Raw genomic sequence first — 243,079 nt, forward strand, 5'->3', positions numbered from 1 at the left:
GGGGTGGGCAATCTTACCCACAAAGGGCCAGTGTGTATGCAGGTTTTTGGGATAACCTTTACATTAGCGGTTCAAACCCAGGTGTGAGGACTCTTTAGCCAATCAGTCCTCTAATTAAAGCTAACAAAACTGGCATACACAGCGGCCCTATGGATTAGATTGCCTACCCTGTTCTAAAGTCTATCCTTTATCAGTACACCTCATTCCTAAGAAGTATTTCAGTTTGTTGTGTTAGTTCATGAATACTGCTGATTGATTTGTGCACACAACCCACTTTTTTCTCAGAACCACACCACAGGATCTGTGGGTATATTCAAATTAACCAAACAATCAATCAAGTTACTTTAGTTTAGATGCCCCAAGAATGTCAGTCTCCATAGATTTATTAATAACACTGAGAGACTATGTGGAAGACCTATGTATAATTTCCATTTAATATGTTAGATTTGATGTTCATTCAAATTTATCCTAGAATATAACTCTCCCTGGGATGAAACCTGTAGATTCACATGAACCAACCATGTCTTGTTAAAAGAATTAATTTGTTGTGTAATATTCAAAGATTAAAAACTTTAAATAGCATGGATATAATAGTTATATTGTACCACTGTTAAGCTGCATGAAACTGGACCTTCCCAAACGGCAAGTAATGCAAAGGATAAGCAGCACAACAGTGACGGTAAGAAAACTCAAAGCAAATGTACAGGTTTAGATCATGTTTTAATGTGTCTGATGCATTTTAGATGTATTTATGAAATTACAGCAATATTTTAGTATTCTTTCATAATCAAATTGTTTTGCAATAAAACACTTTTGAAACAGATTGTCAAATTTGAATGTGCATTTATCAGTCATGACAGCTCAGCCTTGGAGAGGAATACTGGTGTTTGCTAATACATGAACATGTTGATCATTTAAAAATGAGTAGGTCAGCCATTGTACAGTGAAACAAGTGTGCTGAACACTGAGTGGAATTTAGGTTACATAAATCTTCTTAACTTGACCAGTGTTATGATCTTACTCTATAATGCTGGGGATTACGGCTGAATAGAAGCCTAAGAAATATTTTAAGTACACTGTAAAGGATTTCTTAAAGGGGTAATTAATCACTGTGGAATTCAAGTATTCCAGAATGCTTTTCCTGCAGTAGGACAAAAATGTTTTAAGTTAACCATACAATGCCGTGTTGTTCAAGTAGTAAATCTACGTCTAGTAAATCCAATTAAAATGTTCTATTTTTCTACACATTAAAAGAATTAATTTGTTGTGCAATATTCAAAGATTAAAAACTTTAAATGGCATGGATGTAATAGTTATATTCCCACTGTTAAATTGACTGAACAAACTTTATAGAACCATAATGCAAATAAATAAACCAAAAAAGTTGTCTGGTCAGTCCTTTCTCTACTTAAATTTAGCTTGGAGTCACCAGGGAAATGTAATTCTTTATGCATTAACGTTTTAGCCATTATACTATTCTTAATAATCATTATTAAACCTTTTTCATATGTTCTAAGAAAGAAAACAATTACATAGAGTAGTTCTTTAGGTTACATAAAGGTTCCTGATCTATGCATCGTAAGCCAGGAAAAACAAATGCTTCAAATCAGTGTCAGTGATCCTATGAGACTGACAAGCTGCAAGAGTTATTACCTATTGAGCACTAGTTGGTGCAGCTTTGCCATCTAGATTCTACATCACAGTCCATACAATACAGGACACATTAATAATCATTAATACTGTCCTGGAGTAAAGGAAATTACAAATAAACAAAACCAACAATACCAGTATTCAAATTTCTTTCATTCTGATTCTTTAAATATTTAAGTTATAGTTTTGATTTTAGCGTTCTCACAAAATGAATGTTTGACAAGGGCTGTAATTAGTATTTCCCAAAAATATTTCTTGATTTCTGTTCCTCCTTACTTAGGCTGCCTTACAATGTTAAACTATTTCAACATTTTAAAGTCCAAAGATACCTAGCACTGTTACAAAATTTAAAATAAATATGTACAAATTTTAAAAACCAATAGCAGCACCCATCCAAGTATGATTCTATTTTAGCCCCTCCCACCTTTCAGAAACACCCTCTCGGCTCCGCCTCCTAATTACGGCCAACCTTCCCTTGGCCCTGGCTGTCCACTGGATGCTGGGGATTTTGGATTCTATCAGGTTGGTGTACCTTGAGGAGTCCTCCTCCGCACCAGTCCAGGAGGAACACCTGTCCAGCTGTAGCGTGGCATCAACATTGCCATCGCCCACAGTGCCGGTCACCTCGCTGGGATGTGCTGCTTCCCAGCTCTCCGTCTTGCCCACCCTCTTGGCGGGTGTGATCTGCCTCATCGACATGGTAATACTGTCCCAGAGGCAGTGACCCCTTTCGATATAGCTTTTCTTTCTTTCCCTATCCTTGTGCTTTTTGCTGGACCTTTTAAAAGACAGAGGCCATAATAATTACCACTTCAGCATATCCAGCAGTAGTTCATTCATTGAACTTCCCTTCTAACTGTCTTTAACATATTCACAGGAAGGAACATAGACCAAAAACTTTTAACATTAATGACACTGTACTTGAGAGTTACAGATACGAGTTAAAGGTTGCAGATTCAGGCAAATTAAGCACATAACCTAACATCTAGTTACCTATTTTTATGTTTTTATTTAAAGATATGGCTCCTGTTCTAAGCATGTTTTCATCTTCTCAAGAATTAACTTAGAATTTAAACATTTTTATGTGTATATCAAAAGTAATGCCTAAACTAGACTATTTTCTATCAAAGAAAATCTTCTTCCAAATGCAGGTTTAGTGATAACAGGCGGCGTTAGAAATTAAGTTACGATTTACCCCTTTCCATTTTCTGAAGCAGCTGTCAGGAGAGTGCGCTCGTCTTCATCTTTAAACAGAGCTTTCTTGTTTTTCTCTCTCTTGGATTTTGATTTTTTACTTTTGATCTGCTGTTATAAAAGGAAAAATAACCAAGATAAGGACAACATATTTTGATAAGTCAATAATCCACTGTTTAATGTAATAAAATTCTATCTAAGTCACCCTTTGGCAGTACTGCTGTATTTCTGTAATGTAAACATTACCCCAAATGGCTGGCTATCAGATTTCCTGTTTTCACATTTCCCAGCTCTGCCTGTATATAGCTTACATTTTCTACCTGTGTGTTTCATTTCCAGTTACCGTTGCTATTCCTAATAAACCTCTTAATGTGAACCTCTCCTTTGGGATTAAACATCAACTGCAACAATGGCTATGCACACATGATATTGTTTAATAGTAGCATGCCGACCAGGGTGTACCCTGCTTTGTGGCATGTGTTTGTGCTTCCTGGGATAAGCTCTGAGCTAACCATAGGGCTGTTCCACGAAACAGGATTTCTTGCTTAGCTGGATAACTTGTAGGATTTAAGGTAGTTTGGGCTAAATATAAGGGAATGAAAATGAAGTCCATTTAGCCCAGACTACCTTAAATCCAAGAAGTTATCTGGCTAAGCAAGAAATCCTCCTTCATGGAATACCCCCATTACTCTGCATAGTATGAGGGCTAACAAAGAATGGATATTCATTCATCTATTTTAATTAGCACAGGGTAATGATACTGGCATTCTATTGTATACTGCTTCCAGTATAGTGGTATTCCTATAAATTGAATTAGGAAGTTATATTTTAATGAGATGTACAAAAACAAACATCACATCATTTCAACTGCGCATGCTGTGTGTGCTCCGTGTTTTATAATAAAAACCTAATAAAACATATTTTCTCATTTTAGAATGGCTTGTGAAAGCACTGATATAGATTCATAGTATATTACATGTTCAGGTCTTAGAAGTGTCTTTTTTTAGCTGTTTGTTTTGTTTTGTTGCATCTAATTTCTTACAAAGATCTAAAAAGAATAGGAAACAATCCTGCAGCAGCAACAAACATCACAAATATTTGGAGAGAAGCCATGTGGGAAGTGATAACTTTTAACAAAATGTTTATAGGGAAAAGTCGACAGACATTTTGTTAAAAAATATTTTTAGAAAATGCTTGAATGCCAACAAGCTTGGAACATCACGAAAGTGCAGGCTTGTTTACCTTTGACCCGGAATTTGTGATTTCCTCCTTACCATCTGGATCTTTATACTAGAAACAAAGGCCATTGAATAACTGGTAAGGAACAGCAGCGTATATACAAATACCGCAACACAGACATCTTCCTGTAGACCAAGAAAACTATTTCTGGAACAGACAAATGACTGAGCTTTGAATGTCTACGGGAAGAAAGGGAATTTCACATTGTTGAGGTCATGGTTTTTAAAAGTCAAACACTTTCTGCATATATCTTTGTCATTAACAAATTTAAAACATACATTTTCTTAATTAATTAATTTATATATATATATATATATATATATATATATATATATATAATACACAAACACACACACAACTTATTAGAATTCTAAAAGTGTTTAGTTTTAAAACAATAGAAGCTAAAACTTTCATGAACCTATATTTAGATAATATTTGTTTGCAAAAGTTTATTTATTTAAGCTGGAAGCGATTGTGATTCTAATAAAGTTTTGTTTTATTAATAAAACTATTTGCGTCTACTTTAATCACACCTCCGGAGCACTCGTTTGTAAAATATTGGTCTCTAGCCAGTCGGTGTCCGGCCATGGCTGAAAAGTGTCTAATTTGGTTATTAATAAATATTTTCCCTTTCGTGCTTTTGCTTTTTGGTTAAATAGGCCTATTCCAAGTTAAAAAGGAATCATTTGACTTTTACGTCAATGTTTGACTTCGGTTGCACTGAATACATTCTATTGTAAGCTAAATCAAAAAACTAATTGCAAAACAATTTAAAAAACTAAGTTAAGTACTTTTTAGCTATTGTAAATTGACGTAAATAACAAATTAAGGAGTACTGAATTCCGAGAGAAAAAAAAACATACATAGCCAGGGTATCACATTTTATCCCTGATCACGGCTGTATAGGTATAGTATTGGCATACGCAATAGAAAATGCAGTTATGTCAACTTTTACTTATCAAATGGCAGCATTCAGAAAACTTGTCTATGCCACTAACTTTCTTACCTTAAAAGTGCGCCGGTGACTGCACAACATGTCGTCTTCTTCCGATGCATAGTCTATCAACACTTTGCTTTTATGCTTCCTGAACATATTTCTTGAACCACTTTTTATATATGTATTTTAAGTAAAACGCTGATGTAGGCTACCTACGGTCGCGAAACTGTGAATTCAGGCTCATAAAGGTCTGCAGCATGCAGATGGCAAGTGATGTCTGCTGCCCCAACAGTAAGACTTGAGCCCCTGCGATCTTACAGAGAGATTGGAAAGTTTCGGGCAAAAAGACCTTTTAAATCTTTCTTCTCACATGATTAGGGGGCGGTGATACTTGCATTGAACTCAGCCAATATTGAAAACCGATGAGTTGTCCGACTTTTTTTTTTTTTTAAACCTGGAGATACAGTACAAGATACCTGTGACCTTTATATACTTCTCAAATCTCGGTCACCCAAGTCTTCGATCGGCAGGACAGTTCGGGGGATTCCGCTATCTTTGCCGTGACAGTGACTTGAAAAGTTGAAAAAAGTGTGCCAGAAGTACTGATAATTAAATCACGCTAGTGGATAAATGTTTAGTTTCTTACGTTAATTTTGACATTTGTCAATATAAATGTAACAGTTTATTTCTAAGATTATATATATTTATAGATAAGATTTTTTTTTGTTCCACAACTTTGATGCTCATTATTCGGTGATATTTCCCGACAACAAATTCAAGAAAAGAGCAGTCTTTACGCTTTTATTTTAGCAGCATTTTGTGCCACGTGTTCGAAGACATCGATTCTTATATACGAGGAACTGTCTGAAACCACCACCAAAGTATCCACAGACCTCTCGGTGATCAAATATGCATCTAATTTTAGTCTGCTTCATGTCATTGTGTAGTACATCCGTTTATATTTATCTCTCTGGAACATTTAAGGGGAAATACAGCAGTTACCTGCTTATTTAAAAGTGTACGGTTGAGTTTTGCTTAACTAACTGTGTGTCATCACTTTTAAGGAGGCACCCTTTTAAGGTCATTTCAAAGGAGTATCTCCCACTTAAAGGACTCCATATATGTCAACAGCAGACCACTGTAAATTTCTGGAACCTTCTAATGCCATTTTTGTTCTGAAATACCTGAACTGATTTCTCCTTAGCTAACTCAGTTTTTCTGCTGATTAAGAAACCATTATTGTAGTTGTTACATAATGGAAACGAGTCACATATACACTATGTATTCTTCTGAACTTGGGAAATCTAGGTTTTCACTCTGAAATAGATGTTTTGAAGTGATGTCATTGGTAAATTGGGCATTGGATTCCATTGTGTGTTTTTTATCATTATCAGTTTCAGATAAACAGCCCCAATAATCATAGCGACAGATGGTAAAACATTGTCACGTCTTTATCATTAACATTATATTACATTAACATTTTTGTAAACTGTCAATAAAGTTGGGCTATATGCAAAGTTACAGTCAAACAAAAAGGTTTATGGGAAGGAATTTGGAACGTGCTCCTAAAAACTAAAGAATGAAATTCATTTAAAAAAAAACACCATTTGTGAAAAGTCATACAATTTCTGCATTGAGAACATCGAGATAATTCAGCATGAGTTCCTCTTTTTATCTCTTATTGACTCAATTGATTGTTCCTCTTAAATAGATTGTTTTACTTTGCTCTGCTGGCATTTTTTTTTTTTTAAAGAACAAATAAGCGAGGCCTCCATGCCTGCTTCTCTCTGACGCTTTAGCTGATCTGCTTTTTATGAGAGTCTAGCTTCTCCAAGCATGCTGATTCATTGTCATCCCTCCCCAGGACCAGCTCTGCTCATAAACCTCCTGACAAATGAGCAAATACTGCATCACCTAAGTAGGGTTAACGCGGTGAGGCTAATCTGCAAGCTGGAAGCGTGATTCGCCGGAGTCCTGCTTTTGATTTTTTTTCACGTTTCTGGTGTCTTTAATTCTTTTTTGTGATTACCTGTCATTTTAATTCATGGGAGAGAAAACACAATTTGACCTGTGACTGGATAATACAACACAGTTTGCTGTTTAAAATGATAATAATTCTCCCTGCTGCCTTTTTTCCAGTGAGGGAAAAAAAAGATTTTTTTTCTATCTTTATGGATTATCACCCATGTGCAACCGGCAGGGACACAGTAGGGGCATGGATACCCTGGCTGATTTAGGGGGCCCATTTTGTCAGGGGCCCCAGAAATTCTAGCTACACCCTGGCCCAGATTTATACACCCTATGGTGATATAACATTCACCCAAGGGCATAGGTCTGGGTGTGGACAGTAGAAGCACGTCTCTGCCAGTATTGCGGGGTACCGTGTTTTTATACAGGCGGGACATTTGGGGCTGATTGGATCCCTACCAATGCTGAAATCAGACCTACGCCTTTGCATTAATCTAAAAAAAAATATATATATCTCGTAAGGATGAAAAGTGTATTCTGAACTCTGGCTTTGCCAAAATACAAGTGTGATCATTTTTTATTTTTTTTAAGTTATGTTTGCAAAGTGGGGACTGGCGCACAGCTATCCACAGCTGAGCACTCGCAGGTCACCCAAAGCGCATCCTCTCTGCGTGTCAAATGCTACTGCAGGCTACCGTGTTTTTGAAGCTGGAAAGTGACATTTACTGCCAGTGCTCTGTGTTTCCGCCACTTGATTTGGAAAATCCGGAGCAGCCCTCTGGAGTGCTTGAAGTTCTCATCTGAAATTCTGATAAAATTAGTTGCTTCCATTTTCTGAAAGGCTAAAACATTTAGATGTTTAATGGATTACATGTTTCCTTCATGATCAGACTGGTTATTAGAACATATAGTATTATGGTAGTTCCAGCATTGGGATTTGTTAGTTCATCTATTTGAATACTTGTACTACATTATGTGCTGAGTTCTGTTGCTTTAACTGGGTTCTGACATTTTAATATCATTAAATGTTTTTATTTGTTGTCATTAAAGAATCTCAACCTTCAATTCGATATAAAAATAGTCCAAACTGTAATGACCAGGCAATCATTCACAGCCAAGCCATATATTTACAGCAGTGTAATGTTATATGTTTTTCAACTATTATCTTTATAATCTATTCCGTAGCAACCTTTACTGATTTAAAATTTTCTAGTAGACTGTGTATGAATGTGTATGAACATTTTTAATTTTTGAATGTTCTTGGCTCTTAGTTTGGGTCAGTTAAAATTAAATGATTTGATACACCATGGTTTGTTACTGGTTATAAGGGTTAGTGATTAAGAACATTTAAAAGTTTTGTTTTTTATGTGTCAATGAAGCTAGTCCTAAAAAGAGAAAACCCCTGGATTGTTTTGTAACACATTTTAAACACTATTTGTGCTAAACATTTGCCAAAATTGTCTAATATTTGAGTATAGTCCCGCAGTTGAGTTTTCTTGATAATATTTAAAAATGTAAATATCAAATACATTTCTAAGCAGAACATCAACGTTCAGCTGCCGCCCCTTCTAAATAATACTTAAGGAATATTCTAGAAATCCCAGCCACTTAATGCACCTTCTTGTTTATAAAGCGTTCATACAGTACATGAGCTTATCCTCATGACTCTCTCTATTCCCCTGATCTCCTGTACTGTGGTTCTCTCATGCTCTGTAACTCTTACTTTGTTCCCTAGGTGACAGAGAGCCTCTTAAGAGGCTTTTAATGACCTCGTAGAGCTTGGTTTTCTTTTATAAAAAATCTATTCAGGCCTACACCTACTGGTTGGCAAGTCCCATGGAAAGGTTATCCAAACTCCCTAATACCTCTGCTGCAGCCAGATGCACATTACCTTCTCCCCCAGCAAATTGTTGACTGCTTCTTTCTCTCTCAGCCAACTGCTGACCACTTCTTTTTCCCATAGCCAATTGTTGACTAGCAAGAGGTGTGCAAACACTTCTAGCCTAATTTTTGGGTGGCTTAAGTCCCACATGTAAATTGTGCCAAAAAAAAACACTTGCATGAATGTGCATACTATAAATTTCATCTGAATAACTGTCCTCATACCTGATCATAATTGGATTGTACAGGACAATGTGTGACTGCAGGTTAGGCTTCTGTGCCAGTGGGCAGAGGGTTGCTGGTTCAAATCTCATTACTGGTAGAACAATTTCACCGCTGGGCTTTTGAGCAAGGCCCTTCACCTCAGTTACTCCAGGGACTGGCTGACTCCGCTCTCCCACTTTTACGATGCTTTGGATATAATCATCTGCCGAAGCAATGACTGGAAAAACTGATATTTCACAATTTAGGGATGATAAAATACGGTATACAGTATATCGATATGGTTTTATGGTCTGAAAAGCCAATACCGGTATCTCTTAAACATAAATGAATTGTCAGCAAACACGTAATTACACATAATGACATTCTACTCAATGGATGCAAGTATTGTGCACTATTTTTTTTTCTCTTTTCCTGAAACTGCTACATCGACATATCTGTCACTATTATTAGTGGGGCTGTTCATGTGAAATGACAACTTTCTAGAGGTCTTTGTTGTGAGCTACAAATACTGTACCTTACAAAGGATTTTGCCTGTTACAGGGAATAACTTAATACACCATATTATAGTAAATGTTCATTACAGCCATACATTAATAAACAATTTTAAAATAATAACATTTTTTTTTAATGTTTTTTATCAATGTAATGACAGTATTCACGGCCACTACTTTGTTGCTAGTATTTGTTTTAAACCAGTAAATAAGCATTTATTTTTAAATGCTGTCATGTATGTGTATATTTAGTCGGATTCCAGAATGTTCTTTTCTTCTTCTCTACTGGGTGTCACCAAATGACTTGATGTGCACAGTGAGATTTTGAAATTTGTAGCCTGTCATGTTGATGTCCACTGAACCCATCAGCATATTCACAGACTGAATTAAGGGGTGATGCATGTTTTCTGGTTCATATGGCACAGCTGGGGTCTCCGTGGTTGGAGGTCAGGTCATGTCTCCCTCTGTTACTCGCACCCGGAATGTGGACTGTAGTCATTTGACTCGCTTCTGCCTTTGAGTCTTTGAGGTACAGCGCAAGAATGCAGCTGGATTTAAATCTGGCAAATGTTTTGACATAGTGGATAAGCCTCATCATAATTTCCATTTAAGTTTAAAGGAATCTGTGGCAAACAATAACATACCACAGACAGAACAGACGCTGAGACTGAAAATGATGTGAATTGATTCCAGGATTCAGTAGAATTAGAGTCATGGCTGGACATTAACTGGCATATCTGTCAATAAAAACATAATCTACTTTATATTAGGATAACATCAAAAGGTTAGATATTTTGACATTTCACTCTAGTGGCTTGCATTAAATGAATGTTTTTTTTTTTTTTTGGTCATATTTTGTATCAGTTTTTAGAATTAAAAGAAAAAATCACCAGCCCAAAAAACCGAAATTGTAAATGAACTGGTTTTTAGTTTGTTTTCATTTAATGTTAAGTTAATGTTCATTTGTTGCCATTCAACAGATAAGAAGTGTTAGAGTCTTGTAAAAACCTGGATTATTAATATTTTAAAAATAAGAAGCAAAAAGAACCTTCTAACCTAGGTAATCCAATACCAGAAAATCTACTGGTATAGCTTCTTAAACAATTACCGTACTTTATCAGTGTGTAGTAAAAATTTATACATGTTATTGTTTGCCTTAAGCCTAATTCCAGCAAATGGTTCCAAAAACATGGACTGGTTAAAGTAGAATTCATTACAACAAATTAAAATGACGGCGCCGTCCACACCGGAATAATGCAGGCACTATAATGAACAGGCGAGGTCTGAATTCGAGCTGGTTACGTCACTTAATTGAGACCATGAACGGGAAGGACCAGTGACGTATTTTCTGGCGACGGACCGAAATAAGGTTGCCGCGCTGAAAACGGAGAAGGAAGAAGATTTAAGTGAATGTGTTTCAGTCAGTTGTTCTGGTTCTACGGGCTTTTATACTTGTGACGCAAATCCAGTAAGAGACTGGTTTGTTTCGATGTGATGAGTCCGTCCTTTAAGTTCTGCAAAGTGCGTTGTGGACAAAGCAGAAGCTCAGTCGCACAGTCGAAATATTAATTCCAAGCCACTTGTTAGCTAGTTTGCTAACCAATTGTGTTCACACCAAACAGAACCTCAGATGAGAAGCCAGTGTGACAGATTGAGGGTTTAACTGCACAGTTTGCAGGCAAGTCCCAACAGAATCGACCTTGGTGACAGGGAGCGGGGCGATGAGAAAGTCCAGTTGTCTCAATATAGTACACAGAGGTCTGTTTTGTTGTAATATACTTTTGCTTGACACTGCAGACTCATTCCCACACTCCACTATGTTGGTATTTACAGCAGTTGGCTGTAATCTTATTATGTTTTCGTACGCTTCCCAGCCAAGATGAAGCGAAGGGTGGAGCAGGTTGACCATCTCAAGAAAAAGAAGAAGCGCTTGGATGATTCTAGTTTTGATGAATATGACGACGAGAAATCGTTCATATCAAGCAGCCAGGGTACGATGTTTTCTGTTTATTAACAAAACGTTCCGTAAAAATACTAGGTGTAATTAGGTCCAGGTCTAAACATTGAGTCATTGTGTCCTGTAAAATGATATTTAAAAATAAAGAATTGCATGTTTAATTAGAATTTATTAATTCTATATATTATTCTTATATTCTAGAGTTAACATTTTCAATGTATTAACTTTTGGGTAGGTATAAAAACTCAGTCTTTCACAAAAAGAGTGCTAAATTAGAATTAGAATGTACTTGATTGATCCCAGTGGGAAATTCTGAATTTGATATGAGTTCTTCAGCTGTACAGAATATTCATACGGGGCTCGATTGGGATTAAAAGTCAGCCTTGGACTTTGGGGTCCCCCATTGCCCACATGCCATTAGCCCACCGGGAAAGTGCCCAGTATGTCAGATGACCAGTCCAGCCCTGCCCATACATCATTTTCCATCAGCCGAGCATCAGTTGTTGAGTGTATCTAGGCAGTGTGCATGCATCACACTCTGTACTGCACACTTTTTGTGTTACATTGTGTTGCACTTGGTCTCCTGTGCATGTTTCAGACTCCAGTCAGAGTGACTCTCACAGTGATGCTGAAGAGCAGAGGCCCTTGAAACCCTCCCCATCTCATCATGGATCACAGTCAGAAAGCTCCCAGGACACGTCCTCCAACAAGTTTTCTATGTACAACAGTGTGTCACAGAAACTTATGGTGAGAAGTTACATGGCCTCTGTCCTTCAGCCTTTAACTGGCTCAGACTTTAGGGCCATTATTTTTTTTGCATTGACTTTCTTTAACTTTAGAATCAGAGTCAGAATTAATTATCTCCAAGTACTTTTACATACAAGGAATTTACTTTTGGGAATCATGCAAAGCAATCCAGCAATATAAAAAATGTAAATAATGTATATAATTATAAATAATATAAAAATTTTTAAATGAAATAATGTTCTTAGTACAGTTAAAGTGCATATAAAGTGAAATGTAGCAACAGGTTGATGCTAAATCACCATTTTTGTTTTTCATTTTTACTTTGAATCTAATCTTTCATCTACCTGCCACTCATAGGCCAAGATGGGCTTTCGAGAGGGCGAAGGGCTGGGGAAATTCGGACAGGGCCGGCGAGAGATAGTCGAGGCATCAACGCAGCGTGGGCGCAGGGGTCTCGGCCTCACCCTGAAAGGCTTTCAGGGAGAGCTCAACGTGGACTGGCAGGACGAGCCGGAGGTACCTGGCACTGCTCACCTCCTGCCAACAGCCACAATGCAGATCGCTGCTCTGCGTGTAAGCAGCGTGCTTCCCTTTCCTTCTCAGCCCAGCGCGGTGGAAGAAGTTACCTGGTTCCCTGAGAGCTCAACGGAGATGCCTGACGCAGAGGAGCTGGCCGACTGGATGACTACCGGGGAGGTTTGTTTTCCCCTCGTGGGTCTTTGCACAATTCCATCCATCCATTTTCCATACCGCTTATCCAGAAGAGGACCATGGTGACCCGGAAGTTAATCCCAAAGAGCACAATGCAGTGGGCACATTGGAGGGGAAGCCAGTCTAGTGATACAACATCTAGCAGCATTTAGACAAATATTGGCATTGATATTATGATATCATTGTAACGTATTGCTTGAAAATGACTGATACTCGTATAGGATTGGGTCTAATAATACTGCAGATGTTGTTCATGCTGGGGAAAATATCATTAGCGGTCCATAGTTCTGGGACTTGGGGTAAATCTCAATACCAAGAATGCAAAGACCATATTGGAGCTGGTCTCCAGCAATGGAGGATGACATAAAACGGGTACACGAGAACACAAGTCTGGTCAAGTACGCATATTGAGATTCACCCTTGGTTAGCTTAGCATCTGTAGCTTCATACCTTCAGATGTTGAGGAATGTTGTTAGAACTGATCTTTTTGGTGTTTTTTTTTCTTCTTTTTAAGAGGAAGCTGAAGATTGATGATGAGACTGAGTTTTGCAGTGAAGACCTCCTGCACAGCCTGCTGAGGTGTAAGGTGAGGCGTGAGGCAGCTCTGGGGGGCCGTGTTCAGGGGATGGCCGTGCCTGGACCGTGTGTGACATCTGCGCCTGTCCCACTCCTCCCCAGTCCATCTTTGACGACCTCGAGGGGGAGGAAATGCGGCGTGCGCGAACTCGGTCCAACCCGTACGAGACCATCCGGGGAGGCATCTTCCTCAACAGGTAGTCAGCCTCTGTCTTCATGCTACTGCGTGGATAATCCACTACTAGATCTCAGCCAGATAAGTGATGGTGCAAGAGCAGGCATGTCAGGGTCCTGTACGTTTAGCTATCCTTTTAGAAACAACAGATTATATGCATTTTAACTAATGCATTTTATTGTGGGGTGACGACTTGATGCCAAGATATCAAAATATCGGAGTACCGTTGCTTTTGAAAATACCATCAAAAAAACGTATACCGTGGTAAAATGTCTGGATAGTATGAAAAATTCGAAAATACCCTTGCTGATTTTCATTGAAACATTTTTTTTTTATGTTATTTGTGATTTTATGAATTCAGCATCCATCTTGCCAGTTCAGTTCAGAACATGTACATAGGGAGAATAATATAAGCAGGAAATTATTCAGTGCCACATAAGCTGGAGCATGTAAGGACAGTTTTAGTTCTAGTCAAATGCCGCAATGCTTCTCCAAAAGTCAAGGCGTAGTGTATATGATTTTTTTTTTTTTTTAATTCATTAAAAGTACGTAAAAAGTTCAGAAATAGGATGTACAGAGACATAGACTTCCTTTCAGAGGTAAATAGCCTGTGGAAAGATACAGCTTTGAATAGCCCTGACTGGGTCAAACAGCAGTACCAATGTACTTTAAAAGATGTCCTTGTTTCATGCACTTGCAATTGCATAACATATATTTGTTGATGTCATTGTGTTATATGGAGCACAAAGAAGCAAGCAGCAGGGTGGCTGTAATGTAGAAGAATTACTAAGATTGTGTCTCATTAGTATTCCTGGTTTATTTCTGCTGCTGCATTTACGTCTTGCCTTATTTTAATCCGGTACCCTTTGCTCTTCTCAGGGCAGCGATGAAAATGGGCAACATCGACCACGTCTTTGACTATATGTTTACCAATCCGAAGGACTCTCAGAGGGTAAAGGCTCCACTTTCGCAACATGCTGCTGCCTGTCTCTCCCTTTCCATCTCTTTCCCCATAACTGGTGTCAGTGAGTTTGGAGTCCATCACCGGTCACATACTCACACTAATTTACTAATTACTAATTTAATGAATTGAGTTATTGGTAGTTATTACTAGGGATGGCACGGTTCATGAAAAAAAACCGAACCGTTCGGTTCGCTTGTCTCGGTTCGGAGCATGCATGCGTCGCACGGTTCGACGGTTCATGACATGCGCAATGTAGCCTCGTGCCCCGTATGTGACGTCAGTGTGTTTCCCTTTCGCGTGAAAGAATAGGCTATATGCACAGAGAGGTGTGACGTAGTTCCGGTAAAGTAAGTAATTTCCGATAGCCTTTCGTTTGCTGCGTTTAGCTCGTGTTTTCGGCGTTACCACCCTGTCTCTGAAGAAAACGTTTAAATTTCAGCCGACCGATAGCACAACATCTGAACACTGTTGTGCGCCTTTGTTGTGTGACTTAATTTAATGTGCAGTTAGGCACTTTGTTAAAGAAAATTAAGTTATCTGTGACAAAGCACTCCAGTGAGTGTCATGCCTCGATCGTCCGATCAATGTACAACATGATATAATTGCCAGATGATCATACTAGACATTTCGCCTGGACATATTTTGCACTATTACAGATTAATGTCTTGTACATACACAGAAACTGATTTTATCGATTACTCAAGAACATTCAATATAATTAATACCAATTTTTTTCAAGTTTTATTTATATATATATATATATATATATATATATATATATATATATATATATATATATATATATATATATATATATATAAAACGAATGATTAAACATTATATGCGTCTCTTTTTGTATGTTTTCTAAATAAGACCGCGTGCCCATACCCAACTGTAATAGCGATTAAAGCGATCTATTCTTTTAGCATTTAGCAAGACTTTTATTTTATTACTGTTCTGGGATTAATAATGTTTAATAATTTTAATAATGTGCTTTAAGTCAAATTCAGTTTATGCATGATTGCATGATATAACTTTTTTAATACTGTATCCTAAATTGTGGATAATTAAGCTATATATCATATGCTGAAGTACATTTCTGGAGTGTTAAAGATTAAAAGAAAAAATAACAAGAACCGTACAGAACCGAAAACCGTGACCCTAAAACCGTGATACAAACCGAACCGTGGGTTTTGTGAACCGTGCCACCCCTAGTTATTACATTAGCAGTAGTTATTACATTATTGGCTATACAGGGACTACATCACAAAGCAAATTTAGTCACTTGTATGTTGTCAGGAAACTAGATTCTTCTATCAATTCATTGTCGATGGTCCTCTGGCCCTTGACAGAAACCCTGTCGAGTTCAACTGCTTTTAATTTAAGAAGATAATCGCTTGTTTCAGATTTCCCCTGACTAAAGCCAGTTGCAGCGTGTTTTTCCACTCAGTCTCTCTGAGGGTGGCATGTTCTGGCAGGGGGGGGGGGGGCTGGGGGTGCTCTGTCAGTGTATATCAGCCATGAATATAACCCTAGATGCTGGCGTGGCATTTAGAGACAACACAACTGAATAACTGCTCAAGCGATGGAGAAAGCCTTGTCTTCTTTGGGATGAGTTTTCCAGGTGTGCGCTTAATAAGATGATGTATATGTTATTGATTCTGAGGGAAATTCGTTTTCATACATCAGCAAAGGAACTCAAAGTGCACAGATGCAGACACAAACTCATAGCGCAAAGAGAGAACACACATAGTGCCAATAGTTATTTGCACGGATGAAATAAGGAAACTTGTACAACAGTTATTTCTGACCAAGAAATCTGATTGGACAAGAGACGTTTTATGAGTGCCTATGACTGAATCACAGCCATGATATACTGGAGCACAACCGCACTCCTTTTCGCATGTTATTGCTTAAATAAATAGGGGGTTGGCATCGTGATGCACTGCTTGCTTTTTGACCCGCAGAAGCCGTGCACGCGAGACAAGGCGGGGGAACTGCTGTACTTCGGGGACGTGTGTGCCGGCCCAGGAGGTTTTTCCGAGTATGTCCTGTGGAGGCGCCGTTGGCATGCCAAGGGCTTTGGCATGACGCTGCGGGGGCCCAACGACTTCAAACTGGAGGACTTCTTTGCCGCGCCCAGCGAGCTCTTTGAACCCTACTACGGTGAGGCTTTCCAACACGCAGAACCCCTCCGTAAGCATGATCTGTAAGATCTGTAAGATCTGTAAGATCAAGTAAGATCTGTCGCCATGGAAACCCGCAAGAATTCCTTTGTGTTTAATGCAGGGGAGGGAGGGATCGATGGAGACGGCGACATCACCAGGCCGGAAAACATCACCGCCTTCCGGAATTTTATCATGGAGAACACGGACAGGCGAGGGCTGCACTTCCTTATGGCGGATGGGGTAAGGAGCGATCAATCCTGCATGGTTCATCCCATCTTTCAATTCAATACAAGTACGAGTACCATGTACAATGAAATGCTTGCTTGCATGTGCTCCTGCAGACAGTGAACATAGACAACAAGATGGCTAGACAACAAGACAATGAGTAAATAAATAAATAAGACCAGAATCCCAGGAATAAAGAGACAGTGGCGGAAGTACAGTATGTGTGTGGGTAGCAGTGGAGGAGACACAAGGCTACTGATTGTTCATGAGTCTGATTGCAGTTGGGTAGAAACTGTTCCTGAGTTCTCCGATGTGATGACTTCCATTTTTCTCCCTGTCTCTGGTGCTCATGTGGACTCTTTCTGTTGATGTCTGTGGAGTATGGCGGTGGCATTGTGGGTCCCCTTTGTCCTGTATTATGACCTAACCAGCTGCCTGTCCTCATGCAGGGCTTTTCAGTGGAGGGACAGGAGAACATCCAGGAGATCCTTAGTAAACAGCTGCTGCTCTGTCAGTTCCTCACCGCTTTGTCCACCGTCAGGACAGGTAAGGGGCCTGTTTGGAGGTTCACTGCTTCGTCTGCTCTGTGCCCCGTCAGCATTGGAAGGTGTTACTGGTATCTGTCTCATCTTCTTTGATCCTTTGTTGGGATGAGTAGAAAGTTTATTTCCTTTAAAAGTGTATGTGTAATGCAATTCCATTGAAGCTCTTGTAATGTGATGTTTGTGTTGGGCAGAAAGACCCAATTTATTCTGCACCAGAGGTTGAGCTCCCTGGAGACTGACTGATATTTTATGCTTGTTAAGTGGAATGAATAATAGTGTTTTCATTTTGTCTTACCTAACTTCCTGTTTTGTGTTTCTGCGGCACATCTCCTGATTCCAAGCATCCATGATCTTTCTCGCCTCCTGTTTTGAGCTCATGTCTGTACTTGCAACCCGGCTGCAATCCACACACCAGCAAATCGTTACGTCTCTCTCTCTCAGGTGGTCACTTCATCTGTAAGACCTTTGACCTGTTCACCCCCTTCAGCGTCGGTCTGATTTACCTGCTCTACCTGTGCTTCGAGAGGGTGTCCCTCTTCAAGCCAGTCACAAGCCGACCTGCCAACTCTGAGAGGTCCTGCCAGTGCAAGTTGAGAAAGTTCTAGTTGCAATTTTGAGCTGTATCTACCTCTAGTTCCTAACCCAACTTAATGTATACATCTTAATAACCTGTATGTACCTTGTGTATTAGTGTGTATTGCCTACCAGTGTGACTCACATTATCAAATGGCCTGTAAGTATTGGATAAACCTTGGACTTAGGAACTCAACACCTGATTTCCTTCTAAGGTATGTGGTGTGTCGAGGGCTGAAGCCCGGGTCAGACCCCGTCAGGGAATACCTGTTCACCATCAACCTGAAGCTGAACCAGCTGAGGGACAAAGAATCGGATGTCAATGAGGTGGTGCCCCTGGACATCATCAAAGGAGACACCGACTTCTTCAACTATATGATTATCTCCAACGAGAAGTAGGGAAATATATTTTCTTTGAACAGTTCCCTCTATTAACGGTTGAACAGGAGCAATCCTGGAACTTATGGGTCCTATTCCATGAAAGCTTGTTGAGAAATAGAGTAGTAGTGCTTTTGCAGAATTCTCATAATTCCACTTGGCTAAGTAAAACAAGGGCGTGGATTTGGATATGGACTGCAGGGACCTACCACTATTGTGGATAGACTGTGTATGTCTAATGAGGTGAGAGAATCGGGGCTGATTTCGTCCATACCAATGCTGGAATCAAACCTACGCCTTTGGGTCACTAGCAAATTTTGAGGCTTATCCAGAGCTTTTCCTCTGTGCTTTTTGTGCCCAGCAAACCCCATTAGTTCCGGTTATGTTCTCAATGTGCCACAGTCTTGTCAACATGTTTATACACTTCATTGTCTATGGTGATTCTAATGCTGTATAATTTTGCTCTCCCTTTAAGGCACTGTGCTATCCAGATTAAAGCCCTGGCTAAAATCCATGCTTATGTCCGGGACTCGTAAGTCAGCCCTTTCATTTTGTTGAAGTGCTGTGCGGCTTCACTTGTACAGATTTGCCATTGTTTTTCCCAGAATGTTTACCTGTTCACCTTATAAAATAACAGTAGGATATTCTCCATAAGACTCCTCAGCTAAAAGGTCCCAGTAACCATGGTTTCAGTTTTATTTGGAAACAGTTGGGAAGTTTTATATAAATAAAATAAATGTATATGCTGTGTAATTTTGAACGATAATTGGTTAACACTTTACTTGAAGCTATCACCTGTAATGCATTGTAGATACCTTCATAATGCATTATAATGGTCAGTATAAGAATTAAATATACTTAGTGCTACATTATAATGCAGTATAGATGAGTGCTTAATAAAGCATAGACAATGCATAATAAACATGGCTAAATTGTGTTATGCCTTTTTATAAATAGTTATACCATGTTTATAATGCTTTATGAATGTGTTCATAGGTTTTTTTTGGACATGGCATTCATAGAAAGTGTTACCGATATTTGTGCAGAAAAAAAAGCATCTCAGAGAATTCGTCTTGTTGTCATTCTTGTTACTCCCTGTGTTTTCAGGACGTTGACGGAAGGACGGCAGGCAGAGATCAGGAAGCAGTGCCTCAGTCTCTGGGGGGTTAGTCTGAGTGCTTCCGCATCAATGCCCCCCCTGTATCCATATAAATGCCCCCCAGTGCTCTTTCTTTCCAATAGCTCTGTTCCCCTCTCTCCCTCTCCCCTGCAGATCCCAGACAAGGCCAGAGTGGCCCCCTCCAGCACAGACCCCAGGAGTAAATTCCAGGAGTTGATGCAGGTGGGGAAAGTCTTCGTGCTGTACCTGAAGGTCGTGTGGAATGACATGTGCTGGGTTGCTAAGTAGATCATGAACCTGAACCCCTGTCTCCCCCCCCCCCCCCCATGCCACAGGGTACGGACAACGAATCTTTCAACTACAAACCGACCCAGCTGACCTTCAGTACACTTGACAAGGTGCACCATGTCCTGGACTACCGCTGCATGGTGGGAGGTGGAAATCATCTCTTTTTACTTGGCATGGGAGTAAGTGCAGGCCGTCTCTTAGGGTGACGATACACAACTTTTTGAGCAATGTTGTCAGGTTGTGTTGCTGACCAGTGTTGCTCTGATATTTTCCCATTGATACTTGGCAACAAATTTCTGTTTGAAAAACTTTATCAGGCAGCGGGTAACTTTTTGTGACCCTCCTGATTAGTTGCCCTTTGTCTCACCTGGATGGCAATTGCCTGGCAACATTGCTAAAGAGTTGCCCCGTGTATCGGCACCTTTAGGCAAGATCTTGCATTTTCTAGTGTTTCATAATACCATTAAACCTACGCTAAACCAGTTTATTCCAAAAGTATTCTTGTCTACTATATTTACCGAAGATGGTGTTAAATTAACGACATCCATAATTCACCTTCGTAGCTGTCGTCTTGGTTTTGTTTAGTGCTAACCGTACAGGGTGTCTGTGCGGTAGTAAATGAAATCAGACAAAATTAAGGCCCTTGAAATGTATTAAAAGGTAGTAAATGGAATTTGACTTAGTAGTAAATTTTTAATCATCCATCTTTTGTTCCCATTTGTCTACGTGTTTTAACTTCATCTAATTAAAAAATATATAATATACGTGCTAGCAAGACCTGAGTCGGAATTGATAGCCTATCAGAGTGACGCTGACACCATTTCTCCATGTATACAATACAGCTGTTGTATAAATAAGGTAAAATTGTTAAACTTTTCTGTTAAGATTTACTTTGGGACATGTTCAAACTTTTATCTTACGTTACATCAACCAGTAAATACCAATGGTTACCACCCATTACCATTCCAAGGACTCTTTGGACAGTTTTTTAATCGACAGTGTTACCTCGGGATGAAATAATTCACTACTTTAGTCTGTGTGTATGAGAATGTGTGTCTGTCTTAGTGTGTGTGAGTGTGTCACATGACACACTTATAAAATTTTATTAATGTTTATGGCTGTTGTCAAGTGTCATTTGTTTTAAGAAGTGTGAAGTTGACTTTATTAGGTGGAGTTAAGGGTTATGGTTAGGATAACCCAAGGGCTAGAGTTAAGGTAAGGACAAACGAAACTCAACTTGACACTACAAAAAAAAAAAACAAATAATATTTAATGACAATACTTAATAAAAAGTTAAACATTAATTTGCCTAATATTTATGATGGGTATGAAGATTTACCCCCACCCCCCCAAAAAAAAGGCAGCTGTCCAATTGTTGGTAGTAAAACATATCGTGGAGGTAGTAAACAAGGTAGTAAAAGGTAGTAAATTCAGCTCTAGGATTCCTGCATAAACTCTGCCATAGAACCATATGAGATAGAACAGCTACAATTTAAACTGTGAAAGCATCCATTGTTGTCTGGCTTGTTGTGAGAACTCTGAAGTTTCATGGATCTTTACCGGTTTCTTCTGATCACAGAAATCCCAGATCTACACGTGGGACGGCAAAATGCCACTGCGCTGGAAGAAGCTGGAGAACTTTAACCTGGAGCTGCCCAGAGACACTCTTCTGAGCGTGGAGATCGTCCAGGAGCTCAAGGGAGAGGTGGGCCTTGAGACTCCCCTGAAGGAAGACATTTAAGAGGATCTCATCACCAACAACAACGATTATTACATTACCTTGTACTTTTACTTATCTTGAAATGGCATCTTTGGATTGAAGCAAGGGGGGGAAATGCAATTCAAATGAACAGATTAGTTTCTCAGATGGGATCTTCAAGAAAGGAGACCATTTTGTGAAGCTATGGGGATCATAAAGCAAAAGTTCATTGGACGCTTGATTTCAGCTCTAATTGATTGGCATGGCTTTATTTACATTGCACCCATGCTTCTGCAGGGCAAGGCTCAACGCAGGATCAACGCCGTCCATGTCATGGATGCTCTGGTGCTGAATGGGACTGATGTCCGGGACCAGCACTTTAACCAGAGGTTAAGCCTTTTGGTCATCCAGAGCACATCTCAGATCAACACTTCATAGACACACTGAAAAGGTAACGGATGGCTTGTTTGTTGGCCTGACAGGATCCAGATGGCAGAGAAGTTTGTGAGAGCAGTATCCAAACCCAGCCGGCCTGACATGTATCCCATTCGGTAAATAAGTCTAAAGGGTTTCATTTACTTTCTGCTTTTAAAGTTGAATATCTTGAGGGGTTTGGTATGAATATGTCACTACTCCATCTTATGCCTTTTCCCCCCCAGAGTAAAGGAGGTATACAGATTAGAGGAGATGGAGAAAATATTCATCAGGTGAGGCCAGGACATGAATTAATGTTTGTTTATGCTTCATATCTAATCATATAGCTGATGCTCAGAGTGACTTTCTACTTGCGGACACATTCCCACACAGACACACGCATTTTGATGTATTTGTGTTACGTTTGTATGTTTTTTTTTCTAATATACAACAGCAGCTCTACCTCGCTGGACATGAAGTTTATGGTTTTCTAAGGTCTACCTCTAAATTTTGACACCTGGAGTGTTAACATATGAACATGGTCATTCCCTGTGTCCTCCAACCATGCTGGTGCCAGGCTGGAGATGAAGGTGACAAAGAGCTCAGGGGGTGTCCCACGTTTGTCCTATACCGGCAGGGACGACCGTCACTTCCTACCCAGTGGCCTGTACATCATTAAGACGATGAATGGTGAGTTGTGTGAAGGCTTAGCAGAAAAATCCAGTCAACCATGAAGCATCTTGCCATTTTTCCTGTGTTATTTGTGCTATTCCTGTCTTCACCCCCCCCGCCCCCCCAGAGCCCTGGACAATGGCGTACAGCAAGACGACAAAGCGGAAGTTCTTCTACAACAAGCTGACGAAAGAATCCTCGTACAACCTTCCGGAGAATTCTGCGGCTCCCTTCCAGTGAGTAGCTCTCGATGCAGTTACCTAGTTTGGGGCAAAAACCTTGCCTGAACGTTAGATACTGTCAGTCGGCAGACAAACAAAAACTGTACCGTTTGTCACAGTGTGTGCCACTCTGAGCAACTCTTCTGGGCATGGGAAGATGGCGTCAAAGTGCACGACTCTCAGACAAGGGTGGACCCTGAGAAGCTGTCCAAGGATAACGTTCTGGCCTTCATCCGGCAGCACTACCAGCCTTGAGGAGCCGCTTTGGGCCCCAGAGAGATATGGTCTGCCCAAATCTGACACCTAATACCAGGAAGGACTATAGCCAATCCACACCCTCTTCATGTGGCCTGTCTGTCTGTGCTTGCTTTCTTAGACACCCCCAGCCTTACTCAATTCATGTCTATCCATGCTACAGTCATCTAAACCCTAAGATCCCAGCCTACTTGGGTAACTGAGATACGCTGGTTAATCCTTTGACTGTTTCGAAGTTTGACCCTGGCATCCCCGTTTGGCATTTTTAGAGTGAAAAACTAGTTTGGGCAATTTTCTATACCTGCATCCAAGTGCTCCGTCACTACTTGACTGCGGTGAGTGAGGATCATTCTGTACTCCTACGTCGGTTTTGCAATAAACAAAATTAATGTTGTGCAGTCCAGCAGTTGGGCATGTCTTGGGAATGAAACAAAACTACTGTTCCTCATGCAGTTTCTCTCTTAATTTTATCTTTTCTATTTGTTCAGGCTAAGCAAGTCTTTTTAAGGCTAGTTATCCCCAAATTGGAATCTAGGTTCCTCATCCAGGTGTTTCCAGCCAAAAGAAGTGAAGGTACTGTACAGCAAGGCCTGTGCTTATGTAATTAGATAGGAAATTATTTTCAGCTGATTAGCTCCGGGTGGAAAAAGCAGTAAAACGAAAGGCAGCTTATTTAAAAATAGAAGGCTGAACCTGAACACGTATAACCTGTTTCAAGTGTGTGAGTAGGATCCATGTTTCAGATGGATGATCCTTTTCACTTCCCAAGAAAGGTGTGCAGAGCTGTCCAGCAGTCTGAAGTTTAAGTGAATTCTGTATACAGAGCCATTAGGGAAAAAGAAATAAAACTTTGAGTTGGTGCTGGATTTAATTTTTTTTTTCGTAATTGTCGTGGTCAGTCATATATAGACCTGAATGTATGAGGTTTTGGATGAAGCAGGGACTCCGAGGCAGACCACCACTACTAGTAAAACACAAACAGCTTTGCAGTTGACTGGTCTTGCTATGCTTTCATCTTATGAGCCTTATTTATTTAAACAATTTCGTCTGTTTGTGCCGTTTAAATTGTATGTCCCCTGCACTGAAATTCTTCTTTGGTCACTTTTTGTAACATATTGGGGATCATTGGAAAGGCAAGTCTATGCCTGTGTTTGAGTAGAATGTCATTTTAGCGTAACTTAATAAAGACACTCTTAATGTAAATAATTTTATTTACCATTTATTTACTGCCAACAGGACACATCTGTTACTTGATTACAGACATGCTGTGCAGAGGCTGGCTAAAGGGAGAGAAATGTATGACAGTCAACTAAAGACAACTGGATTCAGGGTTTGGGATAACGTCGTTTTAGCTTAAAGTACTGACAAAAGCCCACTTAAGTATGCCCCCCCAGACATTCCTACTCATCTAGAGTATTACAAACATTTCAAAATAATGTGCATTTTGAACACAATGTTGTGTTCAACATGCACAAAAAATGTGTGAACAACAGTACAGAGAAGTAATGGTAATAAAATTAAATTCCTCATTGGAGGAAATGTGACAATGCGATATTAATGCCTATATTTATTTGCAATAAGCGTGCACATTTTAGAAAACGCATACAGGTAGTGCAGCATAAGCTTCATACAGCTGCTGATTCTGACCCCCGCAAAAAAAGAAAAGGTTATTGCAATCATTTTGAATTTGGGCTTGGGGAGGAATCACACGCTGAATTGCACCCTTTGGTAACCAAATCTTCACAGATTTTTCCTTCAAAATTCTTTTCCAAATTATTTTATTTCAAATTAACGAAAAAACAAGAATACATTTTAATATTCCTGAAACATAAAATACAAAGAACAAAACAGTGCAAAATCTACAAACTAGAAATCAAGCTCTTCAAACCAGTCTTGGAACTAAACCTTGACCACCATCCCTCTACGCTTCCTCCTCAAACCTGGCTTTTCACGATACCTCTCCTTTCAGTTGCATCTGGACATTCAGCACCAAAATCTCAGCTTCGCTGGCCAAATTCAGGGGCTTAAAGCCCAAGTGTGGTCAAAGCAAAAGACAGAACAGCTGTGCTGCTGCTTTATCCTCTCGAAAGGAAAGAAATGCTATGCTGTTTAAGTCTCAGCGTGGGATCATACAGGAGCGCAAGCAAGACTTGTAGCGCAAACCCTTATTTTCCTCCACTCAATACAACATGCTAACTAGCGGCCTCAAAATTCAACCCTGTTCCGTTGTCGAAGAATCAGTGCGGCAAGAACCAACTTTTCACTTTACTCTTCCTTCCTCACACGTACCTCTTCCTTAATTAATTTTTTTCATGTTTAACATTACAAGTGCTTTAAGCTTTCGATCATGAAATACAAAAACTATGCTCTGCTAAATGAACGTCAGGCTACGTCGGCTTTGGAAGTGTGCTGTTGCTTTAAGCAATGTACACATTTTCATACAAAATGAGCGACTGGGTGGAATTAAAGCTGCAGCAGAATTGCTTTACGTTTCAGACTAAGCACCATGGATTCTGTTATGGATACTAGGGTCTGGCCTCCCATTATTTATGACCAGTAAAAGCACCATGAGTGTCCAAGCCTGGTGGTCTGATTAAGACTACTCCCCTGGGCACTGAGAGAGTTCTATCTGCCCTTGAACGGGGGCAACTAAAGTGCTTTTCTACCTGCCGTCCTCACGTGAAGTACCGTCTTTGTCCTGTGGTGTGGAGATGGGGCTGGGCGGTGTCCCTGGCGGAGTCCTGCTCTCAGGGGTTCCGCAGCAGTCTGCGGCCTCAGCTAGCTCACCCTCCCGTTCGCTGATGGCGGTCATTGGGCTGCTGAGGATGCGGTTGCGGGCGTTGTACCTGCTGCTGGCAGCAGAGGGCGGCGTGCTCGAGCGCCCATGCCGATTGCTCAGGAACACCGGGGAGAAGCGGGGCAGCAGACCCTCGGTGCGGGCCCACTCCTCGGGCGTCCTGTGGCCGTGGCCCGGAGAGTCGCAGGGGCTGCCGGGGCCCGAGGAAGGGGACTCCAGGGCGGAGTCCGACTGGGCCCTCTGATGCCGGGGGTCGGTGCTTCTGAGGATTTCGGCAGCGGACATGCGGAAGCCGCCTTCGGGGCGGCTGCCCTTCTTCAGGAGCAGTGCCTTAAAACTGTCATTGCTGGTGGTCTTGCGGAGGCTGCGCTGGATGGAGGTGGGCTGGCGGGAGGCCAAGCCCGGGGAGACACCTGTGGGCGTGACGGGAGGCGAGGAGGAGTGGACCCGAGGACGATCCTCCTCAGACTCCCTCCAACCCAGAACTTTACGTTTAGACCTGCAGTTAACACAAGTTAGAAGCTACTGTCACGTAACTTATACAGCAAGAAGTGGTCATTACTAGGTACACACACTCACTTATGTTTTTTATTAAATATTACATAACGATGAACAATATTATTAAGGTTGAATTGAATGAATTCAGTAGGAAACAAATTCCAAAATATGCAGTCCAGTATATTTAGAGCATAAAATATAAAAAAAAACCTCCTCTTTCTACTGATGCTTTTTTGCGAGCAGAGTATTACACAGCAAAGGAACACTAAACAACACACAGATGTGCCAAATGGTAGGTGCCGGAGATTTCCATGGGGCAGGCAAAGCTGAAGTATAGCCATAGTGCAGCAAAACTACGGATTAGAGGGTCACAGGAACAGAAGAAAAAAAATGGTAATTCAACATTTAATGTAATCTAGACCTGTTCCGGGGGGAATTTCAAAGCTGCTACATATACATATAACAGGGACATGGTCACTATCTGGGGAAAAAGTGAAATAAGCCAAATTCACCAACAATCAGAAATACTGTCATTTAAAAGATGATACTGGATTTCACATTCAGCTCCGTTAAAATTTCAGTTAGGTTTTTCAGTTTTGTTTTGCTTTAAATTTTGTCTGTGTGCTTGTACAGGTATAAATTTTGTCTATGTGTGCTTGTACAGGTATGGGTAAACAATACCATGCTCCCTAAAAAAAAAAATATTCAGGTAAGGAAGTCCTATTTTCAATATTACTGGTTTGTACAAAGGCTCTGTCTGATGAAAGAGACACTTGCATCGGGGGTGAGGAGGTTACGCAGCTGCAAAACGTGCTCATGAATAATTTATGATGCAGTTATTATAGGCAGTATGAGTAGTGGGGGAAATATGGACTTTAATTTATTCCTCTGCACTTGAAAACCACAAAGACCCATGATTTTGATAGGTGGGTTGATAAAGGAGATGAACAGACAGGAACAAAATATTTTAATAGGAATACCTGTGTATTGCGGCAAAGAGGTCTTCAGTCGTGCGAGGCCGCGTGGGAGTCACCATGTCTTCTGGCTCTTCTCCGTGTGTCTCAGCCCGAGCCGAGGAGATGAAGTCGAACACCTCACCTTAACGAGATAGAGATTCATGTGATGTATCTGAGGGTTGTGACACCAACCATGAAATCTGCCAAAACATCTCTGAGCTCAACCACAAAAGGACAAAATCAAAACATGACCAAGTAGAGGTGGCTGGAGTTGCATGCAGTCATTGGTTTCATTCTTCCTCACCTTGTATGCCTACTCTCAATACTTCCGTACTAGGAATCTAATAGCAATCTAATATCTCAGAATCTACCCTGAAGAGAAACTGAAACTGCCAAAATGTTTTCTGTAGTAGGTTCCACACCAAGCAGTCAACTACAAGGAAGCAGGTGAGGTCTCCATTTTCTTTTTGGCGTGCAGAAGAAAAGGAACACTCCAATACACCAGAGAAAGAAAGAACAAGAAAGCTTATTTACTGCATCCGCAATCCCATCAGTCCAGACTGCTTGCAGTGGGGGAGAGAACAGATACTTCCTGGATATAAATCCTATTCTTAAACCCTTCTTGCAAGATTCAATCTATGCAGTAGTGCAGAGAAGCACCTTAATGAAATACATTATAAAATGAGCAGCTACTGAGTACCTCCATGCTGTAGTTAGGTAAAACTATAGGGGGTGGACAGAATAATGGAAACAGCACATGAAAAACTTTAACTTTGAACTAATTAAATCACAAATGCAGCTACAAAGCTGAGTCATTGGGCTGAATGTCAGTTTGCATTATGAGATGGCTATTAAACAATGTAACTGTCAGATGTGGCCTCTCTAATGAAACATTCGGAAGGGATCAGTTTGTGAGTTTTTCAATCTAACCCAGCTTTTAATCATTAATAAAATTACTAACCATTATTTAAACTCAACCAGTTGGGCTTTCCTAGGTATTGAGGCTGTTTGCAGTTTAAAAAACCCAAAACTGAACAAAACTGTGGCCTTTATTAATTACATGTGGCTTACCATCATCCTCTTCCTTGGAGCTGAAGGAGTCTGAAGTGCTGCTTGCAGCATCAGCATCTCCATCTGACATGTTCCTTTCGTCACAAATAGCCAACTCTTCCGCCTTTATGGTGAGATCATGCTCAAGGGCTGGGGAATTTTCTCTGGAGTGTTGGCTGGTCAAGAAGTCTTCTTGGCTGGCTAGAGGTGGGAGACTCCCAGAGTCCTCATCTTTGTCATCATTCCTATAGTTGTCCTCACCTTCCACCAGCAGAAGTTGTGGACAATTATCTATGGGATCCAAAATGGATAACTTCTCAAGGCTAACCACCTGTGGACCAGTGTGCTCCACAACAAGCAATGGAAGAATTGGAGGCAAAGTTAAGGTGAGTTTGGGTTTTTTGGGAGAGGGAGAATTTTTTTGCTTGACTGTGGAAATTTGCAAAATCTCCAATGGATTTGAGGAGTGATCTTCCTCTTGAGTAGGAGGAAATGACTTGTCTGGGAAATCCTCCTCAATAGGTGTCAACTCCAGGGGCTCAAGGTCTTCAGTTTGGCCATTCATGATAAATCTGCCAAGTGTGTCCTCAGAAAGACTGGAGTTTTTTGAGTAATCCGGCAGGGACTGAATCACCAGTGACGATGACTGTTGAATCACATTGGAAGGACCTGGTAATATATTTATCGCTTCAGGTTTTTCAGTTTTCCCTTCTTTCTCATTATCTTTCCATTCTTCATCAGTGTTATTAAATCTGTCCACCTTTTCAACAGGCCGAAGCTGCACCATTTGCAAAGCCTGGGCAGTGATCAGGGGCTTCAGAAAGTAGCTGATACTATCCATCTTCCCATCAAATGAATCATCTGTGCCCAAGGTATTTACAGTGCTGAAATCACATTTTGGGCTTTGAGCTGAGACTTCTGCCTGATTCCTCAAAGACTTATGTGAGAGTTGAGAGGTGGAACCACTGACAGGTAAAAGAGGAGGTGGAGATTGGTATGGTGGAGGAAGAGGTAGTGTAGCAGGACTTGAGTAATTTTTATCTAGTAATTCAGAAATGATTGGTTTAGGTGAAGAAGGTGTAGACACATGGGTAGTGGTGCAAATCTTCTCAAGGTTAATTGGTAGCACAGATGGAGGAAAGTTCTGCCCAGGTACCTTGAAAGGACTTGAATCAGGATAAGTAGCAGCAGAGAGTAAGGTAGTGGTTGTTATCAAGGTGTGCTGAGTAGAGTTGGTAGTCAGTGCTGCTGGCATGGGAGAGCTAGAGTGGACCAGCTGGAGTTTCTTTGTGGGGTCAGGGGAACCAGCAGATACGGGTGTGGCAATGGGAGAGACAGACACAGAAGACAAAAGAGAGGATTTTCTCTCAGGGACTTTAGGCTTAGACCTTGGCCTTGCAGGAGACCGGAACTTCTTGAGGGAAGGCAGGGTGCTGACCTGGCTAGAAAGACCACTAGACGGGGATGTTAAGTGATTCATCTTTTCTGGTAATGAGAGTCTCTTTGTCTTATCTACCAAGGTCCCGTTTAGGGCTAGAGACAGATGCTTTTTACAGTCTGAGTGGAGCTCCTCTTGGGAGAGTGGAGACCCACCAACATAACTGGGTTGAATTTCAGGAAAATATAGCTGCTCAGCTCGCAGTTCAGGAGAGTCTCCATTACTGGCTAAGGACTCGGCCCAATCTGGCCGCAAGCTGCTGCTGTCACTCTGTGATGGTGTGATGGGGCAGATGGAGTAGAGGTTCCCACTGGAAGGAGATACCAGGCTACTGCAATCACTGATGCTGCTCTGGCTACGGGAACGTAGCAGCCACGGATCCTCACGATCACTGGACGGGCTTTGGGCAGGAGATGATGCGTTGTTGCTTTTTAGGCTCAGATGCAGAGACTCTTGGAGGGTGGCAATCAGTGTCTCACTCGAGACTGGACTATTAGCCTGAGGATTTGTCACTTTGAATTCGGAATGTTTCTCTGATTTTCGTCGCAAGGAGTCAGTACGGGTTGGAGGGAGTGGTGGTTTTTTAGCCTTGCGAAGGGAGATACTGCGGGATAGGGACTTATTGCTGCAAAGGCTAATCTGGTCATCTTGCCTGTTGTGTTCTTTGCACTCATACATACAATGCTTCATATGGTCCACACCGTTGATGCTATTGTAGCTACATGACTTGTGCCCCGAGTCCAGGTTCATGGAAGTGTAGTTGGCATCATTGTCAAAGGAGAATGGCGGAAACGACTCTGCCTTTTTTGAAGGGTGCTCTGAATTGCTACATATGTGATTGATGGGGGTGGAGCAACTAGAACGGAGGGGTTTTTTAGGCAGGGTGTCGTAGTTCCACTTCTCTGGAGGGCTACAGCTCTGAAGACTTCCGTAGGAGTAGCTAGACTCACTCTGGGTGTCCTTGCTACAGTAACTTTTCATGCCATCTGGGATACTGCACTGAGACTCTGTTTCTGTGAGCGTGCCAGTGCTGAGAGATTCCGCTGAATCACAGCGGCATGGTGTAATGACTGAGGTTAAGGAAGAAGGATGTTGCTCTTCTTTGATCCGAGGAGATCCGAGAGGCTTGTTCGTATGGTAGGACGACACCGAGTTTATGGGTATTGCACACTGTTCAATTGCTTCAATGCTAGATACACCTTCAACTGAGGAGGTTAGCAGACTGTTACTGCTGAGCAAGACTGAGCAGGTGCCATGTGGAGAGGCTAAGGAGGTAGGGCTCGCCAGAGTCTCACAACTCATGAACTCCCTCCGTTCTTGATTACTGGTGTACAGTCGTGAGTCAGTCCTTTGGATGGTCCTTAAAGGTGCTACCCGCATTTCTGTTTGAAGCTTGCTGATCTGGTGTGACAGAGTACCTACAATGCAGTCCTCTGTCCCAGTAGAGGTGCTGGTGTAATTGGGCTCTCCTTGCAGGGAGGTGCGGGTTCCCTGGCGGGGTAGGCTGTAGCAACGCTGGTCACCTCTATTTAGTTGTGAGGCAAAGATGGTGCATGTGCTGTTACTGATGGTGGAGATGCTGCCCGTGGAGGAATTGGAGAGGTTAGCCATCTGAGCAGCTATGCCGTGACCCTTCTGCGCCCGGATCCTTCTCATGGATGGAGGCACGATCTTTGTGTCCTCTGTCTGACAACTGGAATCACGGGTGCCGGAACGTCGCAAGGCTGAACCAACACTACCGACACGACCCAATGTGAAGTACTGACTTGGTATGCACGTTGAAGGAGAATGGCATTCGCCGGTCCCTTTGAGTAATGCAAAAGGGGAAACAAAGCAATGAATTCTCTGGCAAGGATGTAGATGAAACTAAAGTCCCCTAAAGTTTACAAACCAAGAAAAAAATTCAAGCAACAAATGAATTTGTTGTAATGAAGTGAATTGTCAGAATGAGTAATGAAGAGACAAGACACAAATACTTGCATAACATAGAGGAAAACATGATTTTCACCTTACCAAAGTAGTGCATCTATTTAAGTGCAGTTCTGCTGCAGTTCCAAAATTTTACCCCAATTATATTAACTGTCTTGATGCAGGTTGCTTTGAGAGTAGTTTTACTTATGGTGAATTCAATTATTATACACCGTTGTACCACACAAATAATTTGGTCTCCTAAATCTCTTTTAAAAAACATAAAATACGTTTTTCAAGATAACATAAAATTAGTAAAATGTACAATATGGACATCAACTCTGCAGTGAGCTTGAGTTTGATTTTGGTTTATGACCTTCAGACTCCAAAACAAAAAACTGCAGCCCAAGGTTTTATCAGAAATACCAGAAGAGTGCACAGAAATTATTAGGAAGTTTAACAGAGGAAATGAGTGTCGGAAATGACAACGAGTTCTGACATATTTCTGGGGTCCCTGCTGGGAATCTCCCCCCGACCCTGCTCCTCTTAGATTGATAATTGCTTGGTAGGTCAGCTGTGCAAATGTTTCAGCTTTTGAAATCCATAGGAAAAAATGTACTAGTCTATTTGAAACATCTGAATAGTGATGATTATATAACCCATCAACAAAAGGGATCTGAAGATTATATGAAAGAATGCCTTTTTAAATTGACATTTCATTAGCCAAACTGTACTATCTATGGCTAGGAAGGTGATTTTACTTGTTTTTTTGTAAGTAGGACATCACACAAAATTGGATTTCACATGTAATCCACCCTGGGTTAGTCTTAACAAACCTATTGTGTAGCTACAGTACAGCCTGGACTTGAAAGTTTGAAAGATTCTCAGTCTGACACAGGGTTCCCTGATTCAGGTATTTATTTACTGTCACTGCAAGTCCTCACACCTTAGGCTACGTTCACACTGCCAGCCACAACGTTCAATTTCGATTTTTTGCCCAGATCGGATTTGTCTATCTTGACGGTTCACATTCATAACTACAAGTGACCTGTATCTGACTGTAATGTGAACGCATCGGTCCTCCAAAACGTCACGCATGCGCACATTGATACGTTTTTACACGGATAAAAAGCTGGTCGTAAAATTGGCACGTTGTGCGGCCATGACCGCTGCACTGATTCGAGTCTTTTGCCTCTTTAAACTTTGATTTCAGGCTCTTTGTTTTTCTTTGGCACTGTAGCCACGTTCGTGTCTGCGCTGTGCCATTTCATTGGCAATTATTTCAAACTCTATTACGATAGGTTCCTTCCAGTTTAGCTTGAACAGATTCATTTCCCCAAATATCAATTAAATCCCCAAGTTCTCCATCCTTCCACTGACTTATCGCAGTTCTCCTCCATTTTTACCTTCCCGTGCTGCCAGTGGAGGCTGATGATGTTATACGCATGCGCTAAGCAAAAAGCCGCATGAATTGCGATCTGAGCGTCACATTCAGGTCGCATGACCGCGAATCGGATACGTATCAGATTTAGTACCACATATGAAAGTGACACAAATCTGAATTGAAAAGATCAGATTTGCGTGTCCACACAGCCCTGAAAAGATCAGATCTGTGTCACATTAAGGCAAAAAATCTGATTTGAGTCACTCCAGCATGGCAGTGTGAACGTAGCCTTAGTGATATCTAAACCTGTGAATGGCATGAATGAATTAATATTCTTCTGATTAGAGTTTACTATATAAAATCTTGAAAGATTCATAAACAACAGAATTGAGGAGGTAATTTAGGGACATACGAGGAAAAAAAAAAAAAAACACATTCAGATTTATCTTTGTATTTTTTGTGTTCATTATTAAGAGTTGCATCTTTGGTGCACATAATTTTGACTAGGTCAAAATGCCAGAAATCATCTATGCCAGCGTTTCCCAACCTAGTCCCTCGGGACTGGTTTGAGAAACTGATCGATACAACCAGGTGGAAATGGGTAAAACGCATTGACAGCTAGAGCTGTAACTGTCACAATTAGAGGTGGAGTTTAATTTTTCATGCTTTAATTTCCTTTGATCCAGTTGTTTGCCAGTAGTACCTTCCTGTCTGTTTTTGGTTTTTATTGGTCCTTACGGCTGTCATCGGTGTGGATTCTGCCATAATAGCCCATTACAAATTGAGGGGGGATAGGATTTAGCGGCCACGCAGTAAGCAGTGAATGGAACAGCAAACATCCATACCTAGTTCCTTCTGGATGTTGTCTGGGACACCTGTTATTGTCTTTCTCCTTTTGACCTTCTTAGCCCGCCTGACCAGAGTGTCCATGTTAACTAAGGAACGCCGAATGCTGGCCTGCCGATCAAAATTCTCCCCTGATGTGGAATGGCGAGAGCAAGCAGAACGGAGGTTACATCACATCATGTGTAGTTCATGGGAAAGCATACTGAACAGCAAAATCAACCCACTGGCCTGAGAGTGGCCGAACGTGTCCGATCTCCGGGTCAGCTCCAGATAAAAACTACAGTACTGCAACATTTATATACTGAGGGTCAGAAAATTGCTCAATTTTGACTAGCATCATTAAGATACCAAGCTCCGCTGAAAATATACATCTTGTAAAATTACATCAATGCAAAACTGGTGTAAAACAATAACACAAAACCATGTTTTCCTCCTTCAACAGCACAATGATTTAATGGCACACCGACTTTTTTTGACATGGTAGAACATTGCCATGGAGATGAAAAGGAAAGGAGGAGTGGCTTGGCTTTTCAAGGGGGTGTGGCCTACCAGTGACATTTATGGGGATGATATCGATGGGCACACACTGGGCCTGCTGCCTCATCTTCTCCTCAGGGGTGGGCAGCGGTAGTGTTTTGCTCCAGTGCATCTGCCCGTTGGTGTGGTACTCCTCCAGCAGAGGGCTCTGTAGTCTCATGGAGCACATCAACCTCTCTTCCTCGGCAGAGGACATTGCAGACTGCGGGCAGAATTGGGGGGAAAGGAGGGCAATAGGGGCTGTATGCCTGCGTTTTACTCTTCCAGTCAGTGCAAAGATGGCATTAAAACATTTCGTGTTTATCTGAGGTTTAGAGAACTACGTTAACAGTCTATTGTTATTACCCTGGAAGTTAAACTGCAAGCTCCAAATAAATCTGTGTACAAAGTAAATAAATGTTCAAGCAGAGAACTTACTGAGAGACCCATCAGAACTTGTCATACACAAAGTCACTTATACCTGCTGTACTGTAATCAAAAGAATTTACTAAAAGTGACCAGTACCCTCATGCAATTTAATCCATTATATTCACAGTCACTCTACTTACTGGTATTGCTTGCTTTTTTTCCCTAGCCAATATTTTATTCCTGACAATATTATTAATGTATTTGCACTGCAGTAGGGAACCTACATGAATTGTGGAAACTCCACACAGAGTACAGATGGGATTTGAACCTCAGCCATGGAGATGCAAGGCAATAGCACTATCTACTTAGCATAAATTCTGTTGAGTTTGAGTGCTCAAGTCGGCTCATTATCAAATTAGTTACATTATTTTTGCGATGACCTGCCACCCTATGCCTTATGCCAGATGTTGCCTTTGATATGATCCAGAGTACCCCATGACACTTACCAGGATAAGCGACTGGAAAATGAATTGCAATTGTATGCTATTCCATAATTCTGTACTGAATGTAGTTTTTAAGTTATTTTCAAACTCTAGGGGGCAGACTACCACAAATGTTAACATTCAGTTGATAGACAAATTCAAAGTAAATGTTTATGAATTCTCAGAATTATTTTTCCATTGATTTTAACACAAAATACCTGAGTTAATCATAATATGGGGTCAGAGGAACAACCAATAGTACTCAAGATATTGTATTACAACGCTCAAGGAAAACACAATCAGTGTGATTTTACATTTAGTTTGGCCAGAGGCCAAGGCAGAAAGCGAGCTTGTGCTATCAGATTTGTCACAACTTTTGATGAACCAGTATTGTTCAAATAAAAAAATAAACAGATTAGAGGTTGACCAACCTTGGTAATTATTTCAAGGCAGAGATGAGTAAAAATAATTACATCAACAAAACGACTGAATTTTACCTTGTAAAAATCTTTTGTCCTTACTTTGAACCAATGAGTCATGCAGCCAGAGATTTATAAATGCTTCATAAAACACTTCCATCAGGCAATGTTTCATACTGTTCAAAAGCGAACAGTTTCTGAAAATAATATCAGAAGAATGTCAACACAGAGGGCAGGGGTGGGGTGAGGTGGGGTTGTTGCTGGCTTACTTTCTTACTGGTGTCCTCACGGTTGGGGAGACCGCCGTCGGAGAGGTTGCAAGAGGAGAAGGCCGGGCCCTGAGAGTAGTATTGAGAGCTACAGAAGCCATCTTTCCTCAGCCTGTCACATTCTGGGCAGAGGCAAGAGAAACAGCCACAAGAAAACTGGTTAGGAGAAAAAGGAGAAAAGGCCCAATAGTCCAGAAGCAATAAAACAAACAAAAAACAAACAAACCATACTTTACAGGTTAAAAAAAGCTGAGCTTGTTACTTCAAGAAATACTGGCATGATTGAAAAAAGGAGAACAATGGGAAAATGGGCCAATGTCAATAGGCAATGCAACACAGTGGTTTAGAATGTGGATTTATTGTGTTAATGAAAAGCTGCCGACCCCAGGGTAGGGGCACTGCTTTTTGTACTGAGCAGCACTTAATCTTAATCTCAACTATTGCAGTAAAAGTATTCACTGTAAGTCACGTTGGCCAAGGTATTTTAAACCTTTCCTAACCCAGGGACTCCCAATCAAAAATAGACCATAAATAGGGATTCCCTACCACTAGACACATGATTACTTTAGTATTTAATGAATGGGCCAAAGCTTTAAGATTTTTTTTTCTGTGATACCACTGAAACGGAGCTTTAAGGTATTGTGGTGAACGCAGCTTTGATCCTCTTGAATGTTTTCCTTGGAAAGACTCCACCATTATTCAGTAGAGAGCAGGCAGCTGAGTGGGCTGAAGTGGATCAGACCAGGAAGCAAGGACACTAAACAGCTGGAGTTAGACAGCTGAAGTCTGCTCAGCAAAAACAAAGAAAATGCAATAAAGCACAACTGGGGGGACAATGCATCAAAGAATGAAGTGCTCTACTTTCTGAGAATGTCCTGAAGCTCAAAGACAAAAATATTTTAACCAAAAACTAATACAACGCCAATGTTTAATCTGTGGTATTACATTTACTTATTTAGCGGGCAATTTTATTTTGGTGACGTACAATTGAGAAATCAGGTTCAGCCAATCTCTGGAGCAAATTGGAATTAAGGGCCTAACAGTGACATCACTCTGCCAGCCACCGGATCTGAACTGGTGACCTTCTGATCACAACTATAACATCCTAACTCGGAGAGTCTACGGGCAAACAAACAAACAAACAAACAAACAAACACAAACACACACACACTTTGGCAACTCCAATTATCCTCAGCATGTTTTTGGACTGTGAGGGGAGGCTGCCATCCCGGATTCTCATCTGCAACATGTAAATATTTGGAACTGAGCAGTCAAATAATGAATAAATAATGGATACCCACTTGGATAACATCTCAATCAATCGACTTACTGCTAAAGTTCTTTTGAATAATATATGCCTTCAGCTTTCTTCAGTTCCATCTAAACTTCCATCACTTGGTAAACTGGTCCAGAAAGATGATGATGAATAGATGGCTTGGGTCAGGATAAGGCTACTGGTTTGTTATTGTGAACAGGTAGGTTCTACATGTGAGGAACCTGCACATTAGTCCAGCTCCTGAGGTCACAGCTGGCACCCCCAAGCCAAACAAGACCACATGAAAGTATTTAGTTAACGACAAAGGTATTTGTTTACACACATTTCCTTGGCAATTAATTATTGATCTCTTTGGCCCCCAGCAATATTGACTGTTCTTGTCTATACGGTTGTCCTCCATATGGCCAAATATTTTAACTTTTCAGAAATGCAGCCTCTAAAATTACTGCACACACACTAAGACCCTTGGATGCAAAGTCTCAGATGACCACACAGAGAAGGCTTCAAGCGAAGAGTAGCCAGAGGAAAGAAATTAGCTGGGTTAATTACACTCCACAGGGAACACATGGCCACGAAGTCACCGGGTGGGGTCACCATATGGACACGGATAATGTAGCGGTCCCTGGGATATGCGACACAGTGTGAGGACCCATCCCTTGAGGAAGGTGTCACAATTCAGACGACACTGCTAGTTCGCGTGAATAGAGATTCCTTAATAAGATAGTTAACCTGCACATCTCATACCGAGGTGAAATGGGGGGTGGAGACAGAGATAAAGGATGGAGCAGAGGCTAGTTACAAAGAATTATGATGGTTCGTCTGGACTGAACCCCCTGTGGGGACAGAAGGCGGCAGATCAATTCCTTATCACCAAATGAGCCTAGTGTCGCTGACGACTTCCATAATTGGAATATGCCACTGAGGAAGAACCTTCTTCTTCCTCTCATTAGGGTGTAATGCAGGAGGTAATTACCTCATTGCTCTCATACTGCTGCGTACAGATGGCGCGTCTCTTTGAAGACTCACGCTCAAGTCGAGGGAATCTGAAAAATGACATCTTGCATCTACAGTAACCAATCAACTGTCCCCTTTGCTCCATCTGTAGCCTGGGGCCTTCAAATGCAGCCAAGGTTGGACAGAAAGAAATAATGGTGATGCTAGGCGTCTGCTGATGATGCGGTGCTTTCAAATCCGGTGTGAACACTCACATTTAGAAGCTGGAAGCTTCTCCTTTGTTACCAAGGGAACCTGTGACATGCTAATAAATACTAGCAGTAAGCGGGCTCATTTTTTAGATGGCTTTTGGTCACGAGGTTCAAGGAGGGAAAAGGGTTTTAAAGAAGCTGTAATGAGAATTGATGGCAGAAGGCACTGTCACATACTTTAAGTGCTTCGCTAAAAGTCCAACTGTACATTCATGAGCACTTTAACCTCCCCCAATATTTCACCAGCCAAAAGTTAACAGGACATCCGTCAATGACTGCTCTCCTTGGAGCAGAGCGCAAACATAAAGACCATTTCCAGTGCACTGTAAAATCCATCATCCAAGGTGTTTTTCAAAACAATGTGGTTGATAGAGCTAGTGGTTCCTCCTATTTAAAACCAACAGAGATCCTTGTGGCCTACATTCTCCACATCCAGAAAAGACCAGCAGATTCTCTAGAGAATCATGGGTAAAAATGTTCTGCAAAGGAACAAGGCTAATAATATCAGCAGCACTAGCCAATAAATACACACCCGTATTACGTAGGTATGTAGAATTAAGCCTTTTGTCCTGGATACCGCCTTTTTCTCTTATATGGTGCGGTTTCATTCTCATGAGATTCGATAGCTCTGGTTCCTCATTAACCATTAAGTACCTAATGGGGAAAACTGCATGGACAGTCCTCTGATATGAGGTAATGTCTGCTGTACTTCATAGTGATTACGTGAATACCCCCTTTTCTGACAATGACGTTGGGGTTTCTTATTTGTGTACAATATTCGTAGATATCTTGAAGAAAGCTAGACTTGCCTTATCATCACAACTATGTCGTCTGTTTGACATCCATGAGGTTTTTCCTCACAGCACCACTTCGGCAGCCCACAAAAGTTTCTGATAATGGGAATGTTCCAGTCCCTGTGCGAACCACACGGCTTGAGCAAAAACCTCAAGAAAGAATCGCTGGCATGTGCTGATGTTAAAACAAGATCAGCACAGTACAGAAGCACTTGTGCTGTTCTGCCAAGGCCCAGGTTATAACATTTACATTCTATTTATTTAAAAGATGCTTTGATCCAAACAAAATACATTTTGGAGAACGTGGTATCAGCCAGTCCCTGAGGCAATTGGGAGTTCAGGGTCTCATTCAAGGGCCCAATATTAAAAGTACTCTGCCGACCCTGGGATTTCAACCGGCAACCTTCCCATAATCGGCACAGTATCCTAAACCGCCGAGCCACACGTATCCATTATCATTTCCTAACATTACTCAGAGAGATTATCAGCCTTGATTCTCTAGTCTCATTAAACGCAGCGGTGACAGTCCTAAAACAATGCATGGATAGACCCCGTGCCGAAGGACAGTTGACCGTCTCGCTGACGTCACTCAGCTTTTGACAGGGCCTGGACAAAAAGGGACAGGTGCCGACACCTGGCATCTGGTGTCCTCCTCATTAGGGCGATCAATCACCTGACAGGTGTCTCACTGGCAAACGGACCCAATGTGAGCCAAGGTGAAACAGAGTACACGGGGGACAGGCCATTTGTGGAGTACCCACTCGTACTCACATGCACTCACATCCAAAGTACACTTCACAAAGTGACAAAAAAAAAAAAGAACACAAAACTGCTGTCCTCACCTGTCCGGGGGTCAAGATGCCCGTCGCGACAGACCCGCTGAGCACATGTCAGCAGCATTTTAAAAATTAAATACGGCTCACAGCATGTGGCTCCCTGTCCGACGACAGCGGGAAGCCCCTGAGATCGGCTATTCGCCATAGTTGAATTTCAAAGACCTTCCTTCCTGCTGTTTGCTTATAAAAACACAAAACAAAGAACAGGGAAGAAAAACACGAAGTTTTTTTTTTTTCCCCTCCCCTGCAGCGAACAAGTAGGGCACCTGCGAGTGGAGGTATCCATCACCCGCGGGCAGCCTGGGGACCATTAATGGGGTGGTCGCACCTTACTGACTGTCAGATTCACGCTAGAGGCAGACAGCCACCCGCCGCAAGCCACTGCAGGCTATGCTGACAGGGGCTGGACACTCCCTCAAAAAAAAGGAGAAAAGCAGGAGAAAACAATGTGGACTGGCCTCCTATGGGGAAACACCATGAAAACTCCCTCCTCTGATACAATTAGCTGTCAGCTCGTGTCCCCCCACGTCATCTTTCACACAAAAGAAGGTCAGCTTGCCAATGAGACCCCCCCCCCCCACCCCCAGTTGTTTAATCCAGTTTTACAGTTAGCTCCCAGTTCAGTGGATTTGGGAAGAAAGCTGTAGCTACTCTCCTGAAGTCCTCGCCCTTTAACACAGGTGTATCTTCTCGATTATCTGGGCTGCACAGGCTTTGGTTGGTAGCCTACTTGCTAGTTAGCCCTCAAAAAGAGGAATGCAGTGTTTTGATGAGCAGGTTGTAAAACCACTTCACAGTCGGCTTGATGACTGGTCATCTCCTCATGTTAAGTAAGGAGACACGGTTCAACGCATGGCCAATCTGGGGACAGATGCCCGTCTCCCACGCTCTCCTTGTAGCGACACACCTGCCACATGGCTTACCTCTGAGCACGGTCTTGAGGTTGACCTTGGCTTGACGGTGCAGGTCCTCCACGCAGGCTGGCCGTGTGCAGGGCAGGAAGACGTTCTCCTGCTGGTGCCAGGGGGCCGCATAGTGCACCGTCCATTTGCTTTCCTCGTCCAAGCTGGAGATCGCTGCCGGAGGGCAGAAGAGTGTAGTTAAGAGGCAGAAATCACTGAAGGCTTTCAGCAGATGCCCAGCCGGCACGGCGAGATCAAACCAGCTCTTAGCCTTCATAAAACATCTGGATTAGTGCATTTTGTACACTATTAGCAATCCAATGCATGATATGCAATTATTATACTGTTTTCAACTTATTTTCCAGAAGATGGTACCTTCATGCAAGTGACTGGGACCCCCCCCCCATATCAATTTCATTAAAAAAAAAAAAAAAAAAACACTGACAACTGTTTCCTATTGAGACGACTTCTGTAAATTGAAATTAGGTTGCAGTGAGGCTGTTTAAGATATTAAGCCCACTTACGAATCCTGGATGTGCAGCAGGGAATCGTGGGTAAATAATTTCATTATTAGCTTTGACAGCAACACTACTATTCCTGTATATTGTTAATTGGACAACACTGCAATTCATCACTGACATTCCACACACCCATGACAAAAACAGAATATGCCTTCAGGGTCAAAGGAAATGGAAAGCTGAAAGCCCAGAAGGAGATACCCTAAATAAATACTTTTCTCTTACAAAGCTATGACAAAATCTCCCACACATACATGGTTTTATGTCTTATGGCATAAAAATTACCTGGTAAAAATGGTCTTCTGGTGTACAGAGCTCAAGGTCAAGAAGGGATCACACACACACACACTTGTATTCACATCTTTGTGGAGACCGTCCTGCATTTCTATGGGCAATACCCTAATCTCAACAATGACAACCTTAAGCCCTACCCAGCCCTAAGCTTAACCATAAGTAACCAAAAAAAAATACAAACACACACATGCACGTGACGGTACACATTAGTACACTGATAGGGTTATGCCCTGTTTGTTCCTTTATGGCTGCACCTTTCTAATATAAAAAATGTGGTGTGGTTCTCTCGTTCTCAAAGACCATCCTTGTGCTGCCAGCACGGTCCCCGCAAATTTGCGTGGTGCCCTTTGGGGGTGGCAGGAGAGGGGGAAGAAGGGATTGGACAGCGCAAAACTGCAGTTTCAGCATTTAACCAGCGATCGTTAAGGGAAAGCTCAGCAGTTTTGGGGAAGGATCTCTGGGGCATTTGTCATGGTTAATCCGACTCAAACCAAAAACACAGAGAGAAATGCATTCCTGCAGCTGCCCCTGTAGCAGGGAACAGCGTGGCCTGTTCACATGTATGAAGAACCATCAGACCATTAAGGTGAGCTGTAAAGTAACTGCCAGCATCAAGAAATCACCACGTTCACGTTTCCTACCAGCCTGTGGTTTGGCTGTTCCACGTAACGTTGCATGGCTGCAGACACTGCAGAGCCTGGCCCTGCAGCCTGCTGCATCAGCACAGAGGTGGGCAATCTTATACGCAAAGGGCCGGTGTGTATGCAGGTTTTAGGGATAACCTGTAGGTCAGCTGTTCAAACCCAGGTGTGAGGACTCTACCAATTAGAGGACTGATTGGCTGAAATCTAATTAGGGAGTTGCAGCGAAAACCCGCATACGCACCGGCCCTTTGCGGAAAAGATTGCCCACTCCTGATTTAGCAGGTGAAGGTTAAAACAGCTGTCGAATTATTAGGTGGCTCGACTGCAAATCTGAGAATGCCAATAGACCTTTAATTACCATTAATAACCTGACCACTGAGAAAAATTTCCTTAATGGCACTATAACACAGTACAGTTATTACAAACAATGGCTAAGGATCAGGTGAGCAAAGGGCTTGTGTAACATGCCAATCAAATACAACTTCCAGCAACCGCAACCCAGTTTCTGATGGGTGGTCTTCAATTCTGTTCTGGCCATACCTGGTGAATACAGTATATTATTAACCAATTAGATTCAACTGGAAAAAGAACAAAAAAAAATGTAATAGGAAGTAGGGCATCCAATCAACTATTCAGCAGATCTCACTGGATAATAACTAAAACACCGTTTTACCATGTACTTCTATTGGGGGAAAGAGTAAGGTCTTTGTAGGAGATAGACCAGACAGTGATGCTTTAAATACATTGCTGTCCAAGTGCAACAACAACAGGATGCGCTCAAGTTTGTTCAAAAGGAAAGTTCAAATGGAAAACCTGCAGTGACTTCATAATTCTAACAGCACGGTTTCTGCTTTCCAATCAGGAAATTCAGTAATAATGGACAAAAAGTTCAATCAGTTGCATCACTGGCAAGGAGTTACAGCAGTATTACATTCACATAATATTATGTATAATATTCCTTTGCCAGCAAAAAGTAAGGCAGTTGTGATGGAGAAAATAAGTTCCATGCATTAAAAGATACACATCACAAATACTTTGGGGAACATCACCGATGCCAGTTCTGTTTTGAACAATATGAAGGATGGTTGTACTAATTTATGCAGTAATTACTTCGTATTTTTCATGCTAATGTCGGACTGTCACGGGCGGCACAGGAGAGCTGACATCATGTAAGGTGCGGATGGAGAAGGTCACCACACGCTGGTCGACCATTAATCAACACACCGGCAGAGTCAAATCTTTGAAACCACACACACAGACCAAAATGACCGCGGAAACGAGACACCTCGAGCAGAGGATGTTGGCGGAAAGTGCTCACCCTTCTTCTTGAAATACTTGATCACGGATTTGAGAGAAGTGCTGATGAACACCATGGTTCCGGCCGTCGCGCGCTGCCACGCTCCCCGAACGAAGTGTGAGTGCGTGCGCGGAAGCGCGTGTGTTTCAGCGAGGCGCAGCAGACAGCGTCTATCGGCGGTGGGTCCGCAGTACCGGCTTGGTGAGTGGCTTTGTCAAAATCCCGCACGCAGAGACCCCACCTACTGGCACACAGACTAACCGCAACACGATTTTAACCGCCGCAACTTACTATCCTACACCCCCCGAGGGAACTGCTATCTAAGCGCTTAGCCCGCCCCTCTTCGCGGTTCTCATTCAGCGCTGCCTCTCTGCCCTGCCAACAGTGCCATTCCTCTCTAGCGTATCCCCTGCCTCTTAGCAGCACGTGAGGGCTGCGATTCCCTACCGGGGGAGTGCATTCGCCGCAGACTCTACGCCGCTTTCCTCTTTATCTCCAACTCTCAGCCACCCACTTTCACATGCGCACTCGGTCCTTTATGCTAAATTGATATTGGTATTCAGCCGCTTTCTGTTAATTAGTCATGCAATGGAAGGCAATTTACGTGGTTGAAGTATTTAGATGGGGGTAGTAGCTCAGAGGAGCCAGGGGAATAAATAGAGAAAAAAATAAACGCTAATCACAGAAGCAAGGATTTGAACCCCCAACCTGGAAGCTGTGAGGTATATATAACAAAACAGTGATTTTAAAAAACAGGTTACAAATTACCCCAAGATTTGATGAGCTGCAGATCTCCATTTTCAAAAAAGAGAAAGGCAAACACAGACACATACACACACATGAACACAAGCTGTAGTTAACAAGGGATAGTAGATGGAGAGATGGATGGATGGATGGATGGAGGAAGAGGCTGTTGGATGAGTGAATAAACATGGATAACTGATATGAATAAACATGGATACTGTTGTGCTTGAGAGACACCATCGACCGGAATCAAATTCCTTGTATGTGTTCGCTCACATACTTGGCCAATAAACGCGATTCTGATTCTGATACTGATAAACAGTGGTGTTCACCTTTGTAGATGTTATTTAACTGAGAATAATTCATATTGCAAAAAATGATTAAGAAGCAGGTAAAATATGCAGTTTGTACCAAAGCGACTTTGGATGTTAGAGATTTCTGCTGCACCGTTTTGCCTATGCAATAATGAGGATATTCTCATAAGGCCACATAACCTGTCAGTCTATCAAATACAGCCAAACTTCATAAAGTGTGTGTGTGTGGGGAGGGGGGGGGGGTGGTAAAAAAAAATACAATGTGCCAAACTTAACACAGACGGCAAGGCAGCTGCAGCTAAGCAATTAATTCACTGGCGCGCTTCCAACCTGAACAGCCCCTCATGTCTCCTCATCGCTATCGGATTTCATGACAAGTCAAGGTCACCCTACTGTATCCTGATCATTCTGCTTGACAAGAACTCTTCTCATTGATGTGACCTACACACATTCAGTGTCTTCCCTGCTTTTACTTATCAACATCTAATAAGTCTCAAATGCTAACAGTATTTTTTTAAGCATCATTATATGATGACTCGCGGTGCACCATAATTTGTAACTTCTGATGTACTGTAATGCAATTAATATAATATGAATACCAAATGTTGTAACACAAGGGACATCGAAAAATCAGGTAGATCAATAATAAATAGTAATAAAATCAACTGAAAAAAATAATTCTACTTAAGTTCAACTCCTGCCATTTCACAGCAGATTGTAGCAAATTGCCCTCATTTAATTAATGGAGATCTATCGACAGCTGGATTTCGACACGGCTGACAAGAGCATTATGATTAATTGTGTATCAGCAATATAATGGGCTGCATTAAGCCCCAGGGAATGTGAAAATTCCAGTTATGAGGAAGACAAGGAATGATAGCCTTCGGGGGGGGGGGGGGGGGTGGGGTAAGAACAGTTAGTTAGGTGATTGTGTTAACTCCCCCCACACACAAGGTGCCAGCTCAAGTGAGGGGCACAAGGTGACATTTTGCCAGGGGGCCAGAATTTCTAGCTACGCCCCTCGTTGCAACACAAACATAAAAACCCCTGGACTACAAGAAAACAGAGAATTAAACACAGACACCAAGCTTACAGGTATGAATGGATTGAAGTGTACTCTTCTTGTGAGGCTATGGGTGTAATTTATGTCCTAAAACTTTAGATCTCGGTTCAGATGTAGTAAGCTGTTAAGCAGACTGTGGCTTTTTTCTAAACAGCTAGTTTTAAGTGGGAAAACAGGTCAATCGAATCTGGTCTTTTACTGGGGGGGAGAATCAAGTGCCCCCCAAGTGTCATGGTGGTGCAGTGGTTAGCACTGTTGCCTTACACCTCGGTGACCTGGGTTCAAGCCCCTGCTAGGGTTCCAGGTGAGTGGAGTTCACATATTCTCCCAGTGTCGTCATGGGGTTTCCTTTGGGTGCCAGTCCCCCCCCCCCAAATCCAAAAACATGCTGAGGCTAATCGGAGTTACCAAATTACCCATGGGTGTGTGAGTGTGACCTGCAATGGGTTAGGACCCCATCCCTAACTTGTGCCCTTCCATGGGTTAGGACCCCATCCTGGGTTATTCCCTGCCCTGTACCCGTAGCAACCCTGAATAGGACAAGCGGTTTATAGAAATATAAAGCAGTAAATAATCAGTGTGAAGGTACTTAGAAAATACTCGTTTCTCCTTGATAGTGTTTTCTGTTAACTATCCATCTAGAAGCAACACAATAGTCGTAAATTCTAATCAAATGTTTCACGCTGCAGTTGAGTTATTATATAAGTTTTATGTATAGGTTTTACAATAAAATAAAAAGAACAAAGAATTTTGGACTACATCTCTCTGCAGCGAGCGACTCTCTTACAGTAAGTACATAACCCACAGTTAAGTACATATTCTAGCCTAAAAAGCTTGATCGAGACAGATGAGAAGGTGCAAAGGGCTTCCTATTTGTGTCTAGGTGTTTATATATATAGAGAGATATAGACTGCAGCGAGTTGAAGATGCCAAAACTAAAAAAAAAAAAAAAAAAAAAAAAAGAATTAGGATAAAATGGATGAGAAAGTCTTTGAACAACTCAAGTGCACAGTCTTTCAATACATAGCATTGTATTTTATGTAGCCAGTTTTCTGTCATCATCATTAATCATGGATAAAATCAGACCTTCAGCATCATGCCAATGACAAAGACTAGCTCTGTTTGCTTAAATCAACAAAAAATATATATATATATTTTAAATCAGATTTATTCTTCTTGCACATTGAAAACCAGTTCAAATTCATTCTCTCAATTTCCTGACAACTGTTATCATCTCTACTTTAAAATCTGTTACCTTTTTCCTGAGAACATTAATGCCTGCACGATTGTCTTCTGCTGCAACTTTAGTGGGCAGATTAGTTGTAACGAAACGAATAACTGAACAATTAAGATGAAGAGAAATGGCACTATTTCATTCATCGTTTGAAGTCACGTTTCCTCACAATCAATTTACCACAATATCCAACTCAGACTGCACAAATCCAACTGCCTCTTTCCTCTGTGTATTCAGAATCAGATGACCTTAATCCATATTGGGACCACTTCTTGAGTAACGATTTTTATACATATGGTTCAGGTAGTCTACTTGTTGGTTTTGTCAAACATCAGTGCTTGTTCAGGCTGTACGGAGGTGGTTTGGCCAGCATTCCCTTTTTCCCAGTGAAGGACTATATCGACATGATCTCATTGGGCGCCTTGCTCTATGACATCACCGAACACAGTGCAATAAATAAACCACAAAGCCACATGGAAAAAATATTAAAGCTTCAGAAACCTCAGATTACTGAAGAGAATGATTCCTTTTCAAGTAATGGACTGAATTGATATTATGGTGATAGTGTAATACCTCCCCATAGTGTCACTATTTATCTGCAACATTCTGTTTATCAGAGCAAACAGCCGTTTTGAATACTAGTACATTATGAACAAACAATGTATAAAGCTTTAGGAAGAGAGTTAATTGCTATACCTCCATCCATTCATGTTCCTTGATTACTTATTCAGTACAGGATTGCACATAAGAAGGATGCCAGTCCATCACAGGGCACGCAATCACACACTATGAATAAATTACACCAGATATTAGTTCGAATAACTGGATGTTTTCTGCTTAGAAAAACCAGAATACCTAGGTTAAGTATTACCCAGTATTGTAATATACACTGTAACTGGCAAAGAAGAGAGAGATATTTTGAAGGCTGAAGATAACAGGACAAAGGTGAGCTGACTTCCCTACAATTTTTTTCTGCTGCTCTAACAAACCGCAATGGAGAAGGTCACCCCTCCCTGTAACGCTGCAGAAAGCGGAGGCCACGCCCCCTGACGCATGCAGCAGTTGCTGGGGGCTGGCCGAAAAACTGTGAACGAATGCCGTGGATACGCCCCGTGAGCTAACGCACACAGAACCAAGTGCTGATATGACAAACTAAAGGGAGGTTAAAACAAACAAGACAACGCACATTGCTTTGCTCGGCTGCTACAGCAAATGAGAAATTTTCCTCCATTATTTAATTTCCTGCTCTAAATAGTGGTCTATGCAAAATTAAATCTGATTGGATCAGTAGGATCACAAACGAGTTCTGATGAAGAATGTGGTCCCTGCTCTGGCTGGTTGAGCTGCAACTTACAGGTTGCATTCAGGACCGATGTCAAATAACAGTGTATGAGTACTCTGTTGGCATAGTATTGCAAGGGTAGTAGTTAAAGACATTTATTTAATAGTTTAGATTATCCTACAGTAATTACCATCAATTCAGAGCAGCACCTTGACTACCAAGCAGTATTACTTTGGAAACCTGATTTTGGGGCAGGGAGTGCAAAATGATGTGACCCACTTCTCTGTCTCTACAGAATTATACATTGTCACCCATTAGCCAATCAGAGATAGGATGGGAGCAACAAGATTCCAATATTAGTCAGGGGCTGCAAAAGAGCAGCCAAAGGGAATCGACAACCATTTGGGAAGGGTAGCGATGCCTGGCAGCCAATCAGAATCTCTAATGAGCATAGCACAACAGTAATTCTGTCAATAAACAATTGTAAGGCAGGGTCGATGTCTGCATGGGTTTATCCATCTGCATGTTTGAGGATGGCCAATTGGTGCAAAAATTAAGGACAGTCATCCATGGACATGCAACAGTCACACAATCAAGGTGATTAAAGGACAATGCTCAAAATTAAATATCAATCCTCATTGTATAATACTTTTAAAAATAGTACTGGGACTGGAAAAATGTAAATATGGAGAAAGTCTTTCTGCGTAAAGTGGCGCCACCCAGTGGTAATACTGAAAGAGCCGGTTAGTCTCGTACTTAAACCAGGATTTGCATGATGGTGATGGCAAAAACAAGGCTTTGATGATTACCCTGATTTTGTGCAAAATTTAAATCAGAATAAATTACATGAAAAGTTGATTCATACGGAGACAAACAGAAAAGGATTTTGTTCTGCTTAATGGAAATCAATCATATGAATGTTTTATCAACAGATTAAGTAGGCTGAAATGAAAACATTTTGAACATCTGATCACAGCTGCGCATTATGTCATTGGAGTCAAAAAGGAGACAAGCTGACGACAACTAATGACCCAATACTGAGGAGAAAATCTGTCAACTGCCAGGAAGATGGAGATCCCATACACACGGCTCCAGACACCTGCAGAAAAGCACATTCAACCAGCAAATTTCATCTTATATTTTCCGCAAACCTTCTTCATTCACTGTGCAGGGAACCAAATCAAGAATATGGCGCGGCCAGCTTTAGACCCGAACCAACACGTGGTGACTGTCTGGCCCCTGTGACACCTGCTCTTGGCCTTCAAAACATCAGCAGCACCATACAGTACTTCACAAAAACAGTGACAAGACATCAGAAAAAAGGCACCACGATCCAGAACATTCCGCCGCATAAATGCCCAGACGGTGGGAAGAATCTACACTGAGCTGGTTAAGAGCTGAACCAGTGCCCGCTGCCAAAGGGGATATCCCCTACGGCCAACAAACTGGTGACAGCTGCACACACCCTAAGCTCACCGCCCCACTCCTGCAGAGGGGAGACGGATGGGCACTTGCCACTCTGTCTGGTTGCTGCTTCTCTGTGCTGCAAAGGAAACCTGTTACAAAATATGTGTATGGAGGTCATTATTTTGAGGTCATCCTGTGTGACTGTACACATTACTAATTCACTGGAAGCTCAGCCTAGCCACATTTATGCCTTAAATAAGTCCTTGACAGAAAGTATGTTTGTATGTTGCTTGGGAGAAATGCACGCGAATAAATTTAACGCTATATAAAGAGAGCACGTTAACTTCCTCTTCATCTCATAACAATGGCTGTCATTATTTTAGTACTAATATCTGCAGTATTTTTAACAAAATTTTATCCAAAGTGAGAAAGTGGGTTCAGCCAGTCCCAGAAGAAATTAGGGTTAAGGGCCTTGCTGAAAGCCCCAGCGCTGACGTCACTGTCAGCTATGGGATTTGAACTAGAGAATTTCCAATCACGGGCACCACGTCGTAACAAAATGAGCCACACACCACTTGGGAATTCAGATGTGTGTTCAGTCCAACCGTGACCCACGTGAAACTGAAGATTTACAGGAAATCAGTACGACTATTCTGAAAATAAAAAGACTACTACTAATAATTTTTCATGCACATATATATGGGAGATCTGATTGTTGATGATCCTTCAACAGTCAAATTAGAATTAATTTTAAAGAATTTAGTGATTGTCATTGTTGACACACCACAGCACACAACAACAAAATGTGTTCTCTGCACTTAACCCATATGTGACAATGTGACATAGCAGGGGGCAGCTAATTCAGTGCCTGGGGAGCAGGGCTGGGGGGCGGTACCTTGCTCAGGGTACCTTGCTGGTCAGGGATTCGAACCTGCAATCTTTAAATTACAAGTGCGCTTCCCTAACCATTAAGTCACCACTGCCAGTTTATTTTAAATTATGTTGTTTGCTAAGAAAGATGATGGTGAAGATTAGATTTCGTGTAGGAGTTTGAGTCCATACATACACAACTAGATACATAAATGTCATTTAGAAATGTCAGTTAAGAAAGCTGAGGTCATGATCGAGCATAAATCTAGAGAACATGAGCAAATGCCAAGGAAGTCAACCTGGGTTGCTAGTTAAAAAAAAATAAAATTGCAGCGTATAATTTATTAAACTATAAGAGCAATTGATGTGAATAATGGCACATAAGAAGGCTAAAAGATGAACTACATGAGTATTTCATACAGTATACAACTATTGTTTTGGATACATTCAGGCAATAAATGATAAATGAGGCTATTAAAAGATAAACATCAATGTCATAAAGTTAGACAAGCATCCTGGATTTGATGAGTTGCTAAGTTATATCTCTACAGATTGTGCTGCATTTTACATAACAACAAGATCACTGCTAGGAGATGGCTGTTAAAGGGGAATTAACAGGGAAAATTTTGTTGTGAGATGAAAAGTCTGAAAGGTTTCGATTCAGCCTCTGGATGAGCTGGATATTTGGATCTAGGCAATCGATGCCTCTCTATGTTGCCTGAATGTTCTTAATGTTGCACTTCTGGCCGTTGAATAGAATTACTAAGTCCGTGCTTTGTTGGAAGACATGTAGCTCTCGCTCCTAAACTGCTCGTAATTATGCCTGAGCATTTATTGGGAGCTCAACTTATGCCTAGTTGACTTCGTGGCGGCATGTATGTTTGTAATGTGCTATTTGCTCACTTGTATGTCACCTTGGACAAAAACGACTGCTGCATAATGTAAGTGCAAATGAAGCTGGTTATGTGGGACAAGAAGGGTTACAGCCATGAGGGTCTCCTGATTATACAAGGGTGAGCAGTGGAATAAAATTAAACAAAAAATGGATGGCAGGACCAAGAGAGAAGTGCTATACGAGGACGAAGGTGCTTTTTAAATCACTTCCATCTTTATTCTGTTGCGAATTGCCTGCAGTGTCGCCTGTACTCAGGGGGCTGTGCACAAATACTTCCATTAAACAGCCTAGCAGCTGTGTGAAACTGCCCAAAGAGAATCTCGGGAATGCCATTTCAGTGTGTTCCGGGAGCCGGGATCACGCTGCATTTAGGGGATGCTGAACACGGCCGGCCGTCTTCGCCGAGGACCCTTCCTGGTGGCAGTCAGATGGAATTCCAGACCAACAAAGAACAAGACCTTGTTTAGTTTTGAAATACGTCCTCTGGCAGGACAAATGCAATCCTACAACCAAACATAAACCAGCAGACATAAACAACGACAAATCTGACAAATAAATATGGATTGTGTTGAGTGTGGACGTGACATAATCAATACGCCCTAAATCTCAAATCCATACAGGCAGTGCCGCAGAAGACACTTTACCCTGACATCAGAGCCGTCATCACAGAAACCAGCCAATAACTGATGATCCTCTGCCAATAAATGAGCCAATAACTAATGATTCTCTGCCAATAAACAAGCCAATGATTGATCCACAGTTCAGTATTACAGGTAAATAACCACTTTAAGCTAAATAAATAAATCAATTAAATAAGATCTGTTTATAAAGGAAAAATTTATTACTTTAGAACACTTCCCATGTACTTTTTACACGCTGGTGCTGTATGGTGTGACAGACTTAGCATACATGTTGCACAGCCATTTGGGGGTTTTATTATTCCCCACTCTTTTCAATCTGCACCTGCAGGCTCATGCACAAAGCAAGGGACAGTAGCCCAGATCTCCATGTAAACTAGAAACGGACAACGGGGTGCATGGGAGAGCAGGTGAGGTAGGAACATCTCGCAGGGCACCTTGGGGTTAGCAGAATAGGTGCGGAACATGTACGGTCACACTAGTTTTTGCTCTTTCACCTGCAGTCTAATCCTCTTGCTGTTCCTCTATCTCTGTCACCCCTCTCTTAGTAATTTACATGAGAGGGAAATGATACAAGTCTCACTATTTTAAATACCAACTTTAAATCACATTTTATTTGATGTTATTTAACGTTAATCGTCTCGATTGTCCGTGATTGTTTTGCACAACACCGCAAAGTAAATTCCATCCATCCATCATCTATACTCACTTGTCCTACGCTGGGTCGCGGGGGACCAGAGCCTAGGCACAAGACAGGGAATAACTGATAAAGGGCGCCAATCCGTCGCAGGGCACACACACCATTCACACTCCCAAACTGGTAATAAATACTCTGAAAATAATGAGAAAAGCTTTAAATACAAGGTAAATGTTTTCCAGGTAAGACTTTTCAATGTTTGGATCCTCCCCCCAAAAAAGATCAAGCAGTTCAAACATTTGTTTGTTCTTGTGAGTGGGTTTACCTATCCTTATGGGGACATAATGTGACTAATGCACTCTTGCACATAATGTCCCCATAACGTGATAAATATCCATTTTTTTTCCCTTATGGGGACTAGGAAACCGGAAAACTATTTTATAAAAATTGGTGACTGCTATGAAGAAACTAAAAATGCAAAAACTCTTGTATTTTGTTAGGTTACTTATGGTTATGGTTAGGGCAGGGTAGGGGTTAAGGTTGTCATAGTTAGCGTTAGCATTTTTCCCATTGAAATGAATGAGCAGTCCCCGTAAGGATATGTTTACCCTACGTGTGTGTGTGTGTGTGTGTGTGTGTAAATATCAGTGTAGTACAACAGTTAAAGCCTTTTCACAAAGTAAGTTTTACTGACCGCGAGTCTCTTTCCTAAACATACACTTTGCCTCTATATTTCAAATCCTGGCTTTCCCGCTCCTCTATCCAAGCTTACTCCAAGCATAGCCACACCACTTACAGGTCAGACAAGATTCCAGTGGGAAAATGGCCAACCTCAGACTGTTATTTACCCCCAGACAGAAAATAATGCCTCCTATTGCTTTCTGGCTTCTACAGAAAACAGACGTTAAAATAAAGAGAAGAATAAATTATGAACTCTTGGCCCATTTAGTAAAATTCCTCAATATAAAGGCAGTGCTTTTTAAACCAAGTTATAACAAATTAAAACATAATGGAAATACCGCAGCATATTTCAAAACCATATTCAATTGTTGCAACATTTTACCCCCAGCCTGACATTCTCAAAGGAGGCTGGTTAACTGCTAATGAATCTATTCAGAAACAGAAACATTTCACAGGAGTAATTAGGTCTGTTATAATTGAAAGACATTCTGACATAAATCACACTTGGAAAGGAATGTTTTTTTATATTCTAATTGGCTTTTAAACCACCCATCTGAAATTATTTGTGGAGATATTACATGCAATGATTAACAATAGCCCTGGGCATTTTTCCTTTTTAATAAACTGTTGTGAAAAGGAGGGCAATATCATGCTGAGACAAATGAACAGCACCCCCTGCTGATGGGCAGAAGAATTGGCTTAGCAGACTCAGGGAATTAAATCATTCCAAAAAGTGATGGAGGAATATTAATATTATGAATAGAAATTATAATTAATGCTCTGTTATAACAGCAAACGTGTTAGTGGAGATTAACAGAATGAGAACGGATTACTTAAAAGGAAGAGTGCATTAGTCAAAATAAAAATAAGGGTCTTTAATACAGCCACCTCTAAGCAGGATGAAGGGTCGTTCGTAGGGGTTAACTAGCTGCTGTTTAGTTTTAAAAAAAAAAAAATCAATGCTTTCACTCAGGTAATAAAACAGTTTAGACCTGCAATATAGCATATAAAACTCATAAATACTAAATATATTTATCAAACTCCAGTGAAGCACCTCTTGGTTGCATGCGTACATTTTTCTAATGTAAAAATATAAAACAGGACTTACCTTTTCAGAATTAGGACTTTTAATGACAAGCCCCTGTGAATGTGACCGTTTATACTCAACTGGTTGGTTGACACAAAAAGCTTGGTGTGGGTTTGTACTTTCTGAACCTGAACTTTCCATTTCTGACTGTGACCATGTGCTAGATAGGTATTTGGAAGCTGAATGGATGGGCATACAAGGAGGGATTTAAAAAGGAAAAGAACTGAAAACATCTCAACCTGCAATTACAAAATGCAACTGAGCAAGCAGGCATCAGCATACTGCTGCTGGACACTACAAAATGGAATGAGCTCCTCAGCGTGCAGCTTACACATTCAAATTGAGACAACCCTACCCAACGCTGGTCCCTAATTCCTGCTCACCTGTCACCTTCATGACCACTGCAGGGTGACAAAACAGTGAGGTGGTGACAGAGCTCTGTGACATTTTTTTTGCAAAGATGTTATAAAATACTTTAATCGCATACTTAAATTTACTTTATTCGGTATACTGTTGTCAAGAACTAGTAAGGTGGCTTGGCTAGGCCTAAGAGCAGCTAGACTAAGCTTCCCAGGTACAAGTGTAAGCGGTAGTGGAGCAAGAACTACACACCATCAGACTAATGAAGAAAGGACCTAATAAGACAACCATTCATATTAGCAGGACGTGCAACATTAAGCACATTCGGGCAATATAGAGTGTTGTAGGCTAGAAGGTGTGTTCCTGGAACAGATGGGTCTCACATATAATACAGATATAAACTGATGGTTGACTAAAGACAATTTCAATGTCTTAATGACTTATGAGAACAGGAGGCACCCAGGAAAGGTTCACACAAATGTTTGGGATAGGGAAGGCTGAACAAAACGGAACAGGATTAAGTCAGAGACAGAGCAAAACGTGGGGGTTGCTTACCAGGGTGGAGTTACCAGGGTGGCAGCCAAAATTCTCAAAGCCAAAGGGAGACACAGCCGCCAATGTCATTGAATCCAGGTTAACCGCCCATAGATCCAGGCTAGATCCATAATATTCACCCATAATAAGTTACTGCCAGGCTTAAGGCTATGTATTACATATCTATTACTTATATTCACTCGCCTTGATCCAAATGAATACAAACAGGCTTTATATGGTGAGAAGAATTTGCCACATGGTTTGGTTTTCTGGATAAAGAAAAGCCAGACATGGTCTCTTGTTACCCTTCACCATATATTTAACTGCAGGACACAGTGTATGCTGAGAAAAACATTACTCTCTCTTCCTGACATGCCTTCATCAACATCCTTAAAACTAACTAATGAAAAAGCCCCTTCTTTAGTGAGTAACTGTAGCTTGCTGGTCTCCTTGTGTAGCTTGACCACAAGCAAAATTTACAACAAAATATACAGAGGGATCATGCAATCATTTCAGAATCATTGTTTGTTTGTGCTGTTGTTGTTATGGATCCCGGGGACTCGCCCTCGCTCCACATCTGGATCCACTTGACCAAACGACTGGTTTCACTGCTTCTTTTGCACGTTTCTGTGGAACAGCACTCATTTGGGCTCGGGAGTCCAGTGTGCTGGAGTAAGGAGCAAATCAGACAGCACTTAAAGCAGCGGCAAGGCACTGCTGCATACTCCAGTGTCACCAGGGACCGTCTCAGAGACAGCAGAGGGAACAAGGTTACCACGGCGAGTCTCCGAAAGAGCCTCGGGCCTGACTACGCCTGGAAATGACTCCATAGCGGAGAGTCACCCAGGGACAGAGAGACAGTCACACTTACAAACAAGTAACCACATGTGTTGTAGGGCAAACCTTCACAGAAGCTCACTCCTTTCAAAAGGCTCACGCCAAATTATTGCCGTTTCAGAAGTGTCCTCTGTCCAATGGTTGGATGCTGAATGAAGATAGGTCTTAGGGAAGTTTACTGCTCCAGTTCCTTAAATATTTGCACCAAAAACCCAACCATAAATGTCTGCAGTGTTTCAGGACATTTCAAGTCACCTTGACTGCTCGTTTGCTTCTGTACAAGATATTTCAACCATGATGTACTTGCTATAAGCTGAATGAGACAAGTGGAAAATATCCCTGTTACATATCATAAATCACAGTACAGCTAGGATGACAGGGCCAGGCAAGTGTAGCGAAGGACAATGTAAGAGATCCAGGCTTCCCTCATGCCTGCAGAAGGTTCTCTGCACCACGTGTTGCAGTCAGGTGAACTCCAGGTGGTGGAAGACAAGAAGTATTTATGAATATTACTCAAAAGTAGTAGAGGCCGACATTCCCACTTTTCACACAAAAACCATGACAAAATCCACACAACACTCTTACCTCTAATACACAACTATCAATTTTTGGGGAGAAAAAAAAAGGACAAAAATTTGACAGATTGATACAGACACAATCAGAAAAGCAAAGTATCACTGATCAAAGAGTATTTAATTTTACTCAGTTTCTACACTGAAAGGTCTTCGTTAACCTGGAGCACAAACTAAGCAGCGTGGAAATGAAGGCCTCAGTTTCCATCAGTCACTGACAGCACAATGCATATGCTTGACTCGAATGATCTCTCTGCTAATTTTTAAGAGGAGCGTTTAAGTCCATAAAACAGCTGGAAAGCAGCCCCCTGGTTTCATATCCAACCAATAACAGCACAACTAATTAACATATCCATGCCTATGTAGATTAAATGTCAACAGAATGCTGGATCTTCTCTGCAATCCTTGAAACTCAGTGGATACCATGCGAGTCATTCCAAGTTGATATTTTTAAATGCCATCCCATGGCGCTTTTTATAAATAGCTCTGGCTGTGGACACTGAGAGGCCGGCCACTTAAGTAATGTTTGACAGGCCTAAATATCGATTGCTATGTCACTTACAGCTTGAGTGGAACTTGAGTCTTCCGCTCTATGTCTGGTATTCATCCACGCCCTGCAGTGGGCACACAACCAGACTACAAGTAGACACATAGGATCCCTAAATCTCAACCACACCTTCTGGCTGCATCACTATAACTAACTGAAGTTTCTCCTGCTCATCCAGACCAGGCCTCTTGTTCTGTATCCTATCCGCAGTTCCCTCACTCTTGGATGAACTTCTTACATCTTGGCCAAGTCAAAATCAGCCCAATGTGTAAAAACATCTATTCTTAATAGATTTCAGAGACACAGATATGAGCACCTTCATGGAAACATGCACAAACCTGGATGAAAAACAAGAGAGGATATACTTTTACACACACACACACACATATATATATATATATATACACTCACCTAAAGGATTATTAGGAACACCATACTAATACGGTGTTTGACCCCCTTTCGCCTTCAGAACTGCCTTAATTCTACGTGGCATTGATTCAACAAGGTGCTGAAAGCATTCTTTAGAAATGTTGGCCCATACTGATAGGATAGCATCTTGCAGTTGATGGAGATTTGTGGGATGCACATCCAGGGCACGAAGCTCCCGTTCCACCACATCCCAAAGATGCTCTATTGGGTTGAGATCTGGTGACTGTGGGGGGCATTTTAGTACAGTGAACTCATTGTCATGTTCAAGAAACCAATTTGAAATGATTCGAGCTTTGTGACATGGTGCATTATCCTGCTGGAAGTAGCCATCAGAGGATGGGTACATGGTGATCATAAAGGGATGGACATGGTCAGAAACAATGCTCAGGTAGGCTGTGGCATTTAAACGATGCCCAATTGGCACTAAGGGGCCTAAAGTGTGCCAAGAAAACATCCCCCACACCATTACACCACCACCACCAGCCTGCACAGTGGTAACAAGGCATGATGGATCCATGTTCTCATTCTGTTTACACCAAATTCTGACTCTACCATTTGAATGTCTCAACAGAAATCGAGACTCATCAGACCAGGCAACATTTTTCCAGTCTTCAACTGTCCAATTTTGGTGAGCTCGTGCAAATTGTAGCCTCTTTTTCCTATTTGTAGTGGAGATGAGTGGTACCCGGTGGGGTCTTCTGCTGTTGTAGCCCATCTGCCTCAAGGTTGTGCGTGTTGTGGCTTCACAAATGCTTTGCTGCATACCTCGGTTGTAACGAGTGGTTATTTCAGTCAAAGTTGCTCTTCTATCAGCTTGAATCAGTCGGCCCATTCTCCTCTGACCTCTAGCATCAACAAGGCATTTTCGCCCACATGACTGCCGCATACTGGATGTTTTTCCCTTTGCACACCATTCTTTGTAAACCCTAGAAATGCTTGTGCGTGAAAATCCCAGTAACTGAGCAGATTGTGAAATACTCAGACCGGCCCGTCTGGCGCCAACAACCATGCCACGCTCAAAATTGCTTAAATCACCTTTCTTTCCCATTCTGACATTCAGTTTGGAGTTCAGGAGATTGTCTTGACCAGGACCACACCCCTAAATGCATTGAAGCAACTGCCATGTGATTGGTTGATTAGATAATTGCATTAATGAGAAATTGAGCAGGTGTTCCTAATAATCCTTTAGGTGAGTGTATATATATATATAGATAGTTAACAGTAACAGGCAATCTGGAATAGATGTCTGGGGGTCAGCCTCCGCAAATTGGAATAGGCCCAACTTCAGACTTGATAAGACAGCTGAGTCAAAGTCTGACTAGGGAGTTAAGCTTAGAGGAGGCTTTAATCAGGGGCCTGTGGCAAAACTATGAGCTGATTCATGAAGCGAGCTTTGTGCAGGGAGACCGGTAGATACTAACCCATCTCCCTTTCCAGTAAAGTTGTGATAATGCCCCATGATAATAGACATGGTTTACATTTTCCCCTAAAAATATGAGGAGAACCATTATATGGACAGAAGAAGCAAAACTGAGGCATAGTGTAACATAAAAGTTTCAATAATGGATAACTGTTGTTACTGGCTACACTCCCTAGCCTTGCATACTTACAAAGAATAGCAAGAGATAACATCATGCTGTAGACTTGAGCCGTTCATTACTCCTGCAGTAGGAGTTTTCCTCAAATATAAAATCCACTAGTACAGGTTCTATGCCAAGCATATTTATTTTCTCAACATCTGGGTGACATATTTCAGTTTAGGTCAGGTGTGGTTTTCAAAAATCCATCCTTAACATCTTACTTGAGTTGGGGGAGTCTGCATTCTTTTGCCTTCCCAGCATGTCTCGTCTCAAGCAACTGTTCAGAAGACAGACCTAAGAGCCAGAACCACTTTCACAGCCCGACACACGGTGTGAAATTCCATTAGAATGCCAACGGGGATGAAGCCAAAAGACACTTGATAGTCATTAGTATTCATAACACAATCCACACTCCACTCCCAACTCTAATAATCAAGTATCACTTTGGAACAAAGAAATTTTTTTTTACATATCAATGAAGCCTAGAGTATTAAAAAAACCCACTATGAACAAAAATGGACCAGTTTGTTCTCCGATTATTATTTTCGACAACAAATTAAGTGACATGGAAACCTGACTCTCCATCAGTCACCGACAACAGAAGCCACATGCTTTATTAAACTGATCTTTATGCTAATTTTTATGTGGAGTGTTTTTTTTTTTATCTAATCTCTGTGGGGGACCGTAAGTAGAAGGTCTTCCATGAATGAAGGACAGAAATAAACCACACATCAATGGATGCCTAAACGCATCAGTCTGCCTAACAAGAGGACTGGTGCAGATATCAAAGAAGCCGACATTTTGACATTTTGCGTACAGCGCGACATTTTCAAGTTTTAGGATTTAACTGGGATAAACAACATGCATAACTCCTTTGTACCTGTCAATGTTACAGTATTTTTAGAACATTATCTTTATCTATACTGTAGGCTAACTGCCAACTGAGCCTTTTGCATTATGTACTTATGATTTAAAGTCATATTACACCTATCACATTCTACATCACCTTGTATAAACAAACCTGTAAAAACCAGGACATCTAAGACAACATGATATTTCCCTTCCAAAAATTCCATGAAGACAATTATACATTATTGCCCATCCCCAATGAATTTATGTTGCATCATAGTCCTGGGGGAATATTATTTAATGCCACTGTATACTTGTATATGGATGGTAAACACAGTAAAACCCACTTGACTTGTACCAGAGATAACAAAAAGCACATGAATTAATTTTTAATGCAGAATCAGATTCTGTGTAATCACGTGTCATGTTATCAGTTAACTCAGATAGAAATATATGAACAGCTCATGAGAGTTTTACTTGCACAAAAATGTTCTGAGGGCAGAGGGGAAAATGATTGGTTGTCTCTCTGAACCAATCAGATTATAAAAGAGGTGGGTCCAAGCAACTAGAGTAGGCGGGACCAAGACATCTGATTGGTCGGTCCCGCCTCCTCTAGTTGCTTGGACTCACCAACCTGTACAATCTGATTAGTTATCGCTCTGAAGCAATCATTTTCCTTTCTGCCCTCAGAACATTTTTGTGCAAGTGAACCTCCCGCGAGTGCATGAACACCATCCCCAAAATACTATACCTCTCTCAGTTTTTGGGTCTTGTGACCCAAGCAAAGCCAGCATACTGTTCCAAAGATCACGCGTTACAAAACAAACCCCAGGATCCTGTTAGGAGAATCCCCAGTTAAGCCTGAAGACAAGCTAGTGTTGCAAAACCAAACTATCTACAGTTCATTAAACCATGACAGAATGCTTGTCAGAGACTAACAGGCCAGTAACTAATTTCTTCAAGTTAAAGATGAACGATTTGACATATAACAGTCTACAGAATGTGTATGGTCACAATTTAAGCGATTTAGACAGTAATACTACAAAAATCAAGCCACAAGCTCATTCCCGAACAGCAAGATACAACATCTGTATAACATAGCATTAGAAACAGTGCTCGTTTTTGCTGTCAGCAAGGGCATTATAGTACAGTCTTGTCACAGAGAGGCTCATCCAGTTCTACTTTTACGGAAACCATTTACCTTGGTAAAGCTACCAGGGATGGATGCTCCTTAATAAGAAAAGTCAATGAAACAAGCTGAGAAATGTAACGTGATCCTGGATTTCATGACAGCAGTGTCACCACTACCCCCTGTGTGCAGGGCAGCAGCCCGGTCCGTCTCTCCCAGCGGAGGAGCAATGCGATCCGGTACCACACCTTAAACAGACACCAGATCACACACTCAAGATGGGGAACCCCGGCACTCACAGGAGACAGATTAAGGGGCTAAGCCAGTGCTGAGGGATCACGTGACCACAATGGTGCAGAAACACAAGCATCTTGAAAGGTGACACCAGACCAAAAAACACACAATTGACACTTTAACGCATTAGAAGGTTTTTTTTCTCCCTGTTAAGTAACCACTGGTGGTGTTTTGCGTCTGCTGGTTACAGAAAACAGATTTTTTTTTTTAACAAAAACCTCTTAATTCAATATTAGGTATTAATGACCGTTTATGAGGAGTTAACACTATAAGCCAACAGTCATGAAGAGCAACTTCTCCATTTATCGATACACACTGTGCTACACACTGAAGCAACACGGATTCCCGAGTAGAAGTTGGAAGAACTGCACTCAGAGCATGGCACTGGGGAACCGTCCTCCTCTCACACACAGCTGGAGATGTTCTTTGTGACTAAAACTTTGGCTCAGTCACCAGGAGCAAACCTCCCCCTAAGCTGGTGAATGGCAAGAAAACAAAGAAAACCGCGAGATGGGGTCATGGGTGGACCAGGAGTGCGACAAGGAACAAACTCACTTTCCATGCACGGACTAAGCATTTTTCCTCCACGTCTTCAGAATTAGCTGTCTTTTCTGCCCCCTTTCCCACTTTTTCCTGAAATCTGATTAGGTCATGAATTGGACTCAGTGTTTCCGTAACAGCCTCCTACCTTTCAGGCAGAACATAGCGTCTTTCCAGCCCCCCAAAGTGGAAAACGAGTAGCGGACGAGGTCCTGTCGAACCCCCCTGCACACTCTCTCTCACGCTCGTTCTCTCTTTTCAGACACAGTAGCTCCTTGCGTTCCACGTTCCGGGTTTTAACATCCTAGCAGTGCTTGCAACCCCCCCCCCCCCCACCCGTTTTGCTGTGGCGAGCAGCCAAGATCATGTGCTGAAGGAAGTTGCTGCCCAATCCATTCAATACAATTCTGTCCACTACACATGGTAACAAGCACCCCCCCCCCACCCTCCAAAGAATGACAGCTGAGAGGAGAATCCCAGACTTGCTAAGGCACAAATCTCCAAGTATACAACAACCCCACGCTTGGCCTAAGCACCTATTGTCAACAACTCAGCCTGATTAGGTGTGGCTTACCGCAGTCAGTTGTGGACAAGAAAGATTTTTTTCTTTTTAATAAATAAATACATTTAATTTAAAACACCAAGCATCACTGCCACCCCCATCACTGTTGTTAAGTTTAAAGTTACAGGATTTTTTTCTTACCACACCTTAGTAATAAATTATGTTATTATTCAGTTTCAGACTTGGACAGAGCTACAAATGGAAAACAGAAATATCACAGTGAGGTCCACCATTCAAATTAAATGCTTAATTTAAAAAGCAGCCGGAGTGTATTATTCTCAACAAAGGGGTAGAAATGAGAGGGAAAGATAGACAAAGAATGAAGTAAAAAAAAAAAAAGAGAGAGAGAGACGATTTTCATGCTTTGGTAAAGCGCAGCAGTCGAAATATGCAAATAACTTATCACTTACAAGTTCTCACGTTTCTGGATTTCATGCTGAGTCACAGAAATTATAAAGTGAAATTGATAATTCGTTTCTTTATATCAGGCTCCGTATCCAAGAAAACTTAGTTAAATTTATATTTTAAAGATTCTCAAACTTAACATTTATTAAAGGTCGGAGAAAAACGCAAATTGTAATCTGTTAAGGCCTTAAACACTTTGAAGAGCTCATAAAACAGTCCATTAAAGGAAAAGGAAAATAATTTCGTTTCTATGAAATAAGCAGTTAAGTTTTCTCGGTTTGAACCTAACCAGTCTTATATGATGTCTAAATGAGCCCGGATAAACTTAATTTGCGATCGGCACAACCGATTGTGCATTTTAACAAAACGCTCCCCGGGACGGAAATGAGGAGCCGCTGGATTTGAGCGCATCTCCTCTGCTGTTTCTAATCAGCGGATTATGTACTTTACGGGGCACTTCTGCTGCACTCCCAGGCAACCGGCAGGCACTTCCCCACAGCCAGCTGCGCAAATTGGATTTAGCATGGTAAAGCATTGTGCTGTTGTATATCGGAGGTCTGGCATAACGGATTATTCGTACGCCAATTTGTTTGGCGTATTCTTATCATTACCGCGAGGCGAAACGGGACGCATTCAAGCTCACCGTTTACGTTGCTGGAACGAAAGCGACGGCAGGGTTTAACATTAGAGCAGTATATTATCCATAAATTATCACTAGGTTGTTTAGAGGCTGTTTTCCTTTCACTGCCCCGGCCTCGTATTTTTATCCCACCACGATATAAACTTCGGCAATACAAATTGCCCTTCGTCAGGACGTCTTGCCAGCCAAATACAGTTAAACAGCCAGCTGCGTATCCAAATCCGGTGCATTTTTTCTGGATGCCGGGATTAAGCAGTTGTGTAGTTTTCTCAGTGCAGCACTTTTTTTTCTTTCTTTTTTTTCTAACCTTTTGTCCTGGCGAAATTTCCCAGGTTGTTCCCAGATGTGTACAAGAGGACTCAAAGCTCGCGACTTGGAGGATGCAAATGCAGACTGAACAAAACAGCAAAACCACAATCTTTCCATATGATACCTGGGCTCAACACAATGGTCATCTGCCAATCAGATCTCAGACTGATAGCAACAGTTATGACGTCAGGCTGCTAACACCATAAACACTCAGGTCAGGTGACCCCTCCTGGGACTTACCTTTTCGATGCAGGGGGGCATATGCCCAGTCCACACCCACCTCCGTGGGCTCAGGGGCATGCCGTGGAAGCCTGAATGCATTCAGCCAGCTGACGGCGTGACTTAAAGGGGCTACCCTTTCCCGCTGTTCCTTCTGGAATGATCCGGAGTTCCTCTCCCTTCTCATCCCCGCTCAGACTCAAAGGCAGGTGCGAAGACTGACCAAGGGGATCCCTGTCTGACCCTTAAATCAGAGGCCAAAACTAGTACGCTGTCCTGCTACACCAGGATGCACATTAACTACACCTCTCTGGTCTAAAAGGTTAACAAAGAGGATTCACACACATATTTTGCCAAGATGAATTCTTTTCCATTGCAGTTAAATATAACGGCTCTCCCACGATTATTTCCATTTTCTGTCAGACACAGTGATAAACTCCCAAACACCACAGCACACGTTTCACGCCTCTGCTGGTTTCTTCTCCCACTAGATGCAGAAGGCTTTCAGAGTTCTGAAGACCACAAGTTAGTGTTCCAACTGTGCATTTTGACACTTAGTCTCAACTTGTCCATAAACGACAAACTCAGTACCTCGGACTTCTGTCTCCCTTCACCTGTAGGCTGGTTTTACTCCACTGCTCCTGAAGTCAGTAATTACACAGCGACAGGCCAGGTCTGCTGGAGAGTAGAGTCAGGTCTGTTGCACTCCCTGATCCACATCTTGTGTGTCTGGAAGTCAAAGGAGCAACAATCCCTGTCTCACCTTGTAAGAAGTCTGGGAAAACCAAGCCTCTTCTCTTACTCTCATGCTCTGTTTACAAACAAGTGGCAAATGCTACAGTTGCTACTTGACAAAGAAGACTGTTGTGTTAGAATTGTGAGCCGTATACTGAAAAGCAACTCCCCTCTCTCTCTTTCTCTCTCTCTCGCTCTCTCACTCACTCCTTATTCACCCTGTCCCTCCCCTGTCCACAAGCATGGCAGCTGCAACTATAATCTCCTCCTCTCGCTAAGACATTCCTTTCCTCACTCTCTTCAGGTGACTGACCACAAAATTTTACACTGCTGTGAAAGGATGGTGACATTCATGGGCGGGAAGGGGCTTTACCCGCACCGGCCTTGAGTCTGTCGGGAGAATTAAAATATACAATAGAGAAACTTTATTCAGAGATATTTGTGTTTTTGCCTGTCCCGTCTTGCTCTCCATGAGACACACAGACTGGTGAAAGCAAGTTACGGGGTCACAGAGTCAGCCAGCATTCAAAACCTGCACAGTCCCATGAGAGAGAATAAGTAGGTGCTTCAGTTTCGCTATTAATTTAATGGACGTTGGGACCGTAAGCTTCAGCAGTTCCACTAGTTGCAGAATACATGCTTCAAAGCCAAAAACAGCTTCAAAAACAATAGATTCTTCAATGCTGGTGCTTGGACCCATAATAAACTGATTTATTAAGTGTGAATTACAGGCGTGTCGGGGAAATTTTTCATGAAGAAATTTTTTTTTTTCCCTACAATTTAACTAAATAAATACTAGCATTAGTCAAGGTAACTTACAAAACAAAAGCAGAACATGAAAAGGCTAAAGGGAGGAAACATGGTTACGGGAGGCGATACTAGCGAGTGACAAATGGATCAAATAGAAAACTTACAGGCCTAAAAATCCATTTCATCATTCCCTGTGGATCATCCTCATTGCAAACCTATAGACATAATGGATGTCTGTGATGCAATCATGTTAAATATATGGTCGTGTGATTACGTATGGCTTATGTAAGTGCCCTTAAAAACGTACAATGCATGACTTGGAGTGCATTAACCCGCTTACACCACGGTCACTATTACATTATGTTCACATTTACGAGCTTAAAATGCATTGATTAGTACTACTTTCTTCTGCCAATGATTAAACACTTCAGTTTAGTTTCCGTTAATTTCAAGTTGTGCTCTACTTCTGGAATTTTAAGTAATGTTAGTTAGAATTAAAGATTATAACAGTGTATCGATTTACTACTGTGATTTGCCTGCCTGACCATTCTGACCAATCGAATTCGGGAATTCAACAGTGCCATGGTATAATGAACATAAAAAACTGGAAAATAAAATCCAAAGTAGCAAAGTAAATAAAATGTGAGTGGAAATTATATTTAATATTATTTAAAATAATATTTTAATAAAATAAACCCAGCCCAATCCCTTTCACTCTTGCTGTATTGGTCTCCCCCATTAGGAATGTCCCTCAGAGATGTAGACCTATAACTCCCCCACTTTCTCCACTCAGCCGAATATAAAGACCTCCACCCAAACCGCACTGTCAAAGTCTAACCTAACTGTCGCACATTATACATAATTCAAAGTGCAGCTTCTGTTTACAGATGGAGAGATTAATGACAAAGGAGTGGACTGGGCAGCTACTTCTGGGAGGAAATATTCAGAATATAGCTGAAACATGCAGATTGTAGAAGAAAGATAGACTATTGTGTAAATATAAAGTGCTAGTGATTTTTTTCTGATTCCCTGTTGTAAGGTCTTGTGATGGTTGGCCACCAATGTGAAGCGGTTGGAAAAAACCTTAAAAATAACAGTACACTAAATGAGGAAGCTGTGGTTTAGTGATTATCTTGCAGACAAGCTATAGGTCTGAAAATCATATTTAATGAAAGGCCTACTTTGTACAGTTAATGATGCATATTTAAGCAAAAAACAACTAACAATGAACTTTCATTCACAGATCAGTGACATCACATCTTAAAATCTCCCAGGTGTTTCACTCTTTCTGTAATTCCTATTCTAAATGAAGATATAATCAAGACTGTAATCAACCAATACATTTCAATGCGTATTGTACCTGTATAACTATGCATGCAACAAATAAAGAATCTTGAATCTTGATAATCAGTTCTCACAGTTAGTCTGTTTGCTTGACAATGAAGGCTATAGACAGAACTCACAAACAGCTTCTAACCAAAGTCTCACAGCCTTTTTGGCCAAATTCAGTTTGTATCTCTCCCCCAACAATTCATTCCAAGAAAAAACAAAAAAAAATCAGTCACCAAACTACTAACCTTCAAAGATGAATATTATGAATGAATCAGAGGATGGAAAAACAAGAAACTTTAGTTAAAATCATTGATTTGCATTAACATTTATTTTACTGCAAGACGAATCACTCTGGAAACGCCGACCTAACTAATAATAAAACAGAATCTCTGAAAGTATTTTGTTTGTTTGCCTAGGAAGTTCTAGAAACTATAGAGGATGTCAGGGGTACGGTTGAATATCAAACCATATTCGTTTGTTCCTCTTGTGAAATGTACCAAGCGTGGGCAAAAATCAATAATATCATTTTCCAGACACTTCACAATTTTTTTTTATTTTTTATTTGTGATTATTTGCCATTGTTGACACACCACAGCACACAACAGCGAAGTGTGTCCTCCGCATTTGACCCATATGTGACTTTCGTGACACAGCAGGGGGCAGCTAATTCAGCGCCCGGGGAGCAGTACCTTGCTCAGGGTACCTCAGTGGTGTCTTGCTGGTCGGGGATTTGAACCTGCAATCTTCCGATTACGAGTGCGCTTCCCTAACCATTAAGCCACCACTGCCACATTTCATCTAAAAGGAGGGAAAAATCAGCAGTGACAACATGATCTATTAAGGGAACCGAAAAGGAAATGTTCTGAAGCAGTCAAAAGGCCAACAAATCACCATTAAAAATGATCACAGTGCCTTTCACTGAGAGAATCGCAGTCAGTCTGTTTATCCAGCTGACTGTGTTGGCATTCGAAACCCATGCACTCAGAGGACCTACAAAACAGAACCCGTGTCGATGACTGTGTCATCATTGTGGCAAGAGCCAGCTGAGCACATTTCACTGATAAACAAGAGGCAAACAGCTGGAGGGCTGGGTCAACAGCAGGAATTCACCAAGAGGGTGTCCAGAGATCTGAAATATCTCACAGCGTGTAAAATTAGATCTGGTGCAAATCTAACCTCAACAACAAGAATAAGAACAGAGTGAACACATGCAAAATCTGCTTTAAATTAAATTAAAGTCACGAACTGACCAGATGAACCAGTGATCTCATTATGTCATCGTATTCAGCAAGATGTCAGCTTACTTTCAATTTAAATGAGCCGTCAATTAATTTCCCGATTTCTAATGGGTCCATTCCACAGAGTAGGTGCCTCTGGTTAAGCCTGTACAAAAAAGCGGGATTTGACAGGGGTGGCGAGAAATAACTCTAAGTCAGTGTTTCCCAACCCAGTCCTTCGGGAACCCTGGTCAGTCCACATTTTTGCTTCCTCTCAGCTCCCAGAGCACCTGTACCAGGTATTCAGTGTTCCTGATTGGCTGGGAGGGAGCAAAAACATGGACTGTCCGGGGTTCCCCGATGACTGGGTTGGAAAACACTGGTCTAGGTTATATCTCTATTACAAACACAGCACAGGTGCCAGCAATCATCAATATTGCCACCCAGAAGAACTGGATCCCAGTGGTATGTGCATCTTACAGAGTAGATTACCGGCTTAGGCAGTTTTTGGTTGTGGGATGTGCACAAGCAAGATAATCTGGACTTTTTCCATCAACAGGAGGGGTATTCCACAAAGCAGAATTTCCCAGTTAGCTGGATAACTTAAGCCAAATGTGGAAATTGTCCAATCTTTGCTGCAATGACCCTGACCAGATAAACAGGAGATGGACGGACATCAAAAATGATTTAAATAATCAAGGTCATTAATGAAAAATGTATGTGAATCCTTATAGTTAGTACTGTATAGAACCTCCTCTGTTGGAAATACCCTTGTGCATTCTGTAGCTACTGATCAGACTTGCACAGCATTCATGAGGTATTTTGGCTCATTCTTCTATAAAGCTTGTTCAGCTCGTGTGTATTGTTGGGATGTCTTGTTTGAAAGACCTATTTTAGACCATGCCACAGCAAATCAATGGGCCTGACATTGAAATTAGTCATTCTAAAATATGGAAGCTGTTCAGTTTGACCCATCTGTTGTTTATTCCTGTGTGTCAGACTGCTGTGATGTTGCATGACCCAACTTCTTTTGAGTTTTACATCACAGACGGACACCTATGACATCCTGCTGTAGGATTTCCTGAAACAACTTAGAATTCAATGGCTCTTCAATGACTGCAAACCGTCCAGGCCCTGAGGCCACAAAGCAACCCCACACTCAATCCCCCCCCCCCTCCACCTTCACGTTTGGGATGAGGTTTTCTTCTTGGTATGTCATGTTTTGTTTTCTCCAAATTCAGTAATGTGTACATTTAGCACAGTTATACATATTTTTTTCTGTCTTTTGTCCACAGGGCATTTTTGTAGTTGGTCTTCCACAAATTTGAGATGGTCAGAAATGTTTCTTTTTGGTGAGCAGTGGTGTCATCTATGGCAATCTCCCATGAGCACCATGCTTATTCAATTTCTTATGGTAGACCCATGAACACAGAAGTTATGAAGCCTAAGAGATGCCTTTAGATCCTTAGCCGTCACTCTAGTGTGCTTTGTGACCTGTTTAAGAATTTTTTGATCTTTCAACCATGCCCACTCTTGGTGCTGGATTTCTTTCATTTGTAAACTGCCTGACTGATACAATGAAGACCCAACTCTTTACAAATTATTTCATAAATAATTTCTTACAAGCTTTGCTGTTTGAGCGCTTCTGAAATCTGTACTGATATGGCCATTTTGCAACAGGAGTCTGTTATGAAGAGCGGACAAACATGATGTGGTTCATAATATAGCAGGGAAGGTCTCTGTCACACACAGAACAACTGTTTCCAAATACTGTACCACCTTTTCAAGAGATCATTATCCAAAGGGTTCATGTACTTTTTTGTAAATGCTATTGATTTGTTCACAAAGGATACAGCAATGTAAAATGTTGCATTTTTTTAAATTATAACTTACATTACTTACATCATTACATTTTAGGTGGCATTCAAGAAGAATTCTAGATAAATCCCAGGGGTTCTGAAACTTTTTCTTATAACTGTACTATAGATCCACCACTCACACAGGTATTCAGTAACTGTTTACTTAGATACTGACCTTTGCAGCGGGATTGTGGATAGCTGTGGAGAAACTAATAACAAAATAAGACGTCTTGAGAGAAAGTATGAACCCTGCAGCTGCTCATGTTTCGACGGAGCTGAATCTATCTTCTCACAGCCTTTTATTGCATATGGGTGAGAAATTCTGTCATCATTGCATCGTACCCAATAACTCTAATGCATGCGATGTCTCAGCAGGCCACATGCAGCCTGCAAATTCATTTCTAACTTGAATCATCCTTTCAACAGTTTAAAGGCAAGAAGTTTTCTTTCGGCCACCATGCTATGAATTTCTTTTCCCCCAAGAAGGCAGTGAAGTCACACAAAACGTTGGTGTGGTTTTCAGTCAATGTTTTAGGATCTTTGAAGCTTTCCGTGGGTTTGGTTTTTGGAGGTGGGGGGGATGGGATGGGTTGACAGGGGAGGAGTGGGATGACGGCCGAAAGCCTCTCCCTATGACTCCTCACCCCTGTTACAAAGCTGTACGAGGCCTATTCAATTACAAAATGCTTTTTGGCCAGAGTTCCTGTCAAACAGCCAATCAGCTTTCAACCATAAAAAACATGGACAGAAAGACCAGGTCAACAATCAGTGCTGAATGAGGCTTTGTTACAATGGAACACAAATGCATTGCCAGGCCAGTCTATTTTGATGTTTTTAATTTTTCAGCTAATATTTTCCCTTTAAAATACTCACCACCAAAACCAAACTGTTACAGATTTAAAAATGTGGGTATCCAAGCCAATATAGACACAATTAAAAGAAGAAGCTACATTCAAAGTTAAAAGAAAGTTGTAAGATTATAAAGTTACTTTGCCCAGTTAGGGATACTTAGATTCTAAGTAATGTCACTATTAAAATGAAAGTAGATTGTTTGATGTACCACACAATGGAAAAATAAAATTCTGGAAATTCTGAAATATGTTTAAGCAGTTTTAGTAGTTAAGCCATGATCATTTCATGCGGAGCAGAGCACACCCAGAGATCTATGACTTGCATTTTAATCTTCACACAGAGAAGGTGGACCAGGCACCCAGAGGATCCTGGCTTGGAGAGAAGCATTAATAACACAATTACCTCTGTGGTCATGTGGCTGGCCATCTGGTTTGTCTCTGAGCTGGCTTGCGGGAAGCAATTGCTAGCCTGAAGCTGGTCCTCCCAGCAAACATGGAACCTTAAAACCAGACAGAGGAAGAGCTTTACCCGCAACCCGGCCTTCACCCTGGATCATTCCGGAACACCACAATGGCCCTGGCTCACCCCCACCACCCCTGTCTGGAGCAGAAATTATTAAATATGCATGACATCATGTCTTTGGCCGTTATTCCCCGAATAGCCCAAAGTGACCACGACAAGTATTCCTTGAGCTTTTGGGTTTTGACCTCACTGGATCCTGATGATGCTTGGCGCTTTGGATGGAAGGATGGATGGATGGACGATATTTTTGTGACAACTGTGTTGAAGTGTTCATTGATGTCTAGTTGCTAGATCTCACTGTCCTTCAGAAACATGGTTATTATCCAGATTATCCATCCATCCATCTATCCACACATCCGTCCATCCAGGCAGTCCAGTTCCTCACATCCTACCCTAGCTTTACTTATAGCACAGATTCCCTAAGATGGTGAAACTGACCTCAGAGTGCATACCGTAACAGCCTGCAGTCAGATTAGGTTCAAGGCCAGGTATCAGAGAGGAGATCATGCATACTAATTCAGGAGGCCTGCAATCTCACTGAATGGTTGCAGCAATGGGTCCGCTGTTCAAACTCCCTACTGTCTTACTGCTGATCATGGAACTTAATCCTATTCACAGCAGAAAAACTGCTCAGTTGTACAGATGGAAAAGCGTTAAATTCAGCTGAGAGTAATAACCCATGGTTACCATAAAAAAACAGTCTCTCTTACAATTAAGTTGGCAAAAAATAAAAGACCCCACTGAAAGTTTAGCCCAGCACCTCCAAATTCCTGCAGCGTGCGTGTGTGAAATTGCTATCCTCACGGGAGCCACAATAGCGGTGCTCGTACAATGCTTTGGGGAAAATCTGACCCCGCAGCAGCAGCAGCAGCCAGACAAAAGGGATTAAGATCACATGGCTGGCAAAACGCCTGTCGTTTCAGCACAGCCTGAATACACCCATTTTTCTCCTGTTGCTTCTTGCAAACCTGTTGAGGCTGCAACGAATCAGAAAATGTTGGAATATTCTCGCAAGTTTAAACCCCTGTTTTAATGTTTGCAATGATATAGGTGCCTCACTCACAAATAAACTTCAGATTTTGCACTTAAAACTTTAAATTGCCAGAGGTGAATAAAGCTTGCATTTTGTTTAAGTACAAAAAAAGTTAAAACAACCTATGCAAATAAATAATATGGGTTAATACTCACATGCACTTTGGAACACATTATATGTCACTGTTAACCTTGTTTTGGTCAATGGGACAATATGATTGCTCACTGAAAATAAACTCAGGAAAACAGGTCTGAGTGTCCCTGTTTAAAATTCAGAGCCACAACCCTGTAATCACTGAGCCCGAGCATCTTAACACAACAAGAGACCATGTGTCCCGAAGGCCTGTTAAGGCTGCGCTTTCCCCACTGAGCCCTAAATGGCAGATTATTTAAGGTGGGCTACATTCTTGGCAATCGCTGTGAGGTTAGCGGCCTAAGACCTGGTTTTCCTAACTACCTGTTTTGTTACGTGGAATGTACATAGAACTGGATGTAAAGCCGCGAAACAGCTATAAAAATCTAAATCTAATCTAAAAGTCTACAGAAATCAGCAGCTCAGCCTTAACCATAATTCTCACTTGATTTCCCACATCTGTTATTTCTGTGTATTTTGGCTACTTATGTACAAACAGGGTAAGTAGGCAGCATAGCCACTTCATGTGTCCAGGGTTGCGGGTTCGAATACTGCTCCCACCATCCCGACTGTGTCTGTGCATGCCCCTAGTAGACAAGCAAATGGAAGTCTGATATGAAATATAGCATAAATGTATACAATACAGAGCCCCACAACCCCTAACCAGGATCAATGAATGAACCTAATGGTTACATCGGGTATCACAAGTTTCCGAGTGATGTTACTTTGCATTCAACTCCATCGCACTATCGTGTGTCCAGTTCCACAGACCGGACTGGTTCTCAGCTTCACACAGAAGCAGATAATATTTCCTAGGCAACATAAAGACCTCTATTCACACAAAGGTCTGCAAAGGACAAGGCAGAGTGTACTTTGAGATAAAAGCAGCTGCAGGAATATCCAGTACAAGGTCGCAGGGGAGATGTAAAGCCTGTCCCTGAAAACACAAGGCAGAGGACACCCCAGGCAAGACGCTACAGGATGCACGTACACACTGATAAACACACACAATGAAGCATTTACAGACACCAATACATGTAAACTGCACATCTCTGGACCTTCTTATCTCAGGATAAGAACTTGGAGGAAACCCACACAACTGCAGCAGATAGCATGCAAATCCTACACACGCGGCCAGGAATAGAGTCCATAGACTTGGATGCGTGAGGAACAATATCTAGATGGCATCTAATTTAACCACGTATTACAAGAAAAATTCACTAAGCCCTGCTATCGCAATCATAAACACAAGTCAGTGGGAGAAAGGTTTTTATTACAGCCAACATCTGCAAACCTTCTCAGCAGTGACCTTAAAGGGAGCACTACCTGTTGGTGAGACAATGGTGTAATTCCAGAAATATTACAGGTGCAGGGAAAAAAGCACTGGTACCTGCTGCCCTGCACATCTGTAACCCCAACCAGAGTCACAAACACTTCATCGCTCAATGTCACTGGCTGTAATTATCTAAAACATAAAAGTGATGCCCTTTTTAGGCATTAATCTTGATTCAGACTTAAACCCTAAAACCCTAAAATGTGCAAAATATATTGAAAATTATTTTTCTACTATTTTTTCCCCCCATGCAACTAACCTGTGTGCATAAGTAAATTATTACCTTAACTTCTGAAACATGTAGCATTTTGTAGTAGGTATCTTCCAGTTTTACACATACTTCAAAAGGTTACTTCGGCCAGCTTACTACTGTTGTGGCCACTACAAAGTTCGCAGACAATCCAGCATTATTGCAAAAGAAGGCCTGCGTAGGAAAGTTCTGTAACATCTGGCCAAGCTGCTGCACATCTGGGAGCAACAGGGTGGCGCAGTGGGTTACGCAGTCACCTCATACTGGTCTGGGTTGTGCGTCTTAATTTACTGTACGTGTACAAATGCCCACTAACAGACCGGCCTCTCATGGCATACAAGTCCAGCATTACACCTTGTGAGAGGCTTGACGTTATTATAATCACTAATTTAATATGCCTCATTTTTGGTACGTATATATGGAATGATGCACATTGATGACAGACTGTGAAACCAAGCCATTACCACAAGGTGGTGCTACAGAACAAAGTACGTGCCTGACACCAAGTTATCAGCATCCAAGCTCTGTGCCCTTATTCTTGATGTGGAAATGGTTTCAGGCTCTTTTTATGGATCAGTAGTTCCTCAATGCAAAACACCCTTATAAAGCTGTGACTAACAATTCAGTGTATGAGACAAGAATGACTTGTGTGGAGATATTTACATTAAACTTATCTACAGACAAAATCTCTAGACAGATAACCTCGGGTCAAAACAGAGCAAGCAAAGCATACTTCCTGTTTATGAAATGTGGGGTTGTTTCATTCATTCTTTTTTAATGTCTTCCCAACAGGAGTAAGTACAAGAAAAGTCAGAAGCACTCTGAAGATCCATGAATAACATGCATTATCCATCGTGAAATTTGTGTGCAAATTTCCGTCATTTATATTATATTATGGTTTCTTTTCATAATATTATGTTTCCATACATAATTCCTCCCCAGGAAACCAAAGTAATATTTCCTCCCCCCAAAGAGGTTACACCCCCCACATATTTTTTCACCCACATGCCCCCGTGGACGGACACACACACACACACACACACACACACACACACACACACACACACAGGTGAAGCCTAATTTCACACCCCTATTCATCTAAGTGAGGATTACCTTATGTACTCTAACATTCACTCCACAGACGTAATTAAATCAGTTACTAATCATTTCATATAGCACTGCAATACTTCAAAAAGGTTATTTCTATTAACAGGAAAAAAAACCCAGAACTCCAACAACGCATCCATTCATCACCAGTACCGTTCACCTAGAGTACAGATTGAACTAAAAGTAATAGGTGTCAATAACAGCAAAGGACCTCTCTGTTTGGCACACAATACTGAACCACATAAACCAATAAACCACTAAGGCCAACAAGCCTTCAAGTAATTTCATTACCACCCATTAAAAAATGATTATCTTGAATCATATCACAAATCTAGGCCATAATTGGCTTTGTTTTGGAAGCCCTGCATTGAAATCACACCTTTACTTCAACATATCCGCCAGACAGAAGTTCTTTACTTTGTTCTGAGACCGACCTTGGTGTTACAGGTATATCACTATGTGGAATGGAGACATCTGTTTCAGTATTTACTGTGCTCATTGCCAGTAACATTCAGCAGAATGATGTACTAGCAAACACAGTCCTCCTGGGTTCAGCCAGGAGAAGGCTGCCCTCCCACCTACACAAGTGTAAGTATGCGAGTGTGTGTCGCAGTGTATTATGGGAAAAACAAGTCGCTCCTGCTATCCCTCCTCCCATCTCCCTCAGCCCTGCACTCCCACACTCCAGGAAGCACAGGAGAGCCAGGAGCTGACCCTGATCCAGTGCCGTGTTTTCCAGCCAGTCCGGCCAAGCTGGATCAAGACCCACTGCCAGTGCATGCCTGTAGTGCCGGAGTCAGCGTGTGTCGCTTTGTCTGGGTCAGAAGTGCCTGCATTTCTCACACCGATCGCCGAGGAACTTTTTAAAAGCATTTCAAGTGCCGTTAAGAATGATTTCTGTCACACTGTACAGTTTCGATTTCTTGTTAGCTGTGAGTGATTAAATGGTAAAACGGGGGGGGGGGGTTTAACCATTCCCATAACATCCCATCCCCTGCTGACAAACTCCTTTGCATGACTCACAGTCAAGAGGGTTTGAGAGAAAAGTGGGAAAAGAAAAGAAACAAAATTAAGAATTTCTCATTTTTCTTGGTTAAAAAGCAACAGTTAGGTAGTTCTCCCCCCACCTCTGGAAAAAGTGCACTGTGACGGCGGCTGGGACAGATTCCCCCTGGACTGGAGACTCCTGAGGGAGCAGTGAGGTTTTGACCCCCATCATCCGTTTTCGTTATTTTCGATGTCAACAACATGTGTACAATTTCAACTCAACGTGTGGGCCCGAAATTCAAAACTGAGGATCTGCTGTTGTACCCTTGAGGGTCACATGCCATGAATTGTTTCAATAAACACAGTCTCATTTTAAATATTGTATTTACATGGGACTAATACCTTTCAGACATCTGATGCTATAATGCCTCGATCCATTATGTGCAAAAAAAAAAAATGAACAAAATAAAATAGATAAAAAATAAATCCAAGAGGCACACGACTAACTCCAGATGTGAGCTGTTTAACAAGCAGGAACATCTGCAACACAATAACACATAACACAATGGGAGAAACTAATCTGTAACAAATGTGCATTAACACATTTTAAATGGCATTTAGCATTCACATTGTAACAAACCATATTAGATTTTGGTAAGTGTGCTATAATTCTTCAAAAGTTTTAAGCAAAGGGTTTTATTCAATGTAACCTCTCCATTTACAGTCTCTGATTGGGCAGAATATTTCTGCAAAGTGATTTATAGCACATAGTGTGAAATATGTGTGTTAAACAACAGATAACAGTTGTCAATGGGAGTACAAATTCTTGGTTTAACACTATAGATTTTATCTGAAATAGTGAAATACCATGAAATATTACTCACAACCACAAAAGTACAAAACATGCAGAAAATTCAATGATGAGAAAGAATGAATCATTCACCAACCTAGCATCAAAACGCATCAACCAACCAGATACACAGATTACATGTCTCACAATAACACCACACTATGATAAACTTCAGGCATTAGTATGAGATTACAATTACACATAGCTAAAACTGGAAATTCCACTCATAAGTTTCTGGCAATTATCAACACTTATGGTGTTTATCGGTAACTTGCAAGAATAGATCATGCAGACATAAAAGTCATAAGCTAACAGAATCATGTCAAAAACCAAAAATGATCTGGTGGTGATTAAACAGCAAATAGCATAAGGAAAGCCTTTCTCCAGATCTCGCCACCATGCGAGCTAGTGTTTTTATTTGCTTATTAATTGCATTCTAGTGTTTTTATTTGCTTATTAATTGCATTCCCCCTTTCCTCCACATTGTGTTTTCTTTGTCTCCTCCGCCAAGTAAAGCTAAAGTTCAGGCCATCCATGTACAATGACGGATGAAGCCTCATATTACACTGAGCAGCCTAATATCTTCCAGTATGTGCATTTACAATAAGTCTGTGGCTCAAATTCTGCACATCTTTTGAACTCGGCGAGCAGTCATCAGCAATGGATGGCGTACAGGTGGTACGCGTTTCATTTTGTGCACAGTCCAGACCTTTTGTGATTTGTCATTAAACACACACACACACACACATATACACTCCCAGTTCTCCTGGCATTCTGTAAATAAGGATGTAGTCTGATACAAACGCAGGAGAATACTGGCAGAAAAGCAGCTGCCTTTGTTCAGATCATGGCAGCCATCATTAATAGGAGAGTGGGGACGTCTGAAGGTAGTCGATAGCAGTGCGTTTGTTTATATCAAAACATGAAACACCACTTCCCTGGAAGAAACATTATATGGTCAGTCAAGCCACCCCATAGCCAACAAGAAAAGGGGATAGAAGTAATTTGTCAAACTATAGGCCAATCAGTCTAACTTGTATAACTGGTAAAGTTATGGAGGTTATAATCAAAGAGAAAATGGTAGATTACCTGGACTCAAATAACATTTTGAGGGATAGCCAGCATGGATTTAGGAGAGGTAGATCCTGTTTAACAAATCTGTTGGAGTTTTTTGAGGAAGCTACTCAGGAAGTTGATGATAAGAAGGCCTATGATGTCATCTACTTAGATTTCCAAAAGGCTTTTGATGTTGTCCCCCACAAGAGGCTCTCACTTAAACTCAAAGCGACAGGTATTTTAGGAACTGTAGCGACCTGGATTGATAACTGGTTAACGGATAGGAAGCAGTGAGTAGTTATAAGAGGCTCAATGTCACAGTGGGCCTGCGTTCATAGTGGGGTACCGCAGGGTTCAATTTTAGGACCACTATTGTTCCTAATTTACATAAATGATATAGACACCAATATATACAGTAAACTGGTGAAATTTGCAGATGACACCAAGGTGGGTGGTGTAGCAGATACTGAACTAGCGGCTCAGCAGCTACAGCGGGATCTTAATTTAATTAGTGACTGGGCTGACACCTGGCAGATGAAATTTAACATAGACAAATGTAAGGTACTCCATGGAGGAAGCAGAAATATAAAGTACAGGTATTTTATGGGACCTACTGAAATAAAGGTAGCTGATTATGAGAAAGACCTTGGTGTGTATGTTGATGCTTCCATGTCTCATTCTCGCCAGTGTACAGGTTTGGTCACCATATCTTAAAAAGGACATAGCGGCCTTAGAAAAGGTGCAGCGTAGGGCCACAAGAATGATTCCTGGTCTTAGAGGAATGTCATACGAGGAAAGGCTATTTGAGCTAAATCTGTTCAGCCTCAAGCAAAGAAGACTGAGGGGGGACATGATCCAGGTCTATAAGATTCTAACAGGTTTGGATGCTGTTCAACCGAATAGTTACTTCAGCATTAGTTCAAATACAAGAACTCGTGGCCATAGGTGGAAATTAGCGGGAGAACATTTCAAACTGGATTTAAGGAAGCACTTCTTTACACAGCACGTAGTCAGAGTACGGAATAGTCTTCCTGATAACGTAGTGCAAGCTGAATCCTTGGGTTCCTTTAAATCAGAGCTAGATAAGATTTTAACAACTCTGAACTATTAGTTAAGTTCTCCCCAAGCGAGCTCGATGGGCCGTATGGCCTCCTCTCGTTTGTATAGTTCTTATGTTCTTAAGATAGAGTCCATGGATCGGCGATGAATTATAACACACTACATCTGAAGGGTCCTTCCACTAGAGAGAGATGTCCAGCAAGGTGATTCTCATAGGTCTTCAGTGGATCTTCTAGGGCAGTGGTCAACAAATGGTGGACTCTGGTTTGCATGCAGAGCAAACTACAATTAGATCTGAATCTTGGGATTGATTCCCCCCAAGTTGGCAAAAGTTATCACCAGGGAACCCCCCTAGTCAGCAAATTTTACCGTTGGGAATTCCCTCTGGAGTTGGCAAATTTTATTGTCAGGGAGCCCCAACTTCACAAATTCTTTCAGATGCAGTGTATCTTGTCTTTGTGTTGCTGCTGGAATTTGGAAGTTGGGATCCCTGATGTGGGCGGCATGCTGCAGTGGTTAGCACTATTGCCTCACACCTCTGGCACCTGGGTTCGAGTCTCTGCCTGGGTTACATGTGTGTGGAGCTTGCATGTTCTCCCCATGTCGTCGTGGGGTTTCCTCCAGGTACTCTGGTTTCCCCCCACAGTCCAAACACATGCTGAGGCTAATTGGAGTTACTAAATTGCCCATAGGTGTGCATGTGTGAGTGAATGGTGTGTGAGTGTGCCCTGCGATGGGCTGGCCCCCCATCCTGGGTTGTTCCCTGCCTCGTGCCCGTAGCTTCCAGGATAGGCTCTGAACTCCCTGCAACCCAGAAGGATGAGCAGATTGGAAAATGGATGGATGGATCCCTGATGTAGGGGGGACACTTGTCACACCAAGCGCACTAATTGGCTAATCTGACACACACTCCCCCTCCGGCAAGTACAAAAGTCAAAGTGCTCATGTCATGCTACGAGGTTTATGAGGCAAGAAATGGCTACTGTGACAAAACAGAAAGTGAGAGGAAAATGTAGAAAATGCACTGCACAGACAGGCATAGCCTTGCATCTGCAGTCAATAACATTTCAGGTGATATCTTCAAAGAAAATGCTTGGCGATATTAGCATTTCTGGTGTCTTATCAGTAGTCACTGAAAGACAGGTTGTATGCTTTCCCAGAAGAGACCAAGTCCTCAGGTAACAGCTATTTCCCACACTGCTAATGTGTATCAGAATAGGATGTGTAATACACAACAGGAACAGCTACCCCAGTTATTCCAAATGAGTAAAAATTACTCGACAGACGAGTATTAGAAAAAACAAAAATCTGACAGAATATTATTAAACAAACTAAATCTAAATGTTTGATTAATACAATTCAATTCACAATCATATCCATAATGAATCTCAGACATTAATAAAAGCAAAGAAGAACAAACAAGGATATATGGTGTGACTCAGCAGTGAAGATTTTTTTTTAGCTTGACCAAACTCATAAACACTAATTTAATAGAGTGTTTAATCAGATGATTCGTAAAGAGGCCCGGCCTCATAATTGTGAGGGATTAATCACAATGCTGTTGAAGTTCCACAGAAGGGTGGCAGCCCACTGTTCCTGAGGGCTAAACATGCTTCTGACCATCACATTTGGTCTTACTGAGTCACCCTGAACTGGGAGGAAAAAAAATAATATGATGAAACCCTCTCGTCTACATTTAAATACGCAGAAATAATCTAATTTCATCGATTTCACTTTCCACTTACACTACACTAACTAACCTAGAATAATCTACCCTAAAACCTCAAAACTTTATACTTGGATCCAGGGTCGGCCCAATCTTTATTGGGACAAAAATTTGATTAACCTAACCTAAGTCATCTTCATTCCCATTCTAATAATCAGATCGGGGGGCTCTGGTGGTCACTGGGCTGGAAGCAACCACTTAACTCACTAATGCCTTGGATTGAACCAAAATATCAATATACCTAACAGTTGAACAGCCTCCATTTTTAAGGTATGAAATAACGAAGGCGGCACATCTGAGAGCAGTGAGAGTACGTAGACCAAATCATGTTGGGGATGGCATGAAAAGTTCAGATCTGGTACAGACGGAAATTAAGGAAAGGAAATTAGCTGGTTTAGTTTATCTCAAGTTCAGGTGTCATTTCTTTTTCTGCAGTAAGGGTGTACTCACACTAGGCATGGTTGCGGTGAACCGGGCCCGAGTACGATTGTCCCCCCTCCCCAATCCCCCTCTGGCCTGCACTGACATAGGGTTTCAGCATTCGTGCTGGAGCACGCTTACGTCATCATGGTGCGACGGTTTCAGGATAAACAGGAAGAGCGACGCTCTCGCTGAACGCAATGGAGTCCATCGCTCTGGTTACTTCGTTGATAGTAATTGGATAAGGATTTTGATGTTCTCATGACCCTCTCTCCACCAATCAAAAGGCTGGGGAGAAAAGGATGGACCTTCGTTTGGTCCGCGGTGGTCCACAGCCCTCTCACAGCCTATTGCTAAACAGGTCTATCGCTTTTGTGGCACGAAAATTTTCACGCAATCGTGCTGCTCGTATGAGGAGGTTTGCAAGGTACCAGCTGAAGTGCAGCAAGGACTTTGCAGCTTTGATTACCGACTACAGTTCCCGTACATCGACAAGGTGAGAATTAATATACTGAAATGTCATTGAATACAATACGCGTCCTGTTTCGTGCTCCAGCACGGTTAGCGCTCACACTACATGCGAACCGCGCCCGAGTCCAACAGAACCATGCTCTGGCACACCTCTTCCAAGCGGGCCAGGGACGGCTAAACGAACCGCGCCCGGGCATGGTTCGGAGCACTCACACTAGTCAAACGAACCGCGCTTTGGTGGTCAAATGCACTCGGGCACAGTTCAAACTGCCTAGTGTGAGTATACCCTAAGTCTGCTTTCATTCAGCATCAGCCTCTTTTCAACTGTCAAGCTCAAATGAATGCAGTTCCACTCAGACAGGCCCTAGACACAATTGATGGAGTTTTAATGAGACCGCCGCTGTGTCCCCCTACCCCCTACAAAGCTCCAGGAGTGACTGGAATCTCGATGATGCTCCTTCGCCTACCCCACAATCAAGACCAGAACTATTCAGCCAGCTTAACCAAATCCATCGTCTAGAACTCCGTGCCAATTCATTACTTCCTAGTCTTGGGTTACTGCCAGTGTTGTTCTTCTTCATGATGGCCCTGGTTAGCATCCTACATAAGATCCACAATTGATGTCTACACTGGAAAGTGCATTTTGAACTGTTCGGACGCACACAGGATTTCCTGTAGGCCACAAGTAATGCGGCTTGTGGTCACGTCACAGCACAAGTGGGTTTAATACTCATAGGAAACTTGCTTTTAGCCGGCTGTTATGTGAACCTGCAGGTATTCTGAGTATGTCGAGCAGTTTTCCACTGGATCAGGACTGTGGAAGGTTCCTGCTTCTGGGATTCAACCCACCTCCCCCTTTTTATCTAGTGTAAGCCCCTTAACCCTCTCAAGGCAGGCGTTGCTGATTTGCAACAGTTAAAAACTAACTACCTTATTACCCCACATACATATTTTATGAGTTTTTTTTACTCAGAAGTACCACTGCAGGACTTGGTTGTCCTGCCGTTACTAAAACTTAATTTGAGCCTGAAAGGGTTAAGGAGAAATGCTTCCATTTAAGAGTTTGCAAGGAACTCTTTCGGGTCAAGTAGCCTGGGAAGACAAGGCTAGCTGCAAGTCCTAAAATCACTCTTTTTAAATAAAAGTACTTCCCAAAATATCAGGACAAAATAATCACACATCATAGATTCGACACACAAAGTAAAACAAAATAATCAAAGCAACAGGAAAGAAATAAACCAAAACACTACATGAGATCAGTTAAAGACTTCAGCTCCTCTTTCAAAAGCATGCCAAACTGCTCCAAAGGACACTGCCAGATAAAGATCATCCCAAAGTATCAGAAAACCTCCTGATCGGGAGGATTGCAGAGTCCGGACTCGCTACGGGAAGCGTAATCAGGACAGAAGAAGCACAAAGCAGATCCCCTGAAACCTTATTGTTGTTAAACTGGATTTAGCAAAGAAAAACCACACAGACATCATGCTGTAAGGTGGCAAGTCCTTACAAGTAAAGCCAAAATGACTGCCATCTGGGCAGCGGAATAATACACAAAAAGTATCAGTCATCTGGAAAACAGGGAAAAAGTATCTCCCTATGGTACAATCATAATATGACCACTGTAGATGCAGGATGTGATGCCAATAGAAACAATTAAGTTACAAATTATAATTAAAGACTACTTTAAAGCATTTTAATCAAGCATAGTCTGAAATGATAAATGTATCAATCAGAACCAACCTATGTCAGTCTGGAGATGTTACTGTCAGTCCACTGTGCCAGTGTGCCTCCCCATTACAAAGGGAAACCTTTGTAAGAACAGCTGTACAGCAACCTTGGTCTCCAGTTATCATTGTTACAAAAAGGTGTTCATGTTGAAGCATAATCCATAAATTAGGGTGGAAACACCCATCATTCATTTGGTCCTTGACATTTCAAATCTTTAATGCACAGAATTGGTGTTTAATCTAACGGGTATAAACAAAGCACAGTAAGCAAATTAATTAATTTAGTGAATTAATTGAAGTACAGGCACATATGGATATTTAAATAGGTATAACAAAACTTACTTCAATTTGTATACTCAGTTTGTTTTTTACTGATTCAGAGTCATACATATACAATGTTTCTCTGATCACATTTTTCATTGGTGCTTACATAATCCAAAAAATTAGCAATTTTCTTCTATATTACTAGATTGCATTGATGAGCAACATGTATAGTGAAATACATTATAAGAATATATCTGGTCTGTATTTATGTCTATTCAATCCAAAGATTTGGTGTTTTGGAATTTTTCAGTCACAAAAAAAACAGTCAAAATATCAGTCGTATTAAAGGCAGCCTTGACTGTTTAAGAATTTCAATTCAAAAAACCTGTTAGCATATTTTCAGTAGATTTTTATATATGTTTTATGCTGGCAACAGCTGTAGGAAATTAGATGGTGTATCAAACATGCACTAATGTTTGCAAGAGCAGAATCCAGATAGAAAAGTCAATTAATAGTGTGTCCAATTGGAAGAAAAATAACAGCAGAAAGCAAAAAAAGAGGCATTAGGTAAAGATGGAACACACAGACTCACTACACCTAATGGAATACACATAGATATCTAAGTTCATACAATAAATGTCAAGTAAAAATAAGTATGGAGTGCTGTATAGTGTATAGTATGAGAAACTTCATTTTACATGACAAATATGAAGACAGTTTCAAAACAGCAAGGATGACAAGCAGGAAAGTGTTGAGAAACAGCAAGAAATAAAAATAAAAAATTAAATAAGATATAAACTAAAAAGAATCTACTTGTTAAAGTCCTCATCTGAGAAATGACACATGGTGCTTCAAATTAAGCGGAGCCAATGACATCAGAATGACCTGCAGGCAAAAGCAAAACAATAAAACTTCAACAGACTCTCGTTATGCAAGATAACGAAACCCAACAACAGCTATAGCTGCAGATGGGTTATTGGGGATTCCAGTGCATATAAGGCAGATGCAGTTTCACTATCAGCTGCATCTCCAGCTCAAGGACACAGCTTTTTAAAAACTGGCTGCAGCCTTTGTCAACTCTATACAAAAAATACAAAAGTAATATATATTGGGCATGACATGTTCACTACAATGTCTGACAACACTTTAAGGATGTTCATTTTTATGTCGAGAGATAATACACCAAAATTCAAAACAGCCCATCTAGCATTAATTATCTAGGTCTATATCTATTTTATTCACCAGCTTGACACCCGCAGACATTAAAATAAACTTAGACTACTCATGGAGTATTAAAATAACTGTTTGGAACACATCTGAAACAAAATACTAAATGCTATATAATTACGTAGAAAGGTGAATAGATATATAGTGTAAGGCTTTTACAAGAAGGTGGTATCGCTGTTGCAGGTTATGAAATTTGCACAAACAAGCACATTTCTGCACTGAAGTAAAGCAATTGGTCATCCTGGTTATTTAATGGTTACCTCAAGGTCTAAGATACATAGTGTTAGAAAAAAAAACATGCAAAATACAACAGGAAAATAAAGTAAAACAAGAAAAAATTAAAAGCGACCCGACCACAAATTGCTAACTGTATGAGGAGACATATAAACTATATATTTATGGGCATATGTGTACATACACACACACACACACACACACACACACATTATATATAATATCTGTGTGTGTATATTTAATTACATATGTGTGTGTGTGTGTTTGTGTTTCTAAGCCATTATCAAAATATTAAGCCTGGCCTCTGTGGAGATCTGATTTGTGGGGGGGGGGGACGGACGACATTCCTAAGCATGACCTGTGAAGGGCTCCCCAGTTACTCAAAATGGCTCAAGTGGCTCAATCGTGCCCCAGCCCCCAACGTCTGGCTGAGCACGTCAGCATGTCTGAGCACCAAGTGTCCAGCACAAGGCTCTCATTGTTAGGCTGAAGTGATGAGGAGGTAAGATGCAGTAGAGGAATGAGCTGACCCTCTTATTGGCATCTGCATAGCTGTACATTACATGGGCTCTAGTTTCAGGGCTTCTGAAAAGATGAACTGGTGATTATCCAATGAATTGTGTGTTTACTGATGTGGTTTATAGCCACACGTGAAATTCAAGAGGCAAAATAATTTTTTTATTTTTGTGGACAAACAACTTATAGAAATTCTTGTTACCTGTGGCGCCCTTCGGTCGGGCGCCTGATCTGCTCATGACGCCCTTCTGGTCCGCCCACCCTCCTGCCCGTGATGCCTTTCCGGCCCACCCTCCTGCCCGTGATGCCTTTCCGGCCCATCCTCCTGCCCGTGAGATGCCTTTCCGGCCCACCCTCCTGCCCGTGACACCCTTGCGGCCCACACTTCTGCCCGTGATGCCCTTCTTGCCGGCCCTGCTGCTGTACCGCTGTTCATCCTGCTGTCAGAATCAGCACCATCACCTGCCGTCTGCCCTCGCATTTAGAATGAAATCTTAAAATTGAACTGGGAACTGTACTGGGACTTTGCCCTCTTGTTCATTTGACTTCCTCTGCCGGCCCCTGGAGGATGGGCTCCCCCTATAAGTCTGGTTGCTACCAAGGTTTCTTCCTTCCAGGTTGTTTTTTCTTGCCGCTCTCCCTGGCATGATCACAGGGGGCTTTTGGTAGGGATAATGAAAAGTGCTTTGAGATAATGTAATGTTGCGAAAATACGGTACACGAATCAAATCGAACTGAACTGAACTGAGCTGAATAGAACTGAGCTGAACAGAACAGAACAAAACTGAGCTGAGCTGAACAGAACGGAACAGAACAGAACAGAACAGAACTGGAGCCTTGTCCAGAAGAGAATTAATTCTTATCAAATGACGGTCCATCCTTTTCTGCCCAGCCTTTTGATTGGTGGAGAGAGGGTCATGAGAACATCACAATCCTTATCAAACCTGTTTTGTTGCTTTGGCATTCCTTCTAAAAGGGAGGCATCCAGAATGTGAACAGAGGTCAGAAGCTTGGCATATCTGTGCTGTTCACATAACACAGAAGATCAGCATTATAAAGCAAGCAGAGACATTTGGGGACAGCATCGGGACACATATGGTTTTGTTAAGCGGATATGGCTGCCTACCAAATTTGAAAATAACTTACAAAAAGCTACAGGTATTCAGAACATATTTCATAATTCACCAACACCCTTTGGAGTAGCTTTATAAAACATAAAATGATAAAGATGTTTCACAGAAATTCTTATCAACACCTGTGACATTTGAGCAGAGCTGGAATGGCTAAAAGATACATTTGATTTCAGCTTTCATCAGCATAAAACCTAGGAAATGTCAGATGATTGCTAAAATGATACCACTGTTGCTAAGTCACAGCACAAAATTAACATTAATTACTAATGTGCCATATTAACATCCAACTTTACAAGAGAATGTATGGGTAATGGACATGTTTGGGTAATACAGGGGAATGTATAAGCTTGTAATACACTTAATAAAACAGGAGTTCCCATTGTTTTTTTTCTTCTTTTACAGAGAAACAAATTGTATTCATCATCCACAATTATCTGATTGCAGTTTTTACACTGTCAGAAAAAAATGGTGCAGCCCTGGTACAGTTTTGTTCCCCAAGGTACAAACAACATTAATGTACTCCCAATGGTACAAAATGTAAGAAACATTATACACCACATTAACAATAAAAAAATGAATGTAAGATAGCTTGCATAAAAGGCCAATATTTACATCAAATTTGACCTAATTTACTTAATTAGAAGTAGGAGCAAAGTGGCTAAAAGAGAGAGAGACGTCAAATATTTTCTGGTGGGAACCCAGCGTTTTGTTATATTCAAACACACACATTACAAAACACACAGAAAGAAAAATGACAGCTTCCAGCCAAAACCTACAACCTCAGCAAAAACAGCAGGAACATCCAACGCTGGGTAAGGGGCCAAAATGTAAGAGGGTGTGGACACATCTGGAAACAAGTCCACTGTCTTCCCAGAATGTGGAATTAATGTCCCCAGTCCCCAATTACCTTTGTTCTTAAGCTAAGTCAATGTAGCAACCCAGGCCACACCAAGGTCACCACACAAACCAGCAGAAGGGGGTGGCCAGTCACCAGGCTTCCAACACTTCAGAGTTTATCAAAATATCAGCTGGTCCCCCTGGTCCTCATACCTTCCTGTTTTTCTGTTCACTTTAACAAAAAAAAAAAAAAAAGTTGGCCGTTTTCTCAAGAAGGTTTCAAATTGTGTGTGGGATGCAGCATGTAAGGCAGAGGACACACCGAAATGCTGCATTCGAACAAAAATAAACTGTATACATTCTTCATAATCAACTGCTTTGTTTATGGTCTGGCCTAACCCACTAAATATTTCCAGCTCACAAGCTGTCAGAAACAGATTTCTGATTAATATGCTGAAATCCTTTTAAAAATCAAGTTGGTATACATCCATCTATCCTTCTTCCAACTGCTGGTCCAGTAAAATGAAAGCAAAGCTGGAACACATAGTTATTTTATATGTATGTTACGTATTCAACAGATGGGAGAATAAAAACAAATCACCATATGCTGACATTGCCTGAACATACATGGGTGGGTCATTTTCTCTCTGTAAACAACGCAGTAGACAGACAACCATCAGTGATTCCTCCATCTTAACTAAGGTTCAAATAGGAGTATAAGATTGTAACAAGCCAAAATCGCCTACTAGAGAGTTTGCAGTAGGTCCTTCTACTCGGGTTCCCATTGCAATAGTTTAAAACTCAATGGGATTTTTTGGGGGATATTTGGCTTGTGATTATTGGAAGAAACCCATTAATAGTTCTAGATTGGCCACCATCCTGCTCACATCAGACAAAACAATAATAAAAGGAAAAGGATACCCATCACAATCAGAATGGAGGATTGAAGAATATGTGAGAAGGGGTGAACATCAGATTGTACTACTGCTACAGTCATAAGAAACATTCAGCTTCAAAAACCAGTTAGTTGCATGGCGCGAGAAGCAGAAAAGGGACAGACACCTCCCTGTAAAGATACTTCATTATAACGCACCCTCTTCAAAGTGTCTGCCATTCAAGTGGCCTCCACTGAGAATTACTATATAATATCTATTAAAATAATAAAAACGGTGTTCTCATCCTGAAGCACCAGAAAAATATTTCAGTCTAAAACATCCCCTCTCTTAGCTATTCATTAATTTCTCCTGGTCACAGAAAAGCACACACACCAGAGGAATTTAACTGCTTGGTTTGGAAAGACGGTGATTAAATTTGGAAATCTCAGTGTCACATGCTACGAGTGCTTTGAGCAAGCATGGCTGGAAATGGACAAACATACTCAAAGGAAAAACAGCCGACTATAAAGTTCAAGTGGTAACAATGGAGAACGGTGGCTCGACCACCATGGTTTAGAGCTTGATTTCTATCCCATGTACGCACGTTCTTCCCATGTTTGTGTGGTTCTTGCGTGTGTGCGTGTGTGTGTGCGTGTGACACCCGTTATTTGGATAGGCTTCAATCTTGTTGTGACCCGGGATTGGCTAAATTATGGTAGATCTAAAAAAAACTGGTCTAAAAAAATTATTGCAGAGGCCCAAAAAAACTACTGTCTCAAACACTGATCGAGGATTGAAGGAAGAATGAAAAAAATACGAGATGTTAATGCATTTTCCTCTACGACTCCTCCCACCCTCAGGGCCACCCTCTTAAAGAGCAAAGTGCCCATTAATCTGTCAGCATATTACCATGCAAACGACGGCCAGTTTGAACATGACAGAGAAATCCCCTCACTAACACTGCTAAACGGCTATCCAAGAGTCAGCAATGAACTAATGACAATGGATAAATCACTGGAAGATCCTTAGATATATTAAGCTATGTCAGAGTAAATTCCACTTGATACAAATAAAAAAAGGCTAAAATACCAATACAAGTATATTAACTAGCGTGTGTCATGCTGAACGGGCATGTTAAATGGATTCTAACTCGGATAATATAATGAGTTGGCTGCAGGTCACACTGGCTTTAACGCCATTTCCAATTAAAATCCATTTTCTTTGATGACGATAAACCTAGAGGTGCCTTAAATCATTCACATTCATCTGATGACAATCCTCCCGTCAGATCAAAACTGAAGATAATTACGTTTAGGCAAAGGAAAAAAACATCACATCATCTTTTTATCATTATTTTACACGTTTATCCACACTTTACATCTAGATACAGAAAAAAGTTCCCATATGACATCCGTCTAATAACAAATTTCTGCTTGCATGTGTTTTTCTTCTTTTCTTATCTGATTTATACCTGGAGCAATAGATGCAGCAGTTTCCAACCCAAATAATGATTTCAATTAAACGTAACCCAGGTTAAATCAAAGCCAGCTGGCCCTATGCCCCCACCCCACAAGGCCTGGAATTGCCCACACTTGTTGAGAATGATATATTTCAAGCTAGACACGTCATCCTTGCAGATGCTGCCTGAACTTCCAGACTATATTCGAATTTACTTAAAGAGACAGTTCAACAAAACAAATCACCCATTCATGGAAACGTATTCTTCGCGCCTTAAATCACTCCTTGTTGCATGAAGCCAAATAGGTTGAATTTACAGTCTTTAAAAAAAGGATCGCACAGCACGGAGTATCAGACAATTGTGATGTTAAGAATACACTTGAAGCTCATTCAGAAATGGCACTCTGGGTAACTGCTGTGTGTGCTGAGAGACCACGGCTAGGAATCATGACTGTGTGGCATTCATATCCTCTTGACTGTGAGGTCAGAATGTCAGTCAATGAGGTTTCTCATTAGCAGGAATGTGTAGGGGAATAAGGGGAATGGCGGTTGTCTTGGGAGGGACAGTCAACTGCATTTGTCTATTCACATCAATTCGATCCAATAGCCCTTTCATCTTCAACACCATATAGACACTATTGTTAGTTGTTATGTTTCATGAACGCAGACTCCACTTGACAGCAATCCCATAATCCCAAAGAACTGTAATCTCCTTGCATTCAATCTATTTCCTCCTGAATTCTGGTGCATCAGTCCCACATGTGTTTATATTTACGTGAAGCCTGCTGCTTGATTTTATATTGTGTTTACATTGTGTCGGCACCAGCCTCACTTTGTCCCCATTTAACCCCTACGAAAAAACACTATTGTGAATAAACCCACTCCTCGCTGCCAAGTTCCCGTGTCGCTTGGTTCTGTTCGCCATCCCGGCCAAAGACGTTCTCAACACTGTCGCACGAGCACATGTCTGAGCTGCTGATAATATGTTTTGCGGATAAATCCAGCATCTACACTCTCATCCAGCGTAAAGTATAGGAAATGCTAAGTCTGCTAAGCTGTTCTGCTAGCGCACAGTGCACAACATGGCGGTAGACTAAGCAACATCATTCCCAAATCCCAGCTGGATGTCTCTGGTAGCTAAATAAGGGATTAACTAGCTCCAGTCACCTGGCAGGTGTCTACTGAGAATTGTACCACATCCTGTCAACAACTACCTATAAGAAGCCCAATAGGGACTGAGTTCGACTTACCCATCACATCCCTTCTCAGTTGGGTAAGCTTTTGTCACATGACTAGAGGCATGACAACAGGGGCATTAAATATAGAACAGACAAGCAAAAGGCAGGGTATGCAGGATGAGTTAATGACTGAGGTATTCCCTTCACCTGCATACGACTAATCCGAATACATAGTCTGCACCGCAAGACTCTGAGTCATCACCTTGTGTCTGAGCATCAGCAGGGCTATAGATCAAATGTTCCCTGAGCAACAAGGAGATGGAGAGATGGGGGAAAAATAGAGAGAAAGAAGGAGAAAGAGAAAATGCATTTGCATCTGTCTGTAATAAGAGTAGCGTTGGGAAGGCCGTCGGAGAAGCAGAGACCACATCTGGTTCTGACATGCCTTCTTGCTCAGCTGGAGGAATCGGACGCATAAATCTTACAGCTGCCTTCAGACTCTCTCTCTGCACAATTACACCTAATAACTCTATATATCAGATCAGGCTATACATATATATATATAGTATACTACTATACTATGTGTACTACGGGTTCTAACTTTTTGATGCCGTTTTCAGAATGCGAGAGGCCATTGAAAAAAATAGAAAATATATAATTTATATTTGGAAATATAGAGCCCAGTGGAACCAGTCCCAGAACCCATAATCTATACTACATAATATCATACTCTATATACTTCATATAATGTATTAAAAATCCTTGCATCAAACAACACATTTAAATACGGCTGTTATCTCCTGTGTGAAAAGCAAGTTTGACTTATCTTGCGGTCACCGTCAGAAACGGGCAGGTCGAGCAAATGAGTTATGTCACAGGAATAGGAAATTTTCGGAAGGAGCTGTTAGAGGAAGAATTACAGTACAAGGTTTCCTTTATACATTCCCCACCCGAACTTCAGCTCCAGATATCCGGTGCACTAATTTACTCTCTACGGGTTGGTTCTCTTTTCTATGGTGTCTCGCTGCCAAGCAGCATGGATATGCTATCAGGGGTCTTTACCACCAAGAAAAAAATTGGATACCTGAACAGGAAGCCTAAGAAACATACTACACAACAGGGTGGTCTTTATAAAAAGAGACCCCAGAAAATTCACAAGTCCACACCATAAACGCGAGCAGCATAAAACCGCTGCATTTCTGTTAAAGAAATCGTAACAATCCAAGCATAACTGGTCATCGTGTGCTGCATGTACGAGAATTCACATGCCAAGCAGGAAATGAAGAAACAAATAAAAAAGTATCCATCCCCAGGTCAGAGCTGAAGGCGGTAAATGTTATTTTAACAACTTTAATAAAACTTGACTGAAATAAAACAAGTCTATTTTGATTTGGTTGCACAACGAACAAGGAAATCTGACTCTAAATAGCCCTCCCTGCAAACATACACTTTTTTTTTTTTTTTTTTTAAAGGTGAAAATTGTTACTGCATGTGTGGGACGGGGAGTTACATATAAATAAGGAATGATTTCTCTCAAGAAGGAAAATTGAAACGTGACATTTCTTGCAATTAATATCTTGCAAAATATGCAATATTGCTTATTGCAAACCATATAATATATACAATATACATACAAATTATTTTTATATATAGAATGCATGCAAATATGTATGTGACCTAGTAAACAGAAAAATGAACTGCAGGCAAAATTGAGCCAAGGTTAACGAGTCTGATTGCAACAACTTTACCTCTGGTGTCTAAATAAACACTGAAATGTATAAAATGAAAGAATACATACAATGGTTTTACTCCACATTTAAACAATGAGCCTGTTCATCTGGTGAGGATAATTCTCCCTACAGCGGCAGTGAAAACTCTCCACAAGAGTTTAAACTGTCTTTATTCTCATGGACAGAAAGAAACAAAGAATTACAGCAAAGCTAACTTGGCAGGAGCCTTAGATAAGAGTACCATAACAAGGTACTCCCCTTGTTATTCAGTACAGAGCGGAGGTGCTCCCCTCGTTATTCAGTACCGGGCGCCGGTGTTATGCCGAAAAAGGCATCCCTGCCGTAGAATGCATGCCTGTCTCTAAATGACCGAATGGTCGCTGATCTGAAACGAGTTGAGCTACTTTGTCGAGTAAGGCTAGCGTAGTGCTAATCAATAGCCCCAAAAAACCCGTAAAACTCTAACTCTAACCCCCAAAAAACCTATAAAACCCTAACCCCCAAAACCCCCCTAAACCCCTAACCCCCAAAACACCACTAAAACCCTAACCCTAACCCCTAAAAAACCCATGACCCCAAAAAAACCCTTAAAAGCTCAACTCGTCGGAACACCGGCATGCATTCTAAGGCAGGGATGCCTTTTTCGGCATAACACCGGTACTCCCCTCGTTATTCAGAACCGGGCGCCGGTACTCCCCTCGTTATTCAGTACCGGGTGCCAGTACTCCCCTCGTTATTCAGTACCGGGCGCCGGTGCTCCCTTTGTTATTCAGTACCGGGCGCCGGTGCTCCCCTCGTTATTCAGTACCGGGCGCCGGTACTCCCCTCGTTATTCAGTACCGGGCAGAGGTGCTCCCTTTGTTATTCAGTACCGGGCGCCGGTACTCCCCTCGTTATTCAGTACCGGGCGCCGGTACTCCCCTCGTTATTCAGAACCGGGCGCCGGTACTCCCCTCGTTATTCAGTACCGGGCGCCGGTACTCCCCTCGTTATTCAGTACCGGGCGCCGGTACTCCCCTCGTTATTCAGTACCGGGCGGAGGTGCTCCCTTTGTTATTCAGTACCGGGCGCCGGTACTCCCCTCGTTATTCAAAACCGGGCGCCGGTACTCCCCTCGTTATTCAAAACCGGGCGCCGGTACTCCCCTTGTTATCTAGCGCCAGCAGATATTGAGAGGTGCCAGTCAGGGGAGTTATTAGGCCTAAGTTTGGGGGGCTTTAGCCTAAATGATTCTTAGCCCCTTAGGCTTAAGTCATGAATTGCTTTTTATATTGTACATAAGTTTGCCATCAGCCCCCCCTAGTAAAGCCTCCATATCCGTTCATCTCTAACTACACCCATGGTGCCAGTATTTTGAAGAGAAAAACAAAGAGGTGCTGGTACTGGGTACTGGTAAGTACCCACCCACTTCAAGAACCTGTGTACCCTTAATTCCCAAAAGTTCAGGCACACACATGACTATGATGCTAGTGATGTGAATCATACACTTTATTGGGAGATTCTACTACAAAAACAAACGCACAACTGCAGCTGAAGTGTTTTCAATACCGATTGTCGACACCCTGTCAAATAAAAAAAAATGTTGACCTCAACTCATGTCCTCATTTCCAGGTTTGGCTCTTACCAATCAGCTGATACATTCCCTGACCTCACTTCCAGGACACGGTTAATGATGATGTCACCACAATGAACAGGAACAGACAAAACAAAACTGAAGGTCCTTTCCCACACTAGAAATGGGGGAGGGGGAAGTGCCCTATGAGAGAATTTCTGTAAAGTACGCATCTGCAGGATGGGGTGTGTTTTAATACTGACCTACTCTGTGGTAGAATACTCCAGAGGCCACTTTAAAACAAAAAAAAAACAATGAAAAACTATGAGATACTAGTTAAATGGAACCGCATAACAATAAGCTTTCTGTTTCCCATTAAAGTTCCAAACCTGACAACGATTTCCATCCCCACCTGCATGCGGATGTAAGAGGAGTCCTGCCTTCGCAGAGGGCACATGTGACGTGACCTTCGACCTCTCTCACAATGCTGCTGCCAGAGCCCAGCTTTGCTCCCCCTATCAGCGACTGCTACTCCCCCATACTCGCCTCCATCACAAAAACAAGGCTGAGAGGATATAAACTTCCCTTCTACCACTGTCCCTTTGGACCTCAAGGGTCTTGACATTTGTGCTCCAAACAAACGGCCCTGGAAGCCAGATTCTAAAGTCAGAGCAGAGCGGCTTCCCGTGCAAAATGATTACTGGGTCTCATTAGTGGCCTGTGATGAACAAGAGGATTTCCGGCCAAATCAGACACGTTTGGTTTTTCTAACTCACTCCTCACTTCCTTTGAAGCCCCCCATGGAAACACCCCCCTTTCATTGTCTCACTAATACTGTACAGGTTAGAAATCCATCCATCCATCCGTCCATCCATCCATCTATCCACCCACCACTTTTCCAGGTCTGGGTCGTGAGGACCCAGATGAGAAATGAGCTGCCTATGTTGTGCTGGATGCAGTTTTGGTTACACAAACCAAAGCAGTATGAAAAACAGATAAAAATATAAAGATCTATTGCAGCGTTCTTTCAAATATCAAACAATGTAAGTAGATGTAAATCATAGGGGAGGCGTATGTGCAGAATAGTTGAGGAATGTTTAAACTAGGGACTGGGGGGGCAGGGAGGTCAGTTAAGAATTTATGTGGGGAGAGACGGAAAGCCCAAATAAATATTAAAAGTAGACACTGTAAAAGGCCTACCATTAGTGGTCTGTATTTGAATGCTAGGAGTATTAGAAACAAAATTAATGACTTAGAGGCTTTAATTTCTTCAGACAATTACGACATTATAGGAATAACTGAAACATGGATGAGTGACAATGATGGTGATGAATATAATATGGATGGTTATACGTTGTTCCGTAGAGACCGGATAGGCAAGAAGGGAGGTGGTGTTGCAGTATACGTAAAAGAAAACTTGCAGGCAAGGGATCTCACTGATAAAAATAAAAATTCAGAAGCTGTATGGATCAAACTTGATGCTAAAGATTCAAATGGCCTAATTGTCGGGGTTTGTTATAGAGCACCTAATGTAGCTGTAGAGGAAAGCAGAATATTATATGATGATATCAGGATTATGAGTAATAAAAATGATGTGGTGGTTATGGGTGATTTTAATTTACCTGGGATACAGTGGGACACAGTCTCTGGCTCTTCTGTAAATGAACTTGAGATGGTGGAATTAGTACAGGATTGTTTTTTTACTCAGTTTGTTAATACTCCTACCAGGGGAGAAGCCCTTCTTGATCTTGTTTTTTGTAATAACCAGGATAGGATTGGAAAATTAGAGGTTTTAGACCCATTGCACGGTAGTGATCATAACATGGTTAAATTCGAGGTTAATTTTAGTGTCCGAAGAGCAAAGTCTAAATTAAAAGTATACAATGTTAGGAAGGCTAACTTTAATGGTATGAGACGGAAATTAGAAACTGTAAACTGGACAGAGTTAAATAGCAAAACAGTTGAAGAGGCATGGGAATTTTTCAAAAGCACATTGTTGCAAGTGCAAGAGGACTTCATACCTGTTTCTAGCAAAACTAAATCTAGGAAACGACAACCAAGGTGGTTTACTAAGGAAATTAAGAATAAAGTCAGGAGGAAAAGGGCTCTGTTCCACAACTGGAAAATAACTAATGATTTCAAAATCAAGCAGGAGTATCTAAGTCTACAGGCAGAGTTAAAAAATGACATTAGGCTATCAAAGAGGGATGTAGAAAGAAAAATTGCATTGGAGGCTAAGCATGACAGTAAAGGTTTCTTCCAATATTTTAACTCCAAGAGAGCACTAAAAGCTGAAATCACTAATTTGCAGGATAGTAAGGGCCTTATAATTGATAACGAAATTGATATGGTAAACGAGTTTAATGATTATTTTTCAAGGGTGTTCACAATAGAGAACACAAGTAACTTACCACCAATTAATACGAATACAGCATCGTCTATGACCAATATATGTATAACTGAGGTTGATGTGATACTAAGCCTAGCAAAACTCAAAATAAATAAATCGCAGGGGCCTGATGGCATCTTACCTTTAGTCTTGACCGCAGGGTTCAATTTTAGGACCACTATTGTTCCTAATTTACATTATGATATTGACACGAATACATACAGTAAACTGGTTAAATTTGCAGACGACACTAAGGTGGGCGGGGTAGCAGATACTAATCTAGCAGCAGAGAGGCTTCAACGGGATCTGGATTTAATTAGCGAATGGGCTGATACTTGGCAGATGAAATTTAACACAGATAAATGTAAGGTAATCCATGCAGGGAGCAGAAATATACAGTACAGATATTTTATGGGTTCCACTGAAATAAAGGTAGCTGATTACGAGAAAGATCTCGGTATGTATGTTGATGCTTCCATGTCCCACTCTCGCCAATGTGGGGAAGCAATAAAAAAGGCGAACAGAATGTTGGGTTATATCTCTAGATGTGTGGAGTTTAAGTCAAGGGAGGTGATGTTACACTTATATAATTCCTTGGTAAGACCCCACCTAGAATACTGTGTGCAGGTTTGGTCACCATACCTCAAGAAGGACATTGCTGCCTTAGAAAAGGTGCAACGAAGAGCTACGAGAATGATTCCTGGTCTTAGAGGAATGTCTTACGAGGAGAGGTTAGCGGAACTGAATCTGTTCAGCCTTGAGCAAAGGAGACTAAGGGGGGATATGATTCAGGTCTATAAGATTCTAACGGGTCTGGATGCTGTTCAGCCAAACGACTATTTCAATATTAGTTTAAATACTAGAACTCGTGGCCATAAGTGGAAATTAGCGGGAGAACATTTTAAAACAAATTTGAGGAAGCACTTCTTTACACAGCGTGTAGTCAGAGTATGGAATAGTCTTCCTACTATTGTAGTGGAAGCTAAAACCATGGGTTCCTTTAAATCAGAGCTAGATAAGATTTTAACAACTCTGAGCTATTAGCTAAGTTCTCCCCAAACAAGCTTGATGGGCCAAATGGCCTCCTCTCGTTTGTAAATTTCTTATGTTCTTATGTTCTTATCACATATAATCTACAGTAGTGGCCAAAACTATGGAAAAAGAGACTTTATTCGACTGTTGCTCCAATTACTTATTTAATCATCCAACGTATGATTTTACAAATCATATGTCATTTGATTAGGGGGTGCAAATGATCAAATGAAAAAAGTAGAATTTAGGCACCAGAACAGCCAGAGCTGACCCTGCCTTTGCTTACTGTGTGGTCTCCTGCACTTCAGAAATATCTCCTGCTCCCCTGTAACATAGTGACAGTGACTTTAAGGCTGATTGTAAACAAAGAAAGTTGAGGCTTTGCCGAAAACGTTCAGGGCTACTGGCTCTCCCTTTGATTTTAAAGAGCACTCCTACACCAAGGTATGGGGAGAAAACCAAGTGATGGGAACCGGTCGTGACACATTTCATAGAATTGTATTTATTATTTTTTTTATTTGTCACGTTTTATTTTACCCAGCAATGTGTAACAATAAGTTCATTTCATCCATCCATTTTCTGCAAATGCATGTCCTAGTAAAGGTCGCGGTGGGTCCAGAGGCTATGGGCACAAGGCAGGGAATAACCCAAGACCGGGCACCAACCCACATATGCAGGGCACACACACACACCAGTCACTCACACACCGTTCTGTCACAGGAGAAATGGTAGAAGCGCACAGCTGGGAGTGATGCCTGAAAGAGTATAAAGTACTGCTTTATACGCTACAATACTTATGCAGCACAAGAAATTAGGTTTTTGAGGTCCAAAAAATAGACCTATCAGAAGCAGCTATAAAAATTTTGAAAGTTAGCGCAACATATGCTGTAAGTGTACTTGATGAAAAGTATTGAGGAACCAGGGAGGATCTGTCCAATATTTAATGGTGATCACTTCTGCGGAGCTCACAGACAATGCAAACAGAATGACCCAAAGAGCTACAATAACGTCAACACTAATGTGACGGGGAGCGGCGGTAGCGATACACTGAACTTTTAAGGTGGGTGATTTTATTGGCCTCGCACACACCATGAAATATAAACCAGACTATATTTAACCACCTTCGCCTGGAGACAGTCTACATGCAGGCAAGGGGTTTAGTAATGAAACAAAGCAGAACAGCAGTGTACTGTAACACATATGGCCGTTACGGCTTGCGTTCATACCGTGAAGTACCAAATCAAAGGGCTTCACGTTTGCTTGTTTGGTTTAAGCACAGTTGAAGCTTAATCCGTATCCATATTTTCCACTCAGTATCAGCTAACTTCCCCTGGGGCTGAGAATGTAGACTCGCTGTTTAATGACCAACCTGTGGTGCTTTTCACCCAGTGTGACACGGGCAGTAGTATTTCTATCCATTGTTGAGAAGAGAAAAATCACTAAATGAGCCATTTGAGCTCATAAATTGAAAAGTAGGTATAATACTTAAGACTGTCGATTGTATTATCCTACCTTTACACTAACTATTTGAACATATGCATAATTTTTATATCTACATGGCACACACACACATATGTACTGAATGAACCAACTGTCTGCTACTGAGCCAACCAATCACAGCATTCCAGATTACACCCCTGAACAGTCTGATTCTTAAACTAAAAAAACAATTGAAAGTAATTCCACAAATTCTGTGAGAATATCGTTAGATTGAAAGGTCAGTTGAAGATTTCATACGATTAGAATGTCACATTAACACTTGGGGAGGAAAAACATACCCTGAGTAGACATAGAGAGGAATTATGTAAGAGTACATAGCTATCTTAGCATAGCTAATCTGTTTTACATGGCTCTACTTTGTGACTATAACAGGATTTTGTTAAAAGGTAAATGGTTTATTGACCCTGTTAGTGTCACTATTTCTCCAGATCTGCTTAGTAGAACTTGCATGACCATTTCATAAATATATAAATCGTCAGACTGTTAAAATAAACAAACAAGTGAATGAATGGTTGAAAGAATGGAGCATGACCCAACTGCAAAGGTCAATCAGCAATGTGGCTGATACCTGTACTCAACAATCCGCTGAGAAATACAAAGTTGGTCCTACAGACCAGCCACCAACCCACCAACCCGATCAAAGCAGCCTTCTTCCTGACTCAATGTTCCCCGTGACCCTCCCAACTAGAAAGAATGCCGTCACCAGAAACAAAAGCAGAGAGTGGAAAGAACGACAGAGGAAAGACAATCTGGCCGCCATACGCTGGATTCGATGTAACGTTTTGGAGCAATGGGCAGCTTACTGGGAGCTGACTGGTGGAGTCGAGCAAACAGCCAATGATATGATTTGAAAAACCCCAGGCTGGACATCACACTATTTAATTTACTACCATTTTAAGAAAATAAATAGCATCTATAAACCGTTTCCCTCAACGATGTTCAACTGTATTTGAAGCTGTAAGGCCACAGCTTGGCACATCTCCTTTGTGTCAGTCAAAATATTAGTGTGTTTTAAGGCATGTTTATAATAGCTAACCCCATAAAACAGGGCTGCCAAATCTCACGCATCCGGCGTGACACTCACGCGTTCAGACTCTCAAGCTCACGCAAGGAATCTTAAGGCAAATTTATATTATTCAATTATAAAACTAAAATTATCTGCATCAAAAGTGTTGGGGTAATTTGCAAAGCTTACAGACTATTTACAAATTAATAAATCTGTAACATACATTTAAATGAGTGTGCAAACTTGTCTAGAATTGAAATCTCACGCTCAAGCTGGCCAAATTAAGTTGGTGGCACTGATAAAAGCTCCGATACCTACGAGTTAACCGACCCTTGCCAGAAGAACAACTGACGTACAGAGGAAAGAATAATGATTTTTCTCGTTATGCTCCCATAAGGAAATTTCTGGCCGTCGATAGTCAGTTATTTCGAAAACTGACACTGGAACCGAAAACGATTGTTTGGGAGGTTTGTATTTTTTAGTAAGAAAACACCAACTTAGGCATACAACAGTCCCCGAGCACTATATTTTATAACGGTATGTTATATAGTTATAACATATGTAACAGAGAAGGGCTGATTATCAAGTGTGATAAACTCTTAAACAAACTACAAACTAATCGAGATGTCAGCCGTGTGGGAATTCTCTCATATTTTTTGATTTTGAACTGTCTGCACTGAATAATAGGTTGCTATCAAACACTTGCGTTACTGACTTAACGCAATAATGCGTTACACTAGCATTATTCGGCAGTACTGCAGCCTTCTTTTCTTGAACGGTTTGTTTTTTCAGAAACTCTTCATACTCCTCACTGTCTCACCTTAAGGCTTAAGGTCAAATTTGTTGTATTGCAATGCTTATAGTAGATCGTTCTTGTGAAATTTTAGCAGAACAATGTTTCCACAATGCATTTTTAATAGAGGTCGGCCGATATATCGGACCGATATTTAGCATTTTTTAATTTATCGGTGTCGTTCGATCTTCGAGTGCACAATGCCGATTTACAAACAGGCACGTCTGCGGGCAGCCCAGTGTTATTGTTGCTGTGGAACACGTGACCCATGCTGCCTTGTGCAGGACCCCAGCCAGAAATTTTGGAAGAGTCCTGGGAGAAAACGGTAAGGTGTACATTCTGATCTTTAAAAGACCTATTTGTTTAACTGGTTTGCTATGAAATGTTGCTTTAAAAGAAAACGCAAGCTACGCTGTCGGGAACTGGGGTAATGATAATGAGCCTTCAACCAACTGTAGCTTACAGGTAACGTTAAGGATCATTGATTCAGACAGTTAGTTTTGTGCGTTTGTTGGTGGGCTCACAGACGTTTTTTTAATCGTTAAAAATAATTTTAATTGTTAACATTTTAATTATCATATCAACCCGATGTTATCAGTTCTGTTTTTTTTCTTGTGTCGGAGAGTTTCACTCTGTGTGTGTGGGGCGGAGCAGGCAGCTCTCTCAAACACTTCAGCGTGTGTGAGAGTTGCGTTACTCTGCCCCAATCACAGACAGCACCGTCCTCGGAGACACAGAGCTGCTAAGAACAATGCATGGCGGAGAAAACTTTGTTCGAAAGCGCGGTTACCATTCACTTGAGCTGATGCCGACAATGGTCCTTCTGTGCAACTTTTTTTGCATTTGAGAGCGGAGATTCCAACAATTTGTCAGACGTCTAGATAAAAAGTGCACGACTTTGCGCAGTTAGTAGAATGAATTGAAGATGAAGGCACTATAATAAAAATGCTAAACTTGCATTTTTTTCTTCTGTTTTAGTAATTGCTGTCTGATGGCTGAACAAAAATCTAATCCTGTATGGCAGCATTTCACCAAGCCAACACCAGGAAAAGCCAGGTGCAATATCTGCAGCCGGCTGGTGAGCTTGGGAGCTGAAGAAGGAGTTTGCTGCTATATTGTGCACTAAAAGAGATTCTGATGCTGCTATTTTTATTGTTTATAAGTTTAAGTTGTTTACAAGTTGTATTGTGTTTTTGTTATTGAAGTTTATATTTACACAAGTCAGTATTCAATGAATGCTAAGTTAAGAAAAATTCTGTATAGTTTGTTATTAGTGAGATATCTTATCATGCAAATATATACTGCCAAATTGTGTTCATTGGGCTCCCGTTTCCTGTCCGCAACATCAATTTCTTTTTTTTCTGTGCGACAATTCCGCCTAGTACGACTTCTGGCCGTTACTCCCGCCGCGCAGCAGCATAGCTTACATACTACCAGCATCCTAGTTCTTTGTACTTGCGTATACCCTTAAATGATGTTGAATAACAACTCACAAGCATTTCAAGTTACGAACGGCCGTTCGGAACGTATCTCATTCGTAAGTAGAGGAGTGTCTGTATTCAGATTCATACAGTCTACTAAAAATAAATTGTCCCCATAAAATAATCACTCAGAACAAATGTAGCCATGGTCACTGCATTTGGTTGAACAGCACTTGTGTTCAACAAAGTTGAGAAATTTTATGTATCGTTTGTTATTATTAGTGTGGTATCTTATTATGCAAATAGAGGGGAAAACGTCCAATTTTCAGCCAAAAAATATCGGCCATCAGCTGACCCTGACTCCTAAATGTCGGCATCGGCTATTGAGAAACCCATATCGGTCGACCTCTAATTTCTAACATCATTTTCACCAATGTTGAAATAATTCCATACACCAGATATTTTTCTAACTGTGTAGGACACGGGTGTGCAAAGCAATATGGGTTACCATTTTAACGGCAGTAAATATCGCCTCCTTTTTAATCGTCCGCTGCTGGGCTGTTGTCGTTGTATTGGCTGATACTGAGATTTTTCCCTTGTTATATACAGAAGCCATGGACAAACAGTTAATGTCTAATACATAGGATATTTAAGTATTTGCACAGAACAAAAACATGTCGTAGAGCCTGAATTTTGAACACGTCTTATGGGTTTCTGAAGATTTCATGGCTAACGTCACATTGGAGCCTATCCCAGGAAGCATACAGCACAAAGCAGGAGATACGCAGGAAAACACTGTACACACTATGAGCAATTTAAAGATGCCAATTCGCCTAATGTGTTAGCAGCGATTTCCCGTGCCGATATGACAGATCGGAATTGAGGCCGATCCAGGATTTTTAATTGATTGGATTCGACTACCACAGTCCAGTCTGAAGCCCAATCTATTTATTTTTTGAAGCCCAATCTATTTCATTTCCCACATCTGCCTAATTTACGTCAGTAGCACAGGCTGTAAGGTTCTGTCGCACGCTGCAGTAAAGCCTGAGGCACATGGCTTGAAACTACAAACTAATCGAGATGTCAGCCGTGTGGGAATTCTTTAAATTGGGAACTAAATTTTGCCCTATAGCTACCTGCAATATTTGCAATGCCACCCTTTGGAGAGGAGGTAGCAACAGAGTGTTTTTAATACAAGAAATCTAATTAGGCACTTGCAGACACATCATAATAAAGCACTGTGAAATTGCACCTACTTTATGCAAATGTGCATTTAAATATATATTAAAAGATCAGATCGGAATCAACAGATATAAATTGTGAATGGATCGAACTGGAACGGGGTACCAAGAAAGTGTATTGGGAGTGATTTGATTTCTCAGACAAACAGAGAATCCCAGACAGAATACAAAGTCAACAATTGACCCATCTAACTGCTTTGTACCCTATGCTGCTTAAAGACAGGCTCCCTGTATAGCAGAATACAGATGCTCCTCTACTTACGAACGTTCAATTTACGAACTTTCAGATACATGAACGGAGAGGACTGCAAGTCCAAATTGTGTTCATTGGGCTCCCGTTTCCTGTCCGCAATATTTTTTTTTCCTGTGCGCCAATTCCGCCTAGTACAACTTCTGGCCGTTACTCCCACCACACAGCAGCATAGCTTACATACTACCAGCATCCTAGTTCTTCGTACTTGCGTATACCCTTAAATGATGTTGAATAATGACTTACAAACATTTCAGGTTACGAACGGCCGTTCGGAACGTATCTCATTCGTAAGTAGAGGAGTGTCTGTATTCAGATTCATACAGTCTACTAAAAATAAATTGTCCCCATAAAATAATCACTCAGAACAAATGTAGCCATGGTCACTGCATTTGGTTGAACAGCACTTGTCTTCAACAAATCAAGGGGTAAAAAGCGGCAGCCGTTGGCTATTTGTGCTTCTGTCCAGTCTAATCAGCTGAAGATGATTTGCTATAGGACATCTATCTCTCCTACTGACCTTGACAAACATCCTTCCTTTCATCGGTTACTCAGCAACATGGGATAAGGAAGGTTCACTGGCAGCAGGTAGCCTAATGCTTAAGGACGCCCAGCCCTAAAGAGTTCCCAGTGAAATGCCAGGAGGAGCCCAGTTTAGCTACACATCAGCCAGACACATATTGTGAGTTTCCCCAATAAAAACTAAAAAATCCAGTTGTATAAAATCACAATTTAAATTTCTTCAGGAAAGAATCAACTGGGAAATAATGTAAATGAGCTGTATTGATACTACACATATTGATACCAATCACAATGTATTGATACTTTGAACTCTTCCATTGAAATTCATTTTCATTCATTCATACACTGCAGGGCTGGTGAATGTTATCCAGAAAGGGCTGTTATGTATGCAACTCCCTAATTAGATTACTAATTAGAGGTCTGATTGGGTAAAAGAATCCTCACACCTCAGTTTGAATGGCTGACATAAAGGTTATCGCAAAAACCTGCATGCACAGTGGCCCTTTGCGGATAAAATTGCCCACCCCTCATATATTGCTAGAGTTCAATATGAATGCAGTACTCACTTAACATCTGTAGGTGGCAGTAGCTATGAAAAGCCAGGACTCTTACCATGCTACCTGGCATGGCCATGGCAGTGATATAACCACTGCATGCAGCATTCAAATCAGATGTGTAGACAGTCAAATTATATACAACAAACACAGCTTGCAAGCTGAATAAAATTTTCTGGATAACAAAAAACATGTGCGCACATCTGCCCAGGCATCATTCTGTGGTGTTCGCAGAGGTCACAATACACATTGATCCATCTTAGCCAAGACTCAATTCAATGCACACCACAAAAATTAGATGCTGATTCTGAACATACATTGAACACAACCAGATGTGGTACACAACCATTTCTGCTAGGTTAGCTGGATTAGCACACATAGAGTGCTTTTGTGTGTCTGTTACACTTCCAGCCCTGCTGAGAACTCACATCCTTCCCCTTTCTCTCACAGGTCCTTTAGGCAGCCCTGCCATGCTCTCTGAAAGTCTTTTACTGACAGAGGAGCTGGAGAACTCGTGGAATCAACAAAAATAGCTGCGAGTTCAGGACCCAGATCTTAGAGCAACTGCCAAGTGTACACAATGAGATTCAGAAAGACGTATTCGTATCCTTATTGGAATTAGAATTTGGTGATCAGTGGTCATTGTTAACACACAGCAACGAAATGTGTCCACTGCATTTTAACCCATATGTGATGTCGTGACATAGCAGGGGGCTGCTAATTCAGTGCCCAGGGAGCAGGGCTTGGGGGCAGTACATTGCTCAAGGTACCTCAGTGGTGCCTTGCTGGTCAGGGATTCTAACCAGCAATCTTTCAATTACAAATGTGCTTCCCTAACCATTAAGCCACCACTGCCCACAAAAGTTCGTTCCTTCGAGCCGGATTCGAACCAGCGACCTAAGGATGACAATGTTCTCCTCTACAGTCCTCCGCTCTACCAACTGAGCTATCGAAGGACATTGATAAACTGCATTCAGACACTTCTGACTAAGGTATGTTTTACATCACTGATGTGTCAGAATTGAAGCTACTGTGCGGCCACAGCATATTACAGGCTAACCCATGGCTCTTCATTTGACTACCTTAATTCTACACAAGCAGTACTGAGCACGCATTCATTTAAAACTCTGACTGACATACACCCAGTTGCCTGTCAACCTTCATAACCTGCGAGTGAACCAGTGGGTCATGGAATAGCTTTATTATTTTGCATATTACTCATGTGAATATTCAAAACTTCAACAGATTCCTTAATGATCTGTGCTTCAGTAAAAAGCCTGAGCGTTTTGGGAATATCCCCTTTGTACAGATATAAATACTTCAGTGAGAAGGCTTACTTTAGTTTGTTTGCAGGTCTTGTAGTCATCATTCGTTAAAGCAATCAGAGCCGGCTTTTGTTTATTTTATCAGAGTTGTTAAACAGCTTGCTACAACACAACGTAACACCCTATCCGGATATTCCCCGTGTTACGGTTATGTTCAAGTTAAAAGCTTAGCTGCGTGTTTTGCAATTTGTCATAAACATCTCGACCGCCCGTAAAGAAAGGCGTCATTTACCGCTAAAATCGCGGATGAGTGATGTTCAAAGTAGAATAGGGAAAGTGAACGTACAGAAAAATGCTATTTTTCTTGTTTTGTTATTATGTATCTTTTATATTTTTGTACCTTTTGTATGTTTCCTTTGATTTTTTTTGTTTTACTTTATTCTACGAATCGGCACTCATGTAAATGAAATAACGCAACTTAAGCCCAATTTTTTATTTAATGTGTAGCTTTCCATGGTTATCAGCCACACTTATGTTCTCCAGATAATGTCATTTAAAAGCAGGAACCTACGGCACCGAGCCTTGACCCCCCAATCCCCTGAATCATCTCAAATTGCAAAAAGGGTGCAGGGCAATCACAAGCCCCCCATTTCAAACTTTCATACTGACTTTACATCAGGCGCGGTGTTTGCATGGATGATGGCTAGCGACGCGACAAGTCTGGCACGTACTACATCAAAACAATTTAAAATAACGAAAAACGCATATATTGTGGGATAACTTTCAAATGTGCCTCTCGACCAATCGCTCGCCTCGCGTGACGTACTCGCTTAACTAGTTGTGGGTCAATACGACTAGACGAATGTGTTTGTTAGGTATTAAAAATGAATTGAGAGAAAATTACATATATCAACGTTTGTTATAATGATCAGATTCTTGCACAAAAACACACACCCAGTCCGTCAGCACGGCCCATTTCCTTTGGTCCACGACATTAAACAGTTAGTGGGAGGGGCAGGAACAAATAAAACAATGTAGCCTATTTGCTGTGTTTTCAAAATTAGAACTAAGCAATTGGTTAGTTAAACACCTACTAGCCAAACCTGCTTTCAGGTTAATCGTATGTAATAAGCGAGACATCTGAAATAAAACTAATTTGTTATTCTACTAGGAACTATATTCATTTATATAACTTGACTGGGAATCACATACGATGTCACGGGTGAAATCCAATTAGTTATAGATAAGTGAAACAAACTTACAAAACTGTGCCTTCTTGTGATCAAGTTTGCGTACTGTATCCTGCAAGCTCTCCAGGCGAACTCTCATTTTTTCAGACCTCCTCATTAGCAACTTTGTTTCTGTCTCTATGTCCAAAAACATGCTGCTTGCATGTCGCGATAGATCGGAAAGTTGACGGAGGACGTTGGTCAGCGTGTGATTACAGACCTCCTCCAGAGAGGTAAATAAGGTTGTCTTTCCATTTGGGCGTCTGTGGTTCTCCAGCCCCAGGAAGGTATCGCCACGGTTACTCAGCATGGCAACTTTACCATCCTCTTTCTTCAACCTGCACACGCATGCGGGTCCCACTGTCCGTTGGTAAAAAGGCATCTTCTTTCGAGTAAAAAAACAAATAAATGCAAATGACGGCAGATCAAAAAGCCACTTTTCAATATGCAAGGTCAAAAATCCCCGCAAAATTTCAGCTGCTTTAATTCGGGGATTGCCCTACAGCGGTCCCATTACGCATTACAGAGGATGCTGAGTTATTGTCTTCTCCTTGAAACACGGACACTGGCTTAAACGTGCTAAAAGCGCAGACAAAACCGGGAGAGGACGCCGCCAACCACCTGTGGAAACTGGAACTGGAGTCTGGCTAAGGAATCGGGGGGCAAAAGACGTGAGAGGAAAAGTTACCTGCGATATTCAGCCAGAAGTCATGCCTGGTCTGCATAAAATGCGGACTGGAGTTTCTTCCAGAACAGCGGAATGTGTGGATAGAGAGACATCTAGGAAATGTGTTAAGAATAATTTAGCTTTTGTTTTTATGATTTTTCATGTAAATTCTGTTGTATCGCACCAGTAAGAAAATGTGTTCATTCATAAGGCAACAAATATACGGTGAACAGCCTAGATTGTAACCGCCGTTACCTCGGTGAAACATCACTGACCTTTGAAAATAATAACATGTTGAGATATCATTTGAGACGTGGAAGTTGAATGTGTGGGTTTCAAAAAAATATTAATTCTTCCTCTTGCCTGTTATTTCTTCTTGATCAGAATTTTGTCTAAAGTATTTAAAATTTATAGTAAGTTTCTCCCCGACTCCAAAATGAAATACCAAGAGCCTGAGAAATAAACGCTTCAGTACTTACGTGAGGTGCCACCGTGTGGATTCAAATAATATAACAACTGTATATGCCAAAATCCTATTTAATATATTTGCTTTGAATGATCCAGCCCCCCTCCCCGATATGGATGGGTAGATTGACCATTTGCTTTGGTATTCATACCCAAAAAAGCCGTACCTAAGCAATACTTACTATGCCATTTAACATTAATTTGCATTATACTGTATATCATTCAAAACATGACAATGCTATTACTATTTATATATTTATAACATATTTGTAATTTATTTTTGGGTAAAGCCATTTCATCTTTATTCCGCGCAACACCCCCCCTCATTTGGCATCTGCTTATCCTGGTCATATTGGGAGATGGCTTGGAGCCTAGCTCAGGCAGCACAGGTCACAAGATTGTACTACTTATCCCTGGACTGGATGGCATCCATACACCGTGTTTTATAACAAATAATAAATATATATTATAATAAGCTAAGTAACAATAAGCTGTGCCAGGACGTCTCAGCTGTTAATATAGGTATATTAACAGCGACCATCGGGGTCACTTACCGAAGAACAACAGGCTGCCCAAAATGTTGTTTATGAAACTACATTTCCCACAAGCCACCGCAGCGTAAACGCCTCAGCTGCACCAGAAGAAGGAAGTGAGATATGAAAACTTGAGAGGTGAGTGAAAAACAAACGGTTTATTAAAACATGCATTTCATATTTTAGAAAATACAAGATGGAGATATGTGTATGACAACTTGGGCTATGTTGTATTTGACGCTAACTGGACCAGGACGTTTTAGAAAAAAAGTTAGCTGGCCAGCCAACCATACAGCCAGCTGCTTAATATTTGATGAAATAGCTAAATATCACTTGTCACTGAAACTGACAGCGCGATTGTGATTTCTTCGTAGTGTTTAGTTAGGTAGGTCATTTATATTTGCACATATTCCCTTAATTTATACATAGTCTCTTACTGTATCTAATACATCAAAGGCAAGTTAAAGGTTTACGAGGGCTGTCCTCAGGCTCCATTCCTCTGAAACATTAAAATGCATCGGCTAGTGTACTGGTAATTTAGGAAACCCTGAAAACGCACGAGTTCAAGCATTTGTTTAATCTGCATTTGCTTTAAGAAGGGACAGCATTTAATGAAACTCTTCAACTATCTGTTTCTGGGTAAACTTTTTTTTGAGTGATGTTTGCTATATCAGTTAGCATATTATGGTAATATTTCACTTTGCCGTAAATATTAATTTCCCCTAGTACAAACATCTGCCCCGTGCTTGCTTCAGGGTTCGATTGGAGCAGCATGAAATGGAGGAGAAGAAGTTAAAGAGAAAAAGCCCCCGGCCGCCCAGCGCCCAGCCAGCTCATCCTGTGACCACCCGAAAAAATGCGGCAGCCAGTCGCAATCTCAGCGTGGGTAACACGGGGACCACGCAGAGGACGAAGTATAGGAAGTGGGTTTTGGTTCTGATCCATTCGTCACTATCTGAGACTATTTGTGAGCAGCCAAAGTAATATGATCTGTTGTCTCTATCATACATTCGCCGATGTTTCTAGACTGTTTTTCATACATTTTGCTTTATTTCATGGTGTCTTGGGTGTGCTTTTATAATAGACACGTTTTGTGTTATAGTGTGTTTTGTTTCTTGTGTACATTTATCCTCAGGAATACCAAACCCAAACAGCAAGGACCATCAGGGAAGGGTCAGACTGGCCCCGTCCAGCACGCCTTCCTTACCGATGTTTCAGACGTCCAGGAGATGGAGAAGGGTCTACTAAGTCTCCTCAATGACTTCCACTCAGGCAAACTACAGGCTTTTGGTGAGATTGGCTACAGTGTAACTGAGAACTGCTGATTCCCTGGGATATTGATAATGTTAATACTGCACTGGTTTCTCACCAGACAAACTTTCCATTATTTCAAGGACTTTTGTTAGTAAGAGAGTAGACACAGCCAGACTGAGATTCCTTGAACCGCCCTGTGCGATTTTATAAAATATCGGTGATCCATAAATAACAGCTGTCATTGAGAAAGAGGGTGAATCTATCACCTTTCAGATTTTGGAAATTTTTACCCGCAGAATCTGCAACGCATTACTTTTTAAATTGTATTTGGAGTTGTGGTAGTAGTGGGTCCAGCTCAGAAGTCACAGGTAATTCTAATGATTGATCAGTAAATAAATATCGTACATTTTTTCTATCTTCTATCTTTGTGGTTTCACATTACTGATATGAATATAAAAGGACAGCAGTGGTATATTAAAGCCTCCCTCAGCATATTTTAGGCTTTAAATCTTTTGTTTTAATGCAGGTAATGAATGTTTGATTGATCAGATGGAACATGTCCGGGAGATGCAGGAGAAGCTTGCACGACTGCACTTTGACCTCTACGGAGAGGTGGATGAAATGCCAGACGACAAGAAAAAGCTTGCCAGCGATAATAACATGGATAAACTTCTAACAAATGTAAGTTTTCTCACATTAACGTTTTTCAAAACTGGGATCATTACAGTTTGTGGTCAGCGATATGGCCAAGATGTCACGTTGTGATATTTTTGGCAGGAATCACAATCCATGATATACATCATGATTTCATTGTTTATTTACAAACCAAACCAAACCAAATTGGAATTATGTTAATAGCATAATAATGTTAAACACATAGACAGCTATTGCATTAACTGTAGTTATTACATTATTGGCTGCAGCAGACCATAACAGTTGTGACATCACAGAAAATTGATGTCCTAACTACAGTTGGTAAACAAATATCAAATGCGTCTTTCATTTGTTAGCCTACTAGATGTCCCAGGCACACACTGGCATCACAAGAATAACCAAGGCAATGAAGGCAGTACTAGTGCCACTCTGTTTTGCTGCTTTCAAAAGGTAGCGAGCTAACATGAAATCCAAACTACTTGCCAGCAGATTACATGATATTCCTAACTAGCATCCTGCAGAGAAGGCAACGCTGCCTGATTGGCTAAAAAAGTCAGAATTTTGGCTTAGTCAGAATTCTGAGATTTTTTTTCCTATTGCAGATGATGAACATAGGCTTCCATGGAAAACAAATCAAACTGTTTAAGGAAAAAAGGTTTTAAAAAATCATACAAAAACCTGGTTGCATTAGCGTGCACACCCATAAATAACGAAGGATGTTGCTGTGTTCAGAATCAACCAGTCACAATCGGTCTCATCTTATTTTTTTTTTACCAAGTTAGCTAACTGTTTAGAAAAATATCAATGACGCTTTTAATTCAAGATTTAGTCAATAGGTTGCGATCCGTTGAGGCAGATAATTGACAACAAAGTGAGGTATACACACCACGTTGATATGTTATGCAGGCTGAAATTCCTTTGTTTCACATTGGTCTGTTAATGTACTGTTTCATTATCCAAATGCACAGGCATTTTGTGATAGGAGCTTGGCAGTTTGTTCTGTCATTATAATAGTAGTGTTATGTAGCGCTATATCGCAATTCTTGCAATAACTCTGAAGCGCTTATTGTGGATACCATTACAAACAGTCACAATAAATTACTGCGATATTACCTGCCACTAATTACAGTTGTCGGTATCTTTCATATGGCTTTTCACAACAAAACCATTGCCTGAGTCAAGCAAATGACAAATGTTCTTTACTGTACATGAGGGCAAGCAGTGAGGATCAAATGATTTCAGCTTTTAAGAAACTTTTTTTTTTTCATCTTCAGTTGGAGGAGTTGAGTTCATCCATGTATCCTTTTCTTAAGGTGAAGTATTTCAAGGCTGACAACCTGTTGATTGTTGCTTGTTTTTTAAGTGACAGATTTGACAAATGTGCCATAATTAAATACAGGTCATATATGAATTATGTTATGAAAAGGTGGGTATATCCATCCATCCATCCATCCATCATTCAACCTCCTAACCTTATCAGAATCACAAGGGGTCCTGTGACCTATCTCAGGCAGGACATAGTGCAAGGTTGGAGTATACTTTGGCTTGGATGGGGCTAGACATTCACCATTGCAAAATTACATTACAACATCATTTCTAACGAGGACTTAAACATGTTTTTGAGTCTCACCAAATGATTATGATGATTATATGAATTTATTAATAACCTAAATTGATTTACACTTTTTGCACACTTTTGGCCTGTGATTACTCTGGATGATCCTTAATGCCCATTCATTACTAGTCAAAAGCTCAACCTTGCCGAAAGCCAGGATTTACCAAGAACATCCAGCAGCTGATTGGTGGATGCTTATTAATGACATGTATCATTCAATGAAAAATAGCAAGAGGCTGTAATATTGCATATTTACATCATGAATTAAGTGGTATGGTGATGCACCCACAATAGAATTACAGGATGGATTTATTTTGGTAGGATGTTGAGGGGTTCAACAGTGCAAGGACTGACTTTGCATCCAGGCCTATGGCCAAGATGATCCAGTCATGATTGGGAGTTCCCCAGTGAAGGCCTGTAATTCACATTGTTTCACTGCTGCAGGGCAAATTCAGTTTTCATGTAGGTGTGTTGTACTCTTTGTCCCATCAGTGCCAACCAGCTCCCCCAAATGGTGCAATGTGATATATTTATTTTTTTAACATGTCAAGCTTATTAAGGCACCGGACAAATTGGATGACCAAACCTCCTGCTAAGAATTTATTAGATTGGGAACCATCTTAGGACATTAAAGATCTGAAAAGTACATGGTCTGAAGTTTGCAGTTATCTACCTTAAAAGTGACAGTGTAAGCATTAAAATATATGTTCGTTTACAGTTATGATGGAGGGGATTGCTTTCCTCAGATTTCATAACTTTTCATGATTCTTGTGATTCCATGCATACAGTAAGTCCACCTTGGGAACCCCGGATTGTGAACTGACAGCAGCTACTGCTGTAAATAGATCAGCTTTTATTTAAATTGCTTCTTTCACCTCTGCACAGCTGTGAATTGTTACATTTATGAATTATATGTAATAACTTTTTATGTATATGACTACAAATAAAATATTGGGCTTCCAAATAACAAAGATGGACCACTATTGCTTTATGAAATAATAGATAAAATGTTATATAATGACCACTAGCCTTATTTTCTTTTAATTTGCCTTATTATTATGGAATGTATTGCAGATATCAATAAAAGTTGATTATTTTGCACAGTGTTGGTATTTTTGAGCAAGCAGGAACATGCGTTTTCTGAAAACAGTTATGATTGTTTGTGATTAAGAACTTGCATGTACACTGTAAGCCCTAAAGTCTATGGCCCTTTGTGCTTTACCACTAAACCTTGATGGAGGTTGGAGGTGCTGTGGACATAAACCTTGATGAAGGTGGGCGATGCTATCGGCCCTCATCCTCATGGAGGTAGGCTGAAGATTGGAGGTGCTGCAGGCACTCGCCCTGATGGAGGTTGGAGGTACTGCAGGCAGACACTTGGGAGGAGGTGGGAGGAGCCTCAGGTCCTCACCTTGATGGAGATAGGGAATGTGGCACGTATTCACTTGGAGGTCCTACAGACACCATGATCTTTATGTTATTGTTCATTTTCATTTGAAATCTAGTGTAGTTGTAGTTTTTGGAGTGGTTTCATTAGTTTTTATTTAAATTATGTATATTTAGTTGATAAATATATATATATTTACCAGGGGCGATTCTAGGTTCAGAGCTTTGGGGGTGCTGAGCACCCAGAGAGCTGCCCAGCAAGGGAAGATACACTTTACTCGTCACAATGAGACTTTTTCCCTGCCTCTCAGTGTACTTTCAATCAAAAGGCAAATAACCAAACCACGTGTACATTTAATAAAATATATGACTATTTAAACACTGATCCAACATTATTCTTGATTGACAGATCATGATCTTCTACTTTTACCTGAATGCCCGTCCTTTTTTTGAAAAAACTTCCTTATATCCATTATGAACCTGGCTGTCTTTCTGTGCAAAATACACACACACACACACCAGAAGTTATAAAGTTAATGGGCATCCAGTCAGTTAGCTACCTTAGGTTTAATATTCGGAACATGAAAAAATAACCAGCTTCTCTCGTTCCATTTCAAAGAGGACTGGTAAAACGGTTGGCAATTTAAGTTTTTAGATTTAGGCTATATAAATTTCAATGGGAGCAACAGGACGGTCAAAATGTTGCTGATTTTCCTACAGAGTAGGGCGGATTGTAGGGTAGCAAACATCGTCAGAAAACGTGTTTTCAACACTGCAGTTTACCTGTGAGGGTAACAGGGCTGTCAAGTTTTGAAGACAGGCAAGAGTGACGTTCCACAATATGCCTTTTCATTGGTTGTTGTGTTGTATTCTACCCAGATACAATAGTACTATTTTCTGATTGGCTATTGTGTAGACCCTTTCTTTTTTTTTGATTGGCTGGTAAGTGACAGGCTCTTGGGGCAAATCTTGTCCGACTTCAACGTCATAAAAGAGGCGTGTTTCATCCGAGTTCCGACTTGGAGAGAAATAATCGAATGTATCATAATGTCACTCAGCTCAGAATTTCCGAGTTCCGAGAGAAAAATGAACGCACCATTAGACTCCAGCGGAGACACGCTTGTTTTATAGTGAGGCGCTACTGTGCCGCGGTCTGGGGAAAAATTGGGGTCTGCGGCATATTAGCCTACAAATTATTTTTCCGCGTGAGAAATACAATGTGTGGCGGGAGTGTGTGACAAAAGAATGAAAAGAGTGACTGTCACTCTCAATGCGTGACACTTGAGAGCCCTGGGGTAATGTTTTTCAGCTAATAAAAGACATGGTCTGACTCCTACTACCTAACTATATAAAGAAAGAGTTACTGAAGGTTAAATGCAGCTAACATGTCCTGTTTTAAGCCAAGTACTCACACCACCGCTCCAATGCGTCTCAGCCACCATTGCTGGAGCCAGTCAGAGTAGCGGAGAGTGAAGCTGGAACGAACCATTTTTCGGGGCTGGGGGGGGGGGGTATCTATACTAGTTATTAAAATATTACATCTGAATGATTTTTCATATTTTAATACTGTCTCACATAAACAGCATGAACTGTCAAAAAAAAGTTAGAAATCTTTGGGGGTGCTTTTATTCAATGGGCTAAAATCGCCCCTGATATTTACTTTGGGTTTTAGTCATTTTATTTCTCGGGATAGATTGATAGTTATACGTGCTGTAGGCTAATTCGATGGTTCAAGTGCATTACATCATAGATAAACTAGACAACTCTTCAGCTAAGAAATATCTTTAAATGGTAACCAGAAGTATTTGGCGTTTATTTTAAATTTTTCCAGCTGGTGTCAGAAGCAATATTTATAGTTCTCGTTTAGTCGTAGGTTTTATTTTCATATTTTATTTCAGTTCATAAAAATGTTTTGATTAACGATAATAACCCTGCCTAGCGCACCGTAAGCACAGTTCACACAGTTAGTTTTAGTAAAATTCTTATTTATTCTCCACACCCATACATCCCACACATCCTAAACGTGACTTTTAAGGTCAGCTTTGCTTTACAGCGTTACCCCAGGCCTGGCATCAAAGTACGCGGTTACCTGTTGCTTTGGCGGTAGATGTAAGAGCCGAGCATCCAGGATAGCGGACAGTCCAGCACAGAGTCGTGCGCACCGCGCCTGTTTTTGCGTGAAGTATATAAATACCAACCATTACTCATGAGCTCCCAAAAAAAAGTGCCGGGGTCGGGGTTAGAAATTACTGAAAAACATGCTGTGAAGTTGAAGATTTATTAGGCTGTGACTCTACTAACCTATCAGAAGCTTCTTAAGCTCAGAATGGAATCGTCTGGAGTTTTCTTATTAATTAAAGACACAATAAACTTAGTGTATATATACTCCTAAATTTGATGAAAGTGATAAAAAAAATAGACATCTCTCTCTCTCTCTCTCTCTCTTTATTCTGACATTTAACTAATTCAAAAGATATTTCAATATTTATTTATATAAAACAAAAAAGTTTACTCTAAATTGATGTTTAACAGTAAAAAAAATGTTTTTAACTTTAAAAAAATATTTCTGGATTAAATTATATACACCGCTCATTTGTTTACTCATTTAATTCAACATTTCCGTGATATTTAATTTAAACGCTGAGCTACAAAACAAGCTATATAGCTTGTTTAGTATTGTATACAAGACCATATAAATGTCTATACAGCGAAAGGGTCACCGGTGACCAGCTGACGGGTTTGTTATCTCGTTTCTAAGGGAACCTGCGCTTGTTGTGAAGAACTAAACAGCTTGTAATATCCGGCAAGAAAAATATAGGCACTCACCCTGACGGTAAAATGAAAGACTGCGTGTCTAATTTGGCGATCATTTTCATTCTATTGATTCTTAAGAATGAACACGTAGACATACGTTTCGCACTTGATTTGCAATAAGCTTAGTTTGTGTAACGGCCCTAACCCTCATGTATTCTACTTTCCACATGTTGTAAGAGTTGTCGTGGTTTTCTGGGGACATTATTCTCTTCGTTGTGACCAGTCTCACTGCGCAATCGTATAAAATGTTAATGTTTCAGATATCCTTCTACTTACAATGGAAACCCTGGGAGCGGATTTGTTAAAATCCAGAGGAAGAGCAAGTACCCACAGTGTAAAGCAGCGGCATTTCAATACCACAGATTTTCGAACAGCACTGACTGAAGATTTACTGGTCGCATCTGAGACCCGTCTAAGTACTTGGACACCAATTGTCAATAGGCCAGCGAATCACCAGGTCAGACACCTGCCGCTTTCTCCGGTCACACTTATAATAACATTTAATATGCAACTCACCGGTGAATTTAATGCGAGAAAAATATTCAGTATTAAATCTATATAGCCTGTTACTGATTGGTTGATGGTTACTTTAAACTAGAAACACAATATAAATTGTTTTTTTCCCTATAGCTTTTTCAGGAAAGGACAACGCTCATACTACACTGGTTTGATCTGTGGACTGATAATCAAAGAAAACAGTTTATTCATGATATACTAAGAAGATGCTCCAGATCTCAGCTTAAGTATGCAGTACATACACATTTACAAAAATTTGTAAAGTAATATTTTACCACAGCATCATTTTGTAAATGTAATTAACATAACCAGTGTTTTGGAAGCTGCTGGTCTTTCTCTGCGGTCCAAGGTTCACCAGAGACTGGTTCATGGATGCTTTTCCAAGTACCAACATGGACTTCACCAGTGTGTTGCCCCGCTTCCTGTCCCTTTATATCCTGTCCTTCCTGAACCCGCGCGAGCTCTGCATCGTCGCCCAGGTTTGCTGGCACTGGAAGTTCCTTGCAGAGCAGGTCAGTGGCACACAGGTTCAAAAGTAGCTCTGAAAATGTTTCGGGTTTATTGCAATAACAGAGCAATATATATGCAATGTATAATTTACACAGAAAACTCATTTTCATTCACAGAGAGGCAGTACAGTGCAGAACATAGTGTGTGTGTTGATTTATTTTTTTAATATGGCATATGGGTAGCACTGTGGTATTACAACTCCAGGACTGTGCTTCAGTTCTGAGTTCTTGGTGAGACTTTGCATGCAGCTAAGTGACCTGTTACCACTTAATTGCTCTTAGAATTTAGTGATCAGTGGTCATTGTTGACACACCACAGCACACAGTGCACAACAACGAAATGTGTCCTCTGCATTTAACCCGTATGTGACGTCGAGACATATCAGGGGGCAGCTAATTCAGTGTGGGATTTAGTGTGGGATTAATGGTTATTATTGTTAACAAAAACTAAAAATGAAAAAATATTCTTGTTAACGAAAATTAAAATGATAAAATAGCAACATTAACTCTAGCTCCAATTGTAAGGGCACCCCCACCCATAATCCAAGCTCTGTGCTTCCTGGGATAGTCTGCAGGCTCAACATGACTCCATAAAATTAGCAGTTATGAAGATGGAAACTGCGTATGTCTAGTTGTCAGCAATTGTGACTTTTAACTACAGATGGAATATGGCCATTCTCCTCTGTCTACTGATGGCGTTTGACATCCAACTGACCAATGAAAAGTCAAGTATGAAGTATCTCTTTAACTAGTGTTCGTGTTTCTACTAGTTACAGTGGCGGAGCTACAATTTTTTACATGGGGTGGCCAGGGGGTGGCCACTGCTATTTCAGGGGGTCCACACACACACGCATTGTACGCATAAAGTTGAAATAATAAATTAAGGAATTGAAAAGTTTTATTTGCAAAAACAATGCTGAGTTAATTTACAAAAACATTAGCATAAAGAAAAAACCACCAAACAAAAAATACGGATGCAGCTGGACAGGGGCGGATTAACGCACGGGCTAGATATGGCTTAAGCCTAGGGGCCCCACGTGAGCCAGCCTGCAAGGGGGCCACCATTGGCGCGGAGGGGGGCGGGGTTGGGGGGCCCACAGACTACTGTAGCCTAGGGGCCTCTGTGCACCTTAATCCGCCCCTGCAGCTGGAAGGGGCTCGATGACATCTTCTGTCAGCTCTGGCTCACTGTCTTGCCGGCCAGAGGTCTCTGTGTCATCCCTTGATACATCTATTTACAACACAATCCATTAGTTCTCATAGAATAGTGAAAACACACACACACACACACACACACACACACACGTTTTTGTGAATTGTGAGGACATTCTATAGGTTTCCATTGTTTATATACTCTACAAACTATTTTCTATTGCCCTATTCCAACCCTCACAGGGAACATTTAAAAATATTTATAAGCCTTTTGAAAAATGGGGACATGGGCAATGTCCTCGTAAGTCACCTTCCCCTGAAATACCTGTCACACTCATACCATTATACAAATTTGTATCCTGATATGTCACAAAGATGCACACACACACAAACACAATGAAAGTGTTTAGAAAACCCAAATCTATTTCATTACCAACATATAATTCAAAATATGAAAATATAATAATTTACTCATCATCTACTCACTTTGTTGTGAGTCAATAAGTAATGACAGGATTTGATTTTTTTTAATTGAACTTTCCTGAAGCTCAACTTAAATTCTAACATTGGTTGAAACATGTAATTGCCTGGTAGATGCTCTGACCTGCTGGTGGATCTGTAGTCTGACCACATTGACTCTGACTAGTCTCAGGTATGGAGCTGCTGTGGGATCCAGTGCAAAGGGTAGGGTCTGTTTGAACCTGATCTGTCTGTTTGTGCTTCTTTATAAAGAAGTCTGATATCTCGCCCTTTCTTTTCATGTTTAATTGACCCTGTGCAAAAATATTACAGTCTGGTTACATCTGATCCAGTTAGAAACATACTGTATTTATCCTAATTAAAAATAAACATTATCATACCTGCACATTAAAATCAGCAACCGATCTAAATAACATTATTCTGAAGAAAGTATATGAGCTGGCTATTCCATTTCAACTAAATTTAACTCACAAACAGCTAGCCTAACATTACTTCCCCATATTAGCAAAATATCTGAGCATCGTAAATTAAATATAATAACTTACATACATGGTATGTGCATGTAATACTAGCACAGATGAAGTATGCGTTAACTGTCTAAAGTGCGAATTGATCTCTCTAATCTCATTAAGTTAACTGATTTCGTCGGCGCCTCGTTAACTTACACAGCGGATAATAAACGTTACTCAGCAAACAAACCTTATAATAAACTATAAAACGTATTCCAAATATGATGTTTTGTTATTCGTTTTATCTTGAAACCATGCTCTTGTCTTTGGCTCATCTTTGATTTGAAAATAGCTTGAGCAGCGTTGCCGGCAAAATTCAAAAACTTCTTTAGACAAATGAGATGTCAATCAGCATCAGGAACTGCCAGCAGCAAATAAAATTTTGGGGTGGCACCCGGGGTGGCCAATCGGATGTCAGGGGTGCCACCCCGGACACCCCTCTGGCTCCGCCACTGACTAGTTAGGCCTAACATTAATTTTCATGATGGTGATTTGGATGGGTTACTTTATATCGCCAGTTTTAGCAACTTAACATTGATGGCTAGAAACCTAGCTGAGTAACATAATTGTTAATTGTGAATATAAAGCAAGATAAGTTTGTATCTTGCAGACACTGACATATTTGCCACGTAAGTCCATATGAAACATTAAACCGTTCACTGAAGGCTATGCAAAGATAGGTTTCTGTTTGTGATGCTAAGGGTATGTCATTACATCATTTTAGGTTTACTTTGTAAAGTAGCTTCTGAGATTTTTTCACAGATTTTTGGAGACGTGTTTTTCTTTGGACAGTGATACTATGCTTTAGCCATTTGACCCTGTTCGGCATCATTAAGCATGCATTCCTGCAGAGCTTCATGGACCTGTGACTTTGTTTCTCATGGGTGGATCCAGGACTGTCTTTGGGCCCCAAAGTGCATAAAGCGTGGCTGGTTTCTCCCCTTCACCCCCACCGACCTGGAGTACGGAGCCTGGAAAAGGCACTATATAGTGTGTGTCTCCAGCCTGGACTACCTGACGCCCCGAGAGGCAGCGGACATCTACGGCACCTTAAATGATCCCATACAAGACAAGGAGGAGCTGGAGGAGAGACGGAAAGAGAGGTGGATCAGACAGTGCATCCGGGAGAAGGCAGCGGAGCACAAGAGTGAGTTTTCTTTCCCATTGTCAAAACTGCGGCCACATTAGAAACTAAAAATATGTTTTGCAAAAGAGTTTAGTTAGTGCCTTAATACCCTTAAATAATTGGTGAACCACTCTCATACCTTTGAGTCCAATAATCTGAGCATCTTTACTAAATGAAAATGCATAAATTAGAAGAGTAACACTCAGAACTGTTCCCTTCTTCTTGATTAATTTAGGACAAACTGAATGTTTTTTGGGTGGCATGATGGCTTACGGATCCAAGATTGGGGGTTTGAAATTCCACCTCTGCTGAATGTGTGGCATTTGCATGTTCTTCCTCTCTTGCTTGTGTTTCCTCTGGTTTTCTTCCCATAGTCCACAGACATGCAGTTAGGCTAATTTGTGTCTCTAGATTGCCCATAAAGTATAAGTGTGTGCCCTGCATCTTGCCCAGGGTGTGTCCCACCCATCCTCTGCTGCATGGAATAGGGCTCCAATCCACCCCCTACTGCTCTGACTAGGATCAGTGGTTAGGAGATGGATGGATGAATACTTTTTAAAATGCTTACTACCACAGGAGGTATGCTGATGTCTAGACATGCCTGGCTGAGTAGCAGCTGGTCATCGGGGGCAACCAGTCCTAACATCCGTAGGGAGAAGCTCTGGGCAAGTTTGGGCCAGCAGGACATGAGAGCTGCTTTGGTGCTTTTAGGGGTAAGACAGTCAATGGCATCCTCTGCTTTAGTGGCAGCCTACCAGGTTAATCCCAATTGACAGGTCAATCAGCAAAATGTCTCTAGTACATTATGACACAACATCCAACCTCCCCCACCCCCCAATTGCCAAAATATAGGTTTGTCATGATTCGGTATCTTGCTAGAGTATTTTCTTCGTAAAAGTAGCTCTTGCTGAAAAAACGGTTAGAAGCCACTGCCCTACATTCACAATGGGAATGTGTCTGTTCTTCACAGACGTCTTGGGCATCAATGAAACCAAAGGAGATGAGTCAGGTCTCTGCACTGCACTGGATAGACCTAATGCAGTTGTTAAAGTTGTTAAATGCATACCAGAATCACTAGTGATTGTGGCAAAGATGGCACTAGTGATGATGCCATGTTTGCTGTGGGTGCCAGATTGCCTTCATTTTGTGTCCTGCATGTTCAGGAGAGAATTCGCTCACAGTCCAGCCTATCGCTGCTAAGGGATCGGGGAGGTTGGCTCTCCTCCACTGAGGGATCCCTGCTGATGAGCAGTCATGTGACCAGCTCCATGCAATCACTATACAAAGGGTCTACTAAGAGGTTTGGAGGCTACTGATTTTCCTATTTCAGCTAATTTCAGGCTATGTTTAAACTGCGACATTTAAGATTGCACCAATTTTGGAGTAGGTTTAAAAGGTAAAATGTTAAAAAGGCGTTTTATGTGAAGATTTGTTTTTATAAAATATGCTATGTCACAGAAATGTTTTATCTGATAAGCAGTATGGCTGGGTGATATGCCCTAAAAAATGATCATGATATTTTCAGATATTTTCACAATAGCGAAATTTATCACGATATTCTAAAAGTCAAAGATTCAAAGATAAAATGTAGGAAACTGTAAAATATGACAGGAATTATGATAACCAGATTTCTTTACTAATAGGGGCATGTGACAAGTATGATGATAAATTACAGCAACAACAGACTCATACCTTGATAGAATTTGATTAAAAATAGTGCATTTTAACTGTTAGTTATGCAAGAAAACAAGTGACTTGACTATACTACGATACCCACAACATTAAAATTGATGACAAAATTAATGTTTATAGGGGTAGCATTGTGGTTGGAACGATATTTTATTGATATATCACCCAGCCCTAATAAGCAGTTACATAGGCGGACAAAAGAATATTATGATTTACAGTATTTGATCTGGATGGGATGTGTGTAAAACGTCCTTTCCTGTTTTCAGTTACCGGACAGAAGGTGAATCTCACATTCTGCCACGTCAGCCTCCCCTCCACCTGCTCCTGGTCTCCTCCAGGGTACCAGCATATGAGGTAGGAGATGGTGATGCTGGAGATGCTGAGATGCAGAATGGTGCAATGCAATGCTACAGGATGCTAATTCAGCAAAATAAAGCAGAAGAGGGACCATAGCGCTAAAAAATAATTGTTGATGAAAAAAATGACTCAGCCAGTCAGCTTTGACCCAGTGTTCTGGACAGGCTTGTTAAAGTGGCTCTTTTAGTGACATTTCCCCCCCTCCCCCCATAACACTCACCTGCTTATGCACAGCTGCTGCTGTCAGCTGCACGCTCTGCAGTGGTGCCTTTGCTGTACGACCACAGAGGGAGCACTCTGGAAGCTCTGCTCTTCAGGGTGGAGAGGTTGCTGCAGGGAGTGATGGTCCAGAGTGTGGCGGTTCTGGCAGAAGGAGATGCGGAGGAGCTTGACCTTTTACAAGGTAGATGTAATATCCTTTCATATTACCTAATAAATCACTATACATATACATACTGCAGTGCCCTGCGTTACCCCTCAGTATACCTCAGATAAACTGCTGACTTATATGGCACGGAGAACATTGAACAGAGATTGAACACAGAAAAACACCTTGGACCCTCAGTGGTTCTTTTCCTCCCTCCTTGGAGGTTTTTGGTTCCTCTCCTCCATTGTCACCTGGTTCTTTCCTTCCTTCCTTTCTTCTCTCTTAATGATGTTGTAGTGATGTTGTGATGTACCCCAACACACCCAAGGGCCTTGGGGTGACTCTGTTGTGAAAGGCCCTATATCAAAATTAAGTAAATTGAATTGAAATAACATCCTGTAATAAATTCTGAATTTTTAAGTATGAGTTATTAGCATTCAGTTTTAGGATTGCTTAAGGTTGCTGTGAAAGATCATTTCCACTTCTCTGTTTTATATGTCCGCGCTGATTTATGGTTGAATTTAGTGTGGTTTTCCTTCATGCATGAATCTCAGATATTTCCTCATTTGGGCAGGAGTTATTAAGACAAGCACTGGGCTGTCCCTTCCCACAGGCTGCAGGGTGACGCAGAAGTCAGTGCTGCGGCCCGATGTTAGGCAGTTCTGGGAGAGATTGGCTGGCTGGGTATCACCACCAACACAAGGAGCAAGTCTGTTCATCTTTACCCCTCTAGCAGCTTCAGGTTTACACATCTTACATTGTGTCTGCCGGTCAATGTTTCTTTATGTGCTGTTGCTGTGTGTCATTGTTAAAATCAGAGGAACTAGAAGCTTGTTCAGCTATGAGAAACACTCCTGTCTTTCTCACCAATGCCTCATACTTGGCCACTTAAACTAGTTTTAATCTCTTGACCAGCTTAGCTCATTTGAGAGGACGTTTTTAAAAATTCTCAAAGTATTTAAATGCAGCTATCGTATAGCAGAGTGTTTTACACTTAAATTGAACAATTCCTTATTGTTTCCTGACATTTGTTTGTTACTGAATGAATGAATAGGGGACATGTCATTATAAAATCACTTAGCAATTTTGAGAAATAGACCTCACTGTTTATTTTCCCCGCATGAGGAGCAATTCTGAGAAAAACATTTCACCTTTGTCAGATTTATTTCTGAAGCCATTGAGACATCTGGTCCCCCTTTATAAATCATGGCTGTTGTCACATCCCAGCCCTCATGTTTTGTCGCTGTCAGTGACAGGAACCGAGCTGATGGTGAAGCTCTCCACTCTGACAGGTCTGACTGTCTGCGCTCCCACTGGGCTGGCAACTGGATCGTACCAACAGAGTGAGCATGGGGGGGGGGGGTTATATGCTATTTACAGAACCAACAGAGATCGTAGTTATGAGAGCAATTAAAGTGAAGTAAATGAATATTAAATGTAAAGTTTATTATCTATAAAAATCTGATCTCTTTAAAAAAAAAAAAGACTAGGACCTGATAAAATGTACAAATTTTCATAAGATGCTGAAATATTTAGGCTTTATATCCTTGTATTTTAATATGATGAGTTATTTGTTGCTATGCCCTAGTTCTAAGTGAGTGGTCAGGAGGGGCAGAGTTCCCCCCCAGGCTGTATTTTGGTGAGGCCGAGCTGCTGAGTTGGGCGAGGCAAGCGGAGCGGTTGGAGGAGACCCTGGGCACCATCAGGGTGCAGCTGGGGCCCCAGCTGAAAGCACTCTCTCAGGAGATAAGAGGCCGGGCGATAGGTGAGGCACCGAAAGGGAAAGAGACATATGTACTGAAGAGAGGCTGAATGTGTGCTGGTTTAACCCAGACCTGACTGGAGGAACGCTTCAAAATATCCATGATGGTGATGTCTAGTTTGTTTTTATCATATAATCCAATCAATCAGCAAAGCATTAATGCACACAGTGTTACAAATATACCATAGCTAAAATTATGCAGGGTACACCTGTTTTGTTTGCACTTTGTTGTGAGTTTTCTTTATTAACTAATTTTTAAGGAAATATTTAAATATTGAGGAAAATACATTGAAGAGATGTTAGTGTTTGAAAAGTGGCCTGGTTGTATCTGCAGTAGAGACATCCCTTATCAAAAAAAAGCATACTTAAAATTCATTTTATTAAGTATACTTCTTGGGGCTAAATTGGCCCACTTTTAGTTTATTAAAGTATATATTTTAAATGTATTTATTTAAAACTAAAAGATAGGACAGTGATTTTTGCTACACAAACAAGCACAAACACAGCACTAACGAACTGCTTGTTCGTGCCACACAAATGAATGTTCTATCTCTTTTACTTTATGAGATATTAAAGGTTTTTTGTAAAAGTCAAAAGTTCAGCCAGCCCCCCTACAAAGCTGTTCAGACCTGAAACCGGGCTTGTTAGTGCTGCGTTTGTGCCGCAAAAATCACTGTCCTATCTTTTATAGTCTTTAAATAAATACACTTAAAATATATACTTTAATAAACCAAAAGTGGGCAAATTTAGTTCCAAGAAGTATACTTAATAAAATGAACTTTAAGTAATAAGGGATATTTATTTTGTTCTTATTTTGCTCACACAGGCCAGTTTCTGTGGGATACAGTTGTCCCATGTGAGTTCCACGCCAATTCAGAGGTGACCCAAGCTTTAGCTGAGGGTTTGGCTGCACTGTCCAGAGAGCCCTGTGTAAGCATCCATCTTATTAGTGTGGCTGATCAAGTATCTTCAGTTTCATTTTGTCAGAAAGGTCTCACTGCTCTTCCTTTCTGTGGTGGAATTGTAGGACAATCCCCTGCAGTACCTTTCCTTGTTCTTGCAAAGAAGATCCGAGGAGATCTGTGCAGACAGGACCGATAGTGTCATGACGCAAAGGAATCAGACTGGCGCCCAGAATCACATTAGCCTGATACCACAGGTATATCCCTAGGTTTGACATTACTGTGTGTGTGTTGGTGTGACACTGTGAAAAGTGTGTATTGCACTTCTAAGCCATTGCATTCCCCAATTCCGGTTCTGAACAGTAAGAATCCAACACAGATTGCAGATTTCTCTGTCGAAGCACACCTATTAAACCTTAAGCTGATTAAGATGTGTAAGTGCAGGAAAATCTGCAGTTTGATTCTGTCACTCCAGGACTGGAATTGGAGAACCTTGTCCTTGAGGTACATAGTGTTTGTTGATTTTCAGTTTAGCAAAGTATCTAACTGATTGGTTGAAATTAAGTGCTTCCACTATGGGGCTACCTTAACAGCAAGTGGTTACGACTTAGGGATGCTACACAGCAAGACGTTGGAAGCTGTCAGGGCATATCGGTGAGAGTCAGCGACTGCCTGTAGTACTAGTCTATGCGGCATGGTCAGAGACAGATTGGTTCACATCGGTACTATTTTGGCTGATTTAGCATGCTGAACTAGCGTCAAAGGTAGCCGGCAAATCTCCCTGATTGTGCTGTACGTCAACTGTGACCTCTAGACATGCTGGTGCATTTGAGTGCAATTTTTCAACCATCGATGGGAGGGGATAGGAGCTGATTGTTCACCAGCCTTGTTTGGCACTAGTTGTTTGCCATTGGTTTGGTGTGTGGTCCAACATTAGAAGAGCTTGAAGACCAACACACTTCAGGCCTATAGAGCATACATATGAAGGAGGATAATGTCTTTGTGTGTAGTGTGTGTCATGGTGTATTCTACATTCTGCAGGCCATGGTGACTGCTGAACTTCTCCACAGTGAGAAGGTCTACATACGGTTGCTACAGGCCATCGTCTGGGTATACTTTGGCCCCCTCAAGGCTGCCCTTGACTCCAATCGGGCCATTCTCAGTTCCTCCAAACTCCTCACAATCTTTTCCCCGGTCCTGGAAATCTTGGAGATAAACACGTGTGTATCCCTAGCAAAGAATGAATGAATGAATATACTCTATTGACCACAGGCAAAATTTATTAACGTCAAGAATTTTAACTTGAATGGCAACCATATTCAGTAATAAATCAAGTATGGGCATACTGTACTTGTACTGAACTTCTAACTAGTTTAGGTCTGACAATAAAATTCTTTTGACTGTGTAAGCTATTTGCGATCATTCTCAAACCATTTCAGAGTGAAATCCATTATCCTGTTTTAATTGAGTATTTCTCCCTGTAATTGTCACGGTGAAAGAACACAAGTTTAAAGTAGGCTGCTCGTAGCAGCTGCTGTAACACGCTGACTCAGTTATTCATAAAAAGGTGGCTTTCCACCCCACTATATCTGGAAATTGTATTCTGCACAATAAATTACAATATAACTACATTAACAGCTTCATTTTCTCTATGAATTAAACATCATCCCGTTCTATTTCCGTGATAAGTGACTCATTCTGTTCTGACAGAGTACCTCCTCGTCAGCTGCGTATACCCGATTCACTCAAAGTCAGCATCATGACCAATCCTGTCCTCCTTTCATAGCGTCTTCCTGGAGGAGTTGATGGCGAGGCTGCAGGACCAGGGGCCTGTCCAGCATGTCGGAGATGTGTGCCTCAAGCTCTGTTCCAAGCTGAGGGCCTACACCAACTTCTTCAACAACTATCCCACTGTCCTCCGGACCATTGACAGGGTGGGTTCAGGGGGCCACTGTGATAGGATGGCTGTTACCCAATTAGCATTAAGAGAGAGTTAATCATATAACTTAACTAAGGCTTCAGACAAGGAAGTTATTTTAAATATAATGAATTAGAATTCAGACAAAATTCTTAGAATTCAGACAAAATTCCACAAGTAAACAATGCTTAACTGTAAGGTATTGGGACTGGTCTGCTACCGCTGCAGACACTATTTTGTTAGTGCAATAACTCAAAAAGTATTAGACATATCTTTTTCAAATGTTGCAGTGACATTGTATGGTGAATATCTGTGAAATCTGGTCAAATTCGAAGACTAGTCACACCAAAACTGAAGCAAGGCCACTTAGCAGCAAAGGGAAGGGTGACTTCAGAAGACACTTCACCTTGTGAACATAACTCAAAGTATTTGTTGGATCTTATTACTACCATGATTTTCAAACTTTGCAGACAAATTGTTGTTGTTCTGACAGTTTCTTTTAAATTTTTTGTAAGTGTGCCTCAGAAAAACTCATCAGAACAGAATTCTGATGGAACTCTCCCAAGAAAGACAACATTTAGTTATCAGGATAGTGCTCTGATGGAAGAAACACTGCATGTCCTAAGTTGCCACACTTGTGCCTTTTGCAGTGTAGGGAGATGATCCCCACTTTCCGGGCCTTTCTGAGGAGACATGACAGGACTCTGGCCACCAGCATGCTGAGGTACTGTTTTGTGAAGAGGCACCTGCAAGGAGCTAAATGTCAGACTATTGAGTATCTGGTCTCATGGTGGAAAAGTTATAGATTAGTAGAAGGACCTGAACTTTGAAGCTAAGTACCATCTCATACTAGCCAAGCATACTTTTCCAGTGAAATATTAAAGTATAAGATGCTTTGGATAAATAATTACTTAGCATATATAAGGGTGTATACTAAGAGTAATTAACTAAAAAGGCAACTATGCTAGGACTTTGTGTCAGCGTTTGATGCATCTATGTTGCACACTTAGCCTTCAGGAGCTGCTACTGCTGCCCTCGTCTCGTATCGAGGAGTACCTGACGCTGTTCCAGGCCGCCTTCCTGCACACGGCCCCGGAGCATCCCGACTCGTCACATTTGAGCTCCGTGCTGGAAGTTCTGAGAAGCTACAGGGTCTTTCTCCGCAAGGTACGCCGCAGCCTGCCTGCCTGACAGCCATTGTATTCTTTTTATTCATAATTCATCACAATCATCATAAATTTAGCCATTTGCTCCTGTTTGATTTGTTACATTGTTACCATTTTTCACCCTTCCACAAACGCTTTACATATATGTCTGGTCTCACACTTCTTTGTATATTGCGTATTTCTTTATTTATTGCCCTTATCTATGCATATTACATCTGCTATTCTGCTGGCTGGTACTACTGGTGCTACTAAATGACTTTTCACTGCTCTATGTGGAGTGACAAAGATTATCATCAGTCTTACCTATTTATCTGTTGTATAACCCATTGCAAAAATGGACTTTCTTGGTATTCTTTCTTCTGAAAAGAAACACTTAACAGATCAGCTTAATAAATGCGTGGATTGCTCAGTAACTTGAAGTGCATTAATTCCCATATAGCTTTTAAATGATGGAAAAAAAATGTCTTCCTATAATTTTGCAGAATACCAGTAACGAGTCCACTTTAGTCGTCCTCACTCATAATTCGCACATCTGGAGACTGACTCATTTCTGTGTATGACAGAACTGGTACATATTAAATGACAAACCACAATGAAACCAAGACCACAAGTTGTAACCACACTGGATTTCCACATGACAGTTGAAACAGCATGCAGACGGAGACTCGAAGATACTGGAGACTCAGAGGATGATTCAGAGCTGCCCAGTAAGGTTACATCCTTTCTAATAACTTGTGAATCCCTTCAAGGTCTCATGCAACTTAATTTCATTATTGGAAATAAACTTTCAAAACCACTCTTCATGCCTTCTAGATGTTTAGTAGAACGCGGTGTACTGAATGACTCAAAAATGCATTATGAAACTGTCATTGTTGTTATACCTCTATGTATCTGAAACATTTTCGTCTGCAAGGGCACTTTTGTTTAATTTATTACCTACACCAGCCACTGCATTGTGAGTGGCTGGTGTAGGTAATTTGTACTTTGTAGTTTTAAATAAATTGTGCACCCTGCAGAGCCTCCAGGAGGGGAACCGGCGTCTCATCACATCACAAGAGGCGGCTCTGCTGAGCATCCCAGACTATGACATCGCTGCTCCACTCAGGTGCACACAATGATAGTCTGGTCAGACTCGGCTGAAAGCATCTTCGCAGTGCACACCTCACCAGGCATTTTACAAGATACGCATTCTCTTTAAAAAGTAGTACTTCTTACCGGATAAGCATAAAACAAGAGAAATATACTGTGCCAGAGCCCTTGACTAAAATGTATAAATACAATCTTGTAACAAGTCATGCGTGGTGTGTGGCTCAATGTGTTAGGATTCTGTGCCTTTGATCAGAAGGTTGTTGGCTCAAATCCCAGAGTGGCCAGAGTGATTTCAGCATTGGGCCCTTGAGCAAGGCTCTTAACCCCTTATTGCTCCAAGGACAGTCTAACTCGGCGTTCAATTTTACATTGATTTGGATAATCCTGTCTGCTAAGTAAATTACCTGTCAATCTTTAATGTCCAAGCACTAAAATGCCTGTTGCCTTAGTCAGTACTTCTCTTTTGATAACCCCAATCACTGTGTGACAAGGGTCTATGAGCAGGTGGATGATCTGGGCCTCTTCTTGTTTAATGATGCGCTGGTTCTGACTCGGAGGAGTGTGGCCCACCTGCCCTTCTGGCACGGCTGTAAGACGTCACACACCTTCCTGGCCTCGGTGGCGCTGCGTGTGCTGACCCTGCGTGACATCACGGACACAAAATGTAGGCACACCCGCAGACGTCACCGCATAGGCTTATATTAGATTATTTAAATCTTGCAATGTTCTGTTTTTCTGCACATAGAGACAGGACTATAGATTGCAGTCCTGCAATAACTTAGCTACTACCACTTTTACTGATATAATCCCTGTAAAATACCTAAAGTTAGAATAGCTAATAATACAATGTGAAACAATGCACCCCCAAAGAGAATTGTGATTATTACAGAGTATTACAGCAGAGCACATCCAGGAATTCAGCTTAGAAGCCCACATTTCAAACCAGCGTGCCATCTGCCGTCTGGCAAAGCTGCTTTTCCCTTTTTCCTCTCCTAGATGTGAAGAATGCGTTTGTGCTGGAGAGCCCAAAGCGCCAGTGGATCTGTGCCACAGATACAGAGGAGGAGAAAGTCAGCTGGTTATCTGCCCTACAGGGAGCCGTTGGTTTGGCCAATGGTGAGAAATAAACGAACCAATCCCTGACAACCTACATCTAACTGCTACTCCATTACTCATACTGGGGAGAGACATTCTGTACCACGTACAGCTGAATCATCATTTGTCTTATAGGTGGGGGAGCATCAGATTGTTGGGATAATGTGGTCCATCTGACTAGACTCATTTGTTACAGCTTCTGCTTAATAGACTGTACAGTACATTGCATCTATTACTAGAATATGCCCTTGTAGAATTGCAGCGAGTGCAGTTTAAGGAAATCATGACTGGAGATTCAGATGTGTTGAAACAATTGAAACATTTAATCCAGATTAAATATATGCCCCATAAAAAGGAACTAGTACTATTCTTTTGAACATGGAAAGAAAAAGTAATTGTCAGATTCAGATTTGGAATTTACAGGCCATCTGTAACAAGCGTCTCTCATAATTCCAACACAAAAGCCGAACTTCACTACTGGATGATTTTGTGCTTCAGTAATATTAATATGGCATCAGTGGGGATAAATCACACACATGCTTATACTGTAGATCAGTCCCTCTGGGAACCCCAGACGGTCCATATTTTTGCTCCCACCAGCTCCTTGTAACGAAAATGTGGACTGTCTGACAGAGAGCTGGGAGGGAGCAAAAATGTGGACTGTTTGGGGGTCCCCCCAAGGACCAGTTTGAGAAATGCAGCAGTAGACCATAACTCTTCTCTGTATCAAAAACAAGGGTATTATTCATATTAAATTTAATCTCACTTATCTGTATAAACAGGGCCTTCTTCCACCTTGTCTGTTACTACATAAACATTCACAGTATATTCTCATGCTGTATTTCTGAATGTGCCAATCAGGAACCTGAGATAACACTTACCATTCACGTCGTCATGCATCCTGCTTTTGAAAATTACATAAAAATTACACCTAAGTTCACAAAGGCTGCACCTTTTGGCATCACAGTGATTAATAAACAGTCCACCAGAGTTTTTACAGAGTGGTTTGGTTATCTTTCAGTTCCTTTCCTTATATATTACAGTTTAAAATAACCATTTCAGGAACCTGATAAGTGTTGAATAGTTGAAGATCATTTAAAATCACTCCACACATCTACTGGTATATAAAATGCCAATACCAAAGTTCCATTAAGTAATGTTGGTCACAAAACACCTAAACAAAACCAGAAAAAAATGTTTTATTTACAAACTGAGAATGTAGACAAAGCTTCTGTCTAATGTACAATAAAACCTTAAAGGCAGATATTGAAGCAAGTTCATGAGATGAGAATGGCCTTCAAACAGGACTGTGTGTGTGTTTCTGTACATGACAGTATATAAGGTGGTCAATAATTCTTCAAACTAAAAAAAAATTATAATTTGACAAAACAAATCAAAGGACTGAGAGCTTCTAAGTTCCACAAACCAAAAGTTCAATAAACCCAGAAGTCATGTGACCCTAAACCTAACCACAACCTCTTAATAGAACTATTTTTAAGGAAACCTCAGATGAATAGCAATATAACTTCATATTTCGTATAGATGACAGCCATGTGGTAATATAAATTCTGGGTCCTAAACTGTAGTATGGATGCCCCTCAGTGACCATGTCTGATCACTGTCACATAGCCACCAAAGTTAGCTTCAGTGCTAGACTACGAAGTGGCAACTGAGACAGACAGGAGCAGAGGGAAGCCATTTCTAACACCTGAAAGAATAAAGAAGCTGGTGGTGAAACAGAATGCTGAAGATTCTGGAAAGGAAAAGCCAGCGGCCACAAGCTGACAGCGGGCTGAAGTGTACAAGTTGCAGAAAATAAGCTGAAGTTAATTGTATTCAGTGAAAATCGTAAAGTATGATGATTGTGGTAGTTTCTGTAGAACAACCACTGCACAAAAATACTTAATACTGAGGATAAGCCACCAGTTTCTTCCTTCATACAGTTCATTTCAGTGTTTGGCTATATGCTAAAGGCAGATTGTGGGAGCAGACATCCCAGGAGAAAGCCTGATAATTCAACATGATCATTACCACATGGCTAGGTTTTATACATGGCAGATGAATGTGACTTCTCAGAAAATGTCAAAACAAGCATGTATTTCTGATATCATCATTACTTTAGATCATCATTCCATTTAAAGCACCCCTTTAGATTAAAATGTACATTTAAGGTATTACTAGTACAATCACGACACATATATCTCTTTCATTTATTTAAAACTACAAAGTACAAACATCCAATGTATCCCCCTCAATACCAATAACACCTAAACTATTTTGCCATGTTTCTGTCACTTCCAGAATGCTAAAGTGGTTTCTTTTCTTCTGAAAAACGTAAAAAAAATATTGGGGGGAAAGAAAAATGAAGGGCAGACTGTTAAATATTCTGTACTTTTATACGTGTCCACCAATAGAAACACCACTTTCTCCACATTTCACGTATCTTTAACTACAGGAGTAGTAGTTTTCTCATACAAAGAGCAATATAAACAAATATAATGCTGTTATAAGTGTAACAACAAACAAAATGAATATTTCATAATGGCAGTCGATGTCAGGAGACAACACTATCACCAGTGCTGTTAATTTTTGTTGGGTCACATCACTCTCTTTGGTTTTCCCCAATTGCATAAATAAGGTATTTGGAACCAAAACAGCCAGACAGACTTTTCTAGAATCTTTTCTTGGGCTCCTGCTGTTCGGTGCTCCTCTGATCTTTAAACATCTGATGATTAAACACAGTCTCTTCTCTGCCACATTTTTGCCACAACGCCTCGTGTTTCCATTCACCTCAAATGTTCTCTAGGTCAGTTTCACTGGGACAAAAAAAAATTTCATCGTGTTGCATCTCAAATGCTAAAATACACAAAAAGCCAAGTGCATGCTACTTCTGTGGCACCAAACGCATCAGCATGCCTATTAAGACTGCAAACTTTAAGCATTTATGAGACCCACCGACAATCGTGATGATGAGAATCCTTAGCAAAAAAAAATGGTAAGGCAGTGTTTTGCTGAACAAGGATGTACAGATGTGTTGAGTAAATAAGGCGGCTACAGATTTGAAATTAACATTTATTCCCTCCCTCTGAAACACAAACATGATTGACGAGAGAGCAACATCACCACGGCGTGTGTAAGTGGCCGTTCCGCAGCCTCCTAGTCCCAACGATGCAGCCACCAGAGGGAGCCCACCAGCACAGAGTTTATGTTGTATGGAGATCTTCCTGATGCAAACTATGCTTACTGCCCAAGCCTTCCAAGCATGACCTTCCACTTATCTAGTGTAGTAGACTCTATAGTAGACGCTTTTTGACCTCCAGAGTGAGTACGAGTTGTCGAATTTGAGCAGATAAATGCCTCGGCCCGGGTACTGGTGGCTCCCGGCATATACCTCCTCGTGGCAGTCCCGCCTGTACACTGGCACTATCTCGTCCACCTGAGGCTTACTGGTGTTCTTCTGGGCCTTCTGTTCCTCATTCTGGCCTTCACCTGTGAGCAGAATGACATGCCTGTTGACATTCTCTTCTGTGCATTTGGCCTCACCTTTGAGCAACCTGTTCCTAATTCCAACTCACTCCTAATTCTCCTTCCAGAAGAGCTTGTCAAATCACATGGGTTAAAAAGAGCTATTTAGGGTTTGTCACTATGAATGAGTCACCACTGAGTTGCACAGGTGCCAACATTGAAAGCCAGACACAAATGCAACTAAAAAAATAAAAACTAAAAAGCAACTAAAAGCAAGGCAAATAGGAAAAAGGGCTTTTCCAGTGTCAATACAGACAATTAAAGGTAGACAGCCACTTTATGAAAATTTACACAAATACATGAGATGAGCTTTAACTTTCGAGAATTGGTAAGGGTACAGATTTGACAGATGCTCTAAAGTCCCTCATTAATACTTTAACAGTTTAACATGATTGACTCAGATCAGCAACGCATGCATCAGATCCTCTTGTGACAGGGTTAACTACAGCTACATGCGAGGGCACTTAACATGCAGGGATTTTGAAGTTCATTTTTTTTAAAGAGATGCATGATCAAAAAATTAAAAAAAAAAGCTGTTAGTGAGTCATAATGTCCTCATTGAAAAGGTTAACATAACACTTTTAAAACCTATTTTGCAATATTTGCACATCATTAAAAGTGTAAATATGTGATCTTTACCCAAAATGTTTTATGATCATGTCATGAAAGGACATTATAAGCTAAATCATCTGCTAAGACAGACTTAAACTATCTATCCATCCATCCATCCATTTTCCAACCTGCTCATCCTTCTGGGTCACAGGGAGTCCAGAGCCTATCCTGGAAGCTACGGGCACGAGGCAGGGAACAACCCAGGATGGGGGGCCAGCCCATCACAGGTCACACTCACACACACCATTCACTCATACATGCACACCTATGGGCAATTTAGTAACTCCAATTAACCTCAGCATGTCTTTGGACTGTGGGGGGAAACCGGAGTACCTGGAGGAAACCCCATGACGACACGGGGAGAACATGCAAACTCCACACACATGTGACCCAGGTGGAGACTTGAACCCTGGTCCCAGAGGTGTGAGGCAACAGTGCTGACCACTGCACCACCATGCTGCCCCACTTAAACAAGACTTCCTTTTTCTGAGTAACAGAAGTTTTCTGAAATTTTGTTGTTTAGGTACATAGTGGTGTAGGTACACATGGCAATGCCTGATGCACGGGAATAATATACTACATACCACAACCAATCATCGAAAGAGAACACTAAAATATAAACACGAAAAAACAGTAGTGAACCGCAATCAGAGGAACTCACCCTCATCATCCTCGTCGCTGGACTCACTGACGTGGACACTCACGGCTGCATTGGACGAATCTGTCCACTCGAAGTACACACCAAAGCCGATGTCATAGTAGTCGGTGGCAAACTCCCAGAAAAGGTAGGAGCCCTCCTCATGTGTGGGCACGCGCACCGTCACCACCTCACCCCGGCCCACCGTGATCACGGAGTCCACGTCCTGCCGGATCTTCTCCTTGAAGTCCTTGATCTGTGGACGTGTCCACATGGAGGGCGCTGTAATCACTGGAGCTGGGGCTGGGGTAGTACGGGGTAGAACCAGTGTTAGCACCCACTCCCAGAAAACACTAAGTTAGTAATTTGCTACTAATAGGGGACACCAGGGAACTTATACACTTGAAAAACCAACTCCAGCTAAACAACCCTCCACTTCTGCTAGCTTAAGACTCCTAACAACAACTCTGATGTTTATGAAACATGTCATGCTAAAACCAAACAGAGTAAATGGATACCAGATTTAATTAAACAATTATCCCCGGTAGTGCTGGGTGATACGGCAAAATATTTTATCATGATAATTTTTCATATCGGTTGATATTGATACTTTTCCCTTCAAATTAAACAGATTTACAACATGAAAACGGCGACAAATTGAACATACTGCTTACTGAAATCTAATTTTAATAAATATCTCATATGAAAATAAACCTTTATGTTGTAGGGAATAACACTAGAAAACACAGACAGTAGGGTGTATTGCTGGGCTTGTTCTCTGACTGCCTCATTCTAGGGAATGGATTTGATATTACTGGGAGAGTTCTTGTCCATCCCGCATTGAAAAATAAAATAATGTGTCCAGTTTTTAACCAAAAGGTAACGCGATTTCTTCCTGATTTCTTCAGATACAAAGTGGAAACCCTAATTGCTGGTGTTTGTGACTGCAAGCACTTGCATTCTGTACGTTATACTGGATGGTAATGTATCAAGTGGTGAAATAAGTTTGCAGTATTTCCAGTTTTAGATGGCACAGATTTTTGATGTTTACAGTACACAGCTCTAGTCTTTTGCACTTTGGACTTTCAACCCTTTGTGTATTGTTTATACATAATATCTCCTTTTTAAAGAGATGTTGTGGCTGCTGAGCTGTCACTTTCTTCACAGACACCTATTGATTCTGAGTGTATGCTTATCTCTTCCATGATATTACCAAAACACTATAACGTGTGGCATGCTCAGCTAACTCAACCAACTTTGCTAACTCAATCAACCATGCTGTGCAGCTGTTTCTGCGATGTGATAGGCTGGTGGGTGGTAACAAGCACAGTTTTTCTAAATTTCTCATTTTATATAATTTTATTACCATTTGAATTTTATATGACAGGAAGTCCATATATTGTTCATATTGGTCAAGCCTACTCCCTGTTCTCCCTTAGTAATACCAGCCTATCAGTCTTTTAGCCTCCTATAAGTGTCTGAAACTGGACAGTATTAAATAATAACCAGGCTGGCCTGTACATTTACATCCCACTGATGCTGATGACAGGATGCATGTATGACAAGTTAACTAAATAAAACTGCACCAAGTTTGAATTATCCTGTAAAGTTTTCAGTTCTAGGGTGTTGGAAATGGTATACTAAATGTACCCTGATTTACACCTTGTTTCCCGAAATATCTTCTGTTCAACACAGACTGGATAAGCAGGTTTTTGATTGACAGACTGAGCAATTGGACTACGTAAGGTTAGGCAGGAAGGGTCACTGTGACCTTCTGGGTGACCTCCCATGCAAAAATGAGTATGAACTTTTGGCCACGGCATTTGACTTGGGACCTACATGTGACTTGAGGCCCGTTCTCCAGCAGGTCTTCTGCAGCCTCCAGCTCTGCGTCCCTATCTGGGCTCTCGGTGGGTGTCCCGGCCTGCCCATTGACCGTCAGGTCTCCCGGCGACAGGGACGGGCCACTCAGCCGACCGTCTGTCACAGCTGATGCAGCTGTGGCCTCCTGCTGCTTCTGTAGGGCAGCCTGTTAGGACAACTCATTTTACGCAATATCCCCACAGTAACCAACACCTACCCCTACACTGTTAATCAGGCGGGCTTGGGGAATGAAAAGAACATTATCTGTGTGTCAACTAGTTTATTAGCCACAATAACAGATCAAATCCCATACCTTGCAGACTAATATCACCATTAGGGCCTTGAGCAAAGCCTTGAGCAACTCCAGGAACCAAGCCTGCTCTCTGATTCTAACTGGTATGCTGTTTTGGACCAAAGTCCAAGTCTGAACCAAATAAATAAAATACAATACTTAATGGGCCTATGCAAAAATGTGCAGAGGGAAAAGAATTTTGCTCCTAACAGTTAAGGATCCCCGATATGTCTCAATAAGTACACAGCTTTGCAGCCTTGAGGACACTTTCCCCCTCCCCATCCCCCTCCCCATCCCCATCCCGCATCCCCCCGCGTACCTGCTGCTGGGCCAGCTGCACCTGGTAGAGCTGCTGCATGTACTGCTGGTAGTGCTGCTCCTGCAGCTGCCGGATCAGCACCTGCTGCTGCTCGGGGTTGCCGGGATACTGCTGGGCAGCATACTGCTGGAACTGCACCACCGTCTGGGCGTTCAGCGCCGCCATGATCTGCTGCCTGCCAGGGGAACCATGCGCAGAGTTGGGCTGTCTCAAAATCGCCCGGAATGAACCCGCCCCGGTGGGGGGGCCTGTGTCAGACCCAGTCACATGAATCTTTGAGGTTTGAAGAAATTTGTTTACAAAGTGAAATGGGGATTGAGATCAAATTAGCTGAATGATAGAAGTATCATACATAACACACGTCTTTCTAATATTACGCTCATCACCTTAGTAAGGACGACAACCAGGGTTCTGGGAAAGAAGTGTACATTTCCTCAATTATCCAAAGCAACTTTGAACAGAGACGAGGGCTACAATTTACTTGAACTCCCTGGGATTCGAACCCGTGACTTTCGTTTCATTAGCACAATGCTCTGCTTGTTGGGCTACATGAGCTGTCATACAAAGACTCACTTCTGCTGCTCCATACGCAGTCGCTCTTCATCAGCTTGCCTCCTCTCCTCCTGCTCCCTCCGCAGCCGCTCCTCCTGCTCCCTCCGCAGCCGCTCCTCCTGCAGTCGCCGCCGCTCCTGCTCCTCCTCCTCCAACCGCTTGCGCTCCTCCTCCTCCTGCCTGGACAGGAAAAAAAAAAAAAAAAACAGGAATCAGTGAAGGGCAAAATAAAAATTTATTAAACATAGCCAGGGAATGGACAGTTCCCCAAGGTCTCAAGATATGACAATCGTTGTTTTGTTTTTGCATTTGATAGCTGAACCGTAATCTGTACCTCTTCCTTTCCTGTTCCTCCTTCTCTATTTTGTGCGAAGTGACGTAGGGCGCAAATAAATTGCAGCATTTGTTCAACAACTTCACAAACTCCACCATGGCATCTTCCTTTGTCATGTTGCCCAAGGCAGCCCATTCTTTCCTGCAGGAGCAGCAAACTCAGTTAACAAGGCATGTAGAATGAATGTAAATAATGATCCCTTCCAGGTGCCTCCAAGTGTTTACGCTGAAATGATAAAATCTCTGCCATTTTTACCTTTTAATAACATTTCTCCTGCTCAAAAAAATCAATTCTCATTTCAGCCTGAACTGTTCATCATTTTGCTGATGTATAAGAACTTCTAATTTGGTTTGATATCATATTTTTCATTGTTGTGCATAGAAATATTCATCAAAAATCCTCTAAACAAATATGAAAAAACTGGGATATCGTATTTAGTCTTTAATTTAATGGAGAGTAGAAGCTTAGGTTGAATCCACCTAACAATTAAAATAAAAACTGTATCCATATAAGTATTTAACATAACATTAAATGTCATAAATCAAATAAAATATGCACTACCACACAGAATGCTGGAAGTGCAAGTAGAGTGCAAAAATAATTCAGGCATGTATCACGAAGGTCACACAACAGCTAAAATCTAAGGTGAAGACATACGTTTTAAACTTTCTTTTAAAGATATGTAACAGGCTAGCTTCCCTGAAGTCTATAGGTAATGTATTCCATATTTTAGAGGCATAATTGATGAATGCTTGTTTACATACAAAACACAGTCTTATGTAATGGTTGAGAAAAATTAAAAACATTGTCAAATACATATCAATGTACTTAATGGTGTGGACAATGTGTCGAGGTGCCCTAAGGTGCCCTAGTCTTGAAAAACAACACAGACTTACATAATAAATGGAATTTTATTTTTCCTTTGACTCCCAGGCAAGGCAATAAAGAAACCAGTAACTTGCAGCTCACTTTCTTTACTTTTTAAAACTTCTGTGATAATGGTGATAAACGTTACCTTCGATCATTTCCCAGGACATCAAAGAATCCTACTTCTGGGCAAATGTCTGGGTTGAATGGACCCAGTAAAACCTGTTTGTGGAGGGCAACAAGGTGGAGTTTTTCCTCATATGCTGGATGGAAAGCTTTGCCATCTTTCTCTTTTGGAGGAAGGAAAGGAAAAAAGAACATTTATTTATATAATTCTAATTAACTGTCCTTTTAAAGTTCAGAACAGCGTTCCCAAATCTTGGAACAGGAGGGTCATAATCAAATACAGTGTGTAGATTCCCCTGCTCATCATGCACCTTAATCAACTAATTACCAGGTTGAGTAGGTGTGTCTGAACAGGGAAATCTACAAGCAGTGTGCAAACTGGTCCTACAGGACCGGAATTAGGGAGCCCGAGTAGAGAAGCGTCTACATTACATTACCATATAATTACAACAATGACAAAAAGCAGCTAAGTAAGTTGGTGTAACTGTAAATACCCTTCACTCACTTCCATGTAACTTAAGTGTCTTATGCTTACACTTTCTCTATAGACCTTATCCAGTAAATTATCCAGATTTTGTTAATCCAGTTAAACTGGTATAAAAGGTAAACAGGCAAGATATGTAAGATATGTCACAATTACCGTATTTTCCGCACTATAACGCGCACTGCATTATAAGGCGCACCGTCAATCAGTGGTCTATTTTCAAACTTTTTCCACATACAAGGCGCACCGGATTTTAAGGCGCTTTAAGCAAAACAAAACAGTCAGATAAGCCAGTCAACCAAAATTTATTTTACATCACGTGTTCACAATGACTGTCAACATTGTTCAAACGTTTATGAGCGTCTTCACTACTCTTTAACACGTAAAAAAAACAAGAGTCTTATACCGCTAAATCAAAAGTCAGCCTATTAACAATAACTCAAAATAGAACACTTATAATATGGTCCTATACTGCTAAATCAAAAGTCAGCGTATTCATAATAACTCTTGAAATTGTTAATTTATAACACGCGAAGCACTACACAATACACTCACTTTTCAATACTAAAACATTCAAATCGCTTCGAGTTCAGTATGCACAACAGAAATTAATCCACGTTTAAAGCGCACTGGATTATAAGGCGCACTGTTATTTTTTAAGAAAATCAAAGGCGCCTTTTAGTGCGCCTTATAGTGCGGAAAATAGGGTACATTATGGCACATAATCCTCAGGAATTTGGTAATATCCTGTAAAGTTATAATACAGCACTGTTACAACAGATACTTCCATATCATACATTTATTTTTTATTAAAAGCAACACTGTGATGAAATTCATTTTAATCTTTTAGGCAAGGTACGTTTCTGAATTATTATGATAAGTCTCTGATCAAGTCTACTAGCACATATTGATGTTTAAGGAAGGAATTCTTCAGCTTATTTTCTGTGAAGCATGCAGGTGGGAGCCATATACACAGTAATAAATGTTGCCTGACATTAACAAATACACAAGTGTGATCTGAAGCATTCAGGTATGTCCATAGGAGAGCCTCAGGTCCAAATGGCAAACAAAATCAGGTGACATCGGGTAGCAATTCAGAATTACAGATGCTCTATGCTTTACAATGGTTCAATTAATGATATTTCGATGTTACAGTGGTGCGATAGCAATGCACATTCAGTACTAGGCTTTGAATTTTAATCTCTTTCCATGTCAGCGATAATGAACTTTCTACTGTCGATGACAGCAGCCAATCAGCCAAGCTTCCAGTCTCTCTACATTGTTTAACAATGTATTGGATGGTGTTTTTTCCCTCTCAGTTTAACCAACGGACTGAGAGAGCTAAGCGGTCGACCCTCATTCAGACCCCCTTTTTTGGGGAGAGCATGTGGCTCGGCGGGCTAAGTCTCTGTGCCTGTAATCGGAAGGTTGTCAGCTCGAGTCCGGCTTCGGCAGAACAGTCACATCTGTGGGCCCTTGAGCAGGGCCCCTAACCCCCAGCTCCATGGGCACCTCTGCAGGTGGCTGCCCTTCGCTGCCAAGCTTTATCTCCCCTACATATCACTGACATACGTGTCAGTGTGTCATGGAGAGCAAGATGGGGTAGGCGAAAAGGGAACTTCCCCATGGGGATCAATAAAGCGTCATTATTATTAAATAAACCTGTACTCATTTATTTACTTTCCAATTACTGGTATTTAATTACTTACAGTAGTTTTTTAATCAGTGACAGTTCTTTACTTATCTCATATTCGACTTACGATATCTTCCAATTACAGTGGGTTCATTAGAACATAATGGAACACCCGTATAATAAAGTTTTCCTTCTTTTAGGCAGACAGGGGTAACACAGAAAGATTACATAGATGAACTGACAAGAGGAAACAGGCATGTGTCCGTTAAAAGTCTTTGCTGCTTAACAAAAATACAGAGAAACTGCTGTGAAGGAAACACAGATGGATCATATGCTTAGTAATATAGGGCAGTGTGCCTCTGATCAGAAGGCTGCTGGTTCAAAACCTGAGGCAAGCGGAGTGATGTCACTGTTGGACCCTTGAATGGGGTACTTAACCCCAATAGCTCCAGGGATACTGGCTGACACTGTTCTCTGCTCCTCACTTGTATGTTGCCTTTGGAACAAGTCTGGGCTCAATATATAAATGTAATGTAATATTCCAGGTCACCTGACTCTCCTTCCTGAGAGGCAAAGGAGGACCCAGCCACTCGTATCTCACAATAGCAGTAAATGAACTGTCTGCCACTGAAGAACTCATTTAAAAAAAACATTCAGCTGTAGGCTGCAGGCCACCTGCCACATCCTCATTAAGCAAGTGATGCAATAAACAAATCAGCACAAGCAGCGGCACAAATGAATGGTACAAAATCAGATGGAAGTACATCAGGCAAAGCACGCCTACTCTTCAACGCAGGTCCTGGAGGTGTGGCACGTTTTTAGGAAACGCACCCATACCTGAAAAACTAGGCATCATACACTGACTAGTACATAATACCAACTGCATTAAGAGAGAAAACAAGGACAATACTGAATGCAAGTAGTGCAGTCATGAATATTGTAAAGTATGGCATGCTACACCGTACCGTGCACTTGTAACTGTTAATAATCAATGATGACACTTTAGGCTACAGACCAGAAACAACTATAGTTAAAGTTACTTAGTCTGCAGAAAAAGCATGCATGCATAGACAGAAATAACAGACACACTCAAACCAGTGTTGCAAATTTTTGTTTTAAGCAACCCTATTTTCTATAGTTGCACAGAAGATCAGTATATGAAGTACTGCAAGAAACTGTAGGGAAAAAAAATCACTTCCCATTTCCAAAAACAGTTATTCTAAAACAATGCTAATATCTACTTTATTTCCATAAAAAAAACTATAAATGGCAATAGTTAACAAATCAAAAGCAGATGTATTTCATCATTAAAATCATACTGCTGGATTAGCCACACATTGAATTATCGCTTGTTGAAGAAATAAACATCTTCTGATGGAAGTGATTGAAATTCCACAATTAATTTGCATGACCACAACATTAAACAAAGACAGACGCTAGTTAGGAATGCTCCTGCTAAGCAACAGGTAAAACAAATGGTTCTACTGTTTCTCCAGTTATCTGGAGGGCTTAGCTCACAAAAATGCAAAAATAAGACAATAATGTTCTTATTTGCAATAGGAAAAACCAGCAAAAATCTATTTAGCATACCATCAAGTTTGCATCTCCTGGCATTACCAACACCAAAAACATGCGGCACAACGACTCTCTCCAAAAAAAAACAGTGGGGAAAGAAAGCAGTCAGAAGATAAAAAAGGCTCACTTCTTTCAATGCCTGGATTATGCCCTCTTCTGGCTGTATTAAGAACTACATAAACATTCTTCAAGATATGCCTGTGATCAAGTGGTGTATAATGGAGTTCTCAACTAATTTGAGTTTTTGCCTTTTTAGTATTCGTCTAGAAGGCAGCCTCGTAAAAAGCATCATGTCCATGCAAAAACCCTGTTACAGGAGATACCCCATCAACAAAACCAATGATAAAAAGCAACAAAAAACAAAAATGAAGTTCAAAGACTTTGAAAATCATGTTTAAATGATCTTCATAAAAAATACATTAAGCATTCATAAAGATGAACGGATACGCTATATTAATAAAGCATGTCTCAGGAAAAAGTGCCAAGACAAAGACAAAATCAAAATCACTTTACACACAGAAAACAGAAGACCCTACTTCATATGACTCCGAATACATCTTAATTTTAACATCATTTCTGCTTAACCTTCAGTGTTTTAACAAATTACTCCCTAAGCTCAATCGTTCCATTTCAGATTAAATTCTAAATTAATTTCGTAACGCGAGCAAACGTTAATTAGCAGTTTGATTAGCAAGAACATTTTTTATATTTAACAGGTATCACACAACTCTCCAGTGGAAATACCTGTCAAACTCGGTCAGACACAATCAACTGGTTTCAAACGCCAATGAGTGTCGCCAGATCTGTCGCAGCAATTATCAACCGGACAATTACAACTACTATTATAACCAACAGTTCAGTTAAAAAATAGACTAGTTTTAAAATATGCAGACATCTGAAAACATCTAATGCGATCACGGGGTTTTTTTATTCATTAAGAAGGTATCAACTACACGCTGATGTACGAGACACTAATCAACTAAATAATGAACTGTGATTATAGTGCTTGTCTTAGCAACACGCTGCAGCTAATAAAAATCAACAAACTATATATGCTTGTCTATTTTCCCAGCAAAATGAAGTGCAATTCAAGTCCCTTGCGCACAATTACCAAGAATTACCCTAGTTCGTTCCCCACTGCAAATTTAAAAAGTAAACTTGGAAAAACCCAGCGTGTTAAACGCCATCGAAGGTGGGAAAGTGGTGATACCTTTAAAGAATTGCAGTGCCAGATTATATAGCTCCTGGAGAGTAAAACCCCATTTCCTTTCCACGGTTCTGGCAGTTTCGTCCACCTCTCCATCCTTCTCCCCAAAATGACTGTGAACTTGGCCGCCACTGTCGGGTAAGTCAGTCTTCGAGCTTCCGCCGTCGTCGGGTTCGACTTCTGCATCGGGACTCAGTGTCAAGCCGTCGATAGAGACTTCCAGACGACCGGAGCCGCCGGCGCTGCGTTCTGGAGCCCGCACCTCCATCGCCATCCTGACTAATGTCAACCGGGGTGGCCACGTACCTACTTCCGACCAGCTCGCGCCGGAACTTCCGGCTGGCGCAGAGGCTGGGAAGTCTGATAGTGCGCCGATAATACGCGCATACAGAAACATTAAATACAGTAGGAGTACTGTGGATTTATGTAATGTCGAACTACGGAATATTATCGTAAATTATAAATTGTGATAATGAATTCATTGAGTTTCTTAAGAAGCGTGAAGACCGCGTCGTCGCAACACCCATTTTAATTCCGACTGTGCCAGCAGTACTTAACACAATAATACTTGGCACATAAGCGAGAAGTGCCTGGTTAGTCTGCTATAAAGTTACATGACATAGAAACGCTAATTCCAAACATAATGCAGGACATTTTCAGCCCAGGCACTGTTTGATTTTATATCGCTGTCACATGCGCTTGTTTCTTATTATGTGCGTGCTGTTAGCAATTCTTAGAATGTGAAAATTGTTCACGGTTTTGCCACAAGGACAAACAAACCTTTAAATGTATTCGATGTACCACCATATTAGTCATAGGTAAACAGGCATGACCAGTGTCACATTGCTGATTAAAAACTTGAAGTTGCAACAAAATAGACCACGTAGAGAAATCGCTTTAAGAAGGTTGTGTTTAATATTTTCAAATAACAAAAGATATTTACAAATAAACAGCTTAATGGGTAATTTGAGGGTCAACTGAATGGCCATCCACTGAAATTACCATTTATAAATACACAAGTAATGCTTCAGTTCTTTTTAGGTAAAGATCTGCAAATAACATGTGGTGCATTAACTGCCTATTCATTTAGGCTTAAATATAAGCATCAGTCCAACAGCAGTTGTACCAATGGTAAATAAAACACTCTCGCTTATAAAATACTGTTTTATAACTGTGTACAAAATTTGTGGAAAAATGTATATGCTTACACAATTTACTTCTCAAATACCAGAAAGTATCTTGAAACATTGAGAACCTTCTGAGCCTCTAAAAAGTACAATTTTACAGTAATCTATACCAATACTTTACAAAGCACTATGTTTGTTAATACAGGCTAAAGTAGGAAAAATTCTGCATTGCAATATTACAAAATTAAAAGGTTTAAAACATTAAGCTGCAAATAAGTATTGCAGAAACTGAACCAAGAAACTTAAGTCAACTTTTAGTTTAAGCATTCCTCCATATTTTGCATCATACAAAATACAAAAGTATTTTGTGCTGCATTACCGCCCGACACCCCCCAAAAACGCACAAAAATTCTCAAGTCACACAAGAGGGCAATATGGGTTATGAAATAATGAAAAGGTATAACATGCATGCAGTCCTGCTTGGCATCAAAAGGTCGAATGTCAAATTTGTATTGTGCAAGACATCCCCCCCCCCCCCCCAAAAAAAACCCCACAACATTTTGGTAATGTATAGTTTAAAATAGCCAATATTTAAAAAAAAAAAAAAAAAACGGGATTTTACACATGAAAATCCAATATCGGATAAACAAATTATGTGAGACCTGCATTGGGGTTTAAGTTTAACAATCCCTTTGTATTTTAGAGTGAATGTACATTTTCATTACACTATAAACAAGAGAAAAGCAAAAAAGCCTTAAAGCTGAAAACCTAAATTTGTTCACTCAGATATTTACTCAAAACTAATATCCAAGTTATTCCAAACATGGAGTAACACAAAAACCCTACCACCACATATTGACACCAAACAATGTCATACAAGTGACTGAAAACAGAAAAACTGACATGTATAAGCCCTCCCCCAGTATCTCATACTATGCCCCTGGATTTACACATCATGACACAAAACAGACTGGGTTTTTTTTTTTTTTTTTTTTAAACTCTTTACTCTCTACAGATTACAACTCAAATGTTGTTGGTGTTGTTGGCAGCGAATGCATGAAGATTCCCCATCTGACTCAAGCCACTCTGAATGTGTGCTATATGGATCTCCACATTATTCTGAAAACAGCTGTAATACAAACATACTTGATTAATCAAATGAAATAAATATTTAAATCAGATTTGAAAGGTCCATTGTATTATCAATCTAAATATTTTTAAATCTGAAATGCATGTCTTCAGATTGTCAAGGGGGGGGGACACACTGCTGCGGTTGGATTCAGCCCTGTCTGTGTAAGCTTGTATTGCCTCGCTTGATATTCAAGTAGTTGAAACCACCATCCAAACTTGCATTACCAGTGTTATTACAGTTAGATTTTTTTTAATTTAGGTTTTTATATATATTTTTCAATTTTCTTTTGAAATGCAGTTTAATTTTACTTTGTGTAGTTTTATGTAGTTTTATTAGTGGGTGATAAAGGATACATTTCTATTAAATATAAAAGTTATATACAAGTTTCAGTTTAAGATCTAGTAAATGTATTTCTAGGAACAGAGTGAAAGTTGCATAGCTATTTTATGGGTCTGATCTATAGAGAATCCCACATGAAACATGTTTCGGGTTTTATTAAGGTCATCTAAAGGCAACATACTGAATTAAGTTTCCTCTTTAGCCAAATAATATTAAACTAATGAAAAATTACAATTTAAGTTTTAGAAACAATACTTTTTTTAATTTTCATTCCTTACTTGTAAAAATGTTCTAATTTTTATAGTTATTACCAATAACAACCCTGATGAGTATTGTGAATACAGACTGATAATGAAATGAGTATTTTCTTACCTGGTGTTGGAACTGTCTACTGAGTTTTTGATGTCATTAAGAGAATCTGTCAAAGACTTGAACTCAAATGAATTTAAATCACTTTCCTCTGCCAAGGACTAAAAAAAGGAAAAAAAAAAAAAGAAAATGTTAGTAATATGGAACAAGACAAACATAAAAGGGACCTAAAGGAGTTTGGCAGCTTGCCTTTATCTGCAGCAGCAGAGTGGTGAGGCTGGAGATGAGGTGAGTAAGGCCTTTGTTCTGGACACACAGCTGACCACTGGGGTGCGTGTTGGCCTGCCGGACAAGCTCCTCAGCCTCCTCTTCACAGCGCCGCCGAAGGTCGGTGGGCTGGTCTGCCGGCTGCATGCCCTGCTCAGGGGCCAGCTGAAAAGATCACATTATCAACACTGGATAGAGGCCAGAGATGTGGTGTAACCTCGATACCTACATGATAAATGTCACTACACGATAGTCTTGGGCAATGCACAACAAACTGTAGTCCTTTCCAATGTCCTTTGTAATTAGAGCCACCTGTTTGAATGTTAAATGCAGAGTCTACAGCTGATTTACAGTAATAAACAAATCACTCGAACTAAAAATATGCTGTCCATAAATTTAGGTTTAACATTTTGTTTACAAACAAACAGGTGTATACAGGACACCAATCCCTTAATTACCAATAGAATCAGCATTTCCAAAGTATCACATGAACAGGAATGATCAACCATGCATCACAGAGTGTTTTCTGTCATTCCTTTTACAGAACTATTTAACCCCTGACTGGCCTACCTTGTAGCAATACTGCTGCACTTCATGCAAGACTTTGTTCAGGTCTTTATTTAACTGCTCTAGGTCCAGCACAATGGTGGCATATCTCTTCTGAAACTCAAACCCAATAGGCATGGAGTAGGATTTCTGTAATAATTGAAAGAAAGAAAAAAAAAACCAACAACATTTAAGCATCTCAACAAATGCCGGTACAGGCAGTCCTCAGGTTACAAACAAGTTGCATTCCCCAAGTCTGTCTTTAAAGTGGAATTTGTAGTAGTAGAGTCAGAAAAATAAGTTAATATTATTATACAGTAACTACATGCAGTACGTCGAGCCATCTATAGTGCAATGGTTTCACAAGCAATACAAAAGTGTGTGCAATCATTATTACAAACCATTGTATTTAACTGGAATTTTTTAGATAATGGCCTTACTGGCAGCCCGTTTGTAAGCACGAGTTGTTCGCAAGTGTGACGTTCTTAACCAGGGGACTGCCTGTATTGCAGTACTACATTATTTAATGGTTACTTAAAATGGATTGGATTCATGGTATGAAAGAATATCTTAAGTACCAGTTTTTCAGCCTCTGTGTTCATTTCCTTGAGCTGCTTAATATGTTCCTTCTTAATCATCAAGATTTTTGATAATCTTGTCTGCAATGGAGAGAATTTTTCATGAAAATAAGTTTAAAATATGAAAGTAACAATTTTTTATTAACATAAAAAGCAGACTTACAACTTGTACAAGGAATTTGACAGGGAAGCCCCCGAGAGTCTCTCCTTCGGTGCCCAGCATTTTGCTCTTCCAGGGTGACTGACCCAAGAGAGGGTCATTATCCTTCAAAAAGCATAGGTCATCGACTTTTTAAGCAGTTTATGAACAGTACTATCTTCGTCTCAATCTCATTTTAGTACAGAGCATCTAAACACGCAGAGAGACCAAAACTAAATCAAGAAATTAACACGCATCACCATATTAGTCCTCACTTAATTTATTCTAAATCAACATCTTAACAAAGGTAATTGGTCAATTCCAGTGTTATTGATTTACCCTAATATTTTAAAAAAGATGCCTCAGAGCATGGACATTAATTCATGCATTAATTTACACACCAGAAAGATATTTTTATTAGCGTTACGAATGTGACAAATGGACCTCTGCATGGAATTACCCAATTAAGCTTTAACTGACAGAACACATTTATGCTAAATGCATCAAACGCAAAACCTATCTTGGTCAGGGCGTAGAAATAGGACCATCAGTACCATTAAAGCAGGCTGAGAGGAGGGGGCGTAAGGCACACGGGGTGGGGTCATTAAGGCTTGGAACCGGGAAGGTCTCTGCTTCTGAGCAAAAGCAGATATAGGCATCGTCTCATGTGGTTCATTGCTCTGCAGAGGAAAGAAGGAAAAGCGGTGTCACTGACCCAACAGCAAGTTCAAGTACATCTTAAAAACGGTTGTTTTGACTAGTAATAAACATGATAGCCATGGTGCTAAGCTACCATTAATTATCTGTCATTATTAGCCACTGATAATGTCAACTATCTGGATCAATTCTTATCTGAATTTAAAACTACTGGCTAAATAGTACAAATGCCACATATTCAGAATTTTCTTCATCCCTAATACATTCTAATACATGCCACATGACGCTCAATTTCAAGCAATTCATCATATATGCGCACAAATGAAGCAGAACATATTTTCAGTTGGCCTGCCAACAATCCTACCAGGACTTCGTAGTCAGGAACAGTGTGAGTTCCTAAACCATTCCGGTCAAAGGTCACCCTATAGGTGGCTGCACTTGTGTCAACTGCATCAATTTGTCCTGTGAATAAACCATCGTGAACTCCTCGGAGACGAGCTGTGAAGCAAAAAAAATGCATTTCAATGCGCAAGACTGCCTTAGGTAACAGAATTGTTTAAACAGTAATGAATACCGTGAAACAATGCCACAGAATTTACTATTTATGTAATTTAAGTATACAAGTACATATAGCATGAAAGCAAACATGTCCGTGAAAGACCCCAAAAATTCTCCATAGCATTACAATATGGCCTGTTTATTAAAATGCTTATCAGTCTTTAGAAATAGCCATCGAAGCCAACTAGTGCACGAATCCATTAAAATGTAGCACTACATTTACTTTAAGGGAAGAGAGCCATTTGTTTCCATTTTGACATAAAATTCAAAAACACTTCACTTTCAACATCAATACACTGTATCCCATTGTCTAAAAATGTCACCTTATCAAAGCAGCACAGCTCAACGTTACCTGTGACTTTCGTTCCTATAACTAAAGGCAGTGGGATTTCTTCTGGGAGGTCTTTGCAGTGCGATACATCCGTAAATTTCCTTTGCTGGAGCAACCGGATTTTCTGCCTTTTTTGCTTTAATGCGGATCGCTCCTCAGTGAGGAATGCAGACGAGCACCTTTGGGAAGAACCATACTGGTCGTTTATCAAACTGTATCACCATCAAAACAAAACATGTGATGTCATTTGTAAATGCACGGAATGTTTTTGGTACCTTTTTTCCTGATGAAGAGGGATTAGTGTCCCAGGTTTTATTTCTTAATCAATTGCTCAATTTCAGTCCTTTCTTTATAGGTAGCACACACAACAAACAGCACTGAACTTCACGTAACAAAAATACTACACCATACCGTCTTGGTTTGCCCATCAGTCTTCTGATAGTTCCCCATTCAACTCTAGTCAGCTTCCTAGTTTTGAGGTTTGGGAACGACTCTTTCAGGCAAAGACAGAAGTCATTATCCCCTTCAAATAGCGGCCTACGTACAAAACAGCCAGAAAATATTAATGTGGAAAAGATCCTAGGCATATCAAACTGACGATAAATTTTAACTGCTCAAAATAGTTTTATTTTAAGACTCACCTGTCAATATTTGAATAAAACCATTCATAAATGCACCATTTATGTGCTTTGGGAAGTTTGAGTAGGTTCCGTAATCGCAACCCAATTTTTTGTGATGCTTTCTTATCCGGTGTTGGGAAGCTTGAAAATTTCTGTGGTACCACAAGCAGAAAAATTATTTTTAAATGTAACACAAGCAAAGGAGCTGCATAATCCCCCCAAATACCAGCAAAATTCCAGGAGCAACAGTACTGCTGTTTTATAAGAATGATTATGCAGTCCATACTGTTGTCCTTTCAAAACAGCAAATGCATGTTTGGTTACTTCGGGAAGGGAAAGATAGTGGATTCTTTTAGACCTGAGGCACAGTTGTCACTCTCTGACTTCTTCTAGGAGACCTGGAGGTGAACTGCCCATCGTCATCCTCGTAGACCAAACGACTTCTCTTTGAGCTTCTGGTTGGCTATAACCCATTGGACAAATACAAGTTCTCATGATGGAGTCATATTTGCACCGAACGCACATCAAAACTTACAATAAGTTGCTTGAAGTAAGCAAGACAAAGTACAGTTTTCAATATTAATGGAAATGATATTACTGTATCCATGGCTGGAAATGAATTCCTTCCCCTTGAGTTCTGAGACTTTGGTAAACTTTGTTTTTCATTCCACGTACTGGATAAACTTCCTTCTGTAATAAGAAGCATGTTAATTTTGGATCCGAAAGCAATGTTTTTACGTCCCATATACTAACACACTAATGCTTCTTTGCATAAGACACTTAAATTTTTCTTCATTTGAAATGCATCCAACAATTCAGTACAATAAAAGGAATGTCATCCAAAAGGACCAAATATCACTGCAAAGACAGCATCGCAGTGAACATACCTTGAAGCATATAATCCCCAAACATATTTATAATGATTATAAATATAATAGCCTTTTTATTAAAAAAGAGGAAATGTATATTGAGCTTAAATACTGAACAATGTGTTACCTTTCAGACTCACAAGTGCTTTTGCAGAAGAGCCTAAAAAGAGAAAAAGGATTTTAAATTCACTCAATGCAAAAAAGGCAAATATGCCATGCAAAAAAGTGGGAAGTATACATGACTGTCTGGTGACACTGAAATTCTGGTTCTGTGACTCCCTTTCATACTGTATTTGAAAAGGCTAAGAGAAAGTCTAATTCAGACTTAAGGTAACCACAAATAAAAAAAAAAGAAGTATACGAAAATTTGCAAAGATATTCCATGATCTGCATGTATTACTCCGGAATGAAAATCAGAACAAAAACAAAATTAAGCTTTAGAAATGATTACCAACAATTTTGGATAATGAGTTTAACAGAAAAAGATGACATCACTAGCTTTCAGTGTGTAACCAATTTTGTAGATGCAGGAATGAGAAAAAAACGTCAAAGTAGCAAAGCGATGTGATTGACTAATCTTTGATTTTTTTTACCCTGGTCTCAATCTACAGGCACATGCTTGAGGTACAAGTTAATACTGCTGACTAAAGTCAGGTGCTTTATGCAATAAATTCAACTGATTTACATTGCATTCATGTTTTTTTTTTCAAGGTAAATTACATTTCAGTTAGGTTATACAGCTAGTTATTTTAGCTGACTAATCCAAATTTGGCCTCACTTGAAGCAGCAACCTCTGGGCTGCATGTCTGTTACCCAGGTTGCCATTTAGGTATCCATAGCGATACTGCATTTTGAGCAAGTAGCCTGGACTACACAAGAAAACATTAAAAAAAAAAAAAAAGCATCTTCTGCAGTGCTACCAGAACATCCAGCAGGAACCCCACAATGCACCTGGTGGGCTGTCTCTCAAGACAACTGCAGCATTTGTTTCTGTAATCAAACCCACAAGCATGGAATCGGAGGGATTCCTTGCAGAATATCCTGCCATATTGCAGAAAACAATTCCATAAGCTCCACTGACTCAAATACTTTACATGCTATCCTGGCTGCAGGACATCCAAACAGCCTAAGTGTGACAAAATGGTATTTCAATTTTAATGCAATGCACAAAAATAGTTTTATATGATAAACTAAACTATACATACATGGCTTAAATATACTACTCAAAACTGAGAATCTAACTGTTCTGCATTCATAATCCTTTATAAGCCAAGCAAAACATTTAAGCAATGTGAACAGGTTGTCCTGAAAATATTTAACAATCATGAACAACAACAGCATGGCTTAATCTTTGAAAGTGAAACAATGATTTAGAACCTTGTCTTGAATATAGGAGGTAAACCAGAAGAAGCAACTACAAAGATGAAGTAAAGAACACACACAGCGTCAATCACAGAGAAGTTATGATAGGACAGCATAACAAAAACATTCAATCTCAGTACAACACACAGTGAGCCTACAAAGTACCAGTAATATAATTATGAAAGGAACATACATTATTTAGTACTTAGGCTTTCAAAGGGAGAGATTATGTAGAAGACCAGAAAACAGCCTGGTTTGGTAAATCATATTCAAATATATATATACACACACACACACATACCGAATCGATACTTCTGGCTATTAAGGTTTACGAATCTGAGGCAGTTTAATAACATTAAATAAACTACACCTCGACTATATTAGCGAACTCTCTAAGATTTTGATGATTTATGCAACTCTTTAGCAGCAACGCAACAACCTTTCCCATCATAACAAAACATGGTTCACTGGAATTAATCAAGTATCAAACAAAGCAGCAAACAAGGGGCAAGTTAAAACCAAGCATTTTCATTTTACATCTGGGCCCATTTGTCTATTACAATTACAATGTCATAACTACCCAGCAGACAATAACCCCTAAGAAAAACTATAAAAACATAATAGCCAGTAACAAATCTAGCGTTCAGTTAAATAAGGTCAAGTGGAACAGACATGTATCCATATTTTGCTTTAAGTAATAATCTATTTAGCTAGTACCAAGCATGACCCACGTTCACGTAGCTAAGTATTAACGCAGTAAATATTAGCTACGGCTACTAAACTTGTTAACCAACTAGCTACAGTGTTATTTTGACAGCGTTACCTAGCTGTCTCTACAGTAATGTCAGAGCACCGGAAAATGCAGAATTATCACCTACCAAATTTTAAATAACGAAAGATGCATTTATAGCTAACCAGATAGTTAACGACTGTTTAATTATCCGGAAAAATGCGCAGCATTGATCTACGTTTAAGGTAATCCAATACCAACCCATACAACACGGCAATGTACATAATTTAAGACAACCGAAGCTGTTTAGTTCTCCGTCTGAAGATGGTGTATTAAATATAATAATGTGAATGATATCGCCACTGGATTAACTAGCTAGTATTCCTGTCAAGGTTGAAGAGCTACGTTGCTCAAGTTAAACAGCTGGTCAAAACACGGGATATTTGCGTCATATAAACAACCTAAAGCGCACGGCGTTCACGAAATACCACTAACGTTTCGCAGTATTTTGGACTGATTCGTGTCGTTAACGTCTCGGTGAACAGCAAACAATCGCGACTTTTCCCCTGAGCGTTTTTAAAAACCTTACTTAGTTTTCCTGTGACTTACTTTCATCCAGAAGCTGCTCCAGCTCCGCCATCTTGAATCGGCCGCGCCGCTTTTTCAAAGGCTGCCGGTCGTGGTGCATTGTGGGATACAGGCTGCCGGAGAGGGTTCTTCGAATGCCAGTCACACGATTCTAATCTCTTTCTGAATATAATGTATATAGAGAGTAGACATAATACCAGAAACAACTGAAATATATGGTCAAAAGTCTATAGAGAGTGGTGCTACCCTTTGCCTTCACATCAGTTTCCATGCTTCTAAGAAATACTGTTATACAAGTTCTGAATTGTACGTAGTGGTATACTCAACCAACCTCCAGGTCGCTGAAAGATGAAGAAGGTGGAAATCTGTTTCACTTGGCGAACTTCAGAACGTCCTATAAAGTTTCAGTGCTGCTTAGGTTCTGGTGATTTGGGCTTTTGGCTGTTGTTCATGAAGCCGCTTTGTAGTTTGTGTTGCAGTGTGCATACAGTGTAACCATTGGACCCAAAGAATTGTATGAAATGGTTGCCCATATCATTATTGACCCATCCATCATGTGTAACATTCGCCAACACATTTTTTGAATTGAAGGCATCCATTGGCTTTCCAGATGTAGGAAAAGTGGATGAAAGATGATTCATTACACCATATAAAGCTGCTTCTTTGTTTATCTGTATAATTTTCAATTTACCTGTGTTTGGCATATGCTGACTTGATTCTTCCCCTTGGGACTTTAAATAATTTTGCAGTTTTTGTGACTTATTCAGCTGCAACTCTGTGTAAGTTACTTTATGATGCTTTGAAATCTTGCATATAAAAGTGATAAAAATGTAAAGTGATTGCCAGACCACTTTTTTTACATAATAGATATGACTATAGTGGAATTCAACTTAAAACTCAACTTTGTAGCAGTTCTTGTAATTGTGATTTGGTTACTTCATACACTCATTGTTAGTCACTTTCAAATGTCATATTATGACATAAATAGTAACATACATACAGGCCGTGGAGAAATTAATAAAACATTGTGTGAATTTTAAATTTTATGACACACACAAGAAAAATGTGTTCTTGGTTACACAAAAGCTTGGCAGTGAAGGATCATTAAAAAATATGATGATACCACCGTAATAGGTCTGATCAGCGAGGACGATGAGATGGCCTACAGGGAGGAGGTCAGACTCCTGGCAGAATGGTGTCAGGACAACAACCTCACCCTCAACATGAGCAAAACTAAGGAGATGATTGTGGATTTCCGCAAACAGGCAACAGAGCACAGCCCCACCTACATCGGAGGTGAGGCTGTAGAGCAGGTCAGCAGCTTTAGGTTCCTCGGAGTCACCCTCACTGACGACCTTAAATGGTCAACTCACACTGTGGCAATCGGTCTTTGACAGTTGATGTCACACTCGCTAAAGTCGCAGTGTATTCTGGGTCGAATCGCCATTTTGCAGGTATATAACTCAAGAGCAAGCGTTTGCATTCGCCTTTATCCTTCGAAAGATGGGATACTCGTGCTGTGTGAAAGGCTGTCATACTAAATCACAAGGCAGAAAGGTGGACCACAACATAAGATTTTTTCGGATTCCCACTTGGAAAAAAGGATATGGACGGCAGGTAGAGGAGGTGTTAAATTATTCCATGTATTATTATTTATTATGCATTTGTAAGGCTGTCTACATGATTACAGTTAACTTCATCATATAATTCCTAATAACTTAACTTGAACATAAGAAATTTATTGAAGTAGCCATTTGGCTGCATCCAGACCTGTTAGAATCTAATATGCCTGGACCATGTCCCCTCTTAGTCTAATTTGTTCGAGGCTGTACAGATTTGTTTGCAACTTGATTACAAGTTAGCGTACCTTTGCAGTGACGATTGTGTTGTCGCAGTACTGCGTTCGAAATGTGAACAGATCCTACACCCAGCCATTGATGAAATGTCCGTGGGCTTCAAGAGATTTATAGTTCTTGAACTGTTCATATGTGTAAGCGCTGATACCATAAACAAGGTAGTTTGTTATATCCAGAGATGAAGTTAGAGGCAACAATGTCGCGTCGGAATTCCATTTTTTATGTGAGATCATACGGATCTATATTGCTGATTATTGACAATTTAGCCAAATACTGATCCCTGGCGTCCTTCGTAAGTTTTTCTCTGTAAGGAATTTTCTCGTTCTGCTTTTTCTTCTCCATTCTTCCTAGTGTTTGCGTCCGCGAATACCTTCAAAATGGCGAAGGGGGGCGTGTCAGACAGTGCAGACACGTGACTGACAAAGACCGATAGTCAAGAAAGCCCAACAACGCCTCTACTTCCTCAGGAGACTGAGGAAAGCCCGGATGTCTCCCACAACCCTGTGCAGATTCTACAGGTGTACTGTGGAATCCATCATGACAGGATGCATCTCATCCTGATACAGCAACTGCTCAGTCCAGGACAACAGAACTCTGCAGCGTGTGGTGAACTCAGCACAGAAGATCACGGGTACACAGCTCCCTGCGATCCATAACATCCACACTACACACTGTCTCAGGAAAGTGAACTGTATCAGGCGGAACCCCAGCCACCCTGCACTGTCACTTTTCACCCTCCTCCCATCTGGGAAGTGACTCAAGTCCATTCGGACGCGCACCTCCAGGTTCAGGAACAGTTTCTACCCAACTGCAATCAGACTCATGAACAATCAGTAGCCTTGTGTCACCTCCACTGCTACCCACACATATACTTCTGCCATTGTCTCTAAGATTCTGGTCTTATTTATATTCACTTTATCATTACATTCACTTATTTTGTGTTTTTTTTTTTTTTGTCGACTTGTCTATGTTCACTGTCTGCAGGGGCACACGCAAGTAAGTATTTTATTGTACATGGTACTCGTATTTGTACATATGACAATAAAAGAATTGAACTGAATTGACTAAAGACATGCAGTTTGGCTAACTGGTGTCACTAAATGACCCATGTGTTTGTGAGTGTATGCATGTATGTGCCCTGCAATGGACTGGGACCCAGGATGGGTCTCAGCCTTGTACCCTATGCTATCTAGGATAGGCTGCAGGTGAGCTGTCTGGGGGCCCCCCGAGTACCATGTTGGGAAACACTGCGATGGTGTATTTATTGATTTCAATTAAATAAAAGTTAAGAAGACTCAAGTGTCACTTTATTCTTGTACTATGGTATTTTTGCAGTTATACAGTTAATTGATTGGCATCTCTATGTGCAAATGTGTTTGAACCCTGCGATGGAGTGGCGTCTCATTCAGGGTGTCTCCTGCCCTGTGCATCCTGGGATCAGCTCTAGCCCCCCCTGCCACCTGACAGGTTAAGTCATTTGAGGATGGATAGAGCATTTCAATCATTCAAATGATCATTTATCAATCGGTTCTTCAACATATCTAGGTTAAAAATAAACATTAACTTCTTCTGTAATTGTGTTAGCAAATTATTAATTTGATTATTATGATGCAGCATGTTTTCTTTTTTTCCCATAATGCATTTAGTGCTGTTACAACAGCAGTTCCGGCCAAGCTGACATTGCATGTTGTCTGAGACCGAGCTGGACTTCTTCATATCTGGTCATCACACCTGCACAGCCCATGGACGGAAGGTTCCTGCCTCTGGAGGGGGACACTAAAACAAATTTTTATTTTTGTTTAAATTACATCATGAATTCGTTTAGCCTCAGCATTACAATCTTCACAATGAAAAGCAAAACATTCAAACAAGTTTTGTATAATTCTGTGTAATTCGAGTAATGCACATCTAAGCAACTATGAGAAAATGACAAATGAAATATGGGTGATTCCTGTTTTGGACCACATACTTGGCTGTCTGTTTTTTGAAAATTGGAATGATTGTATTTTATGGTTTAAACATTTTGTCAGGACTATACCATACTTAGCTATGAGGAATGCATGTTTGCCAAGCTCAGGGGTTGAAAATATTATAATTATGGGATGTTTTTTGTATATATTTCTCCTAACGTTTTCCACCCTGTTAGGGACATGTACATGGTAATCACAAAGTTTAAATAATGTACAAGTCAAACAATACTGAACTTTTCTGGGATACAATGTGTCCCTTTTGCTATGATAAAAGTTTCATTCTTGTAGCATTAACAGTTTTAATTTTATGAAGAGTACAATGTCAGAATAATGGAATCTGTGCATTTTTTGTCCCCATTTTGTTGTCTTGTAAGGAATTTTATTAATTAGAAATAAAAGTATATGTAGATGCATTATATGCACCTCATTTAACAAAACAATATACAAATATACCAAACACTTACTGCTGTGATTCGAATATTTTTTTAAATCATTGCCTAACAGGGTGGAATAGAATATAACAGGGTGGAACCGAGTCGGCCTCTTAACAAGTAGATTCAGATTCACAACAACAATACTACTACTACAACTAATAATAATAGTAATAATAATAATAATAATAATACCACTGTAGTAACATAAATAATTAAGAAATACACTCATAATAATAATACTTTTTGATTATACCATTATTATTCATTATCATACACAAGAAATACACTCAAATAATAAATCTACAATTTTAATGAAAATAATAAATTTCTACTCAGTAGGCTGCATATCCCATACATAGCCTAACAGGGTGGAACCTAACAGGGTGGAATATTTCTAGCTAATTTAGCTCTAGCTCTTTGAGTGAGCATCATTTAGCTAGCACACACTCTACAGCTGGTCAGCATTTAAATAGCTATTTTTAACATGTTTTAAAAAATATTTTTTCCAGTAAATATTTCCCATAATATATACTAACAGGGTGGAACTTTATGGGTGCCTCAAACCGGTGTGTAATATAAAATTGAGAAAAATACAGGAGAGAGTGACAGTTAAAGCTTACCATAGTCTTCCAGTTGAATTTCCCCCCAAAAACAAATGATGTCACTTCATGGAAATGGGTGTATGGATTTGTAATCTTTTTAGGGAGCCAAGAAACTAGAGGCTCACAGGGTGGAAAATGAATGTGGGGACATATAATATATTATATAATTACAGAAAACAAAATAAGTTTCACCAGATTTGTTTCTTTCTCTAAAGGTAGTATACCCTAGTCTATCAAACTAATAAAGAATAAGTTTTGGTTTTTATAATTTTATAGTTTATATTTACTGAGGAAGTTGAATACATTGCATTTGGGACTTGCTAAAATGAGCGCATATTCCAGAGAAATGGTGCTTTAAAGCAGGGGTCTCCAACTCCGGTCCTGGAGAGCTACCGTCCAGTAGGTTTTCTATTCTACCTGGCTTCTGATGAGCCACACCTGTTCTCAGGTAAATACCAGGAACAGGTGCGGCTCATCAGAAGCCAAGTGGGACAGAAAACCTACTGGATAGTAGCTCTCCAGGACTCGAGTTGGAGACCCCTGCTTTAAAGAGATGTAAAAAGATAAAAATAATAATTTTTCTTTGTTAGAGCAATAGAAAACACCTAAACACATAATAAAATAGGTTTGTTATAAAGATTTGTCTAATTTTATAAAAGAATAAGAGCCAGTTAAACATGAGGACATGAATATGTGGCCCAAAACAGGAATCACCCATATATTTCTTCCATTTATAACGTGAGTTTTTAATCTTTGACACTGAATTTATCTGGAATGCTCAACGTACACCACAAGGTATAATAAGGTCGGCAAGTAACATAATGATTAAAAACATGGGTAAGTAATCTGTGTCTGCAACTGTACAATTTAATGATTAATTGAATTCCGTAATCAACAGAGGAATTTTTTTTTAGCCTGTATTACTTACGTTACCCTCAAGTTACAGAAATAGACAAAGAGTAAAAGTGTAATGTATGTAATTTTATACAAACCGTCTGCAACAATGAGAACCATATTAGGTAATAATAAAGACGACCGCTTCTGAATTATGTTAGCTGTGCTATGTTAATTATGCTGCTAAATAAGAAACTGTGTAATAAATATATGCAGAATAACATACCATTTTGATGAACCTGTCTTCACAGGCAACCCGTATCCTTTCTGCACTGGCAGGACTATCCAGTCGAAAAGGGCCGTTGAGTCCTGACTCTGCCCTAGCGGCGGTGATGGCGTCCTTAATGGCGTAAAAAACCGAGGCTGCCAGAAAGAGTGGTGGTTCCCCTACAGCCTGAAATGAGACACAGAAGTATGAGGTTGAGAATCAATCCATCCATCCATCCATCCATCCATCCATCTTCCAGCTGCTTGTCCTGGTAAGGACCACAGGATGAAGATAATAAAGATAAAGCTAATTTTTTATAACACAATTACAATAGTGAGTCAGCAATATTCCACAAAAACACCAGCAAGAACACAGGCAAGACGGAAAACTCCACAACTGAACAGAGATGCGACATTTATAATTTAGTTGCAGAAATTGAAGAGTATTTCAATCAGCTACCTTTATTTCAGTAGGTCCCATAAAATACCAGAAATATAAAGTACAGGTATTTTATGGGACCTACTGAAATAAAGGTAGCTGATTATGAGAAAGACCTTGGTGTGTATGTTGATGCTTCCATGTCTCATTCTTGCCAGTGTGGGGAAGCAATAAAAAAGGCCAATAGGATATTGGGGTATATCTCCAGGTGTGTGGAGTTTAAGTCAAGGGAGGTAATTGCTGAGATTATACAATTCCTTGGTGAGACCTCACCTAGAATATTGTGTGCAGGTTTGGTCACCATATCTTAAAAGACATTGCGGCCTTAGAAAAGGTGCAGCGTAGGGCCACAAGAATGATTCCTGGTCTTAGAGGAATGTCATACGAAGAAAGGTTAGTTGAGCTAAATCTGTTCAGCCTCAAGCAAAGGAGACTGAAGGGGGACATGATCCAGGTGTATAAGATTCTAACAGGTTTGGATGCTGTTCAACCGAATAGTTACTTCAGCATTAGTTCAAATACAAGAACTTGTGGCCATAGGTGGAAATTAGCGAGAGAACATTTCAAATTGGATTTAAGGAAGCACTTCTTTACACAGCGTGTAGTCAGAGTATGGAATAGTCTTCCCGATAACGTAGTGCAAGCTGAATCCTTGGGTTCCTTTAAATCAGAGCTAGATAAGATTTTAACAACTCTGAGCTATTAGTTAAGTTCTCCCCAAGCGAGCTCGATGGGCCGAATGGCCTCCTCTCGTTTGTATAGTTCTTATGTTCTTATGTTATTTACAGATAATTACTTTGTATAGCGTGAAATTTGCAGAGTACATTGCATTAATTGCAGCATACATGTGTGTGGGGGGGGTGGTGTCTGGGGGTGCCTGAGCATCTGCCCCTTTTACCTGAACAATTGAAGGTGCCCCTTTTCAGGTTCTAAGTGCAGCGATTTAATAACACAATAACAGATAATTGTAGAAATTTTGCCCCAGCAGGTGCAATTTACTGGAGGGACCCCCTACCAGTTAATGAAATTTACTGAGAAGGACCCACACCGGTCAGCAAAATTTACCCCAAGCCATGCGCCCCTCCCCATTTGAGCACCGGGCCCTATAAAAGTCCATGCACAGCACTCAGTCACATTAACTATATGTAGTTTGTACGTGTCGATTTTTGAAAGGTCCCTGAAGAAAGCTGAAAGACTGCCTCTTGCGTCTTACCTTCGAAGAGAAGATGGCCTTCTCGTTGGGGGCATCCCTGAGGAGAGACACCTTGAAATCGGTGGGAATATCTCCAAAGGCTGGAATTTTGTACATGCCCGGCCCACGAGAGAGAAGGATGCCCTGCGGGGAGTAGCGAAGCTCTTCCAGCGTAAAGAGACCCACCCCCTGCATGAATGCTCCTTCCACCTGTGTAGACCATACGACTCACCATTTTTGCCTCTCTATATCGCATTCACATAGCATTAATGTTAGTTTAGGAAGGAATCAAATGCTACAAGGTTAAGCTGATCCATACCTGCCCAATGTCAATGGCTGGGTTCAGACTCTTGCCAACATCCATGACGATGGTAGTGTGAAGGTTCTGGAGGGAATAAAGGTTCCGTGTCATCATGAATTGTCAAGTACTGTCATTTTTATGTTATGAAGAAGTAATGCAAATGTGAAAGTGATAAATATGCTATACATTTTAAATCACATTATAACAGAAGGAATAACATTTTGCATTATTTTATTAATTAAAAAAGCTGGATTTGTCTCTTCATTTTTACAGTTGTTACCGTGGTGAGCACCCTTTTGCCTTAAAGCAGCTGTTACAGGACCATAAGCAGTGGCCCTTGGCTTTGTGTTGTGGATAGAATTTAGCCCTTAGGGGAAAATATTGGGAAGGTTTGGTTTATGGAATTATGGGAAATCAATTTCAGCATGTTCAGTGTCACCTTGTGATCTCCAGTTAGACAATCGATTTCAACTTCGGAACAAGCCGCGCCATAGCTGAAGTAGTTAAACGGCCTTCCTTGATTGGTCTCGAAGTCATAACCCAAATCAGGTGTCCTGGTTTGAAATAAGGAAAATCCAGAAAAAAATCCAAGCAATGACATTTCTCATTTAGGTATCTCAAAGCCTGATGATAGATATTGTATGAAATGTAACTTACTTGTAAAAGCCATTTGCTGATAAATTGACTCTGTCTAGATATGCTGCTGTCACCTGTAACGGAAAGATTTAAAAAGTACAGTTAGTATTGACATGCATGTCACATGCTTACACGACACGGACAATATATACAGCAAACATGTGCTCCTAATGGGTGTTTGACAGGAAAAGTTCTGACCCAATCTTCCCAGGTACCCTGAGGGTTCTTGGTTCTGTAGGGTTCTAGACGCTGGATCAAGGTCTGGCAGGCATTCTGGAAAGATTGAAGAAATAATTTTATTGCACAGTTCCCTCATATTCCCTCATATTACTCATAACCTTATATCCTTATTACAATCTGTCTTGCAGGGCATTTGTCGTTAATCTATAATCAGAGACATAACAGTTTGTTTATGGTCTAAGTTTATGGTTTAAGATTGAATCCCCTTATTTAATTTAGCAGAGGTGACAATTTCAGGTCCAGAAAGTATAAACCCAGACCAAGGTTTTGTTTCAACCAACCAGCTGCGTACTCTCTGAATTTGACTTTATATTCAACTGGTTGGTTGAAACAAAATCTTGGTCTGGATTTGTACTTTCTGGACCTGACATTTCCATCTCTGGTCTGCATACTTTTCATAATGTCAAATTACATAGAGAAGTTTCGCCATTCTTTTTTTCTGCCTTTTTTCTGGCTCAGGCTCAGGATGTATTATCTGACACAGTCACCCCTGAATCAGTAAATTTGTAGGCTGCTGCTGTCTTACATAGACGGCCATGCCATTGAGATCTGAGGAGACTGAGGCTGCAGTGGGACTGGTGTTGGGCACAGTATTAGTGCTGGTCTCTGTGATGTGGATCTTCGATCCTGGGATGCCCAGGGCCCTGCTAGCCACCTGAACAGGAAATACAGCCATTAGATGATTTTCATCCAGAGCTACTTTCACTCATTTACACAGATCACAATATTAAAACCTGAAATATTTGTGCAGTATTTGTGAAACAGTGCAAAATGGTAACAGTGAACATTAAAATTCATTCTGCTATTTGCGCCTCTTTATTGCACTGGTATCATTTTTCACTGTTCCACAAATATTGTACATATAATTCTGCTTTTATACTCCTTTGTATATTGCAAATTTCTATGTCTATACATGTGTCTATATTTATTGCCCTACTTTATGCATATTATATATGCTGTGCTGCTGATTGGTACTACTGCTGCTACTAAATGGCATTTCATTGTTTGATGTACAGTGACTATAAAGATTCATACCTTAACTAAAACTGTACTGAAACCATTACAAAGGAGTTCTTTTTGTTATGCTCCACATTGTACTTTTAAAATCTGTACTTATAGTACTGCTTACAGTATGGCACAGCACAACATAGTAATTTTTCTAATATATTATTCCATATTTTACATTTTATATACAGACTGTTTGCTCAATACCATTATAGCTGCCATCAGTGCAGAAGATCTACCTTGCGGTGATACACGCACCTGGACCATTTTGGTGTGAAGCCCCTGGCCCATCTCAGTGCCACCATGTGTTAGGAGAACGGAGCCATCGGTGTATATGTGGACCAGGGCTCCTGCCTAAAAGAACAATATGCCAACACCCCAACAACTAGGGTGACCATCTGATCCATGTCAGTGGGGACACTATGAGCTAGGACAGGGTTTGTAAACTACCAATCAATCAAAATGACCAGGATTTCACTTTAACACTGAGTCCTTGCTGTGTGCTGATTGGTCAGTGTCCTATAACCATGCACATTTCACTAATGTTAATGTGAATCAGCTGGATGAGTCTTTCAATCAAGGAAACAAACCAGTAAAAGTAAAATAAAAGTAAAAAAAGACGAATTGAAGCTGAGCACAGGAGCCTTTGAGTTTTAAACCTGAAGTAGCTCATAGTGTCCCCCCCCCCTGACAGGGACTGGATGGTCACCATACCAACAACACAGCCTCACAGTTGTGAGTCAGAGAGATCTTTCTGAAGACAGAGTGAGTCAGACCAGAGGTGAATAGTTCAGTTGATTAGATGTAAACCTGGGACACAAAGGATATTTACCTGATTGAGGAAAATAGCGGTGAAGCTAATTCCAAACTTGGTGGGTATTACAGAAATCCCTCTTTTCTTCCAGCGATGTTGTCTGGAAACCCATAAGAAATCTGTGACGACTGTTTCTGTTTATGTTTGCATGGGCGTTCATCAGAATCTCAGCCTAGCTGCACTTATGCCTACGTGATTCCTTGACGGCAAGTACGTTTGTAATGTGCTATTTGCCTCACTTGTGCGTCAATTTTGACAAAAGTGTCTGGTAAATATGTAAAATGTAGATATTAATATATCGCCAATGCAGTCTCTGGAAAGAGGGGAATAATCCTATAATTCACATGTACAGTATACAGCCTTCATCCATTGAATGCTCTTGAGAAAAAAAATCTGATTTCTCCAGTCCTGACCTGTTGAATTGCTCTATTTGTGTCCTACGATAGTGATACTTCGCGAGGGCCAGGCACTCTTCCCAGCAGCGGCCGATGGTAAATTGCTCCAGACGCTGATTAAAAGGCGTTAGATCTCCCTCTTCGTAAAGGTTCAATTTCCGAACCTGCAAATAATAGACATTCATTTACATTCCATGTCAATTGAGGACAGTTTCATGCTGTTCCGTTAGGGAAAATGCAGACTTTCAGAGAATAATGCAGGTTGTGCAGGATTCATTTGGTGATTTTTGTGCCCACAATGGGATGACATCATATTTAGATGCTTAGATGCATAATTTATTCTGTTCTCATTATCTGAGGTATTATTAGAGGAATCTTTTCAAAAGATCTGTTTGTACATATATAGAAAATACTTAGGGTTAGATAGCATTTGAAGTGTTGCATTTCGGTCTATATTAACTTACTAAAATAAACCATAAGCAAATCTTAGTAGAATATTCACTGAAGTTAATAAACACATTCTTTTTTTCACTAACAGCTTTCTAATGGCAAACTTACCCTAAAATAATCTGTCACTGTCGAAAACACACATTTTTTTATTTTATGGTCATTGTTCGTTTTGCAGAAAATAGCACTGCTGCAATGAGGATGTAATCCAAATTGCGACAAGTGTTTCTCAAAGTATGACCAATCAGCATGACCCCAGTGCTATGTAATTTGGTCTGTCACATAAAGATTAAGTGACTCTGCAAAACAATTAGATTCATTTGCAAGTGATGAAAGATATATTTTTTCCCACAGACCAAAAGACTCAGTCTAAACATTCAGAATAGTGGTATTTTCTGAAATCACAACCTTAGTCACAAAGAACGTTATTGTCATTACGCACTTCCTCAGCAGGTATGCCACAGGCCATTGCCACGTCACATATCCAGCTCTCAGCTACCATCATGCCCTGGGGCCCCCCGAAGCCGCGGAATGCGGTGTTGGAGGGCAAGTTCGTCCGGCACATGTATCCTGTTCCATGGATATGAGGAATATTGTAGCAATTCTCCATGTGAAACAGAGCCCTTTCCAAGATCTTTAAAAAAAGCAATGCATGTTTTGTTATGTCAAACCTATCCTTACGATAATATATTTAAAATCACAAATATGCTAAAGTTTATGATCTTGTGATTATTAATAACTGAAAATATGCAATGATAGATAGAGATACAACAGACATTACACGTGTTTCTTGAAAGGGTAAGATTCAGGCTTATTTCATTTCTTTCAAAAACATTAAAAACACGCACTGATAGTGAGAGATCCATAGAATTCCCTGTGTTGCAGTAATATGTCACTTCCAGGGAGATTACTTTACCGGTCTTCATGAAGCCAACCTGAAGAGAAAATACACATGCATTTTTATGAACGTTTATAAAGTAGTATATTGAATAAAAGACAAACGTGATTAGAAGTTTACAGAATACAGCATGAAATGGTAAATCTTAGCTTGCTGAAATTCCACAAGGAAGTACTTTGCCATTGTACAGTTTTTTTTTTGTCCACAATATGGAGAACTGATAATATTTGATTTCTGGTCTCTCTAGGAATAAATAACTGCAGTTAAGATGGAAGCTGATAGATGAGCCTCACTGGATGATATCAGGCCTGGTCTCACACCTTATAGCGCCCCAGGAATGGGTGACGGCCCCCAGTCACAAGCATGTCTTCGTCTCGGTCCAGCATGCAGCGGACAGGGGTTTTTAATCTGGGTGCGAAAGACATGCATGGAAATCCACGTAAGACAAACACTGGCTGGGTGCGTCAGTCCACAAGAGCAAAATGCTGAAGCTGATGAGCGGCTGTTTACGTCCGGCCTCCACACTCTGTATAATACATGCATCTACTGCAAACGTAATTTTTTTCATTCAAAACCGTGTTCACTTTAAACGATTTCAATTGAAGAATAGCCCCTCCCTATCTTCAGACCACATTTTGAAACACATTTCGCTGCAAAAGGTGATGTAAATATAAATATGAAACTGTCAACTACATAAAAACAAAATACTATTAACATTCGTAGCAAATACATCAACATATACTGTAAAAACTATACAATAAAGCTCATAAACAAACTTTTGGTTGATAAGCTGAGTAAGGTAATTGTGGCAGGGGTGGTCATTTTTTTCCAGCTATATTCATTGACATAAATCATGAGGATGTTAAATAAAAAGGAGAATAAGAATGGAGAATGCTTTTCAAATAAAGGTAACGATGCAGCAGATGCCTACTTATGAGCCGCTAGTGCCACCACTGTTGACAGCAGTGTGCTCCTGCACTCCTTTCCCCCAAAGCCGCCCCCCATCCTTTTCACTCTGCAGACGATCCGATTGGCTGGGACTCCCAGCACCTTGGCAACCAATTGCTGAAAATATCCACCAAGATTCCAAAAAAAAAAAAAGGAGAAAGAAATATGCAACTAAAGGGATTAATAAATAAAACACTGGAATGTTATGAAAGTAAATTAGTAGACATACAAGACGTAGTAGCAGATAATTTAACAGCATTTGATTATTCAGTAATTAAGTGCCTGTGTCTCGGAGGAAAATCCCTGTACTTGGGGGTAAATATACAGTAAGCTTGCATTTAGCTAGTTGCAATTAATAATTAAACCTTGAGGTTAAACAAAAACTAGACTTTTTTCATTCGTTTTATTCTTTTTCTGATCGTTTGTTATTATATCCATTACCCACCAAAAGTGGTATTTCCATGGTGACCTACTGTACATACCTGAGTCTTGGTAGCAGATTGTGTTGAGACAAACAGCTCCATTTCCCCATCCTCTCCTCTGGGAACAGCCAGAGAGCAGTTGGTCTCCAGGTAAAAATGCTCCTGTCCTCCAATATGTATCTCTCCTGCACAACAAGAGCAGGCGGGATGCAAGCACATAACCAGCAAGAAGAGCTAGTTCAGTAACACTTTACTAGAAGTACCTCCATAATGCATTACAATGGATGGCATGAGATTTAATAAAGCATTACAGCATCTTCATTTGAATTAGAATTTAGTGATCAGTGGTCATTGTTGACACACCACAGCACACAACAACAATATGTGTCATTTAACCCATATGTGACATACTGTAGCTGATTCAGTACCCGGGGAGCAGTACCTTGCTCAGGGTACCTCAGTGGTGCCTTGCTGGTTGGGGATTCGAACCAACAATCTTTCAATTAAAAAGGGCACTTCCCTAACCATTAAGCCACCACTGCCATCAAGCCATAAGGTATTATAGTGTTGATTATAATACTTCATCTGCTCTCATCTATAATGCACTACAGATGCCTTCATAATGTATTATAATGGTCGGTATAAGAATTAAGGATACTTTGTAGTTTGTACTGCATTATGATGGGATCTATAGTTCATTATGCATGAGAGCTTCATAAAGCATTCATAATGCATAATAAACATGGGTAAAATGATTTATGCCTATTTATAAATATTTATAGCCATGTTTATATTGCTTTATGAATGCATCATAGTGTGATATGAATGTGTTGATAGATTATTATAGACATGCCATTCAGTGTTAACGTTTATTCTTGCATACTTCTGATGTATTTCATTTTGATGCCCTTTATTTATTTAAATTATAGCAATTAAAAACCACAAGATAAATGTTGGAGGCTTTGAAACACACTGCATATCTAAAATTGAGCAATTCTGAAATAATCATTAAAAATGACCAAAAATGAATCCAATGGATTTCACACCTTCCAGAATGAGATCTGCCTCTTTAAATCCTTCCTCAAGGTTCCCTTTCTTAATTGATCTCACTGGTTGGTAAAATGATTTACATTCAATTGCCTCCTGCATTGGGGGAAAAAAAACTAAAATTGGACATTCTGCTCCTGGAAACATGCTTAAAGTAAAATCACATTTTTGAGATTTCCTCAGTTATTCTGCTTATTTGTTAAAGTACAATAAGTGTGGATTTTATATGTGACTGTAAGATAAGATCTGCTTTATTGATCCCTTGGGAAATTTGTTTGGCCACAGTTGCAAAGCAACATAAAGTGCACAGATGCAAAAACACTGCAAAAACTTTTGTTGGTGCACTGCTACTAACCTGAATGGTGATGATGGGCTTCAGCTCTTTGTAGGAGATCTTCACTGACTTTGCGGCCCTTTGAGCATGGGCCTGTGTGTCAGCAACAATGGCCCCCACTATGTGTCCTACACATGTGACCTTTGGAAAAAGTGACAAAGTTCATGCCAGTTACACTGCAGTAATGGGTTTAATACATCAATGGGTGCAATATCCATGCCAGTGGCATAATCTGGGCCCCAGTGCAAAATTTTATAGGGGACCCCCTCATCATTTCTGGACACTTGTCCAAGCACGCAATCAAATATACACGACTTCCTACCCCGAGAACAAAAAAAAGAGCTGTGCTGAATTTTGATGTCAATTTTTGGTATATAATTGTCTGCATTTAGCTCCTTATTTGAGATTGTCTTCCAAACTGTAATTCTCCCACATATGTGATTCAATAATAGGCATGCCACGTTATCATCATTTTTACAGTGGTGCGTTTTACGCTCAAAATACTGACTGCACCAGAAATACTGTTAGGTTGGTCTTTAGGTGCCATAATAAGTTGCACAATGGTTAATGAAAGATAGCTTAACTTCTTGCTTCAACTTTTTATTGCCCCTCCCTCTGTGTGGCCCCCTGCTTCTGCAGGCCCCAGTGTGGCTGGACCAACTGCACTGGCTATTTTTCTGCCAGTGTTCAGCTACTCTGTTGAAACTGTGCCAAGCTAGGAGGAGGCTATTCGGACACCACTTAGTAAATCAACAATTTTTATGCCTGCAGTAAAGGTCACTTGCATTGCCATTGCTCATTTGAGATTACTGCTTTTAAACTGGTAATTGTCTTGAAAAACTTCAGTAGTACACATTACTACAGTCACTGTAAGAGCAGGAATAATGTCTTGGTCTAAGAAGAAAGTTCATTTTAGTTAATCTTATCTGGAAGATTATAGAAAGACGTGATACAGACTCTACAAAGAAGAATCCCTCACTTTTGACTTTTACAGGTGTGTGTGAATGATAACATGCAGACTGCTGTATATACAGCACAAATGTTTAAGCATCTAAAATATAAGCATTGAATTATGGTTGTTCAGGAGCAGTACTCAGATAATGCTTTTGACAAAACCATCTGGCATTCTCTCATCAGTATAGCTAGTAAATGATTGCTTAGTCAGACGATTTCCCTCAAATGCTATTCAATACACTCCCACGGTTGCTACAATTACCATCCCATCAGCCAGAACTGTCTCATCATAAACAGCAGGTCCTGTCTGGTTGCTACCAGGGATGTCCTTAGCAGTGAGGAAGGTGACAACGCCAGGTGAAGACATGGCCTCTTCTGAATCAATGGACCTGATGGCAACACAGCCAAGTAACAACTGTAGCAGAATATTTCTTAGCAGCCAACTTATGGATTCAAAGAAGAGCCATCCACACACTTACAGGATCTGGCCGTGTGCTGTGGTGCTGGTGACCAGCACCAGGAAAAGCTCATTCTTGTAGTGTGGGATGTCGTCACAGTACACTGCCTCACCAGTGGCTTGTTTCAGGGCAGAGAGGTGCATGATGGGTCGACCTACCACATCCTCTTCATTCTGCCCTAGGGGCACTGCCTGGGACAATAACATTTGATTTAATACTCATTACCTCAGCACATATAAACAAATATTGCTTAACTCATTTCTCAGAACAGGATAAGTGCATGACCTGCAGGTTGGTTTGAATTCATGGTGATATTTCAGAATGAAAATAAATGTTGTACCACTTCTATCCATCTGATTTCATACCCACTTGGTACTATTAAATTGCAAGAAATTCTGGTGTTTTTAGGTCATTTTTTGCAGGTAATGTGGTGTAAAATGAAGACTGGATAGAGTGATACAGGTGCATATCTGGTGTATTTTGTGGCCATCGAAGTTTATGAGACTCAGGACGAGTAGCGAATGTATTCTGTAAATAATTGTTGGCTAGGCTTTTATTTCTCAAGATAAATGTGTGTGTTACAAAGATATGCGAAGGATGAGTATCAGACAAGAGAGAAAAGTCTGCATTGTACCTCCGTTTGCTAAGAGAACTCTGAAATTTGAAGATATTTTGTGACACGTTTGCTGTACACGCTTTATTGCTGTATTTCCAGGAAAAGATGCCCACCTACCTGGTAAACCTGGGCACAGGAGGGGAACTCTTTGTGGAAAAGCTCAGTGGCACTTATGTAGTCCGGTCTGACATCTTCCAAAACAATCCCCTATATGAGAAGAATCATGGTGTAGGATATATTGCAGAATCTGATTATAAAACTGTAGTCCTGGACAATGAATGGGAGAATAAAACATACTATAACTTGCCCCAATATTTCTATTTTAACTAATTTTGATACCTGCTGTTGTTTATTGCTTAATGCTACACGTACCTGTAACCTTTCTGAGGTTTTTTTAATGGTATTGTTCTCGGTAATCTGATCAGTGTTTTTAAGACCACTGCTGTTCGCCTCCTTTGGCCTCTCATTACCTGTTCCTTTAAGTCTCCTGCCAGCTTGTGCTGGACAGTGAGGAAGAACTTGAAAAAGAGGCTGATGGTCAGTGTGCGTCTGTAGGTGACGGAACCACCAGGGGCCGAGGGGTCAAGGGTCATCTCCTTGGACAAGAGGCTGCAGGCTTCTTCAAGGAGATTCTCATTCCACTTCCTGTAGAAAAAATATGTACATTTCATTGAATATCACTACTAGCCCATCTGAAAGCAGGGGAAACACTGGATAGAATGTCTGATCCATCAGAGGGCTCATTAGAGACAACTTAAAGATATACCTAATAAAATAGGCACATTTAAAGCCATATTTCAGAGGAAAAACCAATGACTTAAATAGAATATAAAATATATATATTATATATTTATAATATAAATATATAAAATATAATAAATGGATGGATGGATTCATCCATCTATCCATCCATCCAATATTGGTATCCATCTATCCATCCAATATTGGTATCTACTGATCCATTCAGTATTGGTATCCATCTATCCATCCATCCATTTTCTGTATTCAATTGTCTTAATTAGGATCGTAGGAGGTCCGCAGCCTATCCCGAAGGCTACAGGTGCATGGCAAGGAACAACCCAGGATGGGGTGCCAACCCATCGCATGGCATGTATTGGTATCCTTATAGATAAATCCCTAACCTCCCAATTAGCATTTTGCAGGTCTCCTTGGCCAGGATGGTGGTGGGCGCCATTCCTCCATAGCTGAGCTGGAGGTGACTGACGGTGTTTGTCTCCTCCTCAAAAATGACATTCATGCCACAGGTCACAATGGCGATGTCATCCTCACGGCGTAGGGATTGCTTAAATGCCGAGAAGTACTGACCCTGTAATACAAAATGTGACCTGACTCCCTGGGAATCGATTCACTAGACCAATCCATATGTAAAGAGGCTCCAAGATACAGAAGATCTCTGCTGAGACATGCAAAGGTGTATTGGGCTGGGGCCACATTTCACGTCATTCAATTTCTCTCAGTAGATGAACTGATAACCAGCTATTTGGAAAAGGAAACAAAAAAGTCTGCGTACTTTCCTTGTGTAAGGAATTTCAATGGATAACAGAATCTCATCAGGTTTTAAGGCTGTTTTTCGGTATCTTGGGAAAAATTGGTCATCCATCTGTAGGACTCGTTTTCCTCCTGGAGCAGATCATTTCAGATATCTCAGCTCTAGGTGAACTTATATTATTATGAACTTAATATATTTTTACAATTGACCCCCCCATCTTTTTTAAACTCCAGTTTAACACAGTAACATATAAACATATAAATTACATATAAGACACATATAAAACATTATAACGACATGTTCCATGTCTTTGCTATGGTTGTAGGGTTATGATGTGTGAAATGACCTCTTCAGTTTTATTGTTAAGATTACTTAACGATTATCAAAAGGTTCCATTTAACTACATAATATCACATTCTCTCATGTGAAATGCCATAGCTCATCAGTGATGTTGCATCAGTCAGTATAGTAACTACTGAAAATTGCTTCATCATGAACGTTCTAGTTGATGGACTACAGAAATGGACTCTGAAGAACATCCCAAAGGTTACAACAACATTACTGTACCATCAATGGTACAGAAATGTTCCTGAGAGTCTGCACCTGTCTCTACCTTAAAAGGTACAATTACTTACAGCTAAGGGTACAATTGGCAGACCCTTGAGGGTACAGCCCCAGTGACAAGCAAAGGTATAAATTTTTACCCCTTTTTATGAGAGTGGAACAAGTGCATTTGCCTAAGACAGTTCATGCGTAAGCATTATTTACCTTTAGATATGACTGTTAGCTTGCAACCGGCTGCCATGAACACAGGGTTGAGATCAGAGATGGGACTGGCTGTCATTATGTTGCCCCCTATTGCCTGTAAACAAGAGGACAATAGGTTAACCATAGATACTAAATCAAATTAATGTTACAGATATCAGCGCTGGACCTGTAAAACAGGAAATGATGCCGGCAGTTATCCAACCAGTCGCCATAACCGACTCCCTCACCGCCACGTTTCGGATTTGCCGTCCAGCGAACCATCGTAGCTGCTCCAGTATGGCATGAAGAACTTCTGTCTGGTAAGGCAGGAGGTCGTCTATAGAGCTGCGAAGCACCTCTTCCAGTTGGGTGAGGGTGCAGGCCGCACCAAATAAGATCCCTTGACACATAAGCTTTACTTTTTATTGTGTTATACTTACCATGTTATTTTAATGCATTAAAGCATCAGAAAGACCCATACAGTATATGATCTTACACACATGTAGGCTAATTGATTTTCACATGTCTGATTATATAGACATGTGCATCTGAAAATAATACAAATCTATATGTCCTGGTGATTTTGGAATCTCTTTTGCTAATTTTGCACAGATTCTTATTTTCTGAACAGAAAGTTAAAACAACAGATAATGTTCAGTTTGAATTGATGCCGAAACGATTCATCCAGATGAAGGATTAAGTTTTAAAGTGTATTTAAATCTAATCTTCATTCTACAACCATCATGACGGATGCAGGGATGGCCTGACCATTTCTTGTATGTTGGACAACGGTGAGCTCAGGGATGACAGTAGGAGCCAGAATCACAGGATACAGCATATTCTTGAATTTCATTTCAATACCTTAAAAAATGGTGTAATAATTTAAACATGATAACATTGTTATATTATCATTTATCGACAATTTTCTTTGCAAATGTGTTTCTTTTTTTACTTTGTTTTGTCAAATTAACAATATATTATTTGTTTTTTTTTTATACAATGCTGACAAAAGCATTGTATAAATGTACTATAGTATAGTTTTTTCTGAGATTAAAATCCATCTACAATCTGAAGGCATTTCCCACCTGCATTGATTGCTCTACCATAGTTATCACAAATTTAAATAAATGTAAATTAATAAATGAATGAATGTACTTCAGAAGTAAACAAATGAACATCTTCCTTATGGATCTCCTTATTTACAATAAGTAAAAGCATTTTGCTCAAACCAGAAAGCCATAACCATCTGATTCAGCAGTGCGGTCACTGTTTCAAGGTAAGCATTTAAGAGGTCCTCCTTTGTGATTCTTCATGTTCATCATAAGCATAGACTGCCTTTAACTTGAATTTTACCTATTAATATGTTCATCCCTTCCTGAAGGCGGTAACTCACCGACTTCTGTATTGCCCACAACCAGCTTTGCTTCAGGGTATTTTGCCTTCAGGTCCAGTAGCTCTGTCAGGCAGCTGGGTTGGATCCATACGACTCGTTCGCCTTTAAATTGCAGTTTCTTATTTTCCTGTTTGGCTAAACGCTGCAAGGAAAACACCACAGAAATGCATATTCTGCACCCCGTTTTCCACTGACTGTGATTAATTGATACAACATGGCTACTAAGCAAAAATAAGTAGAAAAAAAAATCATAATAATTTTGTTACACTTTTTTTAATACTCTAATATGAATACTGATATTAATACTAAAAATATTGCAGATGACCAGAGCAATATTTTGTGAAAAAGTCACTGCTATATGACAGGCCAAAGTTACCTTATTATACCAATTAATATGTAGCTGCTAGAATGTTACGGAAGGCTGCAGTTACAATAGGCAGATAACTTTGCCATAAACAAAGGAGAAATGCAATATATATGAACATACCGAAAGCTCAGGAGGAAAAATTATCTCCTGTGTGGGGTCCAAAGGCTTGAACTGAGAAGGGTCATACAGCTGTGAGACAGAACCTCCCTGCAATTAGTAATAACTCCACTTTAGTCAGAAGGATGGCAATAGCAGAAAGTTTAAATAATCAAACTTTTAAATATAATACTTATTAATGTTTACTGTCAATGCAGAGAAATTATTATTATTATTCTTGCTATACTATTTTTATTACTACTGCTACTAATAATCATACAAATTGAACCTAATGTACTTTTCATTCTATCATTATTAAAACATTTTAAAAGAAAAAAATGGGAAAGTACTGAATCTGAACTAAAGAATGTATTGTTATTTAATGTATTTACTCAATAAAACTGATTAAGTTGAATATACTTCACAATGTCATGTATACAACATGTCATGCATACGTCAAATGTGAATGTAAAATCTGTGTAAACGTTGGGGTTGAATATGCAAAAGCATTGTGAGAAGTTGCCCTTCTAATAGGAAATGGTGACACAGCTCTTAACTAAATATTGTGTTTGGCTCATTGATATCGGTGTCGTAACAGGTTGGCACCAGTGTTATAACATATAAGTCAACTTCTGTTCACTTCTGACTAGTTATGCAACATGCTTAGTTTGTCTGTAGGGTTGCCAGACATATCCTTAAAAGAATAATTTCTCTTCAAGCTTGAAGGTTTTCACTGTCCAGGTACTGTAACTGCGAAATTACAACATAAGGTAATGACAGCTCTAGTCTTGCCTAGAAACAAGGTGCATCTTCAAGGAAATTGAGTTCTCACATTATTATCTTTGGCTTCTCTGTTCATGCAGCAATCATTCTCTTTTCCCTTTCTTCCACAGCAACCACCATCCTGCAGGTTTTTAAAAGATCAGAACACCAGTTGTTCAGTTACATACAATCATTTACCTGATGCCTTCACCCAAAGGAGCTTACAGATTTTGTAGCCAATTATATACTTGGATAAATTTCACTGGAGCAATTCAGGTTGAGAACCTTACTTTAATATAAGCCTATACAACAGAATAACCATTCCAGGTACAATAGCTAACAGATTTCATGGTCCTACTACAGTACCAGCTGGGTAAGCATTTTAACAACAACCAAATAGCTATAAACTGTAACACCTAATAAAACAGATACTGTAGACCTCCACCATGCAGACCTAAGTTATAATGTCAGTACTGCCAATTAAACATCTGCACAGATCATGTCAGCTTGCAGTGAAGTAAATACAGGTTAACTACAATGGTGATATCTAACGGGGTCCATACTTACTACGGCAAACGTCTTGTACCCCTCCAGTATTGGCCTATATCCAGTACAACGGCACAAATTGCCTGTGAAAAATGAGCATAGGCATAAACTTTTGTGGGGGATGTATTTGATATTTTTAATAGTACTGATAATAGTTAGGTGGAATCACAGTCAAATTTTCATCTGTATTTATAACAAGATACATAGCATAACTTTGCAATGTCAAAGTACAATGCTATTCAATAGCTAATTATAGTTGCTGAACTTTACATGTTTAGTAATTTATAATTTGAGTTTTGGAGGACAAGATTTTTGCATGAGCTCCACAAGTTATAGACAGTGCAGCACGATTGTAAGAAATGTAACAAAAATGAGCAGGAGGTACACAAGTCGTTTAAATTAAAAGACACTTAAATGCATGTTGTTGTAGAGGTAGCCAGAGTAAACCCAGACAGAAACACGAAGAATATGCGTCTCCATACACACTGCAGAGGCGATGATTTAAAAAGAATACTGTGATTGATCAAAGTGAAACGCAAGCCCTTCCCTTGTTGACCTAGGGGCGTATTGAACTCGGGAAAATCAGGATGTGCTTGTAAATGTTACCTTGAAATGCCTCCTCAATGTCTAGCTTGGAAGGCTGAGGTCGGTTCCTCAACAGGGCATACATGGACATGACGATTCCCGGTGTGCAAAATCCACATTGTGAGCCATGGGTCTTGGCAATCCGCTCCTGCGTGGAAAAGTGGAATTTTTTTTGTAAATTGATTGACATTACATTAATTTACACACACCTTCTGTCCAGAGATTACTCCATTGCAATGTTTGTTTCTCAACTGAATCCACAAGAACCCAGCACAGCTGAACCAAATATTTAAGTGATCAAGAATAGCTGGTATACATGTGCTGGGGGCTGGAAGGGAGCAAGAATGTGGCCTGTCTGGGAGCCCCTAAGTATTTATTGTACTAGACTAAGATTGTATAGAATACAACCAAATTCTTTTCTTAAAGCATAATATGGTTAACATGCAATGAGTCTTGTAGAGATGCAATCTATAACCTCCTGGAAGAGTTGTGATTTTTTTCCGCAGCTTTGATCTTTTTTATTGATTAAACAAAACAAGGAAAAAAGCAAACCAGATTTGAATTGCTGTAAGATGAGATAGGACACAGGCGTACATGTGTTTACCTGGACCGGGTGCACTTGGGTGGCCACGCTGCCAATTCCCTCCACAGTGGTGACAGCACTGTGATGCAGCGAGCAGACTGGAGCCAAGCAGGCATTGACTGCATGGTGGCTGAAAGTATTTCATAAAGGCCTAGAACCAGGACCAGCCTGATATCAAATACTGAGACAGTTCCAATATAATGGCTAAGAAACTCATTCAAAACCTCTGACCCACAGGTATTTGCAAAGAATCATGTGTCATCCTCATTTTAGAGGAACATGCTACATATTATTTAGCATCTATACAGTTATGGGGGGGGGGGGTGTACAACTCTGCCATTTTATGTATCCGTGTAAATATGGGAATTTTTTATTAACCGTACACATTTTTAATGGGTTTATACATAATTAAAATACCCTAGAAACAACACATTGTGTTGTCATGGCATTAAAAGAATTACTTTGCCACACTCTGTATCACATCACATTGTAACCCTTGAACTTTGTTCCTCTGCAGTGACCTACATTCAACCTTTTTAACACATTGGTAAATGATTTGTAATGATATACTGTATAATAACCCTGTGTCAGATGCAACACCATATTTATTATGAAATATTAAATTTTTCCATTTGCTTTTATTCAACAGACTCAAAACACTGGTCAAGGTTGAAGGTACTTTTGTGTGTTTATGTTTAGAAAAGGATACACGATTCTGTTCTTGTGTGGGTTGAACCTGGAGATCATCACAGTGCACGCCCCGCACCCCCCCTCTGCACACCCCAGCTTGGTCCCAGTCAGTCCCACTAAGTATAACAATATTAAGGATCAAGTGACAGAAAAACTTTACTTTCACACTTTACTTCTGTAAGTAACAGCGACCTCACAATGTAAAGTAAAGCTTACCTAATGGGAAAGAAAATCATTGCGCCATTACTGACAAATCGCAAACATTTGTATAAACAAGGACTTGTGTAAACAGAGTGTCTGCACAATCGATAGTTGTCCATTTGTGCAAGTGAAACACAAAATCACATAATATAGGCAAATTAGACACATCAGTTTGCTTAAGCAGAAGTTTCGAAGTGCAGGTAGAAATCTAAACAAGAATTGGGAGAACACAGAGACTACACACACACAGAGGCAAGGGCAGAAATCAAACCCACAACCCTGCACTCAATCATCAACCTGAATATAGTACAGTGCAGCATGATTGGCCAGCTAGAGATACACCCCCTCAAAATGATTAAATCAAATCTGTGTGAAAGGCTTTGGACTGAAATGACATTTGGAATATTACTACTGCCCAATGCACACATATTCAGCTGTGGGTCATAACTTCCGGTTGAAAGAAAAAAAAAAACAAACAAACAAATAAACCTTTTACATCATATTTTCATCAAAACATTATCTGTAACACGTTACTATACATATATTGTTTAAAAAATCTATAATCTAAAAATGGAAATACAGTTCACTCCACGTTAAACATATCACAGTCTGTAAATATCTATGACATAACCTGAACAAATTATTTGGACTCGAATGTATATGCTCTGTATGTGACGCATAAGGATACATTTTGTCCGGAGGTATGTCAGGAGCGTCATCTCTGGCTCTGCATTCCCTTCCACAATCTGAAAAATAACGCGAAAAAAGGAAAAACAGAAATACTTTCAAAAAATTAATTATAAATAGAATTTTACATTTTTTCATCCCCGTTTGGGGGTGAAAATTATGAACAGACAAGCACACAATACCGCTTAGTAATCTGTGAATAAACGTGTAATAACCTTTTTACAATAGTAACTGCGAGCCCAATTAAGAAGGATACGTGAACGGAAAGGATGGAATTACAATATAAGTAGGCCTATATATCAGTACAAAGACTAACTAATTAGCCTGCCAATTTACTAATTTTAGCAAATCGAAGTATGATTGCATAATTATTGTAACAAAGTACTTACATGCATAATTATATGCGCATTTATATTTTGAGCTGAGATCGCAATACGGGATTTACATTTCTGGTTGTTATTGAATATATAAAGTATAAGTCTACGTATGTAATATATAATTTTCTGTTTAAATTTTCGAAATAAAGCAATCCTACTGTACCTTTTTCCCATTCACAAAGAAAAGCAGCTCGCCTTCCATTGAAACACCAATGTCGATGCTAGCTGGATCAGGTATTTCGTGCTTAATCACCGAAGAAGTGCTTATCTTTTACGGTGGATTTAAACTGTTCACCATTACCCTGTTTGCCCTGCGATGCACTTTGGAGTTTAAGGTTTAGAGCGCAGCACGCAGCACAAATACCGTAATACTTAACCTATTATCTAACGGACGCAACTTCTACATTTGAGCTCCCACAATATATAGTGATATATTATTATATGTCGGGGGGTAGCGGGGGGTTTTGCAATTTTAGTGATTGTTCTTTTTCAAGATTTTTGCATGACCTCTGTATGCACTTTCGAAGCCAATCATAATTTTTTTTTTGTCCTTGCTGTTGCTCTAGCTCATAGAGAGTGGGTACGGGGCAAGGCGCATCCCATACACGATGCCTGTCTAACACATCGCTGGATATTTATGAAATGGAGGGGGGGAGGGGGGGAGAGGTTAATTCTTTACTAGGGGGGTGGTCTGGGTTTAATGAAAATGAATGAGAACACACTATCTACAGTACTTTGTCTGCATATATTTGAGGGCAGGACTAAAGAACAGCACTAGCAAATGCCCCTGGTACACGATGCTGTAACCTTGCTAACTTCTCTTTTTCTCTTTTTCATTCACAGTTGTGTTTACTGAAGGCGTCTAAGTAACATAACACCTGCAGGGCTTTGGGTTGGGTCCCCACATTGATGGAGTTTACATGTTATTTCCATGTTTGCATGGGTTTCCTCCAGGTTCTCTGGTTCGTAGCCTCAACATAATCTCGAGTGTATGTGCAAGACTGCTGATGCACCTGATGCCATTTAAATCGATGATGTTCTGACATTTTTCAGTAAAAATAAAACGCTAAACTTGAAGTAAGTCATATTTAATATCAGTGACTTAACTGTGTTAATATTTACATTTGCAATATTAATACAAATGATCTACTAAACCAACGCTGCCAAGGAAACATTCATGCTGCTTATGTCAGATACGTTTTTAGATATTTGTTTCCTGATTCGATAAGATCCAGTGCATGACAAAGTGGGTTAAAGAAACTGTGATGAACCCACAGCATGTTGACAGGGGCAATGACCTTGTTCCTCAATTGAATTAACAAGCCAGTATTTGTTGTGCAAGAGAGGAGTCATATAGCAATAAAGGAGGTCGCAGGGGAGAATTTAGTGTGGCCCTGTTGAATGTCAATTTCATTTAACCAGCTTTGTTGGTGTGTTGGAAATTATTTGGTGCCTCTGTGGTTAAAATGTGAGCTAATGCCGCTATTGGCTGCCCTTTACATGGAAAAACAAAGATCGAGTGCTGCCTGTAAACCCTGTAGAGTGAGAAAATGTGATGAAGTGTCTCAGTGCCCTTGAAGTGGAGGAAATGTGGTGCAGTGCCCAATAAGGTGCCCTAAATTGACCTATGGGTACCCTTCCAAAGGAATAAGGTGCCGGTATGAAGGGGACAGTATGCCACCCTTATATGATTAAGTGTCCCAAAGGATGCTCTTTCCAGAAAAGAAAATGTAATATAGGGCTTCATGTCCACAGTTTATGTCATACCAAAATATCACTGACAGATGAAGATGCCAGATGTGATGCAGATGAAGCAGCAGTTTCACTGTTTCCATTTTTATTCAAGCAACACAACGTGTGAATGTGAAAGGATGGTTCACAAAAAATGTGAAATATATAATTCATTTTTGGAAATTACCGAAACCCCCAGCGTTCTGCAGCCCGGCAGAATACTGTCCACGGACCACGGACCTCGAACCAGGACTTGGGAACCCCCACTGTAAAGGGTACTCCTATCCCTACGTGATGAGAAAACATGATGCACATCCAGTGGATGAACTGTGATGCACTGTAGCATGATTCAGTGCCATATAAGATGAAAACACAAGTCTGTTTGTGTGAACAACCTGTAATTTACAGAACAAATTATGTTTAATGTCATAAAACCTTTTAAATAGATTTTTTCTCAATTGTATTACTTCCATTCATGGGTGGTCTGTGGAATGGAGGACAGAGCTTGACCAGATTCCTCTGCCCAGTCCAACGGAGCAGATTCATTCAGCTTCTGAAGAAGAGATGCATATGAATGTCCTGCACTGACACGGTGTCCTGTAGCGCCCTCTGTAGGGCAGCCATTGAGTGGTTCATCTTGTACCAAAATAATATTAAATACATAATTGAATCCATATCTTACTGATTTCCTTTCATTCATGCAATACACAAAAACATACAGGCAACTCTGGCTCACTTGGCTAATTGCATTATAGAAATAAATAAATCAATCCAGCTTCAGTAAAAGTTTCTAGTACCCAGTACAAAATACAAAGAATTTCCCAGGAAACACATGGGACAAAGCAAGAAACACTCTGGATCAGAAACCCATCCATCACACACTACTATTCGAACGCAAAGGACAATTTCTGGATTGTAGGAGGAAATCACCTAAAGCACAGTGAAAACAAATAAACCGTATGCAGCAAGCTCAGGGTGGGAATCAAACACAGCAGCCTCGCTTCAGACTCACCTCAGGAAGCACAGAGCTTCATGTACAGGAATCAAACACAGCAGCCTCGCTTCAGACACACCTCAGGAAGCACAGAGCTTCATGTACGGGAATCAAACACAGCACCCTCGCTTCAGACACACCTCAGGAAGCACAGAGCTTCATGTACGTTATTTATTTGACATGTGCAGCTGTTGTATATGCTGATGATTACAGAACACAAAAAATATGCTATACAGACACACACAGGTCACTTGTGGAAGTAGTTTTGAAGAGTTATATTTTCAGAGTGTATTAAAAAGACTTCCTGGAAGAACAACACCTTCCATGGTTCACAGCGAAGTTCTCAACTGCTCTGCTCATAAATCCTTTATTTGCCATTTGCACAAGTATGAGTACAAGTAGGCTGGAGTTCTTCTCTTTGCCTACCCCATCTTCCTCTCCATAGCTTGGGGGGGGCGGGGGGTCACACCACAGGCTCAGTCAACATGCAGTGCCCCTGGAGCTGGGGGTTATGGGCCTTACTAAAGGGCCCATGGATATGTGACTGTTCTGCCAAGGCCTCTCACTTAGAGGCACAGACTTAGCCTGCGGAGCCACTCGCTGCCCCCCGGCTGTGTGTGTTATCAGGTGCATGCAGTCATGCAGTTTGGTCCATAATCGGCGGCCGGTTGGTGAAAATTACTGAGGGGAGCAAATGCCTGGGTTAAAGGCTCCTAGATGGGATGAGTGCTGGAACTGCTCCCTAAGGAAGTTTCTCTTTGTTCCATGCACACATTAGGCAGAAGACTGCCCCCAAGTTCTACCGTGATGGGTGGTCTGCTCCAGGTAGCATGACGATTTTCCCCCAGCTGCTGACAAATAGGTATGCACATCTCCTCCTCTGAGTGCCTTGACAAAGATGTTGCCCCTCAGCTCCATGGTGAAGCCACGTTCAGCCAGGATCCTGCTCGTCCCCTCGGGGACTTGTGTACGAGCACTCACTCCTGCACAGGTCCATGGGAAATCCCTGATGGAAAGTGTTGATGAAAAGCAGAGGAAGAAAACGAGACCAGAGCTGGGTAGTTCAGGTCCACAGAGCTAAAAATCCAGACCAATACTTTGTTTCAACCAACTAGTTGAGTATAAAGAGTCACAGTCACAAAGTACTCAACTGCTTGATGGAAACAAAATCTTGGTCTGGATTTTTATTCTCCAGACCTGACCTACCCATGACTGAGGTATTCCCATGCTTAAAACTAGCTCACCCGTCTCAAAAAACAACCCGATGTTTTAAAAATTGGCCGCAGACTTTGGGGTCTCCCACAATAAATTTTGCCAAGCCAGGGAGGGGGAGAAGTGAATTTTGCAGGTCCACCAGCCCATTGCCCCCCCCAGGAAAGTGCCTGGTATGTCACATGGCCAGTCCAGGCCTAGTTTTGACATGCAGTAGCCAGCATCGGAAATTGTATATGCTCCTTTTACTTTATGCTTTTTGAGAACGATTTTAATTTTGGTTCAAAGCACCCACTGCCCTTTTGAACCTGCTTAAGAGCTAACAGCACATATCACTCTGAATGGATATACCAGCACACAGCTGGAAGGTGTTTCAGGAATGAATGGCTGTTTACTTTCTTAAGCACTTTCCTTCACAGCCAGTGCAAGGAGAACTAGTTGGGAAAGATGATGCCATTCATCCTCAGTGGCCTGAATTACGGGAAGGGTTTCAATGACATGATTGTGAGGGATCTGATGCTTCAATGTCGTAAAGGTACAAATTAAGCTTCTAAATCCAAAGTGGGTAGAATTGCCATAATATGTCTATCACTGGCTGATATAATCTAATAAACAATGGACAATTTTATTAATTCTTACCAGGTTGAGGAACTAACTCTAAGAGCACAATAATCCTACAGGATTAAGAGCTTCAATGACGCTATCAGGTTTTTGCACCTGTAAGGCAATGAATGGTCAGTTTTACAGAAAAATAAGCACACTGTCATATTTGGTGACTGGCCAGAAGCTGCCATCTAACAAATGTCAATAGTTGTAATTTTTTCTATTTCTTCAAAATATGAGTCCTCGAGCAACTAGGACAAAACAATATATGTATTTTTATTTAGTTACATCACAATAATTTTCCTATATGTCGTAATTAAGTACTGTGATCTATATAGGATTATATATAAATGACATGTGTACTAATATCCATATAAATTTCATCCACTATTCAGTACAGGATTATGTCAGTACAAAATTCATTAAGAAAGTATTGATATAACTCTATAATTCACTTAATTATAACATTTGTATAGTTATGATACATAACCGTTTGTTACTTTGATGGAGTTTCACAGATTAATAGTTTAACATATTGTTAAAAGATGGCGAGAGTGTTCGGTATGGACGGCAGTGTACCTTCACATAATCGCCACTAGAGTGCATACCTATGGAAATCGGTAGACAACATTTTGTTGTTGAAACAGTGGATGCTACTTCTCTTATTGGACTTTCACAATTATAATATTAATTATTATAAATAAGTTTGTTTGGAGGACATTGCACCCAACTGTGAGGACTGACAAGGTCATATTTTTTCATCACGGTAATGGAATGTTAAAATTGCTACTAAATATAGATCCTTGAAAATACTTTTCTATGAAATATTATATAGCTTTGACTGTTACAAAAATTGACCAGCACTTTCATTCCTGTAATAGTCACACACATATTTGTTTATCTGCTTGCAGTCAGATATTCCTTAATGGCAAAAACAACTATACATACATGTAAGGCTCAGCAAACAAATCCTAAAAAAATTATGAAAAATATCTTTTTAAAGAAATCTTTTAGTTAATTTATTTAATGACATTTAAAAAAATTCTTATTTTATGTGTGATCATATAAATGTGGGCTAACAGCATAACTTGGACATGGAGGTAGAAGCTGGACCTCATTGTGTGTCTGTTCCTAGAATATCTAGATCAAAGAAATTACAACAGAATTTCAAAGTCCAGTGGAAGAAATCTTTTAGCTCACCTCTTCAAAGTCAGTGATAATTTCATTCAGGAGCCGTGGACAGTCTAGGTCCTGATGGATTATCTCTTTCAGTTCATAAGTCGGTAAATCCTCATATGGTAGCAAACACAACTCCTACCTTTTTATAAGATCGAGAGTACAGATCCTTTGAAAAAGAAAGAACATCGGTCATGATCTCCAGCTAACTTCGCCTGACTAGAACAAGCTCAAAAAAGAGAAATGGCAATAAAATTGGTGTACCTCATTATTTCTCACTCTCTCCAGGAAGTGTGATGCTACATGAGCAGGCAGGATGTTATGAAGTAAACACTCATCATGATCCCTCAATCCCCTCATGTCCTCCAGCTTGGGTTTGCTATCTCCACAGGAAGTCCAGCCTGACCAGCTAAAAAGTGCCAGATAGAAGAGGCGAAACATGTTTCTATGTGGGCCAAATTTGTCATGAACATTCTGCTGAATTGTGTGTTTGGTTTATTCACATAGCTAATCTGTGTAAGACATACATCCTAGTAAACCATGACTAAATATTAAAATGGAGAAGATCCCAATAAGATTTGTCAACTAATTTAGAAGTGGACGACTACAGACAGAGCCATCTGCAGCATGGAAAGACCCTTTCTTCTGAGGTAGTGTGACCTGCACATTGTTGATTTATATCAAAGTTAACATTTAGTCAAACTATGGATACAATGTGAAGGGATCAATATCAGTAACATCACAGTATTGAATAATATCAGAAAGATACATGGAAATACAATAGCTAAAATAGGGGAGGGCAATGCTGGAACTGGGGTTACAATTCTTCAGCGACAGCGTACTTCTGAAGCTGCCTTTGCTGGTTCTGACGGATGAAGAGAACGTGGAAGAAAATCTCAGTGATGTAGGTGTAGATGATGGCATCCGGCAGTAGGACTGCAAGCTTCAAAACGCAGCTCTTCTTCAGAAGATGGCACATGTCACCATGGCAACCATCCCGGTAAGCATGAAAAACCACCAAGAAAACAAAACAATATAAAGAGCAAAATTCATTTGATACAACTTCTAATAGGGGATCCTAACTTTTTGATGTCCGTAGACCATTTGCATCATACAACAATGGACGATTAACACAGGTGCCAAAGGGGAGAGTTTATTGTAGATATCATGATGGTTATATTGTAAATATAATGATTGTAGAGTGAGGCATGCATTCTGTTTTTAACAATATATAGCTTCATTGTTTTTCTAACTAAAATGTTTTAATTGTACAATATACAAAACTAATGATATTACTGAATCCAGTGACTAGACGGATTCATCAGCACGAGTACACCCAGTGAGTCACTGCACCTAGAGCTGGTGACCCGTAGGTTACCAGTTCAAGAGACAATAAAATACTGCCAAACAAAATACTGTCCAACTAAGATTTCAAGCTGTTAAAGAACTATGATACATATATAAGTGTGTATATGTAATCACACACACATGCACACACACATACACGTACACACATGGGTTTGTAATTTTATCTTTGTGGGGACTCTCCATTCATTTCTATATGGAAAACTCTAATCACAACATGAAGACCTTAACTCCTACCCAGCCCTAACCTTAACCATAAGTAACCAAACTAAATAAGAGACTTTTGGCATTTTTAATTTTCGATTGCTTGCACCGATCCTTGGGGAACTTGAAAAATGGACCCCACAATATCAAAATAACAGCTTCTTATCACATTTTGGGAAACGTTTGGCTTGTCTCGCCTATAAAAATGTAGCCTTCAGATGGAATAGCTTCTTAGGTGCTTTTAAAAGCAAAACACTCACCCTGGGATCTCACTTGCCTCTAGCATGTTGGCCACATCAATGCCCCAAGACCAGGCATCACAATGCCATTTCTGAAGGCCCAGTCCACAGTAAGCAGCCAGAGTGAATCCCGATCCGCATGTCTACGTCATGCTTCAGTTTTCCATTCACACACCTGAGAGGAGCCAATCAAAGAAAAAAATTCTATGCATAAAGCCAGGAATTCTGCCTTGCCACTAAGCAATGCAGCACAGTACTGTATATGTAATTGGCAGATGAAAATTGAGCAGTTTTAAATGAATTGTGAAGCCTATGGCAAGTGATGCGTTCATTGTTTACACCTCTTAATAAAAGAGTCCACTAGGGGGAGCCACTAAGTTGATGAAGTCTGCTATCACACAGCTGAAATGCACAAAAAAAATTAATTTGCAAAAATATTATAATTTTGAAATGTGATGATACAATATGGGGCATTAGGATTTGTGCTAAGATACTGTAACATGGGTGTATTGCCAGTCCAAGCTACCTGAAAGTAGGCCTGGCTCCAGCCTTGAAAGCCTGGGTGGACTACAGAATTACTGGGATTACATGATTATAATAGCAGAACACTGCTCGTCTGATCCAGTAGCTCAACAAGTAGAAAATTGTGCTACCAATGCAAAGGTTACAGGTTCAGAGCCCAGGAAACACACGCAAGTTGTAACTCTTAATTTTTCGGTTAGTCACCTTAGATGACTAACAGGCAGAAGGTTCCGTGTCATTATGGCTAAGACGGAGAGACTCTATCCTCAGGCGATTCGACTCCTCAACCAAGACATGCCACTGTCCCGGTCATAGTGTTAAATGGTTATCAGTTCAACCTTACACTGCTGTGCTGACACTGCACACTGCACTTTAAACTGACTATAAGCATTTCTTGCACAGTATTTCATCCTGTAATTTGTATATACATTCTTGTAAATTCATAGGTTATTTCTTTCTTTTTTTTGTTTACACTTTCTACAATTTATTTTCAATTTATTTTATAGTCTCTTTGTTATTTGCGCAAAGTATGAGCGGTTCAGGATACATTTCACTGCGTGTTGTACCTGTATAACTATGCATGTGACAAATAAAGAATCTTGAATCTAGATAAAAGCATCAGGTGAATGAACATCCTGGCTGGTGGGTTGCAACCAAAAATTGACCGACAAGATAATTTTCAATAGGTTGCAGAGAGCTACCTCCTGCCTAACCGTTTGACAACTTTTGCCGTGAGTTTAGGTCACGACATGCTGACCAGGGAAATATCTCTGCCCTGTGGCTAAAGCAGGTGAAATTATGGGAAACCTGAAAATTCACAATGGGTATTTAAACTCTGTAAATAGCAATTTGCTAAAACTTGGATAGTCATATGCTTGGCCCCTTGGGTGGTCCAAGCTGATGATTGGGTGGAGCCGGGCCTAGCTGAATGGCCGCTGGGACAGCCAAGCTAACTGTATGGTGCCGATCATGGCTAGGCTCATGTCCACGCAGTGACATGCGTGAGTTTGCTGGGGTTCTAGCATCTGCTAACTAATTGAAAAGCAAATGCATCCATCTATACCAGAATGACAACATTTCTTTTGGCCTCCGTCTGTGTTCATATACCTCAAAACCAGCTTGAAAACAAATAGGAAATATAAGCCAAAAGTCACCAGCATCCTTCAGTATTTATGAAGTCTAAAGTGATTTACATAGCTTCCAATTTTTAGCTCAACCTTGCTATTTGATTTACGTCATGTACCCAGCTGGGCAGTATTTTGTTGTCTCTTGAACTGGTAACCTACGGGTCACCAGCTCTAGGTGCAGTGACTCACTGGGTGTACTCGTGCTGATGAATCCGTCTAGTCACTGGATTCATACCTCTACCAGGTGAACAAAGCGTCAAACAGCTCACTCAGTGTGATCACAAGCTCTTGATGCTGAAGGACATATAGGAAGATCACCATGGAAAAGCAACACGCTATTTTGAAGCTGTTTACAGTAGAGCATTTTATGTTCCGTGTGCTAGTCTGGCTGTTTGCGAACCTTACATCCATTAACTGATGAATGCAGACCTTGTGGAACTGCTGGGTCAGTATTTTGTTGTCTAAAGTGCTCATGTCCGCTATCATCTCCAAGGCAACAAAGCGAGGCGGGTTAGATAACAACAAGCGTTCCTGTGGAGCACAGATATCCAGATAGATATCAGTTACTTTCAAACATGCCGACTTTTCTCAATTTTGACTTTGTAAACTTCTCTGTATTTATCACGACAAATCATGGGCAGTATTCTAACACACTGGTTGCAAGGCAGTTATTAAACCCTCCATTCCACAAATTTAACTGCAGCCGTCCTGTTATCAGAGCGGATATGTAGTCATTCATCTCTTATTGAACTTCACAAGTTTTGGAAAAGCATTCACCAAAACCTGGCAATATTGCGTGACAAAATAAATAGAGTTAATTACAGAGGAAATTATCACTGTACAAAATTTAAAACATAAGCACTTGCAAAATCATTCAAGCCCACTGCTCCAAGGGAGATTAAAATCCCAAGATACATAATGACTATGATTAAATTAATTAATTCTTGTTATATAATCCTTTTATTGGAGTGTAGATATTAGACCTGTGTGTCTAGAGAGCCAGGCGACCACAGGAAACATATGCCCTAACCTATCTGTGGATCTCCCTCTCTAACTTGAGGTGACCTTCAATGCCGCGCCATGTTTCCAGGAAGGCCTGCCTCTGGGCACTGCCTGACAGGCAGTGGATGAACAGGCCTGCTGTTTTCATGCCCATGTACAGAATCCCTTCAGTAATGGCTGGGGAAGTGAGCACATGCTGTCTATAGATGGATACATCCATCCAAGCTGTCTATCCAATGCAACTTCATTACAGTACATACTTAATGTCCAACCAAATTATTCTTTGATGAAAAGACAGCTTACCTTAGACATGGCTACTGGATTTAATTCATTATCAATTCCCATTTTGTGTGCTTAAAAAACATTAAATACATTAAATAATTAGACATTAAAAACATTAAATAATTAGACATAGTAATCAGCTAGTAAATCTTTACCCTTTGATGTGCTTGACCTATGTAGGGATTCAGAGATTGGGAGCATATCCTGAAAGCTACTGGCATAAAGGAATAACCAAGGACTGGGAACAGTCACATACCATTCATACACACATCAATAAACCACTAGGAATCTCCAGTTAACAGTAGTGTGGGGGTAAAGCAGAGAACCAAAAAGGAATCCCTGTGACAAAAACATGCACATCCACACATTTTGAGCCAGGATGTAAACTTGAACCCCCCCCCCCCCCACCCCGAGAAATGTGAAGCATCAGTACCACACCATAACACCACCCTGCTACTGGGGAGTTGGCTTTGCCAATGTCTGAAATATATAGATCAAATTACCAGCCTGAGAAAAACTGGTTCAACTGTCTTCCAGAAATGTGCATGTAATGTCTAAAAAACTGCCGTAAGAGAAACCATCACTCTTCTGAGCAGTAAGGCTTCATTGTAATCCTGCATGGCCTCCACCAGGAGTTGAAGGGTGCAGGTGAGGCACCCAGTACAGAAGCAGTTGGAGCAAGGTATATGTCGTGAAGGGGATGAAGAGTGCATTCCAGGACTGGTGCCTTTCCAGCCCCCACACCAATCCACTCGGCACCTGCACGGTCTGGGAGAGCCAAAGGGCCAGCCCTACACTGAGCAGGTACGACGGACATGTGTCCTCTTTGTAGGTCAGGACCAGGGAGCAGAGCGCTCCTCCCAGGCCCATGAAGAGCCCAGCCAGCCTTCCCCACGTGAGGTCCACCGTCTCAAGTGCTATGGCCAAGTAAAGGGCGACAATGTGGAGCTTGGTGAAAATGTCAATGACATTGGTGAACACCAGGGAAGCTCTCTGTCGGTGAAATAGCAGTGGTAGAGGGTCGCAGCGCTTGAATGTGTTCTGCAGAGTGGACAGGAACATGTCATGGATGGTGTCTGGGTCAGATGTCATGGACCCACCTCCTTTACAATCTGATTGGTTATCTATCTGAACCAACCATTTTTTCCTTCTTCCCGCAGAACATTTTTGTGTAAGTAAAACTCCCACAATCTGGAGTCATGGTGATCTTGGACTGGGTGGACATGAGCCACAGAGGAACGCCACTTGGGCAGCCCACCGCCCCATGACGCCTTGCTGCAGATCTCCTGCTTGATGTCCTTGACATGGGCGTCGGTGATGATGATCTTGCGGCCACGCTCTGGTCCCGCTTGCTGGTTTGGCTCCTGCTGGTCAATGATGTGCTGTACGGCACTCTGCCATCTCAGCTTCTTGCGTGTGACACCCATTGATATAAAGCCCATGTGACAGATTGAAGGCGTGAGGATGGCATCACCACGGCTCTCGAATGACTCCATACTTGGCACTGACTTTAGGCCTTGACTGATGCTCACAACACAGAACTTGCCCCCTTAGGCAGACAGTGAATTAGAACACAGAGTGATGCTCTAAGCTTTGACACTACTACTAACTGGGGTGCTCAGTTTTATCTTATAATTGAATAACATTCCATACCAGTGTCTTTAGCTACATGATATATAGCTAAAAACCATGGTTTTCACTTTTCCTAGTATTCATTTTTTACTAAAAAGTTAAAATCCCAAAAAAAGGTCATACATCTCATTAAGTATAAACTCTCATGAGATTTTGTCTGCAACGTTAATTTCTTTTATCCAGAGAATTACAGAAAAAAGAGGTTACCTTTATAAAACTCCCACAAGCTTTACCTTTCCATTACCTTTAGCGTGAAGTATTTTAACAGTTTCATACATAATTTGAATTTCACGTAAAAATAATTTACTAAATAAGACACAATCAGTAAAACTGCATTACAAATAAACAAAAAACTAAAACACAAGCATTAAAAAATTAGTTTTCAGACTCAGCTGTACTGGAACTAACAGCCACAAAATGCATTAATTCAAATTAAAATGCAGATGTAATTAATGGTAAACCCTCTTTGACTCAACTATGTCTTTTTAACATTTGTAGGTTAAGTAAGAATGCGCTTATATGATCGATCTAAACATCTTAAGGTATAATAACACAATTAGTAAACTAAACAAATGTTGGTTTCATAGATGTGCTTACCTCTCACACCTGTAATACCGAGCATAAATCCATAGCTGCCACCCTTTCTTTGTTAAAGAAAAAAAACAATTTAACAGTTAATTAATATGAGGAGTGTAAGGCATCATTTCCATTAAGAAGGGTGGCAAAATTCCCATAATTATTCAAATAATACGTCAGAAAAGACATTGAAGTTAATTTCGAGTCCTTCTTTGATGTCTCCATTTCCTTGTCATTATCTCCATTTTCTTTCATCTTTAAACAGTCATCTGTATGAGATTTTCAGTTCTTTCACGGAGTACCATCACTGTTACGCAATATTTATAATAATAAGGGAGTTGGAAAATGGAAAAAGACAGAATTTTGTACAAGACCTCATCAAGATGTTTTCCAGCAAACTGGCACAGCTTTAATCTTAGCACTGCAATAGGAACTGAATCCCAGCACCAGATGGTTGGAAAGCTCACTTAACCCTTATTTCAGAGGGTAGACAGGCACAATCTGTCAGAGATAATCCTACAGGACAGGGGCACGCCCAAAGCCACGAGGAGTCAGCAGCTGAAGGAAGTCTCAAGACTCGCTTCTGTTTGAGAATCTATTGGCCTGATCTGAAGCGCAATGCTTAAATCTGCAGAAAGCCTCCAGGTGTCTGGAGCAAGCCTGGGAGATTCTCAGACTTTAAGTCTTTAAGATAAGGAACATGTCATACAGACGACAACACACACATGAAAATTACAGAAACAATACAAAACAATGCACTTTGTATTTTGTATGTTCTCAAATATTAGAAATTAACACCCTATTTGCAAAAATAGCAGTCAATAGAACAATGCATGAGGTCAGAAAATTCGCACTCGTGTGAATGCAGATTTACATACACATTTTTTTTAAAAAGTGGCAGCTATATTTTACTGATGAAAGTTGAGTTACAGAGTTGCTGAATGAAACTGATTTGATAGGTATAGTTATATAAGTGAAAAACAGAACATGTAAAATTAAAAGAAAATTTAGATTTTACTGTATGAAATGAGTGAAAGTTTTGGTTGAAAACATGCATTATTAACCCTTTTAGATGTCTAAAAAATTAGGTTATTTGTAACAGAGGACTTACTGTGTTAAATACTTCACAAATAAATATGCTTGTGTTCACATGAGATCTCATACTGATCTCATACAGATCCACATCCAAAGTGAAATGAAACCAATAATTTTATATTTATTTCCTGAATTAAGAACATAAGAACATAAGAAATTTACAAATGAGAGGGGGCCATTCGACCCATCAAGCTCATTTGGGGAGAAATTAACTAATAGCTTAGAGTTGTTAAAATCTTATCTAGCTCTGATTTAAAGGAACCCAGGGTTTTAGCTTCCGCTACACTATAGTAGGAAGACTATTCCATACTCTAACTACACGCTGTGTAAAGAAGTGCTTCCTCAAATTTGTTTTAAAATGTTCTCCCGCTAAATTCCACTTATGGACCCGTTAGAATCTTATATACCTGGATCATGTCCCCCCTTAGTCTCCTTTGCTCAAGGCTAAACAGATTCAACTCAGCTAACCTCTCCTCATAAGACATTCCTCTAAGACCAGGAATCATTCTCGTAGCCCTCCGTTGCACCTTTTCTAAGGCAGCAATGTCCTTCTTAAGGTATGGTGACCAAACCTGCACACAATATTCTAGGTGGGGTCTTACCAAGGAATTATATAAATGTAACATCACCTCCCTTGACCTAAACTCCACACACCTAGAGATATAACCCAACATTCTATTGGCCTTTTTTATTGCTTCCCCACACTGGCGAGAGTGAGACATGGAAGCATCAACATACACACCAAGATCTTTCTCATAATCAGCTACCTTTATTTCAGTGGAACCTATAAAATATCTGTACTTTATATTTCTGTTCCCTGCATGGATTACCTTACATTTATCTGTGTTAAATTTCATCTGCCAAGTATCAGCCCAGTCGTTAATTAAATCCAGATCCCTTTGTAGCCGCTCTGCTGCTAGATCAGTATCTGCTACACCACCCACCTTGGTGTCGTCTGCAAATTTAACCAGTTTACTGTGTGTATTGGTGTCAATATCATTAATGTAAATTAGGAACAATAGTGATCCTAAAATTGAACCCTGTGGTACCCCACTATGAACGCAGGCCCAATGTGATATTGTGCCTCTAATAACTACTCGCTGCTTCCTGTCAGTTAACCAGTTTTCGATCCAAGCTGCCACAGTTCCTAAAATCCCTGCAGCTTTGAGCTTTAGCAAAAGCCGTTTGTGGGGGACAACATCAAAGGCCTTCTGGAAATCTAAGTAGATCACATCGTAGGCCTTTTTGTGATCAATTTCACTTGTAGCTTCCTCAAAGAACTCAAGTAGATTCGTTAAGGAGGATCTACCTCTCCTAAATCCATGTTGACTATCCCTTAGAATGTCATTTGCGTCCAGGTAATCTACCATTTTCACTTGGGTTATAGCTTCCATTATTTTTACAGTAATGCTAGTTAAACTGATTGGCCTATAGTTTGCTGGATTACTTCTATCCCCTTTTTTGAATATGGGTGTTATAGTAAATATTCAATAGGCTTGTTTTCTGATAAAGGATTAATACTGTGTACTGGATGCTGACTTGACACCCTGAAACATTCTCATAGTGTAAATGGTCAGAAATGTATGCCTAGTATTGTGCATAATTGCCAATGAGGAAGTTAATTTCACTGTAATAACCCATTCCCTGCAGATTTTGAATGTAACTCAATGTTTTTGTATTAAAAACAACTTACTCGAAAGCCATAGATTATCCAAACATGTATTCAAACATTTACAGTTCTACAAAATACTTTACAAGAAAAAATACAAAAAACTCTTATGTATTGGATATGCTTTCAGGTCATACAACATATTTCTATTAGATTTACATAATACATAATCCAATTTACATGTATTAAATTGTCTGGCAACACTAAAAACTGCATAATTTCTATTCCTCTCAGTAAATGAATGATAAATGGCTTCACATTACTTCCAAATAACCCATCATCATAAACAAAATTCACATCTGCACCGATTGTCAGTGAACCCATTTTGGTCACAAAAATATTAATGTATCCTTATCTGACTTATGTCTGCCCTGTCTGATATAAGAACCAAATTCGACTGATTGCATATAATGTGTCAGTTTTTAATACCAAACCATGCAGAGAGCTTTAGCCCTAAACCTACTTAACAGGATGAACTTCAACAAGAGGCACAGAGAAAAACCAACCTAACAATATTTAAAATATTATTTCTGAAATTGCAGAAATTAATGACAAGTAAAGGCTTGTCCAGCCACATGCTCTTGGTACCCAAGAGGACTGAAGCTTAGTTCAGTGTTTTTTTTCTTTTTTTTTTTTCAAGCTTATTATTCATTTTAAAATGTTAGGACCAGTTTTTTTAAATTTTGGTTAGGAACTTTGGGAGAACTTTGTTGAGAAGGATCCTACACAACGGTAAATAGAACATAAGGATGTAAAAAAGCAAATCATCACACCAGCATCTTGAAAATGAATATCGACACACACAAGCTTAGTACAGTGTGCATTAAGTACAACATATTTTTCAGAAAAATAAACAGATACATTACTGGATGCCTCCATGCCTTCATATAACATACAAACACTACCATTATTATTGTTAAGCTACTCGGTAACCATAATTACTGCTGAAAAAAGGCTTGTTTATCTAAAGCATGTATTCCTTTTCAGATGTCATGGAGAATGACAAAAGGCAGATAAATTCCATCTAAGAACTGCACTGTATTGTCATGCAATATAACCGCAATCATTATGGAACAAGGCAGAGGTCCAAACTTACCACTAAGTTAGTAAGCATATTTGCAATTAATTGTATTTCTGATCTTCAGTAAAAAATAAGGACAGATAACAGAATAAATAACTAAATAAAAATGTGTTATATACCTTACACCATGCGTTGGTTTAATAAAATTAATAAAAATTAAATAATTCAAAAAAGAACAACTATATATATTCACATGACTGAAATTAAATAACTCAAATAAGTCACATCATAAACATTATTGTAAACAGTACTTTAGAGCAGTGAATCCCATCCTGATCCTCAGGGACCCCCAAGTAGTCCATGTTTTCGCTCCCTCCCAGCTCCCTGCCAGACAGTCCATGTTTTCGCTCCCTTCCAGCTTCCTGCCAGACAGTTTACATTTTTGTTCCATACCAGCTCCTGGTAGAAGCAAAAACATGTACTGTCTGGCAATCCCCAAGGATCGGTTTGGGAAACACTGCTTTAGAGTGGCACAAGAGCAGCAGAAGATCAACTCCTGCATAAGCTGTGAGGTAATCTCCTCTCACTCTCATTTTTACTATCAGGGATTGATGAGTAGACTTCATCTTTACGCCTGGTAACTGGTTTGGGTCGAAACAGTTACGTTTCCTACTTGATGTTCTTCAGAAGTGAAGTTCGGGCGTTCACCACAGACTTAAAGGCATCCTCGCTACCCGGAGCCATGCATTTGTCTGGGTGCAGCAATACAGCCAGTTTTCTGTATGCCTTGTTGATCTCCTCCCTGAAACACAAACCCACAGGATGTTGTGACTTAGCAAACTCCTGCCATTAAGAAAATGACACACATAGATCATTATTGTTTTAAACTAAAATTGCCACTAGAACGAAATCAAGTGATTGATCGTAGTTTAGGCTTCAATTCTGACAGAGCCAAGCCAGAAACCTCTCAGACATGAACAGGACGCGTTAGAGTAGACAGGGCTTATCATCTTGGGAGCTGGATACTAATGAGACACCCAAGCCCTGTAATCTTCTAATTCAAATGATTACCCCTATCTGTCCTGGCATCACCTACACCTCCAGCAGCAATGCATTCTGGGAGCTACTTATGATAAGTAGCATTAGCATGCTTCAGACAGGGAAAGTGCATGCACGTACAGCAATACCACAGTACCTACTAAGGTACAGGCATCGTTGAAATTACAAGCACTAGAATTAGTAGCACCATTTAGAATTTAAACTATTTTCTAGGGTGGTTCCAGAAAAACATACAAAGATGGTTAATTGCACCATGTTATTATTATTATGTTTTGGCATAATATATGTGTGCATATATTAAAATTGGTGATTCTCAACTGGAGTAGCCTCACAACCAGCATTATTCCTCTGTCATGTCCCCAAGTGTTTTGTTTGTATTTATTTACTGTTAAACAAAAGTAAAACAAACAAACAAACAAAAAATTATTTCTGGGATGACATTTTGCATCATTTGCAACCACAAAAGCCCCACATAAAAAAAAATATTTATACATTTTTTGGTAAAGTAGACAATCCATAACCCAAAGAAAATGGTTAAGCAACCCACTTTTGGGCTGTGACCCACCAGTTGAGGACCACTTTATGAGACTATACAATAACAATAGCAGACAAAAGTCCGTGGCTATTGTCTTTGGTAATGGTTTCAGTTTAAGTATCTACCCATGTTCAATTAATTTTTGCTCTTAACATATAACCAGAGGTGGAAAGTTCAGGTCCAGAAAATACATATCCAGATGACGATTTTGTTTCAACCAACAACTTCAATACTCTGACTGCATTTAGTCAGAGCGCGGAGCGTTTTTTTTTAATTAAGGCTGGACCGGTCGCTCTGTCTCGCTCCAATTTCGCTCCGATACTGCTCACACTACGATTCTGAGGCGTGCCCAAATCTACCCAGAATTCATCTGTACAATTATCAAGACTATTACAGAAATTGGCCGAGATGGAATTCGCAAAGTATTTCACAAAGGAAACTGATAGATCATACAAGTATAATATTCTTATCAAACGTATAGATGACAATAATGTAGAGCAAGAATAACAAGGTGGTGAAACTGTTTCAGTGAGTAAAGATTCACTTAGGAATCATTTTTCTCAGAAACATGCGAGTGCTACGCGAACAGGCGGAAGCCAGAGCAAAACGTGAGCAAGTTTTATATGGTTGTAGTATATCAAGTCTATAAATTAAAGTATAAAAGCCAATATTGGTAAATATTGGTAATCAAATAAATTCGTTTTGTCATTCAAAGTAGGTCTAATAGGATTTTTTTAATTTCACGTAACACTGTTAGTGAAATTTTATTTTATAGAGACGCAGCAGCAGCATCAACAGAAAAAATTGAGGAATTTAAAACGTAGATGCTTAGCCTGTATATTCTTTAGACTATTAAGATCATTGATTCCTTTATTTAAGCCTATTTTTGTGTGGAATGCCATTGCCAAACGTGTCCGTTGTTGCCTATATATGTCGCTTAAAAATAAATATTTTCTGAGCGGCAATGTTGCCGTTGCTCATATTTCTTTTATTTCGGAGCCAACAGCCTCGTGAGCGAGGAGCGGAAATTCTCACCGCTCCACTCTGCTCACATGCTCTGACCTGAACTTTCCACCTCTTCCTATAACTCAGACCCTGTACAGCATCCAGTAATACAAGTCAACTACATGAACTATAAGATGTAAATATCGGTTTATATCATCCTCTTGAGGTGAGTTTCCTGCTGTGTTCTGGAGACACAGAACACACAACAGGAGGCCGTAACTTGCCCTTCCCTGGCCTCTTACTCACTTGGTGGCACCGGGCTTGACCCCAAGCATATCCCAGCTGTCTTTGCTACTACGGATCCTGCGGATGGTGTCAACTTGCTCTCTGGTGAAGCCCAGGCTGGGCTCTATTATGGGCCGTTTGCCCCCGTTCTCACACATGTCTGTGATAGAAGAAAAGAAGGCCTAGAGAAGACAATAAAAAAAAGAGTAAGAATAATGATTAAGAATAAAAACATCAAAATGTTGCAACATGAAGCTTGAGGATTCCTTTAGATTGTTACTAAAACTACCTACCATAATAGCTGAGTGTTCAAAATTATAAGCAACTGACTAAACATTAATTACATATTACATAATCACATTCTTGTGTGCGTTCTCATGCACGTGCACGCGTGCACACACACACACACACACACACCTCTACTCATATCTTTGTGGAGACCGTCCATTCATTCCTATGGGCAAAACCCTAATCCCAACAATGACAACCTTAAAAACAAATATTTTCATGTATCAGTGTTTCCCTAATGGCAGATAAATGTGTTTGTAAGTGTGTGTAGTTTAATTCCAGTAATTATGAGATTATACATGGGGTGGACAAAATACGGGAAACACTAGACAGAATATTAATATCAAAGATGTAATAATGCGGAGTAGGGGCACACTTCGACTTTTGTGTTTGGCATACTGCATGTCGTCGTGATTTTTGACTCTTCCCCTTGACACATTAAATAATTGTGCAGTTTTTATAACTGATGCACCTGCAGCTCAAGCACCAACTATTTGACGTCTTTGGAACTCTGCTCGGGGTTTGCATATCAAAGTGCTAATTTCCTGACCTCTTTTATAGCTGACAGATACTGTTCATTGCCATTCAGCCCAATATGACTCACCTTAATAACTGTCTTTCTAATTGATTTTAAAATTACAGCTTTCATGGTGTGTGTTTGTGTGTGTGTGGCCATCAAATGTCCCCACAATGTGATAAAAACCTGTTATTTTGGCGTTGTTTTTTTGACGACCATTTTTCGGTCCCCACGAAGGGAAATTCAATTTCATAAAAATCTGTGACTGCAATCAAAAAATTTAAAATGCCAAAAGCCTTGTATTTTGTTTGTTTAATTATGGTTAAGGTTAGGGCTGGGTAGGGGTTAACCCTTCCGTTACATTGAATCTATAATGCACGTTCCTATTACAGAGTACTGTATATTACTATGAAGGTTTTTTAATGACTGATTTAATAAGTTTCTGCCCAAAGTTAAATGTGTTGTGCTACCTATTCTGTGTACTTAAGCCAATGTTTTTTTTGTGCTGTGTGCCGAATGACCCAGTTCATGAAAGGCGAATACCTATATTATTAAAGATTAGTATGATGCTGTGGATGCTACTCTTTCTATGCACAAGCTACTAATTTCAGACAATTACAAAAAAGGTGCTTCAGTAATCTTACAGATTTTCTTTTCAGAAAATACCTTGAGCCATTAAAAATAGGTATTTTGAAATGATGTATTATTACAAGTACAGGTACACTGAAATGCTTCTTTTCACATATCTTAACTTCAGGAAGTTAAGGGTCTAAGATACATGTAACTATTCTGCCAAGGATGGGACTCAAACCAACGACCTTCCGGTAAAACCTGCTGAGCCGCACACTGGCCCGCAAGGACAATACAAGATAAATACATAAACAGGTTTGGATTCAACATTAGCAGGGACCAAATCAGCCCTAAATCCCCCGCCCGCCTAAACACACATTCCCACGACATTGACCGGAACATGTCCCTACCATCCATGCTATTTGTTGAAGCCAGACATGCATTATGCTACCGGTCTGTACAACTGAAATTTACCTGAAACATTTCATTGATCCCCTCTCCACTCTGTGCTGAGGTCTCGAAGTAGAAGAATCCCCTGCTCTCTGCCCACAGTCGGCCCTCGCTCTCATCCACCACTCGTCGCTTTGCCAGATCCACCTGCGAAAACAACACAACTGATGATCCTGCTACTCTGCCATAAGGAACAATGGAGCATTATAGGGAAGCCTGATGAAAGGCAAAATGCATCAGGAAGAATATGCAATATAAGAGAGAATCACCTGTTACACTGCAAAAACAAAGGGCAGTGATCTTTGGTTAATCAAATAGATTTCAGTACTAGATACACTACACTGTTATTCTAAGACTTTACCATTACGCAGGTATTTTCAATTTGTATTTGGTATATGTGCCTCCTGCTTGCTCTTCTAACCATTGACCATCTCTTTCATCTCACACTGTCAATAAGTTTTGATCTACAGGCATTAGATGGACAATGAACAATGGAGAACCTTATTAGCGCACACTACAAAGACGATGTTCTCCATGTTCGTTTGAGAGCCAATCTCCTGCTTCATTTCATCCAGCCAGCCGTCCAGGGAGTCAAAGCTCTCCTTCAGCCCCACGTCGTACACCAGGATGACTCCCTGGGAGTCCTTGTAAAACTCATTCCGTACCTGCAGGACCAATGCCAGGGAACAAAATGGATTCAGGGACATTTTGGCTGAAATTCTGAGACTTTCAGGTCAAAGACAAGATCATAGCCAAGGAGTCAATACGGTTGGGGGGGGCGGGGGGGTTTGACCAAGGCTGTAATTATAATATATAATTATAATTACATGTCCCCCCTAATATACATTAGAAATATGGCCTTGGTCAACGGACACTAACTTTAGTGTTAAAACAGCACAACTAAACTATTTACGAGCAGATCATTCCACAAGTAACCTCAGTTACATTATCCATTGTCAACGGCATTTTAAAAACATTCCACTATACCCCACATAAAAACTTTGACCAACAAAGAGATGTTAGCCCAGACAAAGGTAAATGCATTGGCCCAAAGAACCTCAGGGCTCAGTTATTTTCAAATCTTTGGTGTTGAACATTTCAGTTCCCGAAACTGCAAATCCAGACCAAGATTTTGTTTTTGACAACGAGCGGAGTACTCTGTGACTGTGACTCTTCATGCAAACCTTTGTCTGGATTTGTACCTTGTGGACCTGAAAAAGCACAACACTGGTAATGTGAGAAAATAACTCCAGGTGACAAAATATAAAATAATTATTTTGTAGATATGGATGGTCTATTAACTGAGACAGCATGTCTCTTAGTGTACATTATATATCATTTCATACTTAGATATGTAATGTGCTTACATTTTAAACATTTTATTTATCTAGCTTTGTGTAGTGATGTACAATTTTTTGAGAAAGCAGTAAAATCACACCACTGACTCAGGGATGTGAACCAGCACCCTTCAGATCTTAGGCACAGCCTCCCAACATGCAGAGGCACATACCTTAAGTGTATTAACATCAGACATATCCTCTAAGGTCAAGTCACCTTCACCTTAATTTCACAAGCAAGTCTGCATAAAACTACACCAGAATAGTAAAGGTATCTCAAGGGAAAAATGTGACCAAAAGACAGCCAATATCAGCTTCATAGTGCTGCTTTAGGCGGTAGCAACGTATCATGGCAGCCTTGAGAACAGCCAGGCAATAAAACAGTAACAGCTTCAGACTGACCTCATAAAAGAAGGGATGCCCTGCCATGTCAAAAATATTGACTTTCATTTCACGGTCCCGAACTTGAACTCTGATTAATTGAGAGAGAGATAAAAAAAAAGGGTAATTGAATTATGACAAATAAGTGGTTATGCACTGCAATAGATCAACTGCATGACTTGATTTTATTTTGATTATCATAATACAATCCGTAGCAATAAATAAAAAATGTTGCTAGATTGACTGATCGATAAAGTATATGGATTTTGAGATAATATTTATTAAATTAAAAATTGAACTATTAATTCATTTAATTATAAATGTCAGAAGTATCTATTATGGATTTCAATAATATGGGTGGTAAACATGTATAGAATTCCCAAAAACAGAATTATCAATGATCATGCCAATGTCACTTCAAAAAGTTCAAACAGCCAACATAAATTTAGACCCTTCATTTTTATATTGCAGCAGTTTTTAAAATGAGACTTACTTTGTAACACCGTAGTCTATGCCGATTGTGGCGAGGTATTTAGGTACGAACCTCTTTTCACAGTACCGTTTAATAATGCAACTCTGCAAAGACAGCAAAACATTTATATCATATTACCACTAAAAAGCAGTTTTATATTGCTGCAGATCTGGCGATATTGGTTAATTACTGTAAGACAGCTTTACCTTTCCCACCTCTGCATTTCCCAAGCTGATGACTTTCACACGGAGGGATTTAGTTTCCCGTCTCTTCTGTAAATTGGTCTCCATGGCGCTATATTAGACACGTTTGACATAAACTACGGGAAACTAGCTTAGCTGAACAGCTCGCCGACTAACCAGATCTAACTAGCGAGGGAAGCAGCCATCTAGCCAGCCCAAATAGCGCTCTGTGTCTGTAAAATGCTAAATGACTCGCTAACGTTACGCATTAAACAGTTTCATTGCAGCCGGCTACATTGTCAGTAACAGCAGCGTTAGCAATTCTTCTCCGTTTATGTTTTCATCTGCTCTCCCTTTTTGCATCTCCCGATTCACTGAAGCAGATTCAACACAAATACTTATAAGTAACGATAACCATTCCCTTTTTTTTTCAAAACAAGCACACAAATATCCTTTGATTTGTTTTCCCCAAAAATATTTAAGATCACAATGTTTATTATATTTATTATGATAAATAGAATAACAATTACGCAGTGGATATCACAGATTCGCCATTAGCGCAAGTTGAACCCCTAATAAAGAGAAATAAATAAAGGCAAACAACTGATATTATTCTACTTTTAAAAACTAAAGAAAACAAACTAATAAGCCTAGAGTGGTACACGAGACCAATAGAATCTATAACTCTTAACATCTTTTTTACAGCAAATATTTACAGTCGTTGGCGACACCATCTGCGGAGGGCACCAAAGTGCAACCGAGGTTAAGAGAAAATGTAAACATTTATTAAATGGCTTTATCTTAGCCTGTTGTTTTTTTACATTTACTACAATTAAAGTCTGGAAAATTTGCAACATACACCTCCCATACTTCCATACTGACCCTTTTCTGCCTGTCTATCTTAGAAAGTTGTCATGTTTTTGTGAGTGGTATAGGTCTGCCCCCGGCTGGTGACTTAAACAAATACATTTTAATAAGTCATATTTCTAGAACACAACTATTTGTATTTCTGCGCCTACAACTACTTACTTAGTACAGGGTCACACTGAGTCTGAGTCTGAATCTTATCATAGGATGCATAGGGGGCGCCCTAATGCTACTCTAGATCATCGCAGGGCACAGCCTCACGCACGACGAACAATTTATTGATACGAGTTCATTTAGCCGCATGTTTTTGGACTGCAGGTGGAAAATGGGGGGAGACCTCCATACAACGAACTGGGCCAGAAATCAAACCCACCGTGGTAGAAGGGTGAGACTTATCCGGTAAAATGTAAGAGTTTGTTACATGGGATTCTATTAAATATTGCTACACCAAAATATTTTTTATACAGAAAATATATATATATATACATATACTGTAGGCCTATCTTGTATTAATATTTGAGTTTTCGTATCAATGTTTGTCTTAAATCCCATCAGGGTGTCCCTGGTTTTTGCGCCCTCTGCTGGCTGGGACAGGTGCAGACCACCCCCACACAACAGTATATTGGATAAGAGGTTGGAAGGTGAATGTGTGGCGGGTTTGTTTTGTGTAGCAACTTTTATTTTGATATTCCCTCACGGTTCATATAAACGTTATCAAAATGTAAACATCTGTTTCTTTGATAATGCAATTTATTTTTCCCCATGGACCGTTCGTTTACTAATTCCGCGGCTTTTTATAACGAGCTTAACGTGTTAGCGGTACATCACCCCTGGGAGTCCAAATGTGCTGAGAACCAAAGCTCATGCTGATTCTTCGCTGTGAATCGATAATGAACCGGGCTATCGTAGGCTTGTCCCCCCATCCGGAGTGAGAGAGAGAGAGAGAGAGAGAGAGAGAGAGAGAGAGAGGGGGGAGCCTGCCTGTCAACGCTGACGCCGCTGTTCCCAAATACTCCCTGTTGTTTTTATTATTGAGTTCTTCTGACCGAAGGTCACTCCGGGGATCTCCTGGGACCAAATGCGTACAGCACAGCAGGCTTCAAGCTGCTGGGTGAGTTCTGGTCCCGAGATGGTGGCTGAGCATCCCGGTTGCCAGTGTGTACTGGAGCGATGCCCGTGTTCACCCTGCTGGGCTCTCACAGGCTGCTGCTAGACTGTAGCAATCTGCTGGACCGTTGTGTTGGCATCGGTGAGCGACCTGACACACTGATCTTGTTTTTCCCATGCTCTAGCAAACTGTACAGGTGATCCAAGTTAAGGCAGGAGCATAAGCAAAAAGGAGAGCTGTGTACACGGTGGGCTGTGCAATTTGGATACAGAATATTGCCAGTTTTGCAGTTTATAACTATATAATACTGTGTTTAAACAGTTTAGTACAGTAGCACTATGTTTGAAGTTTAATCACATCGAATCGAATAAAGGAAATAAAAATAAGGATCTAAAAACATAGTAATAAAAAATACAAAGTCTATATGCCACCCAACTTACATATAAAATCCAGCTCCTGTGCTTATGATATGTTTATATCCTTTAAAGAATTCAACTTAATCCACAATACTGTCATCAGATTACTATCTCAGAATAAAAGGGGACAATCGGGCTGCATTCCCATAAAGCTTCAGGTGACGTTGACATTATGAGATATGCGCTTCTGTGACAGGCCACTTCGATGTTCTCTTGTGTCAGCATTTTAAAGTGTACCCGGAACTGTGTCCACCGGGTCCGTTTTAAGAATTAAATTAACTAAGCTGTGTAAGAGTTATTGAGAAATGTAATATAATTAACAATAATACAAACTGGAAAATGTGATTAAACCATTGGGGAATTAATTAATTATTAGAGAAGCATATTCAGTTCAAAGTAGGGGAGCCAAACTGAAATTAGATAGGGGCATGCAGTGTTGCAATTTTTGGCTATAGGTTTAAGGATAAATCGCTGGTTAGGGCTTTATTTCTTTATGTCTGATTCGTATAGAAATGTATGGTAACATCGATCCACTTGAAACGCATGTAAAGAACTGAGTAGATCAAAAGAAAGCAGCTGCTAAGACCATCTTATAAGAAGAGATTGTCCACCCAGCAGTATTTGGAGCGGTGTAAGATTTCAGGTTTCATGCCAGAAGCACAGCAGCGACTTAAGGCTTGATTTAAATGGGTTGATGGAAGATCAGATAGAAGGAGTGACTAATTTCCCCTCCTATTTCTCCTTCTGGTGAAGGAGCACTCCTCATCTCAGCTCCTCCGTTTGTTGGCTGTATTCAAACACTGGGGGGTGTGTGTGGCTATGTGCCGGTTAGGGAGGGAGCGCACGAGCGCGCGCGTGTGTGCGGTGTCTCTTTAGGCAGAGACCACGTGTGCGTCTGTGTGTGTGAAATCACCGCTGTCCTTCAAAGGCTAAGCTCTCCGCGGCGCAACTGGGACAATCCAAGGTCATTTCAGTGTGATCACACGCAGGGTGCTTGGCGGTGTGATCGCGCGCGTATGTGTGTGTGTGCGTGCATGTCTCCCGAGCGTGCGCATGTGTGAGCGCCTCTTCGGCTACAGCAGAGGAGCTCGAGTCGAAAAGCGGAGGGAACTTCGCCTGCATTCCTGTCGATGTATGGTAAGGACAGTTTTCATCAGTGTTCATCAGTAGATGCTTGCATGTTTCATCACTATAGTTTGAGTTTCTTCACTCTCCTCTATCAGTTCTGAATCACTGTTAAAGCTTTCCCATCAGCGAGATTACTTACGTGTCTATGCTTTTGTAATAAATTGTGTTGTATTACCTAAGTGCTAAAATAATGACATACTTCTAAATAACAGTCAGTTTTTAAAAATAATATATTTGCTTGATTATTTTGTAATTGATAGAGACGAATATCTATTGTCACATAGCAATATATGTGATCTTTTTATTAAGGTATTTAAGCTGCTCAAAACTAATGCCTTCTCTGCTTGCCTACGTAACATGTCTGAGCAATAACACAAATTATATTACAGATTTTCCCCTCTGTGTCAGCATTTCTGTAGTGCGATTCCTCATGACAGTTTGAGTAATGCGCCACTTGCTCTGTGCTTATGAGTTACACTGATGTTGTGATTTTACGTTCCCAACCAGTAACTGCTTTCTTCCGTGAAATTCCAAAGTGAGTCTTGTTCTTACAAACTGTCTTTCTGTGTTGTAGCCTCCGTTCCAATCTGTCTTGTATTGAGGTCAGGCCAGAGAAGCTCCATCAGTAGGTTTGAGAATGAATTTCTTTTTTTTTCTGGGTGTACAGTATTTTATTTTCCACTGAAATGGAAGAAACTGGAAACGTGATTTTCATCCCTTTGTCAAATAATGGCATAGGAGTGCGGAAAAGTCGGCAGCCCATTTGCGTTGTGTATTTGCCTATATTCCCAAGTCTGTCGTACCATTTGTCGCATGTCAGGCTGACAGGTAATTATGATTTCGGGGTGACAGAAAATATGAACCTGGGTGAGACCCAACTGGTGTGTGTGACCCGCCCCCTTCGTGCCTCTGAACCTCCTGAAGAAAGCAAACCTGTCACTCTGTCACTCAGCCCTGGAGATTAACTGAACCCTTTGGTGCCGATTGCGATCCTGAAAACAGCAGCAGTGACACACGGGATGCTGGCATGCTTAGAAAGCTGCCCCACAAGAACGGTCTAAAAGTGACCTCCTTTATCCCCTCTCCATCAAAAAGACTGCACTCGACTGTAGTAAATGTTAAAATCATTAGGTTTTGCTCGCTGACTCGCTGACAAATGTCTTCTTTAGCACACAGACCAGATTAACCCCACTGCGTCTTCATAGTCATGTTGCAGATCTGTATCACATTACTAGACTTTTGATTCTCTACAACCTGCTATCTCATTTATTGACCCGAACAAGCTACCACACGGTAAACGCAGAGATCCAGTGGCTTGATTACCATTGGAAATTAAATAGCCACATCCTGTTCCTCATAGTGTATAACCACACATATGTTAGCTTTTTTCAATTTGTTCACTTGTATGAATCTGACTGCTATATCTGGAGCGGTTCTTTTATCTCTTGACAGGAAGGAGGTTAATAAATGCAGGACTTTGCTGATGCATTCAGCCCTGGAAATTAGTTTTCCCTTGTCTTTGATTGATAATCAGCTTTCGCTTCCCCTCTTGGGGAATGGATGGGTTACTCCAATCTAGCTAATTGCCCTGGACAGAGGTAGCAGACATGTGGAGTATTTTGCTTTAAAGGGATGAAAAGTCTGTGATCCACATTCTTCCAGCCACTGCTGGCCTCCCTGGAGTATGTTCCTGCTTTCCGTTGCTGATGACCGGAATTCTTTTCGTGCTGTTTTGGCTTCCTGTGATTCCGGTGAATGGATTACCTCACTGTTGAAAAGTTTCACTGATTATTAATAGCATCGCCTTATCAGCTTTAGCTCCTCCATAATATAAATCATGCACATATATGCTGGCGTATATACAAGGGCGGGGCTAAAAGGGTGCTAGCCCCGGCTGAGAGCTTATTGGCTCTTGTAGTGCCCCCTCTCCTGTCACTCCTCGATTCAAAATATATCATTGGCTAATGGTAATGTTGGCCCCTCTGTATGAATTATGGCCTCTCCTATACCCCCTACAATAAACGAATCCTCAAATCACCCCTGGATATTTCACTTTGGACATAATCCAACATTAATAAGTAACCTTACAGTAGAATAACTCAGATGTGTCACACTGTGGTACATATAATCATTCCCAGGCATGTGTAATCAGATCTAAAGTAAATGTCATTTATCTTCTGCCTCCTCTATTTAGGAAGCTCTTCATATATTTACTTCTTGCAAGTAATGCTTTTGAAGTATAGTTGAGTCACAGAAGAACAATTGCATCAAGTAATAATGCAATACTATGGTTCACTCCTCACAGCATTCCACAATGATGGTGATACTGGTTTGTCTTTGACAGATGATACGCTTTTGTACATTTGCATCTTAATTTGTGCCTGGATTTTATTTCATTTACATAAACAGCACATTGTGTCATTGATGGCCTTATCTTTCTGAACCTTCTGAACCAGCAAATGCTAAACCACGGCATGTGGTGGACTCTCAGAAACCTGTCGTAACTCATTAAACATCGGTATGGGGCTGAGGGGCTGGTTAGCTACAGCTACTTCATGCTCGCCCTCTTAGAAGAAAAGAAATTAATATTAAAAATTCCAAGTGGACCACACAAAGATACTAAGAGATATTGACTGTGACAACAGAGTGTGAATTGAAATGTCTTGAAATTTTTTTTGAAGGGGACAACCCTAATAAAGGGTTTATGAATAATTTATTCTGTAATCCTGGGTTATTCCCTGCCTTGCGCACATAACTTCCGGGATAGACTGCAGACTCCCATGACCCTGAGTAGGACAAGTGGGTACAGAAAATGGATTGATGGATAAATGGTTTATGATCAGGTTATTAATTAGCTTATTAATAAATTGTAACATTTTGTAAATTATTAATAAACAATTATGAACAAATTCGAACAGTTTTTTGAGTTACTACCATTTATAAGTGGCAAAAGGCTGTCTTATTATAAAGTGATACCCAATTTTTCAGCAATTGTGTGGACGTTAATTAGGGTGCTCATGCACAACATTGCTTATCCCACGGTCATGGGATCATTTAATGAGAAGTAACCTTCAGAGGAAGGAATGTACTGAATAGTTGGCGATGAGGGTAACCATGTTAAACAGAGAATTTTTCATATAGTTGTGATGTTAAGGACAGTACGCTGTTCATTGAATGCAGTCTTTTTTTGGTGAATGCTGAACTGAACAAATCGGTTTGCCACTAATTAGCGTGAACATGAGTATCGTTCTCTCTGCCGAGAATGAACGATGCTCACACACAAGAAGTAGCAATAATAGAAAAAATTTAGCTCTCATATTGTTGTATGAAGTTTGATGTATGACGTCGCTGAATGGTGCATTGGAAAATTATTACGTGTTGATGTTGATTTTCTCGCAGGTCCCTTGTCTCCATGCGATCCGATGCGCTGGTTGTGACACTAATGATTTGTTTATATCAATAAAGTAGACTCCAAGAGCTTTCTAATGGTACGTGACACTAGTGATATTTTAATTGCTGATGAGAAATTTCATTTTGGATTCATAACAACTATAACCATAAGACATGAATGTGAACTATAGTTCATTTTTGAGACTATGAACCAAACTTTAATTAATTCCGATTAAATGTGTACTTGCGATTGTCTGTAAAGTCTGTAAACACGCTGGTGAAGCGGACGCAAAATCACCCTCTGTGTCTTTACCCCGTGGGAGCTCCTCCACCATGCCACAGATCAAGGTTTCTCAACCCAGTCCTCGGGGACCACCAGACGGTCCACGTTTTTGCTCTCTCCCAATTGGCAGGGAATTGGGGGAGAGCAAAAACGTGGACCGTCTGAAGGTCCCCGAGGACCGGGTTGAGAAACCCTGCCACAGATCATTCAGATCTTGAAGCAGAGGGAACTGCAGTGGATGTTGATAACAATCGGATCGGATCGGGGCGCCTGTGACTGATTTAGTTTGGCAAAGCGTGGCATGCTGGTGCATGTCCTGCCCAGGACGCAATTAGGGAACCAATTTAAGGTTGTTAATTATATATTTATATTGTTGTCTTTGTCTGAATGCATCTGAGAGCGGTTTGCATTATACGAGGCAGCCGTTCAGGTGCACCTGCCTAGTAGCAGCAGACGTGCATGCAACCGCGAATGACCAGCCACAGGAAAATTTACTGAATTTTAGCCTGTTGTAAGAAAGTGGAGCACAGTGACTCAGTTCAGCTGTCAAGTTGGAACATTTCTACCCTCTCTGTCCATTTCACCAATTTGTACAGCTGAAGCAAGAACCAAGTTAGGATCCTTGGCAAGTCTACTTGCTATCATACCTTCTTCCCTTCATATTCACCCAAGTCTCAGGGGGAAAAATTAAATTAATTCATATATATAAAATAAATTAAGTGTTGGGATGGTTATCTTAAAGTCGTAACTGTCGTCTTTAAGGAGCAATAGGAAATAATAGAGTGGAATGTATAGTATGAGAGAAAGCACAATGTCCACTACAGTGGACAAAAATTAATTGCTATGTTTCAGGAGGATATAACGCTCAGGTTTACAGTACACAAGAATTCCTTATCATGCCTTTCTGAGCTTAGGTCAAGTGTGCTAGATAACTACATGCTCTAATTTGAACCTCCACTATACAAGTATTCAGAGCTGGTGAAATTCAGAAATCATGAATGAAGAATGTGAAATGAATTGGCTTAATGCACCATAAGTATTTTGATTGGTTTCATGTTCTTTAGACAAAGCTGACATTTTCAAATTACAAGTAACTCATGATTAATTTCAGCCGGCCACTTTTGAACAAGGCTAGATGACACTTTGAGGCCATTCAGTAGATTATACAGAATCTGAATGGGAGTACTTTATTATCCCAGAGGAAAGTGTTACAGACTACACAGTACACAGCTATACTAAGACAAAAATAGACAATATGCAATGTTACATGCAACATTTTCTATATAAAATAAGTAAACATATGAAGATGGTCAGTTGGTAGCCCTAGGCGGCCGCCTATGTCACCTATAGGACTGACCTGCCATGACTTCAGAGGTCACGATATTCTAATATAATCTTAACAAATCATGAACCAACTCTTAGTTAATGTATTAATTAACCACAAAGTCTTAGCAGAGACTGAGATCTCCCCAGGTCCACCACCAGGTCCTTCATAGAAATGTTGAGCTGCCAGTGATTCAGGTCACACCATTCGACAATGTTGTCCAGAATGTCAACACAGATATCCGTAATGTCAGAGGTGTCAGTTGTCTGACCACCACACTACCCTCCCCCACCCCGCCCCGATATTATGATCTACCGAAATTCAATGTAACACACATTTTCCCTGGCATTAACACAGAAAATACCTCTTAATTATATAATGTCCCATTTCATATTTGCTTTACATATGAGGCAATAGTGGACTGAAATTATAACATTGGAATTTGCGGTTTCAGCAAAGACCTCAACTTCGCTAAAAATATGGTCAGGGTCTTTTTAAAACATACTCACTACTCTGCTGGTCTGTCAAATAATCCGTGGTTTGGATGAGCCAGCTTACCTTATATTAACGACCTGGTGCAAAAATCCGCAAGTGGTGATGTGGCCAAAGATGACACAAATTCACAGACATTGTGGTGTAATGTGTAAATTGTGGCACCAAGCAGTATCTGAAGACAGGAGATGATCTTCATAAGGTAAAGAGCAGAGAGCAGAACACATATGGCTGTTGCATATTTCCCTCATGCTTTTTTAAGCTGCAGTAGGCATTTCCATTCGAAAGCTGAGGACAGAAGATTTATAGATTAGGGAAGGAACTGCATAACTTTGAAGGAAATAAGCAAAAAGAGAAGCATTCCACTTGAATGGACTGACTTGCCATGCAGGATGAGCCCCTACCTTGTGCCCAGTGGTGGCAGGATTGATATTAACTCCCCTCCCCCCCACCACCACCACTCAAGATACTGTAGTGATTGGTAGATGGATGGATAGTCATATCCTACTGAGATGGCTAACCTTTAGTTCTCACTAATGATCCTGAACTGGATGTATGGATGGATGGAATGAACCTACAGGAAAAATGGTGTTCAGATTAGCTATGTTTTTGAATATTAACAATAATATTTACCTACATATATACCCTTTCAGAAGAATGAATGCAACATTATTTTGGGAAAATATATGTAGCAAATGCTTTCTCTTGGCTTAAAACTAACAGTCAAGAGGCATTTTTTTGGCAGACAAAAGAAACACACAGGTCCATTTTCATAAAATGCCGTGTTTGTCTTAGATAATTTATTTCTCTACAATATTTATAATACTGAAGAATTCTTCATGGCATACTGGGTGAAAAAAAATCCCCTGAATGTAAAATAAGCACAGATTTATGTGAGTCATTTTAGCATAGTGACTAACTAATTTTCACACTTTGAAATGATGGTTCTCAGCTAACATTTCTGCTTTGATACCATACTGAGTGATCTGTATGATGAGCCTAGCATTGGTACTGGTTGTAATCCAAAGTGTGTGTTTTTGTGGTCTTCGTCATGAGGGGGACCTTCATCCTCACTGATGCTAACCTGTGAAATGAAAATGCTGATGGGCAAATAGCTGGACCAATGGCAAAACATGGCTTCTGCTGCATGTTCTCAGTGAAGCGTCTCAATGTACACTAATGTAGGCTTCCAGTGGCCCATCTTCGCTGCACTGGTGCCAGAGCAGAAAGCTAAGTTGTTTTTTTTTTTCGCTATAGATTCTGTTTTGCTGCATGTCTTTGTAGCTTGACACAGAACCACAGTGGGGTGGATAAAAATCATTTTCGTGTCACTGTTTATGATCACCAACAATGATGCATCCTCTCCGGTTTTACACCAGCTGGAATATGATGTTTATGATCTTTTTTTCTCTGTTTCTAGCTGTGTCATGAGCTGAGCTGATACACACAAATAAATAGAATAAATAAATAGAAAAATGTAAATAAGCCAACAGGGGGTCTACATGTGATTTACATACTGTAGCGTTTGGGGTCATGCATAGTTATGTCTGTTTTAAAAAGAAATTCTGGTTCCCCATTTTGTAAACTTTACGTATGTGTACATCTGTAGTTATTAATGTTTAAAATACACATGGCACCCTTCCTAGCCTTTCTAGTTCCCACTAGATCCAGAGCTCATATTCTCTCGGCAGAGCTAGACCCCACCATGATGCTTGTTGTATCAATAATTATAATGTTATTCCCAAAGGGTTACAAAATGATATAAAGGGCTCTGTTTTCTCCACGTGTGCACTTACATATTAACAGCACTTCTTCACAGCTCATCTGTACTATCCCGTCTTTTTCACTCGGAAATGTGAGAGATTAAAGTGATGTTTTCAAATGAGTGGGTGGAACTCCTAACAGTATGAACTACCAACTCCCCCCCTTCCCCCCGATGTCCCATGTTTGTGGGAAAATGGGACTATCCCTGTGGCTAGGATGCTTGACACTCCGGCAGTGGTCTCCTTGGTGACTCACGCACCCACCCACTGACTTCGTGAAGGCACGATTGTGAGGCGTGTAGGTAATGATTATAGCCTCACCTCCCACCACTGGAAAGCAGCGAAAGAGATGCTAATTTGATAAAGACTCTTATCTGGGACTCGCTCTGGAATCTTTTCTGCTTCAAGTACAGCAAGAAGAACAGTAAACTGCAGCATTTCACCAATGAGTCTTTGTCGTAGTCCTGTCACTTTTCTGTGTATCAGTTTTCTGTTCAAAGAATAATCGTCTGAGCACATTGGTCACCTGGTGTGTTTTTTTTTTATCCATTGTAAATGTTTTCCGTGGCAATGTTAGATAAAGACAGATACATCCGTGTGTGATATTACAGAAGTAAATTGGGTAATATGAACTTGAGTGTCCGCGCACAGGGATTTCTTTGAGGAAATTTGTGTTATCAAAGTCCAAAGTTGAGTTAATTCCTTTGCTACCTTAGATTTGCTGCTGTGAAGGTAAATATGACCTCGATAAGCCACAAGTGTTTTGTTTTGACTGAGCTTCAGCATGGATTCTTCTGTCGTCCAAGTACGATCAGTCCTGCTACAACGCATGATATCACACTGCAAATCTGTTGTAACGCAACTGATATATTAGTACCCAAATACAACACAACATGCAATCATATTTCAGTCAGAAGAAAAGCACTACATGAACTACAAAGTGATATGGTCTTACTGAGAATCACTACTAAAACACTACTAAAAACAGCTAACCAAGTGAATGATAGCAATGTCCGATTCATGAACCAATCGTTCTTTTGAACTGTTTGCTTGCAGTGGTTTTCAAATCGAAAAGAATCAAACGTTTTGAGCATCCACAAATTGCACAGGTTAAAGTCTTAGATTCTAAAAATATTTATCATATTATCATATAAAAGCACAGAGCAGCCTTTTTAAATTCAGTTTAATTCGCCTAATACTATTTTCCCCATTGGATATATGCATTTCAGCGTGCGATTTTAGTGAGCGCGAGGTTTTTCAGGAATGCATTACTTGTGTTGCAACAGGACTGACTGTAGACACTCAAGACCACTGGACAGACATTCAGGCTTGTCAAATTCTTCAACCAAACCATGGAGAGACCTTAATGTTCATGATGACAATGCATCAGATAAAACAAGCACTGCCTTTGTTTGGCTGCTGTGTTGTAATGCAGATTTGTTCCATTAGTAATCATATGGTTGGCTGTAGACATTCTCTACAGAATTTATGAACTGCAGTTTTAAGTTAGCCACGTTTTTGACAAAATAGTTATATAGGTAATGACTGCTCTGATTAGCCTAATTGAAACCAATGAAGTAATCAAAGAGTAAAATCAGCTAACAGCTGTCTTTGCGTGATATTCCCACTCACAGTGAGTTTTGAACATTCCTGTATCCCATCATTAATCAAACTATACGATACGTGTTTATTTGAGTAGTCAACAATTGTCCAACAAAGAGTTAATGCCACCACAAATAACACTTCACTGACATGCGTGTCCTTGTTTTTCCTCTGTATATTAAAGGGGTCTGTGGCTGCTGCGGGGCATTGAGACCCCGATACAAGAGGCTCGTTGATAACATCTTTCCGGAAGACCCAGAGGTAATTCAGTCTGCTGCCCATCAATTACGTCATACCACCTCGGAGTCTGGTCATTTTTTATGTCAGAGATCTTAAAAGCATGTTATTTTATTTGAAGTTGTAACATTTTAAATGCTGGCCTTCAGACAGAGTATTCCTCTACCATGTAATTAATGAGGAAAACCAGAAATTTGGGCTTGTCACCGTTAATAAAGTTGTCAGCCAGAAATAAATGTCTATGCTTTCGTTTTTAGCCCCAAAATTAAATAACCATCAGACCCAGCTGCACAAAATTACATATGGGTTGTAATTTAAATGGAGAAGTTGTTGATTTATAGAAACATTTCAGACAACTCTAGTTGTATTGGAGGATGTGGAGTAAAAATTCTCACTCCAAAATATTGTACGCATCACTGGACACTTAAAAATAATACTAAATATAAATCAGAATCTCAGGATGGTCCATTGCTTCATGCATGCCTCTGATTGGTTACTTACAGGGCCCGGTTAGCTTTGGATTCAGTTTCATGGGCCTGAGTTGAGTCTAGGCTGCCCACAGCTGTGTCAATAGCATCCCTGTTATCAGCATCCCAGCCCACAGGGTTTCTTTCTGTCTCTACCTGTATCCCTCACATTGCTTTCACAGACTACAAATCCCCATGACATGAGAGAAGAATTCATGGTCAAGGAAATCAGTAAAGCCATTGTATTTGTAGACACTGAATCGGGTGCAGTCTGTTGTTCACAAAATAATGGGAAGCAGTAGTATTTGTACTTGTTTTTTTATAATTCTCCTTCTCGCAGTGGTGAAGGCATCGGTTTTTCATTATACTTATAGTTGTTATGGGCTCCACATTAAGAAAAGTGTTCTTTTGATAGTATCTTTTGATACTATGTGTAAAGGTTTTGTTAAGGCCAGTGGACATTGTTGGCAACATACACTCACCTAAAGGATTATTAGGAACACCTGTTCAATTTCTCATTAATGCAATTATCTAATCAACCAATCACATGGCAGTTGATTCAATGCATTTAGGGGTGTGGTCCTGGTCAAGACAATCTCCTGAACTCCAAACTGAATGTCAGAATGGGAAAGAAAGGTGATTTAAGCAATTTTGAGCGTGGCATGGTTGTTGGTGCCAGACTGGCCGGTCTGAGTATTTCACAATCTGCTCAGTTACTGGGATTTTCACACACAACCATTTCTAGGGTTTACAAAGAATGGTGTGCAAAGGGAAAAACATCCAGTATGCGGCAGTCCTGTGGGCGAAAATGCCTTGTTGATGCTAGAGGTCAGAGGAGAATGGGCCGACTGATTCAAGCTGATAGAAGAGCAACTTTGACTGAAATAACCACTCGTTACAACCGAGGTATTCAGGAAAGCATTTGTGAAGCCACAACACGCACAACCTTGAGGCGGATGGGCTACAACAGCAGAAGACCCCACCGGGTACCACTCATCTCCTCTACAAATAGGAAAAATGAGGCTACAATTTGCATGAGCTCACCAAAATTGGACAGTTGAAGACTGGAAAAATGTTGCCTGGTCTGATGAGTCTCGATTTCTGTTGAGACATTCAAATGGTAGAGTCAGAATTTGGCGTAAACAGAATGAGAACATGGATCCATCATGCCTTGTTACCACTGTGCAGGCTGGTGGTGGTGGTGTAATGGTGTGGGGGATGTTTTCTTGGCACACTTTAGGCCCCTTAGTGCCAATTGGGCATCGTTTAAATGCCACGGCCTACCTGAGCATTGTTTCTGACCATGTCCATCCCTTTATGACCACCATGTACCCATCCTCTGATGGCTACTTCCAGCAGGATAATGCACCATGTCACAAAGCTCGAATCATTTCAAATTGGTTTCTTGAACATGACAATGAGTTCACTGTACTACAATGGCCCCCACAGTCACCAGATCTCAACCCAATAGAGCATCTTTGGGATGTGGTGGAACGGGAGCTTCATGCCCTGGATGTGCATCCCACAAATCTCCATCAACTGCAAGATGCTATCCTATCAATATGGGCCAACATTTCTAAAGAATGCTTTCAGCACCTTGTTGAATCAATGCCACATAGAATTAAGGCAGTTCTGAAGGCGAAAGGGGGTCAAACACCGTATTAGTATGGTGTTCCTAAGTGAGTGTATATACCATATTAAAGTGGCTGAAAGGTAATATATCTGGTCCAAAATAGTCTCCTAATTATAAAATCTAGGGTGACAAATTGTTAAAAAGCAGTTTATATCAGTATCAAAAGTTACTCAAAATTTTAATATCAGTATCACACCAGAAAAATAATGATGTGCCATCGGTACAATTTATATATACTTCAGGAGTGTATAAATACAATAACCGGATGGTGTGTGGCTCTGTGCTTGGAATTAGTCACCAGTTCAAGTCCCATGGTTTTACTGTTGGGCCCTTGAGTAAAAGCCTTAATTTCCATTGGTCCAGGGACTGGCAGACTCTGCTGACACAGTTGTGCATTGCTTTGCATATACAGTGGTATGCCAAATTTTGGGCACCCCTCGATAAATAACATATTTTGGTCATTTTTTAATGGAAAAGATGTAAACAGTCTCTGTAGGAAATGGGAAAAATGCACAATATTTTCACCAAACATTGATGCATAGTTACTTTTTATGTCATAAATAAAAAAAAAAAAAAGATAAAAAATATAAACATTATTGTGGCACTCTGCAAAAGTTTGGGCACCCTACATAATCAGTACTTAGTAACACCTCCTCTGGCAGATATCACAGCTTGCAAACGCTTTTTATAGCCAGCTAAAAGTCTTTCAATTCTCGTACTTGGGATTTTCTCCCATTCTTCCTTGCAAAAGGCTTCTAGTTCTGTAATAGTCTTTGGTCGTCTTGCATGCACAGCTCTTTTAAGATCTACCCACAAATTTTCAATGATGTTTAAATCAGGGGACTGTGATGGCCATTCCAAAACCTTCAGCTTGCGTCTCTTGAGGTAGTCCATGGTGGATTTCGAGGTATGTTTAGGATCATTGTCCTGTTGTAGAAGCCATCCTCTTTTCAGCTTCAGCTTTTTTACAGATGGTGTGATGTTTGCTTCCAGAATTTGCTTGTATTTAGTGGAATCCATTCTGCCCTCCACCCGTGCAATGTTTCCTGTGCCACTGGCCGCAACACAACCCCAAAGCATGATAGATCCACCCCCATGCTTAATAGTTGGCAAGGTGTTCTTTTCATGAAATGCTGCTCCTTTTTTTCTCCAAACATGCCTTTGCTGATTGTGGCCAAAGAGTTCTATTTTAACTGCATCAGTCCACAGCACTTGTTTCCAAAACGCATCAGGCTTCTGTAGATGTTCTGTTGCATACTTCAGACATTGGATTTTATGATGGGGACGCAGGTGAGGTTTTCTTCTGCTGACTCTTCCATGAAGGTCTTGTGGAACTGTGCACCACCACTCCTGAGTCTGCTAAATGTTCTTGCAGGTTTTTTTTGCAGTCAAATGGCTTTGAAATTGGCACCAGCTGACATATACTAATGACAGCTGTTGCCATGCATCAGATCTAATGAGCTGATTAAGGTCTGAAACCTCGTAAAAAGAATCTGAGACTTTGGAACTCTTAGGGTGCCCAAACTTTTGCACAGTGCCACAACAATGTTTTTATTTTTTACCTTTGTTCAATTTATGACATAAAAAGTAACTATGCATCAATGTTTGCTGAAAATATTGTGCATTTTTTCCATTTCCTACAGAGACTGTGTTTACATCTTTTCAATTAAAAAAAGACCAAAATATGTTATTTATTGAGGGCTGCCCAAACCGTGGCATATATATATATATATCCTGTCCTGCTGTTACTGTATGTCTTCAGGATGGACTAGTGAAAGCAAACATGGAGAAGCTGACCTTCTACGCCCTCTCTGCCCCGGAGAAGCTGGACCGGATCGGGGCCTACCTGTCGGAAAGACTGTCTCGTGATGTGGCCCGACACAGATATGGGTAAACAGCGGCGCGCTGGAAAGTCATGCCTTCAGTTCCACAAAACAAAATTTGTTTTTTGAATTTTATTAGCTTAAAAGTTTAATTCCTTTTTTTTGGGAAGTTCAATAATTTCTCAGTAAAGAGTAACAGACCACACTATTCATATGATTTGAGATGCTAATTATGCTACAAACATAAAGTTCCTAAATCTTTTACATGCATTGCACTAGTAGCTATTGATAAATTGTGGGTTTGTTGTACAGAAAAAAAAATTCTATGCTATGACAAGCACCAGAAATAAATTATTTTAAAAGGTTTCAACTGAAATATAAATTTAAAATAATTCCTAAAAAATTCCAGGACTTACCTTCCCAAAAAAAAAACTCACTGGTCCTTTGCATTTTAGAAGTAGAGCAATGAAAATTAGCTTTAATTTAACCTAATAACCCCTAACAACTTACTACTTACTTTAATCTGTGGCTGATTTTTTCCAAGATCAGCCAGGAAATACAAAATTGAAAATGTGTGTGGTGTGCTGAGTCTATGGGACCATCTTAAGAGACACTAACACAAACAAAATCAGTACCGGAAATAGGCAAGCAGATCCTGCTGATCGGCATTAAGCAGGAAACCCATGATTGTTTATCTTGACACACACAGAGTGGGCCGCAATAGCATTTAGCTTTGTATTTGCTAAAAGCTGCTGCCACGTTCCCAGCTAACAGGGAACATTCCCAGAACTATGGCCAACATTGTGTAAATATAACCTCAAAATTTGCAGAGAACATTATTTACACATTTTACATTTTAACTAAGGTTCTGTCAACGTTGGCACGATAACATTATTAACTGAACATCTTATTAATGTAATTAATATTGAAAAATAAAATTTCATAATAGTCCATCCTTTGAATATGCCATTCAACTTTGAACCCATGACCTTGGAGGGGAAACGCCACTATATTACCCACTGCACTACCTTGTCCTTTATTTCATACAATATTAGCTTTATTTTGGGGGCGGCATGATGGTGCAGTTGTTAGCACACACACTTCTGGAACCAGGGCTTGAGTCTCCGGCAGAGTTCCGTGTGTGTGGAGTTTGCATGTTCTCCTTAAATCGTAATGGGGTTACATCTGGGTACTCTGGTTTCCCCCCACAGTCCAAAAACATGCTGAGGTTAACCGAAGTTCCCAAACTGCCCGCAGTTGTGCATGTGTGAGTGACTGGTGCGTGATTGTGCCCTACAATGGGATGGCACCCCATCCTGGGTTGTTCCAGGCCTTTCACCTGTAGTATCCAGGATTGGCTCTGGATCCCCCGTGACCCTGAAGAGGTTAAGCGGTTATAGAAAATGTAGGGATGGATAGTAGTAGTGGGATAGAATCCTGGGAACATCAGGAACACTGGAATCTTTCAACATTTCCATAATGTTCGGTAAACACGCCTAGCACAAAAAATGAGTAGCTGGTTTGTCTGACTGGAGCGTTGCCTCTGTCTGTTTCTCCAGGTATGTGTGCATCGCCATGGAGGCCCTGGACCAGCTGCTGATGGCCTGCCACTGCCAGAGCATCAACCTGTTTGTGGAGAGCTTCCTGAAGATGGTGCGCAAGCTGCTGGAGGCCGACAAGCCCAACCTGCAGATTCTGGGCACGAACTCGGTGGGTGGCGCTTTTCCGGCTCACGGTACCACCCCGCCGCGGCTTCCCACCACCCGCGGTAGCACCCCGCCGCGCCTTCTCCCACACGGATACTCAGCTACAAGCCGCTGACATCACCTCCCTAATGTTAGTTCATTTAAGTTGCCGAGAGAATGGCCAAAGAAAGGCCACTTCACAGGCACAAACCTCTTTTTGTCTTCTATCTATTTGTCCAGAGGGCAAAATGCTAATTTGTGGAATGACTGGCCAGACGTTTTCATGCATTGATCCATCCACCCACCCATCTTCCAACAACTTATGTCGGTGTTGGCTGACAGCCTATCCCATTAAGCACAGGACACAGGGCAGGGGAAACACACACTTATGCACACTCCAAAAAAGTTATTTGGAAAAAAGGGCAACATTTAGATTGCTCATCTAACCTTGTCTGGATACTTATAAATTCATAGTACAATATTAGTACAAAACAACATACAATGCATACAATTGTGCTGCTTGGATTTGGAGAGTATATTATTGCCACTACTACAGATCACCACGCTAAGTGGCAAGAGGAAACAAATGAGTTACACTAAAAGGCATTCAGATTATCAATAAAATAAAAAAAAAAGCCTATAGGTTAAATATGCAACATTTGTTACACAATCATATTTTTATAGGTATATAAGTGTAATTCAGCACAGTAATTGACATTATCTGACAGTCATCAAAATATCCATCAAAGAAATAATTTGGATTAGATGTTGTACAAACCTCTCAAGAAAGAAACAACTGGAACTGTTACAGTATGTTTCCTTTATACTTGCCACATTTGTCCATGTCCGTGCCGTAGTTATCCTAAGGGGCTGAGATATGGAGCTGAAAGATTGAGAGATTGGTTTGGTGGATCAAGGCCAGCCAGTTAGGGGCTCACAGCTACACTTCTGATATGTACAGGAATCCCTTTCTGCATCTAAGTAGACAGCACATATGCTTTTTTGGAACAGGATGCTCTAGGTGTTGGCAGGAATACTGCTATATTACGGGAAGATGAGATCATTTTTGCTGTAGCCTTTTAGTTTATTTACCTTGGGGTCTAAAAAATAAGCTTTGAAATGTTACAAACTGTAACAATTTTCATTGCAAACTGTATACATTTAGTTTTCCTCTGAGATAAAGAGGTAATCAGTTTGCACCCTAAAAAAGCATTTGTATTTGCAAATTCTTATTTTGATATCTTATTTACTCCTGGTTGAATGGCATAAATGACTCAGAAATTAAGAAAGAATTATATGGACGGAAAAACTGAAATGCTAGACGGACTTTTCTTTTTCTCTGTCGTGACAGAAAAGCAACAATGTCCAGGCTATTTCATAAAATGCCATCGACTCGTTTTATGTAGGCGGTTTTTGAATTCGGGTCACAGCATGGCATGGCTTCTGCTTTATACCAGTTCATCACAGGGGTCCTGCGCAGATTCACTTAACAAGGGCAAATCAAAGTTTCTTAAAGGGCATCCATTTGGGAGGTGGAAGGATCTGAAACCAGCAAACCAAGAAACTCCAGCACTCAGCAGAAACAAAGTCTGTTTTTGGATCCGGCTGAGCAGTCATGGCGCCGTCTTTAAATATCTCATTGCAAATTTGTTTTAGCTGTGTCTAGTCTGGTGTGCCTCCGTTTATTAAAATATAAAGGGGAATTTTATGTGAGATATATTTGCATGGTCTGAAGGGCTTGATGGATATATTTATAGGGTTGTTTACCAGTAATATTTGGCTTGATGCTTACCCTGTCACGAGCGGCACAGGGAAGCAGGCAAAGGAAGCCGTGGATACGAAAAAGGGATTTATTAACGGGGTAACACAATCCAAACACATGTAACGTTAATGACCGGACTCGGAAAACAAACTGAAACGCGTACTAAATACATTGAACTAATGACAGCAACAGGAAACAGCTGGTGAACATGGGGATTCCACACGGGGTAGATGAGGGGGCGTGGCACACGGGAGGATCGGACGAGCGGGGCATGACAACCCTACCGTTCTCAAAAAGAAAATAAAAAAAAAATAGCTGATTTGCAACTTGTTTGAAACAGTACACAAAAATATTTTTTGATTTTGATTAATTCCATGAATTAGATTGAGATGATGCATAATTAAATGTAATGGATTAGAATTCCATATGTTCCGTCTTGTGGTGTCCTGTGCACGGAACTCTAAGTATTTACCCCTTTTATCCATCTAGTTTGTGAAGTTTGCCAACATCGAGGAAGATACTCCCTCGTATCATCGCAGCTATGATTTCTTTGTGTCCCGCTTCAGCGAAATGTGTCACTCCACCCACGACGACCCTGAAATTCGGACAAAGTGAGTCAAAATTATTTATGACCTTAGGCCGTGTTTCTAAGTAGCTAAATCAGATTTATGCCAAAGTTACTATTAACTATTCTTAGTTAACTTACCTCATAACTGTCAAAATCGATCCTATTTATGTTGCTAATAACGCTATTTGCTCACTGCACAGAGTTCCTTCAGTGGACAAAAATGTCACCCCAGCTGTATCTCTCAGGACATTTTTTGCTGCATGTTTATCCAAAAGTCGAAAGCATATCTGGTGTGAAGATCTCCCCGTCTGTCTCCAAGGATCCGCATGGCAGGGATCCGGGGTCTGCAGGGAGTGGTGAGGAAGACTGTGAACGATGAACTTCAGGCCAACATCTGGGACCCGCGACACATGGATAAGATCGTGCCGTCGCTGCTGTTCAACCTCCAGCAGGAAGGGGGCAGAGAGAGGTTGGTGTCCTCATACGTTGCATTAGGTTCGTCAAACTGAGATAGGTCAGGTGCTTCTATATTTCTCATGCTCTTAACTGGAATGAAATGCTATTTGCAGCATGAAATAAATAATCTGGAAGAATACACATTTCCGACACACTTGATTCTAGCATTTTCCGTTTATCATTGTGATTGAATATACTAGTAGATGAATGCGACTGACAAAACGAGTGCAATGTACCCTAAAGTACTGGAATGTGAGGATGAAATCTATTATCTTTTGAAATTCTCACAAAATAATATATACTATAATGACTATAATAATAATATATATATATATTATTGAGCTGTTTCATTTGACAGATGAAACAGCAGGAGCTTTGTATGAATTACAGAGACACAGTAATATTTACGATTTTCAGCTGGCTGTTACATTTCTTAAGTGAAGAATATTAGAGAGTAATACTTCACAACCAAACAGATCATTCTAGATTGCATCTCACTGCCTCTTTCAGTGTTTTTCTTCATAAGCTGGTAATAACATTAATGTGAAGGCCTAACATGAATGGTGTCAGTGTCCCCTAGAGAGGACAGACTGACTTTCAAGAGTTATTTTGAAGGCTGTCACACTGCATCAAATTACGTTTTTACTTTGCACTATTAATTATTACTTTTCAGGCAATTTTTAGCAAATTGCAGTGAAACTCCGAAACTTATGTGTGGTATGTGGTAGATATTATGCATCAGTGGTCTATATCATTACCTTTGAGCCTTTGATTAAAGCATCAAATTTGCTATGGTGTACCCCAGCCTGTGATAGGTTCCAGGCCCCTGCTCAGACCCTGATAAGGATAAGCAGTTTGAATACAGATGGATGGATGGATTTACAGAGAAAAATCGAGCCTTTTCTCATCTAATTTTTTAGAATAATTGGACAAATAAAATTTTATATCTGTAACATTTTTACTTGATGCTGTCATCTAAAATGTATTATAGATACCTTCATAATGCATTATAATGGTTGGTATGAGAATTAATAAAACCTAACAGCGTCTTCTATCGAGAATCATAAGACATTATAGTGTTGATTATAATACTTCAAAAGCTCCATTTAAGCTCTCATCAATAATGCACTAAAGATGCCTTCATAATATATTATCGTTGTCGGTATAAGAATTGAAGATGCTTTGTACTCCATTATGAAGGTACAGTATCTATAGTGTATTCTAGATGAGAGGTTCATAAAGTATTTATAATGCATAATAAACATGGCTATAATGTGTTATGCCTTTTTCTTAATATTTATAGCCATGTTTATAATGCTTTATGAATGCATTATAATGTATTATATATGTGTTTATAGATTCTTATAAATGTGGCATTCATAGAAAGTGTAATAATATCTTACTATCTTACTATAATATCTTATCTTACTAATCATTTTTAATTTATCACAATGCAGCTATTAACAGAAGTGAAATGGGAGTAAAATTTGTCAAGATACTGGAAGAGAAAAACCTAATAAGAATTGGCTGGAAATATTATGAAGGTAGAGATGTATTTAAAGTAGGACTCTCAGTTCAAAAAGGATTTATAGGCGCTGTCGGAGGAAGCCAAGGCATATTGTGCATCTGAGGCCGTTTTTTTTCATGCACGCCTCCCCACTGGGGAACGATAGAGATTGAAAAATGACAAATTCTTGTTGACGGTTGTGCCACGGTGATGATTGCGCCAGGGGCTGTCGCATGTAGGCGATCAAGTGACTAAGTGCTTTTGATCACACGACACCCGTGTACTGACACACGTGTAATGATGACTCATGTACCCCCCCCCCCCCCCCAGCCAGTCACCCCCACCACTGCCACCATCACAAGTCTCTGAGAGGGATGCAGACAGCGCGGCTGAGCTGACAGAACGATGTTTTCGGGAGCTTCTGGGACGTGCGGCTTATGGCAACATCAAAAATGCTATCACGCCCGTACTTATGTGAGTTTGTGCTGGGGGCACCACGTATTAAGCTAAAACTAATGGCTTACATTAAATTATACATAACCTCATGGCAAAGTGCCATGAAACTGAGTGATAGCTAGCAGCTAGTTCAGAATTGGAAGGACGTGGGAGTGTGCTGTTTGAGTTCATTGCGATGAGTTCATTCTCCATCAGTGCATCATCTTCTCCTGTTTATTTTCCAGGCATCTCGACAGCCACTCTCTCTGGGAGGGCAAGACCTTTGCTTGCCACTGCTTCAAAATTATCATGTACTCGATCCAGGTCAGCTGCATGTCTGATGTGCAGAGTGTTACTTTGTAAAAGTACAGATAAAAAAAGGTTCAGGGAAAAGTACAAGATTCTCCCATGGGAGTTTCAGAAACAGTGTGGAAGATATGTACACCTGCTTACCCAACACCTGGTTAACTGCAGGATGTGCACATTTTCTTTTTAAAATTCTTTTTCCTCATATTATTTAATTTAAAAATACCCAAACTGTTCCATGATTATTCTGTTTTAAAACATCATTGTGTTGCTTAATGTTTTCTTGTTAAGTGTAAATCAATGTACATAATAGTGTTCTTCCCATACACAATTACATCTAAACATAACAGATATAACTGTCTAAACTATATTAATAGCAAAAGACTTTGTTCTGATTCCCTCCAAGTCTGTTTTTTTGGTAACACGTTACTTAAGGCCATGTTATTGTAAGTTATAAACACATTCATAATGCATTATAAACATGGTTATAAATATTTATAAAAAGGCATAACATCACAGTCATGTTCATTGTGCATTATGAATGCTTTATGAAGCTCTCATCTATAATGCACTATATGTCCCTTTATAATGCAATACAAAGCATCCTTAATGCTTATACTGACCATACATTACACTACTCTGTACTGCATTATCTATAGTGCATTATAGATGCCAGCTTCATAGAGCACTCATAATGCACAATGAACATGGCTATAATGTCTTATGCCTTTTCATAAATATTTATAGCCTTGTTTGTAATGCTTTATGAATGTTTATAAATTACTAAAAAAAGCATGGCCTGAAGTCAAGTGTTCCCCCTTTATCTTTCTCCATTTCCATGCCCCATTTTATGTCTCCCTTTTGTCCTTTTTCCTACTCTTAGTCTCAACATTCTCACCTAGTCATCCAGCAGCTTCTGGGGCACCTAGATGCCAACAGCAAGAACTCTGCCACAGTGCGAGCTGGGATAGTGGAGGTGCTCTCTGAAGCAGCTGCCATAGAGGCCAGCGGCTCCATTGGCAAGTGCCTTAACATGGTGCACTTAGTTAGCTACATTTATTTATGACATCTGACCACTAGAGGGTGCTCATCACTAATACCCCATATGTTTTTATTCAGAACAAAAAAACTCTTTGACCTGCATCAGTTTCAGGATGGTCAGAATTCCATTATTATCAGCCTGAGGTTAAGGGCTACTTCGTAATAATAGACTATCCATCTGTTTTTGAATCTTTTTGAAAATCAACCAGGAAATAACTACATCAGGCCTCATTTGACAAAAGTATAACCAAAATAGAATTGCCAGCCAAACAAGCCCCCCCTACTGATGAATACACCTGCGTAAAGACTTTTAAATGACTACAGGGTGTGTCTCATTTTAATTATAATATCTATAACAATGACTCTGAGAATAGCTACTAGGATGAAACATATACTAACATTCTTTCAGGCTTTGTTTCATGGTATCCTTAATCATTTATGAAAGAAAATAATTATTTCTTGGTAATTATATATCAATAAAAGCAAAATTACTAGATTTGATCTTGAATAAGGAAGTGTGATCATACTCCTTATGCAGGATTTTCTCTTCCTCGCTCTCCACATCACTTTATATAACTCTGCCTCTCTCCCGCTGTCACATTGAGTGATAATCTTTTTTAGTAGGTGCCAAATTCCGTAATTATATCCCAATATCCCTGGCTCTGAGCTGCTGTCTCTAAGAGTCCACCCCTGCTGCTCCCTTCCCCAGGGCCCACCGTACTGGAGGTGTTCAACACCCTGCTGAAACAGCTTCGCTTCAGCGTGGACTACGAGTTGACCGGCTCCTACGACTCCTGTGGTGACGGTGGCCTCAAGGTCAAGGTGCATGAAGAGAGGCAGCTGCAGGAGGCGGTGATCAAGATGATCGGTAAGAGGCCGGCGATCATTAAAATGCGATATACCATGGTACTGTTTGTTCAGAAGGGTATTTCTATAGATACAGGCAGTCCTTGGGTTAAAAACCTCTGTCTTACAGACAACACGTCCTTAAGATTGAACTGCTGTAAAGCCTGTTATATTAAAAATCTGGATTAAATACAATGATACTTAATAACGAATGAAGACACTACTTTGTGATGCTCATGAAAATATCACGCAGCTTCAGTGGTCCGTTGGCTTGAGGTTCAGTACGGTACCTTAAAATTACAGACGCAGAACACAATTTAAAATTAAACTCTAAAAACAAAGAATTTGCTATAAAGAGCAAATGCTAAATGGAGGATTTTCCAAATTCTTTTAACATGTACAGAATAAAAATCACATTTGAACTAATGACGGCTTTATGGCCTTAGCAGCGGACAGTTTTCAAATTGACAACATGACTTGGGTCACATTTAAGGCAGAAGAAAGTAGTTCTGCTAATAAATACACCTTCAGCTCATAAATATGAAAATAATATCTTTTGGTACAAACGTGTTACCCAAATTTGTAGTAATTGTGGTATATGCAGATTAATGTGCTCCAATCCATGCAATGTACATTTCTAAACACGCTCCATAGCCTTATTGTGCTATAATGCTTAAGAAAAAAGCCTGGATAATTATTACAACATGATTGATCGTTTTTCTAAATTTATATACTTATATATAATAACCTACTTTCTCTGGTGAGGGTTGCAGTGCCTATTTATAGTGCACATAAAAAAATATTATAGATAATGCATCAATAATAACAATAGGTAATACTATATGTCCATGTCATTTTCCTCTCCGAAATTAGCTGCGTTCATTCATCAACAGAAACCCTACACTGTCCGAAAAATGAGTACCAATTTGTACTTTTGCTTGTCACTGAGGCTGTACCCTCAGAAGTCTTAGTTCACCTTTGCTTACTTTTGTTCCTTGGGTTGTTCTTTTCATGGAACTTATATTTTAACTTTTGCCAAACCTCATATCATAGCTACTGTATGAGCATGTTGCCTCTAGCACTTCTTCTGACGCTGTGTCTGCTCTCCGCGTGCCCTAAGGGTCATTTGCCAATACCCTGCCTGCATACCAGTGCTCAGAGGTTATGATGTTCATCATGGGCAAAATTCCCATTCCTGGAATGTACCCGGCCTTTGGATCTGCCAGCTCAGGGTGAGCCTTAGCCACTGAATATTAACCAGTGGGACTGTAGTTTTCCAGCACAATGATCTGATTATTAGCATAGTACCTTTAAGTCACAGGACAACCACTGGCATCACTGGCTCATCTCTTTATGGTTTTCATTTGGATGACATGACTGTGTTTTGTCCATAGGGTTGAAAACTGTAGAATGATACAAGTCATGCTGCTGAAGTCATTATTGCAGGTGAGTATTATTAGTATTGTCACATAAGAAGAGGCCATTAATATATTTGTTTTAAGAACAGATACAGTATTTGTATTTCAGCGCAATACAGTGTCTTCCTCTTTTTGGTTTTTCACCTCCTGAGAAAATCTGGATGTTTGTTGGGAGCCGGCAGCCAGAATGAAGCCACTATGATTCTAGAAAATTCTCAGAATCAAGAAAAGCTACAATCACCCTAGACATAAATTTTCATGACCAAACTGGAATGATTTATGTGGCCGTCACTTTTGGAGGTGCCCTCTAAATGTATGGGATGACATAGATACAGAAGTTACAACATTCATTGTTTTTTCTAGATGAAAACAGCCTGATTACTAGGTATCCAGAAAAAATCATAAACCATACAAAAAAACTCCCATAAACTATCAACATTAAAGAAAAATGAGGAAAATCAAGCAATAAATGAATAATAAGTCTCCTTCATGTTAAAAATTGTATAATACGACTGATGCACGCCTTCATAGCTAGCCAAAGTTCCTATTGTGAGTGTTTGTTGTCTCCTCCATCCTCATCTCCCTAGGTGACGAGAGGCTTCCGGGCCACTAACATGCTGACAGCTCTGCCCAACTCCTTTCTGGATCCCCTGCTCTCCTCCGCGTTGATGGAGGACGCTGAGGTCCGTCTCCTGGTCCTGGAGATCCTGGTCAGCCTTATCGACAGGCATGACAATCGACCCAAATTCTGCATTATCAGGTCAGATGGTACGCTTCAGATCTCACAGAATCCTCTGAGGAATACTCAGATGAAAACCAAAGAGCATCGTGCATGTCAAGAACAGGATTGTGTGACATGGTTGGATATGATCATACTTAGAAATACAAGGAAGACTATCATTTAAAGTAAAAAAAATTATAATTAAAAGCACATCTTCCCTGGTCATGAATAGATGCCAATGACACAGTGATGGGCTCATTAATCCAATCCAGCAACCTGTTGGGAGACAATGGGTGAGCAGGGCACCCAATAAATGATTAATAAAACTTTTAATTACCTGAACTTTACTGTACCACGGTCCGAAAAAAAATTGTAAAACATGTTTACCATTTATCTGTTATGGAAACTAATGTTTCAGTTTTTGGCAAATGATTCAGTTACACATTACACAGAACACATTACGACTTATTCAGAAATGAGACAATACTCTTTGAGTAGACTGACACTGAAACTCTGCTTACTTTATGTATTCACAGCATCATCCCTGACATCTCCCTACTGAAGCTGAAAGTAGACAAATGCTCTCGGCAGGACAATCTCTTCATGAATAAGGTGCTTCTTAATCCTTCTCTCTTCTAGAGATGGTAACCACAGGCTACATTTCCCGAGACTGGGTAAAAACCAGTTTGAGAATTGGAGAGTAGCTCTCTCGATACAGTAAGATAGGGACATTGAGCATGCCATAACAATCAGCAGTACAAATAGTCCCGCTGTAATGCAATGACCTGTCTGGCCTTTGGGTGGCAGCATTCCCAGCGTCTGTACCGGCACATTTTCATGTCCTGCAAAGAGGAGAGTAGCACCAGGCCACACTTCGAGGCACTGTATGCCCTGCTTGCCCTCATCAGCATGGAGCTGGCTAATGAAGAGGTACTTGTGGATCTCATCCGTCTGCCCCTGGCCCTACAGGTACACACTCCTCCTGGAAACCTAAGCTTTTTTCCAACACAATCCCCTTTGGCATGTTTGAGATATTTGTCCGGTTTTGCATGTGTCTTTTCAAGGACCTGGTTCTGGCCAATGAAGACGGCCTGCCAGTGTACAACCGTTGCGCCATCCATGCTCTGTGCGCTGCCTACCTGAACGTCATCAGCCAGCTGACCACTGTGCCGACCTTCTGCCAGCATGTCCATGAGGTATGCAACTGCAGGACCACACAGCTGTTAGTAGACTACTAGTTTAGAAAGTGGATTTAAAGTTCCATGGCAACAGGTCCAAATCCCAATAAATGTCATTATGCTCTACTAATATGTAGAGGTATCAAACTTAATGTTGATTTCTTCTGCAAGATTTCCACTTGAGCAAATTGTCCAGCACTTATGTGTTAGCTAACAGATAATGATAAGTTAATACCTAAGTTGTGCGAAGAATAGCTGTGCAAGAATCTGACATTAGCATCTGTTTCTGCTCAGGTTATTGAAAATCGACAGAAGGACGTTCCTTTTCTTTTGCCTGAGGACGTCTTCACTGAAAATCCCCAGTGAGTGTATACGTCTTCTTAAGTAAATGCATCTCTCTGCTATTTTACTCACTAACTAAACTCAAGAACAGCAAGAACAGCTACAAAGGGTGTTGCACTAATGTGAGCAAGTTTAACTGAATGTATTAGGGCTCCTGGAAGTACCTTCTTCAGTGGGTGATGAGGTCTTTTTTCATGTCTTCTTCATAGCTGGCAGTGATGCAGTGATTCAGTTTAGACGCATTTTGCAGTATCCACACTGCCTTTCATGGATTCAGATCATGGTCTACCCATTTATCATTTGTATATCAAAATATATCTCATAAAAAGCCTCATATCTGAAAACCAGCAGATGGATATATTATATCTGAGTTGTATTAAATATCTTGACATATTTGCTTACAAAAAGCTTAATATCACACAATGATTGTTTGGCAGTTCTCTTTGGAACTGAGGTTTTGGATGTCTTTCATGTCATTCCATGATTCTTGAAACTCTTGCAACCTTTTAACTAGAATCCCCAGGACACTGGAAAATGTAGAAGGAGGGGTTCTGTTCCTTCAGAGCAAAATCACAGAAGTTTTGAGAGGCAGTGGGTACAACACAGAGAGACTGGCCACCCCATACATTCCACAATTCACAGGTAATGTCCATCACTAATAGGACATTACAGCCGCTATCTGTAATTGTCATAGTTTACATTAGCTGTACGTTTGTCATGGTTGGTTCATGAGTCTTTATGTTTTATTTGCAGATGAGGACAGACTTTCGAAGAGGAAAAGTATTGGGGACACTGTATCTCTACAAATGGAAGTGGACTCCAGCAACAGCCCAGAAAAAAAGGTGGTTAGATAAACAGCAAGTCACTAGATCAGAGGCATGGATACCCTGGCAGATTTACCATGTCTACCATGGGATCCGTATTTTTTCAGATCGAATGTGCCAACCCAAGCGGGGGACCCCAAGGTGACATTTTGTCAGGGGCCCGGCAAATTTCTTTCTATCTATACCCCTGACCTGGATATTGAAGATGAAGTTCAGCTTTTTGTCATTTAGTAGCCCTGTGACCTGCATCTTTTCAGTAGCTTCTTGGTGTTGTACTAAGTCCACATTTCTTCCCTGTTCCAGTGCACTCCTGCAGAGGAGATCACATTTGAAATTTTGAAGAAGACCATTGGTGAGTTATTTTGTATGGATATTTAATGCAGAGAACTGGCTTTACAAGTACGTTTATACAGAATTATTTTTATAGGTTTTGGTGTTGCTAAATAGAGAAGACCAGGATAAAAATATATTTACTGTCCTAAAATGATACAAATAAAACTATTAAAACACATTCTATGTTAAATGGCATGTATTTCATCAATAGTGACCATGCTCACAGATCTGCCTTGATAATTCTTCAGTGAATAATGCTGGTACAGAAGAGCAAGAGCGAGAACGCAGAAAACAAGTGGTTGAGAAGTTCCAGAAGGCCCCCTTTGAGGAAATAGCTGCCCACTGTGGTGCCAGAGTAGGCATTCTGTTTTTTTTAATAAATCTCTCTATTCCTCGGTGTCTTGTACAGTGATCTAATCCCTGCTTGGAATCTTGTCACACCTCCACCATTACTCATTCGGGTCAGCTACAGGGTCTTCACCTACTAACCAGTTATCCTGGTCATGAGGGTTTTTCTTAATTACTAAAACAAAATATCTGCAGATATATTTTTGTAACAAATCTACGATTTAGTGTAACACTGTTAGTTTGTTAGTATAACTACTGTTTCCTTTTACTGAGCTCCTCTTAACTGCACAGAAAAGTCAAGTATTTTGAATTTTTTTTTTTTTTTTTTTTGCAGGCATCATTACTGCAGAGCAAACTCAATCAAATCTTTGAGCTCACCATCAGGTATGCATTGCTCTAAAAAATCGTTGGGAAAGTAGGACCAAATATGTAAATATATGAGGTATTGCATGCTGTATTAAATTGTGTGATCTGATTGGGTGAAATTGTTTTTCTTGAAACCCAGGCCTCCCCCCAGTCCCTCTGGCACTTTAACTGCGGGGCAACAACAGGAACGATCTGTCCCTGTTTATGAAATGAAGTTCCCCAACCTCTGTGTGTACTAACATGCATGGCAAGGAGATCCTGACCAAGGAAGCAGGATTGGAACAGCAGCGTCTCTCTTTCTCTATTGAAAAATTCAGAAATCATCCTTCCTTGTGTTCTTGCTCCTCTTGTTATACTCCGTGTGCTCAGTCCCACCTACATTTTGTGTAACAGTACTGACAGGTAACGATAATCTCTTGCAATCTTTTCTGCAGCTACCTGCAGTTGTCAGAGTCCTAAAACTCTCTTGTTCCTTTGTACTGTTGCTACCTTGGGTATAATTGTACAGAATGGGCGGTGGGGGTACCCATGCGCAGAGGGATCCTTGGTTTATTCAGAAAATGTAGCCGAAACAGAATCCAAGAATTGCTGTCAGGAAAAGCTGAAACGTCTAAAGCCAGATCAAGACTGTCATAATCCAGAATTGGAATGCAATATCCAGGGCTGGTAAACACAGTCAATGACTCAGAATACACAGAAGGATCACAATACAGATTATAGCGCTCAGAAATGTAACAAAGGAGTATTTATAGAGGTACTGGGGAAATAAGCTGCAGGTGCTAAAACTCTGGTGAGTTTGATCAGAGAAAGTTACAAGTTATCTGGGCAGGCACACAGATCCAGGATTGTGACTGATCACAATAATAAATTGAAATGTAAAATAAGAATGATAATTTTATAGTAATAGAACTGTAAATTTTGAGGCAAATGTACGCAATATGCAATATGTAAACATTACAATTTGTGAATTCTGGGACGGTGCCGTTAAATTTAAGAGAGCCTGGTTTTTGGAGTAATGTTATTTATGGTTTTTGAATGAAATTCCAATTGAAGTTGGTCTATACTGAAGCTGTTCTTTACATGAAATCTATTGCTATTCAGGAATATGCTGTAGAAGACATGACTAATGAACATTATTAAAATGGATAGTATATGTTTAGGATTCACCCTTAAACTTAATCAAGCATCTGTTAATGTATGTGCATGCTATGTTTTTTTTTTTTACCAAATTCAGCCATTAAATCTCCTCACCAAAGAGCCATATTTGAAAATGTCGTGTATGAGCAGGTTGCCAGTAGTATACATCTCCAGCACTTTTAGGAGTGGGAGGATCAACTATAGATGTGAAGTCCAGTTTCAAACCTTTTTCACTTTCATTTATGGTAATAACTACAAAGTGAAGAATCTGCAGCGATTTTGTGATGAAATTATGGTGTCATTGTTAGTCCTGTGACAGTATCACTTACTTCCTGGTTGTTTATTAATCATTTTCTGAACCATAGTTCAAATCTGGTACAGAAGTGGATCGTTTATTTCACTGTACTTTTTGTGCTATTATGCTTTCCATGGTAAGATTCTTCAGATATAATTTAATTTATAAGAAAAGAACAATATTTATGATTCATATAATTTTGTGGATTCTGGTATTTATGCTTATGTGTACTTAACATATATATATATCTCATTTTTGATTACTGAACTGTACATTGTTTTTTGTTTTGTGATTTTCTACCAGATATTTTCAATTCATATTCATTTTAAACTTAATTAAGCCATTCTATGTCTTAGCAGTTGTTTGTAAAAAGCACTTGCTCCTTGCGGCTGTTTGAATCTTTATATGCTGGTATTGCACATTTTAATAAATGCAGTTTCCCCCCCCCAGACATTTTGTTATTGCTTTGAATTTGGTGTCATTTGTTTAAAGTAACTAATTGCCTAAAGCAGGATTTCCCAGTTCTAGTCTTGGAGGGCAGAATCCAGCACCCTTTTCCAGATTTCCCTGCTTAAACACACCTACTAAAGAACATAAGAAATTTACAAACGAGAGGAGGCCATTCGGCCCATCAAGCTCGTTTGGGGAGAACTTAACTAATAGCTCAGAGTTGTTAAAATCTTATCTAACTCTGATTTAAAGGAACCCATGGTTTTAGCTTCCGCTACACTAGCAGGAAGACTATTCCATACTCTGACTACACGCTGTGTAAAGAAGTGCTTCCTCAAATTTGTTTTAAAATGTTCTCCTGCTAATTTCAACTTATGGCCACGAGTTCTAGTATTTAGACTAATATTGAAAGTGTCATTTGGCTGAACAGCATCCAGACCCGTTAGAATCTTATAGACCTGAATCATATCCCCCCTCAGTCTCCTTTGCTCAAGGCTAAACAGATTCAGTTCCGCTAACCTCTCCTCATAAGACATTCCTCTAAGACCAGGAATCATTCTCGTAGCTCTTCGTTGGACATTTTCTAAGGCAGCAATGTCCTTCTTGAGGTATGGTGACCAAACCTGCACACAGTATTCTAGGTGGGGTCTTACAAAGGAATTATATAAGTGTAACATCACCTCCCTTGACTTAAACTCCACACATCTAGAGATATAACCCAACATTCTGTTGGCCTTTTTTATTGCTTCCCCACACTGGCGAGAGTGGGACATGGAAGCATCAACATACATACCGAGGTCTTTCTCGTAATCAGCTACCTTTATTTCAGTGGAACCCATAAAATATCTGTACTTTATATTTCTGCTCCCTGCATGGATTACCTTAGATTTATCTGTGTTAAATTTCATCTGCCAAGTATCAGCCCATTCGCTAATTAAATCCAGATCCCGTTGAAGCCTCTCTGCTGCTAGATCAGTATCTGCTACACCACCCACCTTGGTGTCGTCTGCAAATTTAACCAGTTTACTGTATGTATTTGTGTCAAGGTCATTAATGTAAATTAGGAACAATGGTGGTCCTAAAATTGAACCCTGCTGTACCCCACTATGAACGGAGGCCCACTGTGACATTGTGCCTCTAAACTACTCGCTGCTTCCTGTCAGTTAGCCAGTTTTCGATCCAAGCTGCCACAGTTTCTAAAATCCCTGCAGCTTTAAGCTTTAGCAAGAGCCGTTTGTGGGGGACAACATCAAAGGCCTTCTGGAAATCTAAGTAAATCACATCATAGGCCTTTTTGTGATCAATTTCACTTGTAGCTTCCTCAAAGAACTCAAGTAGATTCGTTAAGCAGGATCTACCTCTCCTAAATCCATGTTGGCTATCCTTTATAATGTTATTTGCATCCAGGTAATCTACCATTTTCACTTGAATTATAGCTTCCATTATTTTTCCAGTAATGCTAGTTAAACTGATTGGCCTATAGTTTGCTGGATTACTTCTATCCCCTTTTTTGAATATGGGTGTTATATTAGCATGCTTCCAATCTGATGGTACCACACCCGCAGATAATTTCTGGAATATTAAAGTTAAAGGTTGGCTCATCTCTTTTGAGACTATAGGTAAGATGCCATCAGGGCCCTGCGATTTATTTATTTTGAGTTTAGCTAGGCTTAGTATCACATCAACCTCAGTTATACATATATTGGTCATAGACGATGCTGTATTCGTATTAATTGGTGGTACGTTACTTGTGTTCTCTACTGTGAACACCCGTGAAAAATAATCATTAAACTCATTTACTATATCAATTTCGTTATCAATTATAAGGCCCTTACGATCCTGCAAATTAGTGATTTCAGGTTTTAGAGCTCTCTTGGAGTTAAAATATTAGAAGAAACCTTTACTGTCATCCTTAGCCTCCAATGCAATTTTTCTTTCTACATCCCTCTTGGATAGCCTAATGTTATTTTTTAACTCTGCCTGTAGACTTAGATACTCCTGCTTAATTTTGAAATCATTAGTTATTTTCCAATTATGGAACAGAGCCCTTTTCCTCCTGACTTTATTCTTAATTTCCTTAGTAAACCACCTTGGTTGTCGTTTCCTAGATTTAGTTTTGCTGGAAACAGGTATGAAGTCCTCTTGCACTTGCAACAATGTGCTTTTAAAAAATTCCCATGCCTCTTCAACTGTTTTGTTATTTAACTCTGTCCAGTTTACAGTTTCTAATTTTCGTCTCATACCATTAAAGTTAGCCTTCCTAATAGGGGTGCACCGATTGCAGTTTTCTGGCCGATCAACGATCACCGATCCTTAGGCAACCTTACCTGCCGATCTCGATTTTTTTTGCCGATCTTGTTTCTTTCATAACTAAAAGACAGTTACTTCAATGTTTCCATTTTTATTGAGTAAATTGATATGAATACTCACAAAACATGAGGTAGTGTCCTCAAATATAAATGAACATATAAATGAGCATTGCTGTTTGAAGTAAAAAATCATATTTTTTCTTCCAGACTTTAATTTCTCTAATTTTGTAAAAAAAAATATATATATATATAGCTGTTATGACACACTTGTCCAAAAAATAGGGAGGGAGGCAGCCTGCACTGCACCTCTCTCGGGAATGGGAGAAAAGGCTGATTTAACCCTCTGGGGCCTAGGGGTAGGAAACTAGAGCTTAGATCGGGCCCAAAAAATTAAACCCGACCCTACCCGAGCCCGTGCACCTTGTGTCCGAGCCCGACCCGGTCCGACACATTAACTGTAATTATGAGCCCGAGCCCGATTTAAACCCGACTATTTTTTAATACGTGAGCCGTTGTAACAGACGTTCTCAACTACAATTCTAAGTTGTTTGAACTACAGAAATTAGTTTAGATTTATCTTAATGAAAAATGCAACAAGGACGAAGCATGTAAACTGCATTGTTTGTTTATTCAGAATGGATTTTTGAGACACGTTTAGAAGAAAAGCACGTTTTCACTTATCCAGTTCGCTTGCTGCTGGAACCAGTTTGTGTGCTCGGCATCGAACTTTAAGTAAAGGGTTAAGAAAAAGGTTAAATCCTTCCGTAAGCAGCCAACGAGGTATGTGTTCATTAAGTTTTAGTTAAGTTTGTTGTATTTAGCCATGTAAATGTAAATGCTAACTGAGGTTCGTGTTAACTGTATATGAATTCTCTAAGCTGTCTTTATTGTTATTTATGTTTATATTTCATTTGAATTTCAATGTTTGTTAGCTAATATTGTAAGTAAATGTGCTTGATTTTGTGTTTCCGTATCTGTATTTAGTTCTCACGTCTGCCATGATGGTGATAATAACGAAGCCACTGTCTTTCGAATAAACCGTCGGCTCAGTTAAATGCAAAGGACTCTTGTGCTCGTGTCTTACGGGAGGGAGCTACATTTATAATTATGGCATAGCTCTCCACCCAATTAGGCTAATTAAGTAATGATTTAAAAAAAAAAAACCACACACAAATGCTTGATCATGGCCCCGCCCAGCCCGGCCCGGCCCGAAGATAGTGGCAGGAAATATCGGCCCGACCCGGCCCACGGGTCGGGTCGGGTCGGGTCTGGGCTCGGGCTCGGGCAGAGAATCTAAACTCTATAGGAAACACACTTTCACTGACTGGGGCATGATCACACATTTCATCACACTTAATTCATGGCAAATAAATTATTTCTTATATATTTGTTTTGCCATTACACTCATCTTTATTTTAATATATATTGTAAATATGTCAGATTTTTGTTAAGTTTGAAATTTGACATCAAAGTATAGACATTGCAAAATGCAGTTTGGAACACTTGCAGAAACATTATAAAAGTACATAGTAAGCAATGCTGGCAGTTTGTTTTGATCCCAGATATCTGATCACCAAAGTCTTGGCTACATGAAGATGACTAAATGGTGTAGATGCAACATTAATTTGGATAAATAAATAAGAAAAACCTAACTCATGTAACTATTTCTGGCTCCTTTCATTGAATATGTAGCAACTTTCATGTGTATGAATGAGCCATTGTCACCTGGCCACGTCCCCAACCCCCTTTTATGGCGCTGAAGGGGATGTATCTGGATCGCGTTTCACCGTTGCGCTGTTAATCAAATTACCATGCGAATGCGATTTGAATACGCGCTAATGCGGCTATTTAGAATGTGAATAGCGATCTTCGGGTGAGAGCGGTACTACACGCCCCCGATGCAGGTAAAACAAAGTAAGATGACATGGTTTACTTTTTTGCCGATTTAACCTAATTAAAAAAACTTTAATACTTCCGACAATGGACGTTTTGAAAAGAAGACAGATTACGGATTTAGCCAGCGTTTTTTTCATGATTATACATTAAGATTTCAGCGAGATATTTATAAACTGAAATAGACGCGAAAAGTACGCGATGTCGTCCACGACATACTCGACCCCAAAGAGTTAAAAGCATATAACTAAGATCGGTGGATCTCATGGGAATATGGTCGATTTCTGATCCCCTCAAATTAACGTGATCGAGGCCGATCGATCGGTGCGCCGATCGATCGGTGCACCCCTACTTCCTAACATTGTTTACTTTTATTTTGGACTTTGCTCTTCGAACACTAAAATTAACCTCGAATTTAACCATGTTATGATCACTACCGTACAATGGGTCTAAAACCTCTAATTTTCCAATCCTATCCTGGTTATTAGAGAAAACCAGATCAAGAAGGGCTTCTCCCCTGGTAGGAGTATTAACAAACAGAGTAAAAAAAACAATCCTGTACTAATTCCACCATCTCAAGTTCATCTACAGAAGAGCCAGAGACTGTGTCCCACTGTATCCCAGGTAAATTAAAATCACCCATAACCACCACATCATTTTTATTACTCATAATCCTGATATCATCATATAATATTCTGCTTTCCTCTACAGCTACATTAGGTGCTCTATAACAAACACCAACAATT

At 40.3% G+C, this 243,079-nt stretch overlaps 11 protein-coding genes, 1 long non-coding RNA gene and 1 other non-coding gene across 30 annotated transcripts; 4 read left to right on the forward strand and 9 right to left on the reverse strand.

The window, feature by feature from the left end:
* Positions 1–701: 701 nt before the first annotated feature.
* On the reverse strand, positions 702–5,501 carry LOC111834725 (testis development-related protein-like). Its single transcript, XM_023794319.2, has 4 exons — positions 5,090–5,501; positions 4,087–4,134; positions 2,846–2,955; positions 702–2,428 (listed from the first exon to the last, which is right to left on the reverse strand). Exons 1-4 carry the CDS (start codon positions 5,174–5,176, stop codon positions 2,056–2,058), a joined length of 618 nt encoding a protein of 205 aa, XP_023650087.2. The 5' UTR covers positions 5,177–5,501; the 3' UTR covers positions 702–2,055.
* Positions 5,502–10,915: 5,414 nt separating this feature from the next.
* Positions 10,916–24,479, forward strand: cmtr1 (cap methyltransferase 1). Of its 4 annotated transcripts, none has more exons than XM_023794343.2 (25): positions 10,916–11,106; positions 11,208–11,343; positions 11,460–11,576; positions 12,141–12,289; positions 12,647–12,805; positions 12,893–12,985; positions 13,515–13,586; positions 13,679–13,773; positions 14,631–14,703; positions 16,683–16,881; positions 17,005–17,123; positions 17,558–17,654; positions 18,095–18,227; positions 18,442–18,621; positions 19,080–19,136; positions 19,712–19,769; positions 19,878–19,946; positions 20,060–20,191; positions 21,592–21,717; positions 22,009–22,100; positions 22,194–22,262; positions 22,371–22,418; positions 22,703–22,815; positions 22,925–23,033; positions 23,138–24,479. In XM_023794343.2, exons 2-25 carry the CDS (start codon positions 11,307–11,309, stop codon positions 23,271–23,273), a joined length of 2,532 nt encoding a protein of 843 aa, XP_023650111.1. In that variant the 5' UTR covers positions 10,916–11,106; positions 11,208–11,306; the 3' UTR covers positions 23,274–24,479. The 4 variants fall into 4 exon arrangements, with proteins under 4 accessions (XP_023650111.1, XP_023650114.1, XP_023650112.1 ...); XM_023794346.2 differs by having other exon boundaries at positions 11,208–11,263; XM_023794344.2 differs by having other exon boundaries at positions 10,916–11,053.
* LOC111834728 (NHS-like protein 1) lies at positions 24,467–108,971 on the reverse strand. 9 transcript variants are annotated; one of them, XM_023794328.2, is made up of 10 exons: positions 108,287–108,419; positions 65,221–65,358; positions 64,651–64,873; positions 41,240–41,392; positions 36,206–36,327; positions 34,700–34,889; positions 34,150–34,281; positions 28,596–31,817; positions 27,549–27,666; positions 24,467–26,569 (listed from the first exon to the last, which is right to left on the reverse strand). In XM_023794328.2, exons 3-10 carry the CDS (start codon positions 64,814–64,816, stop codon positions 25,936–25,938), a joined length of 4,737 nt encoding a protein of 1,578 aa, XP_023650096.2. In that variant the 5' UTR covers positions 64,817–64,873; positions 65,221–65,358; positions 108,287–108,419; the 3' UTR covers positions 24,467–25,935. The 9 variants fall into 9 exon arrangements, with proteins under 9 accessions (XP_023650096.2, XP_023650097.2, XP_023650093.2 ...); XM_023794329.2 differs by lacking the exon at positions 108,287–108,419 and having other exon boundaries at positions 65,244–65,607; XM_023794325.2 differs by lacking the exons at positions 64,651–64,873; positions 65,221–65,358 and having other exon boundaries at positions 108,287–108,971.
* Positions 101,058–133,275, forward strand: ect2l (epithelial cell transforming 2 like). Of its 3 annotated transcripts, XM_072698848.1 has the most exons (26): positions 101,058–101,445; positions 101,990–102,096; positions 102,750–102,849; positions 106,210–106,362; positions 106,605–106,751; positions 117,902–118,098; positions 118,272–118,384; positions 118,507–118,669; positions 121,702–121,954; positions 122,510–122,646; positions 123,097–123,233; positions 123,889–123,976; positions 124,214–124,382; positions 124,960–125,088; positions 125,597–125,689; positions 125,935–126,111; positions 126,935–127,038; positions 127,136–127,267; positions 128,052–128,230; positions 128,797–128,944; positions 129,579–129,652; positions 129,939–130,095; positions 130,736–130,801; positions 131,111–131,199; positions 131,675–131,847; positions 132,180–133,275. In XM_072698848.1, exons 6-26 carry the CDS (start codon positions 117,919–117,921, stop codon positions 132,308–132,310), a joined length of 2,892 nt encoding a protein of 963 aa, XP_072554949.1. In that variant the 5' UTR covers positions 101,058–101,445; positions 101,990–102,096; positions 102,750–102,849; positions 106,210–106,362; positions 106,605–106,751; positions 117,902–117,918; the 3' UTR covers positions 132,311–133,275. The 3 variants fall into 3 exon arrangements, with proteins under 3 accessions (XP_072554949.1, XP_023650107.2, XP_023650108.2); XM_023794339.2 differs by lacking the exons at positions 101,058–101,445; positions 101,990–102,096; positions 102,750–102,849; positions 106,210–106,362; positions 106,605–106,751 and adding an exon at positions 117,571–117,660; XM_023794340.2 differs by lacking the exons at positions 101,058–101,445; positions 101,990–102,096; positions 102,750–102,849; ... (1 more) ...; positions 106,605–106,751; positions 117,902–118,098 and having other exon boundaries at positions 118,359–118,384; positions 118,470–118,669.
* Positions 106,629–106,715, reverse strand: trnay-gua (transfer RNA tyrosine (anticodon GUA)). Its single transcript is given in 2 exon segments — positions 106,629–106,664; positions 106,679–106,715. It is a non-coding gene; the product is annotated as a tRNA-Tyr (tRNA).
* LOC111834734 (coiled-coil domain-containing protein 28A-like) lies at positions 110,063–113,538 on the forward strand. 2 transcript variants are annotated; one of them, XM_072698850.1, is made up of 5 exons: positions 110,063–110,303; positions 110,674–110,841; positions 111,054–111,208; positions 111,699–111,853; positions 113,101–113,538. In XM_072698850.1, exons 2-5 carry the CDS (start codon positions 110,696–110,698, stop codon positions 113,383–113,385), a joined length of 741 nt encoding a protein of 246 aa, XP_072554951.1. In that variant the 5' UTR covers positions 110,063–110,303; positions 110,674–110,695; the 3' UTR covers positions 113,386–113,538. The 2 variants fall into 2 exon arrangements, with proteins under 2 accessions (XP_072554951.1, XP_023650118.2); XM_023794350.2 differs by lacking the exon at positions 110,063–110,303 and having other exon boundaries at positions 110,326–110,841.
* LOC140578327 (uncharacterized) lies at positions 113,010–117,113 on the reverse strand. Its single transcript, XR_011982427.1, has 2 exons — positions 116,917–117,113; positions 113,010–114,852 (listed from the first exon to the last, which is right to left on the reverse strand). It is a non-coding gene; the product is annotated as an uncharacterized lncRNA (long non-coding RNA).
* Positions 133,276–133,461: 186 nt separating the features above from the next.
* On the reverse strand, positions 133,462–146,837 carry LOC111834732 (Golgi resident protein GCP60-like). The gene is made up of 8 exons (XM_023794347.2): positions 146,308–146,837; positions 141,428–141,569; positions 140,413–140,553; positions 140,100–140,258; positions 139,527–139,701; positions 138,892–139,081; positions 137,077–137,355; positions 133,462–135,767 (listed from the first exon to the last, which is right to left on the reverse strand). The coding sequence occupies exons 1-8, from the start codon at positions 146,699–146,701 to the stop codon at positions 135,553–135,555; spliced, it is 1,695 nt and encodes a 564-aa protein (XP_023650115.2). The 5' UTR covers positions 146,702–146,837; the 3' UTR covers positions 133,462–135,552.
* A 1,569-nt stretch (positions 146,838–148,406) lies between these two features.
* LOC111834733 (protein lin-9 homolog) lies at positions 148,407–156,644 on the reverse strand. Of its 2 annotated transcripts, none has more exons than XM_023794348.2 (15): positions 156,478–156,644; positions 153,904–153,936; positions 153,506–153,597; positions 153,266–153,370; positions 152,929–153,059; positions 152,699–152,824; positions 152,309–152,466; positions 151,763–151,896; positions 151,296–151,421; positions 150,766–150,867; positions 150,603–150,683; positions 150,049–150,174; positions 149,461–149,643; positions 149,275–149,372; positions 148,407–148,560 (listed from the first exon to the last, which is right to left on the reverse strand). In XM_023794348.2, exons 1-15 carry the CDS (start codon positions 156,554–156,556, stop codon positions 148,455–148,457), a joined length of 1,680 nt encoding a protein of 559 aa, XP_023650116.1. In that variant the 5' UTR covers positions 156,557–156,644; the 3' UTR covers positions 148,407–148,454. The 2 variants fall into 2 exon arrangements, with proteins under 2 accessions (XP_023650116.1, XP_023650117.1); XM_023794349.2 differs by lacking the exon at positions 156,478–156,644 and adding an exon at positions 156,364–156,448.
* A 2,953-nt stretch (positions 156,645–159,597) lies between these two features.
* On the reverse strand, positions 159,598–182,455 carry xdh (xanthine dehydrogenase). 2 transcript variants are annotated; one of them, XM_023794336.2, is made up of 36 exons: positions 182,273–182,455; positions 181,734–181,791; positions 180,864–180,960; positions 180,176–180,284; positions 179,593–179,719; positions 179,008–179,069; positions 178,511–178,582; positions 177,703–177,789; positions 177,216–177,357; positions 176,591–176,683; positions 176,071–176,222; positions 175,844–175,937; positions 175,097–175,206; positions 174,708–174,892; positions 174,036–174,210; positions 173,683–173,772; positions 172,971–173,140; positions 172,754–172,880; positions 171,559–171,678; positions 171,203–171,299; positions 170,217–170,341; positions 169,718–169,851; positions 169,107–169,194; positions 168,737–168,823; positions 168,331–168,522; positions 167,460–167,605; positions 167,065–167,146; positions 166,491–166,586; positions 165,754–165,882; positions 165,186–165,260; positions 165,009–165,061; positions 164,791–164,905; positions 164,370–164,435; positions 164,072–164,260; positions 162,439–162,606; positions 159,598–160,088 (listed from the first exon to the last, which is right to left on the reverse strand). In XM_023794336.2, the coding sequence occupies exons 1-36, from the start codon at positions 182,309–182,311 to the stop codon at positions 160,038–160,040; spliced, it is 4,002 nt and encodes a 1,333-aa protein (XP_023650104.1). In that variant the 5' UTR covers positions 182,312–182,455; the 3' UTR covers positions 159,598–160,037. The 2 variants fall into 2 exon arrangements, with proteins under 2 accessions (XP_023650104.1, XP_023650105.1); XM_023794337.2 differs by lacking the exon at positions 180,864–180,960.
* A 2,080-nt stretch (positions 182,456–184,535) lies between these two features.
* LOC111834726 (adenylate cyclase type 8) lies at positions 184,536–194,062 on the reverse strand. Its single transcript, XM_072698975.1, is given in 20 exon segments — positions 184,536–185,840; positions 186,079–186,082; positions 186,454–186,517; positions 186,808–186,900; positions 187,850–187,928; positions 187,930–187,994; positions 188,090–188,207; positions 188,209–188,234; positions 188,428–188,485; positions 188,668–188,785; positions 188,788–188,890; positions 189,204–189,225; positions 189,655–189,750; positions 189,752–189,808; positions 191,110–191,180; positions 191,688–191,813; positions 192,313–192,455; positions 193,144–193,235; positions 193,237–193,713; positions 193,755–194,062. Coding segments are annotated over 20 exon segments (2,352 nt in total). The 3' UTR covers positions 184,536–185,608.
* A 3,510-nt stretch (positions 194,063–197,572) lies between these two features.
* On the reverse strand, positions 197,573–205,965 carry dnajc27 (DnaJ (Hsp40) homolog, subfamily C, member 27). The gene is made up of 7 exons (XM_072698847.1): positions 205,605–205,965; positions 205,420–205,502; positions 204,948–205,017; positions 203,709–203,873; positions 203,233–203,355; positions 201,405–201,565; positions 197,573–199,361 (listed from the first exon to the last, which is right to left on the reverse strand). The coding sequence occupies exons 1-7, from the start codon at positions 205,686–205,688 to the stop codon at positions 199,229–199,231; spliced, it is 819 nt and encodes a 272-aa protein (XP_072554948.1). The 5' UTR covers positions 205,689–205,965; the 3' UTR covers positions 197,573–199,228.
* A 2,785-nt stretch (positions 205,966–208,750) lies between these two features.
* Positions 208,751–238,128, forward strand: efr3ba (EFR3 homolog Ba (S. cerevisiae)). Of its 2 annotated transcripts, XM_023794314.2 has the most exons (23): positions 208,751–209,108; positions 218,138–218,214; positions 222,053–222,180; positions 223,673–223,823; positions 226,050–226,171; positions 226,448–226,597; positions 228,422–228,565; positions 228,772–228,850; positions 229,716–229,851; positions 230,583–230,741; positions 231,840–231,951; positions 232,114–232,165; positions 232,725–232,897; positions 233,395–233,470; positions 233,666–233,827; positions 233,923–234,054; positions 234,331–234,398; positions 234,893–235,020; positions 235,132–235,220; positions 235,506–235,554; positions 235,784–235,890; positions 236,218–236,267; positions 236,389–238,128. In XM_023794314.2, the coding sequence occupies exons 1-23, from the start codon at positions 209,102–209,104 to the stop codon at positions 236,486–236,488; spliced, it is 2,451 nt and encodes an 816-aa protein (XP_023650082.2). In that variant the 5' UTR covers positions 208,751–209,101; the 3' UTR covers positions 236,489–238,128. The 2 variants fall into 2 exon arrangements, with proteins under 2 accessions (XP_023650082.2, XP_072554950.1); XM_072698849.1 differs by lacking the exons at positions 236,218–236,267; positions 236,389–238,128 and having other exon boundaries at positions 235,762–235,805.
* The last annotated feature ends 4,951 nt before the right edge of the window (positions 238,129–243,079 follow it).

Source organism: Paramormyrops kingsleyae, chromosome 14, assembly GCF_048594095.1.
Source record: "Paramormyrops kingsleyae isolate MSU_618 chromosome 14, PKINGS_0.4, whole genome shotgun sequence".
In the NCBI taxonomy this organism is placed as follows: Eukaryota; Metazoa; Chordata; class Actinopteri; order Osteoglossiformes; family Mormyridae; genus Paramormyrops; species Paramormyrops kingsleyae.

What these genes read in the sequence shown, in the direction of transcription:
- LOC111834732 (XM_023794347.2), bottom strand. Translation starts at nt 146,701, where the DNA reads ATGTTTCTGTATGCGCGTATTATCGGCGCACTATCAGACTTCCCAGCC. An exon ending in TGCAGCTGGCCCAGCAGCAG is followed by an intron (nt 139,082 to 139,526) that starts GTACGCGGGGGG and finishes TTGTCCTAACAG; the next exon opens with GCTGCCCTACAGAAGCAGCA. An exon ending in GAACGGGCCTCAAGTCACAT is followed by an intron (nt 137,356 to 138,891) that starts GTAGGTCCCAAG and finishes GTACTACCCCAG; the next exon opens with CCCCAGCTCCAGTGATTACA.
- LOC111834734 (XM_072698850.1), top strand. Translation starts at nt 110,696, where the DNA reads ATGGAGGAGAAGAAGTTAAAGAGAAAAAGCCCCCGGCCGCCCAGCGCC. An exon ending in CAGAGGACGAAGTATAGGAA is followed by an intron (nt 110,842 to 111,053) that starts GTGGGTTTTGGT and finishes ATTTATCCTCAG; the next exon opens with GAATACCAAACCCAAACAGC. An exon ending in TGGATAAACTTCTAACAAAT is followed by an intron (nt 111,854 to 113,100) that starts GTAAGTTTTCTC and finishes TTTCATCTTCAG; the next exon opens with TTGGAGGAGTTGAGTTCATC.
- LOC111834733 (XM_023794348.2), bottom strand. Translation starts at nt 156,556, where the DNA reads ATGCACCACGACCGGCAGCCTTTGAAAAAGCGGCGCGGCCGATTCAAG. An exon ending in CCTCTCAGCCTGCTTTAATG is followed by an intron (nt 150,868 to 151,295) that starts GTACTGATGGTC and finishes TGCTTTTTGAAG; the next exon opens with GATAATGACCCTCTCTTGGG. An exon ending in CTCTGCTGCTGCAGATAAAG is followed by an intron (nt 149,373 to 149,460) that starts GCAAGCTGCCAA and finishes TCCTTTTTTTAG; the next exon opens with TCCTTGGCAGAGGAAAGTGA.
- LOC111834725 (XM_023794319.2), bottom strand. Translation starts at nt 5,176, where the DNA reads ATGTTCAGGAAGCATAAAAGCAAAGTGTTGATAGACTATGCATCGGAA. An exon ending in TCACAAATTCCGGGTCAAAG is followed by an intron (nt 2,956 to 4,086) that starts GTAAACAAGCCT and finishes CTTTTATAACAG; the next exon opens with CAGATCAAAAGTAAAAAATC. An exon ending in GCTTCAGAAAATGGAAAGGG is followed by an intron (nt 2,429 to 2,845) that starts GTAAATCGTAAC and finishes GTCTTTTAAAAG; the next exon opens with GTCCAGCAAAAAGCACAAGG.
- LOC111834728 (XM_023794325.2), bottom strand. Translation starts at nt 108,635, where the DNA reads ATGCCTTTTTACCAACGGACAGTGGGACCCGCATGCGTGTGCAGGTTG. An exon ending in CAACATCCAGAAGGAACTAG is followed by an intron (nt 31,818 to 34,149) that starts GTATGGATGTTT and finishes CATTACTCAAAG; the next exon opens with GGACCGGCGAATGCCATTCT. An exon ending in CTCTTTGCCGCAATACACAG is followed by an intron (nt 26,570 to 27,548) that starts GTATTCCTATTA and finishes TGTTAACTGCAG; the next exon opens with GTCTAAACGTAAAGTTCTGG.
- dnajc27 (XM_072698847.1), bottom strand. Translation starts at nt 205,688, where the DNA reads ATGGAGACCAATTTACAGAAGAGACGGGAAACTAAATCCCTCCGTGTG. An exon ending in GAAATGCAGAGGTGGGAAAG is followed by an intron (nt 205,503 to 205,604) that starts GTAAAGCTGTCT and finishes CTGTCTTTGCAG; the next exon opens with AGTTGCATTATTAAACGGTA. An exon ending in GGCATCCCTTCTTTTATGAG is followed by an intron (nt 203,874 to 204,947) that starts GTCAGTCTGAAG and finishes TTGGTCCTGCAG; the next exon opens with GTACGGAATGAGTTTTACAA.
- cmtr1 (XM_023794343.2), top strand. Translation starts at nt 11,307, where the DNA reads ATGAGAAAGTCCAGTTGTCTCAATATAGTACACAGAG. An exon ending in ACTGGATGACTACCGGGGAG is followed by an intron (nt 12,986 to 13,514) that starts GTTTGTTTTCCC and finishes CTTCTTTTTAAG; the next exon opens with AGGAAGCTGAAGATTGATGA. An exon ending in CGACCTGCCAACTCTGAGAG is followed by an intron (nt 18,228 to 18,441) that starts GTCCTGCCAGTG and finishes TTTCCTTCTAAG; the next exon opens with GTATGTGGTGTGTCGAGGGC.
- ect2l (XM_072698848.1), top strand. Translation starts at nt 117,919, where the DNA reads ATGGAAACCCTGGGAGCGGATTTGTTAAAATCCAGAGGAAGAGCAAGT. An exon ending in GGAAGTTCCTTGCAGAGCAG is followed by an intron (nt 118,670 to 121,701) that starts GTCAGTGGCACA and finishes GGGTGGATCCAG; the next exon opens with GACTGTCTTTGGGCCCCAAA. An exon ending in GGATGATTCAGAGCTGCCCA is followed by an intron (nt 130,802 to 131,110) that starts GTAAGGTTACAT and finishes TGCACCCTGCAG; the next exon opens with AGCCTCCAGGAGGGGAACCG.
- xdh (XM_023794336.2), bottom strand. Translation starts at nt 182,311, where the DNA reads ATGGAAGGCGAGCTGCTTTTCTTTGTGAATGGGAAAAAG. An exon ending in CATTCCTGGGGCGCTATAAG is followed by an intron (nt 168,824 to 169,106) that starts GTGTGAGACCAG and finishes TTTTCTCTTCAG; the next exon opens with GTTGGCTTCATGAAGACCGG. An exon ending in TCAGCAAATGGCTTTTACAA is followed by an intron (nt 164,906 to 165,008) that starts GTAAGTTACATT and finishes ATTTCAAACCAG; the next exon opens with GACACCTGATTTGGGTTATG.
- efr3ba (XM_023794314.2), top strand. An exon ending in GTCTTCACTGAAAATCCCCA is followed by an intron (nt 234,399 to 234,892) that starts GTGAGTGTATAC and finishes CCTTTTAACTAG; the next exon opens with AATCCCCAGGACACTGGAAA. An exon ending in CTGCCCACTGTGGTGCCAGA is followed by an intron (nt 235,891 to 236,217) that starts GTAGGCATTCTG and finishes TTTTTTTTGCAG; the next exon opens with GCATCATTACTGCAGAGCAA.